The 288,358-nt window shown below is 19.1% G+C and overlaps 11 protein-coding genes and 2 long non-coding RNA genes across 34 annotated transcripts in view; 7 read left to right on the forward strand and 6 right to left on the reverse strand.

The window, feature by feature from the left end:
• LOC147658867 (uncharacterized) overlaps positions 1-2,198 on the reverse strand; it is a 15,610-nt gene extending 13,412 nt beyond the window's left edge. Inside the window, exon 1 of the long non-coding RNA XR_015295205.1 lies at positions 1,859-2,198. This is a non-coding gene — a long non-coding RNA (uncharacterized LOC147658867). The remainder of the gene's footprint in view (positions 1-1,858) is intronic.
• Positions 2,199-24,471: 22,273 nt separating this feature from the next.
• LOC100870746 (E3 ubiquitin-protein ligase AMFR) lies at positions 24,472-87,218 on the forward strand. 2 transcript variants are annotated; one of them, XM_003695698.4, is made up of 8 exons: positions 24,472-24,882; positions 34,506-34,785; positions 73,991-74,248; positions 80,752-80,907; positions 81,098-81,420; positions 81,561-81,948; positions 83,159-83,409; positions 85,156-87,218. In XM_003695698.4, exons 2-8 carry the CDS (start codon positions 34,534-34,536, stop codon positions 85,325-85,327), a joined length of 1,800 nt encoding a protein of 599 aa, XP_003695746.1. In that variant the 5' UTR covers positions 24,472-24,882; positions 34,506-34,533; the 3' UTR covers positions 85,328-87,218. The 2 variants fall into 2 exon arrangements, with proteins under 2 accessions (XP_003695746.1, XP_086759465.1); XM_086903339.1 differs by lacking the exons at positions 24,472-24,882; positions 34,506-34,785 and adding an exon at positions 71,582-71,722.
• Positions 86,994-88,615, reverse strand: Dad1 (dolichyl-diphosphooligosaccharide--protein glycosyltransferase subunit). Its single transcript, XM_003695705.3, has 2 exons — positions 88,006-88,615; positions 86,994-87,259 (listed from the first exon to the last, which is right to left on the reverse strand). The coding sequence occupies exons 1-2, from the start codon at positions 88,208-88,210 to the stop codon at positions 87,129-87,131; spliced, it is 336 nt and encodes a 111-aa protein (XP_003695753.1). The 5' UTR covers positions 88,211-88,615; the 3' UTR covers positions 86,994-87,128.
• cbc (protein CLP1 homolog) lies at positions 88,055-90,054 on the forward strand. The gene is made up of 3 exons (XM_003695693.4): positions 88,055-88,603; positions 88,709-89,766; positions 89,898-90,054. The coding sequence occupies exons 1-3, from the start codon at positions 88,505-88,507 to the stop codon at positions 90,007-90,009; spliced, it is 1,269 nt and encodes a 422-aa protein (XP_003695741.4). The 5' UTR covers positions 88,055-88,504; the 3' UTR covers positions 90,010-90,054.
• Positions 90,055-90,470: 416 nt separating this feature from the next.
• LOC105736071 (uncharacterized) lies at positions 90,471-91,253 on the forward strand. Its single transcript, XM_012489367.3, has 2 exons — positions 90,471-90,597; positions 90,748-91,253. The coding sequence occupies exons 1-2, from the start codon at positions 90,511-90,513 to the stop codon at positions 91,141-91,143; spliced, it is 483 nt and encodes a 160-aa protein (XP_012344821.3). The 5' UTR covers positions 90,471-90,510; the 3' UTR covers positions 91,144-91,253.
• Positions 91,254-94,325: 3,072 nt separating this feature from the next.
• On the reverse strand, positions 94,326-106,532 carry Rab8 (RAS oncogene family member Rab8). The gene is made up of 4 exons (XM_086904802.1): positions 106,041-106,532; positions 103,595-103,655; positions 102,093-102,438; positions 94,326-95,942 (listed from the first exon to the last, which is right to left on the reverse strand). Exons 1-4 carry the CDS (start codon positions 106,162-106,164, stop codon positions 95,844-95,846), a joined length of 630 nt encoding a protein of 209 aa, XP_086760928.1. The 5' UTR covers positions 106,165-106,532; the 3' UTR covers positions 94,326-95,843.
• A 769-nt stretch (positions 106,533-107,301) lies between these two features.
• On the forward strand, positions 107,302-125,136 carry Hrd3 (HMG-coA reductase degradation 3). Of its 2 annotated transcripts, none has more exons than XM_086907632.1 (7): positions 107,302-107,384; positions 118,644-119,129; positions 120,440-120,675; positions 120,783-121,262; positions 121,467-121,695; positions 122,835-123,241; positions 124,611-125,136. In XM_086907632.1, exons 2-7 carry the CDS (start codon positions 118,682-118,684, stop codon positions 125,034-125,036), a joined length of 2,226 nt encoding a protein of 741 aa, XP_086763758.1. In that variant the 5' UTR covers positions 107,302-107,384; positions 118,644-118,681; the 3' UTR covers positions 125,037-125,136. The 2 variants fall into 2 exon arrangements, with proteins under 2 accessions (XP_086763758.1, XP_031773709.2); XM_031917849.2 differs by lacking the exon at positions 107,302-107,384 and adding an exon at positions 115,535-115,678.
• Positions 109,468-115,672, reverse strand: LOC105736073 (uncharacterized). 10 transcript variants are annotated; one of them, XR_015293513.1, is made up of 9 exons: positions 115,538-115,666; positions 114,111-114,313; positions 113,693-113,964; positions 113,428-113,581; positions 112,580-112,759; positions 111,737-112,109; positions 111,448-111,560; positions 110,890-111,005; positions 110,494-110,808 (listed from the first exon to the last, which is right to left on the reverse strand). XR_015293513.1 is itself a non-coding variant. In XM_086910425.1 (9 exons), the coding sequence occupies exons 2-9, from the start codon at positions 114,263-114,265 to the stop codon at positions 110,620-110,622; spliced, it is 1,557 nt and encodes a 518-aa protein (XP_086766551.1). In that variant the 5' UTR covers positions 114,266-114,294; positions 115,538-115,672; the 3' UTR covers positions 110,494-110,619. The 10 variants fall into 10 exon arrangements, 9 of the variants coding, with proteins under 9 accessions (XP_086768543.1, XP_086766551.1, XP_086764490.1 ...); XM_086910425.1 differs by having other exon boundaries at positions 110,890-111,010; positions 114,111-114,294; positions 115,538-115,672; XM_086908364.1 differs by having other exon boundaries at positions 110,890-111,010.
• Positions 125,137-129,948: 4,812 nt separating the features above from the next.
• LOC100864676 (cilia- and flagella-associated protein 157) lies at positions 129,949-146,165 on the forward strand. Its single transcript, XM_031917863.2, has 7 exons — positions 129,949-130,179; positions 132,940-133,211; positions 134,654-134,807; positions 140,449-140,737; positions 141,399-141,659; positions 144,455-144,580; positions 145,466-146,165. Exons 1-7 carry the CDS (start codon positions 130,064-130,066, stop codon positions 145,682-145,684), a joined length of 1,437 nt encoding a protein of 478 aa, XP_031773723.2. The 5' UTR covers positions 129,949-130,063; the 3' UTR covers positions 145,685-146,165.
• A 2,919-nt stretch (positions 146,166-149,084) lies between these two features.
• On the forward strand, positions 149,085-151,097 carry LOC105736066 (uncharacterized). 2 transcript variants are annotated; one of them, XR_015295156.1, is made up of 4 exons: positions 149,085-149,342; positions 150,046-150,340; positions 150,416-150,641; positions 150,748-151,097. It is a non-coding gene; the product is annotated as an uncharacterized LOC105736066 (long non-coding RNA). The 2 variants fall into 2 exon arrangements; XR_015295188.1 differs by having other exon boundaries at positions 149,098-149,342; positions 150,425-150,641.
• LOC100864558 (mitochondrial 2-oxodicarboxylate carrier) lies at positions 150,975-159,611 on the reverse strand. 5 transcript variants are annotated; one of them, XM_003695729.4, is made up of 7 exons: positions 159,335-159,611; positions 155,569-155,837; positions 155,317-155,423; positions 155,155-155,211; positions 152,995-153,294; positions 152,082-152,227; positions 150,975-151,804 (listed from the first exon to the last, which is right to left on the reverse strand). In XM_003695729.4, the coding sequence occupies exons 2-7, from the start codon at positions 155,744-155,746 to the stop codon at positions 151,684-151,686; spliced, it is 909 nt and encodes a 302-aa protein (XP_003695777.1). In that variant the 5' UTR covers positions 155,747-155,837; positions 159,335-159,611; the 3' UTR covers positions 150,975-151,683. The 5 variants fall into 5 exon arrangements, with proteins under 5 accessions (XP_003695777.1, XP_086773479.1, XP_086773377.1 ...); XM_086917353.1 differs by having other exon boundaries at positions 155,569-155,733; positions 159,335-159,436; XM_086917251.1 differs by lacking the exon at positions 159,335-159,611 and adding an exon at positions 156,485-156,746.
• On the forward strand, positions 159,474-181,716 carry LOC100871824 (ectonucleoside triphosphate diphosphohydrolase 5). 6 transcript variants are annotated; one of them, XR_015294235.1, is made up of 8 exons: positions 159,474-159,616; positions 161,922-162,052; positions 163,872-164,280; positions 166,782-166,955; positions 175,550-175,978; positions 178,062-178,238; positions 178,872-179,026; positions 181,441-181,716. XR_015294235.1 is itself a non-coding variant. In XM_086914020.1 (7 exons), exons 1-7 carry the CDS (start codon positions 159,596-159,598, stop codon positions 178,947-178,949), a joined length of 1,419 nt encoding a protein of 472 aa, XP_086770146.1. In that variant the 5' UTR covers positions 159,474-159,595; the 3' UTR covers positions 178,950-179,435. The 6 variants fall into 6 exon arrangements, 2 of the variants coding, with proteins under 2 accessions (XP_086770146.1, XP_086771153.1); XR_015294300.1 differs by lacking the exon at positions 181,441-181,716 and adding an exon at positions 179,769-180,210; XR_015294519.1 differs by lacking the exon at positions 159,474-159,616 and adding an exon at positions 160,717-161,044.
• A 13,844-nt stretch (positions 181,717-195,560) lies between these two features.
• Positions 195,561-199,829, reverse strand: TwdlT (TweedleT). Its single transcript, XM_003695707.4, has 3 exons — positions 199,640-199,829; positions 197,255-197,872; positions 195,561-196,366 (listed from the first exon to the last, which is right to left on the reverse strand). The coding sequence occupies exons 1-3, from the start codon at positions 199,748-199,750 to the stop codon at positions 196,109-196,111; spliced, it is 987 nt and encodes a 328-aa protein (XP_003695755.1). The 5' UTR covers positions 199,751-199,829; the 3' UTR covers positions 195,561-196,108.
• Between the last annotated feature and the right edge of the window lie 88,529 nt (positions 199,830-288,358).

The raw sequence follows: 288,358 nt of genomic DNA on the forward strand, positions 1-288,358 counted from the left end.
AGAGTGAAATCGCTCTATCTCCGTTATACCGTTGCGCTGTTGTATTGTGTTCTTATTTCTTCATCTAACATGAAATTACATTGCTTAACAAATAAGTCTTGTATATCATCTTTTATTTATTTTTCTACTTAGAATTGATTTTTCAAAGATGTTTCACGATATCCAAATATAAATAAATATACTAAAAAATATACTAAATATACTAATAGTATATGCATATACAATAAATATAAAGATATACCTATTATGTATAAACATATATAAATTATATATTTATAAATAATAATATTTTACTTCTATTTTATAACAATATTATTTTACTTTATTGTAGAAAAAAATTTTAACGAATTAAAAAAATATTTCAAAAATAAATATAAGATACTGAAAAATTAATAAAATGAATTATTATTATTCACGATAAATTTACAAGTTCATAATATATGTATAAATACATAATATTTTTTAATTTATTCTTATAAAGATTTTATTTTTTAAAAAAATGATACAATAAAAATTATGTTGTCAAATAATTATGTATTAATTTTGAATTATTTATTTCCATTATGCATATATAAGTTTTTTTATTATTTTATAATATTTTGCTTTTTCAATAAGAAAAAAAAATAAAACTTATATAAAAATAAATTGAATACATTTTCATGAATAGTTTTTTTTTTTTTTTTTTACTACTTTATATCGCATTTACTCTATTTATGCGAAATGATTACCATAGATATAAATTTCTAATTATAGATTCTTAATATAGAAATGACTGATTGTGTCCGTTCATATTAAACTTGCTTTAAACATTATAACGCATTATTTTATTAATTAAATTTATCAATAAGAAGAATAAGATTAAATATATTGTTCTATTAGAATTTCTAATTCTGTGAAACTCTAAAAATAAAATAATTGTATAAACTTAATATAAAAAATTCTTCCATAGAAATAATTCTTCCATAAAAATATGAAATATTCATTAGATATGTATTATCAATTAAAAATAATTATATCACACTATATTTCAATTTTAAATAACTTAAATATTATTTTATATAAATCTGTTATGTAATATAAGAATCGTTTATAAAGTAATTAATAACGGTCATTTTATGCAAGATATTGTTTCCCTCTTGGAAATATATACATAAATCTTTAAACTATCATTATTTTACTTTACAAAAATTATATTAATTAATATTTAATAATTATTTCATGACAAAATATTCAAATATAAAATAATGAATACGCTAATGAAACTTACTACTATAATAATAATATTTAAATATTATATACTTTTTATATAAAAACTATTAAAAGAAATAATATCCTTTTATTGTATATATTAATTAAAAATATTATTTTGTATTTTATTTTTTAATACAATTAATTAAAAATATTATTTTGTATTTTATTTTTTAATACAATTAAAATTTTATATATATATATACATACATATATATATGTATATTTATATATATAATTTTATTCTTTATTTAATTTCATATAATGTGAACTGTTATATATAATAAATTGCATAGTGTCTGTGCATGTGTGCGTGTATGTTTATGTGTATTTATAAATTCCTATCATATAGAATTGTTTTATTCAAAAGCATCTATTTCATTTAAAAACACGAACGTTAATCAAATCGCTTAAAATACCGAAAATTTAATGAAATATGTTTAAATTTTATTATTATAATATTATATATGTTACATAATATATCTTAATAATGTAATAATATAATTATATATATATTTTATATGCATATCTTTATATAAGATAGAATATTCCAAAAACTCTATTATTATAAAAATCAAATTTAAATTGTTATTATTTCATAATTCAATACCTATAATACGATGAAAAAAAACGGCATCTTTTTCTTCACGTAATAATATCCATGTATTAGAAAACTCGTTAATTAGAAAAATGCAAACAATTTTCAAACAAAATATATCGATAACAGACACTATTGATTTAAACAGTTTCAAGAAAAACCGCAGAACCAGAATCGCAGATTATTTTCACTTATGATTCGCGGTCATCTTGATAGTTCAACAAATCTATTAATTGTGCGCCAAAAGAAGTAATGGCACGCGCAGGCGTATAAAACGAAACAACAAAATGCGCATGCGCATTTGTTCACCGCGACAGTCAAGTCCGACCGAATGGAAAGCAATAGCACTACTGCTGTTTCAACTATCGTCGGTGGTTGATGCGCATGTAAATCGCGCGCGTGGGGACGATGCCACTTTGCCTCGTCTTTCCATCCATATTTCACACACATATCAATTATTGAAATGTGTGTAGAGTAGTTGCATGTGTATATTAGAACTGCGCAGTCGATCGTCATGTGCGCCACATACGAATATCAATTGAACAGATTCTACATAATGTTGAATTTGTATGTATCGTATTTAAATAGATTTTTATATAATAATGTGTGTAAATATTGATATTTGCCTCTTATAAAGTTATATCAAACTGATGTTTTTATAAGGCATATTAAATTATATAGGGAAAAAGATAACCGTTTTCATAAGAATCTATGAAAGATTTAAATTAAAAATTTATCATTATATTAACGCATTCCAAATTGATATATTATAAAACATTAGTAATAATGTTTGACGATAATATCTCAAATGTTATGAAAATTTTATTAAAATTTTACTATATAGAAAAATATTTGTTATTTTTAATATATATAAATACTATTGGAAAATACAATTCAATGAATCGATCAGTAGAACAAAAGTCGTTATATTTATATTCTTATATATATATATAGTTGTATTATATTAATATTAGAAATCATATATTTAATTTTTGTATAATTTTTTATAATATTTTTTTAATATCGTTTTAAAGAATAGATTATAAATATTAAAATGTGTCATTCATTTCAAGCGGAAAAAAATTTTTATTTTTACAATTATAATGTATCGTAAAAATATAAGTTGTTTTAAAATATATCGCTTATCTAAAATTATGATATGATATAAATATTTATACTGAAATTATTGATATAGAAAATTATTTAAATTATTTTATGATGAAGTAAAATTCTATATTCGTTAAAAAAACTTTTGTCTTTCTAATAAACTCAACTGAATTGCCAATTAAAATTTTATTTCTTATTTTAACCAATGTACTTTATTTCATATTTGCCTATCTCGTATATTATATAAGTATGTATATGCATTTTGAAAATATTGAGTTTGACTGGTCATTTAAATCAGATAAAATTAATGCATAAAAATAGGTAATTTGGCCAAAAATCCCATACCAATAAATCAAATCATATAATAATGTGACGATGAATGAATTAATCTGAACAAGCGGTATTTTTCTTGTCTTTGTATTTTCATTTCATCTCTGTATATATATATGATATATATGTCTAATTCTAGTTTCTACATACGATTATTATAAAAATCTTGAGCTTTTCATATGAAAAATATTTTATTGTTGTTTTCATCTCGTTATCTTACTTGCTTATCTGTTAAAAAAGTCAAATAATAGATAATAATAATAAAATGGATAATAAAAATAAAAATAAAAATAATTTAATAAGAATTATATCTTTATAAACAAGTAAATTTTGCTGTCTACTATCTACTATTTTACTTCCAAATTTAAATTCATAAAATATGAATTTTAATTGATGTGAAATTTCAATTTTTACTTACAATTGGCTTATTATCTTAATTCCAGACGATATAATTTAAAATTATATAGATATAATTTAAATTTACATAGATATAATTTAAAATTAGATTATTTATATTGTTGTTTTAAATAACATGTTTTTTTATTTTTAAATCTTTTGTAATATTTAAAAAATATCATTATTTCAAATATTATATAACATAACATGTTCATTCCATGGTTATTAAAATAATTACATAAAATAATGTCATTCTATCCATAAAGAATTGGGCAAAATATAATCTGATTAATAATTGAAGATCATTATTAATATTATTAATTATTGATTATTAATAATTATTCATTGATTAATAATTAAGAAAAATAATCACAGCACTATAATCGAAGGTCATAATTAATTTAATAATCATTAATCGTTAATCAAATTCAATAATCATTAATAAGATAATTATACTTTTGATTATGATTGTATGATTGTAATTTATTTACAACAACAAATATACTACGTATATTTTTTTAAAAATAGATTATTATTTAACTAATTCTTAAATATAGAATAGAATAAACATAGAATAAATTATTTATTTATTTTAATATATAAATATAATTTTCACTTTAAACATTTCATCTAATCTATATATTTTTGTTACATTTATTATATTTATTAACAATAATCTCTCCATAGAAACTGAAGTAAAGTTGGCAAAGGCATGTTACATAAAAAGAAAACTTTCTGTCAATAGATATTAGATATAGATAATGGATATTTAAATTTAATTGTTATTCACAAACGAAATGTATGTACAAAATAATTAAATGACATTCTCAAAATTGAAAAAATTTGTCATCGTACAATTTTTTGATTTTTCTATAAGTTTTGATTTAAGATTATTTTTAGTTTATTGCTTCCTTGAAAAACTATATTAGATTTTCTTTCTTTGTAAATTTCAATTTTGTGTATGTGATAATCATTTAAATGATCATAAATTATTGATTAATAATTACATATTACACAATTATTTTTGTATTAATTGATTAATGATGCTAATTATTATGATTATTTTCTATAATCAATTTATTTTCAGTAATGATTAAAAATTCAATATATAATTTATATTGTACCATTTAACTCTGTAATAATGTTATTCATATTTTATTATTGTTTTAAATTATATTATATTTCAATTTATAAAATATTAAATTTACACATTACAATTTCTATTTGAGATTATTTTGAGGATTCTTTTCTTTTAAATTTAAAATAAGAAAGTAATTCAATAAATTATGTTTTAAATGAATTATTATTAATCTTAATCTAACTTTCAAATAATAGTATTGAATTTAAAATAACTATCCGAAATAAATTATTTTGAATAATTATATCTTATTTTAATTTGAAATTATCAAGTGCTTGATTTATATAGACATAACAAATATTGAAATAAAAGATATAAAGTATGCATAAATTAATTATAAATAAAAAAAATTTTTTTATAATTCTTATGTATTAGAATAGAAATTATTATATAAAATATGACTCAAACTTGAGTGTTTTAAAAAATTTTCAAATTATATTATTTCAGATTTTATTAATTTTTTAAAATTATTTAAGAAATAATCTTAAGTATTTCATATAATATTTCATAAAATATTTCATATGAAAAGTATACTTGCAATTAAACAATTCATGAAATGTTTTGATTTCAATGAAAACTAATTTTTTAATATATAACATTTTATTATATGTTTACATTATCACTATTTTTTTATTAATTTTATTACATGCTAAATATAATTATTACATTTGTACAATATTTATTGCGAATATTATCTTAAAAACAAATTTTTAATTTAGAAATAAATTAAAAAATAATATTATTTCAATAATATTCAATAATATTATTTGATTTTGTGATTTTTATTATTTATTTAATCAAAGAAAGCACACATTAAAATATATTACTTATCAAATAATAATATTATTTTAAAAAATTATTTTTAATTGTACTGAAATAAATTTTATTCAAATTACATGATTTCAATTATTGCACGAATTTTTTCTGATATCTAATAATTTGCAATATAAATTACAATCATATATAAATATCAAATATCTTATATAAATAAATTTATTCTATATAGAAAAGTATAGAAAAGTATATAAATATAGAAAATAATAATATCATAACAATTAAATAGCAATTTCTTATCAATAAACAAAATTAATATATTGCTATAAAAGTACAATAGAAGTATATAAATTATAAATATATTTTTAATATAATTATCTTATCACATTATTCTAGTGCACATTATTTTCTAAAAAATGAAAAGATAAGAATATTAATGTAATTAAAGAAATATAAAAAATAAATCTGATAATGAAATAATATATTAAAATTAAAAAATTAAAAAGTGCAAAAAAATTTTATTGAATTTTTTATTATAATTTCTGTTAGAAAAAAATTTCAGTTAGTTATATTGCATAATTTCTTCTTTTAATAAAATTTTTAAAATATTTTTAGATTATGTATACAGATAAATAGATTGAGAATAAAAAATCTAAATCTGGTATTATTTTTGATATCTGCAATCTAAATTAGTTAAATTATATATTTCTTTTATATTTTTAATTAGTACTGTAATTACTAGTTATTATAGCACGAAATGATAATTATGAAAAGAAAATTGAAACTAACTTAAAACTCATATAATTAGCGGAAAAAATGTTCAGTAACTTTAGTAATTTCAACAAAAATATTGTAGAATTTTGTTTAGTAAAATTTAAATTTTTAATAAAATTTTAACAAATAAATAATATGTAAGTTTAATTATGTAATTAATTATATATTATTATGTATTCTTTAAAATTATAAATGATATTAAATTATAATTTTCCAAAAAAAATTTTCAAATAAAATATATAATAATTATCAAAGATATATTGTTATATATATATTGTTATAATATTGTTAAAATATTATTAAAATATTATCCAGAATTATATCCAGAAAATGGCAAATATACGATTATATGTATAATTATACGATTTATATCGCATATTTATTGAAAAAAATAAAAATAATAATAAATAATGTAATAATTATAATATAAAAAGAGATAAAAATTTTGTTCAAATTAAATCTAGAATTAATAAGTATATTAAATCAGTTTTAAATAAATCAAAAAATATATTTTTTATATTATATGAATTTTTACTATATAAAACATTATTAATAATATTAATTTCAATATTAAAGTCACGAAAATTTTGTATCGAAAAGAAATATAAATTTTATAATATATTCCTTATATACTTTTGTTTTAATTTTTATTTATGTTAAAAAATAAGGAATAAAGATCATTTAAAAGAAATAAAAAAAAAAATATGAAAAAGTTCTATTCAAATCAGAATCTTTAAAATTCTTTAGAATATAATATTAATACAAGAGTTGAATTGTATATACTATTGCATAACATTTTCAGCAATTTATTAATTAACTGAATACTTGTTTTAATGCATTTGTCTTTTACGCAAAATTTATTTCTTTACATAATAAGACTGTATGAATGATATCTGATCAAGGTCACTATTATGTTTCTAAATATAAGAAAGAATCAAAATAAGAATTTATATCAAGAATGGATAAAATCGACACGTAGTTAAGTGCATGTACTGGGAAAATATTCGATTTTATATTTCTCAAAAAAGAATGAAATAAAAATTATTTTTTTTTTTTTGATTTTTTTGTATATAAAATCATTTGCTAATCAGTTAATCGAAACGAAGAACGAATCGAAAAATATTCTAAATATTCTATAAACATTAAATTTTTAATTTATTAAAAATAATACAAGTAATTAAATACATTTCATCGATTACAATAACTTTAAAATATATTATGAAACAGAGTTGAGCATTAACTCCTTGAAAAAGTAATTAATTAAAATTTTCGAATAAAATTACTTTAAGTAATTATTTATTAAAATACTCTAATAACATTTATTCGTAATTATTATAGTTGATTCGCTTTTCCGTTTGGCACTAAAATTATTTCCGATTATTATTATAAATAATAAATTAAATAATAAATGATTAAAATAATTTTTTTTTTAATTTGTTTTATAATAACTTCAATTATTAAATTTTGTTCATTACTGTTATCAAAGTCATAATTATAAGTAATTTTTCCTAATGTTACAAAATGTATTATTTTATAAAGATGCTCAATCTATTTAATAAATTTTGATAAATTTTAGAATAATTTTTGCAAAAATATATTTGATATCATTCAAGATGTTTCCAAAATGAAGATCCAAATGGCGTAATAATTCTGTATGCAAAAGTGATCGAAAGAAAGTATATTTTTTCGTTTAAAACTTTTCAAATAAATCAAATTTGAAAATTTTTTAAATATAAGTGAAATTTACTATTTCCCGATTGAATATAAATAAATTATTGATAAAGAAACAATTATACGTATAAAAATAAATAAAAAATGTATGAAATTTTTTCGCTTATATCTTCATTTTTGATAAAATTAAGAATAAATATTTAATATTTGGAATTTATGTGGAATTGATAAATTTTTAAAATCAATTTTCTTTCTCCTTTTTTTTTTAAATTAATTTTTAAATAGAAAATTATTAATTATTATTAATATTTATAATTAACAATTATAAATTATTCTATATTTTTTGTTTATTTTTATATGCAGAATTATATAATAAACCTCCTATATTTATAATTTATTTTAATCAAAAATTTATTCTAACGAATCTCACTTGTATTTAAAAATTTTTCAAAATTGATTTACTTAAAAATCAAGCCTTAAATGAAAAAAAATATTCTTTTTTGCATGTAAAATTATCATAAGATTGTTTGTATCATGATTTCGAAGACAATTAGTATATGATATTTTCAACATATTCATAGTATATTTGTATTAATTTGTGTTAGATTTGGTTAGTATATATATAAATAAGTTTTATATGATTGTCTCTATCACAGAGTATTAAAAAAAAAAAATATTTTATAATGTTTATCGAAAAAAGCAAACTAATCAACATGAATCTTTCGATAAATCCCTTTGATGTAAAATCAATTTTTATCACTTATGAATATTCAATATATCGTAAGTGAATTTCTTCATTGTTGAATGTAAACAAAATCAATTCATAAGCACATTAGCTCAAGTTTGCCAACATGAAATTATTACTAACATTAGAGATTACTTCATAGATAGAAACTAAGTAAAAACCTTCTTTATTGTAAATGTTTGATATGTTTTTCTTCTATTGCGATGCAAAATTCATATCTGCATATCAAGGATCGTTGTATGTCTTCAAATATAATCTTGAGCTGACAACCTTGAGCTAATGTGTTCCGGAATCAATCTTTCTATTTGTATATGTTGTGAAGAAATTCACTCCAATATCTAAAAGAAAAAGACATATATTCATTTAATAACAAAATAATACATGTATTCATGTATTATTCGATAGTCAATTCATAGTATACTCTTTGTTGTTCATTAAAAATGTCCACACTATTGGTGAATAGAGTTTACAAATTGTTGTGAATAATAATGTAAAACCTTATATTCGAAATGATAAAAGTCAATTTTCCATAAGAATTGATTTGTAGAACTATGTTGATTAAACATTTTTTTGCTTTTCTTGGCGAGTATTATAAAAGTCTTAAAGTCTTAAATCCTTTTTTAATATATAATATTAATCTGAAATATAATATTCTAAAACTATAAATGAAATTTTTCGATCACATATTATTGCTTCTTCAATTTTATTTCTATATATGTATATTGTATAAATAGAAAAATATTTACTTTTAATTCAATTAATTACTAAATAAAAAGTTTTATTTCTATTTCTTCGTATATAATGCAGAATGGAAATATTTCTTGAAAATACTAATACATTTTTACTAATATACTTAAAATATAAAATTTTTTATATCGTTTATATTAATATAAGTTACGTACATTATTACGTATTCTCACCAGTTTACATATGTAGGTACTTACTTATGCACATTTAATTCTCAGATATTTTTTAATCATATTCCTTTACGTAGTTTTTTTTTTTCATTTACGAATTCCTCTGCCTTGGATAAAACCAATACACAATCAATAGAAAAAATTTAGCAAAAAGTAAACAGTCGTCTACCTTGAATAAATGAATGATTATCTACTTTTTGCTAATTCTCAGACTAATAATTGCAAAATTACTGAAAACATTTTCTTCTTATCTCTTTGAAACCAGATGATAACATACAAATTAAGATTAAAAAATAAGATTTAAACAATAATTTAAAGAATTTAATAAATTTATTATATATTAAATTACAAATATTTTATAAATCAATTGTTCTTATAAATAATGTTATTACATTAATACAGTGTTGGATATATTTCAAGTTGTAAGTATAATATTATATAGTATAATATTATCAACAATATATAGATCAACAAAAATGAACAATATTATAAGATGACACATAGTAAAAAATAATAATAATAGTAATAAATAAAAATAAAAATATTTATTTAAAATATAACAAAAATATATATATATAAATTATTAAAGAAAATAATAATTTTTCAAAATATATTAGAAAATTATAATATTTTCTAACTATTAAAAATTATTTAATAATTAACATATAATTATTTAATTTAACATTATTTTATATGTCTAAACTTTATATTGGTTATTTCAAATATTATTTTTTTTTATTTAAGGAGACAAATATAAATACATGTAGAAAAAATATATATATACGATAAATATTAATGAGTGAAGATATTTGAATGTTAATTAGAATCAGATTTCTAAGCGAAATTTATTTCAAATAATAATTTAAAAATAATTTTTTTCATAAATTAATTATTTGATAAATAATGTATTTCAATTAATATTATATTTTTATTTAAACAAATAATGAATTGAAAAATCGAATATTTGAGAATTTATGTTTATTTCTTAATTGAAAGTTTGTTTCTGAAATAATATCCAGAATAAATAACGCACAATAAATATAGTTATCATAGCAGACGATATAAATCACAAAATTGTACCTATATAAATATTATATATTTTTATTTGTCTCCCGCTACTTCAATTAACATATTGTTCGATGACGCATTAAAACTTCTATTCTAGCTTATGAACAAAATTTATAATTATTTTTTTGCTATCGGTGAGAAAATATGTATGATATACATTTTTTTTCTTTTATTATTTATTATTGCAATATTTCATCGAGTTATATTATTATAATTAAAATATATTAAACAATTCAAAATAAAAAATATATTACATAATTTAAAACTTCAATCCTAATTTGAATATATTTCTAATGATACTTCAGCTTGTTTCATTCTTCACCAAAGTTTTGCTATTTTCATTTGTTATTATTATTTGTATTCATTAAATAAGAAAAATGGTTGAAAAAAATCCATAGCAAAATTTATTTTTGATTAAAAGTTATAAATGTTACATTTATATATTATATATTTAATCATTTATACATATTACTAATGTATGCCTAATTATAATTATTATATTTTTATAATTAATTATAAAAATGAAATCAAATTTATTTTTTTTTCGATAAAGCATTTATTATATTTACAAATAAGTAACTTATTTAATTAAGTTGACATTAAAAATAAGAATAAGTATATTATTTTCTAATATGTTTCAAACAATTTCCTCTATTTTTTGTCAATAATATAGTCTATTTTGTTCCTATTTTAAATAAATTCTATTTTGTTTTTCCTTGATGTTATTTTTTTATCCATTTATTTTTTTATTCATTCAACGATTCATAACAATTGCTTGCATAACAATATTCATTTAGTTTGATAATAATTTAGTTAATAAATTTTATAATAAATTAAACTAATAAATTATTTGCAATGTGATTATATTTGTAAATTAAAAATACCTGATTCTGTATTACAATATTCAGGTAATCGATAGATTTTTCATTTCTGGCATATAATAAATCAATAAATTTTGTATTTTTATTTGTATATAATCTATTGTAAAAGCATATTCTTATAATGTTACATATATAATAACTATTAAAAACTGAAAAATCTGCTGATTTACTATTTGAATATCATAGAATAAATCAAAGAAAAATGCATTTTGTAAAAATATTGCAAATTTGAATTATTAAATTAAAATAACGAATCTTATGCAATTGATGAATAAACATGTAAATAATTAGATTATCGAATACCTCATGTAAATAATTAGATTATCGAATAGACAAAAAACTATAATATACATTTAAAAAAAAATAATAAATTCATCAATATATTATACATTACATAGGTATATAAAATAATAATAATTATCTTTCCGTTATTTTTAAATATATGAAGCAACTATTATCAGTAATTCTATAATATAGAAGAGCCATTACATAATAATAATTATTTCTTATAAATAGATAACTTTCCAATATTACATTTTCATTTTTTTTAAATAGCATACTTTATTTTTAATAAAATAATAAGTGAGACTTTAGAAAATTCCAATAACTTATAATATAAGATAATAAATAGACTAATAAATAATAGAGCAAATCAATGAGTCCGTTTATAATTATAACATTGGAATCATTATATAAAAGTCTATATATTTCCAAATTACAAATACAATTAAGTAAAATGTAAAAATCATAATTAATGTGAAATCATAATAAATAATCATTGATTAATAATTAAAAGAAGTAATTACAATCAAAGATTATAATTAATTTAATAATCATTAATAATAGGATGATTATATTTATAAATAAAATTAATTCGTTTGTAACAAGAAATATATTATGTTTATTTTATTAGAAAAATAGATTATTATTCACATAGTTTTGGATTATAGTTCAAATAAATTCTTCATTGTCTACTTTAATATGTAAATTTAATAATGTGCTTCAATACAAACTTTCAATATTTTATCTAATAATCTATATATTTTTGTTATATTTATTATTGTTGACAATAATTTCTTGAAACTAAAAAGAAATTAGCAAAAGCACATTATGTAAAAAAAAAAATCTTTTCTATCGATGGATATTATAATAAATTATGAATTAAGACTATTTTAGCTTCTATTATTTTTTGAAAATATACATTACATTTTTCTCTGTAAATTTTAATTTTGTATACATATATAATAACTATTCAAATGATTACAGATTATTGATTAATGATACAAATTTCAATATTGTAATATTGCATTATTTCAAAATCAAGATTATGATGCAAGATTACTGAATTATTTTTTATGATAATTATTTGATTAATGCTGAAATATGCTGTTATTGATCTTTGTTTCATAGATTTTATTTAATTTTGTGCAAGATAATAGATTTTACAATAACTTTATATATTCAGCATGAAAAAGAAAATCTAATGAATAAATATTTTTGTGCAGGAATTTCGGATTTAGGTTAAGTTAGATTAGATTATAAGATGAATGGAAGGGATATTGAAAGATTAAGAATTCAAATTATCTTTTTTTAACTGTTAATCATTTTGAAAGATTAAAGACTCAGATTATGTTCTCTGAACTATCATAGCGATAACTACATATTTTCTGAAACTAGTGTAAATATTCAGACAATTGAAATTTAAAGATATGCTAAATAGAAATTTAAAAATGCAAACATCCATAAGAATAAGTTTCTTTAGTGATTGAAAAAGTACTAACGAATAAAATAGTGCAATTTAAAAAGAATAAATTCATTTGAACGATTATTATAGACTATTAAATATAATACATAATTAAATAAAATATAATTAAAAAAATTGTTTTTTAATTTTCTACAATTTTGCAGTTTTCATATAAAACTATAAGCATTAATATTTATTAATACCCTAACTAATAATATTTTTATAGAGATTACTTATTTATATAATAAAATATAGCTGTTTCATTGTTATCCCTTAATAATTTTTTCTTGCATTCTCCTCACAAATTAAGAAGTATTATATTTATAAAATCGAATTAGGCCACAAAACTGATCTATCCATCGATTTGGAAATATAACAAAAAATATCATATTGAACTCAATTTTTTGGAAAAACAAAAATTCGAACAAAAAAATATTATTCAATTATATTATTATCTTTTCATGTAAAATATACTTTTACTGATTAATTTAATAACGTATCTAATCAATCAGTTCATGTGAAACAGTGCAACTGTTAAGACGTTCATAGTTAACAAATTACTCGAAATTTGTATTGTTTTGTGTAAAATTGACAATAAAATAAATAACAAATACAAAATGTCGAAACATTTAAGAATAGCATTATGGAATGCCAATGGTCTTCTGAAGTACAGAGATAAAGTCAAATCATTTCTCGAACATAATTTAATAGATATATTTCTAATAAGTGAAACTCATTTCACTGATAAATCATACTTCAATATACCGCAATTCAAGATATATTATACCAATTATCCAAGTAATCGTGCACGAGGTGGAACAGCAATTCTTACAAGAATCAATATCAGCCACTATGAGTTTCCTAAATTCCAAAAAGATTTCCTACAAGGAACTATAATTAAAGTAAAATTGAAGCCAAAACACAAGGAATTATCAATTGCAGCAGTATATTGTCCTCCCAGGAACAATTTAAAAAAAGAAAATTTTCAAGAGTTCTTCGAAATGTTAGGATCAAAGTTTATTGCGGGAGGCGACTTTAACAGCAAACATATTTTGTGGGGATCTCGTACAATCACAATAAGAGGCAAAGAATTGAACAGACTCGTAGAAGAAAAAAACTATTCTTTCTTGTCAACGCACAATTTTACATATTGGCCCATCAATTCGAAAAAAAATCCAGATCTTTTGGATTTTTCCATTATTAAAGAAATACCTATGAAATATTTGAATGTCGTATCCAATAAGGATCTCTCTTCGGATCATTCACCGATAATAACAAGTGTTGGTATAGAAGTTATACGTAATGAAAAAATTAACTAGAATGAATATCAAAATAAATTACAACGATAAACGTAAGTTGATAAAATTTAAAATAAACAAGTTAACTTAGCTCTCTCAATCTTTAATGATACTCTGAAAATAGTAAACCACACCAAATGAAAAAATCTAAAAGATGTGAAAATAAACAAATTTATAGCTGTGAAAAGAAGAACTAAAATAATATGTCAGCGAACAAAGTTGTATTTAATTAAGCACATAAAAAATTAAAAAATTATATAATCATTCAAAAAAATCTAAAACAATTACATTTTTTATATATAAATAAAAAAGAGATGCTATAGAGCAATGTGTGAAGAGAAAACTACGGATTATCTACGGATTAGATAAGTATATTCACTGTATTTTCATCAAATAAGAATGAATTTTATTAAAAAATAAGAGAATATTTGATCATGTTGCAAAAATATTCTATCAATCAAATTATTGTCTTCATTTGAAATTCGAAAAGAAATTAAACGATTAAACGAAACAGGAGATAATGTTAAGCCAAGTATAAATGAAACTAGAGACGGAATAAATTAAAACAGATGTCAAACAAGGGATTAATTATATTAATGTATAAGTATATACATTAAGGCTTAATAACTAGTTTAAACAGCTAAAAATAATCAAAATCATTTTTATATCAAAATCTTAAGATTCAAATATATCCATATTATGTAAGTGTTTTTTGTCTGTAATATTGAAACTCTTGAAAAAAATTATTCTTTAAAGATTAGAGCCAGAATTAACGAAGCAGATATTTTCTTTTCTTCTTTATAAGATTCATTTGATGAGTTTAGCAGATGTATCTCTTGCAATAAATTGATATTATATATGTATTTTAAAAATTATATAATTCAAAAAAGTATGAATTTTTTCAAAAAACCTGAAAAATATTTATAAACTTATAATTATTAAATAATATGCTTACAAATGATTAACAAAAATTTTTTGTGCTTAAAAAACTATTTTTTTTATTTATTTTTTTCATAGAATCATATTCCTGACTATTTTATTTAAAATAGAAATAAAAAAATAACTATTTATTTTTAATACTATTATTTTTAATACTATATACTGTATTTAAAATATAAATAATATCGATTCAAATAAAATAATAGTATAAAACTTCAAATAATAAATTATTTCCTTATTTTTTTATTTCAAATTTAACATAAACATTATGTGAAATTATCGGAAATAATTATTTTATATAATTATTTTAAATAATTCTGATGTAAGTTGTTTTAAATAATATTTATATAATTATATAATTAATACTATAAATATATTTATATTATATATAAATATATTATATATTATAATATATTATATATAAATTATATTATATTATATATATATATATATATATATATATATATATATATATATATAACATATTTGCTATCTTATCATATGTTCATGTATATATATGAGTCATTCTAGGTCCTTCATGATAAATACTGTTTATTAATGATTTATTATTTTCATGAAATATTTTTATATGCAATAAGAATAATTATTCATATAATAAAATATCATTAACTAAATTTGTACATTACATTTTCATTTTTTCTTTAATTTTTGTTTTATATTATATTTTATATTTTTTATATCTAAAATTAATAAAAATATCAATCTTTAAATAGTAATAAGAAATACATTAAAATAATATTTTGAATAATATTTGAAAAAAATATATCCAGCTGTATCTAATTTTATCATTGTAGCAAGTATTTATTTATGTACGAATTCGTTTTATTTATATACGACTTACTTATCCATAAAAAGTTTAATTCACTGAGAACTGATAAAGATAAATAATAAAATAATGCAATTTTTATGTATGATTATTTTATTATTTATCAAATGTATCTCTATGTAATAATATAAAGAAAAAATCATAAGTAGCATAAATCACATAGAAATTATTTTGCATATTCAAAATTATTTTTAAATTTTTATTTAAATTTAAATTTATATTTAGAAAATAATATTTTTAATAAAAAGAATTTTTTATTAATTTTTTTATGTTCTTTGGTTTCAATATTAACTTTAATTTGTGAGTCGTATATTGAAATAATTTATAGCAGTTAACTTAAAATAATATAAAATAGAGATATGAAAAAAGTATAGGGATGTAAAAAAAGTATATATCTCATTAATAATTCAAATTTAGAATTTAGAATTTTAATTCTAGTTGAAAAAAAAGCGATAAATAAAAATATTAGCATATTCTTAGAATTTTCTAATAATGATTTTATAAAATATGATATCATCATGTATATTGATTAAAAAAAAATTATAAATGTTACTTTAATTTATTAATGAGAATTTATTTATCGATATTAAATCATTAGTATTAATATAACCAAAATACAAATTACATTTATAAATAATGTTTAAAATATTTCTTCATTATCATATTATATATAATAATAAATATTGATTATATTTTATATATTACCATGGTTTATCAAGAATTTTTCCCTTTTTTTAGTTTGCAAATTTAAAAATTCAAAAGATATTTAATGAACTTAAATATTTGTTCATCTTATTAAACAAAAACACATTTGTAAATGTTACACAAGGCCATTTTATAATTTTTTACATATAGAAAATTTCATTATATTTATTACTATTATTTTCAGTAAAGTAAAAATTTTATTTATCAGATACAATTATTACTTTTGTAATCTACATCTAATCTATATTTTATATCATATTTTTCATCAAAGTCTTAATGTTGCATCTTTAAGAAGATACAGGAGTATTGAAAGCAATTTATATCATAGATTGTATTTTTTAGATTCATTAAGTAAGTATGAGTAAGTAACTTATTTTTATCATTATGAAATCATTATTGGATAAGAAGATTAATCATAATTAACAAATTCAAAAAAGAAAAAGATATGACTTATTTCCATTGTTTGTGATATTTATTTTCAATTTTAATTATCATAATAAATAATTAATATAATTTATCAAGCATAATCACAATGCATAATTTTATATCGTAATATTTTAATATCATATAATTTTAATATATGTATTTAATGTTTTATAAAAATATAAATATGCTTTTATATATTTCTTTAATGAGATTAATACTTATAATTAATACATAAATTTTTCATAATTTTAATCTAGAATAACACATATTTTTTTTTCAAATTTATTTTCTCAAAATGAAATATTATATATTTTCATAACAATTTCTTTAATCTATTATCTATTTTTTTATGTTTCAAGATATTTACTATTTTTTAAGAATAGAAATAATAAAATTGACTTATTTATAAGATATTTATATGATACGATTTTTGTCTATTTACTTATATCCAAAGAATTAAAAAGATTTTTAATTTTTAAACAAATATATAGTGCTAGAATAAAAAAATATTAAAGATTAAAGAATAACGATAAGAATTATTGCTAAAGAAAATTTTTGAAAATAATTATAATATGCTATCTAATAATATCAAAAAAATCATTGAAACATATTAGGGAATAAATTGTCAGATTTATTAAAATAAAGAATAATTCAATAAAAAAGAATATATTTAATAAAAAAATAGGAATAAATTATATTGTACAGATGTGAGTGGTATCGATGTTTTTGTTCTACTACCCTGAGCTACTATTGTGTCATATCGCACGGCGGTTCAAAAAAGGGGAGCAGACAAAACAGAATTGAAACAGCAATCGTGTTTAGTGACATCCAATTCACACATAAATAAATACAAAATATGAGTTGTATCTTTACATATACAAACTCAACAGTGTACATATTATTTAATAACACACAATTATAAATAAAATCATTGAATTCTATTTTAATATAATAATATAATATAATAAACAGTAAAAGTTTAACATTTAAATTTCTTTTTGAATTTTTTGAATAATTTATATTATTATGTTATAATAAAATGATTTAACAAAAAATTATTAAATTTAAATGAATATTTCTGAGAAAGATCTTTACAATTATTCTGTGATAAATATAATAGCATCATTAAAAAAGAAATAAATTTAAATACTCTAATGTGTTATATAATATATAATGTGTTATATAATATTATAATATACATATATAATATATATATATAGAATAATATACATATAATGTATAATTAGAATTAAATTCTGATTATAAATTTCGCTAATTATTTAAATGTTCTTTTCATATGAAACATTATTATATATAATATATCAATGAGTGAAATATATAAGTTTTCATAATAAACAGTCGAAATGTATTTCTTTTCATAATACATCTTTTTATCACTGTTTTAATTCTAGCCACTAAAAAAAACATATAACTTTTCATTGAAAATCATTGCAACATATTAATTTTGAGATAATTAATATTATAATCAAGTTTATAATGAATCGTATAAATATACTTTTTTTGCAGAAAAAAACTAAATATAATATTAAATTACTATTTGTGGTATTATTAATAAAAATAAAATAAACATAACATCTTATATTATATATTATATTATATTATATATTATATATATATTGTATCAAGTTTTATTTTCAAAAGAGATCATATGTTTTTCTCTTATAAATTATTCATCGATAAGATATAGAATATAAAAATGACTTTTTTTTTTTTGTTTATTTTAGAGGATAGAGTTCTTATTTATTCTTATTTATTTTATTTTATTATCATCTTAGTATCATTCCCAATGTTATCGATTCAGTGCAGAATAAGATTGCAACATACGTAGTGGTTAGAATTAAAACTACATTTTTATATTTTAATATAAAATCATAAATGAAATATATATAAATATAATAAAATATATATAATATAAATTGTTCTGTAAACTTAAATTAGACATATAATTTTATATATATTAAAATATATCTTTGTAAAAATTACTATAAAACAATTAAGTGAAACATAAAATTTGCATAGAAAACATTATGTTTTTAATATTTGTCTCGATTTTAATATATTATAACTATTTTAATATATTATAACTATAAAAATAAATTTCTATTCTTAAGCATATTATTCAAAATTATTATATATTATATATAAGAATTTAAAGATTATATATAAATTATATATTATATGTGTAAATATAATTTACACATATATTATTAATATTAATTTAAAATTATTTTAATGATCTAGTATTATTTTCTTCAGCAAAATAAGAGAAATATAGAAAATAGAAAACATATTTTCATAAATGAAAAATCAAAATTGTAAAATTTAAATTTTTCTTTAAATTAATTATATTTAAATATTTTTGCTATCTTTTACTAACAAAAGAATATTTATATTAATTAATATCAAAACAATCATTTCTTCTTGCTAATTATAGATTCACACGATTTATTAATAAAGAAATTAGAATATATATAAAATAAATGATTTATATCAAAAATAATTTTTAATGAACTTGTTAGAAAAGATAATAAATAATATTAATCATCTATTTACTATATACTATTGTAACATCATTATAATTTCGATCACCAAAAAATTGTTTTATATTTTATTTTTGTATTTCGCAAGTTCGAAGTATGCTTAAGTTCTCTATGGATAGATATAATTATATAAACAATCAATAAGTAATATATTGATGTATATATATATAGATGAAATTTTATGAAGAATGACAATCTTTTTTTACAAATATCTCAAAAACATAAGTTATCCGACAGTTATCAATATAACAAAAAGTTCAAGATATTGAGTTTTACAATATATTAAAATTATCGAAATTTATATTAAAGATAAATTTCTAAATAATTGATAAAACGTTTTTTATTATAATTAGATAATTATTATTTTCTATTATACATTTAAAAATAGTTTTATTAAGGCTAAATTTTTATAAAATAGATTCAAAAAATTAATATTTTTATTATGTCACAAAAAAAATTTTATTTCTCTTTTCTTTATTAATACTCTTTTCTTTCTCTATTTCAATTTAAATAGTTGAATTCAATATAATTCTTACACTCATTACACTTATTTTAAATCATAGAGGGCATTATCAAACACTCTGATTTTTTGCACAATCGGTATTTCAGAACGATAAAAGGAAACGCATAGATGCATGTGCTTTCTTTAAATAAATATTTTAATATAAAATATTTAAATATTATATTTTTTAATACTCTATTAATAATTTATTAATTGATTTAAATTTATTATAAAGAATTCGTTGTTTATTTTTTAATTCATCGGTAATTTGATAAATAGAAATATCAATTTTAATATCCAATTTATATTATTAAAAAATTATTTAAACATTATTCTTGGACGTATCATTGAATAATTCTTTGCAGTCAATTAATATCTCTTGGAAAACTAGAAACCTGTATTACTTACAATATCACAAATAAATCAATGTAGAGTATCTTTCTTATCACATTAGTTATGTCTATCAATAATATGGATTTTTAAAAAGATATAATTTTTGATATTCTGAAATAAATTTTTAAAATTAAAATTAATATTTTTGGATTTTAATAAAAAATTATTGATAAATACAAAAATGAATAATAATTAGAACAAAATACAATGATTTAATTTAATATAATTGATTGATATACTTATAATTTATTAAATTTATTAAAAAAGTATATTAATTATTAATTAAATCTAATAATAATTTCTAATAATAATTTAGAAATAATTTACTATTTCTATTATTAATAATTTATTAATTATTTTGAATATTTTCTGATAATAAATATATAATGAATATGAAGAAGATATTCCAAAAATATTGAAACATCCATCCATTGGAAATTCTTGAGGTAATTTCAAGCAACATTTTGTTTTTACAAAAATTTTCGTTACAGCCTTATTAACGAATTATTAACAAAAAACATTGATCAATCATAAAGCACAATCAATCACATAGCCTAGTTGAACCGCGATTAGCATTAACTGTCGATCGAACATGAACAAATCCAAGCAACTCGAAGAAAGTACGTTAAATATAATAAATATTTTTTTATCAATAAAATAACTATATCAAATTAAATCATAAAATAATATTAATAAACTATAATATTCATTATTATATTATATTAAATTTTGAATTTATATATAAATTAAAATTATGTATAAATAAAATTAATTTTTACATTTTTTTTGTGTTAAAAAAAATATGAAAATATGAAAATATAAATATAAATTTAATATTATCTTTCAAAGAATTTTCATCTAAGATACAATTTTTATTTTCTAACTTGAAGAACTTTATTAAATAAAGCTCAAAATTGCTTCATTCATTTTTATATTTTATTATAATATAAAATTTTTCATTATCCATTTTCCGATATTGAATACAATAATTATATTCAATGTAAAAGGTAGTAGTGCTATGATTATCTTTAACATGTTAAAATTATTAAAATATATAAGAATTTTTTCTTATAAATAATAAATATATTAAAAATCAAGATAATACCAATTAAAACTTATTCAAATTGTTTCTAATTTATGTATGTATATATATTATATTAGTAATTGAATAATCAATCATATCAATGAAATTATTTGAATATAATTCAATGTCTATGAATTCTTAAACAATTCCATTTATAAACAAATATGATATTATTTAATAAGAATATTATAATGTCTTATCATAATTTCAATCTATAATCTTTTTTTTTTCATTTTTGATACTGAAAAACATAAATATATTGTTAAACCTGAAAAAAATAACAAATTTATATAAGTATTTTTTTTTCTTTAATATTCACCAGCTGCTTTAATATTCACAGTTATTTTATTATATTTGTTGTATAACTATGAACATGAAAATTTATGAAAAAATATAAATTAATTTCAAAAAACTGATTATTCATAAAAAAGATGTTTAAATGATTATATATCGATTTCAAAAAAAAAATGCAATACAACAAGAAATATTAATTTTTTAATTCTTTAATACATGCATCAAAAATTGAAAAAGATTCATAATAATAAATATAAATTTTTTTATAATTGCAAAAAGCAATTATAAAAAGACGAAAAATGCAACAAAATATAGCATGAATATAAATACTTGATGACAACACTCGTATTGAACGTGTATTACAAAAGAAAAGCTGTCTTTTGAAAAATTCTTTTTTATTTTCTACATTTTTGAAAAACTTATGATATACTGTATATGACTATATATATCACTAGCTACACATAATTGAATGATACATAATTGAAAATATACTCATTATCCACATTATCCACATTAATTATAATATAATGATTAATTTTTTTATCTAAAATTAAATATTAATATTAATACTTCCAATATTTTAGTTTTAAATATATAGATCAAATAAATAATAATAATAGTTATTATAAAATATTAATAAAATTTAATAAAAATCATATCATTTTTAAATTTAAATTTTATTTTATCCTTTTTATAATACAGAGATTATTTAATTAGAAATTAATATTTACAATAAGATATAAAAATAAATTGAGTTTTAATAAAAAATTAATTAATTAATAACTAACTAATAACTAATAATGTACAGAAAAATTAATAATTAATATTACCATCTTTCATTATCTTTTATTGCATCTTTTATCTTTTTATAAATTTTTTATTAAGTTATCTTTTGCTTTTATATATAAAATAAAATTTTTTCATTTTATTTTCAAGAAAAATTTTATTTTTATTTATCAAATATATATTAATTTAACATATTTTATGAGTGTTTAAAAAGTTATTAAAAAAACATACATCGACTTTTATTTTATAATATTTTCTATTTTATTTTATTATTTTATCTTACTAATAAACATACTAATAATAATAAACATATTTTATCTTATTAATAAAACAATAAAAAATATATAATATAATGACATAATATTTATATTATATATTCATATTATGTATAGATAATTATTTATATAATTAATATAATAAATAATATAATAATAATAAGTATATAATAAGAAATAATAAGTCCAATATAATTCTAAACATTTATAATTTCAAATTATTTATTCCATAGAATCTATTTCCATATATCATTTATAAAACGATTTATTAATAATCAATATACATTTTGAACAAGAATACATTATTTTGTTATTATTTATATTATTAGTAAAAAAAGTGAACTGATTAATATCAATATAATTAAAAACAAATAATAATTTCAAAAATAAAATAATGTTTTCAAAAATAAAAAACAATAAAAAAATTATACTATAATGGTATGCCATATTAATGTAATATTATATAATAATATATTACATTTTTGTTTTATATAAGTAATATAAAACATTAATGCCTAAAAAAAATCTTGCAAAGTAAATTTATATCTTACATATTTTTTTATAAATAGCACTTGTATATTTATTTTATATCAAAATATTTTATTATTTTTATTATCAGACATCCTAAAAACGAATTTAAGATTATCTTAAAAAAAGATATTTAAATTTTAATATTTAATAATTTAAATTTAAATTTAATAATTTAAATAATTTAAATTTATTTTGTTTAATGTTAAATTAAACTAATGATAAACCATTTAAAATTTGATTATTTCTCTAATGCGAAAAAATATAATTATGTAGTTTTTATATAATTAAACAAATATATTATTTTAAAAAATAATTTAAAATAAAGATTCAAATTTGCGCGCGAAAGATCGATAAAGTCGGCTAAGCGGTGAATCCAACCCAGTCACCCCCACTTCGTTATACCCAACCCAATCGATACTTCTTTATCGACTGTACAATCAGTCTCCTCAGTGATCTCAAGCACTGCAGTTGTCGTGACACATTGTGTTGTATTGTGTCGCAATAACATCTTGAAATTTCTCCTAAAAAATACGAGAGTGACACAAACGATTTGCTAGCTCAAAATACGTTTAAATACGGCCGATTCATAGATTCTATTGGTACGAATGCCATGTAAAATCTCAAAGAACCGCGTGTGCTGTTAACTGGTGGACGATTTCGACCGAGAAAGTCTTACTTTCTGAGGCCTTCCGGTTTCTATTTTCTGTGCGGTATATTCACTTTTTTTCATAAATTCAGTGTAAATATGCAGTAAATGTGCTTTATACCGACTTGAGTCTAAATTCTTGAAAATATCTTCTCTATTTTTGGTAATGGATTAAAAGCAACGTGTTTCAATCGACAATCTCAGGTGAGTCCACTTGTTCTGTATCGATAGAGTGTCTTTTTATAGAAACATAATATCGAATTAGTTGATTACATGTAACGTACATCACTTAATATCACATAATATAATAGAATATAATTTATAAATATTATATATATTTAAATATAATATTGATATAATTATTCTTAATTGAAAAATAATACAAATGAATTGAATAGATAACAGATATAAACAAATATAAAAGAATGATCAGTTAGAAGAAAATGAAAAAGAGTAAATTAAAAAGATGAATGATGAAGTACATAAAACTATGAAATATTAAATACTTTAATTACCTTAATTAATAAAAAGAAAATGAATATATGTATTTCTTTAAAATTACCTAAAATCATATATAAAACTATGTCATCAATCATTCATTAATAAAAACAAAAAAATTTTATAATCACATCAAGTAAAAAAATGAAGGTTAAATGATATGTCTTGAATCATATATTATTTAATGTTTAATATTATTTAATATTATTTCAAATAAATTAAACTATTTATCGTTGAAATAATAATAAATATGCATATAAGAAAAAATGAATATGCATATAAGTATAAATAAATATTTATCAATATTCTAATAAAAATTGTATTGAAAACCATTCAAGGTTAAGTTCATATATATATATATATATTATATATTATTTAAAGAAATATGGATTTTTATTCATATCCATTAAATAATTAATAATTGCGATAATAATTGCGAAATACATATTTATTAAATTAAATTAGATATAAAAAGTATAATATGTATAAGATATATGTATTATTAAAATTATTTATTATTACATATTATTACATTAAAATTTTAAGATCAATCTAATTTCTTATTTAGATTAATACTATATAACGCTTAAACTCTAATTTTTAAAACAAAACTTCAATTTCAAATCTCATGATATAATAAATTATATATATAATTTAATTATTGTTCATAATATAAAAATTATTTAAATATATATGTATCACACGTAATAATTAATATGTAAAAATATTTAATTTCTAGTGAAAATAATTATATATAAGTAATTATAATATAGTTATATTTATTTCTGCAACATTTGAACAAAAAATAATTTTAGAAAAAAATATTCTATTAATTAACATATTTTTTTAATAAATTCTTTTTTTTTTATTATTATTTGTATTATATTATATTATATATTGTATATATTATATATTATATTATATATTGCATTAAATTTAGATTTAAGATTTAATGTTTAGTAAAATTTTTTATCATTAAATGTATTTATTAATGTATTATTTCAAATACATTTTATAACATATTTTCAGTAGAAATTTAAATTATAAAATTTTTGACTATATTAAGAAATAAAAAATTTTATATCATTAATAAGTATAATATATTGATAATCATTCATAAAATATATTTTTTATTCTTATTCTCTGATTAAATACGTGTAATACATATTAAATATGTATAAAAAAAAAATAATATGAAAAAAGACGCGTATTAAAAGAGATATTGTAAATTTCTTGAAGATAAAAAATCTGCCAGAGACGATCATCATTTTGTTTTGTAACGACATTCGTGCATATGCATTCAATTTTATGTTATTGTCAAATTAATAAATATGATAATAATCATATATGATTGAATTTTTTCAATATAAAAAAGAAGTAAAATTTCTGATAGTTTCTCGTTTTGCAAAATATTGTTATTAATTTTTAAATAATTAAAGTTTGTAAGTAATTTTTATTATTTGGTTACTAATTTTTTTTACTATATTTAAACAAATGATATTTATTCAAATATGAATTGTTCAGTAATTTTCATTTAATATTATATTAATTAAATTGGTTAAATATTCAATTTTATTTGGCATAAAGCAATGACATGAAAAATTTGTTTATGAAACAATAATTATGAAAATAGGACTTCCATCCCTAATTATTCCTAATAATTTTTTTTTCTAAAATTACTTTGATTTTAAATATGGATTTATTTTATATTAAAAAACTTTTCTTTTAAATATTTTTCTTTATTTTTTTCAGCTCAAATATGTTTATAATAATTATATTTAAAACGAGATCGTATTAACATAGATGGAATAAAAGAAGTCATGAACGAAATAATACAGAAAAAAAGTTCTAAATTTTTTAACTAAATTTTATAACTAAATTATACTTATTGTAAAATTAAAATTATTGAGCAAAAGATCTAGAAACTATTTCATTTATTTACGAACTAAGTATTGATAGTAAAAGAATAAAATAATTAATAAATTTATCATAATTGAAGAATCTTGTTTTTCAAGTTATTTAAAAATCTCGGCAAAAATATGCTATAAATTATCATTATCAGATTAGAAAACTGACATATCAAGATATACATCAGTATATATCTAAAAAAAAGTACTAAAAAAATAAAAATAAAAAAAGGTATTAGATAGTTTAGATTAGTTCAGAAATATTTTTAAAAAAATATTATGTTGATAAAGTGGTATTATAAACGAAATAAATCGTTTACGTACGAACACAATAAATTGTGATTTTGATATTTAAAGAAATAATAATTAATGAAATAGTATTAAAATTTTTTTTTTTATTACACCGATCCTTTCATCAATATCATAATTCTTTTAATATGATCAATTTAGAACAAAATATACTTTTTTAAAAAAACAAACAAAGAAATATAAATGTAGGAAAAGATTATAATAATATATTTATAATTAGATACCTGACTTTTAAAATTATCAATTAGAAGTAAAATAGTGTTCCAATTTTTTTTTTTTTTTCTTATTTAAATATCCTTTTCATGCTACTTTTCTATATTTATACTACAATTTTTTTTATTAAACTAATAAATGTTTAATTATTGTTAATAAGCATCAAAATATTTATTATTCAAAAAATATTTGAAATCTTTGAGATTGCAATCTTTAATAATTACATAATACATTCAAATAATGTAGATTCTCTATATATATATATATATATATATATATATATATATATATATATATATATATATATATAATATTCCCATTGCATCTATTGAAATATTTTTTTTTTCTTTCTTTAACTTTCTTTAAATTATAATTAAATTAAATAAAATACATTAAATTTTAAATTAAATTTTTTATGAATAAACGACATTTCATTGATTTTTTGATATATTCGAAGTACTATAAAAAATATCGTTAATATACCAATAACATGAATAAAACTGATTTTTAAATATTATATAGATTTTTAATTCAGTCTATTTATGTAACTTATTACAGATAATATTTCTATATGCTTTAATAATAATTTCCAATAAAAAAAAAATTTCAATCTATAAATTTTATCCATTAATGATATTATTGGCATATAGAAAATTATCAATAAGATATCGATAAAATATTGACAATCAATATTCAAAACTATATTTATCTAATTTATTTGCTATCGATTATACGCTTAAAAATGTATGCTTTATTCCTCCTTAGATCCAATCAAACGATAGATATTATACCGAGCATTTAAATTTTTTCAAATTCGATTCTCAATCTCGCTTTATCTTTTATTTACTTTTTTTTACAATTATGGTCGTCAATAAAATATGAAATGAAACTAGAATTTCTATCATTTAAACATATATAATGTATATTCACAATTTGTTCTGTGAATAATTCATATTTCATGTGTTGCTTATTTTAAACTTCGTAGATAACGTAATAAATTAAATCTAAATATATAATATCGCATAATGAAGTTCATTCTCCTTCGTTTTTTATCCAAGTAACGTAAAATTAATCATAATAAAAATAGAGAGTTATAGAAATCATCACATAAAAGGTCAAATAGAGATTAGAAATTGTTTAACTTAACTTTATATCTGTATAACTTTCGGAGATCATAAAGAAATGAACTGTCCATCGTTTTAAACGAGTTATCCTTTGACTAATTGATTATACAATAAAGAAATGTATATGAGCTATATGAACGAATAAAGAAGAGTATGTGAATAAGATATTCAAATCATTGCATTTAAATCAAAAAACAACAAAATACGAAAGAAATAACACAACTTGAAAAAAAATAAATGAAAGATAATAATTTATATCGTTAAGTGTACATTGAAAGAAAAAAAATGTAGTATCTATTTGATATTCAAAAATTTTATTATAGAAAAAAGAATAAAGAAAAGAAATCGAGTTTTCGAAAGTACAGTGGACAAAGGATTTTTATCACGTAGATTATTTTCATTCGGTGATTCATAGACCAACGCAGCTGCTTTTAAAATTTGTCCGTAGGAAATTGAATTAAATTGATGTTATTTTGGTACAACAAAAATTTTAATATCATATCGTAACGATTATTGGTATTAAAAAAACTGTTCGTTCTCAATAATTCAATAATCGAATATATAATCTAATCTAAAATTCTCGACAGATTCATGTATTTCTAGCTTAATTCTAGAATTTTTTTGTCAATTCATATAATAAATTTTAAAAATTATGGATATAAATTATATAGTTCTCGTGTAATACATAACTCTTAAATTTATGAGAATTACAATTTCTGTAAATAAGAGTGAGTTAACATATTGATGTGTGAAATCCTCGTGAATTTTGATTTTTAAATATGTTACAGAAAATAAAATTTTAAACAAATTTTTCCCTAATTATTTTAATTACGTATATCAATGAACGAGCAAATTTCTATCTCCTCTATATACATTTTTAAAAGTCATTAAAGTCCATGAGTTACATATTGATAGATTTATCAAGTATGTTACAAGAAAACTTTTATGCAGAATTTATGTATTAATTTTAATTCTTGAAACAATTTATTAATTTATTTTAAATAACTATCATGAAGGATTAAAATTTCAAATTTTATATGAATTTAAAATTTAGATACATTGCATGATAATCTCCAGAAATATTGAAAATCATCGTGTTAAAGACAAAAAAGACTGACTTAGGAGACGGTCAAAAAATAGCTTGAATTTCCAATAGCTTCAGTATTTTGAACAGTTTAAGTTTTCAGGAGTAATTTATGAGCGGATACAATTCTCTCAACATTTCCAGCAGTTATTCGAGGAAGAACAACGATAGCTACTTCATAAGTCACATTTGCACGCCAAATGTCTTGCGAGCGAGCATCAGAGAAACGATTGCAAAAGTCCTGACTCCCACGCATTGCGACGCGAAGACCCATTTTTGGAGACCATCCTCCAACGAGTACTCTTAATTCTTTTTCATTTCTTCTTAATAATATTTTCAATATAATTGTTAATTGTTAAATAATTAGATAATGTTAGAGAGAGAACCAAGATTTGTGATAAAAAATATTTCCAAAAAATCAAATCGAGAAACCATAGCATTCCTTTAGAACACATTCAGTTATTAATCAGTCGCCTCAGCAATGAGAAATCAATTAGATATCCGATTAATCGTGGAATTCAGTCAATCGTCTGCAAAAACTGCAAAAACGATTAAAATTAATTACTATTCGAAGTTCGCATATTATAAATAATTATATTGTCTTACAACAAACTTTCGTACAATAATATTCAATTGAGACATTTCTTTTTATGAAATAAAAAAAATTCACATTAATTGGATTTTAATGTATAGAATATCTTATTATTTCGTCTCAGACTGTATATTAGGAAATTTTTATTTGAATCGCGTTATTTAAATAACGTACTTTTTTAAAATCGATGTTCCTTCAACTTGCATATAGAGATTTATTCTATTTCTAAATAATTTATCAAATATTTCTATTTGTTTATTAATTTGTGGGAAGACAATTTCGATCATCTTGATTTTGATATAGTTGATATCAAGAATATCATTCTGAGCAATTTATAATTTAATCGGTGATTTTCGACATATTTGCAAAAAAAGATTGCTAATATTTTATTGTTACATAGAAATTTGTATTGTGGACTTGAATTATATGTGCACAATTGTTTATATATTATTATTTATCAACTATTTATATATTTATAAACACATAACAGTTAACTAGCACTTAAAATATATAATAAATAAGTTTTATACTTATCCATAGAGATATTTCGAATAATTTGGATAAATAGAATGTAAAAATATATTCTGTAAAACAATCAAAATTACAAAATCAAAATAGCGATATCAATGTCATACTCAATATTTATCGCTTATTATTTTCGAGCAAAGATTGATTTATATTTTATTTCCTCATTCGAGTCTGAAGAATGTGAAATGTCTATAACTTGCTATGAATTAAGATTGACATATTTCAAGCCTATTAAAATTCATGAGAAAGTTTTTTTAACCATTCAATCATTATATTTTTGACATTAATCGTTCCGATATATTTGTATAAAAACAGATAAACGATGATCACGTATTGATTATTATATTATCACAAACGCTTATCCTAATAGCAATCATTTTTTGCAAATATAAAATTGTAAGAGATCGGCAATTAAATTATAAAAGAAAGTTATGAAAGGATGATGTTCTTGATATATGCCAAGGTCAAAGTGATCGAACTTATCCTATAAAATAATACATTAAATAATATTATCAATTAAGCATTTCTTTTATAATTGTAAATTTTTTTTTAAATGATCAGTTATATCGATTGACACAACTTTACAATTATTGAAACAAGGAATTAGAGATGTAACTCGATCGAACGTTTACTTAAAGATAACAATAATTATGATTACTAAAAATTCTTAGATATATTAATAAAAATTTTTACTATTATATAGCATTTATTAGAAAATATATATATATATACTATATACATGGCCTGTAATTTATGATTATAAATTGGATTAAGAAAATTTATAGCTCGAAATAAAAAATTCAACAACTATACACATAATCATCCAATTGTTTTATTTTATTTTCACATTTCATGAATTTAAAGAATTCACTATAGTTAATCTTTTTATAAAAATATTAATAACAACGTGATAATTTCATGGAATGTTCAATCTCAAATGGTATGAATTAAATTATTTCGAATTTATCATAATTCGAAAATAACAACTGATTGATTCTTTATATACATATATATAGCAGGCTAGCCAAATGCATATTATCAGGATTCGAATTGTAGTAAGTGATTGATGTATTTGCTCATGATGGGGGAATGCAGATATTTTATATTTCTGAAATCGAGGTAGTGGGAGACTAGTCGACGGAGAAAAGATTCAACGCTTCTCTTCTGCAACAATGGTCCCGAACTGAAATACAAATAATCGAACATTCTTATTAAAATAATGATAATGAAATCGTTTAAGATAAATTTGAGATTGAATAGACATGTGAATATTTATTTATCGCCAAAATGATATTTTTCTAATTCGAACAATAATAAAAATTAATAATAAATTAATAATAAATTTTTATATAGTTAAAAAAATTAGATTTTCAGTTATTATTAAAATATATATCATATTATTTAAAATATATAGTATTTGCAAAATATCAATAACTTTATTACATAGATATTTATTTATTTAAATATTATATAAATTACTGTTCTGAAAAAAAATGTTTTACAAATATCAATAATATATTGGATATTATTATACTGCTAGATAAACTATTCAGAATTTCCAATTTTTAATATTATATTATAATCAAAAATTCATTCAGAACATGATAAATTTGTTTATAATTCAATTATCAAACAAATAAAACTATAATATTGGAAAAAAAATATTCATAATAATATATTCATGAATGAATATATTATGTTTATATATAATTGCATAAAAATCCGTAGTTTATTGTTTAAATATTTAAATAAATAATAAAATTTTTAAACGATTATAGTGTTAATATAAATCATGCAATATAATAAGAATATGAAATCCTTATTGCACACAATTTTTGAACCAATATATTTCTCGATTTAAAAATGATACATTTCGTCTTTGTTAAAAAATAAAAGTTTAAAAAAAAATTGACTTTAAAAGAAAGTTTAGACAAACTATTTTCTAAAAAACGAACAATTTGGAAGATAATTGTATTTACAGATTAAAATAGGTCATCCATATATTTTGGGAATGGAAAGTTATATAAATTTATTTTACAATATTGCTATATTCACAAAATATTCTATTTTTATCTGAGTTTAAAATTAATGTATATTAAACAGATTATAGCAATTAGATATATAATAATTTATATTTTCACGTTACATAAATTCAAAGAACATACAAATGCAATTATTTTTCAGAAAAATATTTACTATATCTTTGAAATAAATATTATAAATGAACATATATGATTTATAAATGATTTACTAAATTTAATCGAATTTCAAATTATGAGATATATTAATAATTTTATCATTTAAGTTTGAATAATATAAATTATTAATACATAAATTTTTTAGAAATTCTCGAAAAATATAAAAAATAGTTACTATTAAATAAATTATAATATAATACTATGTTTTGTTCTTTATTTTAAATTTTTCATTCCAGCTAGTTTATAATAATTTCATTATTTATTATTAAATGGAAATCATATTGTTTTTCATTATTTTAATGTTTCAAGAGTTAATCATTATCTATTTTTTATGTTTATTAATAACATATTTGGATAAGTATAATCTAACACGTAAATTAAATTAATTGTTAATTTATATTACAAATTATAATTAATTATTGTATTCTAAAATATTCTCTTACGTCTCAATCCAAATTTTTTCTCATTAATTGTTTCGTATATATAGAAAATCTTTTTTTTCCATCTGGTATTTTGCGATTTAAAAACCACTAATTTTATTTATTTATATTATAGATGCAAAACAATAATATATAATTTTCCATCCAATCATTATTTCTAATCACTGACATAATCAGATAATCGGAAAATATTAGATACTTATTTTTTGCATTTTTCCAATAATTTAAATAATATCTGTTATATTTTCGGAAAAATTTGCTTTAATTAAAATTTGGAAAAAAAGTGATGTCAAATCATACGTAATATAGGATTAACAAAGAAATAACATTTTTATACTACTTGTATAAAATTTAAATGATTTACGAAACTGGATAAATGGATGCATTATAATAAATTGATTTATTTTCGTTACGAAATTGATACTATTTTTCTATAAATTCAATAGATGCATTTACTTTATTTTAAAACAATAATTAAATAAAATGAGACAATTTAGTTCCAATTATTTATAAAAAGATATTATTCTCTTATCTTATTAATTTTTTAATATATTATCAATATCACCTAAATATAATGTTGTGAAAATTTTATTTAGTAGTCATTGTTCATTAAAAATGAATCAACAATTAAATAAATTTTTATTTAATTTTGATTTGAAATGAAATTAATCTTACAATTGATACATAAATTGATAAATTGATACCAAATAAAAATTTATTTAATTTCTAGTTTATATTGAGTTTGGATATAGATTATATTAGCTAAATTTTTGCTAAGTAAAATATTTATAACATTATACAAATGATCTTGATAATGTATCAAAAAATCATCGCAATCAGAAGAAAATATTTTTTTATAAATATTTATCCAAATGCAAATAAAATATATAATAAATATTTTAAAAAAGATATACTCATATATATGTATTTACAGGAAAAATAAAATCGTAAAAAGCGTGAAGATGCCGATGGAATTCTTGGACCGACTTCCAATCCCAAACCTCCGAGTATACACGACAATCAGTTTCGCCGTGTTATCCTGCTCGGTATATTATGCTGTTCAGATTATTAAGGATCCAGCATGGAAAAGCAACCACACTTATGTGGAGACTGAGAGCGAATCGGCCAATGACATCGAGTCCGATCCAAGGAATTTAGCGATGCATTTGAAGGAATTGCTCGAATGCATGCTCGACGAGCCTATCTGCATTTGGGTAAGTGATATATTTCGATTGATTCGACTAACGAAATTCGTTATATAAAATAAATAAATGGAATAAATCTTGGAGAGATAGACTTTATTTTTAAAAAATCTCATTTAATATCTCATTGAATAAAATTTTATTGTTTATCGTTTATTATTTAATATATTTAAAATTGAGATAAATTGAAAAAAATATATATAAATTAAAGTACTAGAAAACTAAAATAATTCTATAAACAAATATTATTTACATTTAAATATTAATAAAACATTTATTTGAAAAATTGTAAACTTTAAAGATAACTATGTTCCTTTTTTATTCCTAAGACACTAAAATAAATTAAAAGTAAATTATTTTTTTTTATATATATATAAAATAATATAATATTTTAATATTGTACTATTACTGTTGTACTTATTAATTTTGGAATATTCTTTTTTTATGTTTTAATGAAATCTCATTTTAAAATAGTATTTATGTAAATTTATACATAAAAATATATGTATATTTGAAATATTATTTTTTACATAACTATTATTTCAAAGAAAATTTTTATCAATTCAAAATTCTATGTAGAAAAAAAGTAAAGTTTTTTTAAGATGATAAGATATACATACGATACTACAAGAGCAAATTTACATGCTAAAATTAAAATAAAAAGTTCGAGTATGCAACCTCTACATAGTGTACCTCCGGTTATTTTGAGGACGGCCCACTTTTTATTTAAAGCGTTATAATGCAGCGAAAAAACATCAAAATTTTACAGGTAAAGAGATTGTAAAGGAAGAATTGAAACAAATTCAAGAACTTTTTACAAAGTCAATTAAAAACAAATTTGAAAATTGCACTGAATGTTTTAAAATAAGAATTTTTTCTATAGAGTTTAAATTTCTAAAATTTGAAAAGAAAAAAACAATTTCAAATTCACAATCCGTTTTATAATTGAAAAAAAATTATTGAAAAAATAAAATTGAAGAGCATAAAAATACAGATTTCATCTTTTAAAATGAACCCAAATGCTTAGATTGTTATTATATAATTTTTTTTTCCAGATTAATAATAATGATTTAAATATCAATTTTTGCATATTAATCTATGTTCATATAATCTGATCTTTTTCCCAGATTTACTAATAATATTAATCTAATATTACTTCCGAAAAAAGTTTTTGAAATCGTAATGATATCAAATTCATTAAAAATTATTTTTAAGGATAAGTAATAAAAAAAAGACAAAATGGTATTGTAAAAAAATATTTGTTCAGACATTGAATAAATGACACAGAGTGATGCTGCAAGGACAATACAATGTTTTTTAGAGAAGAATTTGAACGATTCTTCGTTTTTAGATCGTTTAGATTTAGAAACTATTCGATATGGCTGGAGTGTCAATGTAGTCCTAGAACCTGAGACGACATTTTCCAGCCATGCCAGTCAGATAGCAATCAGCATTATCCTATTTGAGAAGAATTATTACAAACACTCGTGAAACAGTTTTCCTAGGAAAACAGCGAATTTTGTGCCCTTAATCTCATTCTGAGAATTTTCCTTAGATTAATGGTGTCTCTTCAGATCAAAGAACTGGTTCCACAGTATTATTGGTTGCTTGTGTACCCCACTGAAGACTCGTGATCTCGTGAGATGAACGTGGAGAGGGGGTTTTAAAAAGTACTAATGTTTTGAGAGAATTTTTTGAACGGCAGAACTTGCAGAATCTTTGAACTTTCAGAACATTTTAACTATCAGAACTTTCAATACTTTTGAATCTTTCAAATTTTCATAACACTTTAACCATCAGAACTTTCAGAATCTTTGAATCATTTGAATCTTTAGAACCCTCTAATCTTCAAGAATTTTTTGAACTTAGAACTCTTCCAAACTTGTAACTTCGAACTTTAATGATAACGTAAATCTTCAGAATATGGATTTTGTTTTTGATCGTTTTACAATCAAACTTGTTAACAGCGAACTTTGTAATAAATTAGTTTTATTACTATATATTATAGCTCCAGGAATGGGTTGGAGCTAATAATATTTGAAATACCTTTAAAATACCTAAAAAAATCCCGTAAAAACATTCATTTTAGTTAGTTAGAAGTTTATAAAGAAATAAATATTATTTTTTTAAATATTATAATTATTTTTTGTTTTAAATTATTATATATTATTATCAATTGTATTATCCTATTTTTCATTTATTTTTTTCTTGATAACAAATAAAAGTTTGAATTATTTTTTATATTTCATATTAGCTCACAGCATTTTGCATTTTCAAAATTACAAAATTTTTAAATTTAGAAATTTTTTTTTTTTCTATAATAATTTTATAATTAATATTTTTTGAAATAAGTCATATCAGAACAAAGAATTTTAGTTATAATTATATTGAATTCACTTTAAATAAAAGAAATATTATAGTTTCTTATCACTTTTAATATATTTATTATCTTTTGATTTGAAATAATTATTAATTTTATGTTTTCTGTTTTTTTTAGAAATACATATTGTTTCAGTATTTATTTAGATCGTTATAATATTCATTCTTTTTTTTTCATCATCATCATCATCATTTGGTAGATTCGATCTATCATTCAAATCATTAAAATTTTAGATTTTATCTTCTTCATTTATAAAAAGAAATTTAAAATACAAAATAATTAAAAAAATCAAGTTATTTTTTTATAAAATCGATACATATTCGATAATAATTGTTTTAATTATTATAATACATAATATATGATAACGTAAATTTACAAGAACGAAATTCAATAATATTATTAATATTAATTAATTATTTATATTAATTAATATTATAATTATAAATAGATTAATATTCATATAAATTGAATAGAGAAATGGAACCAGAAAAATTTATTCGAATCATCTAATATTTATGTATATATTTTCATAAAATATATAACATGTTTACTTTATTCTTAAATAATATTATCAATTAGTTTAATTAAACTATTATAATATATAAAATATTATAATATCATGAAATTATAATTATAATATTATAATTATAGATATAATATTATAATTAAAGCTATATATTATAATATCATGAAATTGTAATTATAAATTATTATATACATTATAATATATACTAATACTGTACATTTATACACAAAAATTATAATATATGTAAATATAATACATATAAAAATAGGAAAGAAAAAAAATTTAATGACTAATATAAATCTTGTTTAAAACAATGTCTTATTCTATACCAATAATTTTTTATTCTATGTATATTCTTAACAAATTTACAACCTAATTGGATTATTATCTAATATCAAAAACTAATAAATCGTAGTGTTTTTACCTGTATTATCTGTATTATATGCTAAAAACGATAGCAATAGGACACGTGGTCTATAAGACTCTCTAGGGTCAACTAATATCGACTATTTCATAACTAACGAACTTTCTCTTTTCTCTTACTTTTATCACTGCAGTTTATTTCGTAACAAGTATAACCAATCTCATTTTTTCATAAACTATTTTTTCATATTCTTTATAGAATTTTATAAAATAATATAAAATAAAAATCAATCACAAAAGTCTACGTGTTATTTTGTAAAAGAAAATTCACTAATTTTGAAAAATTTAATCTTAATGAAAATTCGTATATATGTAAAATATAATGAATTTTGTATAGAATAATCTATTTTTTAAATCTCTTCGCACGTGTGAAATCAATTTCTGAATTTTCATCATTTTTTTTTTATATTTTGTATAAAACTTCATCTAAAAATATTTTTTATAATATGATGATAAAACATTAAAATTTAATTATTTTAAATATAGTTTAAAATTTTTCACGTTATTCATAAAAATTTTGTTTATTTGAAATAATATTTCATTAATAAAAAAACATTTTCACATAATCTATTATAACCTATATATTCATAATGCTTATGTATATATATAAAATATAATATAATATAAAATAAATAAAATCGTTAGTTTTGACAACATTTATTACTTATTACTTAATTTATTATTATTATTATTTAATTTATTACCTAATTTATTACTTAAATTTATGCAAGATATTTAAGGACTTATTTTGTGACTGACTATATTATATACACATTTATATATATGTTTATATTATAAGCAACGATGAAATAAATTAAATAATTTAATATATCATATATAATATATTATTTCGATTAATACGAATTACATATCATCAATTTTTTCTTTATTATAAACTTCTTAATGTTATTAAATCATGTTTTAAACAAAAATTTAAATTCACAAAATGAAAGATAAATGAAAAACTGAGAGATGAAATTTTGATTCAATAATTCAGATAAATATGTAAAATAGTTTTATAAAAATAAATTTAATAATTTCTGAATTATAATAATTCAAAATCAATATGTACTTATTTAGACTACGCACTTTTTTATATATATAATGTGAATATTTTCTTATGTTCACTTAAAATTCTGATCGTGATCTTAACCTACAAAGTTAAAATTAAAATATTAAAGATTATTTAAAAAAAAGAAATAATTAAAAAAAGATATTAAAATTAGAACAAAATTGGCAAAAATTAGTATTGAAAAATCATAAATATTATATATAGAAAAATAACATGATTAAAATGATATAAAGTGATAAAAAAAATTATATAAAAAATTATAAGTTATATGTAATATATAATAAATATATTGCTCAAATTTAATATCAATAGAAAAAGAAAAACAAATTCAAAAAATAAAAGAGATTCCGGAATTGAATTAAATAAAAATTATAATATAACAAATTTTTAAATAAATAATAACTGATTAAAAAAAAATTTCAATACATCATAATATGACAACTAGATTTTTGTGAAAAATTTATTGGAAATAATATTATTGCAGAATAGAATGAAAAGAAAATTCGAATAATAAAAATTCAATATTCGTTTCATGAGTATTTGCAAACAAAAAAATTGCCTTCTATTATTTTCATAATAATTATTGAAAACTAAATTCAATAAACTTTTTAAAATGCAAATTAGTTAAAAATTTTTTTTTAATATTTTTTGTTGAAAATATTAATGTCTTTACAAATATTGATTTTATAAATTTTTATTCAATAATTTACAATAATTTAATTTTTTCAGAAATAATGTTTCTTTCTATGTAAAAATAACTTTGAGAAAAAAAATGAGAAAACTTGGATCAGAATTTGATAAAGTTAAAAAAAATTTATTTTTGCAACTATTTTTAATAATTTTTTTATTTATATTATAAATGTTTTAAATATTTTAAATATCAATCAAATCATAATAAAAATAAAAGTTAAAACTTGAGATAGATACATTAAAGATTATTTTATAGAAACTATCTTTTGTTTTTATAAATTTAAAAAATTAGAAGCAAATTTTTTTCTTTAGTAGAATATAATCATAAAATTTTTTTCGTTCTATCCTATTATATATATATTTTTATATTATATTTTGATAAATATATTTAAACTTAAGAAAAATTTTATTGAGAAATTTTGAAAAAATTACGATTTTTCATGTTGCAATAACTTAAATATATAATTTCAATGAATATATATAATATTTCAATAAAAATATGATTAAACAAATTATTCTTTAAATATGTTTATATTTAAGATATAAATCTGTTTAAGTGATTTTAAAAATTTCTTTAAAATCATATCAGATATAAATGATACACACATATATATACATTATATATTTATTATATTTACGATACAAAAAATATGTTTAGGGAATGAAAATTAAAAAATACTTTTAATTATTTAGATTTTTAATTTATTGAAATATATTGAAATTTTTTTTTTTATAAAAGAATTCCATTATTTGTGAAGCAATTATATTAACTTAGTCAATAATAATTTTATTAATATTAAATATAGTATAATATAACATTAATAAACTTCAACAAAAATCTACATAATATGACATAAATTTAAGTTAATTTGAATTTTCAAGTAAGACCAATAACTCTTGATATTCAACAAGCAATATCGACTTCTAATAATATTTCTTGACACAGTTTTTTAGTGGTGCTTAAGACAAAAAAAGAAGTTGCCCTTTACATTCTAAAAAATAAAAACAAAAAAAATATGGAATTATAAATTTTTTGCTTTAGAAAAATTGATTTTACTTAGTAAAGATTGAAACAATATCTTATATTTTTCATTTCATATTTTATATATTATGTTATATATGTTATATACACTTTTATGTTAAATTAAAGTATTATATGATCCCTAAATTTTTTAAATCCAATCTGTTTCTTTTCTTTAACAAATTTTTTAATTTTAAGAAATATGGATATTAAATTAAATTACTAATTTTGATATTTATTCTATCGAAAATATAATTCATAATTTTAAGAAATATCTTTTAATTATTAAAGATGTGTATGATTTGTGTTTCTTTATTCATTTTATATTTATTTTAGTTAAACTTAAATTTTTTAAAGAAAAAAAATATGAATTATAATTTAATTATAATACATGAGAAAATATAATTATTATAACATATAAAAAATATAATAATATAATATAATAATAAAGATAATAATCAAATTTGTATTAAAATTTTATAAATTTAAGTAAAAAAAAAATAAAATTATTTGCATTTTTTTTTTACAATAATTTCTATATTCTGAAACAATTATAATTAATTGAAGCATTTATATATTGTATCTTCTGATTTTTTTAATCATTAATTTAAAAATAAATTTTTATTTAACTCGCATTTGTTGATTTTAGCATTACTGATATATTTTCTTTTTAATATGGAATAATTTATTACATATTAATTATTTAACCTTTAACATTAGATAAAAAATCATAAAAAATATATTTATTTCAAAAATCGCACAAAAATATATTTATTTTAATTTATCATTATGCATAAGATACAATGACATTATAGCATCTGTTAATTAGATAAAATTTAATTTTACAAATTAGATTATTAATAAAATGTATAATATTTTTCATATTGTATTTAAAAATACGTTAAATTTTTTTTTAATACTTTATATTTCTCATATTTGGGATATTTTTTGTTCGTAATTTTGAATCATAATATTTTAATATTATTTTCTAATATTATTTTTATCTTCAATGATTTAAAATTAAAAACATCAAATTGATAATATTTAAAACTAATTACTCTTTGATCAGATTTATTATTATTTAATAATTATAAATATTCGATAAACGGAAATAAAATTCAAAGTTAATTATTTCAAAGATTATTTATTACATATATATGAGAATTGATATAAACTGTGAAATGTATTTTTCGAAAAGTATAGCATCGTTTATATTCAATATTTGCGTACACATAAAATATTAAATTTTCAAATATTATATTGTTTATTTGAATTGTTTTTAATCAAATAAATATAAGTTAGAAAGAAATATTTTTATATATTTAATTTAATTATTTAATTATTTTTACACATTAGCGGTTTATATTTTCGATGAAAAAATTACAATTAATTGAATTAAAGAGATTTAAGAGAAGTCAAAAATATAACAATTAATTCATTATTTAATGAAAAACAGAATATTAAAAAATCTAATTATTTGTTATCTCTTTTTGAAATATTTATTTTCATATTACTACAAATATTATAATACCAAATAATAAAATATCTGATATTATATTTTAACCTTACAATTCTTTTTTAGTTATTCCTTATGTAATGATTTAATAAAGAAAAAAAAAAGAAACTTTAGAAATACCATATAACATAAAAATGTTATGATTAGTTATTAGTATTACATATTCAAGTGCATATTCAAGTTCATTAGTTTTTTATTACTTTTTATTACAAAATTACTTGCTGTAAATATTATATTTTATTTTCGAACCGTTAGAATATCATTAAAATGATAAATCAAATTCAATTTATCAAAAGAATTGAATGGCTCTCTTTGTTAGACTTCTTATAGAATTCGCACAATTGATTATTTAACAAATAATAACACTTATTTACCAACACAAAATAACATTTATTTAAGTAATTCAAAAATAATGTTGCATACAATAAAATTATATGAAATTTGTATTAAAATCGCGTAAGTTCAAAGTTCGTGTTGAGAGTCCGTGATGTTCGTTATTCTGATTCCGCGAGTCTTTATCTTATTCGTTCGTGAAATACTGCTTTGTAAAAAAAACTGTATGTACCAATTGTGTCTATCATTTTATATCACGTTTTGTTCAGTGAAATTTTTTTTCTCTTAAAAAATGTTTCAACGAAAAAATCTAAGTTTGAAAATATACTCATTTTTTTTTTTTTTTTGACCTATGTCCAATTGTCTGTTTTAAAAAGTCTCGTCATCTTGTTAGTCAAGATATCATCTTTTATATTTTCACCTTTTCACTTGAGATTTAATCTATAAATTTTTTAAATTTTTAATCCTAAAAATAAAAATTACGATATTACGCTTATCTATTGAATAGAAAAGTAATTAATTTAATTGGCCACAATTAAGTAAATAAATAAATATTAAAAATAGCAAATGAGTTTTCAAAAAGAAATAACATCGTAAGCTTAAAAAATATGAAATTCAAATATTTTTTTTTTTACTACTATATACTTGTTTTAATATACTTGTTTTAATATACTTGTTATAATTTTATATACATAAAATGCACCAAATGTAGTAACTTTTTATCCAATTGTATATTTTATAATATCAAGTAAAACATAAATTTATATCAATTATTTTTATTGTTTTTGTGTTAAATGGATTTTCACCAATCTTGATGATTTTTTGTTATTTTTGCTAAAAACCAAAATTTGAATAACTGATTCCTTTGCATGATATTATGCTTTTCGGAATATTTAAAAAAAACTATATAAAACTATATATACACATACATATATCTGTAATATGCGATTGTCACTTATCTATTGTTTCTATAAACCAAAAATAACATAAACAAAATTTTAATGATTGAAATTAAAAATAAAAGTTACTTCAATAAATATTATTCAAATATTCAATAATTTATTATTTAAAAAGTATGGAATAACTATAATCAAATAGTCGAATTTACATGAAGAGGATCAATCATAATAGTTAAACGATAAATGTTATTCAAAATGTTACTTTTTCTGCGAGTTAATGCCCAATTCTTTATAATATTTATGTTTATAATATAAGCATATCGTAACAAAAAATAGTGTTCAAAATATATGATAAATAGATTGATTAAAAAGTCTATTAAAGCTTAAAATGTATTAAATCCAATACCGAACTTGGATATTTTACGAATTTTCCAGAAATAATTACAACAATAGATATCAAGAATGATATTAATATTCATAATTTCGGTCAATGTAAATTTCGACCGTCCAAGAATTGTTTTATTTTATTTTTGCATTTCGCCAATCCGAAGAACTTTTGTTGCTGCTATGATATGTTTTTATAGTTAATTATATTTATATTTATATTATAGTTATGATATGTTTATATAGTTTTAAGTAGATGAACTGTGATTACAAATTGAAAATAAATCTAATCAAAATTTAAGTCTAATAGTAATAATCATTTTTTGCAAATATCTTAAAAATTGAAAAGACTGTCGTTTAAGCAAGGAAATAATGATGTAATTAATTCCAAAAATTGATATTGGAATAGTTTACGAATTTTTCAACTTTACAAATTTTGATATCATCTGATATCAAAATTTCTACGCATATAAAAGGTAAAAATATCGATATTTATTTGATATCCAACAAAAGTATTGATATCGACGAAATATCTACTATTTATAACTATTTCATAAATTAAATTAGTCATCATACACGTATATATACATACAATTATGTGGATATAGGTCATATATTACTTGTTTTTAAATTATAGTCGAATCATAAATATGTAATATTTAATTTGCTTATAATATGAATACAATGTCCGGAGAGGAAAAAATATCAATCAGAGTATCGATTTTATTAAGTATCAAATGAATATTCATATCTTTATAAAGTGAATTTCTATTCAATACATTTATACTTGACATCAAACGAAAAAGAATAGGTACCGATAATTAATACCAAGTACCTAAAATTTCGATATTTATCGATATTTTACTACTTTGGTATCGAGATTAAATCGAGAATTATTGGTATCAATATAACATCACTAGAAACAATTCTTTTCTGAAGAAAAATTATTCATGATAAAATATATATTGAGATCAAGATGATTAGAAGCTACTTCTTCTAATAATGTATAATTACCGAATTTTTTTATTTTATAAATATAATAAAAAATATCGATATTTACACATATATCCGAAAATATTAAGATGTCCCATAAGTTTTTATATAATTTTATATTTTTATATAAACATGCCGTTTATGGCATCGGTTAATCAGTCGTCTCAGAGCTCTTTTAAATTATATTTCGTTGGTGACACAGTCTCTTTTAAAACTTTTTTCTACACTGTTCAATATGAATAATCAAAAAAAGCATTTGCGATATGCTATGCTTCATTGCTTTAAAAATAAAATAATAGTGCAAATGATACTGCAGACGAGATATCGTTTATAGGAATGGTGCTACGACTATTACGACCATCAATTGGTTTAAGAAATTTAGAACTGACAATTTTGACTCGAAAGATGAAGACTGCAGCGACCGCCTAGCAACCACGGATACGGATCAAGGCTATGCTCGCTGAAAATCCGCGATGGCTGCCATTAATATTCTCAAGACAATAGTACATAATCACCTGATCAGGATGAGATATGTCAATCTCATGGAAAGTTTAAATTCCACAGCTATTGATGGAGACCGGTTTTATGAACCGTGTCTCTATGTGCGACTTGCTTCTCCAGCGACATGAAAGAGATCATTTGTTAAAGAGACTTGTCACCAGAGACAAGACTTGGATTTTGTATCAAACTGTGCATCGAAAACGCATTTGGTTTAAAGACAAGAAACGTTCAATTGTCGCGAAGCTTGGATTTCACTCAAAGAAAGCTCTTTTGTCCATTTTGTGGGACTGGAAAGGTGTAGTCTACTGTGAATTCCTTCCTCAAGGTGAAACCATCGATTCTGCAAAATGTTACAATCATTTTGATAAATTGAAAGCCGCCATGTTGCATTGGTTGTAAGAGAAATGCTGTTACAGTTTGATTGGAACGTTTAACCACACTCTCCGTACTCTCTAGATCTTGCTCTATCCGACTATTACTTGTTTCTGTCATTAAAAAAATTCTCTCCATGATAAATGGTTCCAATTCGTAAGCGAAATAAAAACGCACTTCGAGGAATATTTTGCAAGTATGCTCCAACAATTTTGAAAAGAGAAAATAATGAGGTTTCTTGAGAGATAAAAGAAGGTGATAAAGTAGAACGGTTCATATGCAATAAATCAAGCTTAAATAACAAATATCGTGTATTCATTTTGTATCGAAAAAAAAAAAAAAAAGAAAGAAACTTATGAGACATCCTAATATATTTTTCGCATAATATAAAAATATAAAACACGATTCGATCCTTTTAGTCCATAATAAGATGAAAAACATAGAACAAAATTCTTTTTTTCTTTTTTTAATATTAAATATCAAACGTTTAATATTTCAAGGTATATTATACAGAGAATATAAATTTGATTATTTTAAATTTTTTGAAATACCTCGAATCATTTAAAAATTATTATTTTAATTGATTTTATAATATTTTTATTTAATTTATAATATATTTATAGTATATATTTAATTTTTATTTTCGAAAAATAATGTTTTTTATATAGAAGTAATTTTGAATAAGAAAATTTAGATTAAATTTGGAATAGAATTATAAATAATTAAATCTTAAATCTTTAATCTAAATCTTAAAATCATTTTTAAAAATCGCAACAAACATGGTATAAAAAAATTTAAAACAACAATTCAAGAAAATATAATAAAAAAATTTTTCTGATCATTCGAAATCTAATCTAGGATTTAATTTAGAAATTTTATCTAAATCTTATTACTTTTAATATTATATCAATGTTTCTATTTTGCGCTCATTATCTGATATGTGTTCAATTCTCTTTTGATTTTTCGGATTTTGTTTTTTCGTTTTAAGACTATCATTTTAATAGATCCTACTTTCCCAAAAATGTTCATTAAGATGATTAATATCTTAAGTTTTTCCACTCACATGTACAAATTTTCTTTTTTTTTTTCATACGAGTCTTTACGATAATCAACTATGTGTACTTTTTGCATTTGTTTCATGCATTTCAAACATAATAAAACAATGTATGTTTCAACGTATATGTACATACAATAATTAAAATTATTTTTTGCGATCTGAAGGAAAATTATTTAAAATAAGAATGATAAAATTGTGAATAAATTGTTGTTTCTTATTTATTTCCTTTTTTTTTAGGCCTAATTTGTCTCCCCAATATCATAAAAAATTGTTGGAAAAAATCAGAGATTAGAGTAACGATCATGATTGAATTTTTATTATTTTTTTATAAAAATATTACATAGACATTAATTTTGATTGACGAAAATTAAAAGAAAAAAATTCCTTTTTTCCTTAATTCTCATTAAAGTTATTCAATGACTATTGGATAATAAGAATCTTTTATTTATGGCTTAACAGTATAGAAGGATGTAATACAAGACGATAAAAGGTCGCATAGTGATGTATACGCCGTTATGTATACATATATGTAAGTAAAATTCAATGATATATTCAATGGTTATCTTGAAGGATTTTTCTTCACTCGACACATATAGTCTTATCGCGTCAAGCTTGCCAATTCGATGTATTTTTTTTATATTATTGTTATAATTATTTTTATATTAATTATAATTATTTTTTTCCATTCCTCATTTTACTTTTTTTTTAACGTTTTCCATTTATTTTATTATTAACAATTTCTTGTTTTTCTTATTTTAATTCCTCTTTTTTTTTCTTTTTTTTTTTCGTCAATTGATATTAAATCGATATTTTTCATTCATGTTACACATTTTATTTGTTATAAAAGAACTTTAATATGTATTTGTAGAATATATTATGCTGATTCTATTTATCTGTCTAAGCCAAAATAACGATTGATGAGGTTTATTTATAAATTTATAAATAATTGAAGTTTAAATAATTAAAATTTAAAATAGAGTTATGATCAATATTTTTATCGATAAATATCAATAATTTAATATAATAATTTGATAATATCATTAAGGTATCAATAACGTATGAAAGTAATTAAAAATTTCTATTTTTTTTTCTTCAAATTCAATATTACTAAAGATATTGTTAATGATTTTCTATGGATAAATTATACTTCATTGATATATTCAAAATATAATATCATTATGATATCAATAATGAATAGAAATTATTTAAATTAAATTAATTATAATATAGTTTTTTACAATAAAATCTTTTTATTTATTTTACAATTTATTACAAATAATATCTTTACATGCTTTAATAATAACTTTCAATAAAATCTAATAGAAATTTCAATCGATTTTATTTCTTAACGATATATTATCGATTATTAAAAATTATCAATAAGATATTAATAAAATAATAATAATCAATAATTAAAACTATAGAGAGAGCTTCATTTCCGTTATCCCGCCATATTGCTCTGTCTCCGTTTCACTTCATCTATCGCAAACTTAAATAATTTATAACTCAATAAATGGATTTCAAACGATATACTAACATTTGTATTTATTTTAGCCTAAAGAAATCCATAAATATATTTTATAAATCTAAGTTATTACAATTTTAAAGATAATTAATTTTAGGTTATATTAATAATCATTTATTGGCATTTTTATAAATGTTTTGTGATATAATACACATAGCTTACTCATTGAAACAAGTCATTCTATGAACTCAATGTTTGAATATTATTAAAATGTAGTTTTTCTTAAATTTTTCCGTATAGAAATAGCTTGAAATAAATAATGCAAATAAATTTTAATGCAAAATTAATTTTTACATTTTTTATATATACATTTCTATCATATTATAATAACATTAAAAAGCAATTTCTTATTGCAAATATTGAACAGCTATTATAATAAATATATAGACATTTATAAATAATTTTCAGATTACTTTTAACATGTTTGACCACATTATTTGACATGAAATATTAATAAATTATTCAATATTTAATAAATTATTCAATCTTCAAATTTAATTCTTTAAGTAACTTATAGTTTTCTTGTTTTTACATATATTTAATATTTTTTAATTGGCGGGTGTTTATTTATCGATACATTCACTTTTATTGATTATCGCTATTTTTTAATATTAAAAATTATTTAACAGACTTCTGATAAAAATATAAAAATCTTATTGTTCATCAATTCTAATCTGTAATCTTGGATATTAATAATTCTTAAGCACATAATTACTTATAAAATTAAGCGTACACCATGTTAATTGTGCAACTGAATGAAAAAAGGAAAATAAAATTAATATAAGAATAGATAAAACATATTTAAAAATAATAATAAAAAAATATATATATATTTATTTATTCATATATTTTAGTACATGATGCGTAAAAAAATTATGAAATAAATAACTATACTTAATCCATTATACGAATCAAATCATTAGACACAAACAAATGCACGTGATCGATGCATGAGCAAGACTACATATGTAATTACGATACTCTGTTATGAAATTACAAGCAACATTAATTCATTTACTATAATATAAAAATTATTTGTTTTTGATATATATTTTTGATATATTTATAAATATAAATAATGCAGCAAATAAAAGTATAAGATAAGTTATGAAGAATTAATATTTTTTATTCCAAATTTGATTCAACGTTCAAATTACTGTTGTTATTGATATAATTTTCATATGACGTAGAAAAATTATATTCATATATATATGAATGTAAAATAGTTTAATAAATATATAAAAAAGTTTCTGAAATAGTTTCTGAAATAAAAATTTATAAGTGGAATTTTGTCGCGGAAATCGACAAAAATTACAAAATTCGAAACTTTTATTTTACTTTTTAACTCGTATAAGTTTTATAATGCATTTTATGCATGGTCCCACATAACAATGAGATACAATTTTTACAAAACCACCATTTTTATATTTGCAAAGCACAAAATATAAAAAGTAGTGACTATATGGAAAAATACCAAGTTACGTCATATGATCCTGATTGTTTTGAAAAATCATATGACGGATGATTATTTTTTAATATAACAATTTTTTATTGTTGTTTTCAAAATTGTTTGTAACAATTTAAAATAAATACCTTCTTACAAATTGAAATAAAATATTACGTAATTAAATAAAAATAATTAAATAAATTAAATAATTAATAAATTAAATAAAATATTAAGTAATTATTTTTAAATCAAAAATTATTTCTGTTCACTGAATAAATCGTTAGCAACATTATATTCAAACATTTTCATTTTTGTATTTATAATATTATATACATGTATGTATTATATATATTATATATATGTACAAAAATATATTTACAAATTATTATTATTATTAAATTAATCAGATTTTTAGTTTTTATAATATTGAATGTATTGTTAACATTCACGCAAGTGGCATAAGATTAAGTGTATGACCGAATTATTGCAGCTGTCGATGCTTGAGTGATTTTATTATCGAGTGTGACATGTATCGTCATAACTTAAATTAGTGCAATGGCTTTTTGAAATCAATAAAATGATAACCCTAATTTCACGTAATCTACATACATCATATTTGTATCTGAAAAAATTTCTAACAATTCAAGAAATGATCGATTTAAATAATTTTTGAAATAATTCTCTCGCAGCTCCCGACAAAATAAATTTGTTTGTTATAAAAATATTTCAATATATTTTTTTTTAATTTGCGAAAATTTTTTCGAATTTGTGATATATAAATTTTATACGATTTTCCTATGATCTTGTAAAAAAAGAAAAGTCAGGAAGCAGAGTTTCAAAAGTTTTGTTTTCTATTAAATAAAAGCGTATCCACAAAATATATTTACTAATATGATTATTGAAAAATAATTAATTTAGAAATAAATTTAATACTTTTGAAATCCAGTAACTGAAATCAATTTTTAATTGTTTTTATTATTATTCCGTAAAGTAAATAGTCAATTTTTTTTCTAACGTGATAATTATTAAAAAATCTTTCAATAAAACACAATCTTGCTTTATAATCAACTAATTAAATAAACAGCATATGAAAGACAATTTCTGTTAAGGTATATCTATAGTATCTATTCTATTAAAATGCATAATACAAATAATTTTTCATTTTTTGAAAATTTTGAATATTTCATTAAGAAAAAACTTTCTATTTATAGGAAAAATATTGTTAAAATATGTCTTTTGTATGTGAAAAAAATAGAAATGAAATAGATAAAAATTTTGAAAATGATGTTACAAAATAAATTATTTATATTTATCTAACATCAAAAAATGTAAAACTATACTTATTTTAGTAAGTATAATTGTGAAATTAAACATAAAACACTTTACTTTCGTATCTACTTTTATATGTTACGAGTTTTCATTGTTCGAATGTTAATGCTATTGAAGAAATTCTGGGAAATTATGGTTGTTAAATAGTGAAAGAGAAAAGACTTCCTATTATGTATAAATTGATGATCATGCGTAAATTGTAAAATAACTAAGAGAAAGCAAAGTGTTGTTAAAATATGAAATCTCATCATAGATATATTACTAAAATAAAACTTTAAATGAAGTAAATTGGTAAAACAGAGATTTTATCATTCAAAAAATTATAAGTAAATTTTGATATGAAGCAAAATTTAATCGAAGAAGGAAAAAATAGTGATAAATGCGATTTATATGTCGAGAAATTAAGATAAATGTAAAGACAAATATATAGAAGTTAACGGTTGAAAGTTTTTTCACATATGGAATAAAACAAATGTTAATAGAAATAGTTTGAACAGTAAGAAAACGAGGGTTTTATAGTAAAAGTAGAATATCTCTAAAATAAATAATAAAACTTCTAAGTCAATAAATTGAAATAATTTAAAATTTTTAATTTGAGAAAATATTTATAAATTGTGAAAAAATAATAAATAACTCTTTCTGAAAAAAAAAGTAAAATACTCTTATTTAGATAATACTAAAATCAATTAATTTGGAACAAATGGAAAAAAATAAATAATATAGAAGTAATTAAACACTGAATATATCAAGAGAAATACACGTCTTGCAGCTAAACGCAGGTTCTATTATAAAATTATATAGGAATCGGAAATATTGAATATATAAAATAAATAGAAAGCAAAAATAATATTTAAAAAAAAATACTTTAACAAAAATTAAAAATATCGCATTAATTTTAATCAAAGACAATGACAAAATATATGTTATATATTATTTAATTATTGATAGATGTTGTATAATATACAAAAAATAAGAGAGAGAGAGAGAAGAATTCAAAGATATTCTACGAATATATTAGTATTAGTATATACAATATATAGTATTATATGGTGGAATATGCTTTAAATGAGAACTACAATATCTCAAAGATTAAATTTATCAAAAAAAAAAAAAAAAAAAATGTTTCAGCAAAAGTTGTCTGGTTCAATAAAAGATATCATAAATTATATTTTTGTAGATCAAACAATAATGAAGAAGATTCTACGATATCATATGATATAAATTATTTTTTGTAGATCAAGTAATATTTAAAAAGAGGAACAATTTCATTTTTTTAAATATAATTTTGAATACATTAATTTATCTATATTTTCTTTTAAAAAAAATATTATTCTTTTTATTATTTTTACGTCGAAAAATTATTGGTTTTAAGATGTTTAATTTAAATATTGTGATTTCATATTAGAATTCAAAAATAATAATTGCCTGTGAATGGCTTTACTTCATTAGGAAAATATTCGTGAACAAACGCATAAAAATAAAACATACGCATTTTCTTCATTGGCCACATCCGATTAGACAAAAAAAAAAAAAAAATAATTTTTAAAAGAATCATTTTTTTTTTTTTTTTTAAGTTTTTTTTAATATATATATTTTACGAGAATGTAAAAGATTTCAAAATTAATTTTTTTAAATGAAATATTATTTCTTTTTTTTTTTTTTTTTTTTTTTAACTTGATAGCGTATTTTAAAACGAATCCAATGAATAACAAAGCTATTTCATTCAATGATATGTTGTGAAATTGTCGAGAAGTCAAGACAATACGTAGTATTCATATTCAGTCTGTTAAACATTACTTACCTGCGATATTCTTGAGAATGTTTTATTATTGTTTGGAAATTTCTTAATAATTCTTTTTATAAGCACGCAAACAGTTTATGAACAGTTTTTCTAAGAAGTTTCGGATTCTCTGAAAACTTTCAGAGAATCGAGGACTATCGTGTTAAAGACATATTTTTCATTTTATAATATTAAAATATTGATAAGATTAAAATTTTATCACATTAATTCGTTCTTAATTCTTTGAAAGTAAATAAAATTGAAACTTTGCAGAGAATTTATAAACTGTCTGCACGTTTGTTATATATAAGAGGTATTCAAACGATAATAAAAAAAATTTCAGGAACAGTATAATTAAACAGCTTAACTGATTGAATACGGGAAGAATGTAATGATATAACTTCTTAATAATTTTACATTAAATGGAATGACTTGATTGATAGCTCATTAGATTCATCTCAATATTCATTATTGTGTTACGTATAAAAAAATATATTCGATTTAAAAAAACTAATTTAATTTTAAAATTTTTCACATTTTATTCATCAAAAAAAAAATGATATATTACATTATGTTTTTCTTTATTCTATTTGTTCTAATCTTTTTTTTTTTATATATCTAATTTAAACATCTTTTTATGTTTAATATTTCCTAAGATTTGATAGATAAAATACACATCTTATATAACTATTATATTCTCTAGGATAAATCTCATAACGTGTTATTCAAAGTTATTTCAAATAACTCGTTTTATAAAAAAATGTTTCATACAAAAATTTATAGTGTAAGGAAGGAAAAATAATATTATTAATTCTTTTGTAAATGAAGGAAAATACAAAAATTAAATTTGTTTTTTTTAAAATGAAAGCATATATTTTTTAATTAATTAATTAAAACAAAATTATTTATTATTTCCTACAAAAAACTATCAACTAGTTATAGTGAAATTATTATTTTAGGAAATATTTTAATTTCAATTTTACAAAAGTCATCGTATAAAAAAAGACATATACGCAAACATTTATGTATATAAACAATCGTTTTCCTATTTTCTTTGTTTTTTATATAAGTTTTACAAAATTCAAGTTCAAATAATAATATCTTATTGTAACTACTTATTAACATAATTAATTTAAAAAATAATAATTTGCATAATAATCGATTAATTTAAAAAATACATGATTAACTTTTGTATGTTCTTTAAATATCTACTTGCAAAAAAATTTATAATATCTATTATATTATATATATGTATACGTATATATATCTTTTTCTATACTATACTTATAAAATCTATTTTTATAAAACAATATTTTAACGAGTTATTTATTTATGAATAATCATCATACAAAACTTATTTTATATACATATATATTATCAATTATTTTAAATTTGTAATTGTAAGTAAATATGATAAATATGATAATATGTAATTGTAAGTAAAGATATCTCAAATTATAATTTTATATTCATTCTTTTTAAATTAAATAAAAGAAATATAAAAAGTTGATGACAAATAGTATTAAACATGTTAAAATAAATTTTTATAACAATATATTTTCTACCATTGTACGGAAGAGAAATACGCAATTAGAGGTCATGCTTTATTTTTCGAATACATTTATGAAGTTATTAATGAATGTGTTACATTACTTAATTAAATTGTCTTAGTCAGATAACATCAAATCCAATTTATTTTATGTCTCTGAAAGCAATGATATCTATTTTTAAAGTAATGAAATGAATATATTTTTCATATTATCAATGATACATATATATCAATAAAATATTTCATATCAATGATATTTTTTTTGCATTGAAAATAAATATTTCTATATCTCTAATAATTTTAAATGGTTTTAATAACCTTGCTTTTCTTTTTACATCAACTTTTTACAAAGATAACACATTTCATTTATCTTAAAAAAAAAGGAGCACAGTTGTCTTCAATGTGATTCAAAGTATTTTTCTTTGTTGACAAGTATATTTATATGATTTGATACGAAATAAAATTATCATCGCAAACAATGCATTGCAATGAAAAATATGATTCATGGTAGTATGAATTCAATCAAATGTGGAAAACAAAAATTTGAAATTCTTAAAAATTCTTAAAAATTCATCTTAAAAATTTAATATTTAAAATATTATAAATATTATAAATATTATAATCATTTATGTGTAAAATCGAAAAATAAAAAGTGTTTAAAAAACTATAGTTTAAAAATTAATGTATATTAAAATTTAATTCCAATATAATTTTATATATAATTAAAATACTTAGGCTGACAAAATTTTTTAAAAATTAAATTAATCAAATCAATTTGAGGAAAAACTGATCAAATTAAAGAGGAAATTGTAGAAATGAATGAAGCAAAAATAGACAAAAAAAAAATAATAATAAAGGAATGCTTGTTGAGAAACAATGGATTTTTAATGGTATTAAATGATTTGAGTAAGCCAATCGATAAAAGAATCAATGAAATTACTTGAAATTATCAAGAAATTAATCTTGACACTAAAATTATGTCCACATCATTGCTAGAAATATACAACTTGAATAACAAACTCATAAACTAATAAACTGCAAAACTTCATTGTATTTCATCGATTCGGATAATCATGCACATATTCAAAATAAGTATAAAATGTGCATGATGTGACACTATGTACTTATTTTCAGAGTTCAGAATAATATATATATATATATATATATATATATTTTAAAATCATAGTCAAAAATTTTTCAATTGATATTAATAATAATATTATTGTTATTATCTAACTTAATCTAATTTAAATTTGGATAATTAAAAAATATTTCAAGTCTTAAATAAATCAAATTAAAATATATTTCAAATCTTGAAAATACGATATATAATATGTACAAAAAAAGTCGAGCTAAACAACACATTTCAATATCTTACTTTTCATAAGACAAATGAGATATATTATTTTTTGTAAAATAAATAAAACATGTTACTTTTTGTAATTTATGTCGAAATATATCTACATGTTACATAATAACGCTATAGCTAATGCAGTATAATTGAAATCTATTTGAAGATATTATTTATGCAGTTTTCAATGACTAATATATATCATAGATTTTATATGCAATATTAATCATTTTCCTGTAGATAGACAAAAAACGTAAAAACCATGAAGATATTTTTTAACCTTTTGCATTTGAAAATTTTTTTTATTTAAAAAAATTAACAATTTAAAGCATATATGTTATGTAAAATAATAATATTAGTTAATAATCAATATATTATTGTAAATATATTATTATTTTATGTCATTATAAGTTCAATATAAATTTGATTTTTCAAATTATTATTATTATTCAGATTTTTTTATATTATTATATACAATTACACATTATTAAACAGATTTTTGATTTATACATAATTATAAAAGAGATAATGAAAGAAAATGAAATGTCAAGCAGGAAGAAAAAAAAGTATCTTTTAATTTTTAATATTACCAACAACTTCGATGCGCAATGTATTCGCAATCAAAATGAACATTTTTTATTCATTCATAGTTTTGTTTATAGATGTCTGCACTTACATTAAAAAGTATAAGATTCAGGATATTAAAAACTTATTATAAATAAATTTTTCTTGATAAAAAAAATACTATAAAATTACTAAACATGATTGAAAATTAAATTTTAATATTTCTTACACTTTTATATATATATATATATATATTGAAATTTTATTTGTTTTTTTTTTTTTTTTCAATTTTTTCAAAATTTCAATTTTGAATTTTTTGAAATAAAAATTTTATCACTCTTATTTTAAATAATTTTTAAATTTTAAATGAACAATATATTAAAATTACATTTATATAAACCAGATGAAGAACAAACAATTCATATAATAGAATTCTTTCATTTATTTTCAAATATATTGCTGTTTCAGATATTCATATAAATAATATTTAACACTAATTCAAATAATAGAAACTCATTTAGAATTTATTTAAATTAGATATTCATGAAAATTTCATTTCGATAAATAAAGTTTAGATAAATGAACTTCTATTTATGCATCTGTAATTTCATTTTTTTTAAATTTTCATTTTGATTAAATATTTTAATTTAATAAAAGAGTTAAATAAATTATAAAATGTGTAAGATGCATTTGTTACTTTCTAAAAGAAAAAAAAAAATTAAAGTATTTATATCAAAAAATCATTAATAATAAATATCTTTAATAATAATTAATATAATAATAGTAATTAATAATTAATAATTAATAATTCTTATCTTAAATATATTTTAAATTAAATTTAATAGAACTTATGATATGATAGACAAAAAAATGATAAATATCGCTCTACGTTTTTCTTATTTCTTATTTCATACAATATGTATTATAAAATTCAAATTATAATATTTACTATATTAATTATTAAAAAGTTAAATGTTAATTTTTAAATGTTATTAAGCTATTTTTTAACATAAATTAATATTTTTTTGTAAAAAAATATATAGATATTATCTTCATTTAACTTTTCATTTAACTTCTATATTCATTTATAAAAAAATACTTATTAATGCCGCATGATATGATAATTATCTTTTTATACCAATTTTTAATAAAAATATTTATAATTTCAATATTTTCTGAAATATTCCATTGTCCTCTCTTAAATAAAACATCTTATGTACATATATGTATATACTTATAAAAATAAACCAAAAAAAAATTCACCTAGAACTTTTTTTTTATGATAAATATCAGAATAGAATTTGATTGTAACACTTTTTAATATTTCTATTCTGAATTATTTTACGTTTTCATATTTCAAATATTCATATCTTCAATTTAATGTTCATTTGTTATCAATGACATTGGAAATAAATGTTCAAATAGAAAATCCAGATTATCATTTGTTTTTTTTTTTTTTTTTTTTTTTGTAGAAAAATTCAAATGTAAAATATGACAACATCTTAGATAGTCCAGATCTTTCTCTATGTTATATTTATTATATATTATATACATATATATTATATAACTTTCATGTTTTTGGATCAATGAAAAAAAGCATTTCGAAACGAAGAAAAAAGTAATATGGAAGATGTTTCTTCAAGAAAGAAATTTAATATATGACATGATAATGATTGTCTTAAATTAGACGAAAAATTTTCAATAATACAATAGAAAAACTGCATTATGATAAATGACTTATTAAACATAAAGATTATATAGAAAAGTAAGATTTAGATTTTATTTAAAACTAATTTCAAATATTTAATTTTTTTTTATGAATGGAATTTATTTTTTTGATTTCTTTCGTATATATCAAAAGTTTTCTGCCTCGATATGATATAAATAGATAAAATGATTTCGCAGTGATTATCGACTATACTTTGATAAATATCGGTAATATATTGTGATAATTCGATAATATTGTTAAAATATTAATAACATATAAAAATAAGGCTAATAAAATAGATTTATGTTCATATATATATATATATATATTTATTATTAAAGATATTGATGACGATTATTTATGGATATTTCAATGATTTTTTGATATAAAAATATCATTAAAATATCAGTACGAATAATGAATGAGTTAAGTTTTTTCAATAAAATTTAAATATTTTTATTAAAATTTATTAGAGATAATATTTTTATATGCTTTAATAATAATTTACAATCAAAAAAAAAAAATAGAAATTTCAATTACTTTCATTTGTATATCTTAATCACATTGTCTATAATTAATAATTACAACTCTATATAATACACAGGAAAGTCAACATTATAAAAGAAGATGAGATATTCATTTTATTTTTTGGTATAAGAAATCTCAATAATGAATAAATAAATTAAATAAAAATGCTCTTTTTTTATATAGATTAAACACAAATATTATGGATCTTATAGAATAAAATTTTTTTTTAAATCTGATTAGTATAAATTCAGGTAATATGAAACGCTATTACTTTTGAGAAAAATAAGTTATGAAATTGTGTTAAAATATTCCATAAAAAGATTTTATTAATGTACAAATATAATAAAAGAATGATACAATTAGATGAAATTTATTTCGTTTTGCAATAATAGGATAAATATAAAATGTATCTTTTTTGAAAAGCTTTTAAAATTTTTTGAAAATTTCAATCATATTGCTATGAATCTATTATTTTGGATTATATTTTCTCTTATTATATTATAACCAAAATCAAGTTCATTCTTCAAATTTTCATTACTCTATGATTATTATACTATGATTAAACTATGATTATTATAATATGACTTTTATAATATAGCTTTTCAATTTCTTAAAAAATCTTCAAAATAATATAATCTAACAAATTTCCCTTCAATAAACGCGCATAAAAACTTTCTATTACAGTTGAAACATAAAACGTTCATTAAATATCTACTTAAAAAAAATAATTGCTATAGAAAAATGTTTTAATTGTCATAATATTTGAAATATAATTTGTGTACAGATCAAAATCTTAATTTCTCATATTTATATCTATATATATCTTATCTTATATTCCTCCATTTGTTACCTTAAAATATTCACACAGGTAGGAAGTTTACAAATCATTCGTAAACATTACTTGCAAGCAATTCGCAAATATTTTATGACTTATTACTTGATCTTTTTACTCGCATGATAGTTTTCGAATATCCATAAATATTCTATTACATGAGAAATCATTTGAATTTTCTCTGCATTTACTATTCATTAAAAAGTCGAAACTTGCAATAAAAATATTTACAAGGTAAAAGTATTACAAACAAATTTTTTCGAAACAATTGTTCGATTAATCGATATGACTTTTTTTATATACATACAATGAGAGAGAAAATATTCATATATATACTCTTTAAAATTATAATTTAAATAATTTTTTTAAAATTGAACAAACACTTTTTTTGGAATGTTAAAAAAATTAATTTATTAGATAATATAGTAGTATAAAAACTAAAATTTTTAAAATTTATTAATTGAAATTCTGAAAAATAAAAATTTAAAACATATATTTTGTAAATTTAAGAAAGTTATATACATGTTCTTAAAATTTTATCGAAATCGAACGCATTAAAACGCTATAGATATCGAAAGATATAAAAATTTCAGATTACAATTATAGAAAATCATGAAAAATATTTCAATATTTTCAATTGTTCATAACAATATTAACCAAACATTGATAAAATTTTATCCATATATATAATATTAATTTACTTTTTTATATATCATTTAGTAAAAATTATTCCATTTTAAAAAATGTATAAAATTTTTTTCTCTCATTGTATAATTATTAAACTGCAGCCAATCATTCAAAGAAAAAAATTTTAGAGATAAGTTATCCCGAAAAATAAAAAAAAAGTATAGTTTCTTAATTTTCTTAAACGAAGAATGATATATTAATTTTTTGTTATTTAGATAATTGTCGTCAAACTCAATAATATTTACTTGAAATATTGACTTCGCTTTAAAACGTGAGACATCGATTAGGGAAAAGTGGAGAAGAGGAAATCGAAAATATAATATAAACAAGAATTAAAATGGTAATGATTCGAGTTGCTGCAAATTCATAATTTTCGAGATATTAATAAAAAATATATTTACACTCGTGCTACATTCCATTCCGCCTATACAGCGTACATTTGACACGAATACACGCAGTCAATCACTATTATCTCCGAATATTTATTTCAAAGAAACACTACACTATGATATCGAAGTTATAATGATAAAAATTAAATGCTGTAAAAAATAAAAATTATTATCCACTTAGGCATTCATGACATTTAAGAGGGGAGTAATTTCTGCGAATTCAATTGAAGTAGGGAGAAGAAATGAATACGAGTGAGATATGAATACTTGATAAATGCAGATTTGAGTTATAAGCATTAAATGTTTAATTCGACATGAAGATGATTGCAAGATTCCAAGAACTGATGGGGATAGCGACGAACGTTTAAGTGAAATATTTATTTTGGTTATTCAAATTATTTTAATAATATTTTCGAAATATTAATGATATAATTTTACTAAATGATGAAAAACAGAGAAAATTTTGAAATTTAAAATTTATATTTTTAAAATTTTTAAGTAATATATAATTTACTTTTTTATTAACATTTTTTATACTTCACTACGTTTACATTTCTAGAAAATATAAAATATATAATGTATGGGATGTAATAAAATAATATATGGGAATTCCAGAATAATTCCTTATGAAAAAATAAAATAAAATAAGATTTCATTCATTTCGGAAAATGTTAAGTTTGAAAAAACTTTTTAAATATATAATGAAATTGATTAATTTTCGATTGGATGCGAATAAACTACGATACGATTATTCTATATGATCGTTCTACAGAAAATAAGCAAAAAATAGAATAAAATTTTATTATTTATGTTTAAATCTTTGTTTTTTGAAGAAAGATTGAATAATATGTATAGTCAAAACGATTACAAGTACGATCAATAATTTTTAAAATTCTATTTTCAAAAACTAATTTTTGAATAAAATAAAATTAATTTTTCATTTCAAATTCGATATTTTTCAAAAACTCTAAAAACTTATACGCTTATACATGTCGCTTTGAAATTTTGAAACAATTTGTAAGTGGCCGAAATTACAATAATAATAATATCAGTTTTATATTTCGTATCAATTCAAAAATTTGATTTCAATTTTGTCAGATATGTTATCATTTTTTAATCGTTATTTACTAATTATGCATTTTTTTTAAATGCGTGCAGTATTTTTTCAAATAAGCACTCAAAAATAAATGTGATTATCGCATTAGCTATAATCATCATTATCGCATCAAATATAAACAAAATGCAACAATGTAATAATAGTAATATATATATATATATTTATTAATAATACCTTGAAAACTGTGAATAGACTCTCACTATTATTTCATAAATTTTCGATACTTTTCTAATCGATGTCAAATGTTAAAGTTGTAACATTTTTTTTTTATTTTGCAAAGTTAAAGAATTATAGAGATAACAGAATATACTTATATAAGAAGAGAATACATAATGCCACATAAATTACATAAACATATGCCACATAAATTTCCTTTTTATGTATTCTTTAAAATATTTTTCGCTAAAATTCTTAATTATATAGAACAGAAATATAATTTTTTTTAATGAATGTTATTAAGTTGTTGCAATTATTACGTATCTATTTAAAAGCAAAAAATCGAAAAAAATACCTTAAATTTATTTTAATGAAAATATTTCAAATCAATAAATACATATAACAAATAAATAAAGTAGTATTTATTTTATACAATATATTAAATAATACATTGATAAATATAATACATATGAAACAATTTAAAACGTATTTTTAAATATATATGAAATAATTTATGTGTATTTAAGTATATTTTAATTGATTTATTTAATTTTGCTTCATGTATTCATCTGTACAATATTAGAAAGCATTATTATTAATATATTTATATATTATTAATATATTTTAAAAATTTAGAAAATCAAATTATTATTAACTAATAATATATTCTAATGCTACAAAAAATTCATTATGTTATACGTTATTTATTTTATATTGCAATGATATAAAATATTATAAATATAAGTCTTTTGAATTTCTATTTCAGACAGAATTCTAATTTAAAATTTAAAATTTCTGTTCATTAAAAATAAAATTTATTTATTTTATATATATATATTTTATTATATATATTTCATTTAAAATGATAATATTATAATTAAAGTAAAAAAAAAAAAAGAAAGAAATTATAACTTATAACGATATAATGTATAATGTATAACGATTTGATTAGTATAAAATTTTTCAAAAAAAGTTAACTTATGTTGATTTCTTTTTTTATTTTAATATTAATAATCAAAAAACGTAAGAAAAACAAAAGTAAAGAATTAGACATAACATTGCATGATACATGATATAATAACACATATATAATACTTTAATGATGAATAATCACATACGATAATATAATAGAGTTTTACAATATTTATAAAGAAAAATCTTCAATATCTTCGTAAATTTTGAAATTCAAAAAATTTTGAAATTTTCGAGATATATATATATATATAGTGCATATGTAAGTATGTATTATTTTTTTGCTGCTTAAATTCACTCTAAGCAAAATTAATCAATAAAAATTCGGCTACTTTTCATTTCTTGTTATAATTCAAAAACTGTAAGATATAAAGAAAAAAAATTTTTTTTTTAATGAGAATTATTATTTAGTAAAATATTATCAATTATTTATGTAATTAGAAATAAAAAAATTTATAATTTTAATTTTTTTCTGGGAAATCTTAATCAATAGTTTCAATAATTATGAAATAATATAAAAAAAAACAAATTCTTTTTTATTTCAAAGCTTTGTTATATTGCTAGATTTTGTTCTGTCATAATCTGAAAACTTCTGAATCTCATTATACGTATGTTGCATCAAACAATCTTCTTTTAACATTTACAATGATAAGATAATTTATATTATATGTTAAAACAATATAGAAAAACATAGAAGACATGAAGAAAACTGTTTGATTTCAATTCATCTTTATTAAAAATTTTTTTTATTTTTAAAACAAATATTGAATTTTTATTTTCTTAAAGAATAAATAAGGAAATGTAAAATGAGTGTAATAAGCAATAATTCGATCGATATTGAATAATTTTAAAAATATATATTAGATTATTCTTTATGATGATGAAATTTTTAGACTTACGTAAGAGAATTCTTTGATGATTTGTAATAGTCGCTCGAATCTATTCCAGTGCATCATTTGACCCATTTGTACTTTTTCAATCACTGAGAAAACGTATTACGAATATTTGCATTTCTAAATTTCTATGTAGCATCTCTTCAACAAGATTTTAATTTAAAATTTAAAAATTTATTATTAGTTAATAGAATTTACGAAATTATCGTTATAATAACATAAATTAAATATAATTTGAATTCATGATGCTTTTAATCTTCAAATATTTTTTTCTTTCTCCTTTCATCACATAATTTAATCTAACTTAATCTAATTTAATTTAAACTAGCGGAAATTTTAAAAAACATATTATATCATTGAATTCCGCTTTTCATATATGAACACATCTCATTATTATATCTATCACATTGCATTTCAAATGAAATTAAATCTATTTAATTAATCTAATTACTTAATAGAGAAAGTTTTATTAAACTTTTGAAAAAATGAATTTATTATTTTATATCTTCTCTTCTTTGCATTCTGAAGTAGAGTATCGATTATCAATATTTTAATAGTAATAGTAATAATTTTCGATATATCGATAATATCGTTAAAAGAATAAAAGATATGATATGAAAATATTATTTGTAATAAGTTGCAATAAAAATAATTAGACTTTGTTAAAAAATTATATTGTAATTTATTTTGTAAATCATTTTCTATTTGCAATATTAATATCTTAAAAATATTTTGAATATGTCGAAAAATTAATAAAATATCATTTATCAATAGATAATTATTAATAATAGCTTTTTTTAATAATAAATTTGAATAAGGAAAAATAAAAACTCTACTTATGGATAATAAGTATAAGATAAATCTTAACGATATTATTGATATTGATAATTATAACCCCATAGATGTCTTAAAAAAGAAATATCGATAATTTATCTTCTTGTTGTTCAATATAAAATAAAGCTATTTCGATCGCAGTTAATCATTAACATTTTGATTCGCAGTATTTTAAAACAAAATCGTGGAAAATCAAATAATCAAGAATTAATTAATCATAAAGTTCAAAATACTTCATATAATAGGAAGTCGGACGAAATAAGATTCGGATAATCAAAACTTTATTATACAAAAAAACATATTTAATCACAAATATTTATAATCAAAAAACAAAACTATGATATTAAAAATTATATAAATTTCTCAAATATTATTAAGGTTTATATATTAAATTATTATTTAAAAGATTTGTACTATTTAGCAACCAAATTTTGAAATTATTAAATATTGAAACAAAATATCAATTTTATTAATTTCTATTCGAATAAATAAAATTTAATATAAAAAAAATAATTATTCTATCATCTATCGAAAATTCTCTTATACGATATTTTTATCTTATTATATAGATAAATATATAGAAAAGAGTAATATTGTGTTACATATATTGTTGCTCAAAAATATCTAAATATTTAGTATTTAATATTTTAAATAGATTTAAATTTAGAATATCATAAAATTATGTATAAAAAGAATTTTCAATTATAAAAAGAAATTTATTCTTTATTATTTTTATTATTGATTATTATATCTGATCCAATGAAATACTATGATATTAAAATTTTTTTGTAAAAAGACAATTTTTTTTATTTGGAGAAAATATGTTTCTTCGACTTCAATTTATTATGTAAATATAGATATAGAACATATATTAATTAGAGATGAATATCAAAACATATGTATAATTAATATATTTTGATACATGTATATTCGTGTATTGAAAACGAATTGATTACACGAATGACTACATTCACTACACGAATTAAAACATAATGACATTAATTATTGACATCTATAAACGTTTTATTATATCTTTTAAAACAACTTAAACTCATATAATCCAAATAATTTTATTTGTTAAATAATCAGTTCTTTGAACTTTATGAAAACAAATATTTAAATTAAAATATATGTTTATGAATTTATTACACAATCTAATGTTATCTTTATCGATAGCAAAATTTTTATAATTTTTATTCAATTATTATAAGGAATCGAATAATCGATCTGAGAAAATGATAATATTATGAAATAATTTTATTGCAATTATTACATTTTAAAAAATATATCGATATTTGAATATAAATATAAACGCTTTTACATTTTAACTATTATTGAGATGTATAATATAGATAGTTAAAATTTATTTTTAATATTTTTACTATATTACACATAATATTATACATATCTCTTATTATATTAATAAGTCAAAATCCTAGAATTTTATTTAATTTTTTGTCCAAAAATTTCCTATCATAATTTTACAAAAATCATGAATAATTTGAAATCAACACACAATTTAAGATCTTGTAAAAAAAAAAAATTTGTCTCAGAATTGAAACTATTCAAATAGTAAAGAAACTGTGCAAACCTGATATCAAGAAAAAAATTGAATTTCTTATTTTTTGTAAAATTATGATTTGTCATTTAATATCGAATTCGAAAATTTACAAATTTTGGCTATTGACAGAAAAAAGTTTATAGATAAGAATTACAGTTTGTTCTTTTTTAAAACAAATATATTTTATTTGATGTTATTATTAAGAAAAATTGATATTTCAGTTATTGTAAATTCTTTAAACTGCAAAAAACGAGCTTGACTATGACAAATATAATTATTCCATACAAATAAAAAATGATTAGAATAATAGATTATTCGCTTAGAAGTATTGTTACAAAAAGATAGATTCATAGAAAAAATTAAAATTTTAAAAAACGATCAAACGAAAATATTGGCATTTGCTTTATTTGGAATAATTCTATATGTCATTCATAAAAAAGTAACCTAAACGTTGTAAGCGTTAAAATGCGACAATGAATATACATGTATACATATATATGATACATATATACATATGTTATCATATACGTATATACATATATTCTAATGTATTAATAGGAATCAATATGAATATATAAAATAGCATCATTCTTTTTCATTCTATGTGCCTCTCTTCTTATATTTTTCCCCATACTCCTTTTCTAATTATTCTATGTTATGGCTATTGATTCTCGATATTTATTTATTTTATTATTATTATTATATTATTGATAATTTTTGATAATGTATTGATAATATAATTAATGGAGAGAAATGATTGGAATTTCTACTTTTATTGATTGAAAGTTAATATTAAGTCATCTGAAAATTTTATTTGTAAATTTATATATTATAATTTACTACTTTTATTATTGATATCTTAACGATTTGATTATGTCGAAAAATCAATGAAATATCATTTATCAATAGATAATGATATTTAACAATAACTTTAATGGTAAATTTGAATAAGAAAAAAATAAGAACTTTAATTACGTTCATCTTATTATTATCAATATTTGTATATATAAGAATAATCATAATTCTTTTCTTTCTGTAACTAGAGTAAAATTCAGTAACTATAAGAATAAAAGTAAAGAATTTTGCATTTTTGGATCAACCAAATAGGAATATGAATATTACGATATATAAATAATAAATAGCTGCCATATAAATGTCATACATATATAAATTATTAATATATTTCTTTAATATATTCCTTTATAATAGATAATAGAATACTTTAGAGAATCCTTAAAAGTCAAAATAAACACAAAAATTATATAAATTTGATTGAGATTTATTTATTAATTTATAAGCAATTTAAGTTCTCGTTAAATGAAGTAAGAAATAAGTAAGGAATAGAATGCAAAACGGCAATGAAACTGAGACAAAGCAATTTCACTATATCTGTGTCTTACTTCGTCTAACGTAGTCTTCAATTACTTATAACTTATAATTTAATAAATAACATTTAAACGATATTTTTATATATACTAATTCTTGTTTTTGCTTTAATCTTTATAATTTTCTAAAGGTTTTCCACGAATATATATTAACACCTTATATACATTAAATAATCCTCTGTTAAAATGCGCAGTAGTCAAAGAATCAAAAATTAAAATAAGCAAAGCTTCAACCAAAACTAAAATTAGTACTATCGTTTGGCAACTAACATTGGTACGATTTATGTATTGTCGGTTGCTATGTACTTTATGCCAAATCTTCTTTGCCAAAAGGGAAATGATTTTTCTCTAATGCATTCGAGGTATCCAAGACATTCAAGATTGATAAATAAACAAAATATTTGTAAGTACAAGAAATATTCACATTTATATTATACAAATATTTCATTGTTATCGCTATATATTAAAATTATTTTTTGGAATTTTCCAACTTTTTGTTTACGGTTTACTATCAAAACATATGTATTTCATTTAAAAATTCATCAAAACACCAATAAGCATTAAAAAAAAGAAATAGTTCAATTTATCACCTTAATGTTTTATAATTTAATTGATCTATTCATAATTTTATTCTAATTCATAATTAAAAATATCATTATTGAAGTTTGAATATTTTTAATATTAAAATATTTTAATGAAAATGAGATATTATAATTTTGAAAATAACATACTCTCTTTTCATATTTATTAATAGAAAATATAATAAGATTATACTATTATAACATGATTATATCACAAAACAGAATTCTTACCCAAGTTCCTTACAAATTCTGTACCTTTAAATTAAATTACTATTAATATTATTATGCCCTTTAACTGTTTTCTATATTCTTTTCAGATTTATCTCTAATGTTCCAGACGATTAAATCTTTACTCCTGTGTCTTTACTCATACAAAAAAGATTATTTCATCATGTTCTTAATGTCCTTCTTATTCTATTTATATCATATCTATTTATCTACTTTCACTTTCATATAACAATTTAATTTTTATTTTGTGTGTAATATATTTTTATTTTTCATATCCTTTATCACTGCTTAATTTATATTTTTCATTCATTTTTGCATGAAATCGTTTATTTATACTTTACAATTTTCAAATTTTTAAATACATAACATTCTTTTTTATTTCTCTTAAATCCAATCTAATATCCAACTTATCATTCATCCATGAATTATTATCTTCTCTCAATTTTATGACTTTTTTCATTTGTTATCTAACTTAATTTTTAGAAATCTTTGCTCTTGTCTGTAAATATAATATTTTTTTATTTTTTCCTATTTAATCCTATTCTAATGCATTCGTTTTATATAAACTGGAATATATAAATTGAATTTTTATCGTATGGAAAGTTATTATTTGAAAATTATTATTGATATAATTTTTTTAAATTATAATAATATAGATTATATATGCTTTCGATTAAATAAAATTTAGAGAAGAAGGGAAGCAGATTTTAAATCTAAAATTTTAGCTTCAGGTTTTTATTAGTTGTCAAAATATTAATAAAAAAAACTTTTGATGCAATACCTTGAATTTTATATATCTAGAGATCTAGTTAATATATTGAATGTTATTTATGTTATTGATTATGTTATTGATTTATGTTATTGACAACTGTTTTTATGGATCATTGAATATAAAATAGTCGATAATGTTACCGACTCCGTTATGCATAGGATAAAATAGTTGTATCATCTTTTCATTATTATCATTTCTATCATTCAAGAAATATTTTACTAAAAGTATCAATTTAATATAAGAATATTTATTATGCTTAATAAATACACACATTTATATTTAAATTTTATAATAAATATGCTAATGAAAAATCCTATAATAAAATTTTACCAAATGAAATAGAATACTTCAAATTGTACAAGTAATTGACACGTCAAATCATAAAGAAAATTAATAATTGATAAATTCATGAATCAATAATTGATAATAGTTAAATAAAATATAATATTTATTTAAATTTCATTACTTAACTAAATTACAGAATAATTCTTATAACGTTAAAAAAATATTATACTAAAACAAAAATAAACTAAAATACAATAACTTTTTTTTATATACAAAATTATATTAAAGTATATATAAAGTTTCTTTAAAAAATATTTTAAAGAAATAGAAACTACATTATAAAAACTATTATAGAAAAATTTAATACAAAATATACAATATACATATATGTATAATATGTAAAAAAAAGTTCTAAATTAAATACATATTGTTAAAGATTTTAAAAAAATTCTATATTTATTTGATATTCTATAGAAAATAATAAATATACTGCAAATTTATAAAAACTTTTAACTTTATTAATAATTTTTCTTCAAATAGTATTAGTATTAATTCAGTATAATCAGAAATATTTATGTAGATTATGTCAGATTTATAAAAGCTTAGCATATCTAAATATTAATAATTCATAACTTGTAATAAATTATGATTATCAAAGAATGTAAGTGTAATTTTTATATAAGCGTAATTAAGACTTTCCAAAAAAAACGAATTATTCAACAGCATATACATTAAAGACAAAGCAAAATGTTTTCTCACTTATTTTCATATATAAATCTTAATGTAATTTTAAAATATAATTTTAAATAATTTTAAATAATGTATTATTCAAAATGTTTTGTTTGGAAATTAATTCTTTTATAATAAAAAAAAATAAAAGTGTCATTTCCCGATATATTTAATCTTCTATTATTATTTAGATACTATTTCCATTTTTTAAAATTATTCACTCAATTTTATTTCATCTTTTTTTTATTCATTAGCCAGAAACATCTGTAAACATTTTGAATTTCCATTTTTTATGTCTTTCACCCACGTTAGGTAACTAAATGTAAAATGTTTTTATATTAAATTCCATTAAATTAATTATTAAAATTAAAATTTATATAAACAAATTTATTATTTATTTATGCATAAAAACATTAAATTTCATTATTTTTATATATAATATTTAAGATAAGTATAATTTTTAAACAATTGTTTAGATCAAGCAGTTTTGATATTCAACATATTTATACAAACATTCTTTTTATTATACTTATTTTACATATTGTAAATATATTTATAATATTTACAATAATTATATTGAATTAATTCAAAAAATTATAAAAATTGTTTCTTATTGCTGCTAAATTTTTCTAATTTATTTCTTATAATGTTTTATAATTTAATAATAATTCATAATTCAATCAAAATATTCTCAAAAATAAATATGTACTGATAACTAATATACAATCAAAATCATGAATCCAATAAATGCGTAATATATAATTTTTGCTTCAAAACATTTTCAAAAATAAATATGTATTGATAATATTATAATATTAAAATCTTTAAAAAAAAAAACACATAAATACTAGTTATTTTCATCTAATTATCTATAATGCGTGATATTTCAAATCAATGAATTTTTGTATCTATATGATTGGTATTCCGAATAAAAAAGATTAAATATTTATCTTTTTTCCGTTCCTGTCTAATCTAATCTTTTAACATGTAAAAATGCGATTATAGTAAAGTGAGTGTCGATTACCGAGACTCGATTTTCAATACGTGAAGTTGCATTCTCATTTAGGAATAATTGAAAAAGAAAAAACTAACTGGGAAGAGAATAACACGATGAGATTACATTACCTACATTATCTACTGGAACTGGCACGTGTTAAGTACGGTTTTCACGTAACACTAAATGTCATGATTTTCGTTATCATGACGCTGTATAACAGCATGACATAGTATGTTGCAATAACAAATTCAATGCTATGACAATGCAAAAGTCATGACATTTAATGTCGTGATCACAAAAATCATAATTTAATGTCAGATGAAATCATATCTTTCATACACTTATCATACACGTGCCAGTAGATTGTGTAGTAATAATATATAATACGATTCTCGGATATAAGTATCATGATATCGTATTGAAAATTTAGAATTTCTGACAAGATTAGTCGCGGCAAATTCAAACCAATAATAGAGTGCAAACATATTTATTGTAAAACGTCAAAAGCAAAGAGAATAATATTTTTGTTTCTAACTTCCTAGCTTTCTATATCGGTTTCCTCGCTGTCTCATAATAATTTTGAGTAAATGGATACTAAGAAATATTATTTCTTTTAATCCTTGAAAATATTTTTGTTTCTGGCTTCTTAGCCTTATATATCGGTTTCCTCGCTGTCTCATAATAATTTTGAGTAAATGGACACTAAGAAATATTATTTCTTTTAATCCTCGAAATATGGATTATAATAATATAATAGCTAGATCAAAAGTGATCCAAACTTATTTATATAATTTTTGTTATCTATTTAGCATATTAATAATGCTAATATTTAATTACGTATATATCATTTTTTGATATTTTTTAATCTCATTTTTATTTATTTTTCTTTATTTACCATTCTTTTCTTTTTCTTCTTTTAAACTCTATTTTCAAACTCAAGGATATTTCGTTGTTGTTAATTTCAAATTTTTCAACTCAATTTTGTTTTATTTATTCAAATGCATTTTAAACTTCATTGTCATTCCTTGCCAATAACAATTAATAATTAATATTATTTTTATTTCTTTTATTGTTTTTATATATGTTTATTATTTTAAAAATATATTGTAAAATATAAAATTGTTTACGATATTTTATTATAAGTTAAAATTATTTAAATTTTAGTAATTATGAATAATTATTTAAAATTATTTAAAATATTTAAGGAAAATTTATAAAATGGAATATTCTGAAGATATGCTATCGATATTCTTTATACGTGTTCCAAATATCCGAAAATAATATTTTCAATACTTTTTATGAATGTTTTATGAATTTGATATAAGATTTTATTAATTTTAAAATTATATACATTTGAGAAATATAAAAATATTTAAGATTTATTTGCAAAATTAAAAAATATTTTCTTATGATTTCTTCATTTCCGTTTCTATTTTATCTTTTTCACAAATTTTATATATATATATTTTTTTATTGTCATATTAGATATTTCCATTTCAAATGTGCCTCCAAATTATAAAAATACCGAAAAAAAATAAGGGAATACAGCAGGATTCAAAAAAGAGAAAATGAAACTCTCTCTCAGAAGATGAGACTTTGTTTTCTACGTCCTATTTATCCCTTATTCTTATTCTTATTTTATTACTAATGAATATGGAGATACATAATATCAATATATATTATACATTATAATTAGGATATTAATATTTTTATTCGTAGGATATTTTTGAAAAATCAATGATATCTTTCATAAAAATAAAAAATAAAATAAAAAATTTATATGTAAAAATATTGATTGAGATTTACATATTTATTAAGTTATAAAGATTTTAAATGAAGCGGTTTTGAAGAAAGATGTTTTTATCTTCATCACAAAATATGATAAATTTAAATTGTTTATATAATTTTGTAAATAAAACTCAGTCATATAAGTAATTTAAATTGATTTTAGAACATTCGAAAGTTTAAGTTTTATGAATATCTTGAAGATGTTCAAAATAGACATTCGAAAATAAATTAAATGTGGAATGAACATGGTATTAGAATTTTTATAATTTTTTAAAATATATATATTATTGCAATTTTAGAATAATTTTAAAAGAAATGAAATAAATTTAGTTAAGTTTATTTAAGAGATAAAATAAATTTATCTCCCCTATATTTTAATATTTTAATATTTTATTCAGCTTTCATTTAACAGTTAAAATAATCACAATATTTTGTTCTATTATGTATTTTCTTTATTGTATTATAATATTTTCATCTCATTTTCATCGCATAACAACATCCGTTATCTACATAACAATAACAATATTTTTTCATCAGATCAATTTTTCACATATTTTTTATGCAAAAATAGCGATTTAATTAATCTTTTCTCATTTGGTGCAATCATCCTATTTTTAATTATTAGAATATTGGTTTAAAATTATATTCTATAGATACATATTCTAAGATACATAAGATAGTTGCAATAGATATTAAAAAAATTTTGAGGTAGGAATCATTTTAAGAATGCTTTAAATCGATACAAATATAGAAATTTCATGAAGATAAATTGTATACAAGAAATTTTTATACTCAACTGAAATTGAAAAAATGATATATTTAACTGTTACATGAGCATAACTTAATTAAATAAACTTCTTAATATTTAAGACGTATCTAATAGAATTAAAGTAAGTTAATAATTGTAACATCAAATGGATTTTTCAAAAGTTATGCAATCAATCTATCTGTGCAAAGTCTATCTATCCTAGATTTACTCTTATTTTAAAAATATAAGATATTATGATATTATGAATATAAGATATATAAGATATTATGAATAATTATTTCTATTATTCAACAGACCTTGATTAATATGGCATACTGCGTATTGGTTTTGCTCGGTAAAACAATTCAAAAGCTCGTTTTCGGCGAGCTTCGAGCATCCGAGAGGCAGCACCTGAAGGATAAATTCTGGAATTTTGTGTTCTACAAATTCATCTTCGTATTTGGTGTGCTGAATGTGCAGTATATGGATGAGGTAGTTTTATGGTGGGCTTGGTTCACCGCGCTTGGCTTCCTAAGTCTCCTCAGTCAACTTTGCAAAGATCGATTCGAATACGTAAGTAACTTTTATTTGTGCGACACCGTTAAACTGATTTCTATCTATAATTCGAATTATATTTCACACGAATTTATTCCACTTTTTTTAATTAATACCTAATATAATATAATATAATGAAATAATTCGATGTAATTAGTTATTAATATTCAAATAACTTTTTTTTTTTTTGTTAAATTTGAAACTATGAATTTTTAGGATAGAATATAATTTTACGTATGCAGAAATGAAATAAAAAAGAAGTTTATTTAAAATTTGATTTTCGAAAAGATCGAATTTAAAAACTTATTGTTAAATGTTTATAACTTAATAAATTAAGTTAATCGTAAGTCCTGATAAAGAGAGCATGGTTAAAATGAATAATTGATCGAAGGTTATTTAGCATATACATGTATATAAAACATGTTCGTTTTATTTGAATATAGTGAAATGTTTTATAAGAAAAGAATACTCTTACAAAATTTAGTATAAAAAAAATACATTTACGTATTAAAAATTACGCGATGAACATGTAAAAGTTAAAGTCATATTAAAATCAATTTTAATTTTTTAAATTATATAATTTTTAATGCACTAGTTGATACAAATCATTATTTTCTATAAAATTAATAAAATTTTATTAGTTATTAAAGTTACTTATGTTGAAAAATTATTAGTTTAGAAGATATTATAACTTGAAATTTGTATATTATTTAAATTTATAAAAATATAAAATAAAATAAAATACTTTTTGTTAGAGAAACATTAAAAATCAGAAAGCTATTATTTTGTCGCAAATCATGTGTATGTTTAATCTTGATTTTTTTGAAAACAAAATTTTTTCTACATTTTTTTATTTATTTTCACAACTAGAATAATTTTTTATCTTATTTTTCTTTAATAATATATCCATTTAAAAATTATTTAAATTCACTCATACTTTAAATAAAAAAATTTTTTTTTGACTCATTTTTGAATGCAAAGCCATCTCTATCGTTTGCTATCCATCTTGAAATATAAATATGTGTATTATAAAATAAATATCTGATTCCAAAATTAATTAGTTCTGCAAAGTTTTTATATTCATTAAATAAATATCGTAATAAAAATCGTAAATATTGCATAAATGCAAAACTATTATATATTATTATATATATTACATATTATTATATATTATTATATATTATATTGATTGTATACTTTAACACATTCTTCAAACAAAAACACGAATTTGAAATAGATGTTTGATTTAAGTTGGCACGCTATTCAAAAATTACACCCTATGATATTTCTGAACGAATCCGCATTGCTTCGTTTGTTAAAGACGTGTTACGCTACGCAATATCTTTTATTTACACGTGTTTTATGTGTATTTCCGTAATGAATCAATGTTAGTTACTTATTCCAACCACTTTGCGACATGTAAAGTTATATGTTCGATCGATTCGAGTAAATGGTTAACTATGATCTTCGAATCAATGCATATAGAATGATTTTTAAATTTTTAAATTACGCAAATAGTTTTATCCTATTGTTTCTCAATTTTATTTTAAACATAATAATTTATTTGATAAGAAATTTCCTATTTTTGAATCTTTTACGTACACAATTTTTTAAAAAAATATTTAGATAGGACGTTAATATATATATTGTTAATATATATATCATGAAATATATTCACTTTTAGAGAATCGATTCTAAGATAAACTTAAAATAAACACAAAAATTGAAATTTATTTGTCCAATTCCAAGCAATTGAAATTTCTGTAAAACGCAGCAGAGATAAAATGAAATAGATCTGTTTCTATTATATCGCCTCGCTCTATTTTTTGTCTCGTTTCATCTAACGTAAACTTCAATTCCTTATAATTCATTAAATTTCAACCGATATTTTTGTACATCAACTTTTATTTATTTTAAACTTTAAAATCAATTTTATTTCCTTGTTGAAGGATTATATTCTGTATATAAAATATATATCACCAAAGAATAGAAAATTCTAGATGAAAATTATAGATAAATTTTACAATGTAAGGATTTGTATTATATATACATATAAAATACATAATAATATATAAATACTCAATATGAATAATGGCATAAGAAATGAATACATGAACAAAATAATAATAATAATAATAATAATAATAATAATAATAATAATAATAATAATAATAATAATAATAATAATAATAATAATAATAATAATAATAATAATAATAATAATAATAATAATAATAATAATATATTAAAAAATATTGCAATACAACTTATAATCATTATTAGTATAATGATTATTTAAATTGATTTATATTTTTATAAAGAAATTAATTTTTAAAATTAATAACATTTTATTTAAGTTAAATAATTTAATTTATATTACTAATAAATCTAATAAAATTTTATTATCGTATTATCTAATATTTTAGAATATCAAAAAATGACGAATACAAGATATATTAAAAAAATTGAATATCGTATACTGAAAGAGGCATAACTTGGTTACGTCTATTTGATTATACTAACGGGATTAACTCGAATTCATTGCATAACGGAGTCAAATTCTTTGTTTTTATATTAAAATTTTCGACCAATTTACATTTTACATATTTATTATTATATATTTTTTTTCTTATATTTTAGAAATATTTGAAATTCATACACTAAAATCATTAAACAATTCTTCTTATTGATTTATTATCTATTAGAAAAAAAAACATAACATGAATTGACAAATTTTTTTAAAGTTAAACTTCAAAAATAAGTATAACTATTATCATACGTTAATTCACATTAACTATAAGGACTGCATTATAATTAATTTATTTTAGAAATTTCATAATTATTTGAAAAATTTAGAATTAAATTTTTTCTTATAAATTATATTTTAAAATTCTTATAAATTATATTATATTCGTTAATACTAATCAAAATTATTTACAAAATTATGTAATAAAATGAAAGTAGTTTCATTTTTCAAGTTTATTTTCATTCTTTTTACGCAAGACAAGTTAAAACACGAAACTTGTTAGCATTTTTACTATTTTATAATCAAATTATGAATTTATAAAATAAAATTCTAATATTATTCTAATATAATAGAATTCTTATCTTGTAGATTCAAATATTTAATGAACAAAATCAAATTAGCTTTAATTAAGTTAAATTTAAATGAATAAAATTTAATAATGATTATAAAAATGATTATAAAAATATCGACATACATAAAATGTAAATCCATTTATCATTTAAAAAAGCAATATTCTAAATAGTTGCTCATATAAATTATTTACAAAATTTTCATTAAATAAAAAATTTATATATATTAAAATTCATAGAAATATAGATAACGTTAAAAAATCATTTTTTTAATGTTTTACATTGATTGAAATGAAAAATTTTAAATGTATTGACACAAATAAATAAATATTTAAGTCATAATAAAATTTATTAAAAAATTTGAACTTATCGTTTTTCTATGAATTGTTATTATGAACTAACAACTTCTTAGAAAAGAATATACTTAATGACTATATTTTTTGAGTAATTTATTTCATTTTCCATTTATTAATATTCTAATTTAAAATAAAGATTAAAATATATGTGTAAATATATGCATATAAATAATATATAATATAATATATTAATATAAAATATATATATATATACACATTTATTACATATTATATATTACAGATATATATACATATAGAAAAATATGAATATTATACAATATGTGTATTCTACATAATTTTTTAGAATACTGTTATATAAATAATATGTATCTAGTTAATTATTTACGATTCTGTCAAAATCTAAATATTGTTTATCCTCAAAAGAATCTATTTATACGTTTTCATTTAAAATTTAAATAGTTGAAATTACTGCTCGATTTTTGCAATAGAATTTTTTGGCAATAGAATCTGCTACAAAAAATCTGTTCCGTTCTTGCTTCCATTAACTTATGTTGGCAGGATTTATTTGTAAAATACGAATATGTGGAAATACATGGTTATAATTTTATATTATATAGATTCTATCAACTTTTACTGTAAATCTGTTGTCAAATTGCACACAAATTATTTGTTTGATACTTACAATAATTACATGATACCATACATAATTATATAATGCTTACAATAATTAATATAATTACAATAATTACATAATATCTATTTTTTTTGAAGATGTTTTTATAACATTATATTCATCAATTTTTTCTATTTTTCTAAAATTCAATTCAAAATTTTATTCTGATAAAAATTGAAATATTTTTGTGAAGCATTGCATCAAATAGTTTCGTCTTATTATTATAAAATTATTATTTAAATTATTATTTAAATTTTATTATTATTTAAATTACCAATCTAAATTCAATTAGTAATATTACAATAAAATTGCAAATTAAAATGTGTAAAAAATTACAATTCTATTAATTTTCATTCACTATAAATATTTTACCAAGAGAAGCATAATAAAATTAATTAGTTTTTACTTACTAATAAATAAAAATATTTTATTATATTTTAATTATATTAATTAAGATTTTAATTTTCTTTAATAGAAAGAATAATAAGTTATTCTAATTTTTTAATATTATAAAAATATATAAATATATTATTATTATTATTATAAATAATTACCAATATGGTATTATATATTAAAATTTTTACAACATTTTTCTTTATTAAAAAAAAAATAAATTAGTTTAATTTTTTATAATCATACAATATTATTATAACATAATATATATTAATTAATAAAATATATTTTAATATAAATATAAATGTAATTTAATTTAATATAACTCTGAATTAACAAGAAAATTGATTTATTATTGATTAAATTCTTGTTTTTGTGAAAATCAAAATATTGAGCATATAGTTAAGAAGTTGCATATTCAGCAAATTTAATTTTTTGAAAAACTAATTTTTATATAAAAATTTTTTATATTTTTTTAGTCTGTTAAGTCTGTTTCTATTCTTGCCATATATTTTTTAATCATAAAATAATGCTTTAATAAAATTTTTTAGTTAATCTAGTAATATTATTATTCTGTGTATATTATATTTTTGATGTAAATTACAAAATATCAAATATATCTATATAAAAATCTATTATAGTTTATTTAATTATATATAATTATAGAATATATAGTTATTATTAATTATTATTATTAATTTAGTTTTTATATAAGAAAATAAATTATGATAATTTATTCTTATATAGAGTGTCCTAAAAATGGAAATATCGCTTAATTAAAGAGATTTTTTTTTATTAACATTTTTTTGCAACAAATCTTTTTATTACATATTTCTTTTATTACAATACATTTTAACATTATTTTATAAGCCATTTAATGATATTCTTGTATAATCATATATTGTTCTTTAATAAACGAAAAGAAAGACTTAGAAATGTAAATAAGAAATGCAATAAATTAAAATATCAAGAAGAATATTTAAATATAATAAAATCAAATATGTAAATATTTACTAATACTGATATTTACTAATATATTATATATTAGATATATTAGATAGTAAAGATTATGATAATAAATAATAAAAAATAAGATTCATAAAAAAATCATCAATATCATAAACAAATACATATAAAGATATTGATAAAAATTTCAAAATATTTTTTTAATTTTTGATCTTATAGAATCTTGAAGATTAATTAAAGATTAATTAAGTTATTATGTTATGATTGTAGCAGTATTATATAATAATATTATAATAAAATTCTCTTATATACTAACAAATGCTTTTATATGACAAAAAAATTTTACATTTATATTATATTATATTTAAAAAATTAAAAATTACCTTCATTTTTCAAAATTATTGCAAATACAAAAAAAATAAATAAATTATTATATTGATTGAAGGAAATTGCAAAACTTCTTGTTTTTTCATTCTTTTGCATTTAGGAAAAAAATGATATAATAATTAATAACATAAACTCTGCATAATTATTTGCTAATCATTATATATCATTAATAATTAATAATTATCATATAAATATTAATTCATTAATAATTAAATTAAAGAATAAAGGAATAATATATATTTTATATTTTATATTTATTACATAATACTTATTATAAAACTTATTATTACAATTTGTTCTTCGTTATTTAATTTCATTATTAAATATTCAATAAAATAATATTATTCGTAAAAAATAATTTAAGTTTTGATACAAAATATTATAAATTTAATAATAATTACATTAACTTTATAAATATATTGATTAATTATATTAAATTTAATGAATAAAAATTAAGTATTATAAAACTTGTAAATATTAAATATTAATACATTGTACAAAGCAATTAAAATTTTTATAAAAATCCTATCTTTTAATTAAAGCGAATAATATTTTAATCTCTTTATATAATAATTATAAAATAATTATTTATATAATTTTAATCTTATTATTTTATATAAATATTATTAAAATAGTATCTCACTTATCTTATATAATATATCTCATAAATTTTATGAAATATTTTTTAGTTATCATTTTCACCAACAACACCTGGTTGGAGTCATGCAAGGCTTCTTGGACTTCTAGCAACTATTCTTGCATTATCTTCCTTCATGTTACTTCTATGCACAGCGGCAGCGTTCTTCTTCGTTTCTTTCAATACTTTTGTCTTCACTGCAGCTGAGGTGATTAAACTTTAATTATTGATATAATTTAATAAAATATTTAAGTGCTTGATTAAATTATTTTAAAATATCTAATATTTTGAAATAATAAAATATATTAAAAAATATATTAGAATAGAACATATTGTATTATAATATATTTAATATATTAAATACACATAATTCTAAAAAGTTATTTCTTTGTTAACAGTGCATTCTATTAGGTGTCAGAACAATACATGTTATGATACGATATATTATTCATTTGTATGATACTCGAGGAGCTGGAACTTCCTCACAACGTTCTTGGGATAAAAGGGGTCCTTTAACATATTATACAGATCTAGCAGCAGAATTAATAGTGCTAGCTGTAGATTTTCTCCATCATGTTCATATGCTACTTTGGAGTAATATATTTCTAAGCATGGCATCCCTTGTAATTTGTATGCAACTTAGGTATCTTTTCTATGAGATACAACGCAAAATTACAAAACATAGGAATTATCTTGCTGTCTTAAATCATATGGAACAGAAGTGAGTATTTTTTATCAAAATTTAAAAAAATATATATATAAAATATAACAAAGTACTATTTTAAATATAAATCTTTAGAAATTTAAATTAAAATTAATTAATTTACTTTCAATATTTAAATATTTAAATATTTATTCTAGCTATCCAATGGCAACTCAAGAGGAATTAGCAGAGAACTCGGATAATTGCGCTATTTGCTGGGAGAAAATGGAAACAGCTCGAAAGTTACCTTGTGCTCATCTTTTTCACAATTCTTGTTTACAATCCTGGTTAGAACAGGACACTTCTTGTCCAACTTGTAGACTTGCTTTAAGCATGCAACCTAGCCACCGAGAAAATACACAAGAATTACAAAATGAACCACAAACACCAGCTAGACGGAATGAAAATCATTTCTTTCATTTCGATGGTTCAAGATACGTATCTTGGTTACCGAGTTTCTCTGTTGAAGTTTCTCATAACAGATTGCGTGGAAATATTTCTACTATTACACATAATAATTCGCAAATGGATGCTATGATTAGACAGGTGTGTTTAATTACATAAATATATTATATACATAAATATTTTTTTATTAAGATTTCATAAAGTTAACTCTATTATTTGGAGCAAAATAGAAAATTTATTAATAAGACTTCAAATAATAAAAATGATATTATGATAGTTTTTAAAAAAATATTTTTCATATCGAAATTAAAAAGGTAAAAATAATTCTCAAAATTAGAAATTAAATATATTTCATAGAATCTTTATTTTAATCTATTAAATTTATTAAGTTTAGAAAAAAAATCTGTATATTGATTTGCTTTCTTTAATCAAAAAACTCAGCTATGGAAAATTTCCACATTTCATCTATATAGGAATTTTTCAAATTTATTTGTTTAAAAAATATTGTTTTAAAATTTTTATTATAAAAATTAAAAAAATAATAAATAATATTTTAAAATAATATATAGATTGTAATAATAGATAGATTGTATAAATATTGCAAATTTTGCTAAAGATAAATTTGTATCAGAAATGTTCAAATTCTGTTTGAATAATAACTGATTACAGATTGGCGGCATAACAATATAGAAAACATAACAAAATTGTATAATTTAATGATTCAAACATAGACAAAACATAGAAAAAATACAATTTCTAACATCAACTTATTGCCTTAGATAATAAGATTTGATGGAAAATCAAAAACAAATGATAAAATAGATAATGATACAATATTAATGTCAAATTTTCGCCTTTGATATAAATTTGATTTCAATCTGCTACCAATTTACTATTAAATGATTCTAATTATTTATTCAAATTGATGAAACAATTATATGAGAAATTTATAATCACTATTTATATATACATATATATATTTTTTATCCATTCATCACAAAAAAAATTCTTATATATTCAAAGATTTTATTAATTTGCTGAAAAGAATTATTACATTATGATATTTTTTACTTTCTAGTATATTGTTTTTTCATATGTTATATTATTATAAAAGATAAATATTAGAGAAAGATATTCATTAATTATTAAGATTGATATATGAGTATATTAAATTTGTATAAAAATATGCAATATGCACTTTTTATTTTAATTATATTTGATTTATTATTATTTGAATCAAAATAAAAATTTTACTTTCATTACAAAAAATTACCAAAAATATTTTAATTAAAAATTAATATTAATTTTATTATAATAAAAGGAAATAATTATATTATTCCTATTGAAACAGGTGCAGCAACTGTTTCCACATTTTCCGCGCAATCTAATTGTAGAAGATCTCAGAATGACCAGATCAGTTGAATGGACTGTTGAAAATATATTGGATGGGGTACTAATATCTCCTCATCGTATAATCGAAGAACCGCAATCGGAATCCGTCCTTCAAATCCATACCAGTACTACTGAAACTAGTGTTTCTTTAAATAGCCCTTCAGCGCCATTATCTTCAGATCCAAGATTTGATATTCCTCTGGCTGATAGGTATTTTCTTTCTCTTTATTCTTAACTTTAATATGTAAATAAGTAAATATATAAATAAACTTAAATTAAAATTAAATATTTTTTAAATAAGAAATAAGGAAAACTATTAAAAATTATATTATATAAATAATAATTAATATATAATTAATAATTATATGATTGCTTTTTTTATCAATCTATCAATTTTAATGATTCAAATATGTTATTAAAGGCATTATTTTAAAAAATATCTTCCTTTACACATTAGTAGTTGACTTTAATTTTCGAATTATTTATGAAAAAGTTTTGATACTACATTATTGTTTCTACATTATTGATTTCTATTTATAAGTTTCTAACAAAATATGCATATTTGATCATAAATATGCATATTTAATCATTTTTTATTATATATTGTACACATTTTTTTACATTCTTTTTATAAATTATAACTATAATATATAATAATTATAAATTCTTATATTTATAAACAAAAATAAAATTATATATTGATACATATGCTATCATGGATGCACACATAAACAGAATATAATAATAAAAGATTTTTGAAAAGAATTTGAAAACTAATGTCAACTGCTAGTTATATCTAAAGAAGAAAACTATTCAATATAATGCCTTTAATATATTTCAAATTTGTTGAAATCGATGAGAAGATAATATTGAAAAATTGATCAAATTTTTCTTTTAATAAATATATAGATGAAAAATTAGATCATATAAAATTGATAATTATTAATAATTATTTTAATTATTATATATAATATTTTTTAAAAATTAACTTGAAACAAAAAATAAATATTATTGTATAATAATAATAAACAATTATTGTATATACATTTTATATATCTATAAGAAATTCTTAATTAAATGTATTAAAATAATCTCTTTATTATTTAATTTTGATAATTTTTCTTTTGATTTTTTAAATCAAGTTAATATTAAAAAAGACTATTTGATAATTTATTAATTTCAATGATCTATTCTATTAAATTCATTACACAATATTTTAAAATTATATCAAGTATTTATTTTAAATTAATGCATTTTTTTAAAGAGACTTCAAAATAAAATTTTGTTTTAGATGTAAACGACTTAAATACTCACGGAAGATTAAATATAAAAAATAATTTCATTTTTTAAATACTTTCTAAAAATAATTCATAAATACATTTTATTTATTTTTATTTTCATTATAGTAACATTATTTTATTTCTGATTTCGATGATTTTTCGATTTTTTTTTGGATTCTTGAAAAATAAAATAAAAGATAATCGAAGTTATAATAAAAAATTAACAAAAATTATAACAAAAATTACAATATATATAGTAATATTGGCTTTATATTATTTATTAATATCTATTATCTCTAACATCAATCATTGTAATTTTGGTCTCTCAAAAATTGTTTTATATTATATTTTCAGATTCTTGCTATTCTTGCTATGAATAGATATTACATGTGTCAATCGCAATTTATATAATATTTTAATATAATATTATATTTTTATTATCAAAATTATAAATAATTGATAAGTAGCATTCTCATGTTGAGGCACAATTTTTTTGCAAATATCTCGAAAATTAAAGCAAATCACTTATTATACATATAAGAAAATATTAATTTCTACAATATATTCCATCGAAATTATCGAAATCAGAGAGAAGATAATTTTCTGCAACTTTACCTTGTTTAAAAATTTAATACAATTTGATTAATATAAAAACTTTCAAAATTAATTATTATAGTGGGGAAGAACCTTCCAGTCTAGGAGGACGGTTTTCCAAATCATCGTCCGAAAGAGAACAAATCCTACAGCGTCGTAAAGAACTACTAAGACTTGCTGCTAAGAAGAGATATTTCGAAAAACGCCGAAAAAAGCATGAAATTGACCAACATGTTTCTAATGTCACCTCCTAAAATATTGAAAACAGAGAGATATATATTGATATTTTTGATTTTTGTGCTTCGTAGCGGCCATCTTCTTTAAAGAAGATTATAACGACTGATTTCTTTGAGTACATGTCCACTGATATCCATTTACTTCTTTTTTTTCCTTTCCTTTTTTTCTTTTTTATTATCAAATATAGAGTTGCCAGAAGTAAGAAAAAAATGATAGCATAAGAAATGATGAATATGATAAGAAATAGTGAATATGATAAAAAAAAGAACAAATTAAAGTCACTGGTAAATGATAGGAATTTGGAAACTGAATGACGCGCGTTGACACTTTTATATCAGTATACTTTAGATACATAATTCGTGGATATATTATGGATTGATTATGGAAGATTATGGATTGTAAAGATATTAATATCATTAATTTTCGTATAATATATTTGTATTAATATATATAACACTATGCGATATCATCTTGCGTTTAGTAGAAAATTCTTCTGGCAACACTGAATTGTATCTTATTTCCTTTTTATCTTTTTTATGTAAGCTATAATCTTTATTTCTTGTTTAAGAATTTTTGAAAAATTTTAATTTTCATTGCACTTTTAAAAAGGGCAAGTTTTAGGCAGTTTTTATTTTCATTAATTTTATTTTTCTCCTTTAATTTTCAAAAAAATTTCACACTCATCAATATTATATTTGCTTTTTTTTTATTTTATTACCATATTATTTAAGATCTCGATCTTTAGCAATAGATTTCTTAAAAATTATTTTCCAGTCTCAAAAATAATTTTTGAAAAAATATATTTTATTTATTTTTAAGTGAAAATATGGACAATTAACTTAAAGTATTAATCATTTCATTTTTTAGTGCTAATAAGAATTAACTTAAAAGTATTATTCGCTTAATTATTTTTAATTCTTTATTTATTAAAATTAAGAAATATAAATTTTCAGAGATCTTAACTTTTTTTTTTATTTCCTTCAAAAAATTTTTTTGAATCTTAAATTTATACATTAAGAAAATTCATAGAAAATTTAATTTCTTATAAAATTATAATATCCTTCACAAATCTTTTTTTTATAAAATTAACATTTTTATTCTTTAAAAAAATGCTACTTAGATTTTCATTTATTTTCTGTAGAAAAATAATTTTTTTGAAAATCTATGTATTTGTGTTTTTAAGATTTTTTAAAGTTTTATTTTTCTGTTCATAAAATTATTATTCTTAAAAATAGAAAAAAAGATTTTATTTTAATTAATCAACTGGTTGTGAATTATATATTCATTATTAGAGGACTGATAATATTATATTGTTAAAAGTAATATCATTTATTTCATTTTTTTTAATTTGAATAAAAAAGGAGATAAAAATTTAGCATTTTTGTTAATAAATTATATTTTAATTTTTATTATTAATTTTAATTTTATAAGTACAAACAATTTGTTTTTTTTTTTTCTATTTGAAACAAAATTATTTAAAAATCAATGATCTATATTTATTTAATTTTATGATTTATACATGTCTTATTTATATGTAATAATAAATAGGATTATATATATATTATATATAGGATTGGTTTAGTTGGGCTTTATTTATATATACACGCGTGCGTGCATACATACATACACAAATAAAATGAAAAAATTTTACTATTCGTTAAAATATGCAATTTGTATAAATAATATTAATTCAATTATTTTTATTCTTCAAGTATAATACTTATTCATTTTTAGCAGGATTCAATTTCAAATTTAAATGTAATAATAATCTTAATAATTTATTATAAAATTTTACAAATCAAATTTTATTTTTCATTTTCAACCAATGAAATTCATAACAACAAGATGTAGAATTACATGTGCAAAAATAAAATCTGCAAATCCTCTCTCTGGACTTATTCCATGAAATTGATTTTTATTTTGGGGATTCACTTGTAGTCGTAAGCAAACTGAAACATAATAAAAAAAATTAGAAAATATGCTATGTAATGAATTTTAACATAAAAACTTTTATGAATTAAACTTAATATCTTTATTATAAAAATTAGTTAAAGAAAAATATTTCATATGCATAATTTCATATTTATTACAATAAAAATTTATATCTCAAATTTTCATGATATAAATATTTATAAAATATACAAAATGGAAAAAAAATAAAATATTAATGATAAAATTTATCATAAATTTGTTAGAAAGAAAAATATTTTAATACATGCAAAATCATATCATAATTTTTTTTTACATCATATTAAAAAAGATTAATAAATATAATTCATTAAATTCTTTTAATAAATAATTATTTAATTAATTATTTATAAATATAGAATATATAATAAAAAAGATGCTAATAAATTCTACAATCATATTCATAAAATTTCCATATTATAAATTATATTTTATATTAAATATAAATGTTAAATATAGATATATATATAAAATAAAATTATAAAATTGAAAAATACAATCAAATATATATAAACATAACAAGTCAATTTAGAATATTTTTTAAATAGAACTGTAATTTTTTATTTTAACTATAATACATAATTAGAAAATTACTTACAATATATTTTTTATGATAGTAAAAATCGAAAAATATCGAAATTTATAAAAATTATAAAATTATTAATAGAATAAATAAAATTCACACAAAAAAGTATGTGGATTTAAATAATAATATTATTAATAATACCTCCAAGAACAAAACATGACACACAGGAAATAAATCCACTGAGAAAACTATTGAAAGGAAATGTGCCGACTAGACAACAATATATGAATTGTATGACACCCGTTAGAAACACATAAAGTAGATAAGCATCTATTATTTTAAGCTTTTTTGGTGTAGTTTTCGTATACTCTTGCCAAAATTTTGCAATAACTGCTAATGCAGTCATTTTTCTACAAATTTTTTAACGTTTCGGTTATTTAAGGTTAGACTAAACTTCAAGGTTAGTATGCGTGGCACAGATACTATCGTTCTATTAATATGTCGGTATATATCGATACTTTTTATTTATATATCGATACTTTAATTATCGATAATATATATAATTTTAGAAAATATCGATAGTATCGAATGTTAATATAGAGGTTAAAATACGTTAAGTAAACAAAATAAACGTAAAAAATATATAAAAGATATATCCTTAAAAGATATATAATAAAAGAATGTTACTTATATTAACAAAATGACAGACGAAAAAACACAAACACAAGAATTTAAATTAGATCCAGATTGTGAATTGCGATTTGAAGTTGAAACGAAAAATGAAAAAGTTACATTAGAGGTACAATATTTTATTTATATTTTTATATTATTTTTATATTATGATTATATAATATTTTTATTTCTATTCTAATGCATCATAATATTTATAATAATGTTTTTATAGTTAAAAAATGGATTAGCAGAAGTTTTTGGTACAGAATTAGTAAAAGGAAAAAAATATGAATTTACAGCTGGTGCAAAAGTAGCTGCATTTACTTGGCAAGGCTGCACAGTAGAATTAGTTGGGAAAACTGATGTTAGCTATGTTGCAAAAGAAACACCAATGGGTCTTTATTTAAATTGTCATGCTGCAATGGAAAGGCTTAGAGAAGCTGCAGAAAAAGAAGACACTAGAGGTCCAATAACAATGATTGTTGGCCCTTGTGATGTAGGAAAATCAACTCTTTGTAGACTTTTATTAAATTATGCAGTTAGAATGGGTCGTAGACCAATTTTTGTAGACTTAGATGTTGGTCAAGGTCATATAGCAATACCGGGTACTGTTGGAGCATTACTAGTTGAACGTCCATCTAATGTAGTTGATGGTTTTAGCCAACAAGCACCTTTAGTCTTTCACTTTGGACATAAATCTCCACAAGCCAATGTTGCTCTTTATAATCTTCTCGTAACACGATTAGCAGAAGTCTGTTCTGATAGATTACAGGCAAATAAAAAAGCCAGAGTTTCAGGAATTGTAATAAACACTTGTGGTTGGGTAAAAGGAGCTGGATATAAATTATTGACACATGCTGCTCAAGCTTTTGAAGTTGATGCAATTCTAGTACTTGATCAAGAAAGACTCTATAATGAACTTGTTAGAGATATGCCAGACTTTGTTAAAGTGGTATTTTTGCCAAAAAGTGGTGGAGTTGTAGAAAGAAGTCAAACTCAGAGAACAGAAGCCAGAGATCAAAGTGTTAGAGAATATTTTTATGGATCTAGAATGCCACTTTATCCACATAGCTTTGAAGTGAAGTGGAATGAGGCTAGATTATATAAAATTGGAGCTCCAGTACTTCCTGCATCTTGTATGCCACTTGGAATGAAAGCAGAAGATAATTTAACAAAATTAGTAGCTGTTACACCTGGACCAAATCTTCTTCATCACTTATTATCTGTTTCATTTGCTGATTCACCAGAAGATGATGTAGTACAAACTAATGTTGCTGGATTTGTTTGTGTGTAAGAATCACCATTAAAATATTTTAATATTATGTAATATTGTTCAGTAATAATTATAAATATTATAATTATTAATATAGTTACTATTTTTAAGAACAATTTTGATATTGAAAATCATTTTTTATTTACAGGACTAATGTTGATGTTGATAGACAAACATTTACAGTTTTAAGTCCACAACCAAGACCTTTACCAAATACAGTTTTATTACTTTCAGATATTCAATTCATGGATAGTCATTAACTTTTTAATAATTTATAAATTTAATAAAATAATTTTTTATTAATATATAAATTTGTATTATTTTTCCCATACCTCTTTCTTTTCTGATGATAGTATTTATTTCAAAATCAAAATTTTTATTATAAAATTTAAATTTATATATATATAATATAATACATATAATATATATATAATATATTTGAATTATTTAATAAAATATATGTACATATGTATATTTATATGAATTTAATATTTCAAATTTTTATTCTTTTAATAAATGCTTTATATAAATTGTAATTTATATAAAAAAATATATTAATATAAATAAATAAGCTTAAATATTTCTTTTACCTTTTTTTTTTATATTTCAATTTTAATTCTTATAAAATTAATATTTTTTTTTATAATAATGTTTTCACCAAGTTTAATAGATCGAATATAAAGATGTCAGTAGTGTTTATGAAAGTAGAATGAAATAAAACATAATCAAACTAATAGCTAAATTAATTCTTTAAAACAAAAATGAAAAATATTCAATCTAATACTCCAAATATTTTTATTTTTGAGAGAAAATTTCGCGAAATAATTTATGAAGTTCAACGAAATACAGTAAATATTATTTTTGTAAATTTTTTAATATAAATGTATCATATAGAAAATTTAAATATGAAAATGATATTAAAATAATTCAATCTCTTAATTATTAATTATTAATAAATATTATAATAATTAAATATTTAATAATACATATTTTTTTAGAAAGAATTAAATAACTTAGAAAAAGAATGTCTTTTGATAAGTGAAGAGCTTTGTTCAAAAAATTCTCTTTTACAAAATGAACGAAAAATATCGAATGAATTAAGAATTCGTTTAAAATCAGCGTCAGAAGCAATTAATCGTTTAGAAGAAGAAAAAATGCGTGATAAAATTAATTATTCAAATTTATCAGTAAATTATGAAAATGTGCTTAGAGAACGCGAAATTTTAACAAAAGAAACCCTATTTTCTCAAACAAAAGCTGCAAAATTTCAATTAAAAATTGAAAATTTAGAGCATATATTACAACGAGAAATTCAACAAAAAGAAAAACTAGAACAAACATTACAAGAATTAAAAAATAATAGTGAAAAGATCATTATTAATATTAATATGTAAGAAAATATAAATTTTTATTAAATTATCTATTTAAATGCAATTATATTTATTTTTCATTTATATTATGTACTGCATAATAAAAATTGCCATTAAAGTAATATTTATATAGATTATATAGATTAATTTTTCTTTGAAATTTAAGAATTATTTAATATATTATATAAAATATTTCAGAAATAAGTAATCAAACTTTGATGTCTTATTTTATTTTTTGAAAAAAAAAATTGCATAATAAAATTTGTACTTAAAGATTTTTTTTTTGAGACAAAAATCTTTTGTTTGTAATAAATTATTTAAGAATATTTAAAATTTACTTAATGAAATAATTATTGAAAATAATTTTCTTTTATTGTTTAATATTTTATATGTTATTCTTTGCAGTTTCTGTTAGCTTGCACATATATAAAATAAATTATCTTAATTAAATTATCTTAATGATCAATTATTTAAGTAGAAAACTACTATGATATAAAGTGCCTTTTAGAATAATTTTTTTTTGTTCAATTATAATATTTGTATGTAACAGAAAAAAAATGTTGATGGTAATTATTCATATAAAATTTCAAGGTGAATAAAAATATAAAAAAAATATTTATATCTCAAAAAGAAAGAATTCACGCTTTTGACTTATATATGACTTTTTTCATTTTTAGAAAAATTTGATTATTTATTTTCTGAAATATTTAAAATATATGCACATAGAATGTTATAAAAATATAAAACAGATGGATACTAGAATTTTTTTTAATCATTTTGATAGAATTTTTAAGTATCTCACTTTTATAAACATACTCTATATTTTCAATATATAGGATGTTAATATAACGTGTAAAACTTCTTTGAAAAATTAATTCTAGAAATTAAAACACAAAAGTGCACAAAAATGTCAATTATTAATTGTTAAAACATTTATTATTATAAATTATATAATGGATTTTGCATTAAATAAAACGGATGAGTGAAAATATTTTATCTATTACTCATTCTTTCTTAATTTCATTTTATTTAATATAAATATTATATAATATATAATATATAAATTATATATATCTAATATAAATTGTTTGTAACTTAATAAATTTTATCAACATTTTTATTCTTACTTTTATATTTATTTTTGTCTCTAAAAGTATAAAATTCTCATGTATTTCACGAATATATTGACATAATTACATGTGTATATAAATAAATAATAATATTTACTTATTATTGTAATATCATTTTTATCAAAAATATCAAAAATATTATATCATTTTTATCAATTTTTTATTCTTTTTTAAATCAGGAATATGGCTAAAATTGAAAAAGAACAGAAATATCTATTAGAAAGTGCCAAAGCTATAATCCAATTAAATAAACGTTTGCAAACTTTTGGTCTATGTTTTCATGCAATTAATCAAAAAAACAAAGTTGATATAAAAAATTTACAACATAAACTAATTACTCTTTCTGTTAACGAATTTATGCAATCATCTAATATTAACACAGTACATCCGGAAATAGAAAATCTGCATTCTAAAGTACATACATATTATAATTATATTATATAATCTTTTAATATAAATATATTAATTTAAAAGAAATTATATTATGTAATCAATTAAGGATATATATATATATATATATATGAATTATTATTGTGTAATTTATTTATAATAATTATTTATTCATATTTCTTTATTTATTTATTACATTATTTATTTTTAGCTAAAAAAAATGTTAATGGAATTGAAATTAAAAATGCAAAATATTGCATTATATGAAGAAAAATTGAATATTATATTCAATGAATTATCCATAAATTTAACACAAATACAACAATAATCTATGACATTATTTAATCAATAATGAAATAATTATAATAAATAAATTTAATCGAATCAATGGTTATCAACATTTATTTCATTTTAATTTTTTAATACATCTGATAAGTAATAAGTTTATTTCAATTTAATAAAATATTTCGAAATAAAATTACATTACTAATTATTATAAAACATGTTAAAAAACTACTAATAATTTTGTATATATAACATCATCTTTGTTTTGAATGCAATTGGAATTTTAAGAAAAGATTATTCGTTAATTCGTTGCCATTTTTAATTATTAAAATTAAAACTGGAAATTTCCAGCAATATTTTGATTTAATGATTAAGTATAAAAAAAATTTTTCTTAAAAAAGAAATTGTTCGTATATAATGTATAGTTTTCTTTTCTTAAATAGCATAATCTATATATTAAGTTGAAAAAAGTCATTGTTGATGTTGAAACTATTGTTACAGTGTATGCGAATTCGCGTGAATTATCAGAATCACTCTTTAAAAATTGTTTCAATAAATTATGCGAAATTATGTGAATAATTAAACAAATGAAATATTATGGCCATAATTATACATATATACCAATTATACTATTGATCAAACAAATTTAATTTTTCATTCATGTTCATGATCTGATAATAATACAGTATAATATTTTGAAAATTAATAATTAATAAATTTAATGTACGAAAATTAGATTTTAAATATTTGGATATACATTTTTTAATTCTAACATTCTTAACATAGTCGAATAATTTGATAATAATTTAATATTTTTAGAAAATTTTTTCATCTTGAAATAACTCAATCGATTTAAGAAATAATATAATGTAATATATAAATATTGAAGTAATATTATGTACATTATATATTATTTCAGTAAAGTCTTTTATAAGAATTTTTTAAATATATATTTTTCTAAATTCATATAGATATGAAGAACTATTCATATATATATATATATAGTACTCATAAGAATTCACTTGTTTCACTATTCGTGAAAATATATACGAAAAAATATCTACTAAAATAATAATCTTATATTTTTAAAGAATAATTCATATATATAGTGTAAATAATCTATTTGTAATTATACAAATAAGAATTTATTTCATTATCTATATTTTTTATGTTGCTCGTGTTCATAAGTATTCATATGAATTCATGTTCATTGTAACCATAGTTTAAGTCATCGTAATTATAAATAATATCAATAACATTATAAATGAAATTATTATGTAACATTATTATTCGCAACTAATTGATAATATAAGTAATGAATAAGTAATAATGAAAATGACAATTAAAAATTGTGTTTCAATATTAGAGGAAAGACAGGTTATAATAATAAAAATAGACAAATAGGATTAATATAAAATGTATTATAATAATCTTATATTTTAAGTATAAGTGGAAACAGATCGAAATCCCTTTTTCTCGTTCATAAAAAAGCAAAAAGAGAGAACCCTCTGTTTCTTCAGAAAGAAAACTATTACAACAAGCGTTTCAAATAAAGTCCATATTCCATCTTTTTTATTACATTTTTTTTATTTTTTTTTTTATTATTTTCCTTTTTATTACTTCAACAATAGAGAGAAAGAAAAGAATAAAAAGATATGAAAAGAAAATCGAAAGAGCCTTCTTTTCTTGAGTTTTAAATTTGCACTAATTATTAATTAATGAATTAATTAAATGAAGAATTTCTCTTCGATCCGGTGAAAAAGCTAACTTGTGATGACATGTATGTATATATATATATATATATTGCATAAATATATATATATATATTTATATATTTATTTATATATTTATATATAAAAAATGACCGCCCATTGTTCACCTATTCGCACCTCCTTTCTTTTTGTATTTTTTCTTTTTGCAAAGTCTTATTAACAAGTAGCTTCAAAATGCTTTGTAAAAAAGAAAAAATTTCTCATTTCAGAAGAGAAATTTTTTCTTTTTTTTTTTGTTTATTTTCTTTTTTTTTTCTTTTCTTTTTTTTTTTTTTTTTTTTTTTACTTGTTTAAATAAAGCGAATACTAAACATGCGTTAAAAAATCGATTGTACCCCTTGATTAATTGAAACATGGAGGAGAAACTTCGTATGCATAGCATACAAACATAAAATACAGACGCATCTTATGTTTCCCATATCTATGCACTATAACAACGTATTTAATATAATCACATTTTTATAAAATATAACCAAAACTCTTGAGAACAGAGATTTTTAAAATATAAGTTAATTAACGTAAAAATAATTCAACGATTTATTATTGCTTTTATAAGTGCCCAACTTTTAGTTTATCGCAGTTTATTCACAGCAAAACTTGCAATGTATATAAATCGTATATTAAACGAAAAAAAAAAGTGCACACTACTTAAAATACACAATTCTCGAAATTGATTTACTTTCTAGATTACTCATTGATTGCGTCTAGGAGTTAAAATTAATCTCCTTCAACACTATGTCGATTTTACATGGCGAAAGGTGTTCTAAGACAGCTCGATCAATTGTATGATAATTCCTCCTGATTTCATCATAAAATATGAGAAGTAGAAACGATGTGATTCATGGTGTTATTCGAGCATCGTTAAAAAATTATCAAAAATTATCACAATTCGCGATTCGTTTCCTTCAAGAAATTCTCTTGAATGTCTTTTTTTTCTTGTTTCTTATAGAAGAGGGAAAAGATAGTTTCTCCTCCAGGATAAAAGAGTTCGTATAAGTAATCAGTAAAAAAGAGAGACCGGCAGCGACGGAGGGAAACGAAGGTGGTCGTCAAGGAGTAAAATCACAGAAGTACTCGCGACGTACAGCGAGTGAAGGAGACCGAAGGTAAAAAGTAGGTGACGGTCGAGGATATGCCGGTTGAAGGGTCAGAGTATAGTGCATCGTGCAAGCCAACTTGGTGGTTTCCTCTGTGGCTCGGATGCTTTCAGCTGATGTCCTCCTCCCTTCGGTGGATTTGACGCCTCCTATTTTGAAATAATTTTATCATTAAATAATAATTTCGTATATTATATGAATCATTTAAAAAAACAAATGATTCAATGTTGTTATTTACCTATTCTTTAGTTTTAATTATTTAATTAAATAATTTTGATTCATTATTATACATCAATTAAAATGAATATTTCATTATTTTTATAAATTTTTATTTATCAATTTGTTTATCAATTTTATGTAATATTATGTAATATTTTGTCGCGATTAATATACAGTTTTTCATAGTTTACGGAAATCAAAACACTTCAATTTCTGCTAATATCATAAAAACATGTTTTTATTAGACAAAATGTTTCTTTTTCAACAAATAAAATTCTAAAATTTTAATATTTGTTATAAATATATATTATTTAGCAAAATTTCAAAATTAAAATTTAACTGTAAATTCATTAAAAATACATTTTCATAAAATTATTTTCATTCGTGTAAAAATTTTGTTTTTTTTTTTATTTTTTTTAATTTTGATTATTTTCTAAAAAATATTTAAAATAAAATTTAAAATAAAATAATTAAAAAAAATTTTATATATTATAATTTATAAAAGATTTAGGCAAGAGATTATAAATCTAAAATTTTAAATCTTGCTAGATAGAGATTTTAATTTAATTCAAATCTCGATTTTAGTTTAGATTCAAATTTTCTTATATATATTTTTTTTTTTTTTTCATTCTTATGAATTATCATTTTTTTAAATTGTTTATTTTTCGAATAAACTCAAATCATCAAATATAGTAAATTTAATGTTTTAAAATTTTTATTACATATTATCTATAAAATCAATTTATCGATATTACAAATGCTCTCATATTTTGATGATTTTGATGATTTTTATTTAAATATGTTATAGACAACAAGATTTTGAACAACTTTCTTTTTATACATATAATTGATGTTCTATCTTAATTTAATTAACAAAAAATATAGCAAAAAATAGTTACAAATATTACTATATTAAACTTCTATACGAATCCATTATGTATATTTAAAAAATTTGTAAAATAAACATGGATGGATAGATAATCAATGAATAAATGCTAAGAAATGATTATATCCAAATTTTAATATAGCAATCATTTTTTACAAATATTTTAAAAACTAAAATAACCAGTTTTATATAATATAATATATATTATATATATATTTAATATTTATATATTTTATACAATATATATATATAATTGTTCAAAATGTTACTTTCTAAAAAAAATCTTAAAAATCTTAAAATATAATATATATTATATATATATTTAATATTTATATATTTTATATATAATATATATATATATAATTGTTCAAAATCTTGCTTTCTAAAAAAAAATCTTAAAAATCCATAAAGATATCACACATCAATTCAATTCTGATATTAATAAAAATTTTTTAAATTTTATTTAGTTTCTCATTTAAAATAATTGGTTTCGAAAATCATGAAAATCAAAAATCAAATATATATAATAAATAAAAAAATTAGTTTCAAAATTGTAAACGCAATTAAATTGATATCTAATTTATTGTGAAAAAAATAAATTTAGAATTTTTGTCTTTTTAATTAAATCTGTCATTTTTTTAAATAATTGAAATTAAAAATGAGGCTCAAATTTAATTGAAAAATGAATTCAAGAATTAATAACTTTTTCTTTTTTATAAATGCACTTAAATAGATATTGACATAATTAATAATAAAAATTAAAATATTTTAATTTCTGTAAACTATTGAAGTTGTAAGAAATAATATTAATCATTGTACAATTTTACTATAACTTAACTATTATATATAAATTAAAAATGATCTGTAAAATATAATAAAAGAATTTTAAAGCTAACAACATTGAATTATTGAAAAACAATAAAAATAAAATTTATATATTTAACAATGCTTATATGAATATTAATAATTTCAATTATTTTTATACATAAATTTGTATCATTAATATTCATTATAAATAATTTTTAAATAACGAGAGATATTGAAAACAAAATATTTTTTTATTATGTTACGTTATATATCTTATATAATATTAAATTTTTGAATTATAATCTATGTAATATCATTTATGTAATATCCCAATATTTATATACAAATTTTTTCATAAAAAAATAAATATAAAAATACTGGGATGTTATCAAATGTTCAAAAATCAATAACAAGCATAACATAATTATGAATTAAAATCAAAATTAGTATTTGTAAAAATCTTTATCTTTACAATTTAGTTTTTGTGCTATAAAAATGATTCATATAAAAATATTTATATATATTTTTATAACAAAATCATAATTACCTCTGTTATTTTTAAATAATATTTATTTAAAAAATTTTTATTTTAAGCTTTTTACAAACTAAATAAAAATAAATAAATAATGGACAAATAATTTAATAAAATATAAACAGTTAACAAAAATTAGTATTATATAAAGGTACAAAAAATAATAGTATAAAAGCAATAATAAAAAATGATATCAAAAAATGATGTATCGATTATTGTGTTAACATGTGCATATAAATTACTAATATGCATATTATTGTACATTAAAAGCAAAATTATATAAGAAGTTTTCAACATGCAAAATAATAAAAAATAATTATGCATTAAAGAAAATACAAATGAATATGATAATAATTAATAATAATATTAATAATTACACTGAATCAAAAAATATATTTTTTTATTTATAATATGAGACATTTTAAAATGTCTGAAAAAAAACAATTTATTAATTAAAAAATTAAAATAATTAATTGACAATAAACGAAAAATTATTTTTTAGTATTTTGATACAGTGTAATAAGTGTTAATATTAATAGTTAATATACAAAGTGAATATGCAAAATATGTAATATTTAGAGAGAGAAAGAGTTACCTTCTGCCGAGACAGACCCGCACCAAACACAGAGAAACAGACACAGGAAACAAAGAAATGGTGGTTAATTATTATAAAAATATGCTAAAACAAATCTACGAAAGCAACTAAATTATATATAAATAAATGTCAGTTTTAATTTCTGGAAAAATTATGAATCAAATTCCAAAATTACCACTGAAAAATATTAATTTTATATAATATATATAATATATTTTAAGAATGTTAATATATTTCAAATACTTTTTGAGAGTTGATTTTAAAAGCCAATACAAAAGTTGATATATAAAAATATCAATTAAGACTTATTTATGAAATTATAAACAATTTAAATTTATATTAAATGAAGCGAGTTTATATTAGAGATTGAATAAGACGACGTGTGATGAAAATAGAGCTGTATTTCTATTTCGCTTTATCTAAGATAAATTTTAATTAATAAATAAATACTAATATTTTTGTAAATTAATTTTTGTATTTTATTCTTTAAAATTGATCCTTTAAAAATGTCTCACGAATATATCATTTTATATATATTTTTAATGATTTTTTTATACTTAATCCCTTAACGCTTATGCCCACACATATATAATTATGTCAAAGCATCAATTTTGCATAAACTCATAACTATTACGAGTACTGTTTATACGATAGTTAATTTGAAAATAACTTATATTCGCCGCTGATATTTATAAATTGCAGTTATATATTTTTTTGAAATATATACATTAACTTTTTGATATTACTTTTCATATATGAAATGAATAAACAATAGTAAATATGAAGAATTTTTTATTATTTATTCTTATTATTTATTTATTAATGATCAATAGTCGGCGTGTAATGCACTTTTTTCTAATATCACGAATATCTAATATCTAAATCACTTTTGATGATTTTGAAATTTTTACTTAATATTGTTTTTATCATTATATTATCATTATTATATCGCTATTAAATTTTTATCTTATTATATAAAAGAATTTTATAACGAAATTCTATTTCATCTCAAAAAAGTAATCTACGATATTTATATTTTTTTAACAATAATTAAAAATTTACAATATTTTTACAATTTTAATTAAATGCAATATATGTCAATTATAAATAAAATGTCTAATAAGATCTCTGATATAAAGTATCAGATAATATATTAATATATTATCAGATAATATATAATATAATAAATATATTAAGAAACTATATAACTATATATAGTTATAAGATAAATAGATATAAACTATATAAGAAATTATGTAAGAAAAAATATATTTTTGAGTGGCAAATAAATTTAAACGTTAAGAGGTTAAATTAAAAAAAATTATCTATTCTAAATAAATATTTAATTTACTTTTAATCCAAATATTACATATTTAAAGATAATTTTAATATAATTATATCAAATATTATTTTTCCATGCATTAGAAATTATTTCCTCTATTAAGAATTTATTTCAATATGCAAATTAATTCGAAAATTTTGTAAATATTATTTTCCAGTAATATTTTCTTTATATATATATATTCATTTAGCTTATAGAAATTTAATTTTAATTAAATTAAATAATATATAATTACTTAAATTAATTAAATATTATATAAATAATTATTATATATATACAGAAAATGAATTATATATATATATAAAAAATAATATTAATAACTTAAAGTTATACACAAATGAGATTTAATAAATAATAATAAATCAAAAATTTTTTAAAATATGGCGTAAAAAGTAACTTTTTTATGCTAATAAAATTATTTTTCTACATGATAGTATTCTAGAAATTTAAAAATTATTTTTACTTCTTTTAATTAAACTTCTTTTTTAATTTTCTAATAGAAAAGTAATCTTTAAGTATATATAAGTTTATTTTAATATAATATTATAGAAAAAATATATAATAATATATGAATTGTATAATGATATAATAAAAATAAATCATATTATAAAAAATTATATAATAAATAAATAATATTATAAAAAAAGATATTCAGAATTTTAAAAATAAAAAAAAAGATAACAAATAATTACAAAAAAAATTTATTATAAATTCTTCCTTAAAATGTATACACATATTTTTCTAAATTTTTGTGACTTAGTAATCAGAATCAATTCTATTCTAATATTATAAGTTAGTATATTAATAAGTCTAATCAATGTAAAATATTTAAGTTAGTATTTATTTATTTCTCAATTTTCTATTTAATATTACAAGATATCTATTATTACAATATTATTTATTATTATAAGAAATTATTATTAATTTTATTAAAAAATATAAAGATGATTTCCAAATCTTTTAAGCATCATCATATAAGAAAACATATCACCAATTATAATTAACAATTATATATTATGCAATTTTTTTCATAAAAATTTTATCATTTCATTTTATATAATATAAAATATAATATGCAATTGATATATAGACTCACATTTAATATGATTTTATGAATTTTAGAATCAACATTTTATTTATTTTAGTTTATTAATCTTATTTTATTAATAAAATAATAAATTTATTTATATATCATTCATTCATTCATATCAAAAAAAGCTTCATTCATTGTATTTCTAGATACATTTAAAACACATATTTTAAATATATTATAATAATAATAAAAAATTTAATATGTAATAAAAAATTGATTGCAAAATCACAAAGAATTAGATTTATAATTTATATAATGCTATCTTACATTTAATATCATATTTCAAAAATTATTATGTATATATATATATATAAATTAATTAATTATATAATTGTTTATATATTACTATCTTTTTTTAGAAAAACATTTTTTTTAAATAATATTATACTTCTAAACTCTTTTCTTAAAATTAATTTTATTCAAAAAAATGAAATATTATTAATTTGTTAAAAGATTAAAAATCTAAATAATAAATATAAATTATATAAATAAAACAAATCTTTATATTTAAAACACATAATTTTAATACTAATAAGAAAATAGATAAAATATATTGTATATATGATTATCTATTATAATTTGTAATACATGTCAAATTAATAAAAAAATTTATATTTTAATTTATTAAAATAAATCATATTATAATAAATTTAATTATAATAAATTATATTTTTTATAAGCATTTCAATTAATTTGCTTCTTATTAAATTCTCTTTATTATTATTTTATATATATTACTTTTATAATATTATAGAATTATTTATGAATTTTTTTTCCATTGTTCTAGTTACAGAAAAAGCAATAACATTGAAAAAAGATATTTACCAGTTTTTTTTCCATTTTAGCTTTAATATCTCGTGCAAGAGTATAAAATGCCTCTTCAACATTAATGCTGGATTTAGCAGATGTTTCCATAAATTTGATTCCATATTCAACAGCAAGTTGCTCTCCTCGTTCTTTTGAAACTTGTCGCTTTTCTGTAAGTTCACACTTATTGCCCAATAACATTTTTTCAACATCTGCTGAGGCATTTTCTTCAATATTTCTAATCCAATTCTTTATGTTCTCAAAACTTTTTTCATTAGTTACATCATAAACTAACATTATACCCATTGCACCACGATAATATGCTGTAGTTATAGTACGAAACCTTTCTTGTCCTGCTGTATCCCTGTATTTTAAAAAAAATATAGGATAATTTTATTTGTATGAATAATAATAAAATTATACATAACAAAATATTTAAAAGATTAAAAGTAAAATATTATTATATAGAATAAATCTCTAACTTAATTATTTTATTTATCTTTATTAATAAAAAATGATAATTGAAAAAGTATTCATAGAAATATTGTACATAATTGTAACATATTGTATGTAACATAATTTGAATAGTTTGATATTTCTTTTCATAAATTTTATTTTTATTGTTTATTTTATTGTTTAAAATTATTTACTATTTATAAAATTTAGACGTCTGAATATCTTTTTATTCTATTTAGAATATTATTTTAATAAAAATAGAATAATTCATTTAAAAAAATGTTATTAGTATGGAAATTTTAAGAAATATAGTCTTGTGAAGAAAAATTGTTTAATAAATCTTAATCTTTTACATTACTAAATAACATTATTATTTAAGATATTTAAGATTATTATTTAAATAATTTTTTTATATTAAAATTATATTAAATTTTTTATATTTATAATTTTTTATTATAAATCTTTTTGCATCATAAAAATTATAGAAATATTTTAAATTTTGATTTTAAATGATGTATTTTTATATCGATATAATTTTATATCAATTCATTCATAAAATTTAATTCTTTTAAGAAATAAAGATTGTTTAAAATTAACTTTATTATTCTTTTATCAAAATTGATTAATTCTTTAATCAAAATTTTTTATCATTCTTTTTAAATGGAATGACATATGAATTGTTTATTATTTAAAATATTGTCATTATATATTTAAATCTAAAAGTTTTTTTTTATGTAAGATACTTTTTATTATGTACGTAAGATTCCTTAATTATATATATAAAATATATATATATTTCAAGAATATTTTATTAAGTTTAATGACAGCTATATAAATAATAAATAATTAACTCTTTAAAAAATGAAAAAGAATATCCCAAATTTATTCCAAAAATTTGAGCATTAATAATTATCTAAAAATTTATTATTCCAAAATATTATTTTATATATATATATATATATATATATAAAATACAAAATTTAATCTTATATATATATATATATATATATATATATATATATATATATATATATATATTTACAAAATTTAATCTAATTACTTACCATATTTGTAGTTTTATTTTCTTGCCATCTAATTCTATGGTTCTTATTTTAAAATCAATTCCTGAAAGCATGAAACAAATATGAAATAGAAATTATTAATAAAAAAAATATATATTTAACAAATAAATAAATAATATTGTAATTTTTTTAATTTTTGAAAATTATGAATGTAATATTTTAAACATTAATAAACATTAAAAATATTTTTGTAAAAACATTAGATTGAATCCTAAATTTAGAGAAATTAAGAATTAAATATTTAATAAATAACTATAAATTAATAAAAACTAAACTATAATATCTGTTTAATATATATATTTATTAAAAATATTTTTCACTTCATTTAATCAAAATTGATTTAAATCAAAATTATAATTATTAAAATTTATTATAAATTATATTTATAAATATTTACAAAAAATCTACAATATATTTAGAATAGTTCATATATATTATTCAGATATATATTCACATTAAAATAAATTTATTATTTTATACAATTATAAAATTTATTTTCAAAAAAGAAAACAAATATACTGAAAATCAAATCATATTTAACAGAAAAACATTCTAAAAATCTGTTTCTGTTTATAACTTTTTTATATACAATCATTCCATTGCATAATGCATCTTTTATCTTATTTGTTGATTAAAATTATTTGATTTAAAAATATTTTAATAATAATTACTAAAAATATATTAATTTTTATATATTAAATTATTAAAATTTTCATTTTAAATATATTTATATAAACAACATAAAAAAATAAGTATAATAATTTGGCTTTTCGTGTACTTAATTATAAAAATTAAAATATTTATAAACATAATATTAATAAAAAATTATAATATTTTTAATTTTCATAATATTTAAATATATTTATAATTTTATTTATATAATTTTATAATAAAAATATAACTATATAATTAATTTACATTAAATAAATAAATAATTTACATTAATGAAAAAATTATAATCAATAAAAACTTAATTTTTTAATTTTTATCTTATATCATACATTTTTATATAAAATGATATCTAAATGAATATAATAATGAATGAAATAATAATATACAACATATATAGTAATATCAAGTATTATGATATTTCTAATAGAAATCTTATTTCTCATATATCAGTATCTTTTTCAATTTATTTACAATGACACATTAGAAATTTGATTAGCAAATAAAAGATTTATATAAATGAATTGTTGAAATTATATTTAATATATTTATAAAAAAATATATATTATTATTATATCGTTAAAATTTTTATACGTTATTTATAATATAATTATAAAATAGTTTTTATATTTATTTCATACTTAAATTATAATATTATAAATATTTTATAAAAATTTTTAATCATAATATAAATTATAAAAAAAATTATGAAAATATATTAAAAATATTTTTAATTTATTTATTTAAAAATTTATAAAGTTTATCAATCATAATATATAATTTAAAAAATTTGGAAAAATTAAAGGATAAATAAAAAAATATTAATATTTAGATATTAAATATTTAGCAATTAAACTTTTAATAATAGTAAGATTAGTGATAAATGAATAGACGAATAAATGAGAATAAAGATAAAAATATTATTATTACAATAAATAATTAGTAATATTTAATTATAACATTGACATTTTATGTTCCCAAACAAAAAATTAATTATATTAAATGAATATGAATATGAATATTGAATAAATAAACTATTATATTGAAAACTATACAATATATGAAAATGAATATAGACAAATGAATATATAGATAAGAATTTATAAAGTTGCACGAATATTTCATAAAATATATAAATAGATAAGTATTTATATAGAAATATAAATATGTTACATTATATACAAAAATATGTATATATAAAATTGTTAAAGATAGATAATCAAATAAATAAATAAAATTAATTATTAGTATAAATTAATTATTAATATTTTTCTAAAAATAAATTTTACTGAATAAGAAAAGGTAATCTGTATTAATTTTAGATATATAAATTATAAATACAAAGTAATATGCAAACTGCATTATTGAAATATTTTTATTATAATTATTACTGCAATAGTATTAAATTTATTCAACAAATGATCATTACAAAGCAATGAACATCTGATTTCTTTTAAAGAAAATTCTCAAACAAATCAAATAATCATTTACATTTTTAAAATTAAAATTAAAATAAAAATATCATATATCTCAAAAATATTTTCTTAATAATTATTCTTTTTTGTATATATAAAAATTTTATGAATAATTTATACACATATAAATACACATACACGCACATATAAACATAAAGTAATATCTTAATGAAAAATATTTAATCATTAAATTTAACTTTGAAATTTTCATATCAATAAGTGAATAAAAGTAAAAAAAGAACAAATCAGTGAAAAAAGAAAAGAAAAAGGATATAATAACTTACCAATGGTCGAGATGAAGGTCGTGTTGAAAGCATCCTCAGAGAACCTGAAGAGGACGCACGTCTTGCCGACCCCTGAATCACCAATCAGCAACAACTTGAACAAATAATCATACGTCTTCGCCATACCCTTTGTTTTTAGTCACTCTCTTTATTTCACGTAATTTCGTTCGCACTTCTTTTATTCCTTCTTTTATTCTTTTAGCTTCCTATATAATCTTTTCAAGATCGTGATCCTTGGAATTCCAATGACGCACCCTTTAAATTTAAAAGAGCACTCTTAGTTCAATATTTTTTTACTACTGTAATAATATTGGATTCACAAAATGCCTAAAGATGAAATTATCATAAGAATCTGTTCGAATAAGGCGAAACTCGCGTGATAAAGCACGTAAAAACATCTGTCAGAAAAAGCAATGACAGCCATTGGTAAGTACAACTTTTTCTCTGCTGTTGTGGCCAGCCTTCTGACTGCACTACGCTACCACAGGTGATGCGCGCATGTATATACGCATACGCAACACGTGTGTCGAGAACAAGCTGAATCTTTATGTAAGCAAATATATTATGGCGTATTCATAGAGAATTGATAATTTTTCAATAATAAATCAAATTTTGACGAATAATTGTATTTATTAATTAAATATATAAAAATTTAAAATAATACTTATTTTTAGATTTAAATTTATAATCTATAAAATAAAAAATATATTAAGATTTTACATCAATTTTTTTATTTTTTTTTTTTTGTATTTATTATCTTTTTAATTTGAACTAATCTACATAATCTAAATATATTAAAAAACATCATATTTTATTTATTTGTTAAAAAATGCATGAATATATTTATTTAATTAAATTTTTAATAATATATTTTAATAAAATTAACAAACTTTAACAATAATAAAATATAAAATCTAAATAAAATAATACATAATATAAATAAAAAAATAAAAAGAATATAATAAAATATTTTCAAACTTAAAATAAGTTATAAATAAGATAATATTATTACATAAATAAATTTTAAAAATATTTTAAATATAATTTTAAATATAATGTTTCAAATATTAAATTTAAATTTTGAGAAAATATGAATGTTTTTATAGGATATCCTAGAAGTTTAATAAAGATTAATAAAAATTATATCGAAATTAATAATATTTGATGATTTCAAGTACCTTGTTTATCTCTGAAAATTTTTATTTTATTAATATATATTGTTAAAAACAAATTCTTAATTTGTTAAAAACATTGACCAATTACAGAACGCATAGAATTATCGCGCGACGGAAATATTAATATATACCAGTGAGACATTAAACACAAATAAATAATCAAGTCAAGGTAATATATATCAAAATTATTTTATTCAATATTTATGAATAAGATATAATTCGATATAATTTTTATCCAATAATTATTCAGCATATTTCGACACATATTGCTTCAATTTATTTATTGATGATTCGCCAGCGATACTCAACATTATAACCCAACGTGACAAGTCTATGTATTCTATGATTGGTCAATATTTTTTTATTAATAATTCGTTAATAAAATCAAAACAAAAATTTTCGTAAAAGAAAAAATTGAAATCAGTTTAGGAATCAGTTAAGTTTTGCGGTTGACTTTTGGGATACATTGTATATTCTTATCTTATTTTTTAATAGAAATAGTGATGAATCGATCTTCTGAAAATATTGATATTTTTTTCTATTAGTATCTCGATATATAGCAGAATCATCAAATTTTTTTTATATATATACTCCAAATTTCATTGAATAAATTGCAATTGAGTATTTTTAATTGACATCATTTATTGTTAACATCAATAATTTATATTAAAAATATTAAAAATGGAAAAACATTTATATTAAAATTAAATCTATCGAAAAAGAATGTATATCGATATTAAATATATCCAGATATTCTATACGATCAATCAAATTATCTGTATTTCAAAAATTAAAAAATAATATTCATATAGTGATATTAATGTTTTATATATTATGTAATATTTATATATAATATATAAAATTTTTTAAATATTTTATAGATAATATATTAATTAATTAGCATTGATAGATATTGACATATCGATTTTTTTTATATTTTTGTAAGAGAAATCTATATATATACATATATATAAATTCATATATATTTATGTAAATTGCTTTTTCAATGAATACTGTTTATTATTTTATCATAAAATGTAATTCTTCAAATAATTAGCTTAAATTTTATTTATATAAGTGAATCAAATTTCGTAGAAATGTCAATATTAGAATTTATATAATATTATATAAAATTTATCAGTATCATAAATCTTATCGATTATTTATTTTTATGAAAATGAGCTCTTATAAAAATATTTATTTATTTAATTATTTTGTATGCGTTATGTTTATGTTTTATGTATATTTATTATTGCATTATTTATAATAATAATTCCATAAATAAATTATTATATAAAAAACTAGTTTCTTATTTCTAAATTATAAATTTGATCTTAATTTCTTTACATTTTTAATTATATAGTTTTGTTTACATTTTGTTTATATATAAATTTGTTAAACTACTTATGATATATAATATTATCTAATTTTATTGATTATTACGATAAAATAAGAAGTTCAAAACTTTAAAAAATGAAAAAAAACATGATAGAAAATATTAATAAGTTTCTAGAAAATTCTTCATTAAAAGAGAAGTTATGTTATTTAGATTTTATTTATAAAAATTAAAAATTGTATGTATTTCTACAATATATTATTATCAATTATTTAATTATAATAAATTATTATTAAAAAAAAAACAAAAATTGAATTCAAAAAAATTAAAGTTAGTTTTGTATGAAAATGTGTGAAAATATAAAAATTATTCTGTAGAAATTTTTTTTTTTAAATAATCATTAAAATAGATGAAATCATTTAAATAAAAAAATCATTGAAATTGATAACTTATTATTAACTTACATATTTATAATAACGAATCGTATTATTGAAAATTTCAACATTATTATAAAAAATATTCTTAGTAAATAATGTTTATTTATTAAAAATTAATACAATTTGTATCAAGAAAGTAGTAATTTTAAATTTTAAATTAGATGTATTTAGAATTTTTTAAATATTGATAATATCTTTATGAATTTAAATATTTTAAAATAATAAATCTTAATTATATATTTTTTATTATTTTTTTTATTGTACAATTTGTGTTATTAATATATCATATATGTTAATACAAATATATAAATTTATAAATTTATATTAATATAGTGAAAAATATTTTTTTATAAATTAATAAAATTGTAGATATTAATTAAATTTATTAATATAACCTTAATTTATAATCTTAATCAGATATTTTTTAATTTTATTATTTTTTTTATTATTAGAAAATATTAAATATGTATACAATTAGATAAATATTCAATGAATTTATTTAAATAAGATATTTCGTATTATTATAATATAAATTATATAAATAAATAACAAATAATTAATAATTATAATATAATAATATATAATGTTAGATTATATAATATATAATGTTATTAATATATAATATTAATCTGTATATATAAATATAATATAAATATTATAACATATTATATTAATATGTAATAAATAAATAATAAATAATTTTTATATAATTTTTAATATAATATTAATTATTTTATTAATAATATTAGTGAAATATTAATAAAATATTTTCTATATAGCTTATTATATTTATACATATACATAGTTTTTTATTTCTCCAATTAAATTAAATGAATATAATCTATAAGTGAAAATAAAAAGAAAATATTATATGAAGTTTTTTTACAAATGTCTTGTTATGAAATTATAAACAAATATTGAATGTAATCTAAATGTGTATATAGCAATAAATTAAAAAAAATGAAATTGCAATATTTTAAATTTCATTTTAAAATGAAATTTCGAATTTTTTAATAAAGTTTATTATGCTATACATACACTTAAATGATATTTAGCAAAGTTAAAAAAGTTATAGATAAATGTTATATTTTATATAGCATTTATTTTACATATAATTTTTTTATTGTTTTTATTTGTGTATCATGCTTCTACAATTTGGATAAAAAATTTTATACAAAAAAATTTAATTATAATTTGAATTAAATACATATTATAAAATTATTTTTTTTAAATTATAATTGATTAAATTTTTCTTTATAATATATAATATATATTATAATATACAAATATAATATAAAATATAAAATATTATATTTATTAAAAATATAAAAATTAATCAAATAATTTATGATAAAATATATAATGACTATTATTATAATAATGGTACATCAATAACAACTGAATTATTTTTAATCTACATGAAAAAAATAAAAAAAGTAAAAAATTATAATTTTGTTAAAAAATAAAAATATTGATATATTAGATAGTAAATATGTGAGAAATAATTTTATATTATTTAGTTTATAGATATAAGTATATTTTTTTAATTTATTAATAGTTTTATACATAATATTTTTAAAAAATTATTTGATGAAACATTTAGCAATAAATAAAATTTTTAATATCAAATTTTATTCTCCAGCGGTATCAAATACTGATTCATCTTCATCATCTTTAGATAATTCATAATTATTTTCTAGATTTAAATCAATATTATCTTTGGAAATAATTTCAACAAAGTGTTCGGAAATTATTTCATTAATTTCGTTATTTTCAATAAATGTTTCTTTCTTCTCATCCAAATTTTCAATTTGTTTTGTCTAATAATTATAAATCATTAATATATAAAATATAAAATTTCAAGAATTACATATATTAATTTAATAAAAATATTTATTTACTTTATCGAAGATTTCTTTACTTAAGGGTTTTTTTGTTATAAATGTTATCAATTCTTCTATAGTTGGAATTTCTTTTACATCTTTATAAGAACATTCTAATTTGTCAGGTATAGATTCTGTCCTTAATTTATTTATATGTTAATTTAATAACTTTCAATAATATTACTTTCAATAATAAACATATTATATACATGCATTTACATACATACACAAAATAATTTTATATATATACATATACAAAATAATTTTTTCAATTATTTTAGAAAAGATTAAAAATATAAAATAAAAATTTTTTATAAAGATATATTTTTAAAATTTATTATTGAAAAATGAATTAATCAGCTTTTGAATAGATTAGAGAAATAAAAATAAACTATTTTTAAAAGTAATTTTATTTTAATAAAAAATTTTAAAATATAAGTATATTAATAAATATACTACAAAAGAAACAAACTACAATCATCAAATAATCATTTAATTAATAATAAATTATTTAATTAATAATTATTTAAATTATTTAATAAATGAATATTTAAGAAAATTTTATTTATTACTTACGATTCAACAACATAATTGTTAAATTTAATTTGTCCTCTAATAAGTATATTCTTCAGAAATAGAAACACTTCAATACAACTCATTGTTATTAAATCCCAACGACTATAAGGATACTATAAAATATATAATTTAAATTAATTAATGCATGAAATTAATATTTGATATAATTAAACATTTTTAATATTATCTACATATTTATATAATATTTAAAATTTATATAAAATTTTAAATATTAAATAAGAATTAAATTACTAAAAATATTAAATTAAAATATTAAATTACTAAAAACCTTTAGTAAACATGTTGCATTGTACTTTAAATCATAAATAGTCTCAAAAACTGCTCTTATTTTAGCTTCTATTAATTTCAAAAAATGTTTTGTAAGATTAATATTCAATCTTATTTTATGAAGTATTGTTTTTAATGATGCGAGACGAAAATGAATATTATATTGCTCAGAAGTAGTTTTTTCTATCAATATTATATATTCTCCTTGTTTCGCACGCTCAGGAATAGGAATATGTGATAAATTTTTTTTTGCATTTTCAAATTTTTTTCTTATATATTTTATTATTATATTCTGTATTTTTGAAATTTTTATATTATCTTTTATAAACATAGATTGTGTATCCAATTTCTCTTTATAATTAATTTGTGATTTTCTATAACAACAAAAGCATAAACAAGAAGAAAGAGATATGAATATCTATAATTGATATAAGAAATTCATTAAAATTACATTGAAATTATATTATAAATATGAAGATAGAATTTGATTATTTTTAATAATAAAATCTAAGATGTAATACAAAAAAATAATATACAGTTATAAATATAAAATATGAAATATAATTATTTGTTAATTCTTTTGATTAAACAAAAAAGCATAAATAATTTTTATGAGTAAATCAAATAAAGTATTACTGTTAATTAGTAAAAACTATTATTACTAATTAATAAATAAAAAATTTGCTAAATAATAAATATGTTTGATATCATTTAATGAATTGCTTTTATAAATTGATTATTAATAAAAAATATTTCAAATAAATGTGGCAAATAAATAAAAAAAGAAAATATTTTAATTATATATTCATTGTAAAATTTAAAAATTTAAAATTTAAACTATTACTTTAAATAAAGTTCAGTATCCATTTTTGATGAAATATTCTCGGAAATTTGTAATAATTCATGTTTCAACATAATATTTTCTCTCATCAATCTTTGATTTGGTAAATTTATATGTTTATTAACTTGCATTTGAAATTGTGCTGCCAAATCAAGAAGACAATCGTACATTTCATTTTTAAGCCTAAATTGAAAAAATTTTATAAATCATTTTTTCACAAGAATTTTTTTCAGTAATCATACATTATAAAAAAAGTAGTTTTGGTCATCTTAATTTTGATATTATTAAAGATATCATCTTGATTATTTATATTTATATATATACATATTGTGGCGATTGTTACTCAAATATATAACTAAATAATATAGATAAATTAATATCATCTCAGTTAATGTTTATCCATAAAAAATATTAGGAATGCAAAAATAATATAAAAAAATATAAATATAATAACTTATATAATATAAAACAATTTTTATCATTTTAATTTTTATTTATTATATATTTTGAATACTGGTCACTATAATATGTTTATAGAAACAGATTTATATATTGATACACACATTATTCCAGATACACATATATATATGCAAAAGTCAATATGATAATAATTGCCATTTATAATATTTATATATTTCAAAAAATATTTCAAAAATCAATAGATTGCCAATTAAATTATGATGAAAAATTATTTATAATATGATATCCTTAATTGCATATATTAAAATCAAGATGATTGAAGCTACTTTTCTTATAATGTATAATTACCTTTTTTTCTTATTTTTTTATTTCATGATAAAATAAATAAAATCAATTTTTGATAATATATAAATTGAATAAATTTTTTATACATTTCTTTATCGAATTCAATTTTTCGATTAACAATTTCTACAGTTTCTTTTACTTTCTTTTCATTTTCTACCATTTGTTTTTCGTTCTCTTCAAGTTTTTCTTGTAATATATTTTGCACTCTTTTAAAATCTTGCAAAACATTAATTTCCGCATCTAAAAAAATAATTTTTTTTATGATAGTTGATAATATAAAAAATCAAAAAATGAAATAAATAAATGATAAAAATAACAAAGGAATAAAATAATGAAAAATTTTTAAATTACTTAGAACTTTAGCTTGAGAAATTAATTCAAATTTCGTTTTTTTATAATTTTGATTAAATAATTCCTTTTTCTCTTCATATAATCGTTGATTTTCTATTCGATCATTTTCTATAGTATTGATTTTATTTTTTAAACTTTCTACCAAATTATTTTGTGTTAAAAACTGTTTGTTTAAATTTGTAATTTCTTCAATCGTTTCTGTATCTATTGTAGCTGAAAGTTCATTTGTAGTTTCAATTTCTTCTAATAATTCTTCATTTCTTTCATCTAATCTAAATATTAACTTTAATATTATGATCTTTAATGTTTTCAAAAGATTTTTCTTACGTTAATATTAAATATAAAACAATATAATATATAACGAAATACAAAATTTATTTATTAATAATAAAATTCAATTTTATTTTGTTCATTCTACCTGTTTATTCTAGATTCAATGTCTGCGATTTTAATAGTATAAAAAGTTTTTTGCATATTAATAATCGTTGGTTTCTTTTCATCATCTTCATCATATGATTGTAATTTTGCCGGTAATGAAATATTTCCTTTATCCTTCCCGTGTAAATCCACCATTTTTTCGTTTTTTTTATGAATACAATATACTTGAAAAATAAAATACACCTATATAAATAAATATAAAAAGAAAAATTAATAATGAATATAGATTTGTAAGTATTTAATACAACTATTTGTGTGAATATTATTACAATTAAATTATATCAAATTTTAACAATTTACTATCAAATATTGCATTATTTCGTTACAAAATTCAATATTATGTTAAATGTTGTTATATAATCATTCCAAAAATTAAATTTTATGGTATAGATACTTACTTACTTATAATATTAATATGATTAATATTAATATTAATATAATTATTATGAATAATTCTATTACATTTATATAATTTTATTATTTAAATCATAATTTTAAATATGTAATATACATATATATTACTTGATAAATCTATTTGTATAAATAGAATTTATTATGGAAAATTCATTTTAATCAAAAGGAATCTAAGCATCATTTAGGTAATTAAATTTTTTAAAATGTATAAAATTATATATTTTCAATTAAAAATTTATTTTGATATAAATATCCAAAAGTTCCTTTTAGTTATGCTTTTTTAAACAAATATATCAATATCAATACTGATAATATATTAACATATTAACTCTATTTGAATAGATTAATTTTACATTTTATATTTTTTAATTTTTTTACTTCTTATGATTTACAAGACTTATTAATTTATTATGTATATAATAATTAATGTATAATTTATAATTATATATATAATAATGTAATAAAATATATATTTATTTCGAAAAGAAATAAAAATTATGATAGTTGTTTATTAATTAAAAATAATAATTAATAATGATTATTAACAATAATATATATTGTAATTTTAATTCAATGAAATATATAATTTTATTTATTTTTTTTCATTTTTTTCACTATATAGTAAATATAAATAGTCATTATATAGTTTATTAAATTTTTAAGTCATGTTTGTTTGCAGGTTATGTTATTATTGGAATAAATTTATATATATATATATATTTGATAAATTGTTATATATTCTTATCAAAAATACGAGTTTTTTAGTTTTAAATATTTATCTATTTATTTTCTGAAATAACTAATATTTATATAATTTGGAGCTAACTTCAGTTATTTAATACAAAAAGCAATGTAACGCAAAATTTTTTAAAAGAGTCAGCTGAGTAGAAATTATTAAATATATAACATATTTTTGAAGTCAATGATTATATAATAATTATAAAGTATTACTTATTTAACATGAGAAAATATTTTTAAAGTAGTCATAAATACTAATTTGTGCGATAACTGAAGATGTGCGTTGTTGTATTTCAATGACGTAACTTTATCTTTATGTCACGAAAAGTCGTATTCTTCAGACAGATTTCTTAAAATGAATTCAAGAATATCTTTATCAAGCTGTTCAAACTAAAAGTAAGAATCTAAAGTAATTATTTCAATGTAATTTATTTTTTTTTTACGTATATTCGTAATATTCTTACAATTTAGGTTACAATACAAAACAAATGTTATAACACAAATATAAAATCTTTTATTGTTATATATTAAAAATGATGTATTTTAAAACTGATTTTTATATTTATGACAATATATACATAGAATAAAAATTTTATTTTATAATTGTAAAGCAATAGTAGTAGATTTAAAATAAAAATTATTATCCAAACATTTTTATTATATATATTTCTTTTATTAAAAATAATTTATTAATGATTTAATTATCATATAATTTGGTCATGTATAATATGTTAATAAAAAAATTTATATAATATATATAATATAATTTAAATATATAATTTAAAAATTTTGAAATGAATAACATAATAAAAAAAAAATATTAATCATTTCTTATCAATCATTTTTTATAAATTTTAAATATTTTAATATTTTGAAATATACCTTATAAATGATTGAATATTTAATAAAAATAATATATATTAATATTTAACTATTTGTTCTATATTTGGATATATCGATTATTATATTATAATTATTGGAAAAAGAAAAATAATTATGTATTTATATTAATAAGTTATTTAAATTTTTATTTTTTATTATATTTTTATTATAAATACATTTATATATATAATATAATTATAAATTCATTTATATTTTTATAATTTTTACAAGAAACAAAAATTGGAATATAATGCATTAGAAAAATGAAAAAATAAGGATAAAAAATTTTTTTATATTTATAAATCTGAAAAAAAAAGTTTAAAATTATATTTTAGATTTTTTAAAATAGTAATAAACTAGTAATAATAATATGTAATTTTAATATAGTAATAATATTTTTTATCAATTTTTTTTATTTTAGATTATATGTGATAAGTTATTAAGAATATCAGTAATTATATTATTATAGATATATTAATAGATTTTCTTTTGTTATTTCTTTTCAAATAGATTCTTTAATTTTTGCAATATTATTAATTTCTAGCTTCTTTGAACTTTTTCCTCTGACTATATAATTATTCTATTATAATTGTTTATATTAAAATATAAAATTTTTTTATATTTTGATTTCATTATATATATATTTTATTTTTTTAAGGTTTTTAATGTTAAGATTAATGTTGGAATGTAAGGATGAAGAATTGAGAGAATTATTTTTTAGCAGGATAAAACTCTTATTGATATCCCGATAAAAATGTGATTTGAAAAATTGATTTATTGAAATTGATTTATTATCATGATTAATTATAAATTTTAATTTCAATATTATTAAAAACTTATGTTTTATATTCTGATAAAAAAATTCATGGTCAAAAAAATCAAAAATTAATAACAATTGCAAAAATCAAAGAATGAATAGAATATAAATTTGAATAAAAATCATAGAAGAAAGTTTAACTATATAATATAATTATTAATACTCTTAGTGATTCTTGTTCTCAAATAATTAAATATAAAAATTGATAAATATAAAAATATTAAAATTATTATTGAGTTTATATTTATTAATAATTTAAAATACAAGTTTAAGAGAACATTTTTTTCTTTTTTCAGATTTATAAAGAAAATAATTTTTTTTGATTTTTCATTTTATATTATTACATTATGAAAAGATATAACATTTTTTCAAAATTTGTTTCATTTTTGTAAAAATTGTAAAAATATGGATAAGTTTATAGTTATAATATTGTATTTTATTTGTACATATATAGAATATTAATATATTCGTGGATATTTTTAGAGGATTGATTCTAGAAATTAAAATAAATAAATATTGATATAAAAAAAGTATTGGTTGCAACTTATTTATTACTATTATTATTATAAACAACTCAAATTTATGTTAGATTAATTTATAAATAATTTTAATTTAAATGATTAACAAAAAATTTAAATAAATAAATAATTAATTATAACTTTTATGTTTAAAGAAAATAAAATTGAATTTCAAATGGGACATAATGTAATGTAAATTTTTCTTTAAATATGTAAAACTCTATTAAATATTTCATATGAATATATCTTTTTAAATAAAATCATTTTTTCATATTAATTAATTAATATTAATTAAAATAAAAATATAATTTATCTCTTTTTTTTTTTAGAAAAATCATTAATTTAGGAGGTATTTTCTTATTTGTAATCTTAATAATAATATAAAATAGTAATAGTATGAATATGTACTGCTTTGTAAATAAAAAATAATTAAATTTGTTAAGCTAAAATTTAGATGTAACAATCTGATATAAGTAATTAATTAGATTTTATGTTCAATAGAATGAGCAATATTTTTTGATAGATATAGATTTTGATTAATATGATTGTAATTTTTGGAAAATATGAATAATTATTATTAAATCATCAAAATTTCAGAGAAATATCCATATTACTAATTTTGCAATATTAAAATTAAAATATTAATCAATAAATAATGTCCTAAATCAATGACTTCTTATTACAAATAGTTTAATATTTTTTTTAAGAAATAATAAACTGTATTGTTTGGAATATTATAATTATAATAAAAATAATATTATATAGAGAAAATATATTACTGTCACTTTCATATGAGCTTTAAATATCTTTTTGCAGAAAAATTAACATTAGATTATGTTCTCTTCAATACTATTTGAAGAGAATATTTGATTTAATATTTGAATTATTTTTTTATATAGAGAATAGTTTAATAATTTTTATACTTCTTTCTATTTTTGTTTATATTATATATATATATTATATTTTTTATTTTGAATTAATTATTAAAAATATAAAGATATAAAATTATGTAATGTATGAAGTATAAGGTTTTTTTTTTTTTTTGTTAATTCTATACTACAAAACTATTATGATATAATAATTTAATTGATTAATTAAAATTGTGATTTTAAAGAAGTAATTATTTTTTCTTTATTTATATCAGCTGATTAACAAAAGTACAATCAAAATATAAATTGAAAAATGAAGTTACGAAAAGAGTTAATTTTACTTTTATTGGTAATGTCTGTTACTTCGGAATCAGTCATTTCCAAAAAACGATCTGATACTTCCGAAGAAGAAACAGAAGAAGATGTTAGTTTAGAAGAAAATGCATTTGAACATTTGCAAGAATTAAAAGCTTTACATGATACAATTCTAAAGATCGTACCAGCTTCTGAACCATATCATCTCAATGAAAAAATTACGAAACAAAAAGAGGAAACAGAAAATGAACCAAAAACAAAAGATGAAAATCCTGTAATGAAGAACGTTTGGATGAAAGCAATGATAGCTCAAACTAAAAATATAGATTTACCAAATAATAATTTAAGAATTGAAGAAGAAGATAGTGAAATATGGAATGATGAAGAGCAACTTGAACCATTTAATGAAGAAACCCAGGAACCACTTACTCCAGAGCAACAAGAAGGTATTTAAATTAAAATTTATTAAAATGTGCTCATAATTAATATTGAGTTAAAATTTTTTATTAAGATAAGTTTAAGATTAGCCATTATTAAAATAAATTCTTATTTAAATAATTATTAAAATGAAATTATTATTTAAATAATTATTAAAATGAAATTATTATTTGTATAATAATATAAGATAAATTATTTTAATATTTATACTTCATTTGCTATTTAGATATTTGATTGCAAAAATATAAAAATATTTTTCTATAATGGAATTTTTTTTAATAGAATTTTTATTCTTCAAAGCAAGTTTTCTTTTGTCTAAATATATTTTTTTTTTATTTTTGATTTATGCATTTTTTAATCTAAAAATCTATTACATATAAAGAATTTTGTTACTTATTTATTTATATATATTTATCTATATAATATTATAAATATATATAATTAATATATATATATATTTTATTTATATATTGTTATTATTATTACTTTTATTTTCTATTATTATTTGAAATAAATAAATAAAAAATTGATAAATAATCATTTGAAAATAATTTATTTTTCAAGTAAAGTTTCAAAAAAGTTTTATTTGCAAATATTTTTATTTCAAATAAATATATTTCTTAATTTATTTAAAATAATTATTTATTCTTTTTATTTTTATTTCAAACAAAAAATATTCATAAATATTCACAAATAGATTTCAATATTATAAATGTTCTTAGATAGATTTACTTTATTATATATAATATTAGTTATTATTTTTGAAAAATAGAATTAATGTTTTTATTATTTATAAACCAACTCTTACATGATACATGTTAGAAGATGTATTTGCAAATTTAATTAGTACTTAATTTTTTTTTTTTTGTTTTTATATTTCAATAGCAAAAATCATATCGTAAATCTTAAAATTTTTAATTATTTTAGATCATGTTTCTCAATGCTAAATTTATTTGTGGTTTTTTCAAATATATTATTCATATATTATTCATATATATATATTCTATATTTCTTTGGAAAAGAAAATACAAGTTATTAAAAACTTTGGAAGAGAAATTTTATAAACATAGTAGATATTATGAGTAGATATTACAATATGTTTAATATATAAGCATAAACATTCACAAAATAGTTTTTGTTGAATCAATTAATATAAGGAATGTGAATTAGTAAACACATATAATAGTTCATATAATAGTTCAGACATAAATATATTTAATATATAAAATATATGAAAAATATAAAATGATTCAATTTATATAATTAGAATTTAAATAATTATTCACTTTAAATGAAATAAATTTTTTTAAATTTTCAGCGGAGCTGATATTTAAGAAGGCACAAAGTCTCTTAAATGCTACACGCACAAATAAAGAAGAAGCTTATAAGTTATTAACATCTGCAGCAATTCTTGGGCATCGTGAAGCTTGGTCTATGATAGCATGGGCTCAATTATTAGGAACTCAATCTGGTTCAGCTTCTGGTCAAGATATTCCAGCAGCTTATGAGATATTTAAAGAACTTATTGAAACTGGTTTACCATCTGCTCATATGGTTTGTAAATTATTATTTTTATTAATGAATCATTATTTTCATTGTTTAGTTTGTAATAAAATATAGTTTATAAACTAATAAAATATTCATGAATATATTATTTGTAGGGTATGGGTTTTTTATATGCAACTGGTTTAGGTGGAGTACAAGCTTCACAAGCAAAGGCATTGCTTCATTACACAGCAGCAGCTCTTGGTGGAGATACTCGTGCACAAATGGCTTTAGGTTATCGTCATTGGGCTGGAGTTACAACTCCAGCTTCATGTGAAAGGGCTTTAGATTTTTATCGTAAAGTAGCCAACAAAGTTGCAGAAGAAGTTTCTCTCAGTGGAGGTCCAGTTGTTCAGAGAGTTAGACTTCTAGATGAACAAGAAAATCCTGCATATAGTTCAGGAATCTTTGACCAAGATTTAATAGAATATTACCAATTATTAGCAAAAAAAGGAGACATACAAGCTCAAGTGGGATTAGGACAATTACATTATCAAGGTGGAAGAGGTGTACCATTAGATCATGAAAGAGCATTACAATATTTTCAACATGCTGCTGATGCTGGAAATCCTCTTGCTATGGCTTTTCTAGGAAAAGTAATAAATATTAAATTTTTATTGAGATTTATTTTGTTAAGATATTTTCTTGAATTAAATTTTCCTTTTATAAATATATATATTGAATAATAACTTATTATTGTATATTATACATATTATATTTATTATATGTGAAAATTAGTATTGAATTAATGTTAATATTAAAATTGCTTAATTATATACTAATAATAATTTTTTTTATAGATTTATTTAGAAGGCAGTGACATAGTAAAACAAGATAATGAAACAGCATACAAGTACTTCAAAAAAGCTGCTGAACTTGGAAATCCTGTTGGACAAAGTGGTTTAGGACTTATGTATCTTTATGGAAGAGGAGTTGAAAGAGATACTGCGAAAGCTCTTCAATACTTTAGCCAAGCTGCAGAACAAGGATGGGTTGATGGACAACTTCAACTTGGCAACATGTATTTTAGTGAGTTTTAGAAAATTAATTTTACAAATTCATATTTTTTTATTTTTTAATTATATATATATAATACATACATACATATATACATGCATACATACATACATGCATACATATATACATTTATTATATTGATTTTACAATTTATATATATTTATGTAAATATATATATATATTATATAAATTTTAATATAATAATTAATACTTGTATTAATATTGCTAAAAAATTATAATGTTAGAAAATTTATGAATTATATAGATTGTACTGATTTTATATGGATCTATATTAATATGATAATTTGTAATATTCATTATATTTTTCGCTATTATATGTTATATTATATATTTTATTATTATATGTATTTTTTATCCATTCAAAATTTTAATCTATTTTATCAAATTATCCTTAGATAATAGAATTATTATATATAATAATAAATATAAACATTTACAAATCGAAAATGAAAATAGACAAATATTTTATCAAATTTTCCTTAATATATCACATCATTATTTAATTTATAAAAGAATTAATAAAAGAATAATGATTCTATTCTTTTTATGTGCTAATTTCTATTCATATTTTATCATTAATTTTATCATTATATTGTTTTTTTATATTTTCATCATAACTTTTTAAAGTTTCAAATAATCTATGTTTATATAAATTTTTTTATTTTAATTTACAATTATTTATTAATTTATAATTAATATATTAATAATGTTCGTTAAAACCTAAAATATCTTTTTGCATACGTGCACATGTGTTTTATATTTATTTTTATTTTTTATTTTTTAATAAAAATATAATAGTTTGATGTATTTAAGTACTTATTTGGGATATAATCTATATGCATATATAATATGCATATAATTTATATATTTTCTTAAAATGAATCTTGCTTATGAATTTTAACTTTTTGATTTTTTTATTAAAATAACATTTTTTATTAGAATATTTTTTATTTTAAAAAATATTTTTTAATTAATTTTGAATATATAATATATAAATTACAATGATTTTAAATAAATAGGTGAAAAAAATATAAATAAAAGAAAAGTAATTCCTGAATTTAAAATAATATTTTGATAGTTATGATATTAATATGTAATAAATTTATTCTAATAGTTTAATTGTTTAATAGGTGGTACAGGAGTAAGACGTGATTATAAATTAGCCAACAAATATTTTAGTTTGGCAAGCCAATCTGGTCATGTTTTGGCATTCTATAACTTGGCACAAATGCATGCTACTGGTACAGGCATGATGCGTAGTTGTCCAGCTGCTGTTGAACTTCTGAAAAATGTTGCTGAAAGGGGCAAATGGAGTGACCAATTAATGATTGCGCATACAGATTATAGAGAAGGTAGAATAAATGAAGCTTTCGTCAATTATGCTCTCCTTGCAGAGATGGGTTATGAGGTAGCACAAAGTAATGCTGCATTTATACTGGATAAAGGAGAGACTACAATATTATCAGAAGAAGAAGGATTGGTTAGGGCACTTGCTTTATGGGCTAGAGCTGCTGCTCAAGGATATTCTGCTGCTCAGGTATTTATTAATTATTGATTTTTATAAATGTTTATAATAATACAATAAATCTAAGGCTGTTTGTTCGTGAATTGTTGCTTCATAGACATATCTTAGACATAATACTATACTTATTATACTATCATAAAAAGAGTTTATAAAAAAATTGTCTATAATTGGCTAATTGTCCATAAAGCAACAATAATATGCTTCAGTTGTTATGATGTCTAATAAAAATTGTTAATTACTAAATATATATTGTTAAAGTTTATAAATAATTTTATTGATTATTATAAAAAATATCAATGAATATCAATTTATCAATTTTGTTTCATTCATATTTCTGAAAAATATGAAAAATATTTTAATTATAAGTGTTTGTATAATTATACATTATTATTATAATTATTAAATTTCATTTTATTGTTTTTAATTCATTTTCCTATTTATTATAAAATAATGAATTAATTCATTATACATATAATTTAATTATAAAATAAATTTTGTAATGCTTTGTTTGTTCTTTTATTATTCTTTTATTATTACTTATTATTATTATTATCTTTTATTATTTACTGTATATTTGAATACAATAAAATATAATTATTTCAGAACTTCGAAAATTAGCCAAATTATATAATATTAATAATTCATAAATAATTTATTATATTTAATTATATTTGTATATATTTTAAAGTTTTTAAAATCTTTTTTTTAATATTTATATATTGTCATTTATATTCTGTCTTTCTATTTAATTCTATTATTAATTTATATTTTATTCATTCTATTCATTTTCATGTATTTATTTATTTTTCAAAAAATTAAAAATTTTAATTTAGCATTGTTTTCTTATTATTTTTTTTGTAATCATAGATATTTTAAATTTCATATTTTTTTGAATATATAAATGCAATCAAAATTTTTTTATTATAAATATATTATTATAAATATGATTTTAAATAAATATATATATATCACATTTTGATATTTTGATATTTTGTAATAGATGAAATGCTTACTTCATTATATATCTTTATATATCAAAGTATATACTTCGTATTATTTTTCGTATTATATTTCGTATTATATTACACGGTCTAAATATTAATCCTTTATCATATATATTTATCATATATCATATATATCAATATATATATATATATATTTAGTATATACTTATAATAAAATCAAAAGTTTTATATGTTATATATATATGAAAAATAAGTTTTAATTTATTTCATAATATTTATTTTTTCTATTTTTATTTTTTGCAAAATTTGGAATTTCAATAAAAAATTTTAGAAATAATTTTTAAAAAAATTTAATAAGTTAATTAAGTTGTATTAAATTATATATATTTTTACTTATAAGAAATTTATAATGATAGGTCAAATTAGGAGATGCTCATTACTATGGACGAGGAACAAAAGTTGACTATGAGGCTGCAGCTAGTCATTATCGATCAGCTTCTGACCAACAACACAATGCTCAAGCAATGTTTAACTTAGGATATATGCATGAACGTGGCTTGGGTTTGGCAAAGGATCGACATCTAGCCAAACGATGTTATGATCTTGCAGCTGAAGCTAGTCCAGATGCAAGAATTCCTGTAGCACTGGCACTTATTAAGCTTTCATTTCTTTTTGGATTAGATTATTTACAAGAATTTAGTCTTGCTGATCATTTAAATAAATGGGATCAGCTTTTAGGTCAAAATTGGGATTTATACCTTATTGGACTACTTACAGGCATGCTTAGTTTAATTATTTATTTCCGCAGACCACAACCACCACCTCCACCTAGAATTAATTAATTTTTAATTATCTTTTTCGAGTCCATTTCTCTTTATCTTCTAGATGAAATGAAGTTTGTTACTGATGATTCATAAATACATGCACATGTGTGCATATTGAGATGTTGTTTTCATTAAATCACCTTGTTTGCATAAAATTTTTTGAAATGCTTGTGAACAATGTATATTTCAAGAGTTTTTACTCTATGTGAACGTATATAAATCAATATTATCGACCTATTTATTTTATCAAATTTTAAAATTATAATTGTAATAATTTCTATATAACATTTTGGACAATTTTAACTTTCAAAATATGCAGACTTTTGTTTTCTGTATATGTGTATATAAAAAGTAAAATTTTTAAAGAAATTGAAAAATTTTAAATATTTAATATTTATTTAGTTGTATAAATTATTTTTGTTGAAATGAAATGAAAATTGAATTTGTAAATTAATTTGGAATAGATTTTTATTTAGATAGATTTTAATTTTTTTTTGATGCATAATATAATTCAGAATAGAATGCATAAAGTTATTTTCTTCAAAACTACTATAGATATAAATATTTTTTAAATAACTGATAGGATCTGATAATATAAAATGTTTTAATAGAGTAACTATATAATAAAATAAATAAAAAATTAATTATGTTGTTCCATTTAAAAAAAATGATAGAGAAAATTTATTTAATTTCAAGATACACTTCAAAAGTTCATTATATTATTATTCACTTTAAATTTTGATATTTAATCTTTATTTATAACTTATTAATCTAATCTTTATTTATTTTTTTATTTATTAATTTTAATATTTAAAAAAAATGATAGAGAAAATTTTTTAAATTTTGAGATACACTTCAAAAATTCATTATATTTTTTATATTTTTTTTCATATTATTTATTTTAAATCTTGATATTTAATTTTTAGCATTAATTTTAATATTTAATTTGAAAAGCATGTCGATATAACAAGTAGTTTTGGAAAAAATAGATTATAACAAAACCTTGTATGTATTTTTATATTTTGAAAAAAAAGAAATATATAAAGTGTTAATATATTCGAATTTTTTATCTGGAAGATTGATTCTAAAGATAAAGTCAAAACAATATAGAAATTAATATACAAAAATATCATTTAAAACATAAACCTCAAATTAGTGAACAAGATGATGTGATATAGTTGTTTTACTTTATTGCCATCTCGCTTCGTTTAACATTTAAGTTGTGTTTATAACACAATAAATAAGTTTCAACCAAGACATTTTTGTATATCAATTTTTATGCTTGTATGATGTATAGAATCAATTCATCAAAGATATTCCATCAATATACAAGGTTTCCTATCGTGAATGAATGACATAAAAACATAAAAAATTCATAAATGTATGCTTTATTTGACTTTATTATAATGAATTTTTTTTTCAACATTTTTTCAACACACTATTTTCGTTTTTCTTCACAAAAATATTCAAATGATTTATAAATATATATATATATATATAATAAAGTATCTTATGATGGATTTTAAATAACTTCATAAATAAAAATCTATTAGATTTAAGTCGGGCATACAGGGTATAGGAAATAAAATCTTCTATTATTTAGATTTAAATATTTATTATTATATTCTATTTATTTTGAAATTGTTCATTTAAAAATTATCTCGCCACTTAATTAAAATAATGAAGTTTCATTCAATAATATGCAGTATATTAAATAAGTATTAGATATTAAATAAATATATTTGTTAACATCATATCGAAATTTATACATTAAAAATTAACTAAATTAATTAAGATAGAATTAATCTTCCTATTCCTAAAGAAAAAGAAAGATGTGATTAAAATATTTATTATTCATATTATTCATATAATTCATATATAGAATATTCATATTCTACATATTACATTTAAACTAAATTTTTTATTTGGTCTGGTGTCATAAGAAAATGATTTGATGTAAATTTTTTTTACTCCAATGATGTTTATTATTATTAAAAATTTATTACATTGTTTTTGGTGAATTCAGCTTTATCAATAAACAAATTCAGAATTCTGTTTTTCAAATATTTGAAAAAAAAATATGCCAAGAATTATTCTAGGTTTAAAGTTATTTTTTTTAAAAATCTCATATGGATATAATTTTCTGCTATTGCTATTCAAATGCTATCTTTATCATTTCAGTGAATACGATTAAGGATTCATTTTTCTAAATTTGATGCTAATCTTTGAGCATGATTAATATTAAAATTTTTATCAATATTTCTTTTTTGGAAGAATTCACGAAAACAATAGAATTTATATGTTCTATTGGACAGACATTTGGAAAATGATTTTGTATACAATTTTTTTGCTTTAACAGTATTATACTGGACAAGGCCATATATTAGGTACATCTATCTACTATTTAATGATTTAATGAAGAAATTTTTCATTTTCATATGAAATTCTTATATAAGTGTAATTAATGACTAACGACGATTAATAATTAATAATGTTATATAAGATAAAAGAAAATTTATAGAATTAGAATATAGAATTTATACAATAAAATTCGAGTTCATTTATAAATAATGGAATTAAATTTGCTATCGTTATTCGATAGAATTATTTTAACATAAAATTTTTATATTTTAATATAAAATCAAAGTCAAATAGGACATATGTTTATATGAATTATTTTTATTTTTTTCATATAGATTTCACCAAAACAGTTACTCCGATGTGATGGAATATTCTGTATTAATATATAAATATATATAATAATATAGAATCATGAAGAAAAAATATAAATTTTATGAATGGATATGATAATTGAAACAAAAAAAATTGTTCATATTTAATAAACATTTTTATATATATTTGTATACAAAGGTAAGTTTCTAGAAATATTATATTTTTATGAAAATGTACAAATAAAATAAATGTAAAATATATTAACATAATAATACTAAATTATTTTGAATTTTTTATTTTTATAAATTATTAATATTAATATTAATATTAATAAAATAATATTAAAAATTTTTTGATAAAATTTAATAAAATGAATTTATATAGAATATTTTATTTGACGTTTATAAATTCAAATTATAAATTTATTTTTTACGAATTATTCAATTCTAAAAATGATTTTTTTATTAAAATTATAAATATCTCTTTATCTTTTTCAATAAATATATTATATATTTATATTTATATAAATATATTATATATATTTAATAAATATATTATCTATTATCATTTGATAAATTTTATTTAATTAATTAATTTTAAAATATTAATGTTTGTAATTAATAGTAGTGTAATTAATAGTGCATTTTATAAGTACAATATCTTTTAATGATAATAATGAAAAAGAAGAGAAAAAAATATAATTATAAATTATAGTCAGTCTCACAAAAATATTTATTTATATTTTTTTGTGATTTATTTTTTAAATAAAAATATATAATAAAATTTTTTTATAATATAAAAAATATATATCAAACAATTGTATATTTACATTTAGTTAATAATTAGTTCAAACTTTTTCATTGTTAATTATATCTTTATATCATGTTTTCCATAAATTTTTCGATATAATGAGCAATGATTCGTTGATTTGAGTTAATGATGATTTATGCAACAAGTCTCCTTATAATGTTATATCTATTTTTTTACAAACTCTTTTGACTTATATATATAACAATTATAAATTTTAATATTTTTGAGTAATAATATAAAAAAACATATAAAATCTCTTTAAATTTCTTAACATAGATATCATGTATTATGAATTTATTTAATGACATAATTAATATTAATTGTTTCTAAAGTATTTCTATATAAAGTATTTCTATAAAGTTATTTCTATATAATTCTATATAATTTTTAAGCTCTTTTTTTATTTTGCAATTGTTATAAAAAATCATTTTATTTTATATCTTTAAAAAATATCAAAGTTTAATTAATCTCATTTTGCATATACAATTGCAGATTCTGTTTGTTAAATTATATCCCTTTGTATGATAACAATCATTTAGAAAAACCACTTTATTCAAATTTTAAAATTTAAAAATTTTTTCTGGCAAATATTTGATTAAAACTTATTTTAAAGAATAAAAAGCTTATTCATTAATCGTTCATCTTTTTTAAACTTATGATCAAAGTAAATATATTTATATATTTACTATTATCGTATATATTTTTCAATGAATGATTCAATGAAGATGAATGAAGAAAAATTTTATATGAATACAAATTGCGGGAAAAAAAATGAATCTAAAAGAGTTTAAAATCTTAAAATTTAAATTATAAGTTTAATTATCTTTAATATATTGGATTTGTATTCAAAATATATAAAAATCAAATAAAAAAATTATGTAAAACAATTTGTAAAAATTTGTAAAAATCTAAATTAATATTTAATTTTTTAGAATATCTTAATTTAATTCTTTCAATATATTTTTCATAAATATAGTAAATATATTTATGTGATATTGATTTTTTCAATAATTGTATATACCGAAAATCATTATTATTAGATTAGCAATTATGATATTGCAAATATATTAATAATAAACAAAAAAGATGATAATAATGATAAATAAAAAAAATTTCTAAATTTACTTTATTATAATTATTATTTAATTTACTTTCTTATGAATGTAAATAATTTTTTTCTATGAAGAATGTAATTCTATTCTAAAATATTCTCAAATATTAATGATTTAAATGCAATAAATTAATATATGCATATATAACTATTCTGTTATTACTTTATACTGTTATTAATTTATTGGCAAAAATGTAACTTATAAATTTTACTTAATACATTTTGTTATAAAATTATTGAAGGATTCGTTACTAAATTATACAAAAGAATTTTTGAAAATACATTAAGAAGATTTTTAAAAGGAAATATTTAAAATGAATTATCGTATTCTTTCTTGTTACTATGGAACCACAAAATTATTGATTTAATAAGAAATATCATCGCGTACTATTCCTTAAAGTGACGTGCAAATTGTTCGTGTATAGTCATAAGTATAAACTGATTGATAAAAATGCAAGCTAAAAAAAAAAAGGTCAAAACTAAAAAAGTAAAGAGAAAATATTTGGATGAAAAAGAAACTTTATTTTATGAACAAGAGATTCTGGATAACAATAGACAATTAGCACGGTAAATAAATATAAATACATAGATTTTTATAGATATACATATATTAATATATTTTAAAGTTATTGAATATACAATATGTATGTGTATACGTGTATGTATACATTTATATTTCTGATTATAAGTAGGAATTTAAATGAATTTAGCAAAATATCGATTAAATTATAATTGATTTTATTATTTATTTCTTCTCAGATAGCACAAAAACATTCCATATACGTGACTTAAAAATATTCAAGTATTAATGTATCTTTAATTTTAATAATCTATATCTTTGTTAAAAAAATTATGAAAAAAATAAATTCAAATTTGTTTTTTTCGATAAATAAATACATATTTATTATACTTTATTAATATGTAACTTATTTATTATTATATTTATTATATATTAATATATAATTAACTTGACATATAAAATAATATTAAAAATTAAACGACAACTTAAAATTAAAAATTAAATTACAATTGTTTTTCGTATCATAAATACATTCAGATATTTTACAAGTATATAATAAAATAACTAAAATAATAATTTTTTCTAAAAATTAAATATTAATTTTAATATTTTTTTAGTTCTATAACATGTTTTAAGTAACCTAAGATGCAATAATTTTTTTTTATTAATTTCTTATTGTTTTTTATGTCTTATTTTTATTTTTGACAAATATATCATTTTTATTTATTATTATTTTTTTATATTTGATAACAGTATTATTAATAACCAATTATTGCATAAAAATGTTGCATAAAAATGCAATTGTAAAAAATTATTTATATCGTTATTTTATTTTATAATTACTTAAACATGTAATGTGTCCGAATATTCACAAATTAAAAATATTTTTTTCTTCGGTTTGTATTGTATAATACTTAAATAATAAATTAATGTGTCTTTAATTTTTTTATAACTATATATAATATTATAATGTATTATATAATATTATATATATTGTATTTATATATATATATATATATATATATAAACGTGTAGGATTATCGATTATATATATATATAAACGTATAGGATTATCGATTATTAGCTGTTTATGTAAATCAAATCGATTGATATCCAAAATGTATAACGGAGTTAATATCATTACATTTATTATTAAATTTATTTCTAAAAAGAGAATCCTTCGTAATGTGAAAATAAAATATAAAACAATTTTTAGGCGATCAAAATTACAATGTTCGAAGTTTACAATGATTTAAACTAAGTATGATGTTGATGCTATTATTTAACTTTACAATATCAAAAATCAATTCTCTGAGGAGAACAAAACAATTATAAATATTCGTATACAAAAATTTTAGTTAAAACTTATTTTTTAAAAGTATTTAAATAGAAAGTATAGAATGATAATTATAAAGAAGAACATACAGAATGCTCTATCTTCACATTGGTTCGTTTTGTCTAATAAATTTAAATTATTTATTACTTTATAAATAATTTTCAACATTTCTAGAACATTCAAAATTTAGATTTCAAGATATGAATTAAGAAATAAATATTTAAAATATATAAAATTTAATCCCAAGATTCATAGAATTTCAGACTTAGATGTTTCTAGAACATTCAAATTTACTAATATTCTAAAATGATATCTAAAATGAACGTAGAATATTCAAATAAAAATTGGATAATTGGAAATGAATATGATGCTATCTAGATTTATTTCATATTTTATGTTGTTTAAAAGAATATAAAACAATTTAAAAAAAACCGGTAATTATTGATGATTTTTAAATATTATAGAATACAAGATTTTGAAAAAAATTTTTTTTTGCATATTGCTATTCAATTTTAATTTTTAAGATATTTGCAAAAAAAGATTATTATTACATAGAATTTTATTTATAAGTATATTTGTGTCTGCACGTGCGTGAGCATGTAACTCTTATTATTTATCCTCTGTTAATATAAAATGGCGGTAATAGACAATATAATGAATTAATAAAAAATCTATTTCTCATGAATTCTAGTGATTATTATTTAAAATGTCTCAAATCTAATGAGCTAAGCTTGTGAAAAGACAGAAGGCAAAAGATCGAAATTACAAAAATAGATACAAGAATGATGCTGATATTTATTGTAACATTTGTCATTATAATTTCATCCAAAAATTATTTTATATTTTATTTTTACATTCCACCGATCCGACAAACGCGGTCCGCTATTATTTTATAAAAATAATAGGTAAATGATCGCATGTTTATACATATCCAGCAAATATATACATATAAGAGAAATTCTATGTAATAGAAATTTTTTTTATAAATATTTCGAGAATTATAAATATTAAGATGGCCGATTAATAATCTAATATTCAAAGGAAAAAATTGTTCAAAATTTTATTCTGTATAACATATCCAAAAATCATCGAAATCGGTATGATATTTTAAAAGGAATAATTAAAAAAATGTTAAAGATAAACGAATATCATACAAAAGTTAATAATTTGGAAAAAGGAATTTTCAGAAAATGCGATATATGTATATATATGTATATACATGTATATAAGTATGTAAGTAATAAATAAATATTAAAGTAATATAAATAATAAAGTTTCATCTTTTTAAGATATTTTTTACACTTTAAAACTAGAAAGAAAATATTTAAAATTGATTGATTTTATATACAAAATATTACAAAAAAAGAAAACAAAAAAAATAATAATTTAAAAATGGAGAAAGATTTTTTTTGAAATTTAATTAGAGAGAAATTTAATAAAAGATTAATGAAATTTAATAAAAATAAATTAGATTAAGAACTGAAAATGAAAAACTGGAAGAAGAAGCAATACATATAAAAGAAAAGTTTCAACAATTAGAAGAAGATCGTTCGGATATTATAGCATATCTGAAAAGAAGTTTAGAAAACAGAATCGAGGAATCGAAGGAACTTTCTGAGAGGGTTGCCGTTTTGGAAGAATTACGAAAAGATGAGCTAGCTGCGTTTAAGAAGAAAGAAGATGCAATGCAACTGGAATATAAGACAATGGAAAATAATTTAAGCGCAGAAGTTAAATTAGCTGGTGAAGTATAATTCAATTTTTTTAAAAATTCTAATTAAATTAATATTTTGTTAAATATAGAAGTTAATAATATATATGTATATATAATAAATTACATTATAATTTAATTTAATTTATTATATATTAAATATATTATATATAATATAAATATGCTTATTTATATATAATATAATATTATATTTATTATATTTATATATAATATAAATATTTCGAACAATTAAAATTACAATGACTATTAATTTTCATTATTAGTAATAGTATATTATTAATAATTATCCAAATTTATCTGAATATCTGAATATTGTATTATTTTTTATCTATATTATTTTTTCTATCCGGATATCCATGTTGAAATGTGCATTATATTTATGGATGTACAATATGTATATGATACATTATCGATTTTGATTTTGAAATCTGAATATTCGGATTATATCATTTTTTGTTTATTGAAATATAAAACATTTAGTATATTTGAATTATTTATCAGATTAAATAGAGCAAATTTAAGTAAGAAATTAAGATAAAAAAAATATATTAATATATTTATTAATATATTCATTTATATTATATTTAGAAATAAATATAGATATAAATAGACAGAGTGTCTCGTCTGATATTAATATTTTAATTTATATTAAAAATGTTTATATAAAAATGCTTTAGGTAAAAATTAAATAATTTCAAAGAGAACAGATTCTAATTCTCTGTTATTAATTTTGTTTGTAGATGGATACTTAAAGATTATGTAAAAATCTTTATTTTTTTTAAAAAAAGTAATTTTAATACAAGATTAATTTTTTAATACATTAATTGATATTCTCTATTAAATTATATTAAATTATAATAAAAAACTATTAATAAACAAATATTTTTGTTTTAATTTTGTCAAATTTAATGTATGAGAAATAAGAAATATAAATACAAGAAACTATTTTATGTGTTCTTGTCTTTCATTCATTGAATTCAAATGTAGAATAAAATAAGAAAAGCTTCATATCCGAATATTTGAATACGCATTATCAGATTCAATTACAGATAATCATACTCATGCTTTTAAATTGATGTTTGGTTTATAATGAATATTTATATAGAAAGAGTTCTAATGTGTACTGATAGAAATATGTAATAATAGAAACAATTTTAAATTCATTATCTATACATTTTAATATTATAAAATTTATAAAACTTATCACATATACATCTATATATTTATTTTTAATATTTTCAAAATATGAATAAACTTTTTTTCAAATTATTTATTTATTTTATTATTTATTATTATATGCACATATGTAATTAAATAAAGTATGTATATTGTCGAGTATAAAATATATAATAATTTTTAATTGTCTTTATATAGATGAATTTTAATCATATTAATTTTCAATTTTATTGTATTTTATTATTTATTTTATTTTAATCGTGATCTTTTTGTTTAGCTGGTAAATTAAATGCATTAGAAGATTGGCGAATAGCCCGACTTGATTTAATGAACAAATTCGAGAAACAAGAGAAGGAGATGGCTGAACAAGAAATGCGTCATAAAGAGGAACTTTACGAAGCCGAAAAATCTATAGTTACCAAAAAAGACATGTACGTTTCATTAAAAAATTCAAATTTAAAAATAATATTTAAGTTGCGGATGTTTATACAAATACATATTTCTATAGAAAATAGATAGAAAAATAGGACCAATATTGTTTATTTTATTTTATATTATTTAAGATATTTTCAAAGATAATTTAAAAAAAATATATATTTTATTTTATATATATTGCACATTGCATATTATATATTATTTTCGTATTATGCATTATTGTGTGCACATTTTTTATACATTTTTTATTTAGTTATTAATTATTCACTAAATTTAAAATCAAATTATAAAATTGTTAAATACTTGTTAATAGTTTTTTTGTGGATCATATATATCTATGATACATGCATACTATGATAATTATATGCATATAATACAATTATCAATGATATATTTAAGCATAATCATAGATTCTAAAGTTATTATAAAAAGTTAATGAAGAAGGATGTTGATTTAAGAAGCAAGAAATCCTTTAAGAAAATTGGATATCTGAAAATGATGATGATTATTTAGATACTTGTGATTCATGTAATAAAAAAAAAAGTATGTAATAAAATATTGATTAATATTTGAAATTATAAAAGCGATTTTTGATTATATTACATTTATAATATTAATATATTCGTAGAATATGTTTGGAAGATTAATTTTGTAGGTTCAAAAAAACACAAAAATTATATACAAATACAATATATATATATATATATATATATATATATATATATATATATATATATATATCAATTAAAACTTATTTATTAACTTAAATTAATTTAATAACTTATTAACTTTAATAACTTATTATTATTTATTAACTTAAATTAAGTTAATAACTTAAATACTACAATTTAAATTTTCGTTAGATGAAGCGAGACAGAATAGAGATACAATTATCTCATTCTATTTTGCTTTGTTCATATATTCAATCTCTAAAAATTTCCCATGAATATATTAATATCCTATATAAGTTTTTCATTACATTCTAATGCATCTATCATATTCTAATTCAGTAATGAACAAAAATATTTATATGATTCGTATATCAATCATTTTAAATAAAGATAATTTTTTTCTATATTTTCAATTATGACGTAATGCAAATATATAGCAAATATCTATATTTTATTCTACATATGTAAATAATAAACTGTGAATATTTATGCAAATTATAAAAATCTAAATTATATAAATTTAAATATATATTTTGTTTCGAATATATTTAATATTTTTTTGAATATCATATTTTGCATTTCGTTTATTTGGATTAGTTTTTTCATAATAAATGCTTATTCATAATAATGTTTTTTCATAATAATTAATAATAAATAAATATAATAAGTATATATACACAGATGAGAATATAAATAAAAAAAAATTGTTTTAATTCATTAATTTTTAATTAATACATATCATTACTAATAATACATATTATTATTAATTAGTATATCATAAAAAGTTTTATTTTTTATTTCTTCATTACATAGGATTAAAATATATGCATATATGAATATATATACATATATATTCATATACTTAAAATATATATTTTTTTATTATTTTTTATACATTTAAATATAAATTAATTAAAATATTATTATTCTTATTATTATTTATTATTATTTTTATTATTATTCTTTATATTTACTATTCTCGCCAAGATATCTTATCTCACAGATATTAAACATAAATTCTAGATTTTAGAAGAATTTTAGAAGAAATATAAAACATTAACATATATAACTATTTTTTATTTTTCATATATTTTGTTTATATTATGTATATGTTGACATATTATATTTGCATAAAAATCCGCAAACTAATAATATTGCATGTAATTTAATAAGTGAAAATTATTGAATTAAAAATTTATATTTTAATCATTTATGTAAAATTATAATTATTTTATATTAAAATTCAATTAAATTATAATTATTAATGAATCTGCTAATTAGTTCTCTTCTCATTTTATCTTTGAAATATGTTATATCATTTTGAGCAACTTTTTCTTTTCTTTTCTATGTAATCAACCTTCGTAGTTTTCGAGTTATTCGATACTATTATATTTTATATATTATACATTTATAGAAATAAATGCGACAATGTGCAATTATTATTTTCAAATATTTATATATACAGAATGTTAATATATTCTAGATAGAGAATTCTAGACAGATTCAAGATAAATGCTGGTTGATATATAAAAATGTCGATTAGGTTTATTTATTAAATTATAAGTTATTGAAATTTTCAGAGAAAAACAGAAAAGAGAAACGAAATGAAATCTATCTTTATTAAACCGTCTTGCTTTGTTCAATTCATGTAATATGAATTTAAATTGTTTATAATTTAATAAGTAAGACATTTCTGTATTTTGATTTTGAGACTTGTAAAACTAAAGTTACGTGTCGTATCATATAATGGAAAAAATTATTTAAAATGATACTTTTTATAACATATTTCAAGTAATCATTAAAAAGAAGGAGATAAATCGACATATTAAATATTAATTGCAAATTACATTGCAAAATACAAATGAAGTAAATAATAAAAAAAATTGTCTTTTATTTATTTAAAAAATACAAATATAATAAATTATTCTTTGTTAAATGCTAGTGTTAAAAAGCATTTAAATTATTATATAAATAGAGATGAATTTGCATATAAAATATTTATCAAAAATTCTATTAAAATACAAAGAATAGTTTATTATTATTAGGAGTATTTAGAAATAGTTTCAATTAACTTATTTTTTAAATAAAATAAAGTAGAATTTCATATATCAATCAAAAGAAGACAATATTAGACACATTTATATAGAATAATAATTAAAATAAAAATATAACGCACTATGCTTATAAAACAAGAATTAAGAAATAAAGGATTTAAAATTATTATCATAATTAAAATATCTAGTTTGAAAACGAAAGAACTTTTTTATAGATTAGAAATTAAATAAAAACAGAGAAAAGATATAATATAAAAATAAAAAAATAGAAATATATTAGAATTTAGAATTAAAAATTTATTTAAAAAAAAATAGTAGTACAATTATCTAGCAAAATGAAGGATAATCATAAAATGAAAGATATCACAATGTTTTCGATAGTATATTGAATAAAAAAATATTTGTTATGTTAATCATACCTAAATGGCTAAATAATCAGAAATATCAGATTTCTTAAATTTCTCCATCACAAAAAAATATCTTAAAATTATATAGATATTCGAATCAACTATGACCTCTTATCTGATTACTCAGCAATAATAGTATATAGCAATAAATAGCAATAATTTCAAGAAAACATACAAAAGAAAGGAAGGCCTTTTTTAAAAAACTAAAAAATTAATTAGATACAATTCAGAAATTAACTAATAGATAAAAATTTAAATTTAAAAATTTTAAAAAATTAAGATGATAAAATATCTATAGAAAATCTAGAAATTTTAGTACAAATTTTTCAATATGCGACATGAAAATTCGCATATTAAAAATAAAAATATTGCAGAGAATTATTATAGAAAAAAAAAAAATAATAAATATCCATATAAATGTGTATGTAAATACTATATGTAAACAAAAGTAAAAGTATTTGAGAATTCATTGAAAAAACAAGACGATTACTCACTTAAAAAAACTAAAATAATGTATATCTCTATGAATTAAGAAAACAATATCTGGCTAAAGAAGATAAAAAGAATGACGAAGATTTGCAATTTGCAATATACTTTTCTAAAGATATTAATAATAAAAAGAGAACTGAAAACGATAATAATCATATCATATTCAAATGTATCATTAAATTTATAAGTTCTATAGAAAAATAAATGAAATAATAAATAATAAAATTTATAGTAAATATTTAATAAAGCAAATAAAATATTTTAACAATGAAAAAGCAATAGAAACTTGATCACAAAGCAAGTTGCTGGTAAAATTGCTAAAAAAATTTCCAAGAAAAGGAGTAGTTGCATTAACATATATATATATATATATATATGTATAATGTGATTATAAGATTTCATAATATTTTTAATTCAATTCAATTAATTCAATTAAAGAAATTCACATAAATTATATACAATCAATTTGTATTCTATTTATAACATTATCAAAAATATTTTAAAAAAATCTATATTAAAATTATTAAAATATATGACTATGCAAATAACGATAGAACAAATACATGGAATTTAACATTCTATTTATAAATGAAACAAAATAATTTTGAAAAAAAAAACAAGATATATTCGGTTATTATCAATTTTCTAATATTTGACAGGAAAGATTACCTTATATAAAATAAAACACGATTTTCCACACAATTACTATTTTAATTATTGTTAAAATTTAATCTAAGCAAAAAGGAATTATACTATACCAAATTTTTCTAACGAATCTCTTTATAATCAATGAAATACCCACATATGCTGATAACACGACAACTTTAGTATCATATAAAAAAACAAAATCAAAATTCTATAAAAATAAAATTGAAATGTTAAAAAAAAAAATCGAAAATCAAATTGAATCAATTCTACATACCATACCAAAAATACATACCATCTTTATAAGAAAATATACAGAGTATTTTGAAAATCAATCTATTATATATATATTATATATATATAAGATAGATGATTTGACCGGTGATTTTTGATTTTAAACAATTTTTTTCTTTGTGATTTGAAATTTTCGTTTTGAAATTTTCGTTCGTCCTTTATTATAATTATTATCTATTATCTAATTATAAATAAAAAACACTGGCCTACAGAGTGTTTGTAGCGCTGCAATGCAATAATTGGCCAATGTTTTTCGAAGTTAATAGCTCATTAACAAAATTGAAACGAAAATTTCTGCGAAAAAATGTTTGAAATTTTCAGTTCAATAGTCAATTTTAAATCTTGTTAACTTCTAAGACATTCTGTTTAGTAAAAGCAAGAGCACACTAAGTATCTTAAGCAATTTATCTAAAAACAATATTTAATATATAAAAACAAGAAAAAGAGAAAACAATTAGATATTAAACTGAAGAAAACTGAACAATAAATTACTAATATATAAAAATGCTATATATCAATACTATCACATAGAAATTACTTATGAGTTTCATACTGTTTTAAAAAATACAACATCAAGTTATTTAGCATTTTCAGAATAAAACTTCAAAATGATACTGTAATATATCACAAATTCAATAGATCTTTAGATAAAATTGATTCATCTAAAATCAAATAAAATCGCATAAAAAATAAATACATTAAGTAGAAATTTGAAGAATTTATCATAATTTAAGCAATTGAAAAGAACAAATATAAAATAATTAATTATAATAAGTTGATTTCTGAAGGATTATTTGATTAATGATTATTATCTTTTCGCACATACATACAGACATAAATCATATTTGAATGATCTATTAAATCAATTGTATTTATTTAAATTATTATAATAAAAATTTTAAATAAAAAAAATTTATTTTTTAACTTTAAAATGATAAAATGGAAATATATTAACATTTTGGAGAGATTTCAAGATACATATTAATTCAAAATTTATTTAAATTTAAGAATTAATGGAATTTAAAAATACTTACGATTACAGTAATTGTAGTACATAATTATAACGAATTTGTGCAGGATGCAAAAAGAGATGAAGGAACAGTTGCAAATTTTATCGGAAAGACTTCTGAAGGCGGTTACACTACGAATAACAGAAATCATCAATCGTACGATTCGTGAAAACGTGGCGTTGAATCGCGATCTAGATAAACTGTTGGAAACAAATAAGAAACTCGAAACTATTAACATCGGACACAAAAAATTAGAAGAGATATTAAAGTTGAAATGTCAAATGTATGAAAAGGAGGCGGAAATTACAGAAAATAAAATAGTGAAACAAAGAAATGAGATGCACAAAATTGTTGAGGTAAGATTATTAATATTATTTATATTAAATATAATATAATTAGTATACGAGTTTATAATTCAGAAGATATATCTTCTGTTTCCTGACAATTAAGAACTTGAATATTTTTCTAATAGTCACTTTCAATTGTTGATCTTCAATCTTATATAATAATTTATATTATAATATTTTTTAATTTATTGATTTGTTATATTTTTTTTATTTAAAGATTAAATAATAAAATATATTCCTACTCAAAAACTTTCTTTTTTTGATAAAATTTCCATATATAATCAATCAATAACATTTTATGAAATATTATGTAATACTATATAATATTACGTAAATTTTATGTAATAAATACGCAAATAGATAAAATTCAATAGTATAGAAATTAATATCTATGAAAAATTTTTTGCTTTTAAAATTACTTGAAAACTAATGTTAATTGTCATTTGTGAAAAAAAAAAGAAAAAATAATGCTCTTTATGATATATTTCAAGGTAAATTAACGAGAAATCGACAAATTTAATCAATGAATTAATATAATAACTATAGTAATTTTTTGGAGTGGATTTTTGATTTATTATATAAATCATATTTTTTTAAAATAAAAAAATCGAAATAAATTAATCTAATGAAATTAGAATTTGAATATAATATGTTTAAATAAATTTTATAGAATTTTGAATTTCTGCTAATATATTATGGAAATGCAGAAAGAAGCAATGTTCGTCTTAAACGATTAGAAGATATGTTGGAAGATAAAATTAAGGAAAATAATATGTTAGAGAAGAAAATAAAGTTATGTGAAAAGAATATCATGAAAGCTAAAGATGAAAGTGAACGATTATCGAAATTAACTGCAAAAAGACAGAAAGAGTTGAAATCTTTGAAAATTGTTTTAGATAATGCTACTACTTTTCTCAACAAAGCTATAGAGGTAATTATGATTTTTAAATAAAATTTTATTCGAAGTAGTTGTCATTTCATCTATTATTCAATTTATTATTGCTCTACTTCGAAAAAGATATGCATTTGTATAATATATGTAATTATATATCAACTAAACAAAAAAGTATGAATTAATCAATTAATCAATTTCACGTAATAATTTTCCAAATCTTTTATTTTGATGAAAGAATGAATGATTACATGTTATGGAAATCGATATTCAATTCCAGAGAAAAAAATGGTCAAAAATATAATATTTAAATCCGAATTTATATTATTAAATATCATTGAATCAATTTATTTTATAGTATATTTTAATATACTATAATAATAATACATAAAAATTTCTAATCCAATTAATCTGGTTTTTGTTTTGTAATATTATAGAATTTACAATCTCTTAAAACCAATAGTAATCATCGGATAATGATCATTTCATCCTATCATTTGATTTTTATTATATTTTTATATTTTTATCGAAATAATAGAAAGAAATACCAAAGTAGAATTTTAAGAAAAAAAATCATAATATAATAAAACAAAATATTCCACTATTAAAAATTTTCAATAAGAAAAATTCTAAAAAAATTGATAAAAGAAAGAATTCTTGATAGAATGAAAATTGTAAAAATAACATAACATATGACTTCAATGTTTATATAAAATATAAAACTAAAAACTAATTGAGTTCAAATTGAGAAAAACAATGAGAAAAGCAAGGAAAATCTTAAAATATATTAGAAGAAATTTATAGATTAATTACTTCATTAAATCTTTATTAAATATAAAATATTAAATAATGAAATATAAATTAAGCTAAAAATTCCATTTTTTAAAAACTTTAAAATCAAATCCAATTTAAGATTTAACATCATGAAAATCATTAAATTAAAAAATTAGTTAAATTTCATATTCTGATTAAAATTTATAGTCTTTCAAAATAATTCTCTTTAAAGATTGCAATTCAATCATATACAATTCGGAAAAATCTTATATATTATAAATAATATTAACTATTCATAATATAAGAGATAAAATAGTAATTAAAGTTTATCAAATCAATCCAATTATAGAATTATTATTTAAAATTAAATTAATATCATTTGAAATCAAGAGAATGCAATTAATAATAATTTTATCTTATGTCATTAAAAATTTCAACGCCAAATTTTATAAAATAAAAGACATAATAATAATTGCAAAGAAACACTAATAATAATAATATTTTTTTAAAAAATTTAAATTTTTAAAAACATTAAATTTCTGCTTAAAAAATGATTTTAGAAGACATCACAATTTTATCTGTTCTTCTGATAAAAACAATTCTCATTCATGCCATAAATAATAGAAATTTCTCACATAATTAACAAATTTTCAAAAATAATTAAAAATAGTGGTGAAGTACTTTCCAAATCTATTTTTGGAATTAGATAATGATTATCCAAATTGCAATCCAAATTATTTATTGATAGTTTAAAGTTGGAATAAGAAATCGTACTCTATATATATATATTCTCAAAAATAAACTATTAAATATTTTCATAATTTTATAAACAAAACACATACTACTCTCCAAAATGTTTTATCTAAAGTACAAAAATTGAAAATTGATAATTAATTAAAACATGTGTGAAAAGAATATTATAAATTATATTATATAGAATATTATAGATAATATTTTTTCGATTTTTATAAATTATGAAAATATGAATGATTTTATCATTATCATAATACTGTAATTATATAATTATATTATATAATTATATATTATATTAATAGATATTAATACCAATATATTACAAAAATTCTTTTCTATTATTTAAAATTAAATTAAATATATTTTTTGTTTCCATGAAATATTTTATTTTTGGATAAAATCATGCATTTTTAAAAAATCTCATATTTTTCAAAAAATAAAAATGATGTAATATTTCTATTTTTAGATTCATACTTATTAGGATGAGAATTTCCATTAGAATCACTGCAAAATAAAATTTGTATTAGACGATGAATTAATAATCATTAATTATTAATAAATTAAAGTTTTGTTTTTCTTTATGTATTTTCGTTTAAATTATATGCATGTATCATTAATATGCCATCGTTTATTTTATATTCAATGGATAAAAATTTCAATGAATAAATAGATAAAAATCATATAAAATTCAAATTTCTTTTTCAAATTTTTTATTTATATTTTTAATTTTTTTAATTATATATTTTTATTTACAATATAATATTATTAATATTACATATAATATTTTTTATTATATTAGTCAATACAATTAATTACTTTTTTTAAAGAAAAATTTTATTAATTAATTTATATTAAAAAATTATTTGTTTTTCACATAAATATATATTTTAAATTCAATATTTTGATATACTAATACATCAAAATATTGAATATTAATATTATTTATACTAAAATATTAAAATATTAAAATATTTTCTAAAATGATTTTCAATATAATTTTTATCAAAATATGTTCTTTACAAAAATATTCAATTTTTATCTAAAATATGTTTTGTTTAAATAATTAACAAATCAATATAAAACAAATCAATATACTACCCATCCTAATTTGAAAAATAAAAAAATATTCAAAAAATAATTCAAAAAATTTTTTCACGCTATATCTATAATAATTTTTATATTTGCTTTTAAAAAAAATATTTTATAGTTATTTATATGTAAATAATAATTAATTATATATTAATTAAATAAATATTAATTTTAACAAGTGTAATTATTTATGATAAATAAAAATAATTTATATTTAGATTGTAGAAGAAGTTTATAGTAACAACAAATGCCTTGGACCGCTAGCATCAGAAATGCTTCGTACTCTTATGAAAATATTGCAAACTGATACTATTATCAATATTGTAGATTACACTCCGTCTGAGGTGCGTATTTTTGTATCAAACATAATTATTAAAAGGGAATTTCATACAATTAAATCGTAAAATTACAATTACAAATTAATCGTAAAATGTGTATGTATGTATTTATTTTTTAGCTTTTTCGATTTTAAAAAAAAAACTTACATTTTACATTTTACATTTTATTTACACTCATTTTTATGCTGTTATGCTATGTCTTTCTAATACATCTATTCTATATTTCATTTTCTCTATTTTTGTACAATTTTCCAACAATTATTATTTTTATTTTTACATATTTCAAAATGATTTTTTTCACACAATATGGATCTTCATTCAACATTCGTTATTTTCTTAACATTTGATTTTTTTTAGCCAATATTTTTTGACTGTTATCTTTCTTTTAACTAAATATTCCAATATATATATAAATAAAGTTATCTAATCTAATAAATTTATAATTATTAAACTATTATAACTATTAATAATACCTAATTATTAATGGTATTTAATATTTATAATAAATTTTAATTTTAATTTTATTGTATTATATATTTGAGTTAAAATTTCTTCATTTCTTCTTTTCAATATTGTATTCTGCTTTTTTATTTCATTTATAATATTTTGATTAAATTCATTTCTCCTTAAGTTTTCCATTACGTTGTACTAGTATTTAATATAACATAGGATAATTTATTAACATTTCATTGATTTTTTAATATGTTTTCTAAGACATGATTCTAAACAATTTTTTTTTTTTTACATATAATCCACGAACGATAATTTTAAATATTTTTGCGAAAAAAATTGGAAAGATTATCGATTGTTATAAAAGAAATTCATTTTTTTTTTAAGTTTTTATTTATAAACTTTATAAATATATTTTTAATATAATATAATATTTTATAGATTGATAAATTCGAGTGTACGTATTTATCGGGATCTTTGGGTCTTATTGAACCCGTTATATCCAGTAGACCTGCTAAAAAAAAAGAAGAAGAAGAAGAAGAAGAAAGGAGTATTTACATACCGGAAGAAGAAGAATCATTTAAACCATTTAAAGAATTAGAACAAATAGAAACGTTAAGTGATATCAGCTCTACTATTTCCTCTCCCAAAGAAGATTAATTTTTAATTGTAAATCTTGGTTATATTATTATATTGTAATTTTAAATTATATAGAAGTTGTACTTATAAAAAATGGTTAACATTTCATTCTTTTAACATATTATTTATATTTACAATATTTTATATTAAAATAATGTTATTATTTCTTTTATACAATAATATATATTATTGTATAAAATATACAAAATATATACAATTAAATATAATTTAAGAAGAATTTATAAAATTATATTAACGTTTCTTACTTTTCAAATATTTTTCAAGACGATATAAAATTTATTAGATAGATTTGCACATTTTATTGCACATACGGTTTTTTTAAGTCTTTACATATTTGCATAAAAATATTTAACAAATTACAAAATAAAATATTTCACATGAATGTATCTATGAATAAATATAATTAATTCCACAAAAAATAATATATTCATTATACTTTTGAAAAGTTTGCAATAAAAAAATTTTTAAAAAAATTAAAAAATTTGAAATTTATTACACTTACAATAATAATAATAAATTTATTACACTATAGTATTACACTTCTCGATAAAATGATAACATATCCTATGATTTTTTGTATTTTTGCGGATTAATATAATGTATCCCAATTTTATATACATATAAATTTAATCGCAATTTTTTTGAGTAAGAGAAAACTAATATTTTTTTAACAGAAAAAACGATTAGCCATTTCTCCACTTTTCTTAAAAAAAAAACATTTTGTTTCTTTTGCATGGCTGATATGCATTATTATTAAAATTTCATAATAAAGTTAATCACGAATTGTAAAAAATACTTCTAATTATTTTTTAACTTAAATAAATCAATTTATTAATACATAATAATATAATAATTTATATACATATATTATAATAATATAATAATATAATAAGTTTTTTCAAAATTTGCTATTAATCAGTCAATAATATAAAAAATTTAAAAATGATATCGCATTATATCTTATATCTTATATCATTACATCTTTATATCTTTTGAAAATCATTAATTATTAACTTCTAGTGAAAAGAAACAAAAAATTAATACATTATTTAAAAAGTTGCAACGATAGCATTAATTTAGAAAGTTATTGAAAAAATAATTAAGGAAATGATATTAAAAAAAATTTAATTTTATGTTAACTAAAAAAAAATTAGAAAAATATAATTTATTAAATTATGTAAATTAGAAAAACATGGTTTAAGGAATTTAAAATTAATTGATTTTTATCGGATAGACGTCCATGAAGACGTATTGAAGAAAAAAGCAAATCTCTATTGCCATATTAAGCAAACGATTAAATTTGATAATTTATTTATAATAAAGATGCATATTTATATTTATAATATTTATATTTATATAATTTATATTATGAGTTCTGAGTGAACAAACGGTGGTATTTTAACTCTTTGTGATTAATTGTGTGATTCTAACTGTGTTTTGATGTACAGTGTATCGTCGCTGAAATCTATCTATTCTCTGTATCTATTCTAACCCAACTGCCAAGACTGCGAGTCTTGGTTTTTCCTCTAATCCTTGCATTTCGTGAAAATGCATACAGAAAGGGATTGAAAGGACCAATCATCGCATTAGAGGGCGGTTTCGAAGGATGGGCTCTCGCAGCGCGTAGAGATCAAAACTTTTATGGTGGTCCATCACATAGCGTGCAAATATGACATGTGAAGTGATCATTGTTGTGGCATCTTTGCTTAAATCAAAATCTGGAAAACTATGCCCGCTTATAAATTACTGTTAGACTATTGCCAGGTATTCGAACTGTTAAAAATAAAGATCAGACTCGACCGCTTCGTAAGCCCTGTCTTTGACACATGCTAATAATAGAAAATGATATCATATAACTAATATGATAATGATCTAAAACATTATGCGAAAAGTATGAAAAATTAATTGCTGGTTCAATTCAAACATGAATCCTATAGAAAATATTTGAATATATTTAAAGAAATTAACAAATAATTATATGACGCTTTTTTTATCAGCATTGCTACTAACTAATTGATTTAGAAAAAGAAATGGTATTCCATTACGCCAAAATATGAAAATAAAATATTGTTGTATATAAAAGGGTATATATCAAAATGTATATATTATTAAAATAAAAAACTTGTGAACTAAATACTAAAGTTAAAAAAAAATTAATCAAAAAAATTAAAACATTCAAATAATTTTTTTATTATTTTTTTCTAATTCCATGTATCTACAATTATAGTTTATACTATATAGAAACATTCGTTAACTAGAAATTCCTGAAATAATTTCAATCAACATTTTTTTTTTTTTGCAAAAACTTTTGTTATGACTTTATTAATGAATATTAACAAAAAACACTAGCGCGTCAAATTATTTAGCTTAGTTAAATTGCGATAGTAATGTTGATTATGTGTCCCCTAATGTGTCCCTAATCAAATACAAACAATTAAAGAAAGTATTGAATATTATAGTTTATTTATTGCTTATAATATAATTTTTTATCGATAAAAAATATTTATTATATAATATTTAACACATTTTCTTCAATATATGTTATTTCTAAAACCATAACAAATTTTTAAACATCATATCCTATACAATAAAAAGACAATTTGATAATGAATTTATTGATTAAATATTAATCATTGTATTTAAAATACTAATTTATGGAATTCTTGTTTTTTTTTATTTTTTTTTTCTATTTTTTTTAATTACAATAATTATTTAAAAGAATTAGATAAAATATAAAAAGAAAATTTGAATATAAAAATGGATTAAAAGACCAAATCAATAACTAACAATCTTTTGAAAGAAGTTACTTTGAAAGATTTTCAAAACGTTATTATTATTATTTTTTATTATTATTATTTACGCATAAGTGAAAAAATATTTTGTTTTCTCTAGGAAAAAGTGAAATATATAATAAGATAAAAAAAATATATTATTAAATATATATATATATGTATATTCGAATACAATAGAAAAGTTAAAACTTTTCATTAAGAAATTCAGCAAATAATGTTTTGAATTTTAAATAATATTGTGGATTAGTAAAAATTAAATTTTTTATATGAAAAATAAATTTTAATTCTTAGGTGTTTTAATTATTTTTAATTATTAGATATTTAATTTATTAGATATTTATATAAATTTCTATGTATATGCTTATTTATAGAATCAAAATATTCCATTTATTTAATAAACTTATGGTATAAAAATTAGAAACAATATATATAATATATAAAAAATTTATATAATATAAATGATATAACATATTAATAGACATATTCCTACAAACAGATGCTTAGATACATACATATTTTTACTTTTTATAGATTATTTAAATTATGGACAATTATGATAATAGTTATTTTAATGATTTTAAACGATTATGTTATCTACTCTACCATGAAAAGTGACTCAATTCACTCTACGGCAAATTGAAGAATGAAAAAGATGTGACGTCATATTATTCCCAATACTACTGTAATATTAAGTAGAGATGCAACACATGAACAAGTTTTTGTCAAAACCAAATTCGTCTGATAATTCTGTTTATTATTTCCATTATATATAAAATTTCTATTATATATATATAATATAGAAGTGAATAAAAATGTGAATAAAAAAAAAAGAATTAAAAAAAAATGCCTAAAAAAAATCAAACAAGGTTAGTAAAATTGTAAAAATAAAATAAAGAATATATTAAACTATTAAATAGTGATCTTTTAATTTATTAATTCTTTATTTTAATATTATATAATTTAAATACTTATAAATATGTATTAAAAGGATTTATAGAAATATTAATTTTTGAATATAAAAATTAAAACTAAAAATTTATAGAAAAATATATTAGATATCAAGAGGTTTAAATAAAATATATATCATATTATAAATATATATAAATAAATCATATTAATTTCATATTTTATTTTTTTCAGATTTTTTTTTTATTTTTAAATTTTATTTTTATCAGTATTAAAAAATTATAATAAGTATTAATATGAATAAATAGAAAAAATTATTTACAAGTACTATATATTGAATTGAATTATTTTCTCAAAATTATTATACAAATTTTCTACATTACTTTTTATTTGTACAAAAATTATAATATTATAATATAAATTATAATTGTTTAAAATATGAAATAATTTATTTCTATGACAATATCTATTTAAATAAATTTAAATAAATTAAAAATCATTTGCTTTATTGTTTTAATTATTATTAGAAAATATTTTCTATAATTCCTTTTCATATATATATTTCAACTTAAAAATGACATTTATTTTATAATAATATACTTTATATTTTATGACTATTATATTTTTTGTTACATTCATTAAATTAATCAAATATCAAATTAGAAATAGAAACATAAAAGAAAAAAAGGAAAGAAAAGAAAAGACAGAAATTAAAAAGGATGACCAATATTTTGAAGATATCATTGATATAGATGAAAATATCTCAAAGGATTTTGAATTTCTATCAAATGCACCAATTTCAGAAAATGATCATTTTGTCTTTCAATCAGAAAAAGATTGGACTGTTGATATTTCCAAATACTCTGAATTTTTTACAATAGATCTAAAGACATTATCTATAGCAATAGAAGCAATTCCATTTAATAAGAATGTTAATATTGATACAAAATATTTTACTGTAAGTTTAATAATTCATCAAATTATTCAGTTTAATATTAATTTCTTAAAAAGCATATTAATATATTAATATTAGGATGATCAGATAACAGATATTTATAATAATGCTGAACGAGGAAAAGAGAAATATAACAAAATATTAAGTAATAAAGAAGAAATAGTTACATATATTATAAAAGATGAAGATAAAAATCAAGATTCATTAGAAAATACTGAAGAATTAGACTTTTTATTATCATGTCGAGAACCTATAAATGATCCTTTAATGATTGTAAAATCTTTACCTCTTTCTTGTAATACTGGTATGTATATTATATACATATATATACATTTATAGATATTTATAATAATACATTTTATGTGATTTTTTTAATATATACATTAATAATAAATATAAATTTATTATAGATTCAAAAATAAAAACTAAATCTAATACATCTACTAAATCTTTAGATTTAGAAAAGTGGTTGGATTCGATATTGGATGATTAAATAAAAATTGTCATTAATTATCTTATTATTTCTTATTTTAAAATGTTATATTGTCAAAAAATTTGTTATATATAGTTTTCTATATACAACTTTTGTTAAAATAAGATTTCTTGTAATAAAAAAAATAAATAAAAATCATTCTTCTTTGTCTTAATATTATATTATTGTATAATATTGTACATAATATTGTATATAATATAATATAATAAAATATTGTATTATTATTTTTGTAAAAATTTTAGAAGATTAAAAAAAAATTTTACTTTATATAAGTCTTTTTACTGAGAAATATTTTATTTTTATGTGACAAAAATTAATAAATGATTAACAAAATAATTAAGAAATATACTTAAAGTTTAATGTTTAATATTGAATTATTAATTTATGAAACAAATAAAAATTTATTTTACAAATAGACAAAATTAATAATAATATTAATGAATTAATTTATCTATTCTTTTTTTTACAATATAATTTTTTTTATATTTCAAATTTATATTTCAAATATTTCAAATTTTTAATAGAAAATATAATTATTATAATTTTCTTATAAACTATATATTTATATAAATTATATATAATAAATTTGATGTAAAATCTGATAAATCTAATCTCTTGTATGATATAATTCTTTATTTTATATTGTTAGATTATTTATATATTTATATAAAGAATTATTAATCATTAAACATATTATTATTACTGCTAAAGATAAATTCCAATTATAATATTATAGAAAAAGCTACTAATAAAGAATTATTTACTTGAACAAGTTTTATAATATTAGTAAAAAAATGCACAATTCAGACTGCACTAATCTAACTATATAATTCCTTAATTTCTCTAATTTTACTTAATCGCCAAACTGCATATTTAGATATATTTTCATTTTTTCATAAACTATAAGCATAATTGCACCACCTGGTCCTAATCGTAAGATTTTTGGTAACAATCCTTTATATAAAGCTCTAAATCTAAAATAAAGATATTCACAAACTATAAATATTAAAAAGAATTTCATTATATAGTTTATTATATAATATTTATTTAACAATGAACAGTATAGATTAAAACAATGCCAAATATAAGATAAGAAAGAAATTGCAATAATTATGAAACTTAAAAATAGTAAAAATTAATAATTCAAAAAGAATATTATGTAATTGAATAATAATAAAAAAATAAATTCAGTTAAAATAATTCTTTTTTTCTCTAAAATAAGTATTAAAATATGAATTAATAATTTCTTACCCTTCTCTATGATAAACTAAATAAATAGTTTGCAAAGTACCCTTATATTGAATTTTTTCCTGTGGACCTTGGATACGACTTTTAGCAACATCAAATGGTATATTCATACAGGATGCTACTGTTCCAGATATAAAGCCTACAGTAAACTAAAAAGATACATTATGTTTATTACATTAATAAAATTTTTTATATGATATTATTAATTCATTATTTTACTTATAATATATTATTATTTTATTTACAATAAATATATATTTCTTATTATTAATTCATTATTTTGCTTGTAATATATTATTACCATATTTACAATAAATATTTCTTATTATTAAATTAATTCTAAAAACAATCTAATTGTCTTCAAATTGAAATATTTTGTATCAAATAAAAATATCTTTTTAATTCTTTTTCTAAAATTATCATTATTATATATAATTTACATCTTTATAACAATTATATATTTTTGTATAAAAATTTGTATAAAATATTTTTGTATAAAAATTAAATAAGATGATTAATTATATGATGATATGAAAAATTATATGATGAAATATATTTACATAAATGCAAAAAATTTCAAATTAAAAGTAATTAAATGTAGAAAATTAAATGCATAATATTTCAGTATAAAAAGCAATAAAAATATTGAAATAAGATAGATAGATATTACATATTATCTAAGATCAAATTAATTTTACATAAAACAGATTTTTGAATATTTAAAATTTAAAAAAAAATTTTTTAAAAAAGTTTTAAAAAGAATTAAAAATTATTAAAGAATTAAAAAGTGAGATAATTTTTAAATATATATATTTTCTATATATATATATATATATATATATATATATATATATATATTTATTTTTATAATTATTTTAATTTCATTTAAATTTGATTATAATATATTAGAATATACCTTAAGAAATAATTCTGAAGTATACTCGTTTTTCTTATTCAACCAAGGAATGATAGAATTATAGATACCAAAATAGAAAGAATTAAAAATCGCATTTCTCATTATTGTAGCAGATAAACCTTTATTAAGACCATTTAATCCAAAACCTTGTTTGCAAAGAATATGTCGAGTTACAGCAATAGTTGATGGACTAACACTAATGTGTTTACGATTAGATTGCATTTGCACCTTAATTACTTCAAATGGATTTATTAAGATTGCTTCTGTTACACCAGTTAAGAATCCAGCACAAAAAAATGTCTAAAATAAAATATTATATAATTAACATTTAAATATTCAATGATGTACTAAAATATTTAGATATTATATCATATTATATAGGGTATTTACTTGAAAAATTTATATCAAATTGAAAATAACATATTTTTAGAAAACATTAAATACAATGATTACAAGTTTTTTGGTTACAAGGAGGAAATATATCTATTTTATTTATTTTTTATTTTTTGAGCATTTTCAAAGTTATTTAAAAATTAATATTTTCTTTATGAAAATATATTTTTATTTGCAGATTTTTTTATTCTATTTTTAAAAATCATTTTTTTATCAAACTTCGTCTTATGAGAAAAATATTAAATAAAATAAAAAGTTTTTTCAATTTTATTACTTTTAAAATAGAAAAAAAATTAAACAATAAATATTTTTTTTAATATGATTATTATTAATATAATTATTGATCTTAAAAATAAAATCAATAATAAATGTAAATCAATAATAAACTTTTTAATGTGATTTTTTTACAGCACAAAAAATTATAGTTACAAAAATTTTAAGTCTGAAATATTCAGACTTAAAAACTTGAAAACATAAATAATTTTAATTTAATTAAAAATTATTGTAACTTATAAAAATTTAACTTAAAAAAATTTCTTTATAAAAATCAAGTAAAAAAATAAAAAAGTTTTGTTTGTATTCTTTAATTTTCTATCCTCTTCTTTGAAAGTAGCAAAATTGAAAAAAAGATTTTATTTTAATCTCTATTTAAAATAAAGTTTAATAAATGTTAAATATAAAAGTTTTTTCTTTTTCTCTCTTAAAATAAGAAGAAAAATATTCTGTGAAGAAAAGAAAAGCATAGAATTTTATTTTTGTCCTAGAAATAAACTTTATTCTAAAAATAAAAATAAATAAAATAATTGTATTTTTGTTTTAATAATTGTAAAACTTTTATATTTGATATTTTTTAGATATTATTTAAATTTTTAAAATATTTAAATAAGAAGTTTCCAAATGAATACTCTGTACATAATATTATATATATATATATTATTCAATTATTTAGTTATTGAAATCAAATTAAAAATTTTATTATGTTAGGAATATAAATTATTTATAAATTTCTCTACTTATTTTGAAAATTATTTTATTTATAAATATATTTAAATGACAATATAATTTGTGACAATATAATTAAAATATGTTACAAATTATTATTTAATTAATAAGTATTTAATCAATAAAAATATATATAAATATAAATAATCAAAATATCAATGACAATATGTATATAAATAATATAATTACAATTTTGTAATTCAATTGTAGTAATTTTATATCTTGACAATGAGATGATCTCTGATATCATTGAAGGTATAAAAAAATCATAAAAAAAATTGTGTAGCTTGACAAATTCTATTTAAGTTCGTATTCACTCAATTTTTCTTTATTTTTATATAATAAAATCAGAGTTACAACTCATTTCATTTTAGTTCATTTTGTGTATAAGAGAATATAATTAAATAATTATATACGATACTATATATAGGAAAATATTAAAAAAATTATTAATATTCTCTTATTAATATGATTATAAGAATTTGTTAAATTATTGCAAATAAGAATATTTATCATTTTATTCAAATTACAATGAATAGTTAAAAAAAAATTTTTATTAAGATATAATAGTAGCTTTCTATTTATAAATATTATCTAGTCCAATTATAATTGTTTTTAAAAATCAATTATATTCTCTTATCTACATGCTTTATAAAATTTTATATTATTTTTAACTAGAAATTATTATCAATAAAATGGAATATATTATGTATTTTTTATTAGTAAAAACACATTTATAAAAATTAGCTTTTTTTCTGTACATACCATTGTTTTCGATGTATGATTATTAAAGAATTTCTTATACTGTTCAAAGGAGAAAAACTAAAAAAATAAAAAAAAAAAATAAGAAAAATGGATAATTTTTTAATTAAATTTTATTTTAATTAACAATAAAAATAAAAAATAAAAATTCTTCAAACTACATACTTTTACAGCTCTTTTAGGAGTTTCCATGATAATTGGCGGTAATATACCTTTCCAAAATGCAGCAATTCCTTCATTTCTATACATTTTTTTCATACAATCTCTAATTCCTATAATAGAAATATAATTTAAAAAAAGAAATTATAATTAATTATAATAATAATAATTAATTGCAATAAAATAATATATATTATAACAAAAACAAAAGTAATATTAAATATAAAATAAAATATATACAAATTAATGATACAATGCCTGTATAATAAAGAACATCTTGTGATCCTGTCTTGATCTGCAGTTGAAAACGTGTTTTAATAAGATCCATAGGATGCATTATACAAGCTTCCACAAAACCTGCAGAACCTCCTGCACCAATTTGAATAATAGCCTCCTTCAAAAGGCTTGGTTTATGTGCGATTTCTATATGAGTCATTTTATTTCAGTCTTTCTTAATAGATATTTAGTTAATTTTCTTAGTTTTTTATAAAAAAGAAAACATATTTTCTTCTAATTTTATATAATTCCTAGGATAAACATAAACATTAAAATTTTGAATTGATTACAAATTATAAATTTAAAATATTACATTTATATATGTGTTTTTGATATATTTTAAATATTTTATTTTTTTATAAATTTATTTTACTTACTCATATCAGTTAAAAAATATATTTATATGAAATATTTCCCTTAATTAAAAATAAGTACATTTAATATTTAATTAAATTAAAAATATTATTAAAAATTAAAAAAATTAATAGTATGTTTTATAAATATTTAAAATTGAATTAAATACTATTTCTTATTTAAAATTATTTTTATTTCATTGTTATCAATTATTTTTCTCATAATAAATAAATTCTCAAAAAAATACTATTTAAATATATATATATATATATATATATATATATATATATATATATTACACGCACGCACGCACACACACGCGCGCGCGCGCGTGCACACACACACACACATGTATATAATAATAAATAATTAAAATATTCAGATATTTATATATTCAATATATTTCTGAAAAATTTAACAAAATCATTTATTAAAATGTTTTTTAGAAATTAATTTTTATTAAATAAAAACAAATTAATAAACTGTAAACTATTTAAAATAATTCATTGATATTTTTACACAAAAATAAATAAAATACACTTACAATATCAATAAAAGAGATGAAATAATTACACTTTTTAATGCACAGTTTTATAATGAATACCAAAAAACATATTTGAAAAAAGATATATATATATTATAAGAATAACTATGATTAATCTTATGGTTATTTCGAACAATATTACGTAATTAATATTTTTAAGTTCATTATAAATTAAGCCAACAAGGTTAAAATGACTTTCATAAATATCACATTTTAGTTTATGATATAGCAGTAAAAAAACTAATTAATTTAATATTGAATTAAAATTTTTTTACTTATACAGAATACATTACATGTATAATACTTTAAATTTTATATTTAAATAAACTTTATATTTCTTAATATTATATACATTCATATTATCATATTATATTATATTATATTATTAAATTATTTTTATCTGCATTTAAATTATACTAATATATATATAAAAGTATATGATTCTTATAAGACATACATAATATATTATATATATACTAGTAATATAACAATTTAAAAATTGAAAATATTTAAAAAAAATACAAATTAAGATTAATATATTAATAAATGATTTGAATTAATAATTGCATATTTTAATTACAATTGATATAATTTTATATATGTATACAATGATTTAATCATAAATTAATATAATAAAATAATATTCTTTAATGGAATTTATTAGATTAATTTAATGAAAAATGTACAAATTTGGTTAGCATGTGAAATATATTAAATGAAAACTATTCATATAAATATTACATAAATATAAGATTATTATAGTAAATCAAATGGGAAATGGGAAAGTTAAAATTTTATTATATATAAATTATTTATTATATATTATATATAATTATTATATATTTAAATTTAATTATTTAATATATTACAAATCAAAAGTTTCAAATCACTTTTATTTTAATTACAGTTATATCAAATTTTCTGTTAATTTTAAATAAAATTAAAAAAATATAAATATCAAGTATTAGCATAATTTTTTTTATCTGAATATAATGAATATTATACCACGTTAGTGATTCTAAACTTTTGATCGATAATATATATACTAAATATGATACATAATTAAAATTTATTACATACTGAATTAAATTTAAATTTTTAATTATTAACAGAATTATAATTCTTTATTAATTTTACATTTTTTTTGTATGAATGTATAAATCTTATAAAAAAAATTATTTAATAAATAAAATTATGGAGATTGAATAAAAATAAATAAATTTTTAATGATAAATGTTTGATGATTATAAATTAATACAAAATAACATTTAATAATTTCAAATTAAAAAAAATTATTTATAATTTTTATATGAATATTTTAATTTTTTAAAGTAATAAAGATAAAACAATTTTTAAATATATTAAATTTTTGTTTAATTAAAGAAATTAAATTTGTAAAATACTTTTAACACATTTTTATTTCATTTATATATATTTATATTGAAACATTTAAATACATTATATTTTTACAATAAAATATTTTATTATAGATATTTTTCATTATTTTATTTTTTTTATAATATAAAAATTTAATATTTTTTTCAACATTCAATGAACTAATAATAACTAATAATTAATAATTAATATTAATAATTAACCTAATTTTATATTTTACATTTTTTTTTAATGAAATATTCATTTTCATTATTGAGAATGAGAAATCTTGTAAATATATTTATACTTAAATATATAATACTTATATAACTTAACAGTGTGTTATTTAATAATAAAAATAAAAAACAACATGTTATTATAAAATTATGCTATAAAAATTTAAGAAATAATGTAATATTATATGTTTTTAAATATTTAAGAGTATATGAAATTTATTTTTATAGAGGAAAGAGATATCCAGCATCAATTATTTATAATACCGATCAATACTGATTTTCGTTTCTCTCATTAGATTAAAACATTTTCTTTTTTAATAATTAATGAATATAAATTGTTATATTATATTATATTTAAAAAAGTGTTAATCTAAAATAAGAGAAGATCAATCTTGATCAATATTGGATAATTTTTTTAATTTATATATATAAAAAATCAAATAATATAACTAAAATTATGATTTTTCATTTCATAATTCATTTCATTCATAACTAAAATATTTATATTTTTTTATTTATTTTAAGTACAAAAATTATTTTTAGTTTTTGAAAAAATGAAAAAAAAAATAATATTTGTATTTTTAAAAATGTAATAAATATTTAATATCTCTTATGTAATATATATATTCTAGTTATTTTTTTTATAAGTATTTTTTATATCAATAATTACTAATTACTAATTACTAATTATAATTTTTTTCTATATAAAATTGATATTTAATTCTTAGAAAATTTAAAAGAATTTTAATAAATTTTAAAAAATTTTATTAGATTATTATACCAAGCATGATTTAAATTATAAAAATTGATCATTTTCATTTATTAATATATTTCTATCAATATATTCTAATATTAAATTTTCATTTATTTAATTTAATTTAAAAATATTATCACAGAAACAAATATTATTTATAAACATTTATTACAATAAACATTCAAATTGATTCTTTCCTAATTGATCAAGAGTTGTTTAATTAATGGCAGTATTATTATTTATTAAAAATATAAATTTATATACTAAGTTAATATAATATAATTATATATATAATAAGTTAATTATATTAATATACATTAGCATAAATAAATCTCTTTTAATATGCAATCGTATCCATTGTATAAAAATCATCTAAACAAATAAATTTATAATTATGTAACTAAATCTTTTTATCAGTTGTTGAAATAGTTATAGAAAGAGAGAAAAAGAAAGAGAGGAAAAGGAAATAAAGAATTCTTTGTTCACCTTTGTAGTAAGTTATGTTTCTTCAAAAATTGTATTTGTATTAACCTTGAATTATTATCGCCGCCATTTTATTATTACTATGTAATATCACTAAGTAGCAATAATTGCAATGTCATTTCATAGTTGAGAGTTGTAGTGCTGACAATTGGAGAGTTACGAAGTATTATTTTAGAAATAGTTTTATTAAATTTTTTTCTTTTCATATTTTAATTTTTATGAAAAATTTATAAAATTTAATTCAATATTTAAAATTTAAATAAAATGAAGGTTAGACATAGAAAGGTTTGTTTTCAATATTTTCTTTTTAGTAAATTTTCTATAGGGTATTTTAATGGAATTTCAGTTACATTATTATTTAAATAAATAAGGAAATTATTATAACCTAAAATTAAAATAATATAAATATAATTTTTAAATGTAAATTTGAATTATTAAATGTGTTCGTGAAAATTAAAATATTATAAATAATAATACAAAGAAATAAATTTTATTTAAACAAATTTCAATATAATTTTTATTTAAACAAATTTTTTTTATTAAAAATAGTTATAATTTTATATTAAAAATTCTTATGAAAGAATTAAAAAAGTTATGTCATTTAATAATCAATAATTTAATTATGTAAGTTTCAGAATAAAAATTTCATGAATGTAAAAATATTTTATATTTTCGTAAATATTTCATTTAATTACATTAATTTATTTTTTCTAAAAATTATTGATTAATTTTATTAAAAAATTATGATTTTAAAATACAATTAATTCAAAAATTTAAATAATTGAAAAAATTTTGTCATTAATTAACTATTATATTTCATTCTTTTTTATTATAGAATTTCATTATAGAATACATTTTGAATTCTCCAAATTTTTTTCAAAACTTGTAATATGTATTTGTAATAAAATGATATATGCTTTTATATAATACTGTATTTATTTATATAATATAAATATGCATATATTTTAATTATTATTTATTTAGTATTTTATCAATTTAATTTAAATTTTGTTTTTTATATATGACTTAGTCTTTATTTACTTAAATTTTTATTTATACATATAATATAAAGTACTTTTTTATTTATTAAAAAATGAATATTTTTTGTTTTTTAAAAATTTTAAATTTAAAATTTTAGATGATAATTAAATAATGTACTGTTAAATTAACTTTTAAAACTAATACTTTAAAAATTATATTTATATTTTAAAAAATTTTAATAAATTCTATTTTGAGGTAAATTTATAATTTTAAAGTATTTTAAATTAATTATAATTTATGAAACTTAAAAAACTTGTTAATATAATTAATTATTAATTTATATTTAGTAATTTAGTATATTTATATCTAATATAAATCTCTATAAATTTCTTGCAAAATTTTTCGCAAGATATATTTTTATATTAGTAACATAGCCTTAAATTGCAAAGTAGTAATTTAATTTAAATAGTAAGCATATATGCTTAAATGTTAAATAAATATGTATATATACAGTATTTTTTAATATATATATATATATATATTTAAATATTTTAAATATTAATTATTCATAAATATTATCAAAATGTACACATAAATTTTAAAAATTCAATATGTTATATAGAGAACGCGATACTTTTATTTTTTTTGGTAATTTCTTTATATAAAGATATCAAAATTACATTTGTTGTTACATCAGCTGTTTGTATCACATTTTAAATGCAATATACTCTAGTAAGTAAGAAATTTGTCTTTTGTTGATTTAATTGTATATTGTATAGATAAATGTATACGAATTTTATTAAATTTAAGGTTATCTAATCTTTAGATTATTGCGAAAAATGTTTGATGATAAAGATTTTAAATGTTTTTTTTATATTATATTATAAAATATATTTTGTTCAAAATAAATATATCATTAAATTCTTTAATTCTTTAAATGTTTTTAAAATATTTAAAGCTTTTTCTTTTGTTTTTTGAATATTTTATTTTTTTTATTTAGAATAAAAAATATAGTATAATTATGAAATATATATTATAATAAGATATAAGATAGCAGAAATATATAAGTTTAGATAAAATGAATTATTTTTATAGTAATATTATAATATATTTAAAAATTTAAAGAAAGTATAAATTTAAAATTTTTTTAAATATAACATATTTTTATAAGTCAATTAAATATAAGTAAGTTTTTGTTGAAATGAATAATTAATTTATTTACTTTTTAGTATCTATTTATACATTTTTTTCTGAAAAACTATTATTAATTCTTAAATTTCATGTTTTTTTACCAAAATATTTAATTATTTTTAGAATCAATAAAATTTATCATTCTTAAAATTAATTATGTTTTATAAAATTCTTTAAATGTTTTTAAAAATTTTTATGAAATTTTATTATTAATTTATTTCTTATATTTTTATCATATTTTCATTGAAAAAATAGCAATAATAAAATATTATGCTAAAATATTATTTATTTATAAATAAATAAATAAAATTAAATTATAAATAAATATATTTGAAATATGAAATTGATTCATAAAAAATAAAATTTGTTTAGTTTTATTAATTGTTTAATATAATATTAATATATTTTATATTTTCAGTTAAAAACAAAAGATGAAGATATTTCTGAAGCTGATCCTAAATTTCGAATTAAGAAGAGTTATCCAGGCAAAAGATACTTTGTTATTGTTGTCTTATTGGGAATTCTCTTTTTAGGATACATAGCAATAGCGTATGATTTATACTTTTTCATTAATTTATTTTTTTATTAATTAATATAAGCATGTTATAATATATTTTATTTTTCAGCTAAATTGTAAAAATAAAATCTAAGTAATCCAAAAAAAAAAAAAAATATTATATAAAAATTTATCTCTGAATGTTATATTACAAAATTATAGATTATATTGTCTATATTGCAATGCAGAATATATGGATTGCAAAAGATTCAATATTAAATATATAATACAAAAAATTAACAAAAAAATTTATATAGATAAATTAAAATATTAAATATATATATAATGAATATATAATATATAATATACAGTATATATTTTTAATTGTAAGAATTGTTTAAAATGCTTAATTTCAAAATTTAAAATTTAATAATTTTAAATTTCAAAACTGTATTTGAAATTTTATGTATTCAGGCTGTTTAATAAATTTTTTTATTATACTTTTAGTAATAAGTTTGATGAGAAAAATAAATAATATAAACTAAAAATAATTATATAAACTATTATTTTTTAAAATAATAAAAGATAATATAATAATATAATAAAAAGATTCTTTTATAAATTATACTATAATTTTTATATTATATAAAACAAGAATATATAGTTTCTGGAATATATAGTATTTTACATATTTATATTTTGTTTTATATAATAAATAATAATTTAAATAATTAATAAATTGATTTTAAAATATTTTTATTTATATTATTAAATTTTTTATATAATTATTTGTTTCTGCAATAATTTTTAAATATAATTAATTTTTAATTATTTAATAATTTAATGTATAATAACTTTAAATTATTATTACAATCTCTTATTTTCAATAATTAGTTATGTTTTTCATTTTTTCATTAAAAAATAAATTTTATTATTTTAACAATTTCATTAATTAAAAAACAAATATTTTATAAAAATCAAGTGTAATTTTTATAAATTTTATAATCATTATTTTATTATTATCTAATTTTTGTGAATAATTTTATATAATTGTAGAATTTTGCCCTAAAATAAATGTTATTTTATATATTTTATTTTATAATAATAGAAATTACATAAAAATATTATATAAAATTTATACAAAATTAAAAAAAAATTTATATATAAATTTAGAAAAAAATTTTTTTTTGAATAAATAAAATAAGTTAGTAAGTTTTTTTATTTATAAAAAATCTATAATAATTTAATTATATTTTATATTTTATATCATATAGTGCTTTAAAATTTACTATTTATAATATAATGATTTATTATAATTTATTATATAAATAATATATGTATATATTTATCAAAAGATTAAGTAATTATAAATAAAAATGCTTCAATAATTATATAGATTATTCTGTAAATAAAATCTTAAATTTCAATAATTATTGTTCTTAATTAGAATAATTTCAAATATCACAGAAAACGAAATACTTTATTTTTATGATTTAGAATATTTTTTATACATATTTTTAGATATTTTCAGATATTATATATTTGATGTATTATATTAATAAAAATTAATTCTTCTATATTAATATTAATATTAAATTATTAATTAATATTAATATTAATATAGAAGAATTAATATTAAATAAATATAATAAATACATATATATATTATATATATATATTAAATGTATTATATTATAATATATTATTATAATATATTTGATAATTGTTAAATATATATTATGATATTTAAAATAATGTTTGAAAAATTAAAATAAGAAAATTAAAATAAATATATTTTTAAATAATAATTATATATTAATTAATTAAATGTATTTTTAAATAATAATTTTCATATAATTTATTTTGTTACAGATATGATCTGAAGCCAATACATTTTGGTAGCAAGGCAATTGATACTTTGGCCTTTTCCTTCAATCTACAAAAACCATTTTATGTTGTAGTAGTTGATGCAGGTTCTACTGGTAGTCGTGCTCTAGCTTTTAGTTTTCATGAATCAATCCTTGATGGTAATTTGGTTTTGGATGATGAACTTTATATAGAAACAAAACCAGGTGTTAGTACTTATGCTGAAAGACCTAAAGAGGCAGCAAAGTCTTTGACTATATTGTTAGATAAAGTCAAAGAAGTTGTTCCACCATCAGAATGGCAACATACACCTCTCAGTATGAAAGCTACTGCTGGTTTGAGACTTCTTCCTGGACACAAAGCTCAAGAAATACTTGAAGAGTGTCGAAAAATGTTTGAAGAAAGTGGTTTTCAGGTATATTCTTATAATATTAAATCTAATAATATATGATTGATATTTTAAAGTTTGAACTTATATTTTCTATATTTTGTTTTATATAAATAATCGCTTCGATTTAAATTTATTAAAGATTTCGGCATGTCTTTGTTTGCATTAATATTATTGATATTGTTTTTTTCTTGAATTTATAATTAATATAAATTATGTATTAAATAATTTCTATATTTGACATTATATAATTCATATATAATCATATTATAATCATATAATAGTAGAATATTTATTGGTTTCATAAAATGTAATAATTGGTATAAATTATTGCGAAAAAGTTAAATTATTTATATTAGATATAGATTTGAAACACATTATGAAAATTTATAAATACTATTTATTGAAGTTATTAAAAAATAATGGATTTTTTTATGATTGGTAATTAATTTTTACAATTCTTTTTAATTTAATTTTTGATTAAACTTTATTGAAGAAATCTAAAGATAAATTAGATAGAAAATTAAAAAATCTGTTTAAAATCTAAATTTTTGAACTATTTTCATTATGTATAAAAAGAATTAAATAATAAAAAACATAAAAAATTTGATATACAATGAATAATAAAATTTATAATTTTAATTACATGAATATTAAAATTTATTATAGTTTATTAAAATGATTGCGATGAGAATAAATGAGAAGTAGTTATTAATTTTATTATCTGCAAATGATAAAAATTTTATAAATTTTATTATATAATATATATTATATGATATGAATATTAGATTTATATAAAATTCATTTTCAATGAAAGAATAAGTCTTAAAGATTTCAATAATTTTTTAAATTTGTTTTTTGCTATAATTATCCTAATATTTATAAATGAAAATAATAATAATAATAATATATTATTATTATTATTATTATATAATATTATATTATATAATATATTATATAATTCTAATAATTGGATATGACTAGATTTAAGATAAATTTTAATTAAACTTTCATTAAATTCAATAAATATGAAATAAAATAAACAAGTTAATAAAAATAATATTTTAATATAAAATTTAATTAAAATTTCATTTCTCTTTTATTACATTTTAGATTATTTTATATTATAGAAATTATATATTATTTTATTGAATATAATTTTTCAGATATTATTGAATTAAAGAAAGAAAGAAGTTATTTAATATGCTAATTTAAAATTGCTTTTTATATCTAAGTCAGAGTTACATGTTTGTTTAAAATTCTTATATTTTCACTCTTTATAGTTTCTTTGTTTTAAATATTCTCAGTGATAAAATATTCTTTCTATTCTCTTTAGTAGGATTGCACACATATTTCTTCCTGAGGATGAACTAGATGTGTATGTAATAGATCAGTATATTGCATGAATTTCATATAAAAAAAATTAGTTATTTCATTTATATAAAGCTTAAAGTAGTATGCAAAGCATATAATATATCTAATGTATAATATTATAATATAATATTAGAAATATAATGATATTGTAATATATTATATATTATATTATAATATGTATATTATTATAATAATTTTTATTATATAAATATAATGTATAAGAAATATTGTATATATAATATTATAATATTCCTTATATATTTAAAAAATTTTTTTAAAGTAATATATAAATATTTCGAAAAAGTAATTCGATTTTTTATATAAGATATTCAGTGAAATATATGATCTTTAAACTACTTCTGATAATTTAAGAAAATATATTGCAAACAAAATGTATAGTTATTTTGAAACAGCTATAAATTGTTATTTAAAATTTCAAAAAAATATTTTTTCTACAAAAAATCAAGTTTATTTTAATTTTTTTCAAATAATATAATACTATAATTTTTAAATAATCTTCACTTCATAAATTTTAAATACATTAATTCATAATATATGAATATTAATATGAAATATTAATATGAAAATTGATTTAATAAGACATTAAATCAGATAATTTTGAATAATACTTAAGAAATTACAATACATACAAACAACACAAATATTATTATAAATATCTGATCTAATGTTCTATTAAATCAAATTTTACACACTAATGCTTATATAAGTTAATTTATTTAAAATTAATTTAAAATTAAATCTAAAGATCATAATATTATAAATCATTGAATTGATCATCATTTTTTTGATCATCAGCTACAAAATCAAAAATATATCATAATTTTCAAAGCGATCTTGATTTTTTATATAAAAAAGCATTTTTTTTTTTTAGATTTTAAGAATAGTAATTTATAACTAATTTAAAATAGATCAATTTTTTTTATTTTTTTCTTACATTATCAAAAGTATTTCAAAATTATGCACACTATTTCAGATTGAATATCCTATAATATATATATTAAATATTTTTATATATGCATTTCATTATTAAAACTTAAAGATCTAAATGTAAAATAAAGAAATGCTTTTTTGCTATTTATAAATAGATATTTATTATATATATTTATTATGTACATATATTATATATATTCTAGATTTCTAAAAATTCAATTTCTATAATGGATGGGACAGATGAAGGTATATTCTCTTGGTTCACTGTAAATTTTCTATTGGAACGTTTTAATACACATAGTCCTGGTAATACAGTTGCTGCATTAGATCTTGGTGGAGGTTCAACACAAGTGACTTTTTCACCTAATGCTATGCAGGTATAGTTAAATAATAAAATTTTAATATAAAAATTTTAATATAATTTTAATGATAATATTTTAAAATTAAATTAATATTATAATGGTAAATTAATTTAATATTATATTAATTAATTAAATTAATTTAAAATAAAGATATAATAATAATAATTTTGATATAGTATTTAAATAGAAATATAAAATATTTTTAATTATAATCAAATTTAATAAAATAAAATAAAAAATAAATTTGTTAGCTGAGCAAGATAGATTATATTTATATTATATATATTAATAGAAAACATGAATTTTTATTTTATATTTAATAGGAAACAATAATTTTTTTAAGAATATTGTTAAAACAAAATATTAAAATAATAAAATAATAAATAAAATTATTGAAACTATATATTTCTTCAGTATATTTTAATATTATTCAAAAAATTGGAAGAGACAAGAAAAACAATAAGTTCTTGTGTATTTTATGATTCAATTATAATTGAATAATTTAAAAATATTCTGAAAGATATAAAAAAAAAATTTGAAAATGTTGCTAAATTGAATATTTATAACTAATTTTAGAAAAGTATGTATATTAGATAATATATATTATCTATGTATATTAGAACAATTATTAAAATATTTTTAAAAATATTATTTATTTAAATATTATTAGTAAATAAAATGAGAGTATGTGGATATATATATATATATATATACAGCAATTTTTTTTAGCAGAATATTAAGGAAAGTGAAATATAAAATTATAGTAGTTTTTTCATTTTTTAAATATAACTCTATTAAATAAGATAATAGAGTTAAATAGAAGTTAAATAGAAAATTTTATGTAGTTTAGAATTTATTTTTTTATTTTTCTTATTAATCTGTTATAAAAAAAATTGTATTTAAAACATGAAGAAATAATAAAATTTTGGAAATTGATTTTAATTAATCAAAAAGCTAATTATCAACAAAAAATAATGTTTCATGTTTGATCTATTATACTTTATGTATATAAGAATATATAAAAAATAAATTTAAAGAGCATTATAATATGATTCTAATTTTATTTCTAAATTAGTGAAGATCTGTAAATAAAAGTGTGCACAAAAATGATCTTGAACATGAAATTCAAAAACAATTTTTTTTTGTATCGTATTCTATTTATCGCAAAAATAAAAAGTTTTAAAGGAATCAGGATTTACAATTCAATTGCTTTGGAAAAAAAAAAATTAAATTTCATTAATTTTCGAATTCATTTTATTTATATTCATTATTATATTTAATAATATATTCATATTATTTATTTAAAATCCATTTATAATTCTTTGGTCAATGCAAGAAAAATAGCATTTATCACAGTATGATATTATATATTGAGATAAGCCGAATGATTATTGCGAAAAATATGAAGTACTATATATACGATATTAGTATTAACAGCCATAACAGTATTCTCTCTTTTCTCTGTGCTCACAAACGAAAATGCATTAAAGAAAAAAAAATTAGATACATTTGAAAAGAGACAATGACTGAAATATCTTTAATAAATTCGTTTCGCAAACGTTTTTGTTATTTTATTTCCATGCTCATTTTTACTTTCGATTCATAATCGCTACGAATAAAAAAGAAATTTGATCTTGAATTTCAAGATCAAGATTAATTTTGCGATAAATTTTTTTTAACAAATCTCTATCTATATTAGTCATGATTATATATATTTATTTTTTATATATTCTGTATATACAAATTCATTTAAATCAAAATTTTCGGATAACGTAAATATTTAAAATAATATTTCGAATATTTTCGCGAACTATTGAAAATTTAATTATCCGCGTAAATTTTTTAAAAATATATTTAATTTTTTTAATTCAAGAAGTTCCATGGCGATGAAATATTTTTAATGACTCGAATTAATATTTGAATATTATGATTTGTAAGAAATTATTATTCTATATATATATATATATAGAATAATATATCTGTTTATTGTAATTAAATTTAATCGATTTCTTTTTAATATATTAAACTATTCGTAATTAGTGGAAACATTAAGTTAGTAGAACACACAAATTTTATTTATTTAATGCAAATAATTTTTATATAATAAACGTTAAATGAAATGGCAAAATATAATATCGAAAAAATATTCGGATACTTAAAAAATTTAAGTATAATAAATTTATTAAATTTAATAAATTTATTAATTTAAATAATAAAATTAATATAAAATTATATAATAATATAATAATATAATGATAAAAATTTTTTTATAAAAATTTAATATCATTTTTAATATTCTTTTTTTATGAAACATTTTAAACAGTTTAATATATTAAAAATTATCTTTTATTAATAATGGATTTCATATTTTATTCCTATTTTAAATGAATTTATTATTCTTCTTTAATATATATTATTGTTTTTTACATTCGAATTTAATTTATTGTATAAAAATAGTTAGTGCGATCATATTCTTGTCTTAATTTGATAACATATATTTTGCAATATTCTTACAAGTTAAAATTGTATTTTTCTTTATTTTTTAATTTTCAAAAAATAAATTAACAGATTTTTCGTATTTAATACATATTAAAATCAAAAAATTTTTTATTTGGTTTTTCTTACTTATATCTTCAAATTTTCATAGTTATATATTTTATTTTAATATTTTTATAATATTTTTATAACATATAATGTTGATATTATATATATGTAGATATCTAAAAAATGAAAAATATTTTTATTTATGATCTGAAAAAACATTACAAAAAAAACATGTAATTTTAATTTATGAGAATAATTGGATACATTGCAAATATATGTTATTAAATTAAAATAAAAAGTTTGTGTAGTTGCATTTCTTGCTTATTTTATTCTTATGTCATATATTGAATTACTAATATATAAAGAAAAAAAAAAAGAAGAAAAAAAATACATAGTGAAGGAAAATGAAAAATTCATCTATATGATAAAATAGAAATAAAATATAGAATCTAATATCAATAAAATCAATAATTATCAATAAAAAATAATTTTCAATATGTTAAATTGTTTATAAACAATAATGTAAAAGAAAGAATATTAAATACATTATTTAATTTTTATTAAATTTGAAAAACTTTGTTCGAATAATTTTTTCATGTTAAATTTTATTATTATTTCATTTATCACTTATCGCTATTATGCGAGAAAAAACTATATATATTAAATAAATAAAATTTATATTTCCGTTAAATATAACACGTACTTTAATATATTAGAAGACAATCAATTCAATTACAATAAACAAATATGTAAAACATAATCTTGCAAATTATGATATTTAAATATTAATTTAAATTCATTGTAAGTTAAAAATTAATAAGAAGATCATAGAAAATAACTAAAAAATGTTTTGTTTAATTAAATATGTTACAAGGGATTAAAATAATCAAAAAAATGTTTTAATAAAAGTCATTTGGTACAAAGAGATAGTATATTATACAAACAAATTTTTTATTTGGCTAAATAGCGAAAAGATTAAAATTTTTTTAAATGAACATAATTTTAAATGTAGTAATAGATTTATCTGAATATTTTTTATGAAATATTTAATAATTTTATAAATTTTTTTTATGAAACTACGTCGAAAAACTATCAATTTAGAAAATATTTCAATTCATTACTAGAATTCAAAGACTGGAAGGATGTTTATTATAATTGGCTCTAATTTAATATGATAACTTTTAATGAAAATGATTGAAAAAACAAATTCGCAGTTTTTTCAGAGACTTTCGATTTTCATTTCGACAGAGGCTATAATAAATCAAAAAATTTGTATATCTTTCAATATAATATTTGTTTTTTTATGTATTAATTTTGTATCAATTAATTTTGATAAAATTTTGTGCACGTATATAACTTTCCTAGATCTAGAAAAGATAAATTTTCATTATAGACTCAGGTAAAAAAAATAAAAATTATAATTTTAATTTTTTCTTCATAATTTTGACCAATAGCAAATTCTAAACAAAATTTTTTTATATATTATTATATATATATTTATATATATATATTATATTATATATGTTATATATATTATTATTATATTATTATATATATTAATTACATATTATCTAATAAATTAATCTTTTTAACATCCTGAAAAAATTTAAGTTATATAGTTCAATTTTAAAAATTATTTCGTTTTTTAAATCATCAATATCAATATTTTTCCTCTCATTATACATATATATATATATATATATATATAAGATGTTAATATTTGTGAGATATCTATTAGACCTATTTTGACTTTAGAAATCAAAACAAATACAAGAGTTGATATAAAGTAAATGTTGATTTAAGCTTATTTATTAAATTATATATAATTGATATTTATTTAAGTTAAAGGAGGCGGAAATAAAGTGAAACGAAAAAACTATTCTATTTCCATGTTTATTTAATACAGAGTTCAACTGCATATAATTTAATAAATAAATCTTAATCGAATCTTATTTTTGTACATCACTTTTTATGTTTATGTTGTCATCTTTATAAAATTTTTTATAAAATCGATAGTGTTTTACGAATATATTAATATTCTGTATATATGTGAGGCTGAAAAATATATATAAATAAATAAGATGATTCTTATGAAAAAAACACATATTATCGATTTTAATGATTGAAAGATGTTGTCAAAATATGTTCATTATCTTTAACAATTTTTAATAAAAATTTTCTGAAAAATTTGTTTAAATTTAATTTTAATAAGTATAAATTTTTTTATTTATTTTTGATATTTGCATATTTGACAAAAATATATTTAATATCATAAAATTATTATATTAAAAATTATATGTTTAAATATTATTCAATATTGATTTAGCTATTTTTTAAAAAAACGGGATAATTATCAAGAAGTAGGATTAATAATCATTAGTAAACCAAATTTAATTTCAATATATAAAAATTTAATTAGCAATTAATATTTCATTTTCGAATATATATATGGAAAATAACAAATTAATAATTGCATTATATTACAGTCTCACATACAAGTTAATGCGTTTCTTGTTATGAGTACGGACGATATATATTCTAAGTTATATCCTTCCATAAAATTATAGTACATTCTATGATTTTTATATTATATTTCTTAAGATTAATATAATTTATTTTATTACAAATTTTACATACATAGAAGATAAAAATATCTTTTCTTTAATAATATAGAAAAAAATCATTTAATATTTTTTTCAAATTTTATCCGTTTATGTGGAAAATGGATGATAGTATATATTTGAAAAAACAGATTAATGAATTTTTTTTTATTTGAAAAGATTTTTCATATATTTTTATTTGTTAAATGTGAATCTAGTTGTAAAAATTATCTATCACTTTTTGTTTATAATTGAAGATAATTAGATACAAAATATTTTTATTATATTTATTATATTTAAAATAGTAAATATAGAAAATAATTTTTTTTCAATATTTTTGTCAACTTTAACATATAGTATATATTAGAGTATACTCTTTTCTTGTAAAGTTAAATTTAATTTATCATTAGAATTTTTTTTTTACTGAAATAATGTTCTGATGTTATTTTATTTTTAACATTTATATAAATAAAAGTTTTATTATTAAAAAATATTATTGTCTTGATGTTTAAAGAATTAAGTTACAAATTTTCATTTTATTAATCTTTTCTTTGAAAAAGATAATCTTTATGCATTCTCTTATTCAATAAGTCGTCAATAATTTAAAAATAAAAAACCAACGTAAAAATCAATGCAAGTCATAAGGAAAATATGTTTTTTGTTATTTGATTTGCATTATTTTCCATTTACGTTGTTATTTATTAATAATGAATATTCAATCAATATTTTTTAAATATTAGATTCGTACCTCTTTATCAAATTATATATTATATAAAGCTATAATTATATATATAATTAATATATATATTATAATATATATATTATATATTTTTATATTTATATATTATACATATACCTATATATAGAATGATATATATGATGAGATGGTATAACAATTACTATGATTTTTTATGAATTTTTGATAATCTTACAAAAAAATATATTAAACAAAAGTTAATCTATTTTTAATGTTAAATCAAATATTTTTTTAATAAAAAAAAATTACATTGAATTTTTATATAACATTATATTTCTGATTTTATATTAATTAATGATAGAAGACGAATCTCTTATATTATATTCATGAAATAATTTTTAATTTAAAAATATGAAATATATCAAATGATCCATTTGGTAACATTAATGGATGATTAGATATTTACGATCTTATTCAATCTCTCTTGGCTATCTCAGTTTCTTTGATTTGTCTTAGATTTCTTTCTGTGAATTCATTTACAATCAGTAGTTAAATTGATTCAAAACATTGAAATCATTTAAAACGGTAATAAAATATTATGTGCTGAAAAGTTTATCATAATATTTATTATGTATGAATAATAATTTATTCCATTGACTAGAATTATGTTTACAAAAAAATAGATTAAAATTTGAATAATTATTGTTATATATATAAACATTTTAGATATAAACTTATAAACTTATAAACTTGTAATAACACAATTGAATTATTCAATTATTTCATCGATTTAAAATTTAAAATATAAATTATCTAATAATATATATTTAAAACAATAAATTTGCATTATGTGCTGAAAAATTTGTTACGACAGTATTATAGTAATTATAAATAGTTATTTTATCGATTAGAGTTGTATTTAATATGAAAATTAAACTAAAATTAAAATTTGAATAATTATTGTAATTGAATAAACAATTTTAAACAATAAGATTGCAAGCTATACTATACTATACTATATTATATAATAATATTAAATTAATTTTGTTTATTCTATTGAACTATATTATTTAGCTATGTTCTCTATGTTCTTTATGTAAATCAGATCACTCAAATCTTATATTTTCTATCTATGAAAAAATTTTCACATATTTTCAAAAACGTAGAGATTATATAATAAATAGTATAATGATAAATATATAGTTTATAAACTGTTCATAACTGTTCGAATTGTTAACATTCTTTTTCGAAAACATTATTTCGATTTTGAAGAAAATATTTGAAGAATAATTTTAATTAAATAGTTATATAAATTAATTATTATTAATTATTAATAATTAAAAATTATTTTAATAGATATTTATAATATCTTATATGATAGATATTTTCTGAAAAATTTAATGATTAATATTCTAATAGATTGAAACTGACAATAATTAAAATTATTATATTGTTTAAAAATATTGAAAGTATTATAAGAAAAAAAACAAGGATTTTTTACTATATTTGACAATAATGAAATGAGTAAATCAAATGCAATTACAATAATTATAATAATTACAATAAAATGTCTATTTGGTTCCATATTGAATTTGCTTTGTGGATATTTCAAAGAATTATTAGTAATATAATTCTTATTCAGTAAATAATGATAAATGATGAATATATCTTTTGTAATGAATTTGCCACTAAAATTAAAGAAATGAAATAAATAATATTTAAAATAGTTTTACAAATATAATAAAATATAATATAATAAGAAAATAATAGAATTCTACTTTTTGGAGACCGGACGATTTTATCTTAAATTCTTAAAATATTGTATTGAATATTCTTTAAGTAAATTAGGATTTTTTCTTTTTCAATTTCAATTTTTGTTTTTATCATACTTGATTGATAATGGATTCTTCTATAAGACAATAATTTTCATAGAAAGATTTAAAAATAACATCATTTCACACGTATTATTTTTCTTGTTCCAAAACATTAAAAACTTTGATAAATATAATCTAAAATAATTTATATTATTTTAAAAAATTTATCTGTCTCATAGAAATTTATTATTTCTATCGATTACTGGTAACTATTGATAATAATTTCATGGAAAAGAAATTTTATTAATAAATTTATAATCTGGTTCGTAAGCATTCGTAAGCAGCATGGACTAATTGTAAGTATAGAGTTAAGTGGTTGAAGATAAAAACTATATAAACTATATAAACTAAAATCTATAAATTTTTATTTCCTAATATCTCATGATTTTAAAATGAGATATCTTTTATAAAACATATGTTATATAGTATTTCATTATATTTATGTAAAAAAAAAACTACAATATTACTATATATTCAATGTTATACAATTAAAAAAATAATATTTTAAAATTACAAATAATTATAATCTGAATCTATTATTTTCATAAAAAAGTAAAAAAATATTTGTACCTTATTATGTGTATTCTCTTTATATCAAACAACTTTTGTCAAAACATTTTATTAATATTTTTAGTTTCTTGGAAGATATTTCAATAATTTCAATTAAAAATATACTATATTGATATTGATATTTGTTAATCCTATATACGTATTTAAAAAATAATTTTATACATATGCTTATTTATTGTACAAGGTGTAATTATTTTTATAAAAATAAAAAATTAATTAATAAGTTAAGAAAAAATATAAAATGATAGATTTTATAATTTTAATGATTTTTTTTGCTAATAATAAAAAAAATATATTATTAAAATTTATTTAAAATTTATTTAGGAAAAGAAACTCGGTGGACATATATACTCTGTTAATATCTTCAACCATAACATGAGTGTTTATACGCATAGTTACTTGGGCTTGGGTCTTATGGCAGCAAGGAAGGAAATTCTAACACATGGATTGAATTTGGATAATGTAAATCCAAAAAATAAAATAGAAGTACGATCTGAATGTGTAAATCCCATAGTTTCGGCGGAATGGAGTTATGGCGGATTTAATTATCTCGTTAAAGGACCTGTAAATGGAACTCATAAACTGGTAAAAATACAAAATTTTGCTGGTGGAGAAATGGATAGGCCAATTGTCAATTTCTCAGAATGTTTAAAAATTATTGAAAAATATGTTGGCAAAATTAAGAATAAACCGGAAGGTTTAAAAGATCATGAGATCTATGCATTTTCTTACTACTTTGATCGCGCCACTGAGGTAAATTATATAGATTATATAAATTATAATTATTAATTATTATTTTATTGAATTAAAAATAATGCTGTGTGATCACATTATATTAATATTATATATTATATGATGTATGATTTTCATTTTAATACAAAAAATCAGAAAATTCAAACGTGAACTTGAATATAAACAAAAATATGTAATCGAATTTTTGATTTAGTACAAGAATCGTATATAATGCAAAGATTTATATATTGCATTATATATTTTTACATTACTATTTATATATAAATAAATGTTTCTCATTTTTTAATTTTTTCTAGAATTTTAGATATATTAACAAAAAAGTTATTTCTTTGTAAGATTATTGCATTATATATTGTCGTATAAAAAACTTCAATCTTTCAAAAAATATTTTTTCTTTATTAATAATAAAATTATCAGAAATTTATACAATGTATATTATTTACATATTTCTATTGGATTATTTAAATAATCGGTTTTAAATGAAATTTAAATTATTTTTCATTGAATGCAGATTATAATCAATTTAGTATAGGTGATGTAAATTAAATAATTTTTAAATAATTAAAAATGATAGATTTTTCCTTTTAATTATAATTATAAATAAAAATAAGAAGCAGTTATTAAAAGATGAAATTATATATATGCTCACTAAATCGTAAGTTAATAAATAGCAAAGAAAAACCGTAAATTATTTATTATTATATAAAAATTATATAATAAAATTTAATATTATCATTTTTTTACAAATGAATATATTTATAGATTTTTTTCCTATAAAAATTCTTGCTAAAATATTATGAGTTTATAAAATATTTTAAGTTGATTTTAATAATAAAACAAAAAAATATGAATCGAAAAATTCTTACATATTTTTTTCAGTACGTTTTACCAAATATTACATTATTTTCAAATTAAAATATCTCATAAATTAATAATTTACTAGTAATGATTCAAAACATAATTTAGTTGGTTTTTAAAATATAAAAATATATATTGATTAGTAGATTAAAAATTATATTAAAAAAATATTAAATTTCATGTAAAACAAAATTGATCTTTATAAGATCTTTATGTCTATTTGCAAAAAAGATAATCATATCAAATTATTTATCTATGCAATTATTATATGCAATTTTTGTATGAAACATTTTTTTTATATAATATAATAATTAATTTACAAGATATTCGAAATGGTTTGTATTTATTTTATAATATTGGAAAAATAACTTGAAATAACACAAACATGTACAATTTATTACATACATATTAATATTATTATAAAATTAATAGCCATAACGTGTGAAACACCATGACTATTGCGAACTATAGCAGAAAAGATTAATTATCGATGAAGATATTGATTTAGAGTTATTTTCGAAATAAATTGGAATAGGACAAACATGTTTTATTTTGTGTAATATAATTATTTATAATATAATATTTTTAATTATATAAAGATATAAAGAAATAATTCTATATTTCGGAAACAAGTTTATTAAATCGATATCTTCGATATTATTGACAACTGAGTATCTTATCATTTTCTATGTCGCAGTTTATATTAATCATGATGTTTCATACTGTGGCTCATAATTTATATTTATAGGAAAAAAAAGTTAATTTTAGAAAATATTTTTGGAAGATTGATATTTCTGAAAGTTAAAATTAATTTCACAAAAATTAATATATAAAATAAATAATGTTCGATTGAAATTTACTTATTAAGCAATTAAATTTTGTGCTAGACGAATTTAATATATAAATATAAATAGATAGTTTTATCTTTGTCGTGCTATTTTTTCCTCTTTTCATTAACGAGAATATGAATTGCTTATAATTTAATAAATAAACTTTAATGTTTTTATATATAAGTTTTTATGTTTTTTCATAGTTTCTTTTTATTTCTAAAATTGATAAGATATTTTATCAAGATGTCCTGTGAATATAAACTTATTATGAATTAAATGAAAAATTGTTTAATATTATATATTTTATTTTTTTTTTAAACTTCATTAAAATTGATTAATTTATAGAAAATTGAAATCGTAAGTAGATACAATTTTATTTTGTATTGATATTTCAGGTTAGCCTTGTTGATCCTTTTTCTGGTGGAATTATCCAAGTAAGTGCATTTCTAAAACAAGCAATAGATGCCTGTGATTATCCAAATACTGAGCAACCTTTCACTTGTCTCGATTTGACATTTATTTATATTCTTCTTCGTGATGGATTTGGTTTGGATCCTACTACAAAACTTTATGTAAGAATACAACTTAAAATATAACTTTTATATCGTAGATATAAAAGTCTTAATATATTCATAAGATACTTTTAGAGGGTCGATTTTAGAGAGTCAAAATAAATACAAAAGTTTATGTATAAAAAAGTGTCAATTGAAATTTATTTATTAAGTTTTATATATTATAAATAATTGAAATTTATATTTGACAAAGCGATACAAAATAAGATTATTTTATTTTTGTTATACTGCATCACACTCTTCCTTTGTTTTATTAAACATAAATTTAGATTATAACTTAATAAATAACTAATAATTTAATAAATAAACTTCAATAGATTTTTGTCTGTATTGATCTCCAACATCAATCTTCTAAAGTGTTCCATAAATATATTAATATATGATGGAATGCGGAATTTATGTCGCATTCTTTATATATTCTAGTATATAGTCTATTTAAAAAAAAATATATTCAAATATAATCAAAATTTATGAAAATAATTTTAAGGATATTAAAATTTATCATGTAAAATAATAATATTTCTAAATTTTTTGTTAATTTGAAGTTTTATATTGTTATTAATAAATTAATTTTTTTACGTATAATAGACTATTAAAATGACATTTAATGTAATAATTATTTGTTTTTATTAGCTTTATAAAAAGATCAATGGACATGAATTAAGTTGGGCTCTCGGGGCTGCATTCAACATTATCCAAAATGGCCTTTAATGCATCCAAAATATAGGAAAAGAAATTACAAATATTTTTACACAAGATTAAAAAAATTTAACATATTTTTTATCTATGTAAGTATTTGTTTTAGTTAAAAAAATATTAATTTACTTATGTTCTTTTTGTTATAATATGTTCTGTTATTTGAACTTTCTGACTAATAATGTATTATACTAGTTATTTTTTATTATTTTTTAAACATTCTGTTTTAAATAGTATTTAAAGGAAATGAACATTATATATTTAAATAAATCAGAGATTTTACACACACACACACACACACACACACACACACACACACACACACACACACACACACACACACACACACACACACACACACAAATCAATATTAATATACAATGTATAAAGTTCTCAAAAATTTTGTTAAATTATTTATTTTTACTATGATAAATAATAATTTTAATTTTAATAGTAATATTATTAAGCAATATATCTAAAAATATATAAATTTTTTAAGAATTTCTGATACAAAAATTAATTTTTATATATGACAATATTAATTGTACATAACCTTTATTTTTGTAACATAAACTTTATTTTTTCATTTCTTCTTAATACAATTATTTTAAATTGAAATAATAGATAAGATTAAATTTCTTAAATTGCTCAAATTAGATTTTATTTTTTATGAATCTGTTTTATTATATGTAATTTTTGATAGTTTCATAATTTATTAAAAATAATTAATATATTATTATATATTGAAATTAATTAAAAACTTAAATAATAAACTTAAATTTTATTTTTTATTAGATCATTGCATTAGATTTTTTTCATAATTTTTCGTTTTAGAATGAAACAAAGAAATTATAAAAATGATTAAAACATTAAAACATGTAAGATAGAAATTCTTATCTTTCATGTATTGATGAATAAAACTTTTTTAATGATCATATATATTTTATATTCAAGAAAATTAATTTTTATTCTAAAAAGTGTGATAATTTTATCATTGTATAATTGCACAAAAATATAATATTTTATATAATATGATATTTTAATAAAATATTATAATTTTCAATCATTTAGCGAAAATTTGTATAAATTTATATGCAAATATTTTTAATATTGTTGTTAATTGTTAATTAATTGCATAATGTATAATTGTATAAAAGTGTAATGTTTTCATAAAATATTATAATTTTAAATTTTTTAGTAAAAATTTATATGAATTTGTAAAAAATATAGTTAAAATTTAAATGTAAAATCTTAATAAAAATGTATTATATTTCTATTTCTGGTATCCAAATTTTATTAAGAATTACTGAATTATAAATTTTTATTGTCAAGATCTTAATTTATTTATGCAAATATAAATCGCAATATGCAAACATACAATTCCAAAAATTTACCTTAAAAAAATATAATGAAAATTAATCTAATAATTATTAATTAATTAAAATTTATTTATATATTTAAATATATAAATTTATTAATATATTATTATATAAATTTATATATATTTAAATATATAATTATGTAATATATAATTTAAATGAATAATATATAATCAATATATCAATAATATATAATCAAAGAAATATTTTATTATAATTTTTACGAATATATCTATAAAAAATAACATTTAATCAAAAATTAACTTTTTTATATGATTTTTAAATTATTTAAATTTTTTACAATAATTTTTTGAATAAAATATAATCAATCAAAAATTAAATATTCAATATAAATAATCAAAAATTTTTTGGGAGAATCGTGTTTTAAAAAAAATTAAATTTTCAATTAAAATTTTAAACAAGATATTTTTATGGAATGTAAAAAATATATTAAAAATATATTTGAAAAATATATTATAAATATTTTATAGATATATTTTTTCATAATATAATATTTTAAAAACTATAATATAATTCATATAAAAAATTATTTAAAATATAAAATAAAATATAAAATATAAAATAAATAATTCAAAGATAGATAATTTACTTATTTATTAGATATATATTAGAATTTAAAATATTTATATTGATTTACAAAAATAATAACAATGAAAATAAAAATTTAGAATGATAATTAAAATTTTTAACTTATGAACAATAATAAATTTTAAAGAGAATAAATATTGATTTATAAATCTATTTCAATATAGATATTGTTGTCATATACATTATGTGACTATATCATTTAATATATTTAAATTAATTTCTAGATGAATAATGTAGCATCATTTGTTCATTTATGAATAATTTTTATTATTAAATTATATATATTTTTCTTGTATATTTACATTTATAATACATTTATAATACATTTTAATCGCAATTAGAATTAAATAGTAGGTGACTTTTTTTTGAGATTTTCTCCTTGAATTTAACTTAAGCGAAAGTTAAAAAATAAGTTAGTTAAAAATCAGTCGATTTAAATTTTATTCAATAGTTGCTTTTTCCGATTATTTTAAAATAATTGATATTTTATTGTTTACAATTATTTCTTTATTTTCTAGTGATTAAGCAGCTTTTTAATTGATAGAGATTAAGAGAGATTATAATACTATACATCAAATGAAAAAAATATAAATTATAATATAAAAAATAATTTACATATAAATTTTTCATTTGTCATTCAATAAAATATTTGTTGATATTATAATGAAATATTAATGAAATTCAGCACAAATAATATAATAAGTATATAAATAAAGGTAATTATAAAAATATAAAAATTTATTTTATTTTTATATTATTATCTTAATCTTAATAAAGTTATGTGTAAACAACAATCTCGAATTATAAATTGTTTTAAATTTCATTATGTATTAACAAACTATAATATATGTACAGTATAATACTTATCCATTTTTTTATTAAATATATATAAATTTTTTTAAATATTTTTTAAAGTCCTAAAACAATTTTTGTTATAAATATTAATATCTTTATTCTATCATATATCAATGGGAAATTTTTAATTCAACTATTGAAAGATTTTTAATAATAATCGATATATCAAAACTTTCAAAATATATTGAAATTTTATAAATATATATGAAGTGGATTTACAAAATTAAATAAATATTATTGAACTTACTACATAATGATAATTTATTGTAATAATAATAATATTGTTAGAAATAACGAAATTGATAATAATAATTAAACACAAAGTGTCGTGATTCATGTAACGCGCATGTACATATGCGAATAGTGAAATAAGGAAGAAAACCTAATCGAGTGAAAGCTAAGGTCAAAAGGCCAATAAACGTTCCCGGATGAGTCGATAAGCTACATAATAGCAAAATACCAATTGCGTTTCTCTACTTTCCTTTTTCTTATTCAGCATTTATACTATGTAACCTATACAATCAACTCGCCATATGATTGTAAGTGGTAAGATCGATCAGTTTTCATAGATTAAAAATTATTTCAAGATTTGCAATTTTCATCTATTATCACTGATAACTTATTTGTTAGGAAGTTCAAAAAAAAAAGTTTGGTTCTAAACATTTCTATTTTTAGTTAATTATTAATGAATAAATACTGAAGAAACTTACAATTAGATATAAGATGAAGTTAATTGCCAATTAAGTCTGATAGCTAGCAAGATTCATTAAATGAGTTCTATAATTATTGTTCATTGTTTTAAATATTAATCATTAGGTAAGTGACTTTCCATAACTCATAAATGATTTCTTGATTTTATTTCGACATAGTTTTTACGTTTCATTGTTCTAATATAATTAATAATAATATAATTATTAATTAATAATAATTAATATAATTAATAATAATATATTTAAATAAAATGATAATAATAATGTATATTATATTTAAATAAGTGAATTCATTCTAAATATCATATCGTAAAATAATATAAAAACAATATAAAAATTATTTTTCTTAATTTCTGTAAATTCTTTATTATCTAAGAGAACATTAGAAAGTAGTATCTGATGATTTTTATTATTATTTAAATTTATTTTCATTTTATTATTATTTAAATTTATCAATTTTTCAATTAATTAATGAATTAATAATAATTTAATCAATGTTCAAGAAACTAGTATCTTATATAATAATTTATTAGTAATTTATAATCAATTAAAAATAAAATATATAATATATATATATATATATATATAGATATGTTCAATAAATTTTTAAAAATATAATATAATATTATATATATAGAAAATATATTAATAAATAATATAAATTAAAATATAATTAATAAATTGGCAATAGGTTGTTAGTATATAATATTATATAATTTTTCTAGATGATATATGGATAATATAAAAATAATTTGTATTTTTAAATGAAAAATTTTTTTAATAAAAAATTATTTTCAAATTTTTAATTAATTACAGCTTTTTTAATTAAATACAGCTTTACTTTTCATAAAAAAATATTAATAAAATCTAGTATATAAAAAATAAGAAATAAGTGATATCATATTATTCATATCTTTTTTGTCTTTTATATCTATAATATATTTTACAAATTTTAAATACACCTAATATCACCTAAACTAATAATTTTTTCACATAAATAGTTTAATATTTTTTTATAAAAAATAACAAATTACATTAATCATTACAATGCATTAAAAATTATATGATTATGCTAATTAATCTCTATGTGTCTATCTACAGAAAAGCTCTAAATTGCATGTATCATTTTATATTAAATAATTTTTATAAAAATGTTTTTTTCTAACATTTTTTCTTTAAAAATTATTCCGCTATATTTAAATGAAACATACATTGTATAATTTTTTGTTATATCAATTCATTTATTATATCATTTTTTAAAAAATAAAAATTTCGATTTTTGGCTAACATTTTATTGCATTTTTGCTTTATTTATAATTATGAATGATCTAATATTGTTATTAAATTAATGCACAGTTTGTATTTATTATTAATATAATCAATTAATGTTTATCATGTTTATCAGTCAAAAATTTTTATATTAAAATAAGTATAATATATTGCTGCTGAAATTGAAACAGGAGCAAATAATTCTTTTCATTGTTTATGAATATACGATATTATATGATTTTCTTTGTAAATATGTATATTTTCAATATGTGTTATTTATGAATATATTGGGTCTGTAAAAATCAACAAATTGCATACCTTCAAATTATTAGTAATGCACAGCACTTATTTAATTAGATAAATATTTATAATTTTAAATTTTAGATCTTTTTATTAGAAAGAATTTAATTTAACTATTAAAATCAAAGAATGATACTGAAAAAAAATATTAAAAAACGAAGAAAATAATAAATGAAAAAAAAATAATACAAAATATCCTTATAATTTTAATTATATTTATTATATTAAAATTATCCAAATATACAATCAAATAAAGAAAGTTATATTAAATATAATTTTTAAATTTCTAATAAATGTAATCAAAATTTTGATTTTTAAAATTGTGTTTATCTCAAATTATTTATTTTTTTTAAATAATGACATAAGATCATAATATAGCGACTATAAAAATTATTTTTCAATGACTTTTTTTTACTAAATACTGTATTATATTATATATTATTCTATAATTGATTAACTAAATAGTAAATATTATAAATGTACAAATATTCTTTCTCCATATTTTAAAAAATAATATTAATAATTGTTTTAATATCTTATATATATATATATATATATATATATATATATATATGAATTGATATTTTTTAATTATTCAATTTATTTATTTATTATTTTTTTTTATTTATTAAAAATTTATTTATTAATTCGATACTTGAATCATTGAATAATTGATTAAATGATAAATCAATCAATCGATGAAGACTTTTTTATCTTAAAACTTTTTTTAACAGTATTTTTTCGACTTCACTTTTATCATTTAATCCGCTCACTCAATAAATTATTCTATTTTTCAATAATTTCGTAATGACAATAGATCAGTACATATATTTTGAGATATTTGAGATAAAATTGATCATATGTTTAATTCTCAATATTTTATAGCTATTCTAAAATATTTTGTTATATTTTTCTTTTAAATAATTTGCTATTATTTTTATGATATTGAATACGATATATAGTAATCAGAATACTATTTTATTAAACCATAAAATTATTTTCTATCAATTATTTACCGTAAAAAATTACTTCTTCTTATTTTTATATATACATATAGCAACATTTGTCACTTAATTAATTCAGTAAACGATTTGCTCTTCTTCAAATGATAAAATATGTAAGAAATAACACTTTCATATTATAATATCTCAATCTTTTGATTTTAATATTGATTTGGAATATATATATTTAAATATATATATGGAATATATTTAAAGATTTGGAAGGATTCTTTTCATAATTATATTTTTAATTATTGATTAAATATATCATTGATTCATCTATTATTTTTTTGACCAGAATATGAAAATTTTAAAATATGCTTGTATAATAATAATTCATTCTTCTTTAATTATTTTCCTTATTAAAATAAAATATTTTTCTTATGATGATCATGTTTTCATTGTCTTATTGTTTACATATATGATGAGTTTTTGATTCATTTTATAATTTTATATTAATTTTCAATGATATGAATATATGAATTTGTTAATAAAATATTATTTTTTTGATCCATTAGATCGATAATTTTAAACTATACAGATCCTATACAAATTTAGATATAATAGTTATTCTTTCATCTTCCACGTATCTCAATTATTATAAAGTTATCGTTTTAAAACTATTACTAACTTATCAAAAAATTTAACAACTTATTTACATAATTAGAATTTTCATTTCTTCGTTCAAGTGCTCAAGTATTTTTTGGTTAATACTTTTAAAAATACATAGAATTTCTTTGAAATATATTGACAAAAAAAAATGAATATAAAATATATTCAAAAATTATATTTAAATACAATCAACAATCAAACAAAATATTTATAAATATATAAATAAAACATTTTATTTATAAATATTTATATTTTACAATAGAAAATATAAGAAAATAAAAATTGAAATTTAATCATTTTTATAATTTTTAAAAATTATTAATAAAATTAAATTATGTTCTATGAATCATATTAAATATGTTTATAACAAAAACAACGAAAACTGAGAACTATTAAATGTTTTTTTCTAATTTTTATAGATAATTGAATAAATAATATTTATATGATATATATTTGAATGAAATGAATTATATCGTTACATATCATAATATTTAATACACATTTTTATTAATCATTATATCATTATATTAATTTTAATAAATAGCATCATATTTTCTAATATATGGTATATGTCATCATATGTATATATTTTCTAATATATCAATCAATGCAATAATTTTTTAAAAATTTAAGTCATTTGTAATAAAAAATTAATTCAGAAAATATTCTTTAATTTCAAAAAATCATATAGACGAAAGAAACAAATGCATTACTTCAAATATATCAATGTATTCATTGTTAAAATATTAATAACTATTTTAAACTAAGATTAGTTAAGATTAATAATAAATGTTAAGATTAATAAATTCTTTCAAATTAAATCATTTGTTTTAAATATAATTTAATTCAATTGAACTGATATCAATAATTTTATAAAAACTATCGATTCAAGATTTAATAATCAGAAAGGGGAAAAAAAAAAAGAAAAATTAAAAATTAACATCAGAAGCAAGAAGAAGAAAAAAAAAAGTACTGTAGCTGTAACATGAATTGAGGGGAAAGCTGTGTGCAATATCGTGAAAGGAAGAAGAAGGAAACGAAAGCGAGCTCTCTCACACATTCTTACGCAGCTGAGAAGATGCTCTTGTAAGAATTCTTACTGTGAATCCCTGGAAAACTATCGAGAAAGAAAGAAAGAGAGAGAGAGAGAGAGAGAGAGAGAGAGAGAGAGAGAGAGAGAGAGAGAGAGATGAGTGAGAGAGAGAGAGAGAGAGAGAGAGAGAGAGAGAGAGAGAGAGAGAGAGAGAGAGAGAGAGAGAGAGAGAAGTGGGGATACAAAAAAGCAACGTCTGCCAAGCAGCAACTTTCACATCACCACCACATGAAGCTTCTTTTCGGCTTCCTGGAACATTACAGGATCAAGATTTACCAATCTTACGATCAGATCATTTTACGGTTAACTTGAAAGGTCATTTCTCGGTCTCTTTCTGAAAAAAATTGAAACTTTTTTCGATTTAACTCTTTCTCTTTCTTTCTCTCTCTTGTTTTTTTATGCCGTGTTTCATTTATTTAAATAGTTAAACAAATCTATAATTTATCCATAATTGTTTTTCTTTTTTACTATATTATTACTTTTCTCTTATATCGATTGTGCACGAATGCCTTTCACTAATTATGTATTGACTTAGAATATGTTTACAAAGAAGAATCTGCATAAAGTGTTTGATATGCTAATCATATAAACATTCACACTTATTTAATACTAATTATATAGAGAAAAAAAAATAGATTCTTCCTGGTGATTTTAATCAACAATTTTTATAATTTTATAAAAATTGATATAAATCATTCTCTAATTTTTTTTACAATAGAAAATTGTAAAATAAGATTTGTTGTGAAAATTTTAATAAAGGACGATAATTTGAAAAAATACAGGATAATAGAAATTACATCAGGATTTATTTAAAAATTTTTCATCATAGAATATTAATTTTTAATTTACGATAAAAATATATTATTATTACTATTATAATTTATATTTTTTATAGTAATATTCATAATGATATAACCTTTAATATATATAGGATATACATTATCAATTAGATATCTAATATTTCATTTATGCAACGTTTTTTTACGCATCCGGCATTACATTTTTACACTCTGTAATATGATACTTATTAAATCTATATTTCTTTATCAAATAAGTATGTCAATACATGCAAATAAATTTTCGATAAATTTTAAAAATTTTGTAAATTATTGACGGATATTTAGATAAAATAAATAGCTCATTTAAATATTATTTATTATTATTTATTATTATTAATTAAATTTTTCTTAATTTATAATTTCGAAATAAAATTTTGCACTTATTTTAAGTAGTTCCTAAATAAGTAAATTTTGTAAATCTTAAGAGTGATATGTTAAATCTTTTAATATACTTCATCTCGATTTATATTAAAATGATCTTATATACAAGTTAGACAGAATTTTGAAATAGAAAGCAAATACCATGATGAGTAATACTTCAGAAAAGACTATTGAAGTGATATTACTAACTGAAGTAACTATATATTTGATAATGAATACGTTAATAAAATATAGGATTTTCGAAACCAATATTGTACTCAAATTCGATATGATTATAAAATTAAAATAATATATAAATAATATTTTTTAATAATAAAATAAATTTAATAAAAATATTTTGATCTTTATACATCATACTAATAAAGATTTATTTAGTTACATTTTATTGCTAATCATATTTATTGAAAAATTGTTTAAATTATATTTTATTATTGAATAAAATATTATTAGTAAATTATAAGAAACCAAATTTTTTAAAAGTGTTTATATATTTTTGAAAAAAATAATTTTTTTATAAAAAATTATGCAAAAATTATATTATTTTTTTTTTTTCGATTTATATATATATATATATTTATCAGTTCTTAAGAATATTGCAAAAATTTGTTAATCAACCAATATCTTATAATTCATATTTTATTTCTAATTATTAAAATTTCTAATTAATAAAATTTATAGATTTTTTTAAAATTATATTTTACAAATATTATAATTGTTCATTCTACAATTATATATTGATTTGGAAATTCAGTACAATAATTATCAATCTTCTTTTAAAAACGAATAAATTATAAATTAATCATTACATTCTTTTTTATTAAAAAATCCTTCAATTATTTAATTTATTTTTCATCGAATATAGATTTCAATTTGAAATTTCAATTGACCACTTTTTTTTGTATTTATACTGGACAGTCAAAGACTGTACAAGTTTTAAGAATAAATCCCTTCGATGTTCAAAGATTTATCACTGCACTTTCTCCTTCTCAAAGACAGTTTAAAGCATTAATTATACACATTCTTGTATGGTTAACTTGAAGAAAAAAACAATTAACGATACAGTAGCATTAAATATGGCATCATAACAAGTAATTTAAAAAATATAGTTATGGAAAAGATGAATAGTCTATGTAAGAGGAAGGCGTCGATTTCCGTGTCTTCTTCTGGAAAGGCGTCATGACGCAAGTCAGAGAAACTTTCACTTTATGTTTAAACAGCCACTAATCAAGATGAAGACAACTGTCAAGTACATTGCTTTTCTCTTCTCTCTTTTCTATAACTGAAGCTGTTCTCGAAGAAGGTCTTCGAAGTTAAACCTTTTATACGAATTTTATCAAGTTACTTTAAAAATGAATACTAGATGCAATGATTGAATAATTCATCGGTTGATAAGATTTTTTTTATAAATTTTAGCATTAGATTAGACTATGATTAATTAAATTTTTATCTTTAGATTTTTGGAAAGTTCTTTGAATATAAATTTTAAGTTAAATTTTGACCTGAAATAATTTTAATTTAAAATTCTTTACTTATCGTATTTTATAAAATTATAGATATTTCGTTTAAGTTTAATTAAATTAACAATATTATTTTTGTATCAAAAATATAATTTTTGTATCAAATAGAAAAAAGAACTTTCGAAAATAATTTAAATATTTTAAATTTTGGCAAAATGCATTATATATTCTAAAAAAATTAATTCTTTATCATATTTTGGAAGTTTTTTATTGATCGTTTTTAGTCGGTTTTAATATTAATTATTATTTCTTTTTATATAATGTATAAATCAATTTTAATCTGATTAATTAGTTTAATAATAAGTTATTAATATATTTTATATAATTATTTTATTATATATATTTTATTATTTAAATATAATGATACATTATATGATGTTTTATAATTGAGTAATAAAGATTTTATTATAATATAAACTGAAAAAAAATTCAATTTTCTAATTAGACTTTAATTTTATTCTATTACTTGACTACATTCATAAAGTTAAAGAATATTATATGTAAAAAGATAAAGTTTAAATAAAATTATTTTTAAATTAGAAAGTTATTATTAAATTATTAAATTGAAAGTAAAATTTTATTGAGAATTTATTGAGTTTTTATTATATATTATTATAGTTTAATCTTTATGAAATAAGTTAGATCTTTGTATTTATTTTTATTAAAAATATTAATTTTTTTTTTAACTTTATTTTTCAATTATATATATTATATATATAATATATATATATATATATATACATATATATATATATATATTCATGTATATATATATAGTATATCATCATTATAACGAAGAGAAAAACAATTTCAATAGTTTTTTTTAATGCATATGACACTTTGATTCAATTTATAATAATTTCATATTGTATTAATTTAATTTTTTTTCCCATTCATAATTAACATTATTTTATTAATTATGAATATGAAATAAAATTAATTTCAAGTTAAATCTTAAAACAAAATTCAAAATTATTTAAAATTGATTTTGATCGTTTAATATTTCGTGTCTTCACATGATTCTCTTTATAATTAACGAATAATAATAATTTTATTTGGTTACAATTGATATTTGACAGTTAAAATTACGATTATAAAAAATACATTCGTGCGAATTAGTGAATACACACCATAAATAATTCTTATAAGCACAGACGAATATAATTTGTTAGATGCTGTAGAAAGAAAAAACTAAGCATTTAAAAACTTTATCATTAAAAATTTTACTTGTAATTTATTTATTAATTATTGTAAATTATTGTAAATTATTAATATGTATTAATAATTTTTTGAATACATCAAATAATTATAATATATTATAAATATTTTAAAATCTATAAAATATAACAAAAAAATAAATTGTAGAATTTGATTAACATACAATGTAGTATATTTACAAATATGTAATAATATATGTAATAATATAGTTATACAATGTAGACACCTTCATAAAAATTTAATCGTTTAACCTAAAACGATACTTTATTTCTGCAGAATATATTCGCATATTCGTGTATACTATAACTTTAATCTGATATAAATCTTTTGACGACAATTGCGTATGATGCAATAATGATGCCTTCATGTGAATATGCCGTGTTGATGAATTACAGTTAGTACTTACAATTAGTTTCCCACAGTAGATAGTGTAGGCCAAAACTTTTTCTAGCTTGTATAATTTCAGATGAAAGATCATACACATTTCACAATATAACATTTACATAGTTTATCTCATCATATACAAAATTGAATCATACGAAACTGCATGTAGAGTTAATTTCTCTTTATTCACGTGAATGCATACATTAATCCTGACTCAACATAGAAATTATTTGCTATCTGTTTAACATTGTAGTTATAGTTTGTTTAACTAATACGTATATATGACTACTTTCGAAATGTTGTTTAGAAGATTTGTTTTAACATTAAACTGGTAATAAGTATAAGTGTGAATAAAAACATTTTTAAGTGTGTTTTCTGTTTGCTTTTAATTTATGAAAATCTTACTTAATTTTGTTTAATTTTTACAAAAGGAAAAAGTTGTTTAAAATTACTATAGAAATTAAAAGTCAAACTTTGTTCTCTCATTTTTGCGATATTCTATATGTATATATAGATATACATTCTATAGGTATATAAATGTAAGCAAAAATCAATATATAATGTTATTTTATTATACATAAAAATGTATATAAAAAATATATACATATATAATATATGATATAAAAATATAAAATATAAAAATAAAATATAAAATATTTTTAAAATTTTATTTTATGCGAAATATAAATTTTGTATGATTTAAAAATCTTAGTATTTAGCAATCAATATTTCTGTTGAATATGGTCAGGTTTTACAATATGTTAATAATTTTCCAAATTTGGCCTTTTCATTATATGTTTTCCTGCGAACATGAAAGAATTAAAATGAAATGCAGTTTCGTGTAATTAAAATTTAATCGTACTATTTTATATTACTTCCATATAATAATTTTATATTATAAAATACTTTATATGTAATAGTATAAAAATATATATGTATTAAATTATTTATTTTTCTCTATTATTTATTTGTTGTAATTAGACATTGGTGAAATTTAGAGAAATATTTCTATATTAACGATATAGAACGAAATGTTTTATATTAACGAATAAAAGAAAATTCATTTTTTATTATTTGAATGAAAAATTTTGGAATTTTAAAAATTAAATTTTACATTTTTTCCCCATATCATTTCTTCTATATTAATTCATATTAATTGTTATAAATTATTGAAAAAATGATCTATTATGTAAGATATTCTCGAAATCATGCATTCGAATGATAGTCAAAAATAAATAAAAAAATAAAAAAAAACAATTTTAATTTAAAGTTTCAAATAAATTAAATTTAAAAAATTTTTAAATAAAATTAGCTAATTTGTCAAAATACGAATGAATTATCGATAGAAAGTAATTCTACATGAGAAAATAAAAATATAAAATAAATTTTTTTTATTTAAAAATTAATTTTCAAGAAAATTGAAAATTCCTCAGTTACATGATTTCTTAACTATAAATGTTTAATCTTTTCTCAGAAACAAAAACATAAGTTGTAAAATTTTATTTTTTACTATAGAGTAATTAATAATTCATTTGTACTCAATCGGGAATTAGCCACTTATTATATTTGAAAATTTTTTAAACTTGATTTACTTAAAAATGAAATCTTAAATTTTATAAAAAAATTTTATTTTTTTTTTTTATTTATCTTTATATGCTCAAAATCATCACTCGATTAGATTGTGTCATGATTTCGATAATACCCTATATAGATATTTTTAATAAATATAATTAATATTTTAAAGATTTTTAAAAGAATTAATATTAATCTGATATTATTTTTAAAATTTTCAAAATTTATAAATTTATAAAGATTTTTTTGTTACTTTTAAATTTTAAATTATATACAAAGTAATGTTTTTTATTATTTTTGATTTTTCAATTAATTTTTTTTTTAAATTTGCGTATTATTTAATATTAAATTATTTAATATTTGTTAATTATATTATAATACTTATAATACTTAATAATACTAATAATTATATTATAATATTATAACAAATGTTATATTATAGTATAATTATATTATGATTTATTATAATTAAAATTATAAATTAATATTAATTAAATTTTATTTACTTAAAATAATAAATTTTATTTTATTATTATATGTATTTTCCTACTATTATCTTTTGCATATTAACTTGTGTAATATGTATATAAAAGCTAAGATTGCATTAAGAGTGTAATTTCATTTTCTTCCAATGTTACTTAAAAGATATAATTATTGTCATCATTGTCATTGGATAATTACAAGTTATTAGTAGAATTACTGCCATTAATTTCTTATTCTATCTCACTAATTGCATCATTCTAATTATGAGTATTATAGTTATTATTGCACAATAATTTGTTATGCTACTGAATAATTAATAAACTATTAATATTATCTAATAATCCTAATAATAAGATCTAATAATAAAAAAAGAAGTCATTTGTAATTAATAGTGAATATAACGATAAGTGAATCATAATTTTATTAGGTTTTTTTTATTGATATTTTAAAGTTATATATAAAAAAATATTTCATCTAATTCAAACTTATTTTAAACTTATTTTTAAAAAACTTATATTTTTTTTTATTCTTATCTATTTAATAGATTCTTTATGTTTTCAGTTTTTAAAAATAAATAGGCATAAAATACTATGTATATACTATAATTTAAAAGATAAAGTGAAAAAATTTGTAATTTAAATGTTTAAGAATATAAATTTATCAAAACAAAACAATAAATTTTTATAAAAAGATATGATTATTTCTATAAACTGAAATATATAAAATTCTATACTATAAAATGCAATAACAAATATTAAAAAAAAAAATCGATAAAATCGATTAACAGAAAAATAAAAAATAACTTTTAATTTAAAATACATTATTAATTGAAAAATACATTTAACTAAATAAATCTTTATAAAAAATTATTATTATAAGTTTTTTCTTGGATTTATAAAACGTTTCAATACAGTTATATATCTAAAAAATTACTTGTATTATTTTTTTTTAGAATGTTTTAACAATGATTTATATTACGGATCAAAGGTTTTATATTATCTATACATATATATGCTATACTTCATATCGTATATAAAAAAATATATATTTAAAAATATACTTTATATATATTTAATAATTAAAAAATATTTAACAACATTTTTTCAGAATTAATATAAAATATAATTATTTTAAAAAATGTTCGAATATATAATTTTCATTTCTGTTTTACATCTAAATATATAATAAAAGATAATAAAAATATATATATTTAAATATATATTAATATAAAAGAGTAGGAATAAAAATAATTGAATTCATTTATGTAATTTAAGTTCGTAATTTTATTTTTTGATTTTTTATATTTTTTATATTGAAATAATATTTATTTTGTTTTTAATAAAAAATAAGAAATAATTGTTTTCTTTCTATTTATTTGATCATGTATAAAATTAATGTAATATAATATATAGATACATAATTTATAATATTCTATTCTATTTTTTAGTTTTATTTTGGCGAATATCTCTTATTTTTCGTATATAAAAAGTTTTTTTGGTAAGTGATAGCTATATGTAAATATAAAATGATTTTTATTTTTATACGAAAGTATGTTTGCTCTCAAAGGACAATTTCACAAATGACTTTCTCTGGCCCTCTTAAAGAGGTGAAAAGCAGCACAATAGAAATTGAAAGTTTATGATGTTTTAGTTCATATAGAAAATTATAATCGAAATATAATTGGAAATAATTGGTCAAATATTGTTTTAAAGAAGATAATTTCACAATTTGTTAATAAATTTAAGATTTTGAAACTATTATATATAAATTATAATTATAAATTTGTAAAAAATTATAATTTAATAATTTATTAATTCAAAATTTATTATTTATTATTATTTTTATAAAGAAACAAATAATTAAACAAAACAAATAATTAAATCATTTTATTGTAATCTCTATTCGAGAATTTTGTAAATATTATAAAATTCATTTGAAAATATAATTAGTTAAAATAAAAGTTTTCAATTATCAATTATTAAATTGTTTAATTAATAATAATAAAATAATCAAATAATCAACTTGATTTAAAATATTTCTTAATCGAATTTAAAATTCAAGAATCTTTTCCGAAATTGTCCAATTTTTGCAATCTGATTTTCATTATCTTATTGAAAATGAATATCGGCCGAGTATCGATAGTTAAATGCTTGTTTTCCATATTGTTGCATTCTTTTATTTTTTTTTTTACTTACTATATCTATTTTAATGCCATTCAATTATATATGTAATCGATGATGTAGAAAACAAACATATCGATCGATAATCGAGTGACATTTATTTTCAATCAATGAAAATCAAACAATATAAAAAGATTTTATTAAAAAATGCAATCATAACTTAATGGATAAAATTAACTTATATGAATAAAAACTCGAGGGATAAGGAAATAAAAATGCTATAATTTTATGTAAAAATACATAAAAAAAGCTTTATTTCGCCACCGTTTTCTTGCAAAAAATAACGTATAAAAAAACATTTAATCCTAATTGTTGTCGTCGTCGTCGTCGCTTGGTTATCGTGTTTCTAACATCTGTTAGAATCACCATCATCATTATCATCATCATCATCATCTTGATCGTCGTCATTATCATCATTATCATCATCATCATCATCATCATCATCATCATTATGATTTTGGTCATCATCCTAGCCATCGTGGTAATCCACAAAATTGTGGTTGTCCTTGCGTTATTCCTATTAATCATATAACGCCGAATCGCGAGCAAGAGCCTCGTGTTACTATCGATTGTCGATTCGATTGTTTTGTTCCTGCTCGTCACCGCGGTCGTCCACGTGGGATCACAGTGTGTCGCGTCCAATAGGATCGCTATTGAGCCGTGGCTGAAGCCGTGGCCGAAGCCGTGAATGCGTGCGTGTCGCGGAGCGTAGACATAGGTTCGATTACAGGTAGAGGAGGAGCTGCGGGGGTTCAATGGGCATTTTGAGTGACTAGTAAGGCCCTGAAGCGCCGGGTGTCCCGTAAGACGTGCTGGGTCCGCTTGGTCCGCTACCGCCATGACTGTCCAATCCTCCGATGCCTCCACCGGATCCACCACCGATTCCTCCGCCGATTCCTCCACCGATTCCTCCACCGATTCCTCCGCCGATTCCACCACCGATTCCTCCGCCAATTCCACCTCCAATTCCACCACCGATTCCACCACCGATTCCGCCGCCGCCGCCTCCACCACCAGAGGTAACTTCCTTCTGTAATTTACATAGAATGTTAAATATTAAATTATGGATACATTTAGATATTATTGAGATTATATTATAATTAAACGTATAGATGAAAAATCTGAAAATTTTTAATATTGTTTTATTATATACAATAATAATGGGAATTAGTATTTGTTAATTCGGGTAATTTCGTTTTGTAAACAACACCGAGATGAATTACAGAGATGTATATTGAATTTGTGATATAAATTAAAAATAAAGATGAATATCTGTATATTGAATATCGTTATGTTTATATATTAAATAATAGGAATTCAATAATCGTTGTTAACGAATATTGTTTTGTTATAAAGTATTGAAAATAGATAGAAAATAAAATTGAAAAATAAAATTTTTGTATTTATTACGAATTATTTCGATAAGTTCAAATAAAAATTTAAATTTTGTATGGTTTTATTATTTTTTATATTTCAATAGTTGAAAAAAATTTAGAATAAAATAAAAGAATCATTATACTTTATGCTTTTTTATAATATTAGATCTTATTATATTATTTTAATTAGAATATATTTATGTATATCTATAATATATAGAATATATCTATATATTCATTAAAAGAAATCTTCTTTTAATGAAATTATATAACATTAACATATAAAAAACATTCAATCAATATATTTTATGATTTTTAACAATTTTTATATCTTTAAAATATACTTGAAAGTTTATTATATTTAATGAGATATGTATGTTTTTAAGGAATAACACACACACACACACACGCACACACACATATGCAAAGAAAACAATTATATATATATGTTTTCATATATATATGATTGCTAGATTACTTTTTACATGTCATTTCATTTTAAAATTTTTAATTTAATAATATCGAATGAAAAAACTGTTTACCTGGGTCTTGTATTTGATGAAGTATACTTCTGGTTTGCTCGGTTGGGTAGGAGCAATGGTAGGCAAAGTAATTTCTGGCGCTTCTTCTGGCTTTTTAACCAACACGTAAATCAATGTTTTCTGTTCATCTTGTTGAGGAAGAGCAGGAATGACAGGAGCAGTAGGAGTTGGTGGTGTAGGCGCCTTGATGAATATAATCTTGTAATGTTTCTGAGGTGGTGGGGGTGGTGCAATAGGTCTGGTTGGTCTGTCTTCCGGAGCTTCTGGTGGTGGCACATGCACGTAAATGTGTTTCTGAATCAGAGAACCTCCTCCGAAGCCACCGCCTCCTCCAACGCCTCCACCAAAACCACCACCGCCACCGCCACCGATGCCACCTCCAAAGCCACCACCGAAACCTCCACCGAATCCACCACCAAGTCCACCGCCAAGTCCACCGCCCAATCCACCGCCCAGTCCACCGCCGATTCCACCGCCATGTCCACCTCCTAATCCACCACCCAATCCTCCACCGATTCCGGTAGTTCCACCTCCTGGTGCTCCGTAAGAAGAGCTGGGCTGAGAGTAAGAATAACCGGCTTCTGGCCGCGCCATCGCCGAAGCGGCGAGCACCACGATCTAGAAATATTATTGCAGGATAAAAAACAGAAAAGAAAATATGTGATAGAGTGACAAATAAAATGAGAATTGTGAGATGAAATGATATAGCGTAATAAAGAAATATAAAGAATGAAATAATTGAATAAGATGAAAAATTAATAAAAGAGATTAAAAAAGAAAAATAAAATAAATGGAATAGATATTAAAACAACGAAACATAAGAAGAGACTATGATAAAGATATAAGAAAGAATAGAGGAACAAAATAGAAATATTAATAGAATTATAAAATAGAATAAAGAATTATAAAGAAGAATTAAATAAAAAATTGAAATCAAGTGAAGAAGTGATATAAGAAACTAAGTTGAAAAATGGAAATGAATAAAAATAGATATTGAAAAATTATGATATATTAAAATGGAAGAATAGTATAAAGAAAACAATATCAATAATTTTAGAATATTTCTATTTTTCCAAAATATATTAAATAAATGCTTTAAATAAAGAATAAAACAAAGAAAAAAATATTCTGGAAGAATACATTTGAAATTAAAAAAATGAAATTACGTATAATTGAAAAATGTTTATATATTATTAGTATTAGTATTATAGTATTATTAGTATTATACTTTCATAATAGGTATCTTGATACGGTTGATTGATATCAAATCTGTGTCATCTTCTGGGTCATCATCATTCCCACTCTTTTCTACTTTCTCCTGTACCCTCTCCCTTTCTATGCTCTCCACAAATTCTCATTCTTCTCTTTCCTTTTCATTTTTTTTGTTTTCATGTATATTTACTTTCACAAAGAAACAATTGATTATGGTTTATTTATGCAATATCAATTTTTTAGTAACTTCTTTTCTTTTTTTCGAATAATTTTAATTTATTATAAGTAATATTAAAATTAGTTATATTAAAATAGTTTTGATTTTAAAATATGAAATTCTTTATTGAAAAATATTTTTCATAGCAATTATTATTTGAAATTTATATTTATATTATTTTAAATTTAGACCAATTTTAAATAATCTGATACAATTAATAGATATTTTAAATTTGTATTCTTTTTATAAATTAATTCTGTATGCATAATTTTGTAACAAATATATAAGACATTCAAAAAATATGTAAAATATATAAAATATTTAAAAGATATTACAAATTTTTAAATTTTACTTATTAAAAATAATGTTTGCAAATTATAGATTTTATAATTATTTTAAAAATATATAAAAAAAAGGGAAAGAACTTACTATAGTATATAAAATTCTAAACGTTTTTAATATTTATTTATTTTTATATTATTTTTGCAATTTTTAGACCTTTTTATTAAAAAGGAAACAGAGTATTCATTTTATATATATAAAATTAATAAAACCTACGAGAAAGAGTAATTATAATTATAACTAAAATAATAAATTTTTAATCGTTAAATAATAAATTATTTATTTTTAACACGAATATATATTTTTCATATTCTAAATACATTCTTAAGTAAAATATCAATCTGATTTCCTTCGATATTAACAATTTTTTATTAAATACTAAATATTACAATATTATCAATATTAAACTTCCTCTTTCTTGTATTAAATCTTATAAAAAATTATTTAAAAAATTTGAATTATCTAAGAAAGTTCAAGAAAAAAAAGAAATGAAATGAATGTAATGAAAATCCCCAGTAATGATAAAAATATCACAAGATACCAGTGCCATTGGAAAGGATGAAAATATTGATAAAAAAGTGAGTCAGTAAGCAAACGAGTAATATTCGACTCACCATGAATGCCCTCATGATAGCTGCTGTTCCTTGGATTTGAGGACTGATGCTCCACGGATGCCACGGACTCTCTTTTATACTAGCTCTAGCCCCACTCGCATCTCGACCCATCACCTATGCTGATGAGACCCGTCTGGCGAATCTTTCTCTCTTTCCTCTGTCTCCGCGCCACTGTTGCCGATCAAACAGTAAACTTTTTCCCTGGTAAGTCACGAACTTGACTCTATGAATTCACGTGAATTCTTTTTGAATTTTGAAATTAAATTAACTGTTCAAAATTGACTCATTGATGATTAATAAAAATGTGATTATAAGTTGAATTTTTGGATAGAGAAAAAATTTTTCAAATTCGATTAATGCTCACTTATAATTATTTCTTGGTGGTTTGAGTATATGAGAAGCATATTGAGTAGATGCGAATTTGCGTAGTTTGCGTAATAGAGAAATGAACTTTCTAGGGTTTTTTAAGGGTTATTATAAGATATCTTTTGTGCAAGAAATTGAAATTCTTGAGTGATTGGATTTCTAATTAATATTAAAAATTTTTGGGTAATATAAGAATAAAAGTTTTTAAAGATAAGATAAAGATTTAATTAATAATTTTATTTTTAAATAAATAAAAATTTGGAATAAAAAATATTTATAATATTTATATATAATGTTACATATATATAATATTACATAATGTTTTTATAAGAATAGATATTAAGATATTAAGAATTGTGAAAAAATCATTTTTTAAATAATGATATATAAAATCATATATATAAAATTTGATTTTGTACATATTATATTTTAAAATCAGATTAACAGAAATTTGTTTTTATTGATTTATTTTTTTTTTATATTACATTCTCTTTTTGTATGCATTTTATAATTTGTAAGTTTTTTCAAATATTACACTTATGATATTTATATTATAATATATTTATAATATATTATATTTATTATTATAATATAATGTTTTAATAATAACTTTTAATAATTTGATATTAATTTACGTTATTATTAAAATAACAATCACACAGAATATTTGCTAAGGTAATATATATAATTCTTGTATAATCTCTAAACATGTAAAATAACAATATAATAAACATTTTGATATTTGTTTTGAAAGTTATTTATTTTAATCTAATTAAAAAATTCTAAATAACTGATGTATGATAGAATATAATATATGATGTATGATAGAATAGAATATAATATAAAAATATAGAATATAGAATAAAAGTCAAATTAATTTAAAATAATAAGAGAAATAATTATTTAAAGAGTTAACTGGTTTAATATTAATTATTAATTTACTTATTGATTTACTTATTAAATTTCATTTAATAAGTTAATAAAAATTATTCAATTATAAAATTATAAAATTTTTATATATATATATATTTATATTTTGTAATAAAATTACTACTGTGAGATCAATAAAAAAGAATTATAATAAATGTTAGTAAAGAAAATAAATAAGTAAATAAATGATAGTCATATTGTTCATTTGCAGTAATGATAACATAACTACAAAATTAAAATTTTTTAAAAAATTTGAACATTTTGAATAATTATAAAAAAAACGTGTAACAAGACTTTAATAAAAAATAAAAAATATAAACAACAATAATTTTCTTTGTACCAATAACTGAAAAATACAAATATTTTTATTATTTTATTGTTATATCAAATAATATGATTAAATATATATTTGATAATTCTATAATATTTTAATTTTTATAATATCTTTTACATTCATTTGAATTATCATTTATTATCATAAATATAATATACAGATAAATATAAAAAATATCTTATGATAATTATCATTTTATAAAATCAATTCATAATATCAATTTTCTAATAATAAGTCATTTAATGATAAAATTCAATTAAGAAAATTATTTTAATATAAAAATTTTTTATTTTTTAATACTTAAAAAAGAAATATTTAATTATTAATTATTGCTTAAATAAATACCAAATAAATATCTTATTTTTGAATACTATTTTTTCATAAAAATAAATTTATATTATTATATTATTATATTAGTAACTTCAATAATTTTATTTATGTTATTAAATTAATGATTTCAAATATAAATAAAATGTTAATCCAATTTAATATTAATTGAAAATAATAATCCAATTATTAATATTTTATTTGAAATATATTATTTGAAACATTCTGAACATAAATAATTAAAAAAAAAAGCATTTTCATTTTTTATTTTTTTTTATTAAACAAAATCATTAATCATTAAATTATTAAATATATTTAACAATATTTTATTTTTATTAATTTTTTTTAATATTTTCATTCAATTTATCAATTCATCATTACTAATCATTTATCAGATTAGCACATTAATATTCATTATTTATAATAAAATTCTAAAAAGAAATAGTTTTAAATAATTAAATGTTTGATGAAAAGTTGTATGTAATTGTTTGATGTTCTCGAGTTATTTAATTTAAATTAAAAAAAAATGCAATTTTTGAAATAATTATTGAAATAAAATTTTGTTCTATCTATTTATAGAATATTTCTTTACTTCTTTATTAAAAAATGAGAAAAGATGAATGAATAGCATTTAAATTGTTAATGGTATATCTTATATCATTATTTAAATATTTCTTAAATTAACTATATATTTTCTATTTCGATAAAAAAATATATAATTTTCAAAAAGTTTAAATAAAAATATTTTTAAATAAAACTCAATTATAAGTAATATAAATAAATTTTTAATAATTAATATTTAATATTTATGTAATTAATTATTAAATATGTATATATATTTTTATTATTATTATATTTTTTATTAGATTATTACATTATATACATATTTTTTATTATATTATACACATGTATATTTATTGTATATATATATATATATATATATATATATATATATATATATATATATATATATATATATATATATAACCATCAATCAATCTTCCAAAGGTATTCCATGAATATATTTATATATTTATCTATGAACATTTTTATTATATATGTAATATATAAAAAAATTATGATATATGATATAATAAATTATAAATTTTTATTAGTTAGAATTATCTAAAAAAATATAAATATATTAATATCTATATACATATATTATGTAGTTTCAAATTCTTATTAGATAAGCGAACATGAATTATATGATTTCACTTCGGGATATTGTCGTTCTGAACACGAATTTTTTTCGTTGCTAGTATTTTAATTTTTTTTTGTTGGTATATAAATGTTTCATATTGCTTAAATTTAAATTAGACAATTTATTAAATTTACTATTTTAAATAGAAAAAAAAACATAAAAACATTTAATGAAAATAGGCATATACAATAACTTCAGATAAAAAGATGTATATATTTATAGCTATTTTTGAAAGTGTTGTTGTGTTCTTTTACATACTATTACATAACTTATTTTCGGAACTTTCTAAGTAAATATTGTATAATAAGCTAATATGATTCATTTAATTAGTATTATATCAATAATTAGATATGCGTTAAAATAAATTTTATTCTTTATCAGGAAGATATATATAATTGTTAATTTTCAATTTTCATGAAATTTTTGAAGATTTTTGAAATTATTTGCGTTATATTTTTTATGAGAAACATTTTACATATCTAAAAGAATAATAATACTTTTTAATGTTCAAATAAATCATTTTAACATTGAACATCAATCATCAAAACTATTTTTTTCAACAATATTCTATTCAGTTTATAAAAAAATTAATCAAAATTGTGTTTTTGATAATAACATTTATTTGGATAACAATATTAAGAAAAAATGTATAACATTTATAAAAAATATATCCTTAAAAAATTGTTAAGTTTAATATATTACAAAGAAATAAATTTTTCAGATTTTCAGAACTTTGCTGAAGGTATATATATGAATCATAAATATATAAATCTTAAGTTGTGTCAAATTTAAATATTTATATTTTATGTTAAAAATATGTTAAAATAAACTTAATGAACAATTTGTTTATACATATATAATCTATAAATTTCTGAATTTGATAAATATGATCACATTTCATATTTATTTTCTTTTAATAGAAACGAATTTATTTTTATATATTTTTTAATTTATTTTAATTATAATTTATTAATTATAAAAAATAAATTTTTAAAATTAAATTAATATAAAAATGTAAGTTCTTTATCTTTTATATATATATATTTATCTTTTATACATACTTTTCGTTTTGTCTTACAACTATATAGAAATATTATATTAATTATTGTTTTAATACACAATTTTTCACAATTTTTATCATAAACTAATTTTCATTAAATTAATCAATTTATAAAAGAAAAGACAATTTTTATAATAATGAATCATTTCTAAGAATTTCATTTATTACTAAAAAATGAATAAAAAAAATAATTATTTAATTATAATTTTTATAATTTAAAAAATGAATATTTTTAAGAAATTAAACAAATTAATAATAAATAATTATATTTATAATTATATTTTAAAAAATTATAATTATTATCATAAAATATAAAATAGAAATACAAAAATGTAAAAAAAATCTAAAAAAAAAAAAAATCTTTTAACATGAGAATAATTATTGTATTTATTTTTTTGAATATGAATTAAATATTGAAAACTAATTTTATCAATTAAATAAAAATATTTCGAATATTGAGATTCAATAAGATGATCGAGAGATAATCGCGAAAGAAAAAAGAAAGTTCGCGTACTTACGAAAAAAAATGATATGGGTCAAATTCATTTTCGAGGCTTCCTTTCTCTGTTCGAGGACGAGACTTCCTCGCAGGAAGTGGAAGACTTTCAATTTCGTAATGTGAAGACGCGCATGGTACCCTTCTCTTGCGAACCGTTGGGACCGTTATTGCTTTTCGTTGGATTCATTTTATGGATCATCAAACATATTATACATAATTGATATATAGAGTGTATCATTTTCTATATATTGCATAATTCATCATTAATTTCATATTTCTATAATAAATACATGAAATTGTGTTTGAAAATTCATTGATGCATGCATTTATTAAAAATATAATCTATAGTATAATTTAATTCGTTCAATCTAATTGATTATATGTGTCTAGTCACCAGTATTTCATCTTCTTATGTTTATTAATAGCATTATTGAATCAATGTCAAGTTTGAATTACATAAAAGAAAAAGTTTAATCAAAGAATATCTAAATTATCATAAATTATGTTATTCAAATGCATTTGAACAAGAGAAAAGTTTATTTTTATTTTTGTTTTTGATATTTTGAACATCTTACGAGCTAAAATACATTAATTATTGAAATTATTATTTTAAATAATATAATTATATCAAATTTGTATTTATGTTATTTTTAACTTTTGCTTACTAACTTGTGCTTTTAAATTTTCTTAAATTTCAATTTAGTTACTTAATTTAAAAAAATTTAATTTTAAAACATCTTAATATGATGAAAATCTTTATTATTCTTTATAAAATGTTTTATAATTAATATAAAAATATGTAAACATTATGAAATATAATACATGTAATATAATACATGATATACATATAATTAAGTATTCTAAAAATAAGTAATATTGTTTTAACTGCTTTATTTATGATAAAACTAATTAAGATATAAATGGAAGAATAACATTCAAAATATAATTCTATTTTATGATATAATTTATAAATTTAGTGCAATTTACTATTTTTTTTAAATATATAAGTATTTAAAAATTATATTATATATAATTATGTTAGATAATCGAGGGGTATCTTTGGACAATTAATTTCAGAAATTAAAATAAATACAAAAGTTGATGTATAAAAATGTTAATTAAAATTAATAATAATTAAAATTTATTATAATATAAATATATTTATTCAATTATAACAATTAAATTTACAAAACTCAGTAATCTCATTTTCTTTTTTTTTTTTTTTAACACAAATTTAAATTGCTTTAATTAAGTTAAATAAGTTTTTGTACCAACTTTTATATTTATTTTGATCTTTAAAATTAATCAAAATCCTTTATGAATATTATAAATAATATAATATCGATATTTTTCAATTAATTTATTTTACTTCATTGATTGATTAGATTAGATCGATTTTTAAAAAATATTTCCAAAAATATTCCTAACGCAGATATTTTATCATCTTAAAACGATTAAATAATACAAAATAATATCAGATGATATCAAACAATATCAAAGTTAAATATAGAGAACTCGATTATTCTTTTTATGATTTTATGATAAAAATATATTATAAAATACTGAAATTTTTTAAAATTCAAAATTAGATGTGTGTAGATTATTTTTACGCATATCTACTGCTATTGTATTTAATTTAGAAAAAATTTTTTAAAAAATTTTTATAAAATTCATAGATGAATATTTTTTGTTTAATTTTTATTTTTCTAAGATTTTCTTTTCGATTTATTATATAAGTTTTTCTTTAAACTTGAATCATCTTCAAAACAGAAAATAAGATCGATGAAATATTTTTTATTTTCTGAAATCTACTCTAATATCTACTTTAATATCAATTTCAATTCGATTAGAATCTAATCTAATCTAATCTAATCTAATCTAATATAAACGATTTAAGAATAAGTTTTATAAAAGTATATTACTAATCTGTAAAAGATGAAACAATAACATCATTTAACGATTATGCGAATTTTGCTAATTAAATTCAATTAAATATATTCCTATGATTCCACCACTTCCACTCTCCTAATTTGAATTTATATACCTTTTTTCTTTTTTAAAAAGCCAAAACTTAATCTCAAGAATGAAGTCATTTTGTTGAAAATTACAATCCAAAAGGTTATAATTAAAAGTAATAGAAGTATTATTTTAACAAAACTGTTCAAAATTAACACATGTACATTTGTCAATGTATATATATATATTTTTCAAAGAAACTATTTTGAACATAATAATATATATTTTTCATAAAGGAAAAGATGTATATTTTTAAAACATCATTAATTTTATTACATTTTATATATAATAATAATTGACTTGCTTGAGAACCGCTGACGATGAGGAATTGCTAGGAAGAGTGGACGATTTAATCGCAGTTTTAGGATGGGACATAGTGAACAGATACCGCATACAAGTAACAACGATTGAGCACGTAACCAACCGCGTAAGTGGTGAATGGAAAAAGAAGTCAGTCGTCGTGTGTTTGAATGTGTGTATAGACACATGTGTGCGTGGACTAGTCAACGCCGGACGTCCCACTAGAACAAACCGCTCGGAGCTAGAAAGGCTTGTAGATTCTTTCGTTGGATCGAAATGCGGAACGGCCATGGGAACATGGAGTAGAATCTTAAAGCGAGTAAAAAGCGACAGTGCATTAGAAAGGGATTTTTCAGTAAATCGAAATTCAACTGGACATCGCGCTATTCGTGGAACATGTTCTTTGTGATATTTTTTTTCTTTTTTCTTTTTATGTACTCATTTTGCATGAATGATTTATAATTATTAAAATTTGTAATTTGATTTTTGTTTTAAACAATAATTTAGTGAATTATAAGCAGACATTTGAGCTGATACAAAAAAATTAGTTTCTGTTCGGAATATTGATTTTGTTTTATTAAAATTCGTAAGATTTTATGTTCAAAACAATGTGATTCATTATAATGTTCAGTTTTGCGTAAATGTTAAAAATGAAATCTTTTAATACTTTGATTTTAAAATATTGGTTGATATTCTATATAATGTGATTCATAGATAAATATTAGGTATTGAATTATAAAATAAAATTGTTTTATAAAATAAATTTTTTCTTTTTCTTTTCTTTTTAAATAAATAAAACTAAAATTAACTAAAACTTAGAATTTTGAATTTTAAATGATTAATTTTTTATAATATTATTATAAAAAATAATTAATTAATAAAATTGTTATAAAAGATATAGATGACTTTTTATTTCTTATTTTTCGTTTTTATTTTTTTTAATGAATACTATAAATTAGAATTTCAAATGAATTTTTGATTTTTTTTCATTCATATACTAATATGTAATAATATTATTGACATAACATTTTTTTAATTAAAAATTTGCATATTAAATTGATAAAATAAAAAAAAATTAATTTTTATTACAGAATTAGATTTAGATTTTCTTTTACTTATCATTAGATGATAATTTATATATTTTTAGATTACAAAATAGCTATGAAGAATTTTTATAATAAAATTACAGAATAAATTTTTTTTAATGATATATAAATTTAAAAGAAAATATTTTCAAAATATTTTAAAATATATATTTCATGTTCAATTTTTATTATAAATGATCAACTCAACAAATAATTAAATTGATTCATAAAATGAAATTTGAAAAAAAAAATTAATTAAGATAATTTTAAAAATAAAATTTTTGATAATTCATTTGTATTTGTTAAAAGCATGATATGGAAGTAATTTGAAACAAAATGAAATACTTGTCTATTTCACGTATAATTATAATAAAAATCTTTTTATTATATATATATTTATATATAATAATTTATACATAATTTTATAACATAACATTACATTAGAAAAGTATATTGTAAAATGTGATAAATTAGATTCTAATTTATTTAGGAAAATGTAAAGGAAAACATATTAATGTTTAAAAAATTATTGGAAATTAGATTTGAGAGTGAAACTTTTTCAAAGATGAATTGTGAAAAAGTGTAATTGTGAAGAATGCATGTGAAACGGTCATGGGAACATGGAACAGAATCTTAAAGACAATAAAAAAACGACAGCTTGTTAGAAAGGTAATTTGCAGTAAATAAAAATTCAAACACCTTTTGTAAATTACATTGGATCTACTTACATTATATTTTATTATTATGATTTTTTTATTATTATATGATATTTTTTTATTATGTGATTAACTTTTTCTTTTCTTTAATTAATACTTAAAAATATTATTAATATTATAATAGTTTTTTATTAAATGATATTAGATCGGTAAAAATTGAGTAAATTATAACTAATAATTAAATTTTATTCATGCATTATTTTTTTTTTTTGAAAAAAATTTAGATGAAAGATTAAAAATATTTTATAATTAGATATTTTTTTTTCATATTCCTATAACTATTTTTTTTTTAATTTATTTATTATTTTTATCCGATTATTTTTTATTTGAATTCGAAAATACCTTTTTTATATTTTCATAATTATTTTTTACAATATTAATTTAAAAAATTTTTTCCAATTTTATGATTGATAATATTATGTACTATTGTATATATAAATATTATAATATTTATATATAATAATTTCTATTTATAGTATTATGTACTCTTCTATTTCCTAAAACGAAATTGATACAAGATTTCACCTTTGTACGCAGATATGTGACTTGGTTCGTGTTCGCAATTGTAATTGTATTTATTATGTCTAATATAGTACGGTGATTTATTTAATCATGATTTCGTTCAGTTTATCTTCCGAATACATTTTGCAATTAAATAAAGCTTTGCTTTTTCTAACATATCTTATAGATTTATATTTATTAAGAATGAGTTTATTGATTAATAATATATATTACTTATCTTTTCATTTTTTATTTTATTTTATTTTTCATTTTTACATTATAATTTTTTAATTAAAATAATTTTTTATTATTTTAAATATATAATATTTATAACTGATTAATAATTAATGTTGTTGTTTAAATATACAATTTAAAAGGGTATATATTATATATAATATATATATATATTAAATATGTATATATATTATATTTGATATTAATATTTATTTTCAATAGATATATAATATTTAACATTATAATATATTATTATTATATTAACATTAATATATTCAAATATTTTGGAAAAGATCAAAATTGTATATATAAATAATATAAATTTAAGTTCTATAAATTAATCACAAATTGTTTTTAATAAATAATAATTTTTATGAATAATTTTAGAAAAATAATAATAAATAATATTATATATGTTATTATAATTATTTATGCATTCTCCATTTCTTATTATATTTTAATTATTATATTTTTTATTTTTTTTTTCACTTATTGTTTTATCTATATTTTCATTCTTTATATGCGATTTATATATATACATATATATATATATTTTTTAAATATAGAGAATTAAGTGAAAAAACGAAAGAAGAAATATATGTATTGTAATTATAAAACAATATTAAAATAAGAATTAACAGTATATTTTTGTTTGAAAAAAATGTGACATTTAATACATTGCAATATATAAATTAACAATAAAAATTTTGTAAAAATTACATATTGTAATGATATAAAAATAAATAAATTAATTAATTATTATGTTGATAAATTTTCTATTTATATAAATTATTAAAATAAATTTTAACATTTATTATATCTAACATTATATTAAATTTATATATAAATATAAATTTAAAAAATATAAATTTTTTCAAAATTAAATTTTGGGAAGACAAAAAAATACAATTAATACAATTATTAATTTAATAAAGTCTCTGAGAATATAATAAAATTCAAAAATTTAAAATCTTAAGAACTTATATTATCGAAAAATTATTCTCTTATTGAGAAAACTCTAATAAACTTTTGCAATAAAATCATATTTTAGAAATTAAAATTCACATCTAAAAATTTTTTATAATTATATTCTTTTTTGAAGAGTTGGAAATGGTAAAAAATAAATGAAAAAAATAAAAAAAAATTAAATTTGAATCAAAAATATAGTTACAATTAAATAGTACTATAATTTTATGAAATACTGAAAATTTTTAAATTTAAAAATCAATTTAAAAATTAAAAAAAATTTTTTTTTTAAAAATTTACAAAAAAATAAAATAAAACTATAAAAAAATAATATAGTTAATTAAATATATCAAAAGCATTAAAATAGTAATTAGATAGATATATTTATTATATTAAAATTATTTATAATTAAAATCATTAAGAGAAAATATTATATATCATACATATATAAATTTGTTTAGAATCATGCAGCCAATAAAATAATATAATAAAAAACCATTAAATCATTCTATATTATCATAATATATATATATAATAAGTACAGAATTGTAAATAATTATATTTAAAAAAACGAAAAGAAATATTAAAATTTTAAGTTAATTTTATCCCTCAAAATAATATTTCGTTAAAAAAGAAAATTGCACCAGTTATAATCTCAACTTAAAATTTCATTAAAAATAGAATTGTTATTAATTTTGATTCATTTAAAGAAAATTATAATAGTGCGAAAAAAAATTTTTTCGAAATATATAATTATATGTATAATATATATAATTATTACTATACATATATAAAAACATAATAATTGTTATTGTAAATAACAATTGTAATTGTAATATATACGTACATATACATTATATATATACATATAATACATGTACATATCTATAAACATATATTACATATACATATATATAAATTTTATATATAATATAAACTTTAAAAATTTGCAGAACTTAGTTTAAAAACTAATATTAACTACTATTATTGTTATATTTCATTTTAAAAATAGGAATTAGAACAAACTAATTAAATTCCTTCAAGTTCACAAAAAAACAATTATATTAAATAAATTTAATAAGTTTTCTATTAAACAAAATTCTATTAATAAAATTATAATATTAATTAAACAAAATATTTTCATATCGAAACAAGAACTCGAGAGCTTGTTTATACTGATACTTATATAAATAAAAATTCTCATCAATCGTTCAATTATATATTACATACATATTACATCACTCTTTCATAATTCAATTACTTCCAACTATTACTAATAAAGATCCTTGTACACATGCGCGAGAATGAACGGATTCTGCAATGTTGTTCAATGAAAAAGGATCATGAAACTAACGTTTCTTGAAGTGGAAAGTCATGCGATACATCATCTGAGTCAATAAGCGAGGTCTATTTGTCCTTTAATGATTCGTGCAAATTGATGTTTTCTCGGATTATAAAAGTTTTTTATCATTTTCACAATGTAAAAAGAATTCTACATTTTCTATTATATATTTTTGCTATATTAATGATCGATTTTAATTGATAGATTATATTTAATTGATGAGAAACTAGAAAATTGTTACGATTTAATAACAAGTAATAGATGTCATTCAATTTCTTAGAATTAATTGTATTAATATTTCAATTGTATTAGTGGATCAGAAAATAGGTACAAATATAATATGCAACAAATTATATATAAATGATTATGAAATATTTTTGAAGTGATTTTCATTAGATTGTATATATGATATGTTCTGTGAAAATAGGAGAATTTATAAAGATACAATATTTAATTTTATATAATATTTTTATATAATATTTCATTATATACATATATAATTCGCATAATGTGATGATCAATTTAAATAAATCATAAGCTATTTATTGTATAAAAAAATGAATCAAAGTAAGATATAAAAGGAAATATAATTGAATATTATTTTTTTACAAGTGCATATATTAGGAACATATGAAAATCAACTTCATTATTTTTAATACGATAGATGCAGATATAATATAAAAAATTCAATATAAATTATTCAAAATAATTCAAAATAAAATATTAAGTTGTTATAAATATTAAATTGTTATAAATTGTTATAATTTGTTAAATATAAATTGTAAAAATATTTTAAATTAAATTTTAAATTAAAACATTACATATAAATTAAAAAGTAAAGAGGAGAAAATTTTTTTACAATTGTTTCTTATAAATTTTAGTGAATAAAATAATAATTTAGATAAATATAATATTAAAATAAATATATTATAGTGATATTTGATAATATTATTATTTAATTATATGATATATTTCTTATTATTCTTATATTTACACATGATACACATTTATTTATATTAACATGTGAATCGTATGAAAACTACTGAAAAGAAATTTTATATAATTTCAAAAAATTACATGAAACGCATTTTTTTACTTTAAACCATCAAGTTCATTTCAATTGCTTATAACTTATTAAATAAACTTCGACCAACATTCTTACCAACTTTTATATTTGTTTTCCTCTTCCAAAGATGTCTCATAAATATTAACATTTTGTATTTAAGGATTATGTAAATATTATGTAAACAAAGTAGAAACTATAATAAAAATTATTATTATAATAATATAATATTAATAATATAATAATATTATATAATATATAATAATATAGTAATATAATATAATAATTATATATATAATAAATTATTATAAAGATTTATGTAAAGAAATTAGAAATTACAATAATAAAATTGTAAACTACAATAAATATATGATCATAACATTAATATTTATAAATGAATATATAAATGAACAAATAATAGTAATAATGAAATAAAAATAATTAATAGTTATATAGAATAAATATATATATATATATATATATATATATATATATATATATATATATATATATATATATATATAGAATACTGTATCATAAATTATTATATACAAAAAGAAACAAATGAATTCAAAAACAATTTGCTTAGCATAATATGGAGAAAAATATTTTGAAAACTTGTTATGAAGATGATGTGCAAAATAAAGAATATTATATACAATTATTGTAACTATGATCCTTTAAATAATAAAAAAATTTTAAAAATAAAATAGAATTATAAAATAAATTAATTTTATCAAAAAATTAAATAATAATTAATCTAATTATCAAAAAATTAAAATAAATGTTATGTTACTTATGTTACGTTTATGTTACTTAATTTTCTATTTTTATTCTATTTTGAAAGAAAGAAGTAAAAAAATGTTTAATTTATTAAATATCTCTCTAAAATGAAATTTAATACAAAAATGTACATAATATATAAAAAAAATTTTTTTTTGTATTAAATAATAATCTGCAAAAAAAAATTTAGTTTTTTAATTTCAAATCAAAAAAAAAAAAATTAGCTTTTCAATAGTTTTTAAATACAATAAATAAAAATAAATTTATAAATTTATTTCAATCTTAAATTTTGAAACTTTTGCTTATTTTTCTAAAAATATATTATTTTCAAGATTGCACATTCATATGCTATTCAAATACATATATATATAAAAAATATATTTTTTAATTCATTTTACTTTAAAAGGACGATTCTGGAAGCAAACAAAAAAGTATGATTTTTTTTTAATTATGAATGATGATAAATCTTGTTATAAACTTCCATAAATTACTTCATTGCTAATAAACTTTTTTTGTTTGTAACATATAATTTAATATTGAAAGATGGATATATGCAATCTTTGGCTCTCCATTTTCTAATTTCATTCCTCGTATCTAAGAGATTATTTTATGTATTTTAAATCAAAATGCATAATGTATATAATATATTACATTAATAATAAAGTGCAATTATTGTAACTTTTGTTTCACACATTATTGGTCATGATCTGAAAAAATTAAATAGAAAATTTTTAAAATTCTATTGAATTATTAGATTCATTTAAACCAGATGATTTGTTTGATATGTCAATAATATTTCTTTAATATTACATCGTCATTTATTTCATTTCAAATGAACATATTATTATTATCACATAATTGAAATTTACTTCTTATTATACAGTAGCTTTCTCTTTAATTATAGCTCCTTTATTGCTTTAAACATAATATAGAGATCAAAAAAGAGGTTAAGAAATCTAAGAATTTGATTTATTTATTTTAAATGCAGTTGATTTTCAGCGAAAGTTCGTTTAAAACTCCTATTAACTTCTTTATGATTAATACGAATGCTGAAATGCTTAAAAACAGCAGTTTTTATAATTAGCAAAGATAAAATAACTATAGTTAAAAACAAAATTAAATGATCATATAACTGTTATAAGAAAAGAGAATGTATTTTAATGATTTATATCCAATAGTTTTTATAGATTAAAATGTCTTTTTCATTCTAAAAAGAAAATTATAAGAAATGAGGAGAATAAATTGGAATTATTTGATAAGAAAAAAAAATAAATTATGCATAAAATAATATAAAGGAATTCAAATTATAAAATACAAAAAAATTTATCATATTATGAGGTTTGTTTTTTTGACTCAAAATTTTAAAATTACTCGATGGAATTAATGATGTTAAACGAAAATTTAGAAGAATTGGTGACAAATAATAATAATAATAATAATAATTTTACATTTAGATATACAAAAATATATTTTTCAATTTGTATTTGATTTTTATTACATGCATTTTCTGTTATAATAAAAAAGTTTGGATAAATCAGAGAAAAATATAATAGTATAATGCATGAAGAAAATGCAATTAATATTTTAATTTCAGTATTTTATGATATACGATTATGCGATTTTATTATGAAATTTAATTATTTTATCAATGTGAACAGTATATATAAAAATAATTTATAGAATATATAAATAAAAATATGTAAATATATAAATTTCTGGAAATTATAATATGAATTTTAAAATTGATGATTTTTTTTATATTTAAAAAAAAAATATTAATTATATAAATATAATAAAAAATATTATATTAAATATTATAAATATATATTATATATATATATATATATATATATATATATATATATATATATAATATAAATATATATATAAATATATATAATATTAAAGTATAATATATAAAAATAGAAACAGAAATTTTTTTTATATATTATTTATCAAAAATAAAAATATTAATTTATTAAATTAATATATTAAGTATTATCTTATGAAAATTGAAGGAAAATATATTTTTAATTTATGATAATAATCAAATACATTATAAATTTAAATTATTAAATTAAAATAACAAATTTTTTATAGAAATATAGCAATATTTATGAAATGAATTGAATTGTAGAATTGACAAAATATAATGATAAACACTAAAAAAAAAAATAATAAATTCGTTTAACAAAAGAATAAAACACATTGATGATTAAAATAATAAATATATAAATACATAAATATATAAAATATATAATATATAAATAAATATAAAAATTTAATATATTTAAATAAATATAAAATAAATATAAAAATATAATATTTTTAAATATATAATATATAAATATAATAAATATATAAAAAATAACTTTTAACATAAATTTAAACCATGTTATTTAAATTATATAAGATCTATTAAAAAAAAGAAATATAAAACCAATTAAATTTTTTAAAAAAAATTATTATTAATTTTAGCATTTCTATAATTTAAAATTACAAAGTAGAATATTTTTGTGATATGAAATTTTCTTTTTTTAATATTTAAAATTTTTTTTAAGTCGAAAATTGTCTATTTCTTAACATATATTTTATTTAATTAAAATATTTCATTTAATTAAAATACCGTAAAAAATTTAAATATTCCAGATATAAAATTATATATAAATTATAATAATATATAAAAAATATAAATTATACCAATATCTGAATATTTTTGTGAATAATTATACAGAAACTAGTGTTTCATATTATTTATTTTATTAAGATATTACGCCATTCATTGCTTTTTATAGTCAATGAAAGATGATGTTGTTTTCTAATTTAACAATTTAGAAAATCGTCTTCCTTTTTCGCTTGCAGACAGTGATATAAAAAATAATTTTAATAAAAGATAATTGGTTACGTAGCAAATAAAAGTGAACAGGGAAACTTTTCGTTTTTCGAACATATTTCGTTTACTTTTTGAATCATCGATATTACAAACAAAAGTAAACATTCAGTACTATGAAATGATAAGTAATTTTTAATTAATGTCTATTTAAAATATTTTAGACATTATTGTCTTAGAAAATGTTAACAGTTTTATAAATTATAAATTATTACACTCTTATAAATTATTAGAATCAATCTTTATGAACCTCTCGAAATCTTGGGATAAAATAAAAAGTGTCAAGTTATCATTTTAATATATGAAAAAATAAATGTTTAATAATTACATTATTTTCAATCCCTTTTTATTAATTAAATGAATGAATTCAAACTGAATTATTGTATTATTATTATATATTTATATATTTTATTATTTTATTATTATTATATATTATATATTTATAATTAATATTCAAATTTAATATATTATAAAATGCAACTCGATTTTTTCATTTTTTTTATTAATTGTTTTTTTATATCTAAATATAATCTTTAAATATATATCTTTTATATCTATATGATCTAAAATCGAGAATAAAATAAAGAAATGAGACTATGCATTAGAAAAAAATTATTCTTTAATTCTTTTTGAGTTGTATTTTTTTAGAGTATAGTTTTTTATTTCGTTTTTCATTATTTCTTAATGCTCAATTTTTTTTTCGATTTTTGCATAAGTATCAATATAAATAAACTTAAATAAAAAAAATTAAAATGTAGAAGATTGAAATAAATTTAAATAAAATTTTAAAAAACTATAGAAATTTAGTAATTTTTTGCTAGAAAAATTGTATATTAAAAATATATTATATTATATAAAAATAAATATATATTACATAAAAATATTGTATATTAAAGTTGTATATTAAAATTGAAATTTTAAAATTCTTATAAATAACAATTTGAAAAAATTCATTAAATTAAATAATTTATGAAAAATTTATTTGAATTTTCAATAATAATAAACAAGTATTATATTATAATCACAAAATTTTTCATTTATTATTAACAAAATTTATTATAATAAAAATTTTAATAAATTTTAATAAAAAAATTATAATTTTAATTATAAAGAGTTATATATATGTATAATGAGGCAAGTTTTTTCGGAAAAGATAGTAAAATTAATTACTCAAATTTTATTATTTCTTTTATATTTAAATATATTATATAATTTCGATTAAAATTTTCACTAGCGTAAGAAAATTAAAACATTTTATATATTAACTTTAATTTATATTATTAAAAATTATTAAAAAAAAAGTGAGGAAAAAATAAAGAAATTTTAAATTTCATCTTTCTAAAATAAAACTCCATTAATAAGAAAATTGTTTTATGTATAAATCATTGTATAAATGATTATATATAAATTATAATTATTAATTACTTATAAAGTTTCATTAAAAATAAGATTTTTATTAGTTTTTATTGAACTATAAATTAAGTAAATTATATGAATTATTTTTGATCAATTTTATATATATTATATATGTATATTTAAATTAGATATGTTATGACATTATATTTGATATATTATATTTAGACACATTATATAAAAACACAAATAATAATTAACTAATAATAATTAACAGTTTTGCAATAATAAATTTTTTTTAATAGTTTTTAATATCTAATATTAATATCTTTTTAATATCTATAATTATTCTAATAATTACTCTTATTAACAATTTTGTTTTCAATAATTGAATATAATTCTTATATAGATCATTTTAAATCACAGAGGGCATAAGAAACATTCCGATTTTTTCGAGGTCGGTATTTCAGAATAAAGTTTTATAGAACAAGAGATTTATTGATACAAATACAAGTAAAATAAATCTAATCACAGATGAGATTTAAAATGAGGTTTAAATAAAAACAATATATTTTTGTTTTACATTATTTATTTATATTTTTTGGGGAATTCAAGGTTTCATTACCATTTTATTATCATTTCCAATGTTATCGATTCAGTGTAGAATAAGACTACAACATTCGTAGTGATTAGAATTGAAGCTTCAATACTAATACGAGAATATGAAAAAAATTAAAATAATGTGAAAATATAAATAAAAATAGAATATTAATAGCAGTAATAGTAAAAGTAATAGCACAAATTAGATTAGATATAAGACTAGATTTTTATGGATATTCATGCTCTAAATTATTATTTCAATTTAAAAGTTTAATACTGATTTCAACGCCTTCTATTTATAAATAATGGTTATCAAATTAAATAGTTATTAAAGTATTTATTATTAAAGTAAATTGGTAAGTAATAGTAAAAGTCAAATAATATGTATATGCTATTTGACAATATAATACCAGGAAATTTTATGATCTGATTTTGGATGATTTTGTGATCAACCCTATATCTAATCTATTATAATATTATCTAATATATATAACGACTTTTATCATATAAACAGAATTATCGAGAAAATTGTGATAATATAACGCATCGAGCAAATTTTTGAATAGAATATTATTAGAATCATTTTTTTCTTTTATATTTTTATAACTTTTTAAATAGAGAAATATTTGCAAAAATAATATAAAAATATTTATTTTCATTTCTCTTGAAAATCATATACATATAATCATATGTAAAATATTAATATTCGATTTGATTATTAAATAAATTAATTAAAATCGAAAAATATCTTGAAAAACAAGTTTATAACATTAATCATATTTATTATAATTTTATATAATTATAATTTAATATAATAATAATAAAATATAATCATATTTCATTCTAACTTGAACGAGAATCGAATTATAAAGAAAAATCAAAGCGTTTAATGATATATTACTTGATATATTTGATAATATTTAGATAGAAGATTATTTATTTTAAAATAAAATTGGAATGAATTATTATAAAAATTTTATAATTATCTAAAAAAAACTTTTATCACTGGTTTTAATGATTTTTGATTATAGAGAATAAGATTTTAAACAACTTTTTAAAAAAAATTGTTAATATTATATAGAATTTTTTTTATACATGTATTTATATTTGCGATTTATTTATTATATAAGCGATTTATTTATTGTTTTTATGAATACGTCACAAAAAAAATATAATAGATGAATCAGTTAAAAAACTAATTCAAAATGGTGAATTTATTTTTGAACTTTTGAACGATCCAAATTCTATGTATGATTAAAATATAACTGATATTATGAATATTTTTCAATTTCAGTCAATTTTATTTTTTTTTTCAGTTCATTTTGTCAGATATAAAGATAAAAATTATTCATTTAAATAGCATGTCATCGTATGTCTCATGATTAAGAAGTGGTTCTACAAAATATAAAACAATTAATCGTTTGCATTTGGCATGATGCATTGAAATGCATTCAAATTCCAGTGTAGAAATTTCTATAAGTATCCAATATTTGATTTGCACAATTTAAATATTTTTATTTTAAATTTCGATGCGTTGAGGAATATATATTGTTCGAAGAATAATTTCTCTTTCTATAAAGTTAATTATTCATTAATTGAAATATTTTGATTCAGATAATAAAACGTGAAATTTCCAATTCAGATGATTGATTAGTGAAAGTATCTTGAATTATTTTGCTAAATCTTAATAATGATTTTCTTTATCAATGTTTATAAAATGTAAAAATTTAGATATAAAATAGAAACCGATTACTGTTCATAATTTTTGGAAAATCAAAATAATAAAAAAATATGGCTATGATAATAGTGAATTTATTAACAATTCACATCAATAAAATTAAAGCTAAAATAAGTATATTTCATCAATTGATATTGAGATCTGCCTCAATAACATAAAAATTTTAATTTCCTTCCTAGCGTCCTCATAATGTCTAATGAAACAATTATTGAAGAAATTATCTCTTCTGCATCTTTTATCATTTAATTTTCAACATTTTTTTATCATTTCATCTTTTTCTTTATTAATAGTTAAAATAGCTGATGAACAATAATAGTTGTCATGAGACGGTTTATGTTTTTGAATTTTATATTTCCTATATTATCAAGTATGTATAAAATAATTTGATTTGTTTATTGGTCAATATTATATTAAATTTAGTTTCAAAAATATGATTGTTGAAAAAACATCATTATCAATCATCATTATAAATGCTTTTTGTTATTTTGTTCTTTTCCTAATATTTATTTATTTTTAGCATATTTGTTTTTACATCATATATATATCATATATTATGAAAATGCTATAAAAATTTTCAATACGAAATTGTTCTTCTTCAAATTTGTTAGTCGCAAAAATTAATACATATTAATAAAAAAAAAAGTATTAATTACTAATTATCATTATCAGTCAGTATGTTTTTTCATAAATTAATGTGATACTATTAATGTAATTTATTTTTGCTTTTTAAAAAAACAATTTATATTTTGTACTATTATAATTATTTTATACTATTTTGTAATTTCATATAAATTTATTGTATTGTTTGCATTTCATATAGATTTTAGATTTATACAAATATTTATCTATATTTAATCTATAATTTTGACAAAATAAGGTGATATATCATTTTGTATATGACTAATATACTTATATACTTAAGAGAAATTAAATAGTACAAATTTAATAAAATATTCCTGTTTATTACCTTGACATATTACTATTAAATTACTATTATATTATTATTATTTCATATAGAAATGAAAGAAAAAAGAAAGAAAAAGAGAACTGATAATATTCACATGAACCAGTTTAACTTAAGAGTTAAGAAAAATAAAATCGTAAATAATAATTGAATAATGATAACTTGACATTCAGAATTCAATATTCCAATATTTCTTTAAAAAGAATACCAATATAATGATTAACAAAATCAAAATTAAAATCAAAAAATTAGATTTGATATTTTTTTTCATATTTTTACAATTTCTATTTCTTTTTATATTTTTATTATTTTTTGTGAAGATATTAAAAAAAAAGAGGAGAGGAGGAAAGAAAGCATAAAAAGAAGAAGCATGAAAAAAGAAAAAAAATATAAAATAAAGAAAAAACAAAAAAAGAGAAAACAGTAAGAAGAAAAATTAGAAAAGACGAAAACGAATAAAAAAAAAATAAAGAAAAGATAAAAATAAAATAAAGAAATCAAAAGAACAAGCAGAAAAAAATATGTTATAATTGTATATTTAAAGTTTATTAAAACAATAAAAAAAAAATCATGTAATTGCAATGTCAACGAAATTTAACAACATTTTGTTAAAATAATAAGAAAAAAGCATAATAAACAAATATTTTTTCATAATTAATGTTTATCAATAAAAAATCTTATTATTTTCCGCATACAACAAATATATTATCAAAAACCATATATGAATTTATTCCTCATATGATTTATATAAAATAAAAAAACAAATTAATCAGAAAATTTGTGTCAAGAAACTACATTGTATTTTTAATTTCAATATTTTTCATTTTTGTTTAATTTTTTTAATAGATAGTGAATTTTTTAATTTATATTCAAAATCATACTAATCTTTTAGATTATTTTTTATAATATTTATAAAATATATATAATTCATCATCGTGTATTTAATTTCATATATTTAATTTTGTTTTTTATTTAGTATATTATATGTATAATATATTATATCTTCATTATATCTTATAATTATGTCTTATTTTTTTTTTTTTGGTTAATAATTTTAGATATTTTATTTTAGCTTTTTTCATTTTTCCTTATTATATTAATAATAATAAATTATCAATTTCTGTTCAAATAAATAAAAAAGAAATAAAAAAAAATTAATTTGTAAAATTATTTTACAGATATATCAATATGTATGTATTTTCTATGTCAAAAAATATTTAATTTTCATATTATAAATAAAATCTATTCGCATTAATAAATGTTAAATAAAAATATGTTGATATATTTATTTCTAAAAAAAAATCTTCAGATTAAATTCATGGTAAAATATTCAAATGATAATCTGATAATGGATATATTGATTTTGAATAACATTGACATTGTATATTTTATATATTTTATATATAATAAATATATATTTTATATATAATTTTTTTTATATATATATTTTATATATAATAAATTTGATTTAAATTTTATCTTTTAATTAGATTTCAATCTTATATTTTGCTCTTCTAACTGTTAATATTTTAACATATATTATAAGTAATACATTTTTTGAAAATACATAAATATTTTATTAAATATTAACAATATAATATTAGCATTATATATTAGCATTATATATTAATAATATATCTAGAACATTATTAATTACATAAAATGAATTTTTTTGAAATTCTATGTCTATATTTTTAAAAGAATATAAATGATTAATAATGATTTTTTTATTCCTATTCTTAACAATCTTGAATAATAACTTTTCTTTCTATTTCAAATTTCTATTATATTCTATAAAATTATTATATTCTATAAAAAAAAATATACAGATTATTTATATTATTACTAGATTCAATAATAATAATATATAATTATAAATAAAAAATAATATCAAATTTACAAAATTACAAAGTATAAAATACAAAATATTATATATTCAAAAATATAAAATATTATATTACATTAAAACTACTGAATATAAATACAAATTATTAATACAGTGATATTTTATAATATTAAAAATTAAAAAATAAAATGAAAAAATAGATAGCAAGAGAAATCAAAATACGTATAACTGCATTAATTAATAACGGTAAAGCATATCTTACATTGGCAATGCATTAGATTAAGTTTTATTTAATACAATATTAATTTGGTATTGTAATAAGAAATATCAAAAATGACATTAAGTATTTAAAATTTTAATTCATATCAATATTGGAAATTTATACTGGTTAGTAATAATACACTCAATAATACACTCAATTTTATTTTATCACTAATGATGATATTATAAACATTTCGTATTTCTTATATCCATATAATATTTCAAAATTTTTAACTTAAAGTAAAATATACAAGAAAAAAAGAACAAAAAGAGAGAAAAAAATTAAAAAATGTACAAACATTTCAACATAAGAATAATTAAATTTAAATAACAAAAATAATCGATAATTAATATTAATTTTAAACAGAACTAATTAATGATAACATTAACATGATTCAATGCCAAAGATATTCAATAAAAAGTATCTATAGATATTTTTAGGAAAATTTTAGACTTGTTATTATTTTTTGATATTGATACTACATGTTTATGTTTCTTCAACTATGTTCAATGTATATATATTCTTCCTGTGTGTGATAATGTTTTTATTTGAAAGAAATTGATAAAAAAAATTTTTATGCAATATACGTACTCATAAATTTGCGAAAATTAAAATTGGATAGAATTTTTTTTTTGGTTTCTTTTTTTTGTATTTTTCATAAATTTCATTTTAATTCCAACTATTATCAAATGATTCTTCTTCTTTTTTTGAAGAATCTTTTTGCTTTCTTGCTACTATTTTTTTTCAAGAATCAGATAATAAAAATTTTATTTGAAAAAAAACAAACAGTTTTTTGTTTCTTTGATTTGTTTATAAAGATTGTGCTTATAATATGTTGTTCTAAATTCTGTAAATATAATAAAATAGAAAAATGTTTAATAAATATATTTTTTTTTAATTAAAAAAAAATTTGAAATTAAAAATAATACAATTAGAATTTTTATATTTACAATTTTAGAATTGAGCAATCATATACTTACTTCATTTTCAGAAGAATTCTTTTTATAGAAAGAGCGTCACGATGCAAGACATGTTCAACATAGCAAAATCGAAAAAAATTATGGTGGAAATGAGAATGTAAGAAAATTGATAAATCAGAAAACTCGTGCAATTTATATGATATGTCAAAAATAACTGAATAAGGAATGCAAGAGTACCTTTTAAAGAAATTTTTGGAACTAGAAAAAGAAGAATTATGCAATTAATATTTCCTTTTCAGTTTATCAATATATTAGTAGTTTAAATTCTTTTCTAAATAATTCACTTTTTAATCTCATAGTAGTTTATTATCTTTTAGAAATGGGCATTATTAACTCGAGCAGATTATTAAATATCGTAATAATCACTATTATAATTATAATAAAAAAGAATTGATTAATCATTTCATTTATTAATTTTATTGTATTAATTATTTAATAATAAAGCATATAAAAATGTAACATTATTGATTACTAAAATTGAATATTATTAATAATTATAACACATTTATTTTGCGTTATAATTGCATTTCAAAATATATAAGAGTTTTAATATATATTTATAATTTCTTTATTAAAAAATTCAGATTTTTTTATGAAATGTTTAACACAATCATTTGAAAACTTTAGATTATCACTTAGATTATCATTTAAAATGAATTTGATCTTCTATATTTATTATTTTATAATGTTCGCAACGATACTTTTTAATAGCAAATATTTTTAAGATATCTGCTATTTAATGAATTGATTTTTTTGTTATAATGAAATATTATTAACTGTATATTTTAAAACTTATGTATCAATTTTTATAACTTGTTTTAAACCAATTCGAAACAAGACTAACTAATTTGTTTGAAATCCGCAACGTGTCAGTCAGAAAGATTGTATAAAAAAATTGTAAACAAACACTGACAATTTTCAAGAGAGAATAAAACTAAATGAATGTATATCTTGTGTACAAAACTTTTTCTTGTAATATTTAAGTAACAATAAACAAAATTCAAAAATTGTTTTTCTATTGTTATTTACATAATATAATGTAATGAAATATCAACATATATCAATATAATTATATATTTTTGTTATTCCTTATATATTTATTGAAAATATAAAGTTTAGAAATTAAATATATCAAATATATCTATCTGGAATATCATCTAATTTGTTTATTTTTTTTCAAAATATTTACCAATATTATACAGATATTACTGAAATATATATTCATACAGTTATGTTGTTAGAGGATTTTATAGTATTTAATTTCTATTTATTACAGTATTTGATATTATTATAGTATTTGATTTCTTTTGACACAAAAACAAAAAATATCTATTATACTGATATTTATAATAGCGATACATTTTCTGTATTATCGATCGGTATGATTTTCATATTAGTATTAGACTGAGGAAGCTATATTATTATCAAAAATCAAAATATAGTATTTTTATAGAAATGAGTTTTCTACAATATCATACATGTATAATAATAATTCATTTTCATATTATCTTTTTATTGATACCAAATATTAGCTTTTTCGATCATATTTATCTCTCGTCGGTAAAGTAGATTTTTATGCTAATAATTATTATCGATTATTATCGATTAAATAATAAAGATAATCACGATTCATGCGTTCGTTAAAAATATTTAAATATTAAAAGAATATATATGCGAAATTGTCAAATTTTCTATAAATTTTATTTCAAAATATTATTCTAAATAAATTAATATAAAATAAAAATCCATTGTTTTCTATTTGTAACTTTATTCAACTTTATTATACGATTGTTTTCTAATTTTAACATTATGGTTTAGAAAATTATATTTCACGTATAATAAATAAAATTATTTGATTTGCACTTTTATAATATAAAGATTTTTATGAGTTTGTATTTTTTTTTTCATTATAAAATAAATGAAAACAATTATATTGGAGTAAATTATTTTAAACAATTTTAAATATTTTATCAAATTTCCAAATTTTACGGTAGATATTTTCTAGTTCAAATGAATGTATTCATAAGTAATTAATCTAATTATTTTTGATATAATAAGTGCATATATTAATCTTTAATGAATTATCATAATAATTTTTACCATAATAAAAGCAAAATGTTGCAAATAGAAAATTCTGACATTTTTCAGCTTAAATTGTAAAATTTAAGCGAATTTTAATCTTTTTCAAATCATGTATTTTTGTAAAATGAGAAATATATATTCTTTAAGATTTGATCCATAAGGAATTTAAAAAAATTGCACAATAATTTAATGTAAATCTAAATCAATCGATTGAGTTAACATGTAAGAAGTTCTAAGAAATCGAATAAAATTACAGAACAATTTGAATGATATCTCAAATAAATAAATAAATACAAATTAAATCATATTCATATGTAATTTGAAAAAAAGAAGAAAATATAAATTTTATAAAATAATTTAAACTTTATGAAATAATGAAAATTTGATTAATAAAAAATATATAAAGTATTAAAGCATTGAGAGATTATAAAAATTTTTAACCCATTTTAATATTTTTTCATTTTTCCATATATAAATTTCTGTTGATAATTTTTTTTTTGAATTTAAACTCATAATAAGGTTATTAGCAATGCTTTAACTAATTTTTCATAGATTATTATTTATAATATTTTATTGAATAGTTTGATTTTCTTGTCTATATTAAAAATCTTAATAAATTATAGTTTTGTTTTTTTTAAATTATTCTTGATGAGAGATTTCAATGTATTATTATTGATGTATATTGATATGTATATTTAAGTGTATTAATATTTCTGTCGAGAAACTTATTAGTATTAGTATAGTATTTTTAACAAAATAATATGTCTAATGTAATTGATTTCTTATATTGTATTCTTCATATCTTGGAGCTAATTTTTTATTTAACTTAAGAAATATATGTAATCTTAGAATCTATTTGAATGCAATTGATTATTATTTGGTTTTTTTGGTTATTCTATATATGTTGTGTGATTTGTGAAGAAATCTTTATTTAAAGTAGATGCTGATGCTTTCTATTTGATTTTTTATTATAGTTTTACTTTGTAGTTAACTATTTTTAATGCATCGTCTAGGAGTAGCTAGTTATATTCAATTAATAAGTTTACGGCTTCTTTCAACAGCTTAATGTGTTTTTACATTTCTAGTTATTTCCATATGGTTTCCAAGGGATTCATATGACTTTTATATTCTTTTTTTAAATATTTTTTTATGTTTTTATAATTTGTTGAATATTGTCATTGTATAATGAAAAATTACTGATCTCTGCTATTGCATTCTTAAAGTCAATGATTAATAATAGTTAGTTATTAATAATATTCTTTGAGAATAATTAGACTGTAATGTAACAAAGGCTTTGTTTATCGTTATTAATTAAAAAAATAGATGTTTCATTTGATAATTTAGTTTTAATGTAAGATGATGATTGTGTATCTTTTCTAAAATTAATTCCATCAAAAGTAATTCCATAAAACTTTATCTCAAGAATTTTCAACTTAAAAAAAATCCTAGACATCATGGGATAATAAATGTATATATTAAAAATAATAAACAAATTCTTAGGAATTATAAAATATTAAATAAATACATATAAATTCATAATTAGAGATATATACATATATACAAATAAATACATATAAATTCATAATTAAAACAGACTATGGCTTTATGATTTACATCCGTTGGCAAAATCGTAATTTAAAAAATTAGATTCAGATATAACGTTATAAGAATCGTAACAAAAGTTTCATAAAATCAATTTAATCTCTAGCATCTTATATCTGAATCTAATTTTTTAAATTACGATTTTGCCAACGGATGTAAATCATAAAGCCATAGTTTGTTTTAATTATGAATTTATATGTATTTATTTGTATATGTGTATAAACAAATAAATCACCGCTTCAATAGGAAGAAATTCGATATAAATCAAATAATAAAAATCCTGATTTGCCTGAATAAGTATTCAACTATTTTTGTGAATCACAATATTAGATTATCAGATATATCAAGGAACAGAATCAAAATGTTCTATGTCAAAACCAGTACGCAACAAAATTAAACTAATAGATATCATCTCTGGAAAATTTATCTTATTGAAACAGACATAAGAACTCTAATATCACATCTAAAAATTAATACTAATCCAAAAATCCATTGACAGCTAGTCGTTGAAATCATTAATAAACACTAAGGCTTTAACTATATTTAAATAGATGGTTCGAAATTTAATTAACAATTATTAGCATTATTTTTTAGCGTTTATCTATTTTGTTGTATCTGGCATAATTGGTATTAATTGGTATATACTATATGTTAATTTGTCTATAATTGATGGAACGTTTTTAATTATTATTATCCAGATCGTTTTTAATGTTGTGATTGTGTTCTTTTGTTATTTACATGCAATATCAATAATATTGTGTAGTTCGTGTGAGCTTATGACTTTGAGATGGATAGAATTTATAATTTTGTTAGTTTCTGAATTTTTTTTGTGTTTGGATTTGTAATAACTATAGATTAGTCTGGAAATTGATTGTTTATAGTACATTGCTTTGCTATGTGTTCTTTTTTTTGCATATAAAGCATTCCATTTTTTTAAAATAGCATTCTCGAAATGTGCACTATTGTGTATGTGTATTATTTATTTATACTTATAATATTGTGTATTTGCACAGAGATGATAATATATATAACGATAATATAAATACATTCGAACGATTTAAAAATTCAATATGAAGGAATGTTAAATATGATATTTATTATAATGTTATATATTATGCTTTATTAAGAGAAATTTTTCCGCTTTATATTTCTGTAATAGCTTTAAATATATAATATTTTTTTTTAAATATTTAAAGCATTTATTACAATTTTCATCTATTAATTTCTTTCTTTTGTTAAATATCTAAAATAAATTGTAGTGGTAGATGATTTATATTATTTATACTATATTACTCATAATAATTTGATATCAGAAATATATACGTATTAAAATTTAAAAGTGAAATAAATTATTGATATTCATTTATTGATAAAGATTTCATCAATAAATAATTAATAAACAATTAAATTTTCTTAAAATCTCGAATTAAATATTTTCAAATTATGTTAGAAAATATCAATATTAAAATTAATATTTTTGGGACAAAATAAGTTTAAAATCTTGGTAAAATAAGAAATATTCACTTTTATCAATCCTTTTTATTTATTGATATTTACTATTATCTTTCATCCAAATGAATACGTAACAAAATTTTTATTCAAATGATATTTTTTATCAACAGAAATTCATTCATACAAAATTTTTATTAAAAATATATTTAAATAATATAATTATAAAAATAAATTTATCATAGAATCATTATATGTACATTAAAATATAAATTATATTACAGTAATAGTTATAGTATAAATCCATCAAAAATGATTTACAAGACAATTTTTACCAATTTTTACCTTTTTAAATTTTATCTTTTTGTCTTGAATTATTAGAAAAATCCAGCAGCATAATAAGCGAGATTCTTCACTAAATTTTGTGTTACAATAATAGTAGTATTAAGAAACAAAACACTGTTTGAATTTGTAAAAGATCAAAGCAAATATAATGACAAATTATAGAATATATAATTATAAAAAAAAATGAGCATGATTATAAATATTATCTATATATAATTTTTCGTGTGATTGCGGATCTTTACAAATACTAAATCTTAAAATATATAAAATATATGTAAAAATACAAAGTAATTGTACAATATTTTATATTACAAATGTAATTTTTATTAATATATTTATTATTATTTTTATTAGTAATAAATGATTTAAATTTTTTTTATACAATTTCATATTTTTTTTCTCCTATCCCTTAATATGTTAAATTCTCTATTGTGATTTTTAAATTGTGAATAAATAATATCATAAATAGAATGTAATGTACTTGTTTTATTTAAATTAAAATTTTTATTTGAATTTGTATTAAATTTATTATTAATAATATTTATAAATTAAAATTGAAGTAATATGTAATTAGTAATATATAAAGTAATATATAAAATATAATAATAATATATAAAATAATATATAAATATATAAAACATTTTAAAATATAGCTTTTATTTAAGAAAAACAGGTGCAATGAAAATTTTGATATTAATATGTCTAAACTATATATGATATTAATATCTAAATATTAGATATCCATATTATTTAGGTAACCCAAATAATTTTAAAATTGCTAATCTAATAAATACATCAACTTACATTAAACCTGAATGATATTTTCTATTTGCATATTCAATTTTACAAACAATTCCAAATAAACTTGATGATATAATTGATGATAATATCAATTTTAATTTTATATATTACTATTTTATATGACAATAAATTAATAAATAATATATTTAATTTATTTAATAAAATTTATTATTGATTCTTTATTAATAATTTTATTTTATTAACATGATTCGGTAAACAATTAATTTAATATTATTTAGTAATATTAATATATTATTTATTACCATATATTTCTTATATTTTTTTATATCAATCTATGTAAGAAAAATTTGAGAAAATTTAATTTGATATATTATTTAAATAATTAAATTTAAAATAAAAATTAATGAACTTGAATAAGTATATATTTTGAAAATATAATATAGAAATAAACTTTTCTATTAACTTTTTAATTTAATAATTTTCATTATATTTTTAAATACTAATTAAAATTTTATAATAAAATATATATATATATAAATATATATATATATTTATAACAATTTTTAATTTATAATTTCCTTTAAATAATATAAATATATTAAATAAATTATTACTACTCTTAATATGCTTGTCCGACATACATATATTAATATATCATAACAAATTCGAGGTAAAATTTTTCAAACTCAAATAATTAAACAAACATGGAATAAATAAATTAAAATAAATTCAACTGATCAATAATTAAAAATCAAAAAATATTAAATTTAAAATTAATTTTATAAATATAATATTTATATATTCAGATAAAAAAATTAATACAAATATTTCTTTATAATATTCAATATTAAAATCAGAAACTAATTTTGACTCACCCAATTAAATCAAATGATGTATGATTTAATTCGATTAATATACCTTTAAAAAATATTAAATATAAAGAAAATATAAATCGAAACTAAATAATATATTGATAATTATTAATTTCTAAAAAAAATTTCTCAATTAAAATTAATAAACTAAAAACCAAAAAAAATAAATTAATTTCAAAAGAAATTATTGATATCAATCGCATAAATCCTATAATTGGATAATTTAAAATTCAACCTACAAATAAAATAGGATAAACACTTAATCCCAAAATCAATAATATAAATAAAATTCTATAATTCAAATAATAAATTAAATTAATTCATGGATATAAAATACATATAATTAAAGATATTAAAAATATTAATATAGGACTTAAAATATATAAATTTGAATAATTAAAAAAATATCATTCTTTAGATAATAATTTCAATGCATCTCTAAAAGGCTGAAATAAACCTAATAATATAATTTTATTTGCACCCTTCCGATCTTAATATAACCTAAATTTTTCGTTCCAATAATGTTAAAAATGCTACACTAATTAATACTATAATTATTATAACTAATAAATCAATAAAAATTCAAATTATTATTTATTAATTTTAATATTAATAAAATCTTATTCCTAAAATTAATTACGTTAAAATAACTTATAATTTATTTATTAATTTTTATATAATTATTTACAATTATTTTTTATTATAGATAGAAACCAATCTGACTTACGTCGATTTGAACTCAAATCATGTATGATGATCATATCATAATCATATGATTTAAAAGTCGAACAGACTTAAAAATTTAAACTCCTATATTTAATTTTGATCTTAATTTAACATCGAAATTGCAATCATTTTTATCAATAAAATCTATCTAAAAGATATTACGCTGTTATTTAAAATTATTTATTCTTTTATTTATAAATTATAAATCAAAATCTTTTAATCAGAATTAATTATAAAATAAAATTTATTAAATTTATTTATTAAATTTAAATTTATAATTATATATAAAATATATTAAATTTAATATTTTATAATTAATCTTCCCGATCAAATTTAATTATTTATTTATTTATTAATAATTTAAACTAAATAAATTAATTAAATAAAATTCTATAGAATCTTATTGTTCCATAATCAAATTTTAAGATTTTAATTAAAAATTTAAATTCATTAAATAATTTACAAACAATAATTATTTCATTAAATCATTCATTCAGTTTTTCAATTAAAAGATAATTTATTAAGCTTTCTACAATCAATAAACTGCAGCTTAATTAATTTAAAAATTAATTCATAGAATAGATCAACCTAAAATTATAATCTATAAGATATATTTTTAACAAATAGGTGAATAATATATTTGTCAAGTTCCTTTAAATTATTTTATTACTTAATTATAATCTTAAATATTATTTTATTATTACTAATTTAATCATTATTTCTATATTTTAATAATTTAAATATATATTATTATATAAAAAATAAAATTTTTAATTTAAATCTTTAATTTATAATGAAATTAAATTATTATAAATTTTTTAAATTAAAAAATGATATTATATTTATAACATTAAAATGAATAATTTAATTAAATAAGAATTTTTATTATAAATTTATAATATATTCCATAAATTTTTAATATAAAATTTAATAAATTAAATTATAATTTAATTTATTAACAAAATTTTATATCTAAATTAAATTTATTTCTAAAAAAAACTAGATATCGTTTAACATTTAATTTCTAAATATATATTAATAATTTTATTTCAACAAAAAAATTTTAAAAATATAGCTCTTTTATTTTCGAGATTATTAAATTTTTAAATAATTTTAATCAACTCTATTACAAAAGATATAAATTTAAATTCTATTTTTTTTTATTTAAATAATTTCATTTACATTACTTATATTTCAAATTATAAATTTAAAAATTTTTTTTAAAATTATTAATAAATCGAAAAATTATTTTAAAACTTTAAATACTAATAATTATTAATTAAATTATAAAAATTAATTTATTAAATCAATATTAAAATTTTAAATATTTTTAATTTTTTCAATGTAAAAGAAATAATTTCATTAAACTAAAATTTTTTAATCTGAAAACATTTTCCAATATATTTAGTATGTTACAACTTATTTATTTATATTTCAACTTAAATGAAATTGACAGGCGATTTGTACACTTTTTAGAATAATCTTCAATAAAAAATTATTTTAATTAACTCTTAAATCCTCTTTTATTTTAAAATAAATTATTCCAAAATTTAATTTATTGGAAATTTAATATTTTTAATATTAAATATACTCAAATTTGACTTGAATTTATATGAATTTATATATTATAAAATATTATTAATGATAAAGTTATTTAAATTATTTAAACAACAATATACAATTTTATTAATTTAAGTATTTCTTATTGTAAATTCTCAAATTAATAAACAAATCTCTCCAATTAGATATAAAAAGCAGCCATATTATTTAATTTTAATGATATAACATTTAATTATTATATATATTTTTTTAATTTTATAATATTATATTACATTATATTATATAAAATATATATATATATAATATAATTATAATATAATATCTAATCGTAGTTATTTTTCAAATCTTATAATTTTTTAATTATTTTAATTCATAATTATTATTATTAATTAAAAATTTTATATAAAAATAATAAATTTATTTAAAAACAAAATAAAACATTTTAATCTATTAATTACGAATTAATCTATAAAATTAACCGCTATTGCTTATATTTGTTTCTATTAAATATAATATCCGAATTAAACTTCCATTTATTGTTACAGAATTAATTATTGAATGATAATTTTAATTTTTAATAAATATTAAATTTCATAAATAATTTATTAACATAATTAATCTTTATAATTATAATACAATTTTAAAACCAAACATAAAATTTATATTATAGTATATTTTTATTATTAAAATTAAATTTATGGAATTAATTAACCAAAATAAATAAACTATTATTCGTTAAATAAAAATTACATTACTAATTATTAGAATAGTCTTTTATATATATATATATATATATTTATAAATATATAATTATATTTTATATAATGTAATTAATTTTATTATTTATTTTAATAGATGTATATATTTATTTAATTATTTACAACTATAAAATTAATAACTACCACACATAATGATCCTGAAAAGCATATAATAAGATGAATATCCATCGATGAATTTTTCACCACCAACTACCACATATAATGGTCCTAAAAAGCATATAATAAGCTGAATATTCATCGATGAATTTTTCACTACCAACTACCACATATAATGGTCTTAAAAAGCGTATAATAAGCTGAATGTTCATCGACGAATTTTTCACCACCGATTACTACATATAATGGTCCTAAAAAGCGTATAATAAGCTGAATGTCCATCGATGAATTTTTCACCACCGATTATCACATATAATAGTCCTGAAAGGCGTATAATAAGCTGAATATTCATGGAAGAAAGATTTCATTACAGTAGAATAATGGAATCACTACTATATTTTATTTATGAAGATTCGATGCCATTTTCATTAATGAAAATTTAATAGTTTAAAAGATTTTTAAAAATATTATTCTATATTTGTTTATAATATATATTTGTTTTTCTTGGAATATATTATCGCTAAAATATTATCAAAATATAAAATTTTGTTATATATTTTGAAAAAAAACTTTAAAAATAAGTTAAATTTCAGAATAAACTGATATATTTCAAACAAAAAGTTTTGTAAGTCTTCATCTTTGTTGATGTTATTATATTAGAGTTGATATCATTAGATGTTATTGAAATGAATAAATCATACATTACAGATTACATTGAGAAGATTAACATTAAAAAATTATACAAATTTTATTTTATTCTATTTCTTTGTTGTTTTTTTTAGATTTGGCTTGCAAAATGGGAAATTATACACTTGATAATTTGAAATAATATTAACTATAAATAATGAATAAAATATGTGAATAAAATAGTTAATTATTTATTTGGCAACAATAAACATATTTTTTGTTTTAATCATATTCTATATTTAGCATAAAATGCTACAAAAAACGCAAAACTTAGAATTGCTAAAAAAAAAAAAAAAAATAAACCAATTGTGAATTGCATAAAATAATATATAAATTTTAATGATAAATTGACAATATAATAAAGATATATAGGAATTAAAGAAAATTATAAAAAAACTAATATTAGATAAAATAAACATATTAATAATAGATTAATTTTTATATAGCTAACATTTTAATTTTAAAATGTTTTATTAAAAAATGTTTTATGTTTTCACAAGATGAAACTCAATATCTAATATGGATGAAAAATTTCTGAAACTTTATAATAAATAATATATTATCAAAATGCTTGTTGTAACATTTGCAGATTTCTAATATAGCATTTTCGGACTTGATAAAAATGATAAACATATCCATTTTCTTATTATTTAAAATCTATTACGATACAATTATATATAAACATGATTTGATACAAATCTGAACAATATAATGGCTAATAATTTAATGAAATATACATAAGAATATCAAGCAATATAAAAATACGAGAATTTTGTTCAACTGTTTTGTTTAATTATTTTTAACATAAAGAAATGACAATATTTTGTGTCATGACTCGTCAAATACATAAAAAATAATTACAATTTGTTGTTTAAATTGCAATTTTAGTGGAAACTAAAATATATTCGTAAATTATAAGATGTTTTGAATATTTGGAGGTCTAGATAAAATTATAAAAACGAACAAATAAAAAAATATAAGTAATTATTACGAAAAGACTGTATATAGTGTGTAAAAAAAAACAAAGTTATTTTTTACTTTTTAAACACACATTTTAGGTACACAATTTTAAAAATTGTTAGCAACAGTTAACTATTAAGTATAGTATCACTATTAAATAAATATAGGAATATCGCGATATATCATTTCAATGGATTTTGAATAAAATTTGTAACATCTTATGAATTATTATAATAATTATTTTGATTATTTTTTTTATTCAGATCGGAACGAAGTATTAAATATAAAATATAAATTATATATAATAAATTAAAATTCCGTTTAAAAAACAAGTCCAATTGTTTTCATACAATGCAATTTTTTTTTACATTTTTTATCTGCAAAAGAAAAAATTATAATTAATTAAAAAATTATAGTTAAGGCCCGGGCTCGTGAAATGATCAGATCCTGCTTTATTTTCAACAGTTCGAATATCTGCCAACTCTAGCAATAATTAATTTATGAGCGGCATGGGTTTCATAATTTTCCAGATCTTAGTTTAAACAGATACCACAGCAACAACCAAAAACTGCATTTACACGCCATGTGATGGACTACTGTGGAAACGAGAACAAAGATCCTGGTTCCCACGCACTGCGGCGCGACCTCGCGAAAATCCATTTTTCGAAACCGTCCTCCGACGCGATAATTGGTCCCTCTAACCTCTCTTTGTGTGCATTTTCACGAAATACAAGGATTGGAAAACGAAAATCAAGACTCGCAGTCTTTAGGCAGTCGAATTAGAACAGCCATAGAAGATGAGAATCGAATTAGAACAGACATAGAAGACGGGAGTCTAATTAGAACAGGCATAGAAAACGGGAATCGAATTAGAATAAGGCATAGAAGACAGATAAATTTCGACGACGATACAGTTTACATCAAAGCACAGTAAAAATCATACAATTTGCCGCAAAGAATTAAACTATCATCATTCGTTCATTCAGAGCTCATAAGATAATGATTATACAATTCCTATGGCAATAGGTGGTCCTTCGAGCAGTAATATCAATTTAGGCACTCCATTTGTGCAATATTCAAAGTCGTTCACGCTTGCGGTTTTAACATATAGTTCTATACAATTTTCTAAATATGTCCATATAATTTGCCCATTTCGCATCTGTTTTTCTTTTATAGTTTATTTTTTTAGTTATAAATAAATATTTATAAAAAATAATTTTTTATTCATAAGTCTTCTCTTCTATTTGAAACTAAACTTTTCTATATTTATTTTATCTTTTTTTTTTAGCTATGTCTCTCTTACATATAAAATATCATAAAATATAATCTGTATAATAATAATATAATAATAGAAAACTTATTTTTAATTTTTTATTCTAAATATGTATTGTTTAAAATTTATTTGTTAAAGTATATTGTATCATAATTTTATATTATTTATTTTGATTAGCAAATAAATTTCATTTATTCGTCCTATATGAATAACAATTAATTATTATAATTTTCATTGTTCGTAAATAAAATATTCCATTTAATTATTTCCAATAAACATTCAACATATGATGTTTAGACTTTTTTTCGAATTCGACATGCAGTATGTATTCACTGCAATATGAATATATATATATATTTTATGATTATCAGTTCTTTGTTAATAATTCAAATAAAAATTTTTACAAAGAAAAATGTTGCTTCATGTTACTTTAAAAATCAATTAAGTTATATTCCTTTATTTTTTGAATATATAAAAGTAAATGTTATATAAAACATATGGACAAATGACTTATCAAAAAAGTTATATTGTAATATTGAATTAATAGCCAATAGAGAAATATATAAGACTTAAGATGAGAATTATAGTATATATAATATATAATATATATTATATAGTATGTATAATTATAATTATATATGTAAAGATAATTGCGATAACTATATGTAAGACATGTTGGATTTATATATTATATCTGATTCAATGATGGCTAGCATATATGCTAGAAATTTTCTAATTTGATTCTCAGAAGCAAAATATCAAATAAAAGAAATATTATTCATTATCTTTCATTTATTTTTTTATATATATCTTTGACAATTATTTATTCGAATTTTGGAATTTCTCGAATTGGAAGAACATATCTACATTTTGAAAAAAATATTTTGAAACGTTTCATATGTGCGTTATTTTGCTATTATTGTAAATGATAATACTTAAATTCCGAGATGATATTCGAGTGGTTTTGTTCTCATACGTAAAATATGTTGAACAATATTATGTTGCTTAATCTTCTTTTCGATTTACTGTCAAATAAGATTCGTAGTTTTTTTTTTTTTTTTGAATAATTCGCAATCTCTATCATTGAGAAATTCAATGAATTTTTATTATTGCAACGCATAACCATGCAGAACACGAAGTGAAGATGTTTCATATGAAAATTTGTTCAATTAGCTTGGCATTCAAAATTTTGATTAAAAGTAATATAGTAAAGATTAAATAATTAGTATTGAAATTTGATTCTGAATGTTCATTTTCTATCTATTTTTTTTTTTAAATTGTAAGTTAAAAACACAAGAAGCAAATATGTGTCATATTCATGATGCAAAAAAAGAAAAAAGCTAAAGAAAAGAAGAGAAGAATTTATATAACGTAGATATCTGCATATTATGTATATCTGATTTATTTTAATGACAATATGCATTTGTAATATTATGGTGTTACCAGATTTACATAAAAAAATTGATACTGTGACAAGAAAAGGAAAGAGAGTAAAAAACAATTAGAAATTATTGATTTGAAAATCATTGTGATACATTCATGAGATAACATTCATTGATGAATGATCGACTTTTAAATCGAATATTATTATGAATGAAAAGATTATATATATATATATAAAATATATAAAATTAAATATATAAAATATATATATATATATATATATATATATATATATATACATATATTAACATAAATATTAATCGCATATTTCGTTCAAATTAAACTAAATTTTTAACTTTTTTATACGATTCCATTATTATTAATTACGAGGGTTTTAAATTCTTTATACTGCAATATGATTCAAAGAGCATAACGGATAAATATAATTTTTGAATATATGATTCAACATTATTGTTGCTGTTAATACATTAGATGAAAATTTATAACATTGTTTCTTTTACGAAAAATTATTATCTACATGAGCAATTTTGTTTCGAGGAAATGAATTTAAAAAATATTCCATTAATTAACAGATTTCTAAAATGATTTTAAAAACAAGATATTATTAATGAAGTTATTTATTAATTCTTCAATATATTTTTTGCATCTAATAATTATCTGAAAATAATTCGAATGATATACTCATGTTGGTTAATATTCTCGTACCATTTAATTTTCAACTTCGTGATGATTGCTAGCGACTTCAAAATATAGGCAACTTTTACTTTTAATACAAATTTCAAACAATGAAAATTTCAAATTTTGAGATGTGAGAAATGATATGAGAAATTCGTTACGGTTTATCATCGACTTTATTTTCTTTGATAATAGAAATAAGGATAGATAGATCGAATAATAGATGTGCTTATCTCATCAATGAATTCGACGCTCAAGATATCTAATATGCACTGAAAATACTTCATTGATTATACATTTTCAAAATTTTCTTTATCAGTGATGCTTGCTATGGAATTTATGTTTCTTTTAATTATCGTCTTTGGCTATCCAAATATAATGATATTCTTGAAGTGTATATTAATTTTCTCTAATCTTTCTCTGTTTTAGATTCGTATCTTTGTAAATCTTTTTTATAATTGAGGAGTTTTCTGAAAGAATATGAGAATGAGTCTAATCTGATCATGTCTTTGATTTGCAACACTCCCATACTTAAAGAAAATTCCTTGATTATTATTATAATATTAATATTATAATATTATATAGTATCGTACAATATACAACATAATATAATACAAAGTATTATATTTAGAAACTGATTCATACATGTTTTCTAATTTTGAAGAATGAAGTTGTGACTATTCTTGGACTTAAGGCCATGTTGCATTTTAATAACGTAAAATGTCCTAAAAAGTATATAATTTGAAATCGCTTCTCTCAAAAACAGTATTGTCTTCTAGCAATGTTATTCTAGATGTTTTATTTTAGAGTTAAAGGCCAATAATAATGGAAAAATGTTTACTGCGAGAAAATTTGTGCATGATATGTCATGCACATGATATGATCATATGCTAATCGTATACTTTTGTTTGATTATATTTAATTTATCTATTTATTTTGAGAATTATATAACAATGTTGACTGGTCAGGCAGTGATAAACAATAAATAAAATATGCGGATTTAGCTGAATGAATATATATTTTAATTATATGTAATTGCGCGTATCTGTTTATAAAACATTTGAAAAGAGTGTATCGAAAATAAATAAATAGATATCAACTATAAAATAGTAATACTGCTGACAATATTCAATAATAAAATTATAAATAAAATTTCAGTGAATTTTATATTCTATAACATTCCCACTAAAAATGAACTGAAATTTATTTAGTATGTATACATTTATTATGGTTGAGTATCATAATTCTTTATATGTGTCATATCTTTGATATTCTTGATATTCAGTCGATTTCTATGTATCTCAAATATTGTTCTTCTCAAAGATTTTGTTAGCAAATCTGCTTGCTGATCCTCCGATGCTATATGTTGCAGAAGAAACTCTTTCTCCTTGAATTTGTCTCGTATGAAATGATAACGTACATCAATATGCTTGCTTCTCTGATGAAATTCTAGGTTTTTAAACAGCTTGATAGCGCTCAAGTTATTCACGTAAAGAGTTGTAAAATTCTTGAATATAATTAGATTATTGATCAAACTTTTCATCCATATGATCTCTTTCATAGTTTGACTTGCTGATATACTTGGCTTCGGTAGTCGATAGAACTGTTCGTTGTCGTGTTGACTTCCAAGCAGTTGCAGAATCGCTTAATTTTAATACAAAATTAGTAGTAGACTTCCTAATTTTAGTGTTTCCGGTGTTATCTGAATGCTTTAATGTGATTATTTTGTTTGGCTGAAAAATGAATTTTTTCATATTTTGGAATGTTGTTCCCTTTAGATACTTAAAAATTCATTTTACCGTGTTCCAGTGAATTTTGTTCGTTTTCCAAATATTGACTGACTTTGTTCACTGCAAATGTAATGTCTGTTCTAGTACCTACTGATAAATACATTAAACTTCCTACCGCTTGTTGGTATGAGAACTCTGACTTTTCCTTGTGTCCATTTTTATGCTCCTCTATGGTGTTGATCTGCTAGGATTGCTACTGAGTTAGCATTTTCCATCCGAAATCGCTGTAAAATTTTATTGATGTAAACCTCTTGATAATATGGAACTATATGCTAATCACTCAATCTGTAATTCTAGATTGTATTTATTTCATTGGATGTTACTTCAAATTCCTTACAGAGTTCAACTTAACAACTTTCTTATGAATGACTGGTTCATTGCACTAATTAATCCATCATCGATATGGATTATTAGAATCAGTCGGTCCCGATCGTCTTTGTTTGTAAATATGCAATAGTCTGCGCTGGTGGATTTGAGACCATGCTTTTCCAGTACTGCTGTAAAACGATGATTCCAACATCTTGATGTCTGCTTCAGACTATACAAATTACGATTTAATTTGCAAATACGGTCAGTTCCATCCTCGTATTCCTTCGGTTATTGTATATAGATAACCTCGTCGAGTTTTCCATGAAGAAAAGCCATCAAATTACTGTAAGTACATTTTGTTCGAGACTATAATAGATAAATCCTTATTGAATCAAATTTAGTTACAGGACTAAATGTTTCATGATAATCAACTCCGACAGTTTGTTTGAAATCTTGAACTACGAGTCTTGCTTTGAATCGTTATATGCTTCCATCATTGTTCATTTTTAGTTTGTATGTCCATCGATTGTCTATAACTTGGTGATCTGATTTATTAATGTCCATGTTTTAGTTTTTCTCAATGAATTGATTTCATCATCCATGGCTTCTTTCTATTTAATCGCATTGCTACATGTGATTGCGTCATCATAATCTTCTGATTCATGATGTTCCGTGATTACAATATTGCATATTTCCGTATGCAAATCTGTCTGGTCGACGTATCTTATTTCTGTCTCTCAAACACCGGTTTTGCTCGTATTGTGATTTTTATTTTCTAAATCATCTGAATTTATGTACTCATTGTTTTCTAATTGAGTAACGTTTTTTGATTCAACATCTATTATTGTTGCGTCGTCTTTTTGATATTTAAAACTTATGATATTCGTCTCTGATTCCCATTCTTCATTTGAATCAGTTTCATAATACTGATTTGTGAATTTTACATCTCTACGTATTTTAACTTGTTCTCTTTTAGGAAGCCAGATTCGGAGTTTTTGTGTTTTCATCATATCCGATGAAGATGCCTTTTTCGGTTTTGACGTCTCACTTTCGTCTTTTTTCTTTTGAGATATGAAAACATATTTTTTTCCTCAATATGAGATTTGAGATGTTCTCTCTTCTTGAGTCACAGTTCAATGAGTGTTTTTTCTTTTTCTCCACTGGTTTATGTTCTATTTAAAATGTAAACAATGTAATTAACTTTCGGCCCATATTTTGATTGGCAGTTTTCCTGCGTGCAAGGAGGTTCTAGCCTGATCAACTATGGTTTTGTTTTCCTGTTCGACGGAACCATTCTGTTCCGGAATAAATAGTACTGTTTTCTGATGCATAATGTCATATCGATATATTAATTCCTCAATTTTTTTATTGGTGAATTCAAGATCGTTATCTGATCTAAAGATTTTTATTATTCCTTTTTCTAAATGCTTATCAGTTTTCTTAAAGAAATCTTCTAGACATTGTGGTGTCTCTGATTTGTTTTTGATGAAATATAAATTTCTTCAATGGCTGTAGTCATCTTTTATCATAACACTAAACCTACCGATATTTTATGTATGACCATGAGCGGTCAAATGACCGTTGCAAAAAAACATTTGTATCTTAATATAGAAAGAGATTTTAGCTAATTGGATTCGTAAAGTAAACAATACAGAAAGTTGTGAATATTGAAAAATGGATTGTATCTACATTATAGAAAAAGTCAATAAGTCATATAGCGATACAGTAACTTTGTATACAAGAAATTCTAAACGAAATTTTAGAAACGGTCATTTGACCGCGCCGTGGTAGGTTTAGTGTTAAGAAATATCTGGCACCTTCAAGTGAATTTTCTTGCATTAAACTTGAGAGATCTGCATGGATGAGTTCTCCGATACGTTTAGATTTTATATCACTTTTTGGGAATGATAATCTGTGCATTTTTTCTGAATGCAATTTTCGCAGCAAAAATTCTGATCTTTAAAAATGATGTTCTCAGATTTTAGAATTTCTTTCACATGATTCTGATGAGCCATTCGTTTGTGCCAGGAGAAAAGAGAATTGCGTATTGCCATGTTTGCTTGATGCTCGTCTGTAATGATTTAAATTTCATTATGAATAACTTACCTTTTCTTTCTCCCACTGCAATAATATTTCTATTCTTCATGAATTTACATATTTTATTATCAAAATATTATCGTAATCCTTTATCAAGAGCCGCCGAGAAAAGATTAAAGTCATTTCTGATATGTGAAAAACATTACTGAGATATTTTGCACCTATTCCATTCAATTAAAACCAAGAATGTCAATATCTCCTGATCCAATTGCTTGAATTTATTTCCCATTACTTATCTTAATATTATCTACTGTATCGAATTTTTTATATGAGAACCATTTGCGACAATTTGAGATATGCTCAATCACGAATTCAAATGCCATGCATCACTGGATGCTTACATTCTACAGACATGGCTCTGATGAGTGCCTCTCTTTTTCTGTCTGTGTATTTTTCTGTCTGTATATATTGCTGCTTTTCGGTTTCTTTGATCCAATATTCTGGTTTGTAACAATAATGACACACGCCTGGTCTGGGATTGCCTTTCTTGAAATTTTTCTTATATTGATGCTTATTTGCAACAAAAGCAATATTCTCTGTTCTTTTTTCGGTTCCTGCCCTTGTTTCATCAATAGTGAATCTTGAAATAAGATTTGTGAGAGTTTTTTCGTTGGATTGAGTCGATTTCCACGCAATAACGAAATATTTGAATGATGGAGGTAATATATGAATATTTTAGTGATAATCATTTGATTTAGAACTCTCATCCAGAGCTTGCAGTCGATGTGCAAGATTCTCGATCTTTACGATGTGAGTAGCTATATCATTTCCTGATTCCTTCTATATTTTCTATACCATTATTGCAACATCATGTGCACATTAATATTAGACTTTTGTTCATAAACAGATTCCAGCTTTTTCCATCTTTAGCCGATTCACAATTGATGATATGCAGAAATGATTTTTCATTCATCGATGTGGCGATTATGCTCTGAGCTGTACTATTGAATTTTGTCCAAGCAGTACGTGCTCGATTCGCCGTATCATCTCCTGGTGCAGGAACTGATTCTGTAACTATTTCCCATGCACCACAAAATTTCAAAGTAACGCGCACATGAAATTTCCATGAAATCCAATTTTCCAATCCTTTCAATTTATTGATATGAACAGTTTCGTTCTCTATCAAGATTAGGGTTATATTTCACGTTTGCTCATAGCTGGATATTTAACCTATGTGGTTTTTCAATTTAACTATACTTTACTTAATTATTTATTGTTTTTTCGTAATCTAGGCCCATAACTTGTTAGACAGTGATACACAATAAATAAAATATGCAAATTTAACTAAATGAATATATATTTTAATTATATGTAATTGCGCGTATCTGTTTACAAAACATTTGAAGAGAGAAATATCAAACAGATACCAACTATGAAATAGTGATACTGCTGACAATGTTCAATAATAAAATTATATATAAAATTTCAGGGAACTTTATATTCTATAACATACATATTACATTTTTAAATTTTATGTTATATTGTATTTGATAAATACAAAAAATATTTTTAAAGATTTATTAAATACATTAATTTTTTGATATACATTAATTGACGTACAATATTTTTTTTTTATTATTCCAGTATTGATTATTTGGAAATAATAAAGATTTGATGTTGATGAAGTTTAAGTATCAATATTTTTTTTTTTAAAAACACCTCAAAAGATATAGATACAACTGTAAATGTAAATATAAATAAATTTATTCCACACAAATATATTATATCATTTCAAGATTCGAAATCATATCAACTGGTTTCGCAGCTGCCGAAGTAAATCGCTTGTCGACTTAATGCCGGTGGACGATGTCTTTTTTGGAAGACTGTGTCCCAACTCAATATCACCGTGTCCGACGGTCGGAGGCACGGTGTCCAATAACGAATTGACTCGACTTGTGACTACGACCTATCTGATGGAGAATCGGTGCGGTAGTCTTGACTGCCCGAGAAGTATTCGGTAGTGTAAACTGCCCGAAGGCCTAATCGGTAGTGAGTGTTAGCCAGGAAGACCGCAGCCCTGGTCGACTCTCTTCCTGGCTGATCGGGAATATCCTAATTATGAGTGAGGACGATATCGATGCTGTAATTGGGCATCGACCTCACCCAATTGGAGATACAAGTCCAGGGCGGGCGGCAATGTTGATCCAGAACACTCGACGATTTAGGCGATTGTTATAACATAAACATAGACAAGAGCTGCAGCTGTCCCTGCTTAGTGTCACTGGCGCCTCATCATCGCGATTGAATACCGTAACCGAAACCTTCTCGAGTGTCCTGTTTATAGGTCGCGCTAACGCTCGCGACCATCAACAATGTTTATAAAGAAAGAACCTAGAAATTAAAAAAAATTTAAAACTTTGGACAAATAAAAATGTATCAGTTTTCTTTTTTGCTGCCCAAAATTGAAGGAATGAAATTAATCTGAAAATTCAGTTATTTTTCAATTTTATTCGCAAATTATATAAATTATATATAAAAAAAATAGAAAATAGAGAAAAAATTTGTACACAAAAGTTTTTTTTTCTTAAAGATAATCTAATAAAACATTTAATTATCTAGTAAACAAAAAAAAAGTTATCTTAAATTTGAGAAACCAAAATAATCACATGATAATCCAATTGTTAGCCAATATAACAAATTAAATAGCATTTCATATTAGATCACAATTTTAAAATGTTTTGATGATGAAAATTACATTCACTATTATTACTCAAATAATTCGAGACTATCATATTCAATTCGCATTCTTTGACAATTCTCGATTTTTCCCGATTTCAAATTCAATTTGATCGCATTAATATCTACATTTTTAATTAGCGAATTTCTAACAAGCATATTAAACAAGCATATAATCTTATCTACATTTGATTAACTTTCGTCTTAGTAATACAAAAATAAAAAGTACATTTTTCAAAATGTTGATATAAATTGATCACTTGCAAGAAAGAGCATTTCGAAATAACAGACAATAATAACGAAAGAAAAATGGACTATTAAAACTTAGGATAACATGTCATTCATATTGCAACATCCATAAAACATTGCAATCTTTAAATGATATTATCTGCATAGTGACAATAAAAACAGTACTGATAATCAGAATAATCATAAAACATTCATAGGCATTCTTATCAGCATATAGTATATATATATTCATTAGCATATAAGTCAACATTATCATTATATATAGAAATCAATTGTGATCATTCTTTTAGAATCTATGTTTAAGACGATTCATTGTACATATGTTTTTATTATTGTTTCTATCATTGTATTTAAAGATTATTCAATTCTGGAATTTGTAATGAAACTTGTAATATAATAAGATTATTTATAATATAATAATATAATAAGACTATTTTTGAGTTAAAAGTTTTTTAATGAAGTTAGTTTTTAAGAAAATTTTTTAAAATATTAATAATAATAAATATTTATGATTTAAAAATTTATTTTTTTTTACATTCAAAAATATATTTTAAATTAGATTTTTTTCTAGGAATAACTGGTTTTTTCTTAATAGAACTTTTTTTTTCTTAATTAAGTTTTTCTTTAATTGAAGTCTTTATTCGAAAAGAGACTTTGAAACACAAGATTGTCAATCTGTTCATTAATTGATTATTTCAAAAAATATTAATTCATTAATCAATAATATTTTGATAATGAAACAAAGCGAAAAAAATTCTGAAAATCAAAATCAAAACGACTAGAAACAATATCCACCATCAATAAATAAATAGTAACAAAATCATTTTTTACACTAGTAAAATATAGATAAAATTTTAATTTCAATAAAATTCTCGGTTCGCAAATTTATTGCTTGTGAAATTTATAAACAGTTTATTCGGAAAGAGAAATATCTCATTTAAATCTCTTTCTGTTATTATTGCACGCAGACTTTTCTTGGGTCTGAATAAGAGATAGTATTAGTACTGGAAGGTCTATCGTTTTTGAGAGTTTAATTGACTCTTGTAATTGTATATTTTGATAATCAGTCTGGTTGGATCGATCCTAGGGATAATATAATATTCGAGACACGGTTTACTCGGAGACAACTAGCATCATTCTAATTCGAGGAAATCTATAAGAGAGATATGCTGTTTCTGTTTGTTCTTGAAATCTTTGTATATAGATTACCATTCCAAGCAAGGAATTTTTCTCTAACTTGGGAATGTCGCAAGTTGGGTACTGACAGCGATATTATTGGTTGTAAGCGTATTTCCGGAAAACTATGATCCTCCCAATTTAACTGGGAAGAGATTTTTTGAGGTTACGAGCTTCACTAATAATGAAAGTCTCATAGTGATCACGTCGTAATCTGATCGCTGGACACAATTACTTGCTATAAAATTATGAGATCTAGCTCTTTTATAAATACAACTATTATTAGCAACAACAACAACAATAATAATATAATGATAATCTTATAATATGTGTAATCAATAATACAATTCACTCATCTTTAAGAAATACAGCACTTGTTACATCTGTCGGAGAACATTCTACAAACACTTAATTAGCCTAGTTAGCTTATGTCGATCATCATCATTACAATACTATTATTGCGCCAACACTCTATATCATTAATTTGAAAGAGAATTAAGGCATTATTGATAAGATGTAATCGATGTGTTCCTTAATATATCTTTAATTGATTAATATCTTTATTTGATTAAATCATATATAAGATCATGATAAGATGTAATCGATGTGTTCCTTAATATATCTTTAATTGATTAATATCTTTATTTGATTAAATCATATATAATTCAGAAATATATTTAACATAAAATTATATTACTTTAAACCATGTGCTTTGTATTGTTGACACAAACTCCAGTAAATATTTTTTAACTTTTCTGTCTTCAATACTTCTTAACATTTCTATAATTGGATGTAATTTCTACAAATTTAGCGTGATTAGTAAGTTCTAAAAAGCAAAGATTTCTTTATTTTTTAAAAATACTAAAAGTTTAAAGAAAAATATAAAATATTGCAGTTTGTGACTTCTATAAATCTTGGTCATGACTTCAAATCTTAAATTATAAACTAGTTCATAATTCATAATTGAAATATTTAATAATAATAATTGTAAGTCACACGAAATTTTTTTTTGAATTTGCAATGTTTAATTAATCTAATACTCGCGTAACATCTCATAGATGCTTCTTCGGTTATATCAATAACAAATAAACATTAGCACACATATATACATATCTATACATATACATATCTATTCATATGTCCTATGAATTTACGAAAGTTCATGAATATCAATCAATTTTTTTGATATATTCTTTTAAGCTTTAATATATTTCTTATATTCTGTTAAAGTCTGAAACTAAATAATTTTGAATATTGCACAAATGTGATACTATTATTCGAAGGACTATTTACTGCTGTTAAATTGTATAATAGTTATATTATGATTAATTAAATAAAGAAATGTTATTATTGATGCGAGATATCCGATGAAGAGACAAAAGAAATATTATACGAAAGAATATTGAAAGAATTGTATTCCGTCTGATTCTCGTATTTCTCACGATTTTCAAGATTTAATATAATTCATGTGATTTTAATATAAACACGAAACAAGAAGTAATATATGTCATTTCTATAAAAAATCGAAAAATAAACTTGATAATAAATCATATAAATTAAAGTTTACGCCAAATTTTATTTATGACAGAAGCCGCCGAAGTAGAAGAATGTATTGATGTTATGTTACACTAGAATAGTAGCATAAATTTTCGGAAAATAAGTTTATCGGTTATTTAATCCTGTTGTAAAGAAATGTTACATTCGTAGAGATAATTTCAACAAGAAATCTAGATATCAGCCAATAAACTTAATTAACAGAGTTAAGTTTATTAATAATAAGATAAGAATAAAGATGATATCGTTATTAAAGAAAACGAAAAATCTTCGGCAGCTGATTCAATAAAATTCTTATCTATTTCGTGGAAGATATTCGATGTCAACAGAAGGTCATTATGAATAGAAATATTCCTTGTTACTTCCAATCCACAAATAATCTAAGAAATAAAAGATTCAAGTAAATGGATAGAAGCGATCAATGAAAAACTTAAATCTCTTGAAGAAAATAAAACACGAATTCTAGTTTCGAGACCAAATAATATTAATATTATTTCCAATCGCTGGATTTTCAAAAGAAAATAGAAAACAGATGAAACAATTTGTAAATACAAAGTTAAGCTCATTGTGAGAGACTATGTAGAGAAGGATGGTATTGATTACAAAGAAACATTTTCTCCAATTGTGAATATGACATTAGATTGATCTTGTCGCTGCTATAATAGATTTAAAAATGATTTTACAACTCGATGTAAAAATTGATGATTCATTCACATTTCTGTATGGTGATTTAAAAGAGACTATTTACATAGAACAATTAATTGATTAAATTTTATCTATTTCCAAATGCAAAAAAAAAAAAAAAAAATTAAAGAAAATTTTATTCTCCAAAGATAAAAGAATATAGTAATCAATAATAAGAACAACTCTTAGTTAATATATCGTCAATATTTTGTTAATATACATAGTTTAAACTTCTATATATTAACAATCAAATTATATTTCTATGCAATAGTATTTTATCTAAAGTCTTTTCTATATAAGTTAGAAATTAATATAAACTAATAAATTAATAAAAATTAATAAAATAATTCTACGTTAAAAATAAAACATTACAGAAAAAAAGAACACAAAAGAAAAAGATATATAAAGCAATGTATATATGATGATTGTATAAACCAATAAATCACTATATTTGCAATCAACACTGTTAATATACTGTCAGAATTCAATATTATTATTATTTTTATTTTCATAAATATTGAATTTGGAAATTCTCTAGTATATAATAAGAATTCTAATAATACATTAAACAAAATCTTGGCTAGTAATGAAATATTATACAAATATATATCGATTTTTAAAATTAATTTTCATTGGATGCTTTCATTGAAGCATTTGCAAGAAAATTAATGTTTTAATTAAAAGAAGTATTCCAAATGTCGCTTCTGTATTTGTTAAAGAATGCATAATTTTAAATAATACTCTCGATATCATCTTTAATAACACTAATCATAATTTTAAAATATTTACTTATTCGCTTGGTGTTTTTTTAAATTTTTATAATATAAAAATAAATTCTTTTATCCTAGAATTTTTTTATTTTAAAAATTCATTAAATTCAAATAAATAATCCGTAAAAAATTTCTTAAATTTACACATTGATATTCAAAAAAGCAAAAAATTTGGAATAATCAAATAATTCTATCTTGATTCTATTTATTGATTTTTGCGAAATAAAAATGTAATTTAAATACAAAGAAAATTATAGAAATTTCGAGAACAAAAAAATGGCAAGAATTTTTTTCGATATTATTTTATAAAAATAATAGTAAATTTTAGTATAAAACAAAGAACTTATACATGAATTCATTATTATTATTAAGCAATATAAAATAAATCATTATCATCTTGCTTTTTATTATGACTTGGATAATTTGATTATGACTGGAATAAATGATTCAAGATTGTAATTATGAAGAAGATTTACATATAATAATGTCTCTTATTAGACTCCCAAAGAGTTATTTTGTTATATAACTTATAAAAATATAAATTGTATTCATATAAACTATTATACAAACATTGCGATATGTTATTAAATATTTTATTTCTTAAGAAAATATAATTTTCCAATACAGTTTTATGTTTTATATTTATTTATTTTTTTTTTTATATTTATCTAATTTTTTTCTCTAGTTTTATATTAAACTTATAATATAAAACTCTCTTCTTTTGAAATATTTTCTTTTAAAAGTTTTTTTGAATTTAATAAAAGGAAATCAAAATATTCATAAAATATCATTACTTTATGTAATAAAAAATATGATTACTTATATGTAATCATATTTTAATATAATATAATATAATATAATTATATGAAATAACTAGAAATCTCATCGCGTCAAATTGTTAAGCAATGTGTCTTCACTTTATTATAAAGTATCAATGATTTTTTCTTTTTTTCTTTTTCCACATATTTTCACTATATACATTGAAAAATAAAGAGAGAATAAACTGAGGAGACATAAGTATTGTTCATCTTTGAAAAGAATGGCGAAATTACGATGGCTAACGAAGACGAAAGGAAGCGGGAAATCTTCGTTTGGTCTATCTGATCATACTACTAAGTTAACATAATCTTTACATGTTGGCATATTCTTATAAATTAGTAAGATTCTTATAAATTATGAGAATATATTTTATTAATTGTTAACACTGTAGTTATGCGACAAGTCTATAATAATATTTTAAAATCATCATCACATCTTATTTTCAGTTATACATTATTCGTTTTTTTTGTCAAGCTTTTCAATTTATATTATATTATAGATAGATTATTTCAACTAATTACAAAAATACATATGATGAAATATCAGATAATGGCAATAATATTTTTCTGCCTAGCCATCTTCTCGTGGAGGATAGTCTACACTACACTTGACAATTTTATTAATCAATACAAAAATCATAGTTTCTTTCTTTCTTTTTATTCAGTGAATTTATGTTATAATTTAACATTAGATTCTATATGTGTAGCATCTTTTCGCTGTTCAACGTATAGAAAACATTGAGAGAAAGGAAGAACTTAAAATTCGAAAAGACGGATATAAGAAAATTTACAGAATAAAAAACGAAAAAATCGATGAATTTAAATTTTAAAATAAATTTGAAAATGAATTTAAAATAAATATCAAATAAATTTTAAATTATATCGTTGTGTAAAAAAATATATTTTATCATATTTGTTGAAATTAGTAGTAAATAATATATAAAATATAAAATCATCATGAAAAAACATTATATATTTATATAATTATAAATAATTATTTACTTACTTATGCCATTATTAATATATTATTGCATTCAATTTTATTAACTATCAAGCTATAATTATCATATGAGTATTTAATCATTATATAGTATGAATATACCAAAGTTGAGAATATGTTTAATTTATACATAAATATTGCGTTTGAAATATATTTTATTTGCAACTGTTTTAAATACGTTTATTTAAAAATAATATAATAATATAATAATAATTATAATAATAATTTTGCAAATTTTATTTATGATACTTTTACATGTTTTATTCGCAAATATCGAATTACATTTCATTATTACGATGAAAAAAACATTGAATTCATTTATTTACTAAAAATTAGTTATATTTTTTTTTATACTAATTCGTAATTTGTTTTAATTATTTTTCTTTTTATTAATATCATAGAATAATATTAGCCTTTTAATAGAAGTAAACATAAGACATATACACACATGTGTGCGTGTATATTATTTCATATACTATATATTTATATTTATATAAATATTATATTTAATATTTTATATAAATATATTTAAAGTTTATAAATAGTTATTATATTATAAAAAGTATATTAAATATATATAATATATATTAAATATATTTATAAATATATTTAAAGTTTCACATACAATCATTTAATTTAATGTTGTTGAAAATTTATTTTTGTACATCAAGAAATTATATTTTATTTTCTGTATTCGAAATTATGATTTCTGATATAAATACTAATTTATTCAACTTTTAAATGAATATTCCATATTTTTAAATATTACTCTAAGCATCCCTAATCCTATCTTTTATACTTTTGAATATTTTTTTTTGAATATGTTTTTCCCAAAAAACTGTATTTTTTTATAAAATTCCATACAAAAAATTATAATAAGGATATTATAATAAGATATAATATATACACATATATAATACTAAATTCAATAAAAACTTATCAAAAATGCAATAGATTTACAGAATCAAATGATGAATTAACATGAACGAAATTTGATGAATTACATATGTGATAAACGAATCATAACTTCTAATTGGAAAATTTAATCTACATAAAATATTTCGGAGATATAATCAAATCAAGTCAAATCTTTTGGCATACATGAAACAATCGTCTATTTGTTAGATTCTAATATTGAAACAAGAATCGCAAAATAAACAATCTTATCTTATTGCCAAAATATTCGATCCATTAAGTTTACTGCCAATTACTTATACAACTGTTAATCTAGGATAAATTCTTATTTGCAATTGTTAAATCATTTATTAGGTTTATTAATATAAACATTTGAACATTGGTTTGAATATTATGATACAAGCAGATAAGCAATCTATGATAAAGAATGATAAAAAATCTATGAAAGATAATTTCTTATGAAAAAATAGGAAAAAAATATTGATAGAATAAAATTTCATCAATTATTATATTATCATTAATTATACTAAATTATACTTTTATCGCAATAAACAAAACAAGCAAAGATAAATTAAAATAAAGTAAACGAAACAAATTACAACTGATCATACTTGCCGCGAACTTAAACAATAATAATAGCAGTTAATGGTTTATGAAATTTACAGTGATTTGTAATATACTTTTAATAAAAAAAAATCGAAATAATGAATCCTGATTTTTACAACAATAGCCTAAATTCTTATCTATAATGATTAAGAATTGTTTATTTTATTTCTAATAATTTTATTGTAATTTTTATTATAATATTATATATATTAATTACGCACAATAAATTACATAAATAAGAAAACAAAAATATATAATTTTAATATTGTGTTGAAGACATAACATAACATTGTTGTGAAGAAGAAGAATTTGATTATATTTATTTGAAGAAAAAGTATGTGTTTATCATACAATGTAAAAATTGAAATTCCTACAAAATCTAATGTAGATAGATTTCAATATTATTTATAAAAACTTTAATAATTTAATTTTTGAATAAATTATTATATCTATAATTAAATTATTATATCTATTTAGAAAGAAGAGAATTTGTAAATTTAATATAAACTTAATTTAATTAAACAATAAAATTCAGTTAACTTCATAACCAAAGAAAATTTTTTATTATTTTAAGTCTAAAATTTTTCATGTATTAGCAAAAAAAAAAAAAAAGAAATCTTTTTAAAGAATAATTTAGTAAAAAGTTAACTATGTTAATAATTTTTGAATTATTTTTAATAAATATAAAAATAAAAATAAAACAGTAACAATAATAAATATAATCTAATAAAGATTCTAAAACAATAATAGAGAAAAATCAAAATTATTCTATTTGATATTGAAACAAAATTGATATAGAAGAACTTAAATATAATATTTTTCTTTTAAATGAGTAAACAATTAAATAAGCAGTAAACAATTAAATAACTTAAATATTTATTGATATCGATTGATATTTAGGATTATTAAGATACAAATCATCACATAATAAGTATTATAAATTTATTTAAAGAAAAATTAATACATTAAAAATTGTATTTTCTAAAAAATAATTTAGGTAATTTTTCAAATTTAAAAGATATTGTTGTTAATCAATTTTATTACTGATATGTTTTTATTGCTTAAAAAATTTAACATTAAGAGTCAAATATTAAGAGTTTTTCAACTTTAAATTAAATCTAATTTCAAATGGTTGATGGTTAGTAGATTTTTCATAACAATCTAAGTGTTCTTAATCATAAGTTAACTATTCGAAATAATAATATAAAGCAATGATATATGACGTTGTCGAAAACAAAATATTGGGACACGGAATATTGGAATACGTAAGAAGATAAAATAAATATTTTTCTCATTTCTTATTGTTATTTTCTTATTTGTTACATAATTAAAAAAATGGCAGCTGAAAAATTTATTATTTGCATATATATAAAAAACAATTTAATTTTATTTTAAATTTGATTCGCGCGTTAATAAATACTTCAATATTTAATAAGCGAATTTATACAATATTATAAAGCGAAGTTATAAAGATCGAAATTTTTATGTATTTTATATGTACTATTTCATAATATATTATTCACTACAATTATTACGTAAAATAATTCCAAAAACATGCAGAGCTATATGGATAAATATATAACAAGTTTTAATTAATTTATTTGCTCTTATTGTAATTATATAATTTATTATTTGTTATTATTTGTTAGTTTATGTATATAAAAATTATCTCTTTTCAGATAAAATTTTTTATATTAAAAATTTCATTAATAGAAAATTTTGTATGTAAATAAATATATATTTATATATCGTTTTTATAATAAGAGTAACAAAAATATTGAAATTCATTTTCTTATGATTTTCAAGAATCTTGATTTTTTATAAAAATAAATGAATAAATTTCATATTTGATATAGTTAAATATTCTATGCAAACAAAGAGAATATGAGATTATTGTTAATTAGAGAAATTACAAATTTTTTTGAAGGTAATCAATTTTCATTTTGAGTACTTTTTGATACATTTGTAATGAAGATTTATAGAATATTATTAATGAAATTTAGGTTTGTTTCTTAGAAAAAGAAACAAATTGATTTTGGCTATTGCGAAGTATTAGCTTAATGTATTTATTATAAAAATTTAGTTTCATCGTAATATATTTTTTCATTTCTGATTATAAAATTGTGAAAGTTGATGATATTTCAACAATAAAAAGAAGTTACTATTTATGTTGAAAACTTCATAATTCTAATTATTAATTATAATTATAGTTTTTGTTTTAATTTATTTTTATTAAATTAAAAACTTTTAAGTTAATAATGGAAGAAATATATAATTTCCTGAGAAATTATCTATTTGAAATAAAGCTATTAATATTTTCTTTTTTTTATTTTATGTGAATAACATGAATTATATTGAATTGATATTGTTTGTTAATAGGTTGATTCTAATGATGCTAATAAGTATAATATTTACTTAAGTTGCTAAAAAAGATTTTTAATATGCACAATAAACATATTGACACATTTAATTAAAGGTTTATTTTTATATCATATTAAAATTACTATAATAATATTAATATTTAATTGTTTAATTAGATATACTGATTTTATTGATATTTTATTAAATTTTTAATGACTTAGATTAGTTACATAGTCTTTGCTGTAACTTCTCACATTATTAACTTCATTCAAATACATTCCTATAATAGTCCATATAAAATATAATAAATAATATTGCAATTTAGAAATATTTTTATTTTTTATACTATTTAAAAGTAGTTTTCCTTTTTTCAATTTCTATTATTTTTATTAGTATAGTTTGTATAAAATTTTTATTAACTTTCAACAACAATTAATTTTTTGTTTTCAGCCTCTTTAATTCTAAAAATTTAATCAATTCAAACATATATGCATAAAGATATTTATTTTTCTTCTAATTCTAATTCCAATTCTTAATTTAAAGATTTGATGCATTATTTTAGAATTAATTATATCTGTTTTTAATCTTATTTCCAGCTTCAGCATTTCATAATAAATATTCTCAATATCATTTTCAAGATTAAATTGTGCAAATTTTACTGAATAAAATTGTCCAAATTTTACTGAATAAAATTCATATTTATTAATTGCTATTTTTCTTTTATAGAGCTAATATACATAAATACAAATTTTGATTTTTGTAATAAATATCAAGTAATTAATTACTATTTTTAAAAAAAGTAATTTAAAAAATTTAATATAAAATATATTATATATTGTTATGCAATAAATTTTTATGTAATAAATATATTGTAACATTTTTTTTTTAAACTTTTGTTCTTTTTTTGCATTTAATTTCACTTTAGACAAATTTTTTTCAATTTGTAATTTTTTTTTTAATTATATTTCTTTGAATTTTTATCTTATTATCTTATATAAATCTATTAATAATTGAAGTTTATATTAAATTAAATAATTAATTAATAAAATTAATTAAAAATTAATTAATTAAAAATTTTCGATATAATATATCATATATCATATAAAATATTATAATATTACATAAAAAAACAAAATACATAAAAATATTTTTAATAGAAAAGAATATTTTTACAATTCATATTTTTGATCATTCTTTAACAATAATAAAAATACATTAATTAAAATGAAAAAAAGTTATCATAAGAATGGAAAAGAAATGCAAATTAAAAAAAAATAAATTTTTTAATAAAAAACAATTCTTGAAAATTATTTATATTCAATTCTTTTAAAAGAAATATCAGCAATAAAATAGTAAATCTATTTTATATGAAAAATTATATCTACAAATTAATATGTTATAAGATATCAAAAAATTTATAAAAAAATTATAAAAAATTATGGTTCTTGATTTGATTTAATTAATTAGGTTAAAAATACATTTGAAAAAATAAAATATATATTTCTTTTTTTCATCAATTATTTCATTTTTTTAAATCATTTGTAATGCAAAAATGAAAAATTGGTTAAACAAAAAAATACAAACTTGATAAATTTTCAAATAAAATGTTACATTACATGTCTATGGCCAATGAAAAAGTGTATATTTTCATTATCTCTATGGCGTTCCGCTAATTATGTTTTTAATTCTTTAATTTTATACGACATGGTATGTTAAAATAATTCTTATTTTATTTTTTTAATTCATATTTAAAAATTATTTAAAATCTTTTTACTACTTATTCATATGTATAAAGTATTATGCATATGTATAAAAGTTTACGTTATTATTTATATATATTTCTAAATTAAAATCATAATTTAAAGTTTGAATTCAAAAATATTAGTTTCTTTCTTTCTATTGAAGATGGCACTATTAATAAATATGAAGTGATCATGGGTACTATAAAAGTCGATTAAATTCAAAAGAGTCAACAATCACATGGTCAGTCTCAATAATTTATAATAATTTATATAATATGTCAAAAACCGCATTTTATTTCTTTATGTTCGATTGGCAAAAGCGACAACAATGGCATGGTAAAACTTTCAACAGTTTAAAAGATGTTGCAGTGGATCAAAAATGTAGTGAAGAATAGAAGGTAAAAATTTATATAATCTTTTTTAATATAATTTTAAATAATTTTTAATAGTTTAATTCGATTATTTGCTTAGAGTAATGACTATTCTAAAAGATTATATATTCATGTATTTTATTATTATTATTAAAATATTTTGTAACTTTTAATATTATATCAACATATCAATATTTTCATAAATTTATTGTAACTGTAAAGTACTGAATAAGAAATTAATAAAACAAGATTTTTGTTTTATTAAATATAAATTTTAAAATAGTATTAAGAAATATGTATTGAATTTATAATTTTTATAATAATTTAATTAAATTATAGCCATTTTTTATAATCTATGTAGAATATTTCACCACAAGAGAAAGAAATTTATATTGTTAAAACAAAAGATAGCAAGATTAAAGTTCAAGGAAGTAAAAAAACTACAATTGGATAAGATTTGTTTGAAATGAATTGAATTAAATGCAAAAAAGAATTCCAACAAAATATGCTGGAATATATAAACTCTGTCATATCTATGGATTTATTACAGAATAGTATATATTTTATATCAAATGTTTTAAATTACTTTTTCGAAAAATCTTGATTAATTCACTTAATAACTAAATAATTATTAAATATATAAATATAATATAAATATTATATAAATATTTGATTATTAAAATAATAAATAATATTATTTATTACAGATTTACAAAAATTAAAATTTATATTTATACATGTAAATTAATTCTACAAGGAAATAGGAATTAATAAATGTGAATTTTGTCCAGCAAAATTTGCAATTGCACAATTTAGTCTTAAAAATGGTATTGAGAATATTTATCATGAAGTGAAAATACCATTAAAAATGAAAATATCATTAAGATGGAAAAGAGATGCAATTGAAATTAGTCAACAAACACATCAAATCCCCATAGAATTAAAAGAAGGACAAAGTGATTCTTCATATGTTTAATGAGTTAATTAAATTTTTAGAAACAAATAAGACTAGAAATAAATTTCCTCCATTATTCACTATAAAAAATTTAATTCCTGGAATCACTATTAATAAAAATGGTTGAAGTTAATAGTAAGAATAAAGATTATTTTAAGATATTTTAAAATGATATAAAGAATATTGTTAATATTTTGCAATTATATTTCAGATGGATCAGTTAATGACTTTTTAATCTATTCGATAGAAGCTCTATTTGAGCATTGCGAAATGCTGCTGTGCAAAAAGTAGACAATCATACTATTCCTCTCATTGTTGCTGAAAATGAATTTTCAAAAGATTTTTTATGCAATATACGTGGTTTTGAATGTAATGTAAGAATAAAAATATATTTTAATTAAATAATTAATAAATTATATCTCTTTTTTATTTTATTCATTTTTTTTATATATTTTTTGGTATAGTTTCATAAAATTATAGATATATCTCAATACTGTAGCAAATCTACAGTAAAAAGATGGGGTTTCACAATATGTGATTATTGTTGTCAATATCTGAATATAGAATTAATTGAAGATGTGCATTGTCCAAAAGAAACATCATTTCTATGATCTATCAATCAAGATACAAATATACAAGAAATTATTAATATTGACATTCATATAAAATATTTGAACATCAGTGACAAGGTGTTTGAAATAAATGAAATATATTAGAAATGATTATTATTACATTTTTATCACATATAATTATTACTTCATATTTTACTGAATATTTTCTAATTGTAATTTATAGATATCTAAAGAATATAGGAACAATACATCTAAACAAAAATGATAACGATCAACAACAATGTAATGAATGTAAACCATTAAACATAATTGATCATTATAAAGCCAGTACATCTACTTCATAATTTAACAGTAAGCATTAATTGTTATTATATTAATTTGAATTAATTTCGAAATAATATGAAAATAAAATTTTAGTTAAATATGTCAAGATATCCAATGCGAACACCAAATACAATATGTAAGCATTGTACATATATTTATATATATTTATATTTAAATTTATTATATATCTAAAATAATATTATATGTAATATATAATTAATATAAATTAATATAAAATTTTAATATTAAATTTTTTCAATAATTAACATAATTATTAATAAAATTAATAATATTAATAAAATTAATAATTATATTATAAAGATTAATAATTATATTTATAACATTAAATAATAAAAATTGTTTTATAATATTTTAGCTCAAACTCTTATCGGAGTGCAAGAAAATTTTTTATTGATCTATGTATTGATTTCCAACCAATTGATAAAGTATTTATTTTTAAAAATTAATTTTAAATATATTTTAAAATATTAAAAAAAGAATAATATAAAAAAAAGAATAAGTAGAAAAATAATTTTAATCGAATTTTTCATTTAATTTTTAATGTTATTTAATATTTTTTATTTTTTAAGAATTCATAATCTAATTTATATAATTTCAATAATTGTAATTAGTTTTCTTTTTTTTATAACTTATATTTTTGATTATAAAGAGTATATAATGATTACATTTCTAATTTTTTCTTTTTTTATTTATATTTTATTTTTTATTATAGGAGGAAGAGGTATAAATTATAAAAGAAAAACTATAAATGTCAAACTATCTTTGGGAAAAAGTAAAAATTTATTAAATATGAATTTATTATATTTGAATTTAAGTTTTATTAAAAATGTAAATGAAATAATTTTGTACTTTTTTGTGCAGAATATGGAAAATAATAACCATTGACATATTTTGATATATTTTGATATATTTGAATTTTTTTAATATAACAAATTTTTATATAGATATGTTCTTAATAGATAAAGCTTAATAATTTATGTATAATAATAATTTTTTTTTAATATAAATAAGAAAAAAAATGGAAAGTACAATATTTATATGTATTTATAAGTAAAATTACACGTTAACATTGAATATATTTATTCTTAACGTTCTGAAAAATAAAAAATAGAAGATACAACATTTTTAATACAAAATATGTACGATGAATAGATATTCATGTATTTTTGATGCATTATTTGCATCTATTAAAAAAAATAGATTTCATTAGATTTTAAGTTAGAAATCATAACTGTGAACTAAACTGTGTTTTTAATGAATAAAAATCAATATTGATAAAAGAAATAAACAAAAAAAATTCTTTTAAATTATAAATTTTAAATAATTTTAAATTAAATTTCATTTAAGCGTCGAAAGTTTCTATAAACGATATGGAATAATAAATATATATATAAATATATACGATTCATATATTTTAAATCAATATCATAAAATCAAATATCTAACATATGTATATTGAAACGTAATAATGTATATGATTTTTTAAATATTTCTAATACTACAAGAATCTCTAATGTAAAAAAAAAAAAAAAAAAATATTTTAAATAAGTTGATGTATTGAGTTACAAATTGCAACATTTATGATTGCCCAAACATATTTCTTTCTCTTAAAAACCAAAATTATTTTTATTTTTTTAAGTAAATGTATTTGTAAGTAAAAAAAATGTATTTTTGATTTCATCATATAATAGTTAATGTCAAAACGTAATCTATAACATTATGACTTTTAAATGACTTTGACAAAATTAGATTGAATTCACAGGAATATTAACTATGAAATTTGATTTAGTAGATAAATTAGATATTTATAAAATTTCTACAATTATTTTATTCTATATAAAAGAATAATCACTTTAATTTGTTTATATGAAATTGTACATTGAATATATAATGCTCAAATTATGCCATTTTTACGACACAAAATTTATTTTTTTTTAAATAAATTTAATTAAATAAATAAGTTGGAATATAAATAATCTTCGTAAATCTACTTTTCTACTTTATATATTTTATGTCCATTTTTAAAATTTGCAGATTTCATAAATAACAGATTATAGATGTCTTTAACTTAAAAAAAGTTTACAAAAAATGAAAAGAGCAGTCGACTCTTTTTAGCAATACATTAATAGATTGAAAATACATTAAGTATAACCGATTCTAGACCGAACTTGCACCAATTTCTTTCAGACGATTCGGAATCATTCAAATCAAATGCATTAGAAACAGATTTAATTTTTCAATGGCTGTTATATAAAAAACAAACTGTGAAATATTAATAAACAGTTTATTAGTAATTTTTTTATTATTAATTCATTGTATGAAAATATAATATTAATAATCTCCTATTTTTTAAAATATGAATTTTATAAATATTTCTCAATAGAATTCTTATATATTATATGTATAAGAATATAGAGTATTCCAAAAATATAGGAAAATATAAGATGTTTTTTGATGATTTAAGAATTATGATTTGCGATTTGCGCGCTTTGTGATTAACCAATATTTTTAATTAATAATTAAATATAATAATTAATAAAATTGTAACAAAAGTTTTTGCAAAAGAAAATATTAAAATTATCTCAAGAATTTCCAGTTAAATGTCCTCACATTTTTGAAGCTGAATATGTTTCATGTCATTGATATTTTATACATCTAAAGCTTTAAAAATTTGATTTTACCTTATAAAATCTTATATATTATGCTATAAACATGAAATCTTTGCTATATTGCTAAAACAAAAAAATTGTTAAATAATGTTTTGTTTATATCAATATAATATATCAGAAAGACTTTATATATATTTATGTTCTTAACATTTTATATTAGATATACACATTACATATATTATAAAAAACTCAGAAGTTTAAGTCCAAGACAATACGGCCGTAAGAGGAATTTTCTATTAAAATCGTCATTTTTAATACTTTTGGCAATATTTAAATTTATTTGTTCATCGGTTCATTTGTTTATCCTAGTCAGACAAATCTATTCTCTTTCTTTTATAAAATTGATTAATAGATGTGACATTTATCGATAATAAAAAACAAATAATAATGTAATATAAAATCATTTCAAGCTGTCCAGTAATAGCCAGCTATTTCGCTAGCTAGATTCACATTTCTTCCAGCAGAAAAAAAACTTTTGAGCTCCACAAAGTATCAATCACGTTATATGTAATATATAAAAATACAAATACAAGATATTTCTCTTATTTACAGCTTGATCCAAAATACCTTTCGAATTATGTCATTCTATGTCTCTGTTCCTGATAAAAAATATATTATCATGAATGATACGCGGAAATATACAGATCAATTTTTGATCATTTTTGAAAGAATTTATAAATATTGGCAAAATAAATAAAAAAATCATTCTGAAAACCTAAAAAAACTTAAAAATAAACAATGTTCAAAGGAAATTCAGAGATGAATTCAATCCATACAAAAGGTGTTTTAAAACACATCACAACAATAACATTTAAAACAGCATTTACAGTAAAAGCGATTTTTGAATGCAAACAACTTGATAAAAATTGATTTTTCATGGCAGAATTCGAGGTAACTTGGCAAGTTTGTGCTAAAAAATGTCACTTTAATTGTTTTCGAAACATCGTTTGGGTATAGAGTGCCCCAAAAATATGATAACATTCGTAAGATGTTCTTGAATGATCTAGAAATTAGCCATTCAAGCAATATGCTTTGTGATTTATCAGTATTTTTTGTAATAACTCGTTAATAAAATTATAACAAAAATTTTTTGTACATGAAAATATTGTTTAAAATTATCTCAGGAAATTTTAGTTTAGATGTTCTCACATTTTTGGACTATATACGTTTGATGTCACTGATGCCTTATACATTTGAAACTTTAGAAATCTTTAATTTTATCTCATATTATGCTGTAAATATGAAATCTTTCCTATATTGCTATAAAAAACAATATTATTAAATGGTATTTCATTTATGTCAATATGTATCAGAAAGATTTAACACATACTTACGTTATTTAATATTTTATACACAGATATGTCAAATTACGCCAAACTTTGATTAGTATAATCGATTTTTATCAAAATTACGGTTTTTAAATAAAAAAAATCGCTATTATATCTAATCCTAAAAGACAGGAATTTCAGTTTCTAGGTCAAATCTCTCAATCTTGACGTGCAATGTAGAATTTTAGTTCGAAAAATGTTTTCTAAAAATGTACTTCATCTTCCACTTCATTTATTACTTCATCTTCCACTTCATCTTCTACTTAATCTTCTACTTCATCCTTCACTTCATCTGCCACTTCATATTCTATTTCATTTTCTACTTCATCCTCTACTTTATCTTATATCTTTAAATCATCTTTCTTCTCTTCTTCTACTTCATTTTTTATTTCATCATTATCTTCTACTTCATCTTCATCTTCTTTTCCTACTTTATCTTCTATTTCTAGTTTTATTTCATCTTCTATTTCATCATTATCTTCTTCAGCTTCTATTTCTACTTCATCTACATTATCTTCTACCTTTATTTCATCTTCTATTTCTATTCTATTTCATCTTTTGCTTTTTCTTTCACTTCATTTTTCACTTCATGTTCATCTTGTACTTCATCTTCTATTATTTTCTATTTCGTCATTATCTTCTACTTCATTTTCATTTTTTTCTTCTACTTCAACTTCTTTTTCTACTTCATTTTCTATTTTATCTTCATATTCTACTTCCACTTTATCTTCTACTTCATCTTCTATTGCTATTTCTACTTCATCTTCTACTTCATCTTCCACTTCATGTTCTACTTCATTATCATCTTCTGCTTTTACTTCATTTTCAACTTCTACTTCATTTTCCACTTTATCTTCAACTTTTAATTCATCTTCTACTTCATCTTCTATTTCATCTTCTACTTTATTTTCCACTTCATCTTTCACTTCATTTTCCACTTCATTGGTGAGCAGAAAATAATTGGCAGCGCTGGAGCAAGGAATATTTACAACAGTTGCAGCAGAAGAATAATACAAGTTGATGGGCACTATAAGGAAAAACGACTTAGTGATAATACGAGAAAAAAACCTTCCCCCTCTACAATGGCGCGTGGGTAGAATAATGTAGCTTCACTTTGGGACGGATTGTATTTCGCGCGTGGCCACTGTAAGAACAACCAATGGCATCATCAAGCGGCCAACGGCGAAGCTTTACATCCTGCCAATATAGGACGACAGCGGATCCTCATCGGATCCAAGCAACGATTAAGAAGTGGATTAAGATACTTCACCTCATCTAGATGACAGGGAGGTGTTATAGAAACTTTAGACATTGCAGAGTGAAAACATTACGCATTACAGTGTTGAATTTGCTAGCGATTTCAAGGCGAGCGGCATGTTAAGACCTGGGTTCGGTCGGGTCCTGCTTTACTTTCAACAGTTCGAATACCTGCCAACAGTCTAACAGTAATTTATGAGCGGGCATGGTTTTCGTAATGTTTTCCATATCTTAGTTTGAACAGATATCACAGCAGCGACCATTTTACGAGCTGTATTTGTACGCCATGTGATGGAAGTAAGAATAAAGATCCTGATTCCCACGCACTGCGGCGCGATCTCACGAGGACGCCCTTCGACGCGATGATTTGTCTCTCTAATCCCTCTCTATGTGCATTTTCACGAAATGCAAGGAATGGAGGAAAAACTAAGATTCGCAGTTTGCATAATCGAATTAGAGCAATCATAGAAGATAGGTGTCGAATTAAAACCGGCACAGGAGACAGTAGCCGAATTAGAGCAAGCAGAAAAGACAGTCGAATTAGAGTGGGCACAGAAAACAGACAGATAGATTTCGGCGATGATACAGTTTATCAAAGCCCAGTTAGAATCACATAGTCGCAAAGAGTTAAAGTATCATCATTCGTTCATTCAAAGCTCATAAGATAAACGATTATACAGTTCCTACAGTAGGAAGTGATCTTTTGAACAATAATATCAGTTTAGGCATTTCATTTGTACAATATTAAAAGTCGTACACGCTTGCGGCTTTAACAGATATATTTATGTAAAAATATTTAAAATTAATTTAATATCTGTATTTAATTTTAATTTTTGTCAATACACTGTTGCAATCTTCTAAAAATTTTAGAAAAAGGGAAATGGTTTTATATTCGTGAAGTACTGCATGCATAATTAATTTTTTTCTTTTTTTTTTTTTGAGAAAAATCTATGTTCTTTTATTTTCTTATTCGTTGTTTTGGATCCTGTTTTTATATTCAGGCAAACTCTAAGTCAAACCCATAAGTTAACCTGATTACTATGATTCTTATCTCTCTTCGTCTATTTAAAAAATCGTCCCTTTATATCTATAAGAGAAAGGAGAATGTCCCTTTATATCTATAAGAGAAAGTATTATTATTAAACTTTGAATATTATATGAGCCTCATCATTAGCAGATTATATAACATTTCTTCAATAGTTTCGTCGTTTAATATTTTATCTATATATATTATATATATATATCTATATATATATTAATTAATTAATTAATATATATATAATAATTAATTTGTTCAAGATAGAGGATTGATTAATAGAGATTGAGATTGGAACGGGATTCTTTTGTTTTTCGAAGAAAAAAATGAAATTGAGACCCAAATGTAGCTTTTGGGGAGGAAAAATTACGACAGATCGATTCTAAATTATTTATTTTATTTGATTATTTATCCTAATTCAATGATAAATTGAATTTTTTATTCACATGGATTTAATAACATATTAGGATATTATATACAATAATTATAATATTTTTACGAAATAAAGTAAAATTTTGTATTTCATAACATCAATTTTCGATTAAAATTATGGTAATTTCTTTTTATTATTTTTTGCGAAAAATAATTATAAAATTGCCACGAATAGATATATGACCAATAATTTAATAAATTTTAAACTTTTATACTAATTTATTTACCGAATAATTTACTACGATATAAGTATACAAATCGCATATATTTTTATTAATTATATTTTATAAAATAATATTTTATGGTTTTTTTTTCGATTTTTTATTATAGTATAATATGTAATTAAAATAAATAAATAAGTAAATATTGAAAGATAAAGCCAAATTAAAAATAAGATAAAAATTAAAAATTAAAACAAATTAAAAATTTGTTTATAATAGAACATAAAAAGAAAATATTATATAGAAATAATATTATAAGATAAATATATAATATATTATTATAAGAATATAATATTATAAGATAAAAAAAAAATTGAAACAAAAAATTGAATTTCAAATTTAAAATAAGGTATAAAAGAATTAAAACATAAAAAAAGAATTAAACATAAACATCTAAATCAAGATAATACAAAAACAAATAAATTTATCAAATTTACAATGTTAAATTCTTTCTTTTTGTGTTCCAACTTTATTAGATTTAGTTAATTATTATGTTAAAATTCTTTTTTTTTATTTATTTTCTTCTTCAATTAATATTTTTTCCAAAATTCTTTTTTGATGTTCTAATTATTTTAGATTTTTTCAACATTATGAAAAATTAATTTCGTTCTTAATTTTTTCATCTTTTTTTATTTTATATGAATAATTTTATATGTTGCAACACATAACAAAGGAATTTAATACTGTAATATATAAATAATGAAAAAAAGAAAAAATAAGAAGAAAATATAATATAAGAATTAATTATATAAAATAAAAAGGATTGAAAATAAAAGAATTTAGTTAATCTCAATGTTAAGAAAATCTAGAAGAACTAAATTAAAATTAACAGAAATATTTAACAAAAATATCACTAAATGAAGATAATACAAGAATTATTAAATTTATCAAATTTTCTTTTATGTTACAGTACTTTATTGGATTTACTTAATTATTACGTTAAGATTCTTTTTTTTTTTATTTTTCTTGTTACATCAATTATTACTTATTCTAAACTCTTTTTTAAGTTACAGTTTCTTTAAAATTTTTTAACTTTAAGTTTAATTAATTTCTTCTTCTATGTTTTTCATTTTTTTTTATTTTATAATAGTTAACATCTATCATTTTATATATATTCTTCTCTTATGTTTGTATATAGATTCATCATTTATAAAATTAAATTCTTTTATACATTGAAACATATAAACGAGGAATTTAACATTGTAATACATAAATAATGAGTAAAACTTGAATAAAGAAAATATTATATAGGAATTAATCATTATTAAGTAAAAAGAATTAAAACTGGAAGAATTAATTAATCTCAATGAGAATCGAAAAGAATTAAATTAGAAGAAGAATTTTAGAACAGAAATATTACTTAAATCAAAAAAAATGTTTAGAGAAAACAACAATATTTAGCAAATTTTTAATATTAAATTTTATATATATATATTGTAATTCAATTAATACTTGTTAAATTCTTTTTTGAATGTTTTAGATTTTTAAATTTAGATCTTTTATAATTTCTTCTCTTATGGTTTAGTCTCTTTTTATTTTACAATAGTTTTACAAATAATCTCTATTTCCTTTTTTAAATGTTTTATTCATTAATGATGCATTTCAATGTTAAATTTTTTTTATACATATTTTTTTAATTCAATAAATACATATGTTAAGTAATGACATATTACAATATCAAATTTTTTTTACTTTTATACATATTTTTTCAATTCCATAAATATATGTGTTAAATTCTATTTATAATCTTTAAATTTTTCATATTTGTTTAATTTTTAGGTTAGTCTTTATTTAGATTTCAATTCTCTTTAGATTTGATTTATTTCAATATAAAATATCTTACTTGTATTTTCTCATCTGAATCTTATGTTAAATAACATTATTGCGTTTCTTCTGATTCAATTAAGTGTTATGTTTTCAATTAATTGTTATATTTCTTTGTATATTAAATTTTTCTCTTTTAATTGATTTTTATGTTATATCGATTTCTTTTATTTTCTTAATTATTTTATTAACTATTAAAGACTTAAATTCATTCTATAGTCGAATTTTAAAGTTGAAACTCTTGTGTTTTATTAATATTAAATTTAGTTATTCTTATATTATGTTGTATTATGTTTTATAATTTTTTTAGTTTTTCAATTTTTATGAATTTATTTAAGTTTTTTGTTAAATTTCTCTTTTGTATTTTTATTTTGATTTAAATTTAATTAATCTTTTTATTGAATTCTTTCTCTGCAATATAACTATTGTATTATCTTGTTAAATTCTATTAATAATTTTTTTTCTAATAAGTAGATTTTTATAAGATTCTACAAGCAACAACAATTAATATATGTGTTATATTACATTTCAATTTTTCGCGGTTTTTAATTGATGACATAAGTGCCAGCCAATCAGAAGGTCGCTTAATTCGAAACGCAGTATGCATCACACTGCGCATCGAAATGCGCAACGCAGTGCGCATCACACTTCGCATATCGTCAGTCTACAATTGAAAATTGTGTGTGGTGGACGTATCTTCGTGAATTCGGATTACGCAGTAAGTTATTTTATTTTTATTATTACCGAATTTATCAATTATTGCTAATTTTGTTTCTGAAATAATCCACTCAGTGTAGTAAAAACGAAAATAATTAGTTTTTTGCGTATTTTTGTGTTTTTTCCTTCAATTGTTCATTTTGTGTCTGTTGTGTCATTAGCGCCTCGGTATCAAAATATTTCGAGATAGAATTTAGAAAAGGTATATTGGTTTTTAATTAATTGTAATTGTAATTAATGTACGTTTATTTTACAATTCGATTTTATTTTTTATCATTTTAAAGTAAAAGAAGATTTTTACGAATTGTTACGAATTCATTTCGTGAAATTGAATTATTCAATATTTTTCCAAATGTATATATATTGTGTGCAACGTCTCGCCTGTGTGTTTATTCTTTATTTTTTTTGGTTTATCGTTTATATTTTGTTGGAAGCTAAAAACATTTCTTATGATATTTCATTTTTAAGAATACGTGTTCAAACATATTTCGGCTTGTCGAACATATCGTTATGATACCTTAACATAATTTAATTTCATACATATTATTCATTTATTACAGAAGTAATAAATGGTTTTTTTCTGCGCAATCTCTTTAATTGGTAATGAAATATTCTCGAAGACGGGAAAATTCCAATATGGACGCCATGTTTTTCTGAATGATTTCGTGGTAAAATTTTACATTTCCTATGTATAAATATTTATTCTGTTTTATTGGATTATTAGCGATTGTTAAGCAATTCATAATAAAATTACGTTTTAATTAAAAGAAAGTGAAAAATTTAAAAATTTATGAAAAAATCTTAATGATTTATCATTGAAAATTAAATTTTAAAAATCTGATAACGAACATTTTATTAAATTTCAGATATTAACGAATAATTGGTAACATTTCTGTGCATTATTCATAATCGAAATAATTAAAATAATAATCAAGAATATAATAAAATAAAATAATCAAGAGAATAACACGATCATCCATCAGGCGAAAAGGTAATTATCTTTTTTTCTATCAAAGCTTTCATTTTTTTTAAATAAAAGTTGATTAGAATTTCAATACATATCATTACTACATATTGCAAATCTAGTAGTTTTATTATATGGTTTCATTATATTTCAATTATTTCAAATAATCAAAACCGAATTTTAAATTATGATGTTTTATCATAGATTTCTTCCCTCCTTTTACCTGATGACAGTCTTCACGATAATTTCTGGGCTACAACAGTAAAGGCGTTTGTCGTATCATATCATGAGTTGCATGCTTTTTGGTTTCTCCGGTGATTCAATCATGTCGTGGGATGAAAGATTCGAATCGAAACGGGTGACTGCTTGTATATGTAGAATTTTGTAAGAGCACAATGACCGCGGATATTTGTTTATAAAATGAGTAGTAACAATTATTTCTTTTGTGTTTTATTAGTTCAGACTAGAGTCTTCTAATGCCTCACGTTTTCGATTAATAATATTTAATAATTTTCTAATGCCAAAACATATAATAATTATTGTATTAGCAATATATAATATTTACTTTGAATTTCTAAAATGAATTCAAAATTTTTAAGAATAATATTTCAACTTATTTGAACAATTTGATTATTGTAATTTTTAAAAAATAATTTTATATAACTTCAATATGACTTGCAACATCTGTAAATAGTGACATTCAATTTTCTCCGAACAAATATGAATTATATTTTGCAAGAAGACATTTCGCGACAGGCAGATTTTAGAATCAAAGCAATAAGTTTTGAATATCGGTTTCGTTGCTGCCGAATTAAATAGCTCGTTATATGATAGCTCGTTTCAAGCGGGAAACTCTCCTCTTACGACTCATTTTTAATCGTTTCTGTCACGCAAACGGTTAGAATGCTATCTTCAAAATTGTGGAATGGTATTTCTGATTTTTTTAATTTTCAGAATACTTTGAACCGTTGTAGCTTCGATTCTAGTTTAAGCGTACATAGAATTTTCACAAGCTCATTTCAAACGGGAAAGCTCCCTTCTTTCGATCCATTTTATAATCAGTTTATATCGCGCAAACGATATGGAACGAACTATCTTTCAAAAAAGTGGAATGGTATTTCTGATTTTTTTAATTTTCGGAATATTTCAACCGCTGTATCTTAGATTCCAGTGAGCGTTCATAGGATTTTCATAGCTCGTTTCAAACGGGAAACTCTCCTCTTTCGACTCATTTTTAATCGTTTCTGTCGCGCAAACGATTTGGACGCTATCTGCAAATTAATGGAAGGGTATACATAATTTTTTAAAATTTCGGAGTACTTGAGCCGTTTTATCTTGCATTCTACTTGGCGTACATAGGATTTTCCTAGCTCATTTCAAGCGAAAAGCTCTTCTCTTTCGACTCATTTTTATTCATTTCTATCAAGCAAGCGTTTGGAAACTATCTTCAAAAGAATGGTTTTCCTAATTTTTTTAATTTTCGGAATCTTCGAATAGCTGTATCTTAGATTCAGCACGGCTTACATAGGATTTTCATAGCTGGTTTCATGCGGAAATCTTTACTCTTTCGACTCATTTTTAATCGTTTCCGTCGCCTATTAGGTTTGGACGATATCTTCAAAATAGTCGAATGGTATTTCTGATTATTTAAATTTACGGAATCTTTGACCCGCTGTATCTTAGTTTCTATTTGGCATACATAGGATTTTCTTAGCTCGTTTCAAGCCAAAAATTGAAACATCATATAATATGATATAATATTATAGTTTCCTGTACATTGAAATCCTATAAATGTCCGTTTATGAAAAAATATAATAAGAATTAAGCATAAAAATTAATTACCAATAAAAATTAATCGAATTTGAGAGAATTAAAGACGCAATACAATAATTTGAGATAGAAATTAAATAAATATGTAAAAAATAAATGTAATAGAAGAAAAAGGAAGAAAATTCGAAAGCTCGTTAAATTAAGGAAAAGTAGAAGGTAGAAGAATGGATTAAAGCGTAGTTCTTAGCTTGGCATCTTTTCCAAAGAAAAAGAAAAAAAATTATGAAAATAGTTGAATCGTACTAATAAATTATTTTTCATGTATTATTCTTCTAAAGAGAAAATTTTGGAAAATGATGCCAATTACCAGATCTCACCACGAGGAGGTGACTACGCATCGAGATCCACCTAAAACTAAAAAATTAAATGCAATAAAAATTAAATAGATAAAGTACGAAACAATAAAATTAAAAATTACCATAAATGAGTTACACAAGATATACATGATATATAAAATTTAAACTGAAATTTTATTTGTGATTGAACGTTGCCAGCAGCATCACTATTTCATAATTGGTATATATTTGTTTTTCCTCGATACAGATTATTCGCTCTTCATGTTCCGTGTGCTGATACGCGTAATTGCGTTTAAATATAAATAAATATATTCATTCCGTCAAATCCGTATGTTCTATTTATTGGTTACACTGCCCAGTCAACAGTAAAATATAATTAATGTTAAATAAATTCTGAAAAAAATAGAAGAGAGAATAAAAAATAAAAATTAAATAAATCTGAAAAATCTGAAAAGAAAAATTAATTAATTAAATATGTATTTAAATTGGTATACAATTATTTTTACAATGATCGAGCTTAATCTAAATCTCAAAATATCTTACAAAAATCTTACATAAATAATACAAGAAAAATCTTAAATCTACGATTCGCGTTAAAAATTACGAATCACATCTCTTACTTCGCACGAAAAAGGTTAAATGAAATTAAAATTATACTTGACTATTGAGGAATAACGGGAGAAAAAATAAAAAAAAACCAATTCGAGTCACTGCTATCTTTATCACGGCTTATATCAATCGACTTATTTGATTCATCAAACGGATGATATTCACGTTGACCAGCAGAAGATTACGACAGCGGTCTTGTAGTCGAATGCACGATGTCCACGACGACCACAGGAAGGAGTCAGAAATCGTTCCAGGACCACCGGAGCCGGATTACCAAGACGTCGTCCCAACGACACGCAGGAAGGAACTGGAAGTCATTCTAGAACCACCGAGGCCGATTTACAGAAGACCGCATTCGACGTACAAAACCTATCTCAGTTCAATTGGTATCCAAAGGTACCAATCGATCAGAGCGCGGATCTTCTACTGGCCGTCGGAAATAGAGCACCAGCTCGATGAATTCTTGCAAATGTTGCGTGACAAATGATGGACAGTGACTCGAATTAGATTTGGAGAATAATAAACGAAAGTAAAAGTATCTAGCTAAATAAAATCGATAAATTAAGGAATATAAAGATATATATTCCTTATATATATGTATATATATACTTCGCACGAAGTTAGAGAATGTGTTTTCGTACGAAACGCGCACGCGATAAACTTAATCTATATATTTTATAATCTTAACTTAACTTAAAACTAAGATGCGCGCATCCCACGATGATCCAGCGACGTTCCCACGATTATCATTAACATCGAATACAATTAATTATAATTAAAATAATGAAATCTAAATCTCAATAATTAATCTTAAATCTATATTATATTGCATTTAAAACTATTACTTAAATCTAAAACGCACGAATCTTATCATTTACAATAAATATAATAAATTATAATAAAAATACTAACTTATATCTGTATCAAGGATATTCTGGTATCATATTAAAAAAAAGTGGAAAATGTTAAAATTACAAAATTTTGTTAAAAATTTGAAAATAATATTAAGAGAAATAAGAATTAACCAGAATATGCTTTTTCAGGTTTTATTAGTACCTTCAGTCTAGTCCATTGGTAATTAATCAAAATAGTTAAAAGCATTCATACTTTAGATTAGACTGAAAGTGTGCGTAATTCTTGGCTTGCCATCGCTTTTCGAAAACTATTAATGATATAATATAATTTAAAATATTTGGAAAAATTTCTAATGCAATATCTATAAGAAATTTTTTTAAATATAAAATTTGAAAAGCGATGCCAATTACCGGGTTCCACCTACGAGGAGGTATCTACGCATGGAGACCCATTTTTTTTTATTTATTTCACAAAGTTATTACATTAAAATGATACAATTTATTCTTAAAACGCAGAAAAAAATTTCTAATACAATTGGTAAAAAAATTAAAAATATAGAAAAAATACATCAAAACAAAGAAAATATTACTTAATATATAAATATATAAATATACTTAAAACTATATCCAATATCGTCCATCGATGAGGTCTTAAATTAACTTAATCTTAATTTTAATACTAAATCTTAAATATATCTTCTATTACACTTAAAACTAGAACTTAAATCCAAAATACACGCATTTTATTTACATCGATTATAATAAATTATAATAAAAATATTAAAATCTAAATCTTAATACTAAATCTTAAATTTTAAATCTATCTTACATTATACTTAAAACTAAGATTTGAATAAAAAACGCGCATATCTTACCACTTATATCGAATATGATATATTATAATAAAAAAATTAAAATCGATGTCCATGTTGTCCATCTTCTATCCATCTTCGGTACATCTTCGGTCCGTCTTCGTCCACCTTCGTCCATATTCGTCCATCTTCGTCCATCATTATCCATCTTTCTTCATCTTTTTCCATTTTCGTCCATCTTTGATCCATCTTCAATCTATCTTTGATCCATCTTTTCTCCATTTTCGGTTCATATTTCCTCCCTTTTCGGTCTATCTTTGCTCCATTTTCGTTCCATCTTCGGTCCATTTTCGGTTCATCTTCGCTCCATGTTCGGTCCATTTCCTTTTCAGTCTATCTTCGATCCATTCTAGGTCCTTCTTGGATCCATCTTCGTCATACTTAGCACAATTTCGTCCAATTTCGTGGAGCTTCATCCAGTTTCCACTTATTACTAAGTCTTAACACTATCTTTATATTTAAAATTATTATATTTAATTATATTTAAAATTATTATATTAGAATTAGGATAAAAGAAATTCAAGATACATGTTTCTTATCACTTACATCGAATTTAATATATTATAATAAAGAAATTAATAACTACGTCACACGTTGTTTATCGTCCATTATCATTCAACGTCGTCCAATGTCAATCGATGTAGTCCATAATTAATTTCAGAAAACACATCTTACAATTTATGTCGAATGTGATAAATTGTAACAAAAAAATTAATATCTATGTCTTATGTTGTTTATCGTCCAATATCGTTCAACTTCGTCCAACGTCGTTTATCGATGAAATCTTAAATTAATTAATCTCAACTTAATCACAAACAACTACCACATATAATGGATATAAAAAAACATATAATAAGCTGAATATTCGTCGATGAATTTTTCACCACCAACTACCACATATAACGGTCCTAAAAAGCATATAATAAGCTGAATATTCATCGATGAATATTCAGCTTATTATATGCTTTTTAGGACCATTATATGTGGTAGTTGGTGGTGAAAAATTCATCGATGAATATTCAGCTTATTATATGCTTTTTAGGACCATTATATGTGGTAGTTGGTGGTGAAAAATTCATCGATGAATATTCAGCTTATTATATGCTTTTTAGGACCATTATATGTGGTAGTTGGTGGTGAAAAATTCATCGATGAATATTCAGCTTATTATATGCTTTTTAGGACCATTATATGTGGTAGTTGGTGGTGAAAAATTCATCGATGAATATTCAGCTTATTATATGCTTTTTAGGACCATTATATGTGGTAGTTGGTGGTGAAAAATTCATCGATGAATATTCAGCTTATTATATGCTTTTTAGGACCATTATATGTGGTAGTTGGTGGTGAAAAATTCATCGATGAATATTCAGCTTATTATATGCTTTTTAGGACCATTATATGTGGTAGTTGGTGGTGAAAAATTCATCGATGAATATTCAGCTTATTATATGCTTTTTAGGACCATTATATGTGGTAGTTGGTGGTGAAAAATTCATCGATGAATATTCAGCTTATTATATGCTTTTTAGGACCATTATATGTGGTAGTTGGTGGTGAAAAATTCATCGATGAATATTCAGCTTATTATATGCTTTTTAGGACCATTATATGTGGTAGTTGGTGGTGAAAAATTCATCGATGAATATTCAGCTTATTATATGCTTTTTAGGACCATTATATGTGGTAGTTGGTGGTGAAAAATTCATCGATGAATATTCAGCTTATTATATGCTTTTTAGGACCATTATATGTGGTAGTTGGTGGTGAAAAATTCATCGATGAATATTCAGCTTATTATATGCTTTTTAGGACCATTATATGTGGTAGTTGGTGGTGAAAAATTCATCGATGAATATTCAGCTTATTATATGCTTTTTAGGACCATTATATGTGGTAGTTGGTGGTGAAAAATTCATCGATGAATATTCAGCTTATTATATGCTTTTTAGGACCATTATATGTGGTAGTTGGTGGTGAAAAATTCATCGATGAATATTCAGCTTATTATATGCTTTTTAGGACCATTATATGTGGTAGTTGGTGGTGAAAAATTCATCGATGAATATTCAGCTTATTATATGCTTTTTAGGACCATTATATGTGGTAGTTGGTGGTGAAAAATTCATCGATGAATATTCAGCTTATTATATGCTTTTTAGGACCATTATATGTGGTAGTTGGTGGTGAAAAATTCATCGATGAATATTCAGCTTATTATATGCTTTTTAGGACCATTATATGTGGTAGTTGGTGGTGAAAAATTCATCGATGAATATTCAGCTTATTATATGCTTTTTAGGACCATTATATGTGGTAGTTGGTGGTGAAAAATTCATCGATGAATATTCAGCTTATTATATGCTTTTTAGGACCATTATATGTGGTAGTTGGTGGTGAAAAATTCATCGATGAATATTCAGCTTATTATATGCTTTTTAGGACCATTATATGTGGTAGTTGGTGGTGAAAAATTCATCGATGAATATTCAGCTTATTATATGCTTTTTAGGACCATTATATGTGGTAGTTGGTGGTGAAAAATTCATCGATGAATATTCAGCTTATTATATGCTTTTTAGGACCATTATATGTGGTAGTTGGTGGTGAAAAATTCATCGATGAATATTCAGCTTATTATATGCTTTTTAGGACCATTATATGTGGTAGTTGGTGGTGAAAAATTCATCGATGAATATTCAGCTTATTATATGCTTTTTAGGACCATTATATGTGGTAGTTGGTGGTGAAAAATTCATCGATGAATATTCAGCTTATTATATGCTTTTTAGGACCATTATATGTGGTAGTTGGTGGTGAAAAATTCATCGATGAATATTCAGCTTATTATATGCTTTTTAGGACCATTATATGTGGTAGTTGGTGGTGAAAAATTCATCGATGAATATTCAGCTTATTATATGCTTTTTAGGACCATTATATGTGGTAGTTGGTGGTGAAAAATTCATCGATGAATATTCAGCTTATTATATGCTTTTTAGGACCATTATATGTGGTAGTTGGTGGTGAAAAATTCATCGATGAATATTCAGCTTATTATATGCTTTTTAGGACCATTATATGTGGTAGTTGGTGGTGAAAAATTCATCGATGAATATTCAGCTTATTATATGCTTTTTAGGACCATTATATGTGGTAGTTGGTGGTGAAAAATTCATCGATGAATATTCAGCTTATTATATGCTTTTTAGGACCATTATATGTGGTAGTTGGTGGTGAAAAATTCATCGATGAATATTCAGCTTATTATATGCTTTTTAGGACCATTATATGTGGTAGTTGGTGGTGAAAAATTCATCGATGAATATTCAGCTTATTATATGCTTTTTAGGACCATTATATGTGGTAGTTGGTGGTGAAAAATTCATCGATGAATATTCAGCTTATTATATGCTTTTTAGGACCATTATATGTGGTAGTTGGTGGTGAAAAATTCATCGATGAATATTCAGCTTATTATATGCTTTTTAGGACCATTATATGTGGTAGTTGGTGGTGAAAAATTCATCGATGAATATTCAGCTTATTATATGCTTTTTAGGACCATTATATGTGGTAGTTGGTGGTGAAAAATTCATCGATGAATATTCAGCTTATTATATGCTTTTTAGGACCATTATATGTGGTAGTTGGTGGTGAAAAATTCATCGATGAATATTCAGCTTATTATATGCTTTTTAGGACCATTATATGTGGTAGTTGGTGGTGAAAAATTCATCGATGAATATTCAGCTTATTATATGCTTTTTAGGACCATTATATGTGGTAGTTGGTGGTGAAAAATTCATCGATGAATATTCAGCTTATTATATGCTTTTTAGGACCATTATATGTGGTAGTTGGTGGTGAAAAATTCATCGATGAATATTCAGCTTATTATATGCTTTTTAGGACCATTATATGTGGTAGTTGGTGGTGAAAAATTCATCGATGAATATTCAGCTTATTATATGCTTTTTAGGACCATTATATGTGGTAGTTGGTGGTGAAAAATTCATCGATGAATATTCAGCTTATTATATGCTTTTTAGGACCATTATATGTGGTAGTTGGTGGTGAAAAATTCATCGATGAATATTCAGCTTATTATATGCTTTTTAGGACCATTATATGTGGTAGTTGGTGGTGAAAAATTCATCGATGAATATTCAGCTTATTATATGCTTTTTAGGACCATTATATGTGGTAGTTGGTGGTGAAAAATTCATCGATGAATATTCAGCTTATTATATGCTTTTTAGGACCATTATATGTGGTAGTTGGTGGTGAAAAATTCATCGATGAATATTCAGCTTATTATATGCTTTTTAGGACCATTATATGTGGTAGTTGGTGGTGAAAAATTCATCGATGAATATTCAGCTTATTATATGCTTTTTAGGACCATTATATGTGGTAGTTGGTGGTGAAAAATTCATCGATGAATATTCAGCTTATTATATGCTTTTTAGGACCATTATATGTGGTAGTTGGTGGTGAAAAATTCATCGATGAATATTCAGCTTATTATATGCTTTTTAGGACCATTATATGTGGTAGTTGGTGGTGAAAAATTCATCGATGAATATTCAGCTTATTATATGCTTTTTAGGACCATTATATGTGGTAGTTGGTGGTGAAAAATTCATCGATGAATATTCAGCTTATTATATGCTTTTTAGGACCATTATATGTGGTAGTTGGTGGTGAAAAATTCATCGATGAATATTCAGCTTATTATATGCTTTTTAGGACCATTATATGTGGTAGTTGGTGGTGAAAAATTCATCGATGAATATTCAGCTTATTATATGCTTTTTAGGACCATTATATGTGGTAGTTGGTGGTGAAAAATTCATCGATGAATATTCAGCTTATTATATGCTTTTTAGGACCATTATATGTGGTAGTTGGTGGTGAAAAATTCATCGATGAATATTCAGCTTATTATATGCTTTTTAGGACCATTATATGTGGTAGTTGGTGGTGAAAAATTCATCGATGAATATTCAGCTTATTATATGCTTTTTAGGACCATTATATGTGGTAGTTGGTGGTGAAAAATTCATCGATGAATATTCAGCTTATTATATGCTTTTTAGGACCATTATATGTGGTAGTTGGTGGTGAAAAATTCATCGATGAATATTCAGCTTATTATATGCTTTTTAGGACCATTATATGTGGTAGTTGGTGGTGAAAAATTCATCGATGAATATTCAGCTTATTATATGCTTTTTAGGACCATTATATGTGGTAGTTGGTGGTGAAAAATTCATCGATGAATATTCAGCTTATTATATGCTTTTTAGGACCATTATATGTGGTAGTTGGTGGTGAAAAATTCATCGATGAATATTCAGCTTATTATATGCTTTTTAGGACCATTATATGTGGTAGTTGGTGGTGAAAAATTCATCGATGAATATTCAGCTTATTATATGCTTTTTAGGACCATTATATGTGGTAGTTGGTGGTGAAAAATTCATCGATGAATATTCAGCTTATTATATGCTTTTTAGGACCATTATATGTGGTAGTTGGTGGTGAAAAATTCATCGATGAATATTCAGCTTATTATATGCTTTTTAGGACCATTATATGTGGTAGTTGGTGGTGAAAAATTCATCGATGAATATTCAGCTTATTATATGCTTTTTAGGACCATTATATGTGGTAGTTGGTGGTGAAAAATTCATCGATGAATATTCAGCTTATTATATGCTTTTTAGGACCATTATATGTGGTAGTTGGTGGTGAAAAATTCATCGATGAATATTCAGCTTATTATATGCTTTTTAGGACCATTATATGTGGTAGTTGGTGGTGAAAAATTCATCGATGAATATTCAGCTTATTATATGCTTTTTAGGACCATTATATGTGGTAGTTGGTGGTGAAAAATTCATCGATGAATATTCAGCTTATTATATGCTTTTTAGGACCATTATATGTGGTAGTTGGTGGTGAAAAATTCATCGATGAATATTCAGCTTATTATATGCTTTTTAGGACCATTATATGTGGTAGTTGGTGGTGAAAAATTCATCGATGAATATTCAGCTTATTATATGCTTTTTAGGACCATTATATGTGGTAGTTGGTGGTGAAAAATTCATCGATGAATATTCAGCTTATTATATGCTTTTTAGGACCATTATATGTGGTAGTTGGTGGTGAAAAATTCATCGATGAATATTCAGCTTATTATATGCTTTTTAGGACCATTATATGTGGTAGTTGGTGGTGAAAAATTCATCGATGAATATTTAAAAATGTGTAGTTAACTATTGTAGAGAAATATAAAATAATTAAATATAGTTTACATATAATTGAATATGATGAAAATGCAACAAAATTGACAAGAATACATGGGAAATCCACAATCATATTAAAAAACAGAAATGCAATATTTAAAATTATACAGAATGTATATTCGATAGATTTGAGGCGCAACAGGAATATAATTTTACGCAGTTGTTTACAATAAAAAATTTATTTGCGACGTAAAAGATATCAGATCGTTAGATGTTGAAAAAACTGTCAATTTTGTTCATTTCTTGAATAAATGAATTTTATCGCAAAAAAAGTAATTATTCTATTATTAAAAAATTCCATTATTCTGCTATTTTTGTTTTTTTATTAGTTCGGAAGTTTTTACTGTATATCAAAATTCCATTTTATGTGCGGCATGTGCGCTGCGATTACATCTATGTTCAAAAATTGAAACAGGTATCATGAATAATCTTATCTACTATCGAAAAATCAATTTATAACATTCGTAATCACGAAATTATTCATTAAAGGGTTGGAAATTATAATTAGGATGAGACAAGTTCTTATCAGTTAATATTAACACTAAATGAATTATTTACATCAGAGTTACAATTAAGTATTAATTTGTAAATATTATTGAAACATCATATCTGTTAATATTTAGTTCACATAGAATTTCATGAGTTCAATAATGTAAGCAAATAGATTTACAGAGTGTATCTTTTATTCAATTCATAAACATGTTACATAAAATTATTTTATGCAAAATCTTGCGTTGTATCATTTGGTATAATTGCAATTATGCTGTTAGAATTATTACTTTTCGTTTTTTTTCTAACTAAAATTTTTTTAAATTTATTCTGTATCTATATATGAGATTTTGAACAAATTCAATAGTTTTGAACTTAAATAATTATGTATATAAAAAGCATTCATAGTTTCAGTTGATATTCAGGAGAAAATATAAAATAGATTATTAACGATAACTTATTATAGATTGGTCAGAATTCTCATTTATAGATCTTGTTTTGCTTATAACAAAAACAAAATTCTCAATCGATATTTTAACGTTGTGCGAAATTAAAAAAATCGCATGTTGTTTTCATTAAAAAAAAAAGAAAAGATTATTAACTACAAAAAAATACAAGATAAATACATCTTGATCTTAACTTTTGATTAAAATCATAATTTAAAAAAATGAAACAGAGTTTTATTTGAAAAACAAACTACTTTTATTGCAATCATTATTTCTTGGATGAAAACATATAAAAATATTTCGTATTTAGCGGTTGTTTTTCATATCAAAATATAACCATGAATAGAATCGAATAGAAATATCTGTTTTTGAAAAATAGATATTGTTCGCGAGCGTTCTTGTGAACAGTAAACAAAAGATCGTTCGGGAAGGTCTGGGCCAAGATCCTTCCCGCTCCCACGGCAGCGAGCCGTTGATGGACCTAAATAAAAACTGTAATCGCTGTCAAGGTCACCGATAGAATTTTTAAAAAACATCCGGAGCTCTTCCTTTAGGTTTACCAGAACGTTTGCATTCGTGCCATCGAAATTTGTGTACAAGACGCCTGTTAGGCCGATCTTTGCCCGTATCGCAAATCAGGTAATGTCGGTAATATTATTGGTCATTAGTATTCCCCATTTACAATTAAGATACTCCCAATTAGCCAGGAAGAAAGTCGACTTGAGCTACTTTCTTCCTGGCTAATGGTCACTACCACACAAACTTTCGGGCAGAACAAGTTGTAGTCAATTGGTAAATCGAGTGAAATCGCATTCCGACCGTCGGACACGATCTTGTACATACATGTGAGACAGTTCTCTTATAATATATCGCTCATCGTCTAACTAGTCCATCGCGACGACGTTGTACCGGTTATGGCGATAACAGATATGAATTTTGATTTTATATTTTTACTTAGTTATACTTAGAAAATCATTATATAGATATCACACTATATGTGCAATATAATGTGCATAATGATTTCAATAATTGACCAAAAATGAGAATATCCATTAATATTACTTAATTCTAACAGTCGTAAATACATGATGAATGCTTACGAGTGCCGATTCTGTCTTATAACTGTTGTATTGATTTTATTTGTTACATGCATTGTAAAAAATATGAATTCGTAAAGTAAATTTTATAATTTAATATAATTATAAAAGTAACCTGATTCGAACGAAGACTTTCGTGAACAACTGTATCGGATATTTATCGGATTGGATAATTATTCGATATATAGAACAATACGAATTTCGAAAGAGCGAATAACAAGATTAGAATTGTAATAAATTCTTTAAATGAATATTTCCTCATAATTAAAAAAATATAATACTTCATATTAGTATTTTCTCCCATTTTCATGTTAGTTTCTAGATTTAATATTGAATATTATAGAGGGTTAACAAATATATAATATTTGTATTAATTTTTTTATTTGAATATATAAATATTATGTTTATAAGATTAATTTTAAATTTAATATTTTTTGGATTTTCTTATTGAACAATTATATTTGTTTTAATTTATTTATTTCATATTAATTATTTGGGTTCGAGGAATTTTACCTCGAATTCGTTATGATAAATTAATACATATTTGTTGAACTGAAATTATATTAATAATTGTTAAAATTTATTTAATATATTTATATTCTATAAAAGAAATTATAAATTTAATTTTATAATAATTATTTTATACTAATATTTTACTATATAAAAAAATATATAATAAATATGATAAAGTTAATAAAAAATTTTCTCCTAATTTCGACAATTTATGAGAAACAGCGATTAAATCATTAAATACGCAATCGAATTATTTATATTCAAAGAATTTAATATATTCACGAAATCGAAATCGAAATTTTTTAACTTCATTTCAATAATTTCTCTTTCATCATTTGATTCCATCGATTCTTTCGCGTTAATTTCTATTCATTTTTTAATTTGCACTTCTTAACATATATTACTATATATAAAATTTTTATATATTTTATATTTTATATAACATATAAAACTGGGCAATTTCAGTAATATTTATTGTAATTGGTCCTTAAATTAGATATAAAAGAATATATTTAAAAAGTTAAACGACATTTTAAAATTGGTATTTTTAAATAGTACAAAGATTATATCTACTTATAGAACATACGAAATAATGAGTTTTTCATTATCCTGAAGAATCATAATTCTCCACCATTACAATAGTTGAATAAATTGAAAAAAGGTAAATTCTAAACCTATAGACACAACATGAAGTAACTGAAGATAAAAAATCTTTTCTTTTCCTCTCCCCTCTCTTTGCCAAGTCTATCTTTCATTTATTATCCAAACATTCGAATTTTAAGTAATATGATAACTTAATAGGAGAAGCATGTTTTTTTAAATGAAATGCAAATATAGAAGAATTTGGTTTGATATTTTATGATAACTATAATAAAAAATCGAGTTAAAGAAAATCTGAAAGAAAAGTCTTATATTATATCGCCTTATTCTCTTGAAAAGACACGTATTGAGAGCGCAATTCTTTCAAAAGAGGCGATTGATTCTAAAATTTCTAAGATATTCAGCATCAAGTTTTGAAAATAAATGTTGTTAGAATTGAATCAATGAATTGAATTCATTTAAATTTATATAATTATATAAATTAATTATATAATTATATAATGCAATTCTTATTTCTGATAAAGCTACATTTTAATATTATTTAATTATTTAATTAATTATTATTATTTAATTAATCCGTCAATTAGAATGTGGCGTTTTTCCAAAAATATATAAAATATGCTGTTTGTATATGTAAATCTTTAAAAATAAATTAAATATATCTTTATCATATAAAATTTTTACGACGATAACAAAATAAAAAATTAATGTTCATTTATCTGACTACACGAATTAACTTAACATGTGTTTGCAATTTTCTCCTTTCCTTTTGGAATATTATTTTTTGAACGAAAATATTATGCATTATATCAGAAACGTTTCAAATTCGATTTCATCTCTTCAAAATGAATGTTAGCTGATAGAAGAAAAATATATCAATATAAATATCAATAAATTTTTTTGAGAATTAAAATCAACCATCCCTCAAATTTCATTAAAATTAGTGTGTATGGCTTCGATATATTTCCTCTTAAATATAATAAATTTTAACTAAATTTAAATCTATTTAAATCTATAATCTATACAATAAATTGTATTTTGATAAATTATCGTTTTTTGTACTATTGATAGGAAAATTATAAAATAGGAGATAGATAAAAGATATGTGTGCAATATAATTCTGAGAAATGAAATAGATTAATTTGAGAAAAAAAAAAAGATTAAGAATGAAAAAATAAGTGTTTTGTAATATATTTTTTTATTACTAAAGGTTAATAAAAATATATTTATTACAGAAAAGATAGAGACAATTTTCTTTTTGCTTCTTCAATAAAAATTGTGACTAATTATAAAACATGTATTGGCACATTTTGAACAAAGAAAAATTTTCTGAAAAAATACATATAGCATATAAAAACAAGTTTTTCATTAAAAATAAGGATAGAGAATATTGTATATTATGTTGTATATTATTATAGATTATGTTGGAACATCAAAGAAATTTATATTATATATAAATATATAAATATATAAAAAATATATAAAAAAATTTCAAAAATATTAAAAGATTCGATTTAAATCTGAGAATTTCGATTTAATCTGACGTTGAGATTAAAAGATTTGTATGTATGTGTATGTGTAATTATCAAAAGAATAAATTAGATAATAATAGCCCAAAATGAATGTAAGACTATAAAATTTAATTGTGTTGGTTATAAAAGATTAATGATTAATATATATAACATGTTTCACAAACATGATAAATGACTGACGTTATTTAAAAGAGTGTGAAGGAATTGAAATTAAAGTAAACTCTGCAAAAGAAATGTAAACTAATGAACACAATAATTAATAACACTTCGTCTAACGATGAAATAAATCAGAAATATGTTCAATGAGTTGAACAAGACCAGGTCAATACAAGCTTTACACAATGCGAAATTAAAGGTTGGTTTTTTTTTTATTATAATTTGTTCACTATAACATGAAACTATTCATTAATATAAATATATTTACCTAACACGATAAATAAAAATATAATACAAAAGAATTTATATTCAATTAATATTTTTTATTCAGAATTAGAATTGTTTGATTCTGTATCATGTTATAATAAATAACATGTAATAAATGGTTTTATTATTGATTCAATTTTAACAAAATTTATTTTCAAAATTTGAAATAACATGTTCTGTGCATTTTTTTCAATTTTCTATCATGATTATATTTATGCTTCATAAAATAAATTTTTTACATCAAAAAATTTAAAACTTTGTCTACAACCATTATTGGATATTTTCTTTTTTTAAAATATTATTAGGAATTTTTTCAATTTTATGGCAATGGTATAAATGGTATTTATTTATCCATTATCCATTATCATTGAATGTTCTTCAATTTTTTCAATTACTTTTAAGGAAAATTATTCCTCAAAATTTATTGCATTCATTTCCTCGGTAATTTACAGTTTTTTTTCTTTTATTTTTTTAATTTTTTCAATTAATTTTGAGGAAAATTATTTCTCAAAATTTATTGCATTCATTTCCTCGGTAATTTACATTTTTTTTTCTTTTATTATAATGTTCGTAAAATGCATTGTTCACAGAATCATTGACATTTCCAGTATATATAATTATTAAATAACAATTTTCCTTTTCCAGTAGAATTTTTTAAAGTTGAAAAACCACTAGAATATGCAGCTTGAATTGATGTTACAATCAAATCTTTTCATATTGAATTCTTTGTATATCCTATAGTGATCTAATTTCATAGTGATCTAATTTCAAATAATAAATATGAATATTGGTTTCCCTCAATTATTTTAATTGTTGAAAATAACTTTTCCAAATGGCAATTTATTCTCTATCGTTCAAAAAACTGTTCTGCTTTTGTCAAGTAAATTTAAAATTGATGCTTTTTAATAATTTATGAAATGAATTTTTTATTGTCGATAGTTTATTCTGAAAAAATTGATGAATTATTCTAATGATATTCTTGTCAAAATTGTCTATTTTTTCAGAAATTTTTTGACGCTTTTTTGTTTTTTTTAAAAACGATATTTCTTCTGACATTTATTTTTTATATATACGGTAGACTAATTTAACAATATCATAAAATAATGTTTTTCTTAAAATATATTTATAAAATATATTATATGTATTACATTTTATTAAAATGCATATGTATGTAATTTTTACCTCTCAGAAACTTTTGCATTATGAACTATTATTTTTATTATATTATTAATTGATATATATTAATAAAATCCTTTTTCATTTCTTCATGAATATTTAAAATCATATTTTTTCCATTTGAACTAATGTATGTTTTTTTATGCATTTTTTACAGGCTACATATTTTCTGGTTAATTAGATAATAATTAGAATTTTTCCTCCTTTTTGAATTGTTTACAACGTGATATAGTAAACTGAATATAATAAAACAACACTACAATCCACATATATTCTTTTGCGCTCCAATAGTGATTCTCAGGCACCATTTGGATTGATGCGGTAATTCGAACGGCAAAATATATTATTTATATTTATTTATGTTATATTATGTTATGATTTTTTTAAAATATCGTTTCATGAATAAATTCCTAAGCTCTTTATATATAATCTTATAAAGTGTAGAATAATATATTGTTAAATGGCTAGATTTTTTTTATCTCAAATTAGACCGTGATCGGATTATATCTTCAGTATTAGTTTGACAGTCATAGCAATAGAAATATTATTTTTAAAGTTTTTGAGTTTTGTAAACATGAAATATGAGTTTTGTAAAC

Source organism: Apis florea, unplaced genomic scaffold (assembly GCF_048593485.1).
Source record: "Apis florea isolate Af1SG1 unplaced genomic scaffold, ASM4859348v1 contig_1404_pilon, whole genome shotgun sequence".
NCBI classification, from domain to species: domain Eukaryota; kingdom Metazoa; phylum Arthropoda; class Insecta; order Hymenoptera; family Apidae; genus Apis; species Apis florea.

Coding starts and splice junctions, on each gene's coding strand:
- LOC100870746 (XM_003695698.4), top strand. CDS start 34,534: ATGCCGATGGAATTCTTGGACCGACTTCCAATCCCAAACCTCCGAGTA. Junction 34,786..73,990: donor ACGAGCCTATCTGCATTTGG/GTAAGTGATATA, acceptor ATTATTCAACAG/ACCTTGATTAATATGGCATA. Junction 83,410..85,155: donor GATATTCCTCTGGCTGATAG/GTATTTTCTTTC, acceptor TAATTATTATAG/TGGGGAAGAACCTTCCAGTC.
- Dad1 (XM_003695705.3), bottom strand. CDS start 88,210: ATGACTGCATTAGCAGTTATTGCAAAATTTTGGCAAGAGTATACGAAA. Junction 87,260..88,005: donor GTCATGTTTTGTTCTTGGAG/GTATTATTAATA, acceptor ATTATGTTTCAG/TTTGCTTACGACTACAAGTG.
- cbc (XM_003695693.4), top strand. CDS start 88,505: ATGACAGACGAAAAAACACAAACACAAGAATTTAAATTAGATCCAGAT. Junction 88,604..88,708: donor ATGAAAAAGTTACATTAGAG/GTACAATATTTT, acceptor ATGTTTTTATAG/TTAAAAAATGGATTAGCAGA. Junction 89,767..89,897: donor GTTGCTGGATTTGTTTGTGT/GTAAGAATCACC, acceptor TTTTATTTACAG/GACTAATGTTGATGTTGATA.
- LOC105736071 (XM_012489367.3), top strand. CDS start 90,511: ATGAAAAATATTCAATCTAATACTCCAAATATTTTTATTTTTGAGAGA. Junction 90,598..90,747: donor ATGAAGTTCAACGAAATACA/GTAAATATTATT, acceptor ATATTTTTTTAG/AAAGAATTAAATAACTTAGA.
- Rab8 (XM_086904802.1), bottom strand. CDS start 106,164: ATGGCGAAGACGTATGATTATTTGTTCAAGTTGTTGCTGATTGGTGAT. Junction 102,439..103,594: donor AAAATAAAACTACAAATATG/GTAAGTAATTAG, acceptor TTTAAAATACAG/GGATACAGCAGGACAAGAAA. Junction 95,943..102,092: donor CTAAAATGGAAAAAAAACTG/GTAAATATCTTT, acceptor ATTTCAAAATAG/GAGGCGTCAAATCCACCGAA.
- LOC105736073 (XM_086910425.1), bottom strand. CDS start 114,265: ATGGTGGATTTACACGGGAAGGATAAAGGAAATATTTCATTACCGGCA. Junction 112,760..113,427: donor ATTGAATTCGATAAAGAAAT/GTATAAAAAATT, acceptor TTTTCAATTTAG/GCTTAAAAATGAAATGTACG. Junction 112,110..112,579: donor GATACTGAACTTTATTTAAA/GTAATAGTTTAA, acceptor TTGTTGTTATAG/AAAATCACAAATTAATTATA.
- Hrd3 (XM_086907632.1), top strand. CDS start 118,682: ATGAAGTTACGAAAAGAGTTAATTTTACTTTTATTGGTAATGTCTGTT. Junction 121,263..121,466: donor CTATGGCTTTTCTAGGAAAA/GTAATAAATATT, acceptor TTTTTTTTATAG/ATTTATTTAGAAGGCAGTGA. Junction 121,696..122,834: donor ACTTGGCAACATGTATTTTA/GTGAGTTTTAGA, acceptor ATTGTTTAATAG/GTGGTACAGGAGTAAGACGT.
- LOC100864676 (XM_031917863.2), top strand. CDS start 130,064: ATGCAAGCTAAAAAAAAAAAGGTCAAAACTAAAAAAGTAAAGAGAAAA. Junction 133,212..134,653: donor CGCAGAAGTTAAATTAGCTG/GTGAAGTATAAT, acceptor CTTTTTGTTTAG/CTGGTAAATTAAATGCATTA. Junction 134,808..140,448: donor ATAGTTACCAAAAAAGACAT/GTACGTTTCATT, acceptor GAATTTGTGCAG/GATGCAAAAAGAGATGAAGG.
- LOC100864558 (XM_003695729.4), bottom strand. CDS start 155,746: ATGACTCATATAGAAATCGCACATAAACCAAGCCTTTTGAAGGAGGCT. Junction 155,212..155,316: donor CTCCTAAAAGAGCTGTAAAA/GTATGTAGTTTG, acceptor TTATTTTTTTAG/TTTTTCTCCTTTGAACAGTA. Junction 152,228..152,994: donor CTTCAGAATTATTTCTTAAG/GTATATTCTAAT, acceptor GTATCTTTTTAG/TTTACTGTAGGCTTTATATC.
- LOC100871824 (XM_086914020.1), top strand. CDS start 159,596: ATGAAGGTTAGACATAGAAAG. Junction 159,617..161,921: donor TGAAGGTTAGACATAGAAAG/GTTTGTTTTCAA, acceptor TTATATTTTCAG/TTAAAAACAAAAGATGAAGA. Junction 164,281..166,781: donor TTGAAGAAAGTGGTTTTCAG/GTATATTCTTAT, acceptor TATATATTCTAG/ATTTCTAAAAATTCAATTTC.
- TwdlT (XM_003695707.4), bottom strand. CDS start 199,750: ATGGGTCGAGATGCGAGTGGGGCTAGAGCTAGTATAAAAGAGAGTCCG. Junction 197,873..199,639: donor CTATCATGAGGGCATTCATG/GTGAGTCGAATA, acceptor TAATATTTCTAG/ATCGTGGTGCTCGCCGCTTC. Junction 196,367..197,254: donor TCATCAAATACAAGACCCAG/GTAAACAGTTTT, acceptor TGTAAATTACAG/AAGGAAGTTACCTCTGGTGG.